The sequence below is a fragment of the Salmo salar genome, chromosome ssa29, assembly GCF_905237065.1.
Source record: "Salmo salar chromosome ssa29, Ssal_v3.1, whole genome shotgun sequence".
Taxonomy (NCBI): Eukaryota; Metazoa; Chordata; class Actinopteri; order Salmoniformes; family Salmonidae; genus Salmo; species Salmo salar.
The window spans coordinates 21,164,331-21,410,839 of record NC_059470.1 but is presented as its reverse complement, the minus strand read 5'-3'; the positions used below and the strand labels follow the sequence as shown (position 1 = coordinate 21,410,839).

The window sequence follows — 246,509 nt, the reverse complement described above, 5'->3', positions numbered from 1 at the left end:
TCCACACCTCAGAAGGTAAGAGTTGAATACCTGATGCTCTGTAGTAGGAGTCTTATTTCATGTTCTTTCTCTTGGTGTAGTGTGTGCAGTAAGCCTATGTATCAAAGCTATATTCATGTTATCCTCTTATAGAAATTGTAGGTGGTTGTCTCCTGGAGCCCTTGGACCCAAGCTCATTTATATAAAAATATATATATACACAGTGCCTTGCAAAAGTATTCAGACCCCTTGGAAATGTTCACATTTTGTGTTACAAAGTAGGATTAAAATAGATTGAGTTGTCTTTTTTCTGTCAACAATCTACACAGAAAATTCTGTAACGTCAAAGTGGAAGACAAATTCAAAAAATGAAATAACTAAAATATAGTCGTTGCATAAGTATTCAACTAACCTTAGTTAATACATGTTTGAAACACCTTTCCCATTGATTACAACTGTGAGTCTTCTTGGGTAAGTCTACTGTACAAGAGATTTCCACAACTGTATTATGCAATATTTGCTCATTATTCTTTTAAAAATTCTTTAAGCTCTGTCAAGATGTTGGGGATCAGGGCTAGACAGCAACTTTCAATTTTCATGCAGATTTAATTCAAAACTGTAACTTGGCCACTCAGGAACATTCTCCTTGGTAAGCAACTCCAGTGTAGATTTGGCCTTGTCTTGTAGATTATTGTCCTGCTGAAAGGTGAATTCCTCTTCCAGTCTCTGGTGTAAAGCAGACTGAAGCAAGTTATCCTCTAGGATTTTGCCTGTGCTTAGCTCCATCCTGTTTCTTTTTATCCTGAAAAAAAAAACTGTATTTGTCAATGTCAAGCATACCCATACCATGATGCAGCCACCACCATGCTTGAAAATAAGGAAGCAGTTACTCAGTGTTGTGTTGGATTTGCCCCGAACATAGGCTTTGCATTTAGGTCAAAAAGTGTCAAAAAGTGTATTCCTTTGTTGTGTTTTTTAAAAATTCAGTATTACTTTAGTGCCTTGTTGCATACAAGATGCATGTTTTGGAATATTTGTATTCTGTATATATGTATTTTTCTTTTCACTCTGTAATTTAGGTCATTATTGTGGCCATCACTACAATGTTGATCCATCCTCCGTTTTCTCCTATCACAGTCATTGAGCTCTGTAGCTGTTTTAATATCATGGTAACATCCCTAAGCCGTTTCGTTCCTGTAGCTCAGTTCAGAAAGATGACTATCTTTAATGAGTCTGGTTTAATTCATAATCCACAGCATAGTTACTAACATGACCAAAGAGATATTCAATGTCTGATATGTTGTTGTTACCCATCTACCAATCACTGCCCTTCTTTATGAGGCTTTCAAAAAGCTACCTGGTCTTTGTAGTTGAATCTGTGCTTGAAATTCAATACTTGACTGAGGACGTTACAGATGTATGGAGGACTGAGGAAGGGTTGGTCATAATGAAATTGTCAACCCCTATTATTTCAGTGAGTCCATGTAACTTATGTGATTTGTTAATTACTCTTGAACTAATTCAGGCTTGCCTAAACAAAGAGGTCGAATACTCATGCCAGGACAATATTTTAGTTATTGAATGTTTTATATATCAAAAAAAATAATAATTCCTCCACTTTGACATTACAGAGTATTTTGTGTAGATTGTTGACAAAAAATAACAAATCCATTTTAATCCCACTTTGTGACAATAAAATGTGAAGAAATCCAAGGGGTCTGAATACTTTTGCAAGGCACCGTATACACTGAGTATACAAAACATTAGGAACACTTGCTCTTTCCATGACATAGACTGACCAGGTGAATCCAAGCTATGATCCCTTATTGATGTCACATGTTAAATCCACTTTAATCAGTGCAGATGATTGGTTAAAGAAGGATTTTTAAGCCTCGAGAAAATTGAGATTTGGATTGTGTATGCGTGCCATTCAGAGGGTGAATGGGCAAGACAAAATATTAAGGAGCCTTTGAAGGGGTATGGTAGTAGGTGCCAGGCGCACCAGTTTGAGATCAACGTCGAACTACAACGCTGCTGGGTTTTTCATGCTCATTTCCCATGTGTGTCAAGAATGGTCCATCACCCAAACGACATCCAGCCAACTTGATGCAACTGTGGGAAGCATTGCAGTCAACATGAGCCAGCATCCCTGTGAAACGCTTTCGACACCTTGTCGAGTCTATGTCCAGACGAATTAAGGCTGTTCGAGGGCAAAGGGGGTACATCTCAAAATTAGGAAGGTGTTCCTAATGTTTTGTACACTCAGTGTATGTGTGTATATATACAGTTGAAGTCGGAAGTTTACATACACTTAGGTTGGAGTCATTAAAACTCGTTTTTCAACCACTCCACAAATTTCTTGTTAACAAACTATAGTTTTGGCATGTCGGTTAGGACATCTACTTTGTGCATGACACAAGTAATTTTTCCAACAATTGTTTACAGACAGATTATTTCACTTATAATTCACTGTATCACAATTCCAGTGGGTCAGAAGTTTACATACACTAAGTTGACTGTGCCTTTCAACAGCTTGGAAAATTCCAGAAAATTATGTCATGGCTTTAGAAGCTTCTGATAGGCTAATTGACATAATTTGAGTCAATTGGAGGTGTACCTGTGGATGAATTTCAAGGCCTACCTTCAAACTCAGTGCCTCTTTGCTTGACATCATAGGAAAATGAAAAGAAATCAGCCAAGACCTCAGAAAAAAATTGTAGACTTCCACAAGTCTGGTTCATCCTTGAGAGCAATTTCCAAATGCCTGAAGGTACTACGTTCATCTGTACAAACAATAGTACGCAAGTATAAACACCATGGGACCACGCAGCCGTCATACCCCTCATGAAGGAGACGAGTTCTGTCTCCTAGAGATGAACGTACTTTGGTGCGAAAAGTGCAAATCAATCCCAGAACAACAGCAAAGGACCTTGTGAAGATGCTGGAGGAAACAAGTACAAAAGTATTTATATCCACAGTAAAACGAGTCCTATTTCAACATAACCTGAAAGGCCACTCAGCAAGGAAGAAGCCACTGCTCCAAAACCACCATTAAAAAGCCAGACTACGGTTTGCAACTGCACATGGGGACAAAGATCGTACTTTTTGGAGAAATGTCCTCTGGTCTGATGAAACAAAAATAGAACTGTTTGGCCATAATGACCATGATTATGTTTGGAGGAAAAAGAGTGAGGCTTCCAAGCCGCAGAACACCATCCCATCCGTGAAGCACGGGGGTGGCAGCATCATGTTGTGGGGGTGCTTTGATGCAGGAGGGATTGGTGCACTTCACAAAATAGATGGCATCATGAGGAAAGAAAATTATGTGGATATATTGAAGCAACATCTAGCAACATTAGCATAACAGAAGCTTCTAAAGTCATGACATCATTTTCTGGAATTTTCCACGCTGTTTAAAGGCACAGTCAACTTAGTGTATGTATATTTCTGACTCACTGGAATTGTGATACAGTGAAATTTAAGTGAAATAATCTGTAAACAATTGTTGGAAAAATTACTTGTCATGCACAAAGTAGATGTCCAAACCGACTTGCCAAAACTATAGTTTGTTAACAAGAAATGTGTGGAGTGGTTGAAAAATGAGTTTTAATGACTTCATCCTAAGTGTATGTAAACTTCCGACTTCAACTATATATACACTACATATATATAGTACCAGTCAAAAGTTTGGACACACCCACTCATTTAAGGGTTTTTCTTTATTTTTACTTTTTTCTACATTGTATGCTATTCAATGCTATGAAATAACACATATGGAATCATGTAGTAACCAAAAAAAGTGTTAAAACAAATCAAAATATATTTTTGATTTTAGATTCTTCAAAGTAGCCATCCTTTGCCTTGATGACAGCTTTACACACTCTTGGCATTCTCTCCACCAGCTTCATGAGGAATGCTTTTCCGACAGTGTTGAAGGAGTTCCCAAATATGCGGAGCACTTGTTGGCTGCTTTTCCTTCACTCTGTGGTCCAACTCATCCCAAACCATCTCAATTGGGTTGAGGTCAGGTGATTGTGGAGGCCAGGTCATCTGATGTATCACCATCACTCTCCATCTTGGTCAAATAGCTCTTACACAGCCTGGAGGTGTGTTTTGAGTCATTGTCCTGTTAAAAAACAAGTGATAGTCCCACTAAGCGCAAACCAGATGGGATGGCATATTGCTGCAGAATGTTGTGGTAGCCATGCTGGTTAAGTGTGCCTTGAATTCTAAATAAATCACTGACGGTGTCACCAGCAAAGCACCCCCACAACATCACACCTCCTCCTCCATGCTTCACAGTTGGAACCACACCTGTGGAGATCATCCGTTCACCTACTCTGCATCTCACAACGACACGGAAGTTGGAACCAAAAATCTCACATTTGGACTCATCCCACCAAAGGACAGATTTCCACCGGTCTAATGTCCATTGCTCGTGTTTCTTGGCCCAAGCAAGTCTCTTCTTATTGGTGTCGTTTAGTAGTGGTTTCTTTGCAGCATTTCGACCATGAAGGCCTGATTCACGCAGTCTCCTCTGAACAGTGGATGTTGAAATGTGTCTGTTACTTGAACTCTGTGAAGCATTTATTGGTGGGGCTTGCGGGAGCAGCCCCAACTTAGATATTTGACATACTGCTTCTTATTATTATTCCGCCGCCTACGCCTCCTACAGCGTTTATGCTAGAAATGCTGTTCCAACTTCAGAACGTGCGGAATGGTCTGGATCGAGTTGCTTGTATACAACATTTTGATATCTGCTATACTTTTTAAGTTATTCACTTTTTTGTCGTCTTTTTTCACTCAATCCGTTAACATGGGATTTGTCAAGATTCTAAGGCTCTCCATTGTGACATAATCACTTCCAACTGTAATTTTCGAGTTGGAATCATGAAACTTTTGATCCAATCAGCTAATAATTCCACTTTGCAACAACTTAGACAAACAATTAAAGGCTTACCAGCTTTGTCTACTTCTCTGCTACCCAAATTTAGCGTTTGGACCAAAAATTATATTTGCATCAAAAGTTACAGCAGTTTAACCGCATCAACAACATTTTCTGTAACATTTTTGCAAACAATGTCCGTTTTGACCACTACCGCAACAAGTTAGACAAAAAGTTAGAGCGTATGAGATATTCGTCTACTGCTCTGCTATTCATAGCTGTGCGCGGAATCAAAATATTCAATACAGAACTTACGGTACAGCTGTTTTTGTAACTGCATTACCACGTGTTTTTCAAACTTTCCCAAACAGCTGCCGTTTTGACCACTAAGACTATATTACATACCACAACTTTACAACTTCTTACTGAAACCACACAACTGCTTACCATATCTAGTGACAACAACCACACAACTTCTGAACACAACCACACAATTACATACCTCAACCACATAACTTCTGACCGCAACCACACAACTTCTGACCATATCTAGTGACCTCAACCACACAATTACATACCCCGACCACACAACTTCTGTCCACAAAACTTCTGACCACACATCTAACTACTGACCATATCCAAACAATTTTTGACCTCAACCACACAACTGCTTACCACGTCTAGTGACCACAATCGCACAACTTCTGACAACAACCACACAACTGCTTACCATATCTAGTGACAACAACCACACAATTACATACCACAACTACACAACTTCTGACCACATATTTAACTACTGACCATATCCACGCAACTACTGACCACAACTACTGAACCACATAGCTACTGACCACAACTTCTGACCTCAACCGCACAACTTCTGACCACATCTACTGATCACAGCCACGCAATTACATACCTCAACCACATAACTTCTGACCACAACCACACAACTGCTTACCACATCTAGTGACCACAACCACACAACTTCTGACACACAACTTCTGACCACACATCCAACTACTTACCATATCCACACAACATTTTACCACAACCAGACAACTACTGAACCACATAACTACTGACCACAACTTCTGACCAAATCTACTGACTTTCGATGAGAAATAAAAATGACATTTTTACACTTCTTTCACTACCACAAACAAACGTTTAAAGAGCTTTAGCTAAACCCACCAACTTTACTTGTAAAGTTACCATCTAGTTTGGACTGCTATCTGAGGTGCAGTTAACTCTAATGAACTTGTCCTCTGCAGCAGATGTTACTCTGGGTCTTCCTTTCCTGTGGCAGTCCTCATGAGAGCCAGTTTCATCATAGCGCTTGATGGTTTTTGTGACTTTCAAAGTTCTTGAACTTTTCCGTATTGACTGACCTTCACGCCTTAAAGTAATGATGGACTGTCATTTCTCTTTGCTTACTTGAGCTGTTCTTGCCATAATATGGACTTTGTATTTTACCAAATAGGACTGTCTTCTGTATACCAACCCTGCCTTGTCCCAACACAACTGATTGGCTCAAACGCATTAGGAAGGAATGAAATTCCACACTTTTTTTGTTACTACATGATTCCATATTTTGTCTTGGGGCGGCAGGTAGCCTAGTGGTTAGAGCGTTGGGCCAATAACCAAAAGGTTGCTGGATCAAATCCCTGAGCTGACAAGGTAAAAATCTGCCATTCTGCCCCTGAACAAGGCAGTAATCCCACTGTTCCCCAGTAGGCTGTCATGGTAAAAAAAAAAAAATTCTTAACTGACTTGCCTGGTTAAATACAAAATAATTGTCATTTCATGGTTTTGATGTTTTTCTACAATGTAGAAAATAGTAAAAATAAAGAAAAACCCTTGAGTGAGTAGTTGTGTCCAAACCTTTGACTGGTAATGTATAAAACAATACATATATTTTTTTTATTCAAGCACACGTACACATGGATTTTGTATTGTAAATTTGTGTAGATTTGTAATGTCATGTAGTATTTTGAATTGTATATAACTGCCTTAATGTTGCTGGACCCCAGGAAGAGTAGCTGCTGCCTTTGCAGCAGCTAATGAGGATCCTTAATAAAGACAAATGCATACCACAGGAGTCTGCTTTCAATGTTCAAAATATACCAGAGAGCATAATTTAGCCCCAGAGGATCAATAGTTTAAAAATTGTTTTATTGTGGATTAGGTTTTATCACAAGCACGTACAGGTAACTGCCAAAATAAAGGAAACACCAACATGAAAGGGAAAGGTGGATAGCTTCCCAGAAGCGTCTTAATAGGGTGTTGGTGGCCCACCACGAGCTGCCAGAACAGCTTCAACGCACCTCGGCATAGATTCTACAATGTGCACCTAAACCATGCCAGGAAGATGCACCCAACCCATAATATACTTTGAATTCCCTCATTTATTCAAGTGTTTCCTTTATTTTGTTAGTTACCGGTGTGCCTACAGTCGGAAAGGCCACATATAATCCATAGAAGAGTTTTGGAACCTCTTACTGTGGAAATTGAAGTGTTAAACTCATTGGTACACTAGCAATGGCTGCCAGTCCTGACTTGAATGGGAACTGCCATCTATGGATTGTAGAAAACCTAGCTCTGGGGCCTATGACTTCTTTATCCGGCCCTGATTGTCTCTTACAGTGTGTTTGAATGCAATTATGTTCTGCACAGTACTGTATGTGGTGGCTCGAGAAACAATGCCTCTGTGTGATTTAATATCTTCCCACTGACTTTGTAATTTAGAAAAATTGTCTTTAACTCCATGCTATTCAAGTAATGCTATCAGGAGGTAGTCTTAGGCTTAAACAAGTCTACCACAGTGTTCATTTGATTATAGCGCTACTGAGAATGAAGATATAGAGTCCCTTTGGAAAGTTTTCAGACCACGACTTTTTCCACATTTTGTTACATTACAGCCTTAATCTAAAATTAAATAAATAAAAATACTCAGCAATCTACAGAAATACCTTATTTACATAAGTATTCAGACCCTTTGCTATGAGAATCGAAATTGAGCTCAGGTGCATCGTGTTTCCATTGATCATCCTTGAGACGTTCCTACAACTTGATTGGAGTCCACCTGTGGTAAATTCAATTGATTGGACATGATTTGGAAAGGCACACACCTGTCTATATAAGGTCCCACAGTTGACAGTGCATGTCAAAGCACAAACCACGCCATGAGGTCGAAGGAATTGTCCGTAGAGCTTCGAGGAACAGATCTGGGGAAGGGTACCAAAAACTTTTTGCCACATTGAAGGTCCCCAAGAACACAGTGGCCTCCATCATTCTTAAATGGAAAAGGTTTGGAACCACCAAGACTCTAGAGCTGGCCTCCCGGCCAAACTGAGCAATCGGGGGAGAAGAGAGGTGCCCAAGAATCCAATACTCACTCTAACAGAGCTCTAGGGTTCCTCTGTGGAGATGGGAGAAACTTCCAGAAGGACAACCATCTCTTCAGCACTCCACCAATCAGGCCTTTATGGTAGAGTGGCCAGACGGAAGCCACTCCTCAGTAAAAGGCACATGACAGCCTGCTTGGAGTTTGCCAAAAGGCACCTAAAGACTCTCAGACCATGAGAAACAAGATTCTCTGGTCTGATGAAACCAATATTAAACTCTTTGGCCTGAATGCCAAGTGTCACGTCTGGAAGAAACCTGGCACCATCCCTACGGTGAAGCATGGTGGTGGCAGCCTCATGCTGTGGGGATGTTTTTCAGCGGCAGGGACTGCGAGACTAGTCCGGATCGAGGGAAAGATGAAAGGAGCAAAGTACAGAGAGATCCTTTATGAAAACCTGCTCCAGAGCGCTCAGGAGCTCAGACTGGGGCTAAGGTTCACCTTCCAACAGAACAACAACCCTAAGCACACAGCCAGGTGTGGCTTCGGGAAAAGTCTCTGAACCCAGCCAGAGCCCGGACTTGAACCCGATCTAACATCTCTGGAGAGACCTGAAAATAGCTGTGCAGCAACCTGACAGAGCTTGAGTGGATCTGCAGCTAAGAATGGAGAAACTCCCCAAATACAGGTGTGCCAAGCTTGTAGCGTCATATTCAATAAGACTCGAGGCTGTAATCGCTGCCAAAGGTGCTTCAACAAAGTACTGAGTAAAGGGTCTGAATACTTATGTAAATGTGATATTTCATTTATTTATTTTATTAGCAAAAATGTCTAAAAACCTGTTTTTGCTTTGACGTTATGGTTATTGTGTGTAGATTGGTGAGGGAAAAAAATGATTTAATCAATTTGAGAAAAAGGATGTAACCTAATAAAATGTACAGGGTTAAAGGTTTACCCCCAACGAACAGGGGTAAAGGTTTTATAGTTAATCTCTACTGACCATGAATGTTATAGCTTTTTTTCAACTGGTGGTTAAAGGGGGAGGTAGACAACAAATAATGGAAATAAATGACTCCGGGTGTAAAGTGGGGAAATTGGTGGTGTAATTTTGCTCAATGCAATGTTCCCTGTTGTTGCCTCTCTCTCTCTCCCCTCACTTTCTCTTCATCTCTCTTTCTTCCTCCCTCACTCTCACTCTACCCCTCTAATGGTCTCTTTCTCTTACACACACACATTCACACTTACATTAACAACTTATTAACGGCATTCGAATTTGACGAGTGCCCTGCCAACATCCCCTAGGTTGCAAAACATGAATAACCTACCTACTGTATGTGTGACCAAACCTCCCAAATGCTTCAGCCCTGGTCAATAGGCAGACTGTTTGCTGATCTAGGTCTTTCTATGAGTGCTATGGGAATATTCTGGCCGCAGGGCATTTTAATTCTCATATCTCCCATGGTTGTGTGGAAGTGGAGGAAAGAGCCAAGGATTTGGGTACAGCAGTGAAGCAGTAGTACAAAGCATCAGACCAAGCACATTTTAGCTTGGACTGGATCCAGGCTCCCAGGTGCTTTAGTGGAAAGAAAGGCAAGGCAGACATGACTCCTCGGGGAGAGAGAGGAACCCCCTGAGATCTGTGTGTGTGCATGCATGCTCAATGCCGTGTGTACGTGCATGTTCGTGGAGGTATTGAGGGCACCTGCAAGCAGGAGAATGAATGATTGTTGGTACTGTATGTTCCGACAAACAGAGGCTATAAGCTGCAGCATAAGCTGCTCACATCAAAGGCGGAGGAGGTTTGGCTTTATTAAGGCTCTTTCTAGGCACTTAGGTGGCTTCCACAGCACCAGTGGCTGGTTCAACAACCTGGACCTTGTTACCAGCAAGCTGCTTCATCTTTGAATCCAAGCTTATCTGGGTCAATTGCTGGCTTGGTGTTATGTGGCGTTGAATTTCAAAGGGCTTCATTGTAGATGCTGTATGTTTTATCATATGGTGGATGGAAAGTGCAGTGGTATGAGTATCAATATGGCTTTTTAACATATAGTTAATCTATTTGAAAGACCCACTGCAAATGAAAGCAGATGCTAATAAGATGCCAACATAGGGATACCCATTTCCATCCTACCCTATTCGGTATAAGTATGGATATTTTAAAGCATTCAATAATGCATTTATAGTAGATAGCTGCCACATTTGACCATACACCAAGATATAAACTTCAGAGGAATTGGATTTTACCTGATAAACTGTTTTAAAGTTAGCTGCACTCATGACCATTTACATAGATAAGTTGCCTATACATGTATATTGGGCTCCCAAGTGGCGCAGCAGTCTTAGCCACTGCATCTCACTGCTAGAGGTGACACTACAGACCCTGGTTTGATTCCAGGATGTATCACAACCGGCTGTAATTGGGAGTCCCATAGGGCGGCACACAATTGGCCCAGCGTCATCCGGGTTAGGGTTTGGCCGGGGTAGGCCGTCATTGTAAATAAGAATTAGTTCTTAACTAACTTGCCTAGTTAAATAAAGGTTACATTTTGCTCTGATGGAGTGCTTTTCAATCCTAGTGCTTGAGAAACACTGGGTGCAGGCATTTGTTCTGGCTCAGCATTGACTAATTAACAAACTAACTAATGATTAATTCAACTAATTAGCAAGCACATGTTTAGCTGATTCAGATGGGTCAGCACTGGATTGGATCAGAAGCCTCTACATACTATGGCTCAGACCAGTACTGAAGAACACCAATGGATTCTAACTTCATGTGGACCAGTATTGTACTGCTTACATTATTGTAGGTAAAATGCAGGTGACATAACTTTCAGGGAACAGAGTATGCCTACTGCATTTTTCTGTGGGTTCTGGGTATATTCACCAATACCAATAGGCTACCTGTTTTCCCACAAAGAAAATCTTAACTCCCACGTGCATTTAGAAATATAAAGGCTACTGAATAAATACCACATAACATAATTACATGATGAATGCATCATAATCATAGTGCATGTGGTCCTGAGCACACAGGGTTGGGGAGTACAATTAACAGATTACAAAAAACGGCAACTGTAATCAGTTACCAGCTAAAATATTGTAATCAGATTACAGATACTTTTGAAAATCTAGACGATTACTTTTAAATTCAGAAAGGATGTTTGTTTTCTCAATGACATTCAAATCAGCATTGAAAAAAGGTGCAAATTTAAGTTTGTGCCACCTGAGCGAGTCTGACCAAAAGTCAGAGACCGCTATGATGACACACCAAATGTTTGATGGATCGAGGGAAATAAGCACGAATAGTCTTTTTTTGGGCTACAGTCCAATCTATGTCTTCCAATTGTGCGACTGCTGTTGGCATCCAAAGATTATCCAACTTGAATAAACGCTTGGAGGTAAGGATGACAGTAGTGGTTTAGTCTACGGCGATACAGATATCACTTGTTATTGATATCTACATAGCGCATTGATGTGAATCACACTGCTGCTCTCTCTCTCATTTAGCTATTTGCGCCCTACAGATTGTGATTGTTGTGGATGGCTGTTCACAAATCTAAATGTGTATTTGAATCCAATAATGGTTGAATTCAAGAAGTTTAAGCTGTCTATCAATCATTGTTTTTTAAGCCAGTGGACAGCCAGTGAAGTATTCCCTCTTGCAACGGCTGCATAGTGCGGATCCCAGTCTATGGAATAAAAGTGGGGCTTTTAATGCTCAATCCCCCCAAAAATGTTTTTATTTAACTAGGCAAGTCAGTTAAGAACAAATTCTTATTTACAATGACAGCCTAGTGGGTAAACTGCTTTCTTCAGGGGCAGAACGACAGATTTTAACCTTGTTAGCACGGGATTCAATCTAGTAACGTTTCGGTAACTGGCCCAATGCTCTAACCACTAGGCTGCCTGGCGCCTAATTCATGCTGATAAAATTTCCATAGTCCTAATGGCCACATGCTCAAACTCGTACACTTTTGATAGACTTAACTCTTGTGTTGTCTTAAGGGTCAAAAATGACCCGCCACTATGTATAACAGCAGCGAAAACCCCCTAAATGATATTTTTCAACTTTAAATTTGATGGCTTTTCCTAGAGTGACTCCAACATTAGAAAAAGTGAAACATCGCCTTTGTTCATATTTCCATGAAAGCTGTACAGCACCAGGATCCAAATATTGTCTTGGGGTCATTTTTGACCCAGCAGTTATAAAATCATTTACACACCACAAAGAAACACACACACACACACAATGATAAATTCAGATTATGTGTGTGTCACGACTTCCGCCGAAGTCGGTCCCTCTCCTTGTTCGGGCGGCGTTCGGCGTTCGGTGGTCGACGTCACCGGCTTTCTAGCCATCGCCGATCCACTTTTCATTTTCCATTTGTTTTGTCCTTGTCTTACACACCTGGTTTCAATCCCCCAATTACGTGTTCATTATTTAACCCTCTGTTCCCCCATGTTTGTTTGTGAGTGATTGTTTATTGTATTGCGGTCCGTTATTGTGGCCTTGGATTTATTTGATGTGTATTGTGATTATTGTTGAGTAAAATTGCATACATTACTCATATCTGCTGTCCTGCGCCTGACTCATCTACACCAGCTACACACAGACGCATTACAGAATCACTCACCTGAAATGGAGTCAGCAGGAGCAGATGGCCCCCCTTTGGCGGTCGAGGAGGGCGTCCAGCAGCACGCGACAATGTTGCAACGTCTGGGCACCGCCATGGATCGCGTGCTGCAGACGATGGATAGATGGGAAAGAGAAGGAGGTCTTCCAACGCCTCCACCAGCCCCACTACAGCAGGCAGGGCACTATCGTGTCACCCCAGGTGAGTCGGCACCAGGCTCACCCAGAGCCCCCTGTTGCTCACATGCATGTGTTTATTACATTTCCTGAGTTTTCCCCGCATTCCCAGCATAAGGCGCTTGTAGATTCAGGCGCAGCTGGGAATTTTATTGACAGTTCATTTGCCCATAGTTTAGGGATCCCCCTTGTTCCTCTGGATATGCCCTTCCCTGTGCACGCCCTAGATAGTCGACCATTAGGGTCAGGGCTGATTCGGGAGGCCACCGCTCCACTAGACATGGTTACGCAGGAGGGTCACAAGGAGAGAATCAGTCTCTTCCTTATTGATTCTCCTACGTTTCCCGTGGTGCTTGGCCTACCCTGGTTGGCCTGTCATGACCACACTATTTCGTGGCAACAGAGGGCTCTCAAGGGGTGGTCACGAAAGTGCTCAGGGAGGTGTGTAGGGGTTTCCATCGGTGCGACTACGGTGGAAAGTCCAGACCAGGTCTCCACCGTGCGCATCCCCTCAGAATATGCCGATTTGGCTCTCGCCTTCTGTAAGAAGAGGGCGACTCAATTACTACCCCATCGATGGGGGGGATTGTGCGATAAATCTCCTGGTAGATGCAGCACTTCCCAGGAGTCATGTGTATCCTCTGTCACAGGAGGAGACATTTACATTTACGTCATTTAGCAGACGCTCTTATCCAGAGCGACTTACAAATTGGTGCATTCACCTTATGATATCCAGTGGAACAAGCACTTTACAATAGTACATCTATATCTATTTATTTATTTTTTTAAAAAATTGGGGGGGGGGGTGGGTTAGAAGGATTACTTTATCCTATCCCAGGTGTTCCTTAAAGAGGTGGGGTTTCAGGTGTCTCCGGAAGGTGGTGACGGCGGCTATGGAAACATATGTCTCCGAATCCCTGGGGCAGGGATACATTCGGCCCTCCACTTCACCTGCCTCCTTGAGTTTATTTTTTGTGAAGAAGAAGGATGGACGTCTGCGCCCGTGTATTGACTATCGGGGTATCAATCAGGTCACTGTGAGGTACAGCTACTGCTGCCTCTCATCGACAGTGCGATCGAGTCAATGCACGGGGCGCATTGACTCTTCATAAAATTGGATCTCAGGAGCGCTTACAACCTGGTGCGTATCCGGGAGGGGGACGAGTGGAAGACGGCATTTAGTACCACCTCAGGGCACTATGAGTACCTCATCATGCCGTATGGGTTGATGAATGCTCCATCAGTCTTCCAGGCCTTTGTTGACGAGATTTTCCGGGACCTGCACGGGCAGGGTGTAGTGGTATATATCGACAACATTCTGATATACTCTGCTACACTCACCGAGCATGTGTCCCTGGTGCGCAGGGTGCTTGGTCGACTGTTGGAGCATGACCTGTACGTCAAGGCTGAGAAATGTCTGTTCTTCCAACAGTCCGTCTCCTTCCTAGGGTACCGCATTTCCACATCAGGGGTGGAGATGGAGAGTGACCGCATTTCAGCCGTGTGTAATTGGCCGACTCCCACCACGGTAAAGGAAGTGCAGCGGTTCCTAGGGTTTGCCAACTACTACCGGAGGTTTATCCGGGGTTTTGGTCAGGTAGCGGCTCCCATTACCTCACTGCTGAAGGGGGGCCAGGTACGTTTGCAGTGGTCGGCTGAGGCGGACAGGGCTTTTGGTCACCTGAGGGCTCTGTTTACCTCGGCTCCCATGCTGGCTGATCCAGATCCCTCTTTGGCATTCATAGTGGAGATGGACGCGTCCGGGGCTGGGATAGGAGCTGTGCTCTCTCAGCGCTCGGGTACGCAACCGAAGCTCCGCCCCTGTGCCTTCTTTTCGAAGAAGTTCAGCCCGGCGGAGCAAAACTATGATGTGGGGGACCGGGAGCTGTTGGCTGTCGTCAAGGCTCTGAAGGCGTGGAGACATTGGCTTGAGGGGGTGAGACACCCTTTTCTCATCTGGACTGACCACCGCAATCTGGAGTACATCCGGGCGGCGAGGAGACTGAACCCTCGCCAGGCAAGGTGGGCCATGTTTTTTACCCATTTTGTGTTCACCCTGTCCTACCGACCAGGTTCCCAGAACGCTAAGGCAGATGTACTGTCCCAGATGTATGACACAGAGGAGCGGTCCATGGATCACACTCCCATACTCCCGGCCTCTTGCCTCATGGCACCGGTAGTGTGGGAGCTGGATGCGGACATCGAGCGGGCGTTACGTACAGAGCCCACTCCTCTCCAGTGTCCAGCTGGGCGTCTGTATGTTCCGTCTGCTGTCCGCGACCCGTTGATCTATTGGGCCCACACGTCACCCTCCTCTGGTCATCCTGGCATCGGTCGGACAGTGCGCTGTCTTAGTGAGAAGTACTGGTGGTCCACCTTGGCCAAGGACGTGAGGGTTTATGTTTCCTCCTGCTCGGTGTGCGCCCAGTGCAAGGCTCCCAGGCACCTGCCCAGAGGGAAGTTACAACCCCTGCCCGTTCCCCAACGGCCGTGGTCGCACCTGTCGGTGGACTTCCTGACGGATCTTCCTCCCTCACAGGGCAACACCACGATCCTGGTCGTTGTGGATCGGTTTTCTAAGTCCTGCCGTCTCCTCCCTTTGCCCAGTCTTCCTACGGCCCTACAGACTGCGGAGGCCCTGTTCACTCACGTCTTCCGGCACTACGGGGTGCCTGAGGACATAGTCTCTGATTGGGGTCCCGTTCACGTCCAGGGTCTGGATGGCGTTCATGGAACATCTGGGGGTCTCGGTCAGCCTCACCTCAGGTTTTCACCCCGAGAGTAACTGGCAGGTGGAGAGAGTAGACCAGGATGTGGGTAGGTTTCTGCGGTCATATGGCCAGGACCGGCTGGGGAGTGGGTGGCATTCATCACCTGGGCGGAGATGGCCCAAAACTCACTCCGCCACTCCTCCACTAACCTCTCCCCCTTCCAGTGCGTACTGGGGTATCAGCCAGTTCTGGCACCTTGGCATCAGAGCGAGATCAAGGCTCCTGCGGTGGACGAATGGTTTAAGTGCTCAGATGAGACCTGGGACGCCGCCCATGTGCACCTGCAACGGGCCGTGAGGCGGCAGAAGGCGAGCGCCAACCGCCACCGCAGTGAGGCCCCGGTGTTCGCACCAGGGGACCGGGTCTGGCTCTCGACCCGAAACCTGCCCTTCCGCCTGCCCTGCCGGAAGCTGGGCCCGCGGTTTGTGGGGCCATTCAAAGTCCTGAGGAGACTGAACGAGGTATGCTACAGGTTACAGCTTCCCCCAGATTACCGTATTAATTCCTCGTTCCATGTGTCTCTCCTCAGGCCGGTGGTGGCTGGTCCACTCCAGGAGTCTGAGGTGCGGGAGGTTCCTCCGCCCCCTCTGGACATCGAGGGGGCCCCAGTGTATGCTGTTCGAGCCATCCTGGACTCGGGGCGTCGGGCGAGGGGCCTTCAGTACCTCGTGGAGTGGAAGGGGTACGGTCCGGAGGAGAGATGCTGGGTGCCGGTGTAGGACGTCTTGGACCTTTCATTGCTGCGGGAGTTCCACCGTCCCCATCCGGATCGCCCTGCACCTCGTCCTTCGGGTCGTCCCCGAGATCGGTGTCGGCGTGCTGCTGGAGCTGCGCGTCAAGGGGGGGTACTGTCACGACTTCTGCCGAAGTTGGTCCCTCTCCTTGTTTGGGCGGCGTTTGGCGGTCGACGTCACCGGCTTTCTAGCCATCGCCGATCCACTTTTCATTTCCATTTGTTTTGTCCTTGTCTTACACACCTGGTTTCAATTCCCCAATTACTTGTTCATTATTTAACCCTCTGTTTGTTTGTGAGTGATTGTTTATTGTATTCCGGTCCGTTATTATGGCCTTGGATTTATTTGACGTGTATTGTGATTATTGTTGAGTGAAATTGCGTACATTACTCATATCTGCTGTCCTGCGCCTGACTCATCTACACCAGCTACACACAGACGCATTACAGTGTGCTACTTATTGAACTCAGACAAAACTAAAACTGTCTTGTGCATGTGCAGCATCTCCCCTCCACGACCCCACACGTGACTCAAGTTCACAGACAAAATAAAAACAGTTTCAGACAAAATAAACATTTCAGACAAAATAAACATTTCTTGAAAGCATCGTTTACTAATGGGGAATGCAGTCAGAGGCTATTAAGGTGCTGCAGATGACAGTCCCCACAGTTCTCTCTTTGCTGAAGCCATGAGTGCACGTTTCAGTTCCCAACAGGTCGTAGATCTGATTTTTTCAGATGTCCAGGAGGAACAAGAGAACAATGATTTAGAAGAGGAGGAGGTATCTGAAGAAGAAGATTGGGAAGAATACAGCATGATGGATCTTCTTCAGATGAAGATGACATCCCCCAAGCTGAAAGAGAGACATTTTTGTCAAAGAACAGCAAAATAACATGGTCCTTGTCACCATATGACAACCAGGGCAGGATGGCAGCACAAAATGTCATAAGGATGATCCCAGGGTCCACAAGACATGCAGTTGCCCATGCCCAGGACATCGCCTCAACATTCTACATGTTCATCACACCAGCCATCGAAAAAATCATCCTGGAGATGACAAATTTGGAGGGTTTCTGTAAATATGGAGACAACTGGAAAAGGATGGATGACATTGACCTGCGTGCCTACATAGGGCTGCTAATCTTAGCGGGTGTGTATAGGTCCCGAGGTGAGGCTGCATGTAGTCTCTGGGATGCAGAGAGTGGAAGGGTGATTTTCCGTGCCACGATGCCACTGACAGTCTTTCACACTTTCTCAAGAATGCTACGATTTGATAACCGTGAGTCAAGACCTGAAAGACGCGTGAGAGACAAACTGGCGGCCATCTCCACCATCACCCGACCTCAACCCAATTGAGATGGTTTGGGATGAGTCGGACCGCAGAGTGAAGGAAAACAGCCAACAAGTGCTCAGCACTTAGTTTTGGGGTTATGCTCAGGTAAAACAATTTGGCTAATCTATACTTCCATATTTCCAAGTCCAATTCTTGAAGATCAAGGGATATAACATTTATTGGAATGACTGGAATTCTGATAGACTTTGTTAAGCAGCCATCACTAACATAGAGAGGCTGCTGCCAACATACAGACTCAAATCTCTGGCCACTTTAATAAATGGACCTTAAAAAATGTATCACAAGTCGCTTTAAATGACGCCACTTTAATAATGTTTACATATCCTACATTACTCATTTCATATGTATATACTGTTCTATACCATCTACTGCATCTTGCCTACGCCGCACGGCCATCGCTCATCCATATATTTATATGTACATATTCTTCTTCATCCCTTACATTTGTGTGAATTTGTTAGACTACTTGTTAGATATTACTGCATTGTCGGAAACTAGAAGCACAAGCATTTCGCTACACTCGCATTAACATCTGCTAACCATGTGTTTGTGACCAATAAAATTAGATTTGATTCGATTTTTTTAAGTTAAAGATATAACTGAATTGTATTATTATATGTAGTAGAAAGCGATGGGTTCGAAGAAGCCTACATATCCAACCCATAAAGTAAAATTGAACATCCATATATGGCCAGCTATGTAAACTTTAACATTGATTTATCCTGCAATAGATGTCATTCAATTGGTAACATACATTTTGTATTTTTCTAATGCCTAATAAGGAGAAAGTCATCTAAAATTAACTGAATGTAATCAGATTACGTTACTGAGTTTGGGGGTAATCCAAAAGATACGTTGCTGATTACAATTTTGAACTGGTAATTAGTAACTGTAACTGATTACATTTAGAAAGTAACCTACACAACCCTGCTGGTACAGCAGTAGTTGGTAGCTATAGGTAAGCGTGTTACTGATATGCCTAACATCTCAGCACAATTATTCGGTTGGCTGTACTTGCTCCACCTGCAGAAAGAATCTCTATTATCAAAATGCGTACTCATCTTCCCCAGAATCAGTTTGAAAATTAAAAGAAAATTGTGCAATGCATGTTTCGATTTGGCCTCTGTTATTGGTAAACCACTAGCCATTCTTCCCGTATATAACTAGATTCCGCAGCCCCCGGATTTTTGGAACCTAGGTGATGCGTTTCCATGTGGTGAAGATGCAGATAGAATGCTCTGTATAGATGTTTCTGAGTGCGCCAGGTGCCCTGCGCTGGTTAGTTGCAGACACTAACACTAGTCCATCGGTCCTACTTCTAGCCAAAAACGTTGGAGAGGTCTCACCACACGCGCTCTGGACGTTAGCAGCAGCACACGGCTGCAGATCTAACCATGGATGGGGAGTGTTCGTTACCGATTGGATAGTTAAGAAGGCAATTATTCAAATCCTGCAGCAATTTCAGTCGATTGCTGCTGTGGTGGTATCATAGCAACAACACCCAAGAATTAGAAAAACATTAACAATAGCCCGGTATCACCCGCTGCCTGCCAGCACAAAACTCTCCATTACAAACTCGGCGCGCTGCTCTCTGACAAGACACTCCCTGGAGAGGAGCGCGAGTGCGCCGAATAAAAAGGATAGTATTTTTCTCCCAGACGCAGGTTGACTTGGAAAGGCTTGAGCCTCGATGAAAACTACATCGCCGAGTGACAGTGACTGGATCCTCTTGCTGAAGAAGATTGCCAGATCCTTTGCCAGAATGGAATTACATGGAATAAAGGAAGTTTCCTTTTACGACATGAGATATCCGCGCCCGGTAATCGAAACTTTATTTTAGGGTTTTTAATATGTGGTTGTATTGTCTGTCTTCTATGGTAAGTTTACCATTATATAGGCGTTTGGATATGATACTGAAGTAGCCTACTAGTGCTAGAATAAGCGGCTCATCTGAATTTCATGCATTTTTACTGTGCTTGTTCAATATGTTTTATAGATAGGCTTCCTGCGGTCGTGACAGGAGCTATTGAACATTATTTCTTTGCTCCTGCTCAATTGGGAACAAAACCGCATTTTCAATTGAAGACATTCTGTACCTATGTAGATTATGTAGTGGGCCTAATGCACTATATCAATATAGCCATATCTGACAATTTATATAGGCCTATCAATAGAGCCTAAAATGTAATGTTATCATAACCATGAATAACCTACTAAATATACACCAACTGCACTATGAATACTACGTTTCCTGTCCTAGGACTGGATGACTGAATAATTGACAGACATCATGCATTTGGATGTGGAGTGCTGGTAAAATCACAATGCGCATCTGTTATCATGACATAAGCTTGCCTTCCATACTTGGAAATCCACAAGCCTTACTGACTGTCCTCATAATGTGTTATATACTGAATAGTTGTTATGCTCGGCTACAGTAGGTATACTATTCTTTGTTTGGTTCCAAGTTAAACTCATTTGTAGCGTCAAGTGAACATTGTTTAATGGCACTGTAAGTGATTTTCACATCAAAGTCTGTGGTATGGTCATAGATATTCTCATATGACTGGCTGCTTTGTCTGGTTGCCTCGCCATTGGCACCCCAGTGTTCCTCTTGACTCAAATTGTTACTGTCATCATCATCTGTGTGTGTGTGTGTGTGTGTGTGTGTGTGTGTGGACAGTGAGCGTTTGACAGGGTTCAGTGGTTCACCACACATTGTGACTGAGTGTGTTTGAAAGAGGGAGTATTCACGTAATCAGAACCCCACTTTTGTTAGCACAATTTGGAGATCAGTTACCAAGTGAGCGAACTAAACCCATGTCATTATTAGGCTAATTATGTAATCAATTATTCAAATGTGAAGATATACTCAGGTTTTTTGTAAAGTGCATCAATTCTGTCTGGAAATGGTCTCTTGAACATAAACAAGAGGATTAAGATTGTTTGGAAATAACAGCTGACATTGAATTCCTATAATCCTAAAACCTATTACATAACTCTCTGCAATTTAAACGCATGGTGATCAAATATTCTCCTAATCATATAGCAAATATAATTCTGAGGAAGTAGACAATTGTGGTTGGCCATTGCCTTTGGGAACATAGGCAAACACATGATAAATCCCTCAGATAAACAGACACAGACTCCTCAGAAACAAGATTCCTGCTATTCCCCAATACAGTTTGAGATAACACCTCCCCAGCACAACATGTCCCACCCCACGGGTTAACTAACCTGGCCATAGGACTCCTGTAGAACCCCAGGGCATGTTTAGCACCATGACCTCTTGCATGTGCAACAGAGGTGGTTTGGTGACCGTAGTAAGCTTGCCTTAGACGATTTGCTCTGGGTCAGAGAGGATCTCCCTGCGGAGAGACAATGCCTAGGCTTCGGCTCAGCAGGCTAATGTGCTTTTCTGGCAAGCAAGACACCTGGACTAACCCTGTCATTCACACAAGCATTAGAGTCCAGTAGAGTCCAGTTATAGCAATGGAGAGTGTTTAGAGGCCATGTGAGCTTGGACAGAGCTATGGACCTGGTGAATTTACTGCAAAGAACTAAATTGTGATGAATGTGGATGTTTATAGGATACAGGTACAGTAGTCAAGTCTCTGTGTTTGACAGAGGGGGATGAGACCACAGAGATAAATACAGTATAGCGTATCCAGCTCTATTGGGGAGACATGGTGAAAAGACCGATACAGTGCAGTAGAAAAGCTGAGGACTGTTGAGGTATGTTTCATGTTTCAAGTTTCAAGTTAAGTTGCTATTTATGGAGAGATGGACGATAAGATGAGTGTTGGTGGTGGGTATATCTATCTATGAAGAGGAGAGTTTGGTGTGGGAGTAGTAGATATTAATAGCAGAACTTAAATAACCAATATACTGTATATAACCAACAAGATGAAGGCTCCCAAGGTGCGCTGGAGGGACTGGTAGAGAATAGTGCCTCACAGGAGGTCGGCAGAATCAAAGGACCAACTCGATTGTACCAAGGTACCCCTTTGCTATTTCCTCAACACCAAAATGTCACCTGACTTTTACTTTTAGCCTGTTAAGTTTCCCTGTGTCATTGGAATTTCAACACTTCAGGTACCATTTCTGAGATCATAATGTACATCACGTGTTTACTATTCACCCTTGTTTATATACCAGCTCTGGGAGAATGGAGGAGAGATCAACCGTGTTATGATGCAGGTTTTATAGTTTTGGTCAAGGTTTATGATGGGTAGATGTAATCAAAGATGACTACCGTCTCTGTTTGCCTTTACAGCACTGAAATGCTTGGAATGTCAGTGGTTTACTTCTCATTAAGCATAGAATAAATCCCTCATCCGTGTGTGTGCATGAGTGCTTTTGTGGTTGTGTGTGTACAGTGCGTGTGTGTGCATGACCTTGTACTTGTGTGTGTTCTTGCCAGCGTTCATGTGTTTAATGATCTCAGACATCATTTGACACAGTAGTTAAAGAGATCAATAGAATAGCAGGCAAAAACATCAGCACGTCAACGTTTCAATGCCAGCAGCCTTCGATCCAATCCTGCATCCTTATGATGCATAGCTTTGAGGGAAATTGCACAGTGTGCTTGTTTGAGATTAGATTTACGAACTCTATTTGATCTCACATGTCCTTCCTATATGACAGTTTAAATGTACCTCATTCTCCCGCTGCGACGCTGAGGTTACAGATTAGTTTGCAGTTCAAAGGTTCATTCAACAATCCATAAATGCCTTATTGACTTCACAGAAGGTTGACAATACAACCCTGTCATGCTTCAGTAACTCAAGAAATGTATTTACTGTCCAGAGTGCATGTCATATTATTCATCTATTTGCTACATCTCTTGTAATTTACAATTAAATTAATCAGTAAAGAACATGGGTTCTCTGTCAGGGAGGAGAAGAATGTTCTGAGACAGCACCAGTAGTGGTTTGTTTTTACATATGCGTAGAGGCCCATTATCAGCAACCATCACTCCTGTGTTCCAATGGCACGTTGTGTTAGCTAATCCCAGTTTGTCATTTTAAAAGGCTAATTGATCATGAGAAAACCCTTTTGCAATTATATTAGCACAGCTGAAAACTGTTGTCCTGATTAAAGAAGCAATAAAACTGGCCTTAGACAAGTTCAGTATCTGGAGCATCAGCATTTGTGGGTTCGATTACAGGCTCAAAATAGCCAGAAACAAAGACCTTTCTTCTGAAACTCGTCAGTCTATTCTTGTTCTGAGAAATTAAGGCTATTCCATGCGAGAAATTGCCAAGAAACTGAAGACAGAAAAGTGATGACAGGTTACATCACCTCTGTCTACAGATTGACACAGTCCCCAACTTGAACACATCGCTTTAGCTACACCCATAGGTGCCAGGCAATAGTTGCTGACACACGTACCCCCTACAAAGCGTGCCTTCAAGCTTATATTTTCTCTATGGGAGAGATGTACGCTTGCACTCTCATAAAAAAATGCTTCCAAAAGAGTTCTTCATCTGTCCCCATAGGACACTCCTTTTTGGTTCCAGGTAGAAACTTTTGGGGTTCCATATAGAACCCTCTGTGGAAAGGGTTCTACATGGAACCCAAACGGTTCTACTTGAAACCAAAAGTGTTCTACCTGGAACAAACAAGGGTTCTCCTATGGTGACAGCCGAAGAACCCTTTTAGTTTCTAGATAGCATCTTTTTTTTCTCTGAGTGTGTATGCAGCTCAGACAACAATGGTTTAATGAGACCTGTAACTGGACAGTACATTTGTCATCACAAATGAAGAATTATAGTTGCAATATACAACTAGGAGGCTATTCCCACCAAATGTCAGCACTGTGTGTTCTCTCGCTCCCTGCTGATTTACAACTGGGAGATATTTAATTTTATGGCTACTCCAGTCTCCTTTTCAGCTCATTTGTCACCTGATTTACTTAACAAAAGGCGCATCTCAATAAGTGGTCCAAGTATCCTTATGACATGGCACAAGTGTGGGGGTGGGCCTTTCCTCTTTCGTTCTCTATTGTTCCTCAAGCAAGGAGGGAGACAGATGACATCGCAAATTCCCATCAGATCCTTGAATGCCGTACTCCTTGAAGTTTGCAGTTGCGTCTAAAAAACACTATTTTGCTCAAATATACATATTTTTGGCCTTTGGTGTTTATTCTTTACTGTATTTATGCCAGGGATAACACTTTTCATCAGTAAAAGTAAAAAAATCACTGGAGGACATCTTTAAATAATATACAGTAATTCACTGTTAATAGCACCAATCTGATCAAATTCACAGGAGAGTTCCTTGTCCTCATCATTTGTGAGCTGACAAAAAATGTCTGCTAGTGAAGTGAGAGAAAAAAACAGAAGAGGTTTTTTTCAATGCTAATATTGAAGTGATCACATTAAGCTAAATGAGCTAGCCAAACAGACAGCTAGCCATTTTAATTAGACTGACCTCCTGTGACCAAGGGTTAATACAAAAAGGCCAACACAAACACAAACACTCCCGAGCCTCCCTGAAGGCGTTAGCTACTAGCTAGCTTCTTCCCTCCTCCATTTTGTTAGTCGCTCCTCGCTGTGTTGATAAGTCTCAGCTGGGTCTAGGATGCCGCGTGCAGGGGTATAGCCCTGAAAGTGCTCCTGTGGGCCCAGCAGCCATTTGATTTGTCCCTTTGAATTAGCTCCGACACCAGGTGCTTCTTTCTGCTCCATCTGTTTGCCAGCAAGGGGAGAATTAAAAGAGGTTTATTTTTCATCCAGGAGCATGTTTTTTTTTATTAGCGAGCTAAAGAGCTGCATCCTCTAATTTAATTTCTGTTGAGTGTGTGAGTACACTTTCAAAATGGCCATATTTCAGGGATTTTGTGTGTTCTTTCTCTCACTACTTTGATAAGAGATTTATAATAAAGTATGTGCAATCAACATCTTTTGTGTTGCACACAGGGGTGTAATGCATCATTAAATAATTGATTTATTTGTGATTGATTTACACCCTTACATCGTGTTTTGTTTTAGGGGGACTATTGGAACTAATTACCATTAGACTGAAGCCATTATACCCATGTGTTGATTGGTAACCATCAATAATCAGCTGTGTCTGTGAGCTAATGAAACACCTTCAGGCAGAGCGAGGTGTGAGTTCCTCTGGATCACACTGCTATCGTCTCCTTCTCTCATTAGCATTATTCATCCTGTGGCTACTGACTGTTTCACGCCACCAGCGAGTCACTCGCTCCAGCTGGGAACTACAGTGTGCACCAATCTCCATGCATCTCAATGAACCTTTGTATGATTAGAACTCCTGTGGACAAGATTTAGGTCTTGGATTATGTATTTGAATATGCCCTCCTGGGGTGGTCGATGTGCCTATGTTATGGAGAATCATATATTTACTGGCTCTTCACAGTAGTCAGTGGAGTAGTCAGAGAAAGGAGAGCATTTCCATGGCAAATCTCCACAAATGGCAAAGATCTTTGTATCAAAGCATAACAGTGTGACGTGTCCAGGTAGACTAGGTCTGCTGAGACAGCAGCAGTCTTGTGTGAGTGTTACTCCTCTCTGGCTGAGGTGAGGAGACCTGTATGGGCAGCTTGAATTTCTTTGGCTCTGCTTGGCTTCTTCAAGGTGGTGCATTTGCTCGCTGTATGTGCACCATCACCAGTTGCACAATAACATCAAAAGAAGCTCAATTGGGCCAGAATACCGCCATGTCTGGTAACACTGACTGCTCACAACAACACACTTTTTAGACCACATTTTCAGGCACATTGACTTTCACTGGATGCTTTTAAACATCTCCTTTTAGTTTCGTTATCTGCCTTTAGCTCAAGGGGATAGCTCAGTGGTATCTTTCTCCACTCATTGTATAAGTTTTGCTATTGATAGTGACGGTGTACCTAATTCAAAGTTTTAGAGCTTTTCCGGCCCAATGATTTATCACCCAACTGCAGGCATCCCCCAAGGTTTAGTCTCAAATCCATTCTTGATGTGCCGTGCATAGCAAGAGCCAGTAAGCACACTACACACACAGTGTAGGCTTTTAAGGGACAGTCTTCTTCCTGTATTCAGTGTGTTCTATAGGGTTCCTTTTCACAATGTGCACAATGTAGTAGAGTTTCATGATGCATTACTCTATGCAGCTGTCAACCGTAGTATTTGGTAAAGGTGGTACCTGGCGTGTAGAAATTGAAGTGGCATGGCAGTGGACGGCCAGCTGTTTTCTTTCTTCACACTCTACTAGGCTTTATAGCCGGCGAGCAAGCAGTCGGTGAGATGTGTGTGTTGCTCTATATGTCCCTGTTGTTCTTGCCACACTGTATTGTGAAGCCACAGAATGTCTGCTTATCCCGCTCTGCTATGCTGCTCTGTCATTTTGGTGCATTCACCCCAGAGTGCACGTGTGTGTGTGCACATGCATGTGTCTCACTCCGCTCGCTGTGCTGTGGCGGAAGTCTCATCACTCCCACACGTCTAGAGCTGTCACCCAGTGAGCAAGTGCCTCCGGAAAACAGGCTTCACTTTGCATTGATTCTCATTGTTTTGCTCCTCCTTCATCCTGAAAGAGCTTCATTTGGCATGCATATTTCACTGGGATGATCTAAATTAGTCAGAGCATAGCGGAGGTGTTGCGCTATTGCACTGAATAGGAATGTAGTAGTTTGTGTTGGCGTTTGTTCAAGTGTCTCTTCTCTAAATGTATCACGAGCTTATGACCATATCAAATTCAGCAGTGGAATAACTATTATCGACCGCTTGAGTATCATCATTAGTATTGCACATCTAGGTCTATTATCTAACCCTGTCTCTTCCTCTCCCTTTTCTCTGTCTCTCTCTCTCCCCTTTCTCTGACCTTCTCTCCCTGCCTACCTCTCACTCACTCCCCCCCTCTCTCTCCCCCTCCTCACTTTCCCCCTCTCTCTCTAGCCTCAGAATGAGTGAGTGAGCAGTCCATCTGCCGAGTCCCAACCATGATCGCCACCGGAGGCCTGCTGCGGATCAACAGGAGGCAGGACTCACTGCGCTCTAAGAGCCGTGCCGAGAACAAGCGTAAGAGAAAAGCCAAGAAGAAGCGGAAGAATGAGGTGGTGGTGGTCAAGGGCAAGCTGAATCTCTGCTCCATCTCGGGTGTGGTGGCGGCTATTGGGATTCTAATCCTACTGGTGGGCATTGCCATGGCTATACTGGGTTACTGGCCCAGGGAGAGCCCACTGTACCCGGATCCGCCCAAAATCCAGAGAATTTACAACAAAAAGGAGGAGTCAGGGCTGACGGGCAACTGGACGAACAACGCGAAGGACGGATTTCACTTGGATGGGGATTTGGTCAGTAACAATCGTTCCAACGGCACAGGTTTAGAGCAGCCGTCTATGGGCTTCTTGGCAGAGTTCTTGGATAAGTACCTGTACTCGGACAAGTTGAAGGTGTTCGGTCCCCTCATCATGGGCATTGGCATCTTCCTGTTTATCTGCGCCAACGCGGTGCTGCATGAGAACCGCGATAAGAAGACCAAAATCATCAACCTGAGGGACATCTACTCCACTGTCATTGACATCCACAGCTTGCGGACTAAGGAGAACATGCCGCTCAATGGCTTTGTGAACTACATGCAGTCCAAAGGGGTGGAGGGCAAACCTAGCGCTGCATATACCGCCGCCCTACTAGCCAAAGGCACTTGGCCCTCGGGAGGTTCGCCGGACGAGGGCAGCCTGGGCCCCTCCAGATGCCACTCCCTGACTAGGTCAAGGGTGTCATCTCTAGAGAGGCAGACGTTCACCGACACAGTCTACACTATCTCCAGACACAGCGGGGCCGGCCAGCAGAGCAGCCCGATTTCCATCCCCAAACGGTGGGAGACCCGGACTATAGTGGCCTCCTCGGTCAACGCCTTCACTCTCCCCATGACCAAACCCAACCATCGGGCCAACCAGCATCAGCGCAGGCCTTCAGCCAAAGCAGAGGCAGGGAGGAGCAGGGCTGCCCTGTGTGACTCTGGTGAAGAAGACGAAGCCTGGGTTGGGTACGGTGTTCCAGAAACCACCACCCAGGCAAATGTGGAGACTTTGCAGACGGCTATGCTCCTGCCTCAGGACTCTGTGGAGGTGTACAAGAGCAGTGGTAGCCTCCAGGGGGCGCTTCAGGGCTCCCAAATCCAGCTGCTCCCCTCGTCCCCCACTGGCCCCAGGGTGATGGGTTCTCACTTGTCCCTCAGCGCCCTGACGGACTACTCCAGGTCCATTGACCTGGGCATCACTCCATCAACCCCCACCGAGTGGAAGGTGGAACGGTCCCGGCGACTCAGCTGCCCTCGTTTAGAGGTACCGGGAGGCGGTGGGTACATCAAACTGGGCGACCTGGGGGGGGAGTCCTTTGAGTCAAGGGAGTCGTGTGAGGTGACCACCTTCAGCCGAGTGACCTCAGAGCAGGGTCTGGCTAAGAGTCAGAGGGAAGGAGGAGTAGCCAATGAACAGGAGGAGAGCAGCCCCGGGGAACGACAGGACAGGTGCTCAAGGCGATACTCCAACAAAGAGAAACTTCTCATGATCTCTCAGTCAGACTCCGTTTTGGACGATGAGGAAGTGGATAGCACAGAGATATGATTGGACAATTACTGATTGGTGGGTTGAGTTTATTTGAAGAAAAAAATGGACACAGGATAACTCGCAGTTGGTTGAAGACACTTGACAGCAGTTTCATGGAATTATGACAATGACAATACTGCATAGGATCTGAGATCTAGAGGATCTTGTGGTTTGTAGCAAATGCAATTATCGATATGTGACCAAAAACCGAACATGGTCTTTGGAGGCTATGAAAACAGAAGACTGTGTGTATAGTATTTTGTCGAGGTTTGTGTAGGTTGGAAGTATCGCACCCAACTGAAAGAGTTTCAAAGCAAAAAGATAACATTAACCAAAAAAGGGCCCGTTTTAAAATGGTGATTGAACAGTTAGTTACTGTACCATCCACTTGATGTAATAGTTTCTCTAATTTGTAGAAATATAGTGTGTCTGTTCCACCTACTGTCACAACTGATACTGTAGTAGTATATTGATTGAGAGTTGCTGTCTCAACAGCATGTATTTTGTACTTTAATGTCCTTGCAATTTTTATCAGTTTGAATTCAAACTTTAATAGCAATACATCATTGACCATCTCTGTTTGCTTGTGGGGGAAACAATGTTGGCATATTTGCCTGTGTGTCTTTTAAATTCTCTGAATAAGGCTTGTATGTTATTGTTTAGAACTGTCTTGACTTGCTTGTTAAGGAATCTACTGTATATCTTTGCTATCGCTTTTGCCTGAGCGAAATTAAAACCAACACACTAACTAGCACAATTCACAGCTGAACACTTGTATCTCTGTACAAGTAGCCTAAGTACCTTAGCACAAGTAACCATCTGTGGAAAAAATACTTATCAAATCAATGTTATCCTGTGCAAAAGCAGCTGGATTGTTTTTGTAGTTGGTTCTTGTTCAATAACACACCTGCAGTAAATAATTGTATTCCAATTGTTCCTGGTGCCCATGGTCAATTCAACCATCCCATGGTCGTCCTATGGCTCAATCAGTCTTCAAATAAACATATGAAGCCGTCACATTATCTGTACCATCTGTTATTCTGACATGTCAATCAAGTTATCAACCCAAAGGTGTGAGAATACTCTCTCCAAATTGAGTACTCAGCCTAGCCAAGCAGATCTTGATGTGCCAGTGTGTTAAAAATATTACTTCAGCAATGTATAGCTGAGAGAGAGAGAGATGGAGAGAAATAATGGAGAGAGAGATATAGAGAGTGTGAGAGAGAAAGCGAGGGAGCCAGAGAGAGAGTGTGACGGAGAAAGAGAGGGAAAGAGAGCGATATAGAGAGTGTGAGAGGGAGAGAGAAAGAAAGGGAGAGCGAGAGAGAGCGAAAGATGGAGAGAAAGATAGGGAGCGAGAGAGATATACAGAGAGTGTGAGGGAGAAAGAGAGGGTAAGAGAGAGATCTAGTGTGAGAGAGAAAGAAAGAGAAAGAAAGGGAGGGAGAGAGGAAGAGAGAAAAAGAGGGGAGAGAGAGAAAGAGAGAGTGAAAGAAAGGGAGAGAGAAAGAGAGGAAGAGAGAAAAGGGGGGATGGAGAGCATGAGAGAGAAAGCTAGAAAGAGATGGAGACAGAGAGAGGGAGAGAGATGGAGCATGAAAGAGAGCTGAGTGTAAGTGTAAGAACAAGTGTTTTCCTGTCAATGGGAGTAACAGAGTCCCACATTTGGTACGGAATCCTGGTTTCCATCTGTTCATGGGGAGAAGGAGCTTTATATAAAATCAAATAAAATCATATTTTATTGGTCACATAACACATGGTTAGCAGATGTAATTGCAAGTGTAGCGAAATGCTCATGCTTCTAGATCCGACAGTGCAGCAGTATCGAACAGGTAATAACAAAAAAGTCCACAAAACCTAATATCTAACAAATTCCACAACTAAACCTAATACACACAATCTAGTAAAGGAATGGGATGAGAATACATAAGTACAAAATATATGGATGAGCAGTGACAGAGGGGCTAAGATGCAATAGATAGTAAAGAATAGCTAGTGAAGGATACAGTATATACATGTGAGATGAGTAATAAGATATGTAAACATTCTTAAAGTGGCATTATTAAAGTGACTAGTGTTCCATTTATTAAAGTGGCCAATGATATCAAGTCTGTAGGTAGGCAGCCGTCTCTCTGTGCTAGTAGTGGCTGTTTAACAATCTAATGGCTTTGAGATAGAAGCTGTTTTTCAGTCTTTCTGTCCCAGCTTTGATGCACATGTACTGACCTCGCCTTCTGGAAGGAAGCGGGGTGAACAGGTAGTGGCTCGGGTGGTTATTGTCCTTGATGATATTACCTTCCTGTGACATCAGGTGTTGTAGGTGTCCTGGAGGGCAGGTAGTTAGGCCCCGGTGATGCGTTGTGAAGACCGCACCACCCTCTGGAGAGCCCTGCGATTGTGGGCAGTGCAGTTGCCATACCAGGCGGTGATACAGCACGACAGGATGCTCTAAATTGTGCACCTGTAAAAGTTAGTGAGGGTTTTCGGTGACAAGTCAAATTTTTTCAGCCTCCTGAGGTTAAAGAGGCGCTGTTGCACCTTCTTCACCACACTGTCTGTGTGCTTGGACCATTTCAGTTTGTCAGTGATATGTACACTGAGGAACTTAAAACTTTCCACCTTCTCCACTGCTGTCCCATCGATGTGGATAGGGGGGTGCTCCCTTTGCTGTTTCCTGAAGTCCACGATCATCTCTTTTGTTTTGCTGACATTGAGTGAGAGGTTATTTTCCTGACACCACACTCCCAGGGCCCTCACCTCCTCCCTGTAGGCTGTCTCATCATTGTTGGTAATCAAGTCTACCACTGTAGTGTCGTCTACAAACTTGATGATTGAGTTGGAGGCGTGCATGGCCATGTAGTCGTGGGTGAACAGGTAGTACAGGAGAGGGCTGAGAACGCACCCTTGTGGGGCCCCAGTGTTGAGGATCAGCGGAGTGGAGATGTTGTTTCCTACCTTCACCACCTGGGGGCGGCCCGTCAGGATGTCCAGGACCCAGTTGCACAGGGCGGGGTCGAGACCCAGGTTCTCAAGCATCAATGAATGAGTTTGGAGGGTACTATGGTGTTGAATGCTGAGCTGTAGTCGATGAACAGCATTCTTACATAGGTATTCCTCTTGTCCAGATGGGATAGGGCAGTGTGTAGTATGATGGCAATTGCATCGTCTGTGGACCTATTGGGGCGGTAAGCAAATTGGAGTGGGTCTAGGGTAACAGGTAGGGTGGAGGTGATATGATTCTTGACCAGTCTCTCAAAGCACTTCATGACGACAGAAGTGAGTGCTAAGGGGCGATAGTCATTTAGTTCAGTTACCTTAGATTTCTTGGGAACAGGAACAATGGTGGCCATCTTGAAGCATGTGGGGACAGCAGACTGGGATAGTGATTGAATCTGTCCGTAAACACACCAGCCAGCTGGTCTGCACATGCTCTGAGGACGCGGCTTGGGATGCCGTCTGGGTCAGCAGCCTTGCGAGGGTTAACGTTTAAATATTTTACTCACGTCTGCCACAGAGAAGGAGAGGCCACAGTGTTTGGTAGCAGGCCGTGTCGGTGGTACTGTGTTGTCCTCAAAGCGCACAAAGAAGTTGTTTAATTTATCTTGGAGCAAGACGTCGATGTCCGAGACGGGGCTGGTTTTCTTTTTGTAATCCGTGATTGTCTGTAGACCCTGCCACATACGTCTCATGTTTGAGCCGTTGAATTGCGACTCCACTTTGTCTCTATACTGACGCTTTGCTAGTTTGATTGCCTTACTGAGGGAATAACTACACTGTTTGTATTCGGTCATGTTTCCAGTTGCCTTACCATGATTAAATGTGATGGTATGTGCTTTCAGTTTTGTGCGAATGCTGCCAACAATCCACAAGTTTCTGGTTAGGGAAGGTTTTAATAGTCACAGTGGGTACAACATCTCTTATATACTTCCTTATAAACTCGCTCACCGAGTCAGCGTATACGTCAATGTTATTGTATGTGGCTACCCGGAACATATCCCAGTTCATGTGATCAAAGCAATCTTGAAGCGTGGAATCCGATTAGTCAGACCAGCGTTGGATAGACCTAAGCACGGGCGCTTCCTGTTTTAGTTTCTGCCTATAGGAGGGGAGCAACAAGATGGAGTCATGGTCAGATTTGCCAAAAGGAGGGTGGGGGAGGGTCTTGTAGTGTGTTACTTGCTTGTGTACTGCAATCGATATGCTGATAGAATTTAGGTAGCCTTGTTCTCAGATTAGCTTTGTTAAAATCCCCAGCTACAATAAATGTAGCCTCAGGATATATGGTTTCTAGTTTGCATAAAGTCCAGTGAAGTTCCTTGATGGTCGTCTTGGTATCCGCTTGCGGGGGGATATACACGGCTGTGACGATAACCGAGGAGAGTTATCTGAGGAGATAATACGGTCGGCATTTGATCGTGAGGAATTCTAGGTCAGGTGAACAAAATGACTTGAGTTCTTATATGTGAGAGATGTTTGTACCTGTCAGCGCGATGCACTGAAAATCCTGTTCGCTGTACGGATTTCGACAGGATGTCCCCAGCTAGCCATGTCTCCGTGAAACAGAGTATGTTACAATCCCGGATATCTCTTTGGAATGCAACTCTTGCCCTAATTTCATCGACTTTGTTAACTAGGGACTGGACATTAGCGAGTAATATACTTGGAAGCGGTGGGTGGCATGCGCACATCCGAAGCCTCACTAGAAGACCGCTCCGGCACCCTCTCCTCCGACGGCGTTGTTTTGGGTCGCCTCTGGAATCAGTTCAAATGCACTGGGAGGTGCAGACAAAGGATCCGATTTGGGAAAGTCGTATTCCTGGTCGTAGTTCTGGTTGTGCTGGTAAGTTGACGTCTCTCTGATATCTAATAGTTCTTCCTGGCTGTATGTAATAACACTTAACCTCTTACATCTAGACGTTCCGCTAGCGGAACACCTGCTCCAATATCCAATGATAGGCGTGGCGCGAATTACAAATTCCTCAAAAATACAAAAACTTCCATTTTTCAAACATATGACTATTTTACAGCATTTTAAAGACAAGACTCTCCTTTATCTAACCACACTGTCCGATTTCAAAAAGGCTTTACAGCGAAAGCAAAACATTAGATTATGTCAGCAGAGTACCCAGCCAGAAATAATCAGACACCCATTTTTCAAGCTAGCATATAATGTCACAAAAAACAAAACCACAGCTAAATGCAGCACTAACCTTTGATGATCTTCATCAGATGACAACCCTAGGACATTATGTTATACAATACATGCATGTTTTGTTCAATCAAGTTCATATTTATATCAAAAATCAGCTTTTTACATTAGCATGTGACGTTCAGAACTAGCATTCCCACCGAACACTTCCGGTGAATTTACTAAATTACTCACGATAAACGTTCACAAAAAACATAACAATTATTTTAAGAATTATAGATACAGAACTCCTTTGTGCAATCGATGTGTCCGATTTTAAAATAGCTTTTCGGTGAAAGCACATTTTGCAATATTCTGAGTACATAGCCCGGCATCACAGGGCTAGCTATTTAGACACCCAGCAAGTTTAGCCTTCACCAAACTCCGATTTACTATTAGAAAAGTTTGATTACCTTTGGTGTTCTTCGTCAGAATGCACTCCCAGGACTGCTACTTCAATAACAAATGTTGGTTTGGTTCAAAATAATCCATAGTTATATCCAAATAGCGACGTTTTGTTCGTGCGTTCAAGACACTATCCAAGGGTGACGAAGGGTCACGCGCACGACGCATTTCGTGACCAAAAATATCTAAATATTCCATTACCGTACTTCGAAGCATGTCAACCGCTGTTTAAAATCAATTTTTATGCCATTTTCCTCGTAAAAAAGCGATAATATTCCGACCGGGAGTGGTGGTTTTCGTTCAAAGAGAGAGAAAATAAACAATGGAGTCGACTCGTGCATGCGCCTCAGTTTCATAGTACTGTGACTGGCCACTATCCAAACGCGCTAATGTTTTTCAGCCAGAGCCTGCAAAGCCACGATTCAGCTTTTTGCCGCCTTCTGAGAGCCCATGGGAGCCGTAGGAAGTGTCACGTAACAGCAGAGATCCCCTGTATTGGATAGAGATAATCAAGAAGGCCAAGAAATTGTCAGACAGGGCACTTCCTGCATGGAATCTTCTCAGGTTTTGGCCTGCCAAATGAGTTCTGTTATACTCACAGACACCATTCAAACAGTTTTAGAAACTTTGGAGTTTTTTCTATCCAAAGCTAATAATTATATGCATATTCTAGTTTCTGGGCAGGAGTAATAATCAGATTAAATCGGGTACGTTTTTTATCCGGCCGTGAAAATACTGCCCCCTAGCCATAACAGGTTAAGGTTTTCTGGGCTAACAATGTAAGAAATATTAAATTAAAAAAAAAATACTGCAATTTCCTAAGAACTTGAAGCGAAGCTGCCATCTCTCGGTGCCAGCGTGCATACAATTACAAGCAAAACGATTCCCCATATTTTAGTGCCAATCCCCAAGCTGTCGGGCATCTTATGTAAATGTGACTGGCCGCTCTGATTGATTATTATGGATTTAATCTAACCTTTCTGTGGATAGGACACCGCGTGTTTCTCCACTGTATTCGTTTGAGGGCCTTTGAAGTGTGTGTGTGCTCTTTGAACATGTATTCATTTATTTTAGTTCTGCAGCAATCCAAGAGCAACATAAATTCAACCCTGAAACAGATTATGCACATTAAACCCATTTATTCAGCTTTGTCCTTCCTCTCCCCTCCACTGCACTGCTGCTGCCTTCAAACTTGACCTCTGCAGTAATTTTTTTCCCCACCTGTCTGACCTTTCTCTCAGCCAGCCAAAGCAGATGTGTGAAAGATTTAAGGTTTTTCTGTCTCTCTCTCTCTCTCTCTCCATAACCTGCAGTGAGCTCTGAATCTTCCAACATCTCTCTCAAACGCTCCTCCTCTCACTAACATATCCCAGAATGTCTAACTCTCTTATTCTCAAATTTCATAGCAACACCTATTCCCTTTCTTATATTTCCAATTACAATGTTTTCTCATCAATGTTTAACTACTACTTCAATCAATCAAATGTATTTATAAAGCCCTTTTTACATCAGCATGTCACAAAGTGCTTATACAGAAATCCAGCCTGAAACCCCAAAGAGCAAGCAATGCCGATGTAGAAGCAAAGTGGCTAGGAAAATCTCCCTAGAAAGGCAGGAACCTAGGAAAAACCTAGAGACTGACCAGGCTCTGAGTGGTGGCTAGTCCTTTTCTGGCTGTGCGCGGTGGAGGCCAGTTCGTTCTTTAAGATGTTCAAATGTCCATAGATGACCAGCAGGGTCAAATAATAATCACAGTGTTTACAGAGGGTGCAACAGGTCAACACCTCAGGAGTAAATGTCAGTTTGCTTTTCATAGCCGAACATTCAGAGATCGAGACAGCAGGTGTGGTAGAGAAAAGGGGAGAGGGAGAGAGAGAGGGAGAGGGAGGTGGTGGGAGAGAGAGGGGGGAGGGAGAGGGAGGTGGTGGGAGAGAGGGAGGGAGGGAGGGAGGGAGGGAGGGAGGGAGGGAGGGAGGGAGATGGAGGGTTAAAACAGCAGGTCCGGGACAAGGTAGCATGCCCGGAGAACAGTTCAGGGTCCCATAGTATAGTCCTAGGCAAACATCAGAAACTAGATCAGCAGCATGACCAGGTAGACTGGGGACGGGGTCGTCAGGACAGGTAGTCCTGAGGCATGGTCCTAGGGCACAGGAAGCTGCTGAGGGGAGGACGGCTCAAAATAATGGCTGGAACGGAGCGAATGAAATGGCATCAAACAGATACTATTCCACTAATTCTGCTCTAGCCATTACCACAAGCCCGTCCTTCCCAATTAAGGAGCCGCCAACCTCCTGTGTCCTAGGGCTCAGGATGCACCAGGAAGGAAGAGAGATAGAGAGAGAGGGAGCATACTTAAGATCACACAGGACACCAGATAAGACAGGAGAATTACACCAGACAGGACAGACTGATCCTAGCCCCCCCCGACATATAGACTATTGCAACATAGATACTGGAGACTGAGACGGGGGCCGAGGGACACTGTACAATATCCCCGGACAGGGCAAACCAGGCAAGATATAACCCCACTCACTTTGCCAAAGCACAGCCCCCACACCACCAGGAATTTAGTACCCTAAGACAAGGCAGAGTATAGGTCACCAAGATCTCCTCCAACGCACGAGACTGAGGGGGGGGGGGTGACTCAGCCCTGTAATAAGGTCAGAGGCAGAGCATCCCAGTGGAGAGACAGAGGAGCCGGCCATGCAGAGACAGCAAGGGTGGTCCGTCACTCCAGTGCCTTGCTGTTCTCCTTCGCACCCCTGGGGCAGACGACACTCAATCATAGGACCTACTGAAGAGAAAAGACTTAAAGGTCGAGACAGAGTCTGCATCTCTCACATGGATCGGCAGACCATTCTATCAAATTGAGCTTTATAGGAGAAAGCCCTGCCTCCAGCTGTTTGCTTAGAAATTCTAGGGACAATAAGGAGGCCTGCATCTTGTGACCGTAGCATACATCTAGGTATGTACAACAGGACCAAATCGGAGAGATAGGTAGGAGAAAGTCCATGTAATGCTTTGTAGGTTAGCAGTAAAACCTTGACATCAGCCCTAGCCTTAACAGGAAGCCAATGTAGAGAGGCTTGCACTGGTGTAATATATTTTTTAAACCTCTAATTAACAGTGTTATTGCTCAGTTGTCTTCAACGGCAGGAGGTTATATAATTGGTAAAGCCTACCATATGCAGACTACCCCACTATTCCTGCAAATTCACTTATCAAGTCTCCTGGGTACTGTTTCTCACTTGAGGTGAGTGTTTCTCCTCTATTCTTTAAGCCTTTTTAGCTGACATGGTGATTCTTTGCTCATTAAGATAATGAGCTGTAAGTCCTCTTGACGATTGTCATTAAAGTGAGATTAATTACAACAACCAGAATGAAACATCACATCTCAGTGGATAGGATTAATGCACATTTTGAAGGCCAAATCCAATGCCATATATGGTTTAGATCGCTGGCCATATAGGCTACTTCACATTGAAGAGAAATACATTCCTCATGTTACATTTTACCTAAATCCTAGGCTTATTTCCACCACTTTAAAAAAAAATCCTTTCCCTTGCCCTGTCTACATTCAGATAAGGTACACAAACACATTTACTTCAGCTTAATGTAGCCCACACAAAGGCTAATGCTAGAGGGCCAGCACTCAAGTTATCCCTACTATATTTTATTCATTAGAACTACTTTGTAATGCATTTTCCTTTCGTGAATCTCTTCGCCTGGATCTTTTTGACACTGATAAAAGCGGACACATCTATCCCATGTTCAACTCGTCTCAGTAAATTTGATGGGACGGAATGAGAGTATCCACAGTCACATCGTTTGTAACATCTGATCTAAATGACATCCTCATAGAGCTGCTGACATCCCACTGACAGAAGGAATCAAGCTCCCTGCACTTGTTGTAAACAACATCAAAAATCAGCTTGGCCCATCAACACGTAGCACACGTTTATCATCTTAACAGCCGAGCTGCAAAATAAGCCTGTGTTTAATGTTGACAGCTTGGTAAACATTTGCATCAAACTATTTAGTGTCAGTGACTCACAGAGGAAATCAAGTCGCAATATACGAAGTGTGAATATACGGTGCCTTCAGAAAGTATTCACACCTCTTGACTTTTTCCACGTTTTGTTGTGTTACACCCTGAATGTAAAATAGATTAAATTGAGATTTTGAGTCAGTGATCTACACACAATACCCCATAATGTCAAAGTGGATTTTTGAAATTCACAAAAAATGTACAGCTGAAATGTCTTGAGTCAATAAGTATTCAACCCCTTCGTTATGGAAAGCCTACTGTAAATAAGTTCATTAGTAAAAATGTGCTTAACAAATCGCATAATAAGTTGCATGAACTCATTCCGGTTAGTGGTTAACATGATTTTTGAATGAATACCCCATCTCTACTCCATACATACAATTATCTCTAAGGTCCTTCAATCCAGTTGTGAATTTCAAAAACAGATTCCACCACAAAGACCAGGGAGGTTTTCCAATGCTTTGCAAAGAAGGGCACCTATTGGTAGAAAAGAGCTGACAATGAACATCCCTTTGAGCATGGTGAAGTTATTAATTACACTTTGGATGGTGTACCAATACACCCAGTCACTCCTTCCTGACTCAGTTACCAGAGAGTAAGGAAACTGCTCAGGGATTTCAGCATAAGGCCGATGGCGATTTTAAAACAGTTACAGAGTTTAATGGTTGTGATATGAGAAAACTGAGGATGGATAAACAACTTTGTAGTTACTCCACAGTACTAACCCAAAGCCCCATATACCACCCAGCACTGCGACTTGTATGCTCTCGTCGGCTGGCCCTTGCCACATATTCGTCGCCGGACCCACTGGCTCCAGGTCATCTATAAGTCTTTGCTAGGCAAAGCTACGCCTTATCTCAGCTCACTGGTCACCATAACAACACCCACCCATAGCACGCACTCCAGCAGGTATATCTCACTGGTCATCCCCAAAGCCAACACCACCTTTGGACGACTTTCCTTCCAGTTCTCTGCTGCCAATGACTGGAACGAATTGCAAAAATCGCTGAAGTTGGAGACTTATATCACCCTCACTAACTTTAAGCGTCAGCTATCTGAGCAGCTTACCGATCGCTGCAGCTGTACATAGCCCATCTGTAAATAGCCCATCCAACTACCTACCTCATTCCCATATTGTTTTTATTTACTTTTTGCTCTTTTGCACACCAGTATTTCTACTTGCACATCATCACTCCATTGTTAATTTGCTGAATTGTAACTACTTCGCTACTATGGCCTATTTATTGCCTTACCTCCTTACTCCATTTGCACACACTGTATATAGATTTTTCTATTGTGTTATTGACTGTACTTTTGTTTATCCCATGTGTAACTCTGTGTTGTTGTTTTTTGTTCCACTGCTTTGCTTTATCTTGGCCAGGTCGCAGTTGTAAATGAGAACTTGTTCTCAACTGGCCTACCTGCTTAAATAAAGGTGAAATAAAAAAATAAAAATGACAGAGTGAAAAGTATGAAAGAAAACAAGCCACATAAGTAACACTGCAAAAAAAATGTGGCAAAGAAAATGTCTAGAATACAAAGTGTTATGTTTGGGACAAATCCAACACAACACATCACAGAGTACCACTCTTCATATTTTCAAGCATGGTGGTGGCTGCATCATGTTTTTTACGATAAAAAGAAACGGAATACAGCTATAAGCACAGGCAAAATCCAAGAGGAAAACTTGGTTCAGTCTGCTTTCCAACAGACACTGGGAGACAAATTCACCTTTCAGCAGGACAATAACCTAAAACACAAGGCCAAATCTACACTGGAGTAGCTTACCAAGATGACATTGAATGTTCTTGAGTGGCATAGTTACAGTTTTGACTTAAACCGTCTTGAAAATCTATGGCGAGATTTGATAATGGCTGTCTAGCAACTTAACAGAGCTTGAATTATTTTTTATGAATAATTGGTAAATATTGTACAATCAGGGTGTGCAAAGCTCTTAGAGACTTACCCAGAAAGACTCACAGCTGTAATCACTGCCAAAGTTGCTTCTAAAAAATATTGACTCAGGGGTGGGAATACCTATGTAAATGAGATATATTTGTATTTCATTTTCAATAAATGTGCGAACATTTAAAAAAACCTGTTTTCACGTTGTCATTATGGGGTATTTTGTGTAGATGGGTGAGAGAAAAAATGATATTTAATTCATTTTGAATTCAGGCTGTAACACAACAAAATGTGGGATAGATCTAGGGGTATAAATTATTTCTGAAGGCACTGTATTACAGTGTGATCCAGGGTTGGGGAGTAACTGATTACATGTAATCAGTTACAAGTAATCTGAAAAGAAGAGGAAAACTGTAATCAGTTACGTTACCATGAAAAATATTTTAATCAGATTACAAATACTATTGAAAAACTGATTACTTCTTCGATTACTTTTAAATTAAGAAAGAATGTTGGCAAAAAAATACATTATGACACCTTTCAGTTTTCTGAATGACATTCAAATTAGCTTGTTCCACCTGAGAGAGTCTGTGTCACAACTCCTACCAAAGGTGGCTCCTCTCCCTGTCCGGGTGGCGCTCGGCGGTCGTCGTCACCGGCCTACTAGCTGCCACCGATCCCTTTTTCGTTTTCTGTTTGTTTTGTCTAATCAGTATCACCTGTTTCTTGTTTAGTGTGTTAGTTGGGCTATTTAAGCCGGTAGGTCCGCCTGCTCTTTGTGTGGGCTTAATTTATTTCCCCATTATGTTTCTGTGTGGGATTCTCCTGTTGTTTTGGGTATTGTATTTTGTGTGTGGCACGCTTGTTCATTGTACGTAATAAAGCGCCTACCTGTACGTTCTGTCTCCTGCGCCTGACTCCGCACCCACTACGCCCAGACCGTTACAGAAGCCCGCACCACGAGCATGGAGTCAGCAGGAGCAGCGGCCACCCCCCTTCCATCGATGGAGGAGCGCGTCCTCATCATACCACCATCCTCCATCGGATCGGGTCTGCGATGGACCAGATGATGAGAGGATGGACAGATGGGAGAGGAGTGGTCTCCCCACTTCACCTCCGGCTCCAGCGACGAGTCGACCTACTCCTCCCCCCTGAGCGACTATTCCACCTTAGGCAGGAGACGAGGAGCGCGCAGGACTTTGCGCTAGAGTTCCGGACCTTGGCCGCTGGGGCCGGGTGGAACGACAGGGCCCTAATGGACCACTACAGGTGCAGCCTCCGGGAAGACGTCCGCAGGGAGCTAGCGTGTCGGGACGCCACTCTCTCCCTCGACGAATTTATAGACATGTCAATCCGACTGGACAATCTGCTAGCTGCTCGCGGGCGTTCAGAAAGGTTCCTGTCAGTTCCACCTCCTAGCCCTCCCGCGCCCATTCCTATGGAGTTGGGGGGGCCACTTCAAGGGGAGCCGGAGGGCGAGGCTCCTCCTGCACCAGCTGTGGTCGGAGAGGACACACGGCCGACCGGTGCTGGGGGAGCCCGTCTGGGAGTCGACAGGTCAGGCAGAACACTTCTCGGTCACCTCAGGTGAGTCAGCATCAGACTCACCCAGAACCCCCTGTTGGTCACATGTTTGTATTAATTTTCTTCCTTGACTTTTCTCCCTCTTCCCAGCATAAGGCGCTAGTCGATTCAGGCGCAGCTGGGAACTTTATGGATCGCGGACTCGCCCTCAAGCTGGGAATTCCGCTGGTGCCCATAGATCCCCCCTTCCCCGTGCACTCCTTAGATAGCCGGCCATTAGGGTCAGGGCTGGTCAGGGAGGCCACGGTTCCACTGGACATGGTAACGCAGGGGAATAATAGGGAGCGGATTAGTCTCTTCCTTATCGATTCACCTGCGTTTCCAGTGGTGCTGGGGGTTCCCTGGCTGGCCAGTCACAATCCCAGGATTTTGTGGAGACAGGGGGTTCTCCAGGGTGGTCAGAGGAGTGTTCAGGTAGGTGTATGGGAGTTTCCATCGGTGCCACGTCGGTGGAGAGTCCAGACCAGGTTTCCACTGTGTGCATTCCCCCTGAGTATGCCGATTTGGCTATCGCCTTCTGTAAGAAGAGGGCGACTAAATTACCTCCTCATCGTCAGGGGGATTGTGCGATAAAGTAACAAAATATACAGTACAGTCAGAAGTTTGGACACACCTACTCATTCAAGGGTTTTTCTTTATTTTTACTATGCTCTACATTGTAGAATAATAGTGAAGACATCAAAACTATGAAATAACACATATGGAATCATGAAGTAACCAAAAAAGTGTTAGCCACCCTTTGCCTTGATGACAGCTTTGCACACTCTTGGCATTCTCTCAACCAGCTTCACCTGGAATTTATTGCTAACAGTCTTGAAGGAGTTCCCACATATGCTGAGCACTTGTTGGCTCATTTTCCTTCACTCTCCTTCTTGGTCAAATAGCCCTTACACAGCCTGGAGGTGTGTTGGTTCATTGTCCTGTTGAAAAACAAATGATAGTCCCACTAAGCGCAAACCAGATGGGATGGCGTATCGCTGCAGAATGCTGTGGTAGCCATGCTGGTTAAGTGTGCCTTGAATTGTAAATAAATCATAGACAGTTTCACCAGCAAAGCACCCCACAACCATTACACCTCCTCCTCCATGCTTCACGGTGGGAACCACACATGCGGAGATCATCCGTTCACCTACTCTGTGTCTCACAAAGACGTGGCGGTTGGAACCAAAAATTTCAAATTTGGACTTATCGGACCAAAGGACAGATTTCCACCGGTCTAATTTCCATTGCGTCCTTTAGTAATGGTCTCCTTGGAACAGTTGATGTTGAGATGTGTCTGTTATTTGAACTCTGTGAAGCATTTATTTGGCCTGAAATTTCTGAGGCTGGTAACCCTAATGAACTTATCCTCTGCAGCAGAGGTAACTCTGGATCTTCCTTTCCTGTGGCAGTCCTCATGAGAGCCAGTTTCATCATAGCACTTGATGGTTTTTGCGACTACACTTGAAGAAACTTTCAAAGGTCTTGAAATGTTCCCAATTGACTCACCTTCATGTCTTAAAGTAATGATGAAAATAATTATTTCTTTATGTGTTGTTTCATAGTCATGCCTTTTCCAGCATGATGGAGCACCTTGCCATAAGGCAAAAGTGATAACTAAGTGGCTCGGGAACAAAACATCAATATTTTGGGTCCATGGCCAGGAAACTCCCCAGACCTTAATCCCATTGAGAACTTGTGGTCAATCCTCAAGAGGCTGGTGGACAAACAAAAACCCACAAATTCTGACAAACTCCAAGCATTGATTATGCAAGAATGGGCTGCCATCAGTCAGGATGTGGCCCAGAAGTTAATTGACAGCATGCCAAGGCAGATTGCAAAGGTCTTGAAAAAGAAGGGTCAACATTGCAAATATTGAGTCTTTGCACCAAATTCATGTAATTGTCAATGAAAGCCTTTGACACTTATGAAATGCTTGTAATTATTCCTCAGTATTCCATAGTAACATCTGACAAAAATATCTAAAGATACTGAGGCAGCAGACTTTGTGAAAATTAATATTTGTGTCATTCTCAAAACGTTTGGCCACGAATGTACATTTAGAAAAAAGGGTTCCAAAAGGATTTTTCAGCTGTCCCCATAGGGGATCCCTTTTTGGTTCCAGGTTGAACCCTTTTTGGTTCCAGGTAAAATCCCTTTTGGGTTCCATGTAAAAACTCTGTGGAAAGGGTTCTACATCATGGAATTGAAAAGGGTTCTACCTGTAACCAAAAAGGTTCGACAAGGAACCATAGCGGCGGGAAGATGTTTTGGGGTGGGGGGGGCTGTTGACCGTGAGTAATAAACCACTACTTCCCAAGGCTATGCCTGGAACCTAAAAGGGTTATTCAAAGGTTTATCCTATGGGGACAGCTGAAGAACCCTTTAAGGTTCTAGATAGCATATTGTTTTCTAAGAGTGTATGTCAGATATTTCCATAGGCCTAGACAACGACCTCAACAATAGCAGGAGGTCTCTGACATAAGAAAAAGGAAGGGGGGGGGAATCCATACATCCAAAAGATGTACAGTGGGGTTTCTGCTATAACCTGAGTTGGATTATGTAACAACAGATGCTATTTACGACACCCAAACAGCTAGCAGCATCTATCCTACCTCTCTCTCACCATCACTTGCACATTATCGCGGCACAGCACAACAGCTCGTATCCAAGCGCTGTGCACATTACAACTTATATTATCCGCTAAAAAACAGCCGTTCGCCATCCCACACATTCCCTTGAATAACAACCAGTGGGCCTGGACGCCCTCCAGGTCCACAAATAGCTCATTTGATGTATGACTCCTCGTGTTCGTCATACCCAGCTTCATTTCTATACATACCGCATATCAATTTGACAGTGTGTGCACGCGAAATACATGTGGACATCTAATAATGTGAGTCACATGTAACCTAGTAATTGGGAGGAAAGCATGATATCTTGTAATTAACTCCTGGATGGTCATGCATTGGCTGCTGTCTTACAAGGCTGCGTAGGCTTCGATAAATAAACGCTGCTGTCTTTTTGCACCATCTAGTGGTAATTTGTTTAATGTTTTTTTTTCATGCAGCCCCTCAGGTGGGACTATACAGTACTATACCAAAGCTGCTTTTATGTTTTCATCTTTACCTATGCTTTTTTTTAAAATGTTTTCATCTTAGTCATTTTTACTAAAATACCATTACGTTTTACTCAAATTTTATAGTTTGAATAATGATTTAATCTAGGTATTGTCAAAATGACAAAAACAGTGGCCATTTTAGTAAACTAAATGCCCTTTAATTTTAGCCACATCACATTTGTATTACCTCATTAACCTATAGTAAACATAAATCACTGACTTCCATGTGCACAAACATACAGCCTTGTCCTACCAAAATATTTTTCTGAATACAATGCTATTCTCTTTCCAACAGCATACATATGACAAATATATTATATAAGAATTACCTGGCCATGTAAATTCCCAATTCAACCTACATAGATATTACACACAAAAACAGACAGACTGACACAGAGAGACAGAGAGAGACAGAGAGAGACAGAGAGAGAGACAGAGAGAGACAGAGATAGAGAGAGACAGAGACAGAGAGAGACAGAGACAGAGAGAGAGACAGAGAGAGAGACAGACAGAGACAGAGAGAGAGAGTGAGAGAATCACCAGATGGTGCCTCAAAGTACTGGCAAAGTATCATTTGCCACATCATTGCCATTGTTATCAATGTTCCACAGACACTGCAGCCTCATTGATATCCAGGAGTAGAATGGGGGCTAATGACTGTTTCACCCAGTGATGTAGTCGAGTCGTTCAACCTCCAGTCCGAATCAAGTCCCAAGTCCCCTCTGCCTGAGTCCAAGTCAGAGTCACGAGTCCCTATGGCTAAAGTCCGAGTCCCAGTGCTTGAGTCCTGGTCCAAGTGCTCATGTCTGAGTCACTGGGTCCACATTTACTCAAAATAAAGTTATTTAACCAGTCGGATAGCCTATAGCATAGTGGCAAGAGTTAAATAAAAGTTAAATAAATATATAAAATAAAAGAGGAATTTAGTCAATAAATAGTTTGATATCCTTTTTTATTTCTGTATATGTATATATATCAACTGTATCAACTGTATATGCAGACACCAAATGTTTGCATATACAGTTGAAGTCAGAAGTTTACATACACTTTAGTTTACATACACTCCTGTCTCAGCCTCCAGTATTTATGCTGCAGTAGTTTATGTGTCGGGGGGCTAGGGTCAGTCTGTTACATCTGGAGTATTTCTCTTGTCTTATCTGGTGTCCTGTGTGAATTTAAATATGCTCTCTCTAATTTTTTCTTTCTCTCTTTCTTTCTTTCAGAGGACCTGAGCCCTAGGACCATGCCTCAGGACTACCTGGCATGATGACTCCCTGCTGTCCCCAGTCCACCTGGCCGTGCTGCTGCTCCAGTTTCAACTGTTCTGCCTGCGGCTATGAAACCCTGACCTGTTCACCGGACGTGCTTGTTGCACCCTCAACAACTACTATGATTATTATTATTTGACCATGCTGGTCATTTATGAGCATTTTAACATCCTGACCATGTTCTGTTATAATATCCACCCGGCACAGCCAGAAGAGGACTGGCCACCCCTCATAGCCTGGTTCCTGTCTAGGTTTCTTCCTAGGTTTTTGGCCTTTCTAGGGAGTTTTTCCTAGGGAGTTTTTCCTAGCCACCGTGCTTCTTTCACATGCATTGCTTGCTGTTTGGGGTTTTAGGCTGGGTTTCTGTACAGCACTTTGAGATATCAGCTGATGTACGAAGGGCTATATAAATAGATTTGATTTGATTTGATTTAGCCAAATACATTTGAACTCAGTTTTTCACAATTCCTGACATTTAATCCTAGTAAAAATTCCCCATCTTAGGTCAGTTAGGATCACCACTTTATTTTAAGAATATGAAATGTCAGAATAATAATAGAGAGAATGACTTATTTCAGCTTTTATTTCTTTCATCACATTCCCAGTGGGTCAGAAGTTTACATGCACTCAGTTAGTATTTGGTAGCATTGCCTTTAAATTGTTTAACTTGGGTCAAACGTTTTGGGTAGCCTTCCACAAGCTTCCCACAATAAATTGGGTGAATTTTGGCCCATTTCTCCTGACAGAGCTGGTGTAACAGAGTCAGGTTTGTAGGCCTCCTTGCTCGCACATGCTTTTTCAGTTCTGCCCACACATTTTCTACAGGATTGAGGTCAGGGCTTGTGATGGCCACTCCAATACCTTAACTTTGTTGTCCTTAAGCCATTTTGCCACAACTTTGGAAGTATGCTTGGGGTCATTGTCCATTTGGAAGACCCATTTGTGACCAAGCTTTAACTTCCTGACTGATGTCTTGAGATGTTGCTTCAATATATCCACATAATTTTCCCTCCTTATGATGCCATGTATTTTGTGAGGTGCACCAGACCCTCCTGCAGCAAAGCACCCCCACAACATGATGATGCCACCCCTGTGCTTCACTGTTAGGATGGTGTTCTTCGGCTTGCAAGCCTCCCCCTTTTTCCTCCAAACATAACGATGGTGATTATGGCCAAACAGTTCTATTTTTGTTTCATCAGACCAGAGGACATTTCTCCAAAAAGTACAATCTTTGTCCCCATGTGCAGTTGCAAACCGTAGTCTGGCTTTTTCATGCCGGTTTTGGAGCAGTGGCTTCTTCCTTGCTGAGTGGCCTTTCAGGTTATGTCGATATAGGACTTGTTTTACTGTGGGTATAGACACCCTGTCCTAACACATCCAGCATCTTCACAAGGTCCTTTGCTGTTGTTCTGGGATTGATTTGCACTTTTTGCACCAAAGTACGTTCATCTCTAGGAGACAGAACTCATCTCCTTCATGAGGGGTATGACGGCTGCGTGGTCCCATGGTGTTTATACTTGCGTACTATTGTTTGTACATATGAACGTGGTACCTTCAGGCGTTTGGAAATTGCTCCCAAGGATGAACCAGACTTGTGGCGCTCTACAATTTTTTTCTGAGGTCTTGGCCGATTTCTTTTGATTTTCCCATGACGTCAAGCAAAGAGGCACTGAGTTTGAAGGTAGGCCTTGAAATACATCCACAGGTACACCTCCAATTGACTCAAATGATGTCAATTAGCCTATCAGAAGCTTCTAAAGCCATGACATCATTTTCTGGAATTTTCCAGGCTGTTTAAAGGCACAGTCAACTTAGTGTATGCAAACTTCTGACCCACTGGAATTGTGGGTGAATTATGAGTGAAATAATCTGTCTGTAAACAATTGATGGAAAAATTACTTGAGTCATGCACAAAGTAGATGTCCTAACCGTCTTGCCAAATCTATAGTTTGTTAACAAGATATTTGTGGAGTGGTTGAAAAACAAGTTCTAATGACTCCAACCTAAATGTATGTAAACATCTGACTTCAACTGTAGGCTACTGGTAAAACATTCTCCAAAGTTGCACATAGAAATTCCATGAATAGAGCCAATGTTTTTCCTTATTCAACATGCCAGAGAAGCATGTTTGTTCTACATAGCATATGCTGAAAGCGCCCCCAGGTTTTTAGCTATAGCCAACTTTTGAGGTAACATGACTGAACAAGGTGTAGCCGTAACAAATGTATCCTAGTTTTAGGACGGCCTGTGATATGTTTTCTGAATGTGAAAATGCGGCCCACCAATGCACAATAGAAATAAAAAACATTGCGCAAGTATGGGTCATGTCTTTTGATTTAGAATCACGCCATTATCTCTTAGGAAATGAGAGAGACTTGGCTACATCGGCTGCAGAACCTGGATATTAAATGCAGTGGGAAAAGTGAGAGGGTTGAGCGGGAATACAAATTCTACAAATTCAAAGACAATGTCTTGTCTGCCCACAAAAACCACATAGAATTGCAGGAAATTTGCTTTAAAACTGAAAAACTTTCTCTGCCACATCGCAAAATGAGTAGAATTGCATTGCATTTGTCATAAAATTGCCAAAAAATATTTTGCCCATTGCGAAATGTGTAGAATTGCAGGAAATTCACTTTAAAACATACATTTTTATCTCTGCCTTCAACAGTTTTTCCCAAAACCAAATCTCGCTTAGGGCCCCCAAAAAGCTAGCCCTGTCCACACTCCCCGCAGCTCACCAGCTGATGTAGGCTGTTTGCCGGGTGTGACAAGTCCTTCTCACTGCTGAACAGAACTGCCCTGCGCATCTGTTCTGCTGATATTAATTGTGCTTATCACTGAAAAGCTCTCATTCTCTCCAAAAACTCCAGTGCATCAGATTTTAGTCACATAACATTTTTGGTCTCATCTCGTTTTAGTCAACTGAAATGAAAATGTATTTTAGTTTAGTAATAGTTTTTTCTGGGTCAATTTAGTTGACAAAATTAACACTGCTGTGTGTGTGTGATGATAATTTATGAACGCACACAAATTTCTGGACATCACCGGTCTACTAATCACCGGTCCTTGGCAACCCACATTACGCACACCTGCTCCCCATCGTTATGCATACCTGGACTTCATCATTACCTTTATTACTTCCCCTTTATTTAGCCTTCAGTAGCCTCAGTCTTCAGGCAATATTGGTTTTATTCATGTTCAGTGTGACTCTCCTGGTTTGTTTATCTGCTTATTCTCATTATTAAACTCCCCTTCTTCACCTGCTTCCTGACTCCTAGCATATACGTTACAGTCCTATATCTTGGAAACATTAAATATTTGTAGTTTTTTTGTTCACATATATAACCCCTTTTTTTCAGTAGGCACAAAACTACCTTCATACGTCCGGTTACCTTCAGACTCGTTTGGGCCCAATACTTCCAGTTATCTTCACATTAGTTTGTAGCCCAAATGGTTCGGACGCTACAAACAGAAGTTGGCACATCGACGGTATCGACTTCAGACGAGTCCCTTGACACTTGTGGGGTTTGTAGCGCAAAACATTAAATACTAGCAGCACCCTGTCCTAACACATGAAATACTAGCGGCACCCTGTCCTAACACATGAAATATTAGCGGGACCCTGTCCTAACACATGAAATACTAGTGGAACCCTGTCCTAACACATTAAATACTAGCAGCACCCTGTCCTAACACATTAAACACTAGCAGTACCCTGTCCTAACACATTAAATACTAGCAGCACCCTGTCCTAACACATTAAATACTAGCAGCACCCTGTCCTAACACATTAAATACTAGCAGCACCCTGTCCTAACACATTAAATACTAGCAGCACCCTGTCCTAACACATTAAATACTAGCAGCACCCTGTCCTAACACATTAAATACTAGCAGCACCCTGTCCTAACACATTAAATACTAGCAGTACCCTGTCCTAACACATTAAATACTAGCAGCACCCTATCCTAACACATTAAATACTAGTGGAACCCTGTCCTAACACATTAAATACTAGTATCACCCTGTCCTAACACATTAAATACTAGTGTAACCCTGTCCTAACACATTAAATACTAGTGTCACCCTGTCCTAACACATTAAATACTAGCAGCACCCTGTCCTAACACATTAAATACTAGTGGCACCCTGTCCTAACACATAAAATACTAGCAGCACCCTGTCCTAACTCATTAAATACTAGCAGCACCCTATCCTAACACATTAAATACTAGTGTCACCCTGTCCTAACAAATTAAATACTAGTATCACCCTGTCCTAACACAATAAATACTAGTGGTACCCTGTCCTAACACATTAAATACTAGCAGCACCCTGTCCTAACACATTAAATACTAGTGTCACCCTGTCATAACACATTAAATACTAGTGGAACCCTGTCCTAAAACATTAAATACTAGCAGCACCCTGTCCTAACACATTAAATACTAGTGTCACCCTGTCATAACACATTAAATACTAGCAGCACCCTGTCCTAACACATTAAATACTAGCAGCACCCTGTCCTAACACATTAAATACTAGTGGAACCCTGTCCTAACACATTAAATACTAGTGTCACCCTGTCCTAACACATTAAATACTAGTATCACCCTGTCCTAACACATTAAATACTAGTGTCACCCTATCCTAACACATTAAATACTAGTGTCACCCTGTCCTAACAAATTAAATACTAGTATCACCCTGTCCTAACACATTAAATACTAGTGTCACCCTGTCCTAACACATTAAATACTAGCAGCACCCTGTCCTAACACATTAAATACTAGCAGCACCCTGTCATAACACATTAAATACTAGCAGTACCCTGTCCTAACACATTAAATACTAGTGTCACCCTGTCCTAACACATTAAATACTAGCGTCACCCTGTCCTAACACATTAAATACTAGCAGCACCCTGTCATAACACATTAAATACTAGTGGCACCCTGTCCTAACACATTAAATACTAGCAGCACCCTGTCCTAACTCATTAAATACTAGCAGCACCCTATCCTAACACATTAAATACTAGTGGCACCCTGTCCTAACAAATTAAATACTAGTATCACCCTGTCCTAACACATTAAATACTAGCGGTACCCTGTCCTAACACATTAAATACTAGCAGCACCCTGTCCTAACACATTAAATACTAGCAGCACCCTGTCCTAACACATTAAATACTAGTGGAACCCTGTCCTAACACATCAAATACTAGCAGCACCCTGTCCTAACACATTAAATACTAGTGTCACCCTGTCATAACACATTAAATACTAGCAGTACCCTGTCCTAACACATTAAATACTAGTGTAACCCTGTCCTAACACATTAAATACTAGTGTCACCCTGTCCTAACACATTAAATACTAGCAGCACCCTGTCCTAACACATTAAATACTAGAGGCACCCTGTCCTAACACATAAAATACTAGCAGCACCCTGTCCTAACTCATTAAATACTAGAAGCACCCTGTCCTAACACATTAAATACTACTGGCACCCTGTCCTAACACATAAAATACTAGCAGCACCCTGTCCTAACTCATTAAATACTAGCAGCACCCTGTCCTAACACATTAAATACTAGCAGCACGCTGTCCTAACACATTAAATACTAGTGTCACCCTGTCCTAACACATGAAATACTAGCAGCACCCTGTCCTAACACATTAAATACTAGTGGAACCCTGTCCTAACACATTAAATACTAGCAGCACCCTGTCCTAACACATTAAATACTAGCAGCACCCTGTCCTAACACATTAAATACTAGCAGCATGCTGTCCTAACACATTAAATACTAGTGTCACCCTGTCCTAACACATTAAATACTAGCAGCACTCTGTCCTAACACATTAAATACTAGCGGCACCCTGTCCTAACATATTAAATACTATTAGCACCCTGTCCTAACACATTAAATACTGGTGGCACCCTGTCCTAACACGTAAAATACTAGCAGCACCCTGTCCTAACTCATTAAATACTAGCAGCACCCTGTCCTAACACATTAAATACTAGTGTCACCCTGTCCTAACACATTAAATACTAGTGTCACCCTGTCCTAACACATTAAATACTAGCAGCACCCTGTCCTAACACATTAAATTCTAGCAGCACCCGTCCTAACACATAAAATTCTAGCAGCACCCTGCCCTAACACATTAAATACTAGTGGCACTGTCACGGCTTCCATCGTGGATATGAAAGGACGACCAAGGCGCAGGGGAAGTGTGGACACTCATGTTTCTTTAATTTACAAGAAAACAAGCAAAGTATCCACCGAAAAACAATAAACCAAAACAATAAACAGTACTTACAATGGTAACAGTGTGGCAGGCTCAAACCAACGCAGTGCACACAAACAATTCCCCACAACCCCCAGTGACAAACAACTCCTACATATATGACTCCCAATCAGGAACAACGATTCCCAGCTGTTCCTGATCAGGAGTTACATGACACACACAAGACTGCCACGTCCTGACCCCCAAACTACTACACCAGCTCCATCTGCTGGTCAGGACGTGACAGTACCCCCCCCCCCCCCCCTCAAGGTGCAGATCCCGGAATGCACCTAACACCAACAAACAAAATCCCCAACAAAACCCATAAACACTAACCCTAAACAATAAGGGAGGGAAGGGAGGGTGGCTGCCATCAACGACGGCACTGTGCTACACCCTCCCTCCCCAACCCACCTATCCTGGAGGCGGCTCAGGTTCTGGCCGTTCCAGGCAGTCGGGGCAGTCCGGCGGCTTGGGACAGTCTGGCGGCTCGGGACAGTCTGGGCAGTCTGGCGGCTCGGGACAGTCTGGGCAGTCTGGCGGCTCGGGACAGTCTGGGCAGTCTGGCGGCTCGGGACAGTCTGGGCAGTCTGGCGGCTCGGGCCAGTCTGGGCAGTCTGGCGGCTCGGGCCAGTCAGCGCAGTCTGGCGGCTCGGGCCAGTCAGCGCAGTCTGGCCACTCCGGCAGTTCAGCGCAGTCTGGCCACTCCGGCAGTTCAGCGCAGTCTGGCCACTCCGGCAGTTCAGCGCAGCCTGGCCACTCCGGCGACTGTTGACTGGCGGGCAGCTCCGACGACTGTTGACTGGCGGGCAGCTCCGACGACTGTTGACTGGCGGGCAGCTCTGATGACGACTGTTGACTGGCGGGCAGCTCTGATGACGACTGTTGACTGGCGGGCAGCGATGACGACTGTTGACTGGCGGGCAGCTCTGATGACGACTGTTGACTGGCGGGCAGCTCTGATGACGACTGTTGACTGCCGGGCAGCTCTGATGACGACTGTTGACTGCCGGGCAGCTCTGATGATGACTGTTGACTGGCGGGCAGCTCTGATGACGCCTGTTGACTGCCGGGCAGCTCTGATGACGCCTGTTGACTGGCGGGCAGCGATGACGACTGTTGACTGGCGGGCAGCTCTGATGACGACTGTTGACTGGCGGGCAGCTCTGATGACGACTGTTGACTGCCGGGCAGCTCTGATGACGACTGTTGACTGCCGGGCAGCTCTGATGACGACTGTTGACTGCCGGGCAGCTCTGATGACGCCTGTTGACTGCCGGGCAGCTCTGATGACGCCTGTTGACTGCCGGGCAGCTCTGATGACGCCTGTTGACTGGCGGGCAGCTCTGATGATGACTGTTGACTGGCGGGCAGCTCTGATGACGACTGTTGACTGGCGGGCAGCTCTGATGACGACTGTTGACTGGCGGGCAGCTCTGACGACTGGTGAGGCTGGGTTTACGCACTTGAAGCCTGGTGCGTGGTGCTGGTACTGGGCTTACCAGATTTTGAACACGCACCTCCAGGCTAGTGCGGGGAGCGGGAACAGGACAAGTCGGACTGGGTTGACGCACTTCCGGGTTCGCACGAGAGACAGGAGCTGGAAACCCAGGGCTATGGAGGCGCACAGTCGGTCTAGATCTTACCTCCTGCACAACCCGCCTTGGCTGGATGGAACTAGTAGCCCTGTACGAGCTGGGTGCTTGTACAGGACAGACTGGGCTGTGCAGGGGCCTGATGGTAGCCGTGCGTAGAGCGGGAGTTGGGTAGCCTGGTCCTCGGAGGCGTACCGGCGACCAGATGCGCTGCGCAGGCATCCTCCTACCAGGCTGGATGCCCGCTCTAGCACGGCACCTGCGAGGGGCTGGAATAACGCGTACCGGACTGTGCGTGCGTATGGGTGAGATAGTGCGCTCCTCAGCGAAACATAGCGCTCTCCACCCCATACGCTCCTCCATATAACCACAGGTAGCTGGCTTCCGGCTCTTCCTACGCCTAGCCAAACTACCCGTGTGCCCCCCCCAAAAAAATTATTGGGGGTGCCTCTCGTGCTTCTCCCTCAGCGAGTCCATGGCCTCGTACCTCCGCCTCTCTGCCTTGGCTGCCTTAATTTCCCACTGCGGGCGGCGATACTCCCCAGCCTGGTGCCAAGGTCCGGCCCCGTCCAGAACTTCCTCCCAGGTCCATTTCTCCCGCCAGTCCAACTCGAAGTCCCTCTGCTCCTTCCTCTGCTGCTTGGTCCATTGTTGGTGGGGAATTCTGTCACGGCTTCCATCGTGGATATGAAAGGACGACCAAGGCGCAGCGGAAGTGTGGACACTCATGTTTCTTTAATTTACAAGAAAATAAGCAAAGTATCCACCGAAAAACAATAAACCAAAACAATAAACCAAAACAATAAACAGTACTTACAATGGTAACAGTGTTGCAGGCTCAAACCAACGCAGTGCACACAAACAATTCCCCACAACCCCCAGTGACAAACAACTCCTACATATATGACTCCCAATCAGGAACAACGATTCCCAGCTGTTCCTGATCAGGAGTCACAAGACACACACAAGACTGCCACGTCCTGACCCCCAAACTACTACACCAGCTCCATCTGCTGGTCAGGACGTGACAGGCACCCTGTCCTAACATATTAAATACTATTAGTACCCTGTCCTAACACATTAAATACTAGTGGCACCCTGTCCTAACACGTAAAATACTAGCAGCACCCTGTCCTAACTCATTAAATACTAGCAGCACCCTGTCCTAACATATTAAATACTATTAGCACCCTGTCCTAACACATTAAATACTAGCAGCACCCTGTCCTAACACATAGTCCTAAATCATGGATCTGATTCATTTGATTGATTATTTTAATTTAATGATTGCACCTTATATTCTATAACTCCTATCAAATGCACCATGGTTGACAGCATGACTAATAAAAACCCTATTCTACTGGCCTCGCCTGTTTCAGCTACAGTGATCATGACAAGAACTGTGCATTGCAGCCATCACCCCTCTGTTAGTTGTAAGACACATCTAGAGGCCATATTAGTCTGTGTGTTGACCATAATTTTCCTCCATATTTAATTATTTTACCAGCCACCATATCTACAGTATGTACCATTTCCTGTAGTTGGCCCATTATATCTGATATCTGAAGATCTGCCACTTTTGCACTCATCTGGTATAGTAAACCAGCTCACCCTAGCTCCTTTGATGATGAGTCAGTCTAAAAGAGTCTCAAAAACCCTAAAAAAAAAGGGATGTAGAACAAGGTACCAGATTCTCCCTTTAGTTGACTGAAAAAAACGGAAGCCCAGTGGATAGTATCTAGCCCTTACAAAGCTCACTGACATTTTTCGTGACTGTGTCCTCCCTGTATTAACATACCTGACGGACTTGTGAGCTCCAGCTCTTCTAAGTGAGTCTTTTATTGTCGTTTATAGACATTTTGCTGAAATGTCAGCTGCCACAATCTGCCCTTTTTGAGCCTGGGATCTGTTGGTGCTCTGGTTGAGGAAAATAGCAGTCATGAAAGAGCTGTAAACGTATTCCCCTTGTTGCCTGTCCTTATCTATTCCCCTCACAAACCCAATCAGGGTCAGTATTCAGAAAGCTTCATAGAGTAGGAGTGCTGGTCCAGGATAATTTTTTGAATGAGTTTATATGGACAAGGGGAACCTGATCATAGATCAGCACTCCTACTCAGAGACAATTTGTCAATACGAGCCCAGAGTAGTTATGGCACACAGGCCATAAAGTACAGTGGAGCTGGCCTCTTCACAGCAGAGTAAAACCTTTCAGCCCTATGCTTAGCCCAATTCCTCTTATTTTGACAGATCCTCACCATTATCAGTGGTGATATTATGGTTACATGTGGAGAATAGTTGACTTTTTATAATTTTTTGCTATGTTTTCTGTACTTTTTGGGGTGATGTTTGTGTATTGTGCTTGCCAGGGGCGGTTCTAGCTTGTATGGCTCCCTGGACGAACCCCCCCCCATATCTGCCACTGGTGCTTGCCATATCTAGGCCTATATATGGACAATAACAGCAACAGTTTCACTTTAAACTTGAAACCTCTCACAGTTTGATAATGCACACACATGTTTTGATTTCCTCCTAGTTTCACAAAGTAGCTTTCTCTGACATACTTAAAAAGTAAGAGAAAGCACACTAATAACAAAGAATGTATTATATTAATGGTAAATTTACCAATGCACGATGCTATCCATTATCAGGTGCCTATTCACAGGGTTGGGTAGGTTACGTTCTAAATGTAATCCGTTATAGTTACTAGTTACCTAGTAAGGCAACTTTTGGATTATCCAAACTCAGTAAAGTAATCAGATTACATTCAGTTACTTTTAGACTACTTTCCCCTTAAGAGCTATTAGAAGAAGACAAAAATGTATGTTACCAATTGAACGACCTCTATTGCAGGATAAATCAATGCTAATGTTTACATACCTGGACATAACATTTTACTTTATGCGTTGGTTAGGTAGGCTTCTTCTAACCCATCGCTTTCTACTACATATAATAATACAATTAAATTATATCGTTACATTAAAAACCAAAGTCTTTCAGAATTCCAGTCATTCCAATAAATGTTATACCTTGCCTCCACAATCTCCCTACCTCAACCAAATTGAGATGGTTTGGGATGAGTGAAGGAAAAGCAGCCAACAAGTGCTCCACATATGTGGGAACTCCTTCAAGACTCTTGGTAAGCATTCCAGGTGAAGCTGGTGGGGAGGATGCCAAGAGTGTGCAAAGCTGTCATCAAGGCAAAGGGTGGCAATTTGAAGAATCTCAAATCTAAAATATATTTTGATTTGTTTAACACTTTTTTGGTTACTACATGATTCCATATGTGTTATTTCATAGTTTTGATGTCTTCACTATTATTCTACAATGTAGAAAATAGTAAAAATAAAGAATAACCCTTGAATGAGTAGGTGATCTAAAACGTTTGACCGGTAGTGTATATATATATATATATTATAAAGCCCCACTTTTATTCCATAGGCTTGGATCCACACCATGCAGCTGTTGCTAGAGCGCATTTTTCACTCATTGTCCACTGGTTTCAAAAACAAAGATTGATAGGCAGCTTACACTTCTTGAACTCAACCAATATTGGGTTTAAATACACAACACAGTTAGATTTGTGAACAGCCATCCACAACAACCACAATCCGTAGGGCGCAAATAGCTAAATGAGAGAGCAGCAGTGTGATTCACATCAATGCGCTATGTAGATATAAATAATAAGTGATATTGGTATCGCCGTAGTCTACACCACTGCTGTCATCCTTACCTCCTAGAGTTGCTGCCGACAGCACCACTGGAAGACATAGCTTGGACTGTAGCCTACAAAAGCCTATTCCTGCTCATTTCCCGTGATCCACATTTGGTGTATCATCATAGTGGTCTCTGATTTGTGATCAGACTCGCTCAGGTGGAATAAATTTCAACTTGAGCCTATTTTCAATGCTGATTTGAATGACATTGAGAAAACAGAGAAGTGTCAAAGATTTTTTCTCGCAAACATCCTTTCTGAATTTAAAAGTCATCTTTGAAGTAATCGTGTAGTTTTTGAAAAGTATCTGTAATCTGATTACAATATTTTTGCTGGTAACGTAACGGATTACAGGTATCATTCTTTTGTAATCCCATACATGTAAAGGATTACATGTCATCCGTTACTCCCCAACCCTGCCTATTCAGACCAACCCTGCATATTCAGAATTGAAACGAGTGAAAAAGTGCATCATGGTGGCTGTTTTCTTTACTCAGATAGCTTTGCATTCTAATGTGTATAACACCTCACTTTGATCAAGCCAGACAACATGGCAGCTCCATGTATGGCTGTCTCACTCTCTGTGGGACCTGATTGAAGAAACTGAACTGGGAATGAAAGCCTGTGAAGAGACATACAGGGATTTATATTTGAAGGGGAAATGCAGGGAGATGGGGAAGATTATAGCAGATATGCTTCTAAAAAAATAGCACTGGGAGGAAGTCTTTAATATCCCTTGACTTTTTCTCTGCATCTTGACTTAATGTGACTTCAGAAAGTATTCAGACCCCTTGACTTTTTCTCTGCAGCTTGACTTACAGTGCCTTCGGAAAGTATTCAGACCCCTTGACATTTTCTCTGCATCTTGACTTACAATGACTTCAGAAGGTATTCAGACCCCTTGATTTTTTCTCTGCAGTTTGACTTACAGTGCCTTGGGAAAGTATTAAGACCGCTTGACTTTTTAAAAATGTTGATAGGTTACAGCCTCATTATGAAATTGATTTAAAAAAAACATTTTCCTCATCAATCTACACACAATACCTAGTAATGACAAAGCACAAACAGGTTTTTAGAATTTTTTGATCATTTATTAAAAATAAAAAACTGATATCACATTTACATACAGTTGAAGTCAGAAGTTTACATACACTTAGGTTGGAGTCATTAAAACTCGTTTTTCAACCACTCCACAAATGTCTTGTTAACAAACTATAGTTTTGGCAAGTCGGTTAGGGAAAATCAAAAGAAATCAGCCAAGTCCTCAGAAAAAAAATTATGGACCTCCACAAGTCTGGTCCATCCTTGGGAGCAATTTCCAAACGCCTGAAGGTACCACGTTCATATGTACAAACAATAGTACGCAAGTATAAACACCATGGGACCACGCAGCCGTCATACCGCTCAGGAGGGAGACACTTTCTGTCTCCTAGAGATGAATGTACTTTGGTGCGAGAAGTGCAAATCAATCCCAGAACAACAGCAAAGGACCTTGTGAAGATGCTGGATGAAACAGGTACAAAAGTATCTATATCCCAAGTAAAACGAGTCCTATATCGACATAACCTGAAAGGCCGCTCAGCAAGGAAGAAGCCACTGCTCCAAAACCGCCATAAAAAAGCCAGACTACGGTTTAACATTGCAAAGATTGTACTTTTTGGAGAAATGTCATCTGCTCTGATGAAACAAAAATAGAATTGTTTGGCCATCGTTATGTTTGGAGGAAAAGGGGGAGGCTTGCAAGCCAAAGAACACCATCCCAACAGCGAAGCACGGGGCGGCAGCATCATGTTCTGGGGTTGCTTTGCTGCAGGAGGGACTGGTGCTCTTCACAAAATAGATGACATCATGAGGAGGGAAAATTATGGGGATATATTGAAGCAACATCTCAAGACATCAGTCAGGAAGTTAAAGCTTGGTCACAAATGGGTCTTCCAAATGGACAATGACCCCAAGCATACTTCCAAAGTTGTGGCAAAATTACTTAAGGAGTCAAGGTATTGGAGTGGCCATCACAAAGCCCTGACCTCAATCCCATAGAAAATTTGTGGGCAGAACTGAAAAAGCATGTGCGAGCAAGGAGGCCTACAAACCTGACTCAGTTACACCAGCTCTGTCAAGAGGAATGGGCCAAAATTCACCCAACTTATTGTGGGAAGCTTGTGGAAGGCTACCCAAAACATTTGATCCAAGTTAAACAATTTAAAGGCAATGCTACCAAATACTAACTGAGTGTATGTAAACTTCTGACCCACTGGGAATGTGATGAAAGAAATAAAAGATGAAATCAATCACTCTACTATTATTCTGACTTTTCACATTATTAAAATGAAGTGGTGATCCTAACTGACCTAAGATAGGGAATTTTTACTAGGATTAAATGTCAGGAATTGTGAAAAACTGAGTTTAAATGTATTTGGCTAAAGTGTACGTAAACTTCAACTGTAAGTATTCAGACCCATTACTCGGTACTTTGTTGAAACACATTTGGCAGAGATTTCAACCTCGAGTCTTCTTGGGTGTGATGCTACAAGCTTGGCACACCTGTATTTGGGGAGTTTCTCCCATTCTTCTCTGCAGATCCTCTCAAGCTCTGTCAGGTTGGATGGTGAGCTTTGCGTCACAGCTATTTTCAGGTCTCTCTAAAGATGTTCAATTGGGTTCAAGTCTGGGCTCTGGCTGGGCCTCTCAAGGACATTCAGAGACTTGTCCTGAAGCCACGCCTGCGTTTTCTTGGCTGTGTGCTTAGGGTTGTTATCCTGTTGGAAGGTGACCCTTCACCCCAGTCTGAGGTCCTAATTACTCTGGAGCAGGTTTTCATCAAGGATCTCTCTGTACTTTGCTCCGTTCATCTTTCCCTCGATCCTGACTAGTCTCCCAGTCCCTGCCGCTGAAAATCATCCCAATAACATGATGCTGCCACCACCATGCTTCACCGTAGGGACGGTGCCAGGTTTCCTCCAGACGTGACGCTTGGCATTCAGGCCAAAGATTTCAATCTTGGTTTCATCAGACCAGAGAATCTTGTTTTTCAAATCAAATTGTATTTGTCACATGCGCAGAATACAACAGGTATTACAGTGAAATGGTTACTTACAAGCAACAATGCTTTAAGAAGTTTTAAGAAAAAAAGTGTTAAGTAAAAAATAGATAAGTAAACATTTTAAAATAAAGGTGACAATAATTAAACAGCAACAGTAAAGTAGCAATAGCGAGGCTATTTAGAGGAGGTACCGGTACAGAGTCTACGTGCTGGGGCACAGGTGAGTTGAGGTAATATGTACATGTAGGCAGGGGCGCGCCAGCGATTTTAGGCTCCATGAAAGATATCACATTGCGACCCACCACCACAGGCCACATCAACCCTGCGCAATTGCTGTAACCACACACCTCCAGAAGCCAATCGACCCATTCAAGGCTTTAAATAACTCTAGCTTTGCAGGCTTGCAACTCTCTTGTAGTCCAATATTTACTGTATGATATTTACTGACAGTGAGCTGTGAAAATATAACACTGTGCAGACATGCATGCAACATTCTGCATACAGTGGAATTCACTATTTGATGCAAGACTGATACCCTCTATAAGAAATGTGCTAAAAGCCATCTTTTACAGTCTAAATGTAATTTCAATGCTAAAGTTCTTCAACGGAAAATTCTCTTAACATTAATGAATAACTTAAAATAAATACAACTTAAATATACATTAACCTCTTCAATTAAAATAAATTAACATTATCATCTGTTGAATGATATAACAAACAAAATAATAAAATCAGCAGCAGATTGTTGAACTAAGTATACATACCAACTAGGAAATAAGCACCTGTAAAGTGGAAATGGAAAACCAAATGGAAATGGAAATGAAAAGGCCTGATGGTGGCGCTAGAGGAAAGGTCAAGTGGTCACCAAATCAATAGGTTTCTTCCACTTGGGGTCTATATTGTGCACAACACATTTTATGACAATCCAGCCATTACTTTGAGATATATCTTGTTCTCAGTCTGTGGGCATCATGTGTGTAGTGATCCAATATCCATAGCCATGCCATTTAACAGTTATCACTGGCGCTTGCTCTGCCTACCTTACCAATAGCCCAGCGCCCAGCCTTCTTGCTAGCAAAGTCACTGATTAAGTCTTTGAAGTCCAGCTTTCTAGCTATTTGACTTTCAATGGAAAGCATGGCAAGACTGCAAAGTCTGTCCTGGGACAGATAGTGGACCTAAAATAGTTTTTTTTAGCAGTTTTAGCTTACTGAAAGCTCTCTCGCCACCAGCAACAGTCACAGGCAGTGTGCAAAATATACGGAAAGCAATGCACACTTCTCCAAAATGCTTTGCAGCTACATCTTACAAACTGCATTCAGAAGGCAAAGAGGGGACAAGTTAGGGGGGAAAATGGCAGCATATACAGTGTTCAAGTGTCTTTCTTCATTTTGAAACTCAGGTGTAAGATCTCTGGAATACTTCATGATCAGTGGCTGGCACACAGAAGGGACTTTATCCTCACTAATCTGCCCAACTTTCAGAACAGCAGACAATTATTCTACAATTTTTCCAGTGGTGTGGAACCTAGTGTCCAAGTCACTTATGTTGTCCATAGCAGTAAAAAAAAACACTGTGTTCCCAAACACCGTTGCATCACTGTCCTGAGCTGTCTCCTCTTAAAAGGTCTCATCATGGAATCTCTTTCCTTTCCTCTGGCGGCTGTGTCCCTTGCTAAATTGAGGTGCAACAGCCATTTGCGTAGCAATCAGTGTTTCCTCAGACAGGAGAGACTCCCATCCATCTCTAAGAGCCTGCATCTCTTCCTTTAAGGCTCTGATATTGGCTGCCTCTGTGTCAAGTGAGATTTTTCCTGACTGGAGAATCACATTCCTGTCCTCAATGCATTGCAGTACCTGCAATTATGTCAACTGACATGTCATTCAATACAATGCTGCTCACCTCCTTCTTCAGTTGGGAGTAGGGCAATACAGTGGGCAATACAGAGGCTCTCTGGATGTTTACTTTTGCCAAAAACAAGAAACCGTTAGTTTTATTAGTACATTGTAAATAAAATATTATATTAATGTTGAAATTTACTATTTACATTTTTTTAACCTAATGTTCTAATAATTGTTTAGGGCCCCTGTCAGTCACAGGCCCTTAGAATCCCCCTCACCCACCCCACTGTGCATAGATAATAAATAGAGAGTAGCAGCAGCATAAAAGATGGGTCTGGGTAGCCCTTTGATTAGCTGTCCAGTAGTTTTATGGCTTGGGGGTAGAAGCTGTTAAGAAGCCTTTTGTACCTAGACTTGGCGCTCCAGTACCGCTTGTCGTGCGGTAGCAGAGAGAGCAGTCCATGACTAGGGTGGCTGAAGTCTTGACTCATGGTCTTAGAGTCTTTAGGTGCCTTTTGACAAACTACAAGTGGGATGTCATGTGCCTTTTACTGAGGAGTGGCTTCCATCTGGCCACTACCATAAAGGCTTGATTGGTGGAGTGCTGCCGAGATGGTTGTCCTTCTGGAAGGTTCTCCCATCTCCACAGAGGAACTCTAGAGCTCTTTCAGAGTGACCATTGGGTTCTTGGTCACCTCCCTGACCGAGGCCCTTCTCCCCCGATTCCTCAGTTTGGCCAGGCAGCCAGCTCCAGGAAGAGTCTTGATGGTTCCAAACTTCTTCTATTTAAGATTGATGCAGACATTTTTTGGTTACCCTTCCCCAGATCTGTGCCGTGACATAATCCTATTTCGGAGCTCTACGGACAATTCCTTTAACCTCATGGCTTGGTTTTTGCTTTGACATGCACTGTCAACTGTGGGACCTTATATAGACAGGTGAGTGCCTTTCCAAATTATGTCCAATCAATATAATTTACCACAGGTGGACTCCAATCAAGTTGTAGAAACATCTCAAGGATGATCAATGGAAACAGGATGCACCTGAGCTCAATTTCAAGTCTCATTGTCACATCTGCTCCCACCACGCCCTCTGGTGTCCATCTGGTGTCATCCTAACCGGCAGTTCTCCCCCTGTATTCTCTCTCTCTCTCTCTCTCTCTCTCTCTCTCTCTCTCTCTCTCTCTCTCTCTCTCTCTCTCTGTCCCTCTCTCTCTCTGTCTCTCTCTCTCTCTCTCTGTCCCTCTCTCTCTCTCTGTCTCTCTCTCTTTCTCTGTCTCTCTGTCTCTCTGTCTCTGTGTGTGTGTGGTTGGAGACAGGTGTGCTGGAGTCAGAGCAGATCCCTACCAGCTACAAATCGTCCCATAATCAAGACCTCTACATATACTCATTCCTGCCACCTCCACTCTGCCAGATTGTAATCTCTGCTTAGTCAGTTGTTATCATAGCCTTTTGTCAGTTCTCAAGATCCTGTTGCCCTGCTGTGCTTGTTTCCCTGCCTTACACAGTTTTGTCCTCTCGTTGCAGTACCGCTCTGTCTCTGGCTCCTGTCTCCTGTACCACATCTCACCACCAACCACCTTGCTCTGGACTTCACTCACCACCACTGCCTTGGATTCCCCTCAGGACCTGTTAACCCTGTTCAACTCAGTCAACTCCAACCTCACTCTACACTTCTGGTTTTTCTGCAACTCATCTAAGCTACCCCGGTTCTGCACTCCTTAACTCTCTGTGTACAATAAACATTTTGGTTCATTCATCCCTGCTTCTGCATCTGAGTCCGCTCTTGGGTTCCCCTGTGTTCACTCTGCGTAACACTCATAGCAAAGGGTCTGAATACTTGTGTAAAGGTATTTCTGTTTTAGATTTGTTTGTTTTTTGCAACAACAAAAAAATAATCTGTTTTCGCTTTGTCATTATGGGGTATTGTGTGTAGATTGCTGAGGATTTTTTTTTATTCAATCCATTTTAGAATAAGGCTGTAATGTAACAAAATGTGGAAAAAGTCACTATCTTATGGCTGACTTGACTGGTAGGCCTATACTCTCTTGTGATATACTTTCATTGTATATGCAAATGATGTGAAAGACTTACCACATCAGGCCTTCAATGTCAGGCAGTGGTGGAAAAAGTACCCAATTGTCATACTTGAGTAAAAGTAAAGATACCTTAATAGAAAATGACTCAAGTAAAAGTGAGTCACCAAGTAGTAAAAGTATTTGGTTTTAAATATACTTAAGTATCAAAGTAAATGTAATTGCTAAAATATACTTAAGTATTAAAAGTAAAAGTGTAAATCACAATATTTTTTTTAAGGATAGCCAGGGGCACACTCCAACATTCAGACATAATTTACAAGTGAAGCATTTGCGTTTAGCGAGTCTGTCAGATCAGACGCTGCAGGGATGACCAGGGATGTTCTCTTGAGAAGTGCGTGAACTGGACCAGTTCCCTGTCCTGCCAAGGATTCGAAATGTAACAAGTAATGTTGGGTGTCAGGGAAAATGTATGGAGTAAAAAGTACATCTTTAGGAATCTAGTGAAGTAAAAGCAAAAGTGTAAATGGTAAAGTACAGATACCAAAAAAACTACTTAAGTAGTACTTTAAAGTATTTTTACTTAAATACTTTACATCACTGATATCAGGTCTCTTTATTTATTAGCTAATGTTGTAAATCCATTTTAATGAAGTGTGTGTGTGTCATTGTGTTCTATATCATTCGGAAACAAATCAGAATTGTCTGTGTGAAAGCTGTTTTCAGCTGCACTTCCACTGATAGCCACATGAAGCCAGTATTCCACTTCACACCAAAGTGCCAGTCTAAGAAGCAATGGCAGTGAAGCACAATGTGCTCCAATGATTATGTTACTGCAATCTGACCACACCATTGGCGAAAATCTGATATCAACTTTGGAGGGGACAATTACATGAAATTTTCTCAAGAGCAATTCCTGAGGGGGACACCAAAAGTAGTGCTGTAACACATAGCCTACATTGTAATATGGTAAATGTATATTGAGGAACCAAAGAAATAAGGTGTTTGCCGTACTCCTAACTACCGGTAGCCAAAACTACACAACTAATCACAACAGCAATACCATTGCCTTTAACAAATCTTAGTTCAGTCACCAGTTTAAGTTGAGAGTGGGGGTATCCATGGCATTTTCCAATTATGTTCCTATTTTACAAGTCAAAAAAATTGAGAACCTTTCATAATGTTGCCAAACAAAGACTCAACAAACTTACCTGAGACTCCCTGTCTCTGCCAGTCTGTCCCTGCATATCTGTCCCCAACTCTGCTGTCTGTGTGCCATCTGTTGCCTGCTCTGCCTAATGACATCATTGTGAAACATTTCCATTAGAATTTCATTTCTTTCTTATGAACATTTTATCAACTAGTCTTTGAGATATTAGGCTACTAGGGTTCTTACTATGCGTTTTGGTGTATTGAAAAATACTCGTCTTTTATTCTTCTGCCATTTTTCTACCTGGCTGGCTGGCTGGCTACACACACACACAGTGTGTAGGTTATTTACAGTAGAAGATGGGCTTCTATCATCTTCAATCATTCTATTTGGGCTTCGATCTAAAAGGTAGCTAGCAAATGTGAAACGGATTAAAATGACAAGAGTTGACAGCTGTATGAGTTCACCATTTACACAACATATGCTGCAACCTTTTGTAATTTTAATAGTTTGTTTCATATTGGCTGGCTTCCAACAATAGCTGAATTTGCAAAGCTAGCGAGCACCAATTCAGTTTCAGTGGTGTTTGCTATAATCTTTGCTACCCGGGTTAAATAAAGGTGAAATAAAATAAATTAATAAAAGTTCCCTTGCTACAATTTAGCTTTTGCAACGAGACCATTAAATATATTTAAGACAATGGTAGAAGAGAGTGTAGTTCTGTTCAGTTTGGATTTCAGTTTATCGCTAACCTTATCACAGGGACTTTGAAGCACTAACTTACATCATCTGCATGCTGATTCCATCTTTGACAACGCCACATAAATGGAATAGGTACTAGCTAGCTTAATAGTTCATATTTGCGCGCTAGCTCTGCATATTCAGCTAGTGTGTGTGCGCGATTGACTGGATTAACCTCACGTCAGTTACGTGCATTGAGTGCCTTTCAGACAGTAGATACGACCTCTCTGTTACCTAGCAAACTAAGGAACTGGCAGTGGATCAAACCATTGTGAGGCAAAGGGTGGGGGGGTTGCAATCTTTTGAAACTTAAAAACGCGCTATTAAGTGTCTATAATCAGCACAATTGCTTTCATTGCGTATTATTAATATTATTTAAATTACATAGTTATGTTTCAGTGATATATTGGGGGGGACAAATCATATTTTTACCAGGATGGGGGGGTCGTGTCCCCCCCAACCCCCCCGGGATTTCCGCCCCTGGACCACACACACTAGCTGAATCTACCTTCTGTTACAATACTACAGCCATTTACATGTCATAACTCCCTGTGGATATGCCCTAATAAAATAGTGCACACACCAACGCTCCAGATCAAGTTAGATGGCTATACTGTAGTTATCCATAATATAAATAATTACTTTCCAGAGATTATATCTCTGTGTGTGGGAGAGGGTGGGAGGCATTTATTCCAGGTGACAGGTTTACATTCAGTAATTCATAAGACAGTTGGAACACACCCTTCATAAGGACCGGGTAAAGATACGTGTGGTCTGAGGTCTATTAGGAACATGTAGCCTACTGACGTGTCGCTGTGACATTCTTTGTAACTCGTATTACACTTTAAAGGGAATACTTGTCATACCCAAAGCCAGTTGGCCTGTTAATAATACCCTAAAATTATATTGATCAACTCCAGCATTTTGCCTCTGAATTTCCTTCAAAATCAGTAGTTATTCAGTAGTGCACGCACCTCCATTTCAATAGCTATAACAGATACTACTCTTCCTGCCGTTGCATTAGTCAGCAGGAGTGACATTTGTCTGAATACAGTAGTCCAGAGGGACAGTAACTGCTTTTATCTCGCTCAATAAAGCCACTGGAATTGAGCTCCAACAGCCAGCCCACATCTGTTTAACTGACAGTAACCTTGGCCTATGAGGATTGACCTAAAGCGTTTCCTTAATTGCGCAATAGGGGGCGTGAATGTGTGGAACGCTTGGTTCTATTGTGGAGAGCGAGAGGACTGTTTTGCAGGTGAGGCACTCTCTGCTGAACTGCATTTAGGCTACGGCAACCCGCCAACTAGACATTTCAGAAATAACGGTGTTTGTCTGAGCGGATTGTATCAGTTGGCTATGAGCACAACAATACCTACAAAAATACCTACAGGAATCAGGTAAACACGTTTTCAAGTTAAGTACCCTATATAGTTCATTCGGGACGGACTTTAGCGCGTTAATGTTAATGAGAGTAGCCTAATATCTGTTCGTATTGTTTTTGGGTCAGTGAGTAATGTTAGTGTGTTTACTGTGAAGCTCTATCGATGGGTGTTTTGAAACTTTACTGTGTTTCCATTAGAAGTTGTCTAAACATTTTTGAGCGAACTCTATTGCCTTATGCGTATTTCATTATTTGCGAAAATGACTTGTTTTTACAACAATATCCCACCTCCGTGCGAGGGAAATATTCCATATATACCCTTGAATTATGACCATTTCTCCTTTTAGGCTACTGTATTTTACTGTATCAGGTCTCCATGCTTTCAACAGTTGTTGATACTAAGTATCCTGTGCGTAAAGCTTTGTGGATAGACATATGGCTACTGTATTCTACATCTGCAATTTATTCTCCAGTCGCTGTAGGCTACTCTCTGTAGAATGGTTTCATTTTGAAACAGCGAATAATTATTTTCCTGCATACTGTAATAGTGGATATATTAATATCTGCAACAGTACGCCGGTCTTTGGCAGTAGGCTGTAGGTAAAATATTTGATTTCAGTCTCTGCAGTCAAGAACGTTGATGTGCGGTGATTGTCGTGTACAGATGGCTGGCTTCACTGCAGGCGGGTGCCACTGTCAAAAACCTTGGCGCCTGTTCTGATTGCAGTTCGGAATGAACACTGCTGTAGGCCTACAAATATTGATGCAGCCTACATGATTACTGTTTTACAAAAGTTATACTGGTGTAGCCTATTTGATCTCAAGGTTATGCTGGTTATGTTTTGCACTTTGAGTGTTGGACATCTTATCTTTTATTACATTTTTCCCCCCACGTCACTCTGGATCAACTTGAATGCAATTCTGGATGGAACCTGGATGTGCTGTATGAATTATCATGGTGAGTACAAATACATACTTCCTACATTTCCACACAAAAGGAATTTAACCAGTTGGAGGGGTCTGCCCTTGTCACCTATCAACAAATGGTGGGACATTTAAGTCTACTGTAGGTTACAACTGTTACGCTTCTTTGCGATTGCCAAATGCCTTGGAGGCTATAAATGCCTAGCCTAGCCTACCCCAGCAAATGGCATTGCGTGTATGACCCAGAGAGAGTTGAATTCGGGTGAATTGACTACAGCCAGGATGCCGAAGTGCCTCCCTTCCTTTGGCTCTGGCAAGGAAGTGAATAAACTCAAGAAACACAGTTCAGAAAGGTTATTTTCAGGACAGCCTGTTCTGTTTGGGGTTTAACCTACCGGTATTTGTCTCGTATTTAATCTTCCGAACCCCCCAAAGCTGTGGATTAACCACAGCAAATGTCATTCAGCACAGCACTAGAAACACTAAGCTATTAAAATACTACAGAAATGTCTGTCAGTCTTCGGTCTGGCGTGCTGTTATTGTCATTTTTGTGCAGCTGATACTTCCTATTTATATCGTTGGGCTTCTTCTGTCCATTCCCTAGGGGAAAAGTTCAGTTACTGCCAGGCAGATGTGCCTCTGGTTCTCTCCTCTCTCTCTGTCTTTCTCATTCTCTCTATTCAATTCAATTTAAGGGCTTTTAGGCATGGGAAACATATGTTTACATTGCCAAAGCAGGTGAAATAGATAGTAAACAAAAGTGAAATAATCAAAAAACATTTTTACAGTAAACATTACACTCACAAAAGTTCCAGAAGAATAAAGAAATGTCAAATGTCGTATTATGTGCAAATAGTTCAAGTACAAAAGGGAAAATAAATAAACATAAATATGGGTTGTATTTACAATGGTGTTTGTTCTTCACTGGTTGCCCTTGTGGCAACAGGTCACAAATCGTGCTGCTGTGATGGTACACTGTGGTATTTCACCCAATAGATATGGGAGTTTATCAAAATTGGGTTTGCTTTCAAATTCTTTGTAGATCTGCGTAATTTTGGGGAAATATTTGTCTCTAATATGGTCATACATTTTGCAGGAGGTTAGGAAGTGCAGATCAGTTTACACCTCATTTTGTGGGCAGTGTGCACATAGCCTGTCTTCTCTTGAGTGCCAGGTCTGCCTACAGCAGCCTTTCTCAATAGCAAGGCAATGCTCACTGAGTCTGTCAGGTATTCTGCCACTGTGTACTCTCTGTTTAGGGCCAAATAGTGTTATAGTTTTCTCTGGTTCTCCTCTCTCTCTCTCTCGCTCTGTCTCGTTCTCTCAGGGAAGTATTTTCCTGCAATACGATACAACAAAAGCAAAAATAATCCTTATTGATCTGCAGGTATAACTCAGACTCAGCCTCCTTTCTCAGCAGCAGTCATAAAGTGCTCCATTACCAGAATGACTCATGCCTACTGAACAGACATTTTTCATGTAGCCAAACTTATGGGATGATTATGAATGCTTAAGTGCTATGAAAGTCAAAGTATCAACTCAGCATGGTAAATATTTGATTGTAATACCCTGGCTATGCCTGCTCCACTGTTGCTGCCCCCTGCCTTGTAGTTTGGGAGAAAACAACCACTGTTTCAGGTAGAGGTCGACCGATTATGATTTTTCAACACCGATACCGATTATTAGGGGGCCCAAAAAAGCCGATGCCGATTAATCGGCCGTTTTTTTGTTTTGTTATTTATTTGTAATAATGACAATTACAACAATACTGCATGAACACTTATTTTAACTTAATATAATACATAAATACTATCAATTTAGCCTCAAATAAATAATGAAACATGTTCAATTTGGTTTAAATAATGCAAAAACAAAGTGTTGGAGAAGAAAGTAAAAGTGCAATATGTGCCATGTAAAAAAGGTAACGTTTAAGTTCCTTGCTCAGAACATGAGAACATATGAAAGCTGGTGGTTCCTTTTAACATAAATCTTCAATATTCCCAGGTAAGAAGTTTTCGGTTGTAGTTATTATAGGAATTATAGGACTATTTCTCTCTATACGATTTGTATTTCATATACCTTTGACTATTGGATATTCTTATAGGCACATTAGTATTGCCAGTGTAACAGTATAGCTTCCGTCCCTCTCCTCGCTCCAACCTGGGCTCGAACCAGGAACACATCGACAACAGCCACCCTCGAAGCAGCGTTACCCATGTAGAGCAAGGGGAAGAACCACTCCCAAGTCTCAGAGTGAGTGACGTTTGAAACGCTATTAGCGCGCACCCGCTAACTAGCTAGCCATTTCACCTGGGTTACACCAGCCTAATCTCGGGGGTTGATAGGCTTGAAGTCATAAACAGCGCAATGCTTGAAGAATTGCGAAGAGCTGCTGGCAAAACGCACGAAGGTGCTGTTTGAATGAATGCTTACGAGCCTGCTGCTGCCTACCATCGCTCAGTCAGACTGCTCGATCAAATATCAAATCATAGACTTAATTATAACATAATAACACACAGAAATACGAGTCTTTGGTCATCAATATGGTCGAATCCGGAAACTATCATCTCGAAAACAAAACGTTTTTCCTTTCAGTGAAATACGGAACCGTTCCGTATTTTATCTAACGGGTGGCATCCCTAAGTCTAAATATTCCTGTTACATTGCACAACCTTCAATGTTATGTCATAATTATGTACAATTCTGGAAAATTAATTACGGCCTTTCTTAGGAATAAATGGACTTCACACAGTTCGCAATGAGCCAGGCGGCCCAATCTGCTGTATATACCCTGACTGCTTGCACGGAACGCAAGAGAAGTGACACAAATTCATGTTAGCAGGCAATATTAGCTAAATATGCAGGTTTAAAAAATATATACTTGTGTATTGATTTTAAAGAAAGGCATTGATGTTTATGGTTAGGTACATTGGTGCAACGACAGTGCTTTTTCGCAAATGCGCTTGTTAAATCATCACCCATTTGTCGAAGTAGGCTGTGATTCGATGAGAAATTAACAGGCACCGCATCGATTATATGCAACGCAGGACACGTTAGATAAACTAGTAATATCATCAACCATGTGTAGTTAACTAGTGATTATGTTAAGATTGATAGTTTTTCATAAGATAAGTTTAATGCTAGCTAGCAACTTACCTTGGCTTCTTGCTGCCCTCGCGTAACAGGTAGTCAGCCTGCCATGCAGGCTCCTCGTGGAGTGCAATGTAAGGCAGGTGGTTAGAGCGTTGGACTAATAATCGGAAGGTTGCAAAAACGAATCTGCGGCTGCAGGAAGAATTAAGTCCTCCACAATAGTATGGGGCTTGCCTGTCCTAGCCACTCGGTAGCTCACCATATAAGACGCTTCTAGCCCCTTCTTATTAATGGTATCTGTTGCTTTTATACATGTCTTACTACTCAAAAGTCGTCTTAATTCTCGCTCAAAAAACTCCTGTGACTTATTTTTCAAATTGGCATGTTTTGTTTCTAAATGTCTGCGTAAGAGTGAAGGTTTTATTGAGTTGTGAGATAGTACTTTTGCACATATAACACACTGTCACTGAGGAAAGGCACTACTCCCAATATAAGTGAACCCCAAATCAATGTAGTTCTCATCATATTTGCGCCTCTTCGATGGTCCAACGTCCCTGTCTGTTGTTCGGTGCTTTCCTGGGTAAGGGCAGTAGCTCTTCGGCTGCATCAGATTCACAACTGTCAGTGTCCATGCTAGCTGGGCTAACAACAAATGTAGAATTACTGATGCTAGCATTGGATGTGTTCATGGAAGCAGAACAACTTGTGTCGTCGACAGGTGCAGGTGTAGTACTGCTGGTAGTAGCAGTACTATCAGTAGAGCTGGTATGTGTCTCTATGGACGCGGGCCTTACTTTTTTTTTAACCATTTATCAATTTTCGTGCAAACAGAATGAGCAGCAGCTACATTTGGCTACATACAGACTGTTAGTGAAATTCCCGCGAGAAAGTAACGGTTAATGTGATTGGATGTTCATTATTTGACTAGGCTACCTATATTTGACATTGTGCTGTTATTTCGCTGAATATTAGATTTTTGGCAGTGAAACGAGTTTACTCATGCGAGATAAAAACCTCACCCAAATGTATAGCCCCGTTGGAAAATATAAATGGACTGTTTGAAAATGTGGAGGAAAAAATGAATATATATATATATAATAAAATAAATTGGCCCAGCATCGTCCAGGTTAGGGGTGGCCGGGGTAGGCCAAAAAAGCTTGACTGTCTTAGCTTTAACACAAACGCGCACATGCAGGCACAAATGCTACACACAGACACTAACACTCAAAACTATGCCAGTCTACACCAGCAGTACCCGGGGAGCAGGCCTCCACATCTTGTTTGATATTTTTCCATTGATACTCTCACTGTAATTACAAATCTGCTACATCTCACACTGGCTAAGATCAAAAGTTGATTCCATACACAATACACTGGTCTACTCAATGATTCAACACTTTGTTCATTTGTTTTACCTTTAACCAATTGCTTGTGCCTATGTTAAACTAAAGGTCGACTTATTGAAGCATCCCTCACCCTGGACTATGTTGTATTGATGAGGGGCTTTAAATGTGATGAATGAAACTGCAATGGATAGAGGCCCGTATTCACAAAGCGTCTCAGAGTAAGAGTGCTGATTTAGGATCAGTTTAGCCTTTTAGAACATATTGAATAAGATTACATGGGCAGGGGGGACCTGATCCTAGATCAGCACTCCTACTGTGAGACACTGGGAATACAGGCCCAGTTGTATGTCAGTTGCATTGTAAATCAGGCTCAGAAAACAGATGTAGCCTACCCAGTGCCCACTGTGTGCAAACAGGTGGATTCAATGTTGTTTTCACATAGTTATTTTAATCGTGTTACATTGTTATTACAGTGTTTTTACAGTTCTACCAACATGGAAAACAAATCAGTTATCAACAGAATTTTTTTGCCTTTTGTACCCAATTTAAAACCAAAGTGCTATAGCTGGCCTCAATATTTGAACTCGTTCAGTTGTTTGTTGACCAGTCTTATCAAATCTCTATCAAAAGTGAACATTGAACTGACTACCGTGCTCAGTGGGTAGGTCTCAGTTAACTCAGTGCTGCTAGGTCCTTATCATACACTGTGTGATGAGTGTTGCGCGCTGACTGTAACAGAAATAATGGTCATCGATGATTTGTTTGTTCATTGACCGTTGTCTGAAATCTTTGGCCTCAAAAGCACTTCTCTTTTACTGCTGTAATGGGCCATAAACAAAAGCTAATCTCCTGAGTCAATATTCTTCCTTCCTCTATCTCCGGCCTTTTATATCAGGGTTTGAAAGATCATTGTTCCAAGTCATGCGGTCGCAATGATAATCACTTTGACAGGGTATGACTAAGTAGCTTATCTTTTGCTTGATATTTTCTTATCAAATCCTAGTTTTGGATGATTTGTCAAGTCTTCCCTTGAGTGCATTTACAGTGGATTTTTAATACCACGGCCAAAGGTTTCACTAATAGCCGGGAGTGCTGTGTAAAACAGGAAGTGAGCATGGGTAACAGAAAAGTACGAGGCAGCACTAATGACATAACCTAACATAACAATGTACCACTCTCTGTGGAATGATGCCTGTTATGTATTTAGTGGTGAGTGGGTAAACCATTGTATCCTTAGCTTGGGACTTTTAAATGTATCTATACACTCAGATGTCTTCCAAAAAGCTTTTCAGTGTCTATACAGCTGCATCAACAGCTTACATAATGAATGCAAATGGGTATTAGATGGCTGTTCATGAAAAAAACACGCTTTTCTCCTGCCTTTTATGAGTGCTAGGTCTGTGGAGTCAAAAACTTGATTTCCCTGTGTTTTATATATGTTTCCACACTATGAGGTTGGAATAATACTGTGAAATTGTGAAAATGATGATAATGCATTTTTAGTGTATGAGCTGTTTGAAAAGACTGTCTGAAGTTTCAGCCTGTTTTGGTGGGATGGAGTTTTGGCCAGCCTGGTGACATCACTCCCAGACAGTCCGAGCAAAATTCTTTCTTGAGAAATTGCTCTTTGCTAAGAAGCTATTGTTGTTTATTTTTGACCACTTTGACCACTTAACTAAGATGATAGGGTTGCCTACTATGTCGAAACACCCGAGTTGAGGCATTTTGAGTGTCCGCTGTAGGTTCGACTCCGCCTCAGTGCTGCTCATTTGGCTAGCTGTGCTGTGATGGCTTTCTCTCAGCAAAGTGTGCCCATTCTTCACGTTGAGTCCACTGTAAAAGTCTGATTGAGGTTTCAGACATCATTAAAGATGATCTTCCTAAAAGTCTGTGTTGAGAGACTGCCAGAGCTAGAGCCCACTTGCTCAGCAAAGCAATTATAGTCTCTGTCATATTAGATACTGTGCAGGGGAATGGCTGAAAAACAGCCCAATAGACGAGGAATGAAGTCTGGAGCTTTGAAAACGTGTGTGTGTGTGTGTGTGTGTGTGTGTGTGTGTGTGTGTGTGTGTGTGTGTGTGTGTGTGTGTGTGTGTGTGTGTGTGTGTGTGTGTGTGTGTGTGTGTGTGTGTGTGTGTGTGTGTGTGTGTGTTCCCACAGCAGATCTGTCAGGTTTGGCTGCATGCCCGCGGTGAAGGAGGGAACTTGCAAACCAAAACAGCAGACAAACTCTAAGAACAGAATTATCATCCTCTCTCACAAACATGTACAGTGTGTACTAGGTTAGTCAGTTGAGTAGTATACTGAGTTATATACTGAGCAATAGCAATGCAGCACAGCTTTGGATGTAGCAAGCCCAGATCTAGGCTTTATTAGCTACTGTAGATCATGTTGTCTATCAGTATACTGTGGATGAGTACCCCTCTTTTCATGCTGTTCTTATCTGAGGCATGCCTAACTGAATGTGTGTGCATGTTGTATTGGCCCAGTTCCAGAAACAGAACATCTAGTATAGAAGTCTGTCTCTTGAGCAGGCTTATTTCACAGTCACCACCCTCCATACAGGATTGTAGGATTCCATGCAATTGTCTGTCTAGCTTTCAGCGTGCAGATGCATTCTATAGGGCAGGCACAATTACCGTATAACCATGTATCTGACGGTTATGGATGAAGACCGTCGTGAAAATAAAATAACCGTCATAACCTTTTAACCTTTTTTGTTATTTATTTTTACAAACAGCTGACTGAAGAGGGGGCGGTCAGGAATTTGTGTCAGTTTCTGCGGTAACATGGTCTCTTAAAAACGTGACGAAGCGTTGTTGCTCCTTGCTGAAACAAACCGGGTGTTGTAGCAAAGGAGCACACAGAGAAAGGTGCCAGAGAGGTGCAGCAGCAGAACACAGAGAAAGGTGCCAGAGAGGTGCAGCAGCAGCACACAGAGAAAGGTGCCAGCGAGGTGCAGCAGCAGAACACAGAGAAAGGTGCCAGAGAGGTGCAGCAGCAGAACACAGAGAAAGGTGCCAGAGAGGTGCAGCAGCAGAACACAGAGAAAGGTGCCAGAGAGGTGCAGCAGCAGAACACAGAGAAAGGTGCCAGCGAGGTGCAGCAGCAGAACACAGAGAAAGGTGCCAGAGAGGTGCAGCAGCAGAACACAGAGAAAGGTGCCAGAGAGGTGCAGCAGCAGAACACAGAGAAAGGTGCCAGCGAGGTGCTGCAGCAGAACACAGAGAAAGGTGCCAGAGAGGTGCAGCAGCAGAACACAGAGAAAGGTGCCAGCGAGGTGCAGCAGCAGAACACAGAGAAAGGTGCCAGAGAGGTGCAGCAGCAGAACACAGAGAAAGGTGCCAGCGAGGTGCTGCAGCAGAACACAGAGAAAGGTGCCAGAGAGGTGCAGCAGCAGAACACAGAGAAAGGTGCCAGAGAGGTGCAGCAGCAGAACACAGAGAAAGGTGCCAGAGAGGTGCTGCAGCAGAACACAGAGAAAGGTGCCAGAGAGGTGCAGCAGCAGAACACAGAGAAAGGTGCCAGCGAGGTGCAGCAGCAGAACACAGAGAAAGGTGCCAGAGAGGTGCAGCAGCAGAACACAGAGAAAGGTGCCAGCGAGGTGCTGCAGCAGAACACAGAAATATAATCTATGGCAGCACATGTAGTCAGGAGTGGAGGAGAGGAAATTATTCTAATTTTTTGGTCTGTTATTCACACCATTATTACGGAGACCACGGTCATTTGGCTGGCCAATTACCGTCATCCAAAATTCCATTACCGTCACAGCCCTAGCATTCTAGTCCATCTTAAAATGCCGCAGTTAAGACCTTTTTTAATTACGGATCCCGCATGGCTGCACATAGAGGCAAGGTTTTTGCTATTGCCTCACAAGAAAAACAGCCACTACTTTCTACTCTGTGTGAGATATTCTATTGCAGTAATTGTCCCTGGTGCCTTCTTCAGCTCGTAGACATACCTTGTGATTCATCCCCCCTGCTGAGTGAATGCCCTCTGTAGATGCGTCAGTGATGGATTCTGGAAGGGCTTCGCTGAATAGATTTGGGTGTTTTTTCGTAACTTTTTTTTAGCTTTCCCTTTTTAGAATGTTATTAGCATGGATCTGACGAACATTATATAGCTTAAAACCTGTCACAGGCAAAGAAAATGTTTGTGTGTGTGTGTGTGTGTGTGTGTGTGTGTGTGTGTGTGTGTGTGTGTGTGTGTGTGTGTGTGTGTGTGTGTGTGTGTGTGTGTGTGTGTGTGTGTGTGTGTGTGTGTGTGTGCACACTAGAGCTGGGCGATATGGGCAAAAATCCATATCATGATAAACTGACTGAATTATCACGATAATGATACATTTAACAATATCTTTGTATAACATTAATGTGCACCACAGTTATTTTTACATTCCCCTTAAAACTACTACTATTGGCCTCCCGAGTGGCACCGCGGTCTAAGGCACTGCATCACAGTGCTAGAGGTGTCACTACAGATCCTGGTTCGATCCTGGGCTGTGTCGCAGCCGGACGCGAACGGGAGACCCATGAGGCGGCGCACAATTGACCCAGCATCGTCCGGGTTAGGGGATGGTTTGTCCGGCTGGGATGTCCTTGTCCCATCATGCTCTAGTGACTCCTGGTGGCGGCCGGGTGCATCCACACTGAATTTGGTCGCCAGCTGTACAATGTTTCCTACGACACATTGGTGTGACTGGCTTCTGGGTTAAGAGAGCAGTGTGTCGAGAAGCAGCGCAGCTTGGCGGGGTCGTGTTTCGGAGGAGTCATGGCTCTCGACCTTTGCCTCTCCCGAGTCCATACGGGAGTTGCAGCGATGGGACAAGACTGTAACTACCAATTAGATATCACGAAATTGGTGAGAAAAAAGAGTAAGTACAAATACAAATAATAATACTGCTACTACTTTGAATGTTGTAGCTTTCAATTGTCCAATTAACAGTCACACATTAGCAATTTCAAACTTCACATATCTCTAGTAAAGGCTACTTATCGTGGTGAATGATATCTGGTAAATGTCCACGAAACCTTCGGTTTAACCTACCAGCTCAAGTGCATGCTTGCATGTTTCTGTGTGAATGTACCTGTGAGTTTGTGTATGTGTGCACATACATGCATGTGTGTGACTTCACAAGTGTGTGTGCGTGTGTGCGTGCGTGCGTGCACCAGACCTGGGTTCAAATATTTATATATTTATTTGTATTACTTTCACTTACATTTCAAAGTATTTTCACATACAAATATTGAAATATGTGAATACTCCCAGGCATTTCAACTCAGTTCTGTTTGGTCATAGGATTATTGTTTGGTCCTGTAATGTATTTGGAAACACATATTTGAAAATAGTTTCAAATTGTTGGCTATTTATTGGAAATTATTTGAAAATACTTTCAAATAACTAATAGAAGTAGTTGATTCTGCACCTCATTTTTTGAAAATACTCAAATACGCAGAAGTATTTCAATTACAAATACTTAAATACACATGTATTTGAAGCCAGCTCTGGTGTGCACTTGTCTATATGTGTTTGTATGACTAAGCTTGTGTGTGTACCAGTCGCTAGACTGTGACGCTTAGCTACTTCTCTCCTCCTCGTCATGGGCCATGTCTGCTCTGTGACTGACTCATCAGCAATATCTCCATATATACGCGCACACACACACACACACACACACACACACACACGACCACCCCGCTATTTCCCGCTTAGATTACCGATTACCACACACCACATTAGCCAGTAGCTATCAGTTAGGGCATCTCTCTCTTTGTTGTATGGCTTTGCATGAATACACGTGTCTGCTTTGTGGCGGGCGGCTAGCCTGAGGCATCTGGACTCCCCCTGGTCGTGAATAATTGACGATCTATTTAACCAGTGTGGGGCGGACTCAGGTGCGAGGACAGATAAAGCACCTACTGCTCCAGTCTATATCTGTTTCCTAGGGTGCATCTCAATAGTGTGAAGTGACGTCCTCCATCCTCCCCTTGTCTCCTTTCCTCCATATACAGTGACATTCAAGAACTAGACAGGTGAAAGTAAATCGGTGTGCATCCTCCATATTGATTTGACTTAGCCTGTGTTTTCAGTAAAGATGAAGGAGAGGAGACAAGGAGAAGAAGCCTCACTGCAGTGGTGCTTTATCACCTAACCATGGCTTATAACATGGTAATGACATGTAAATATCCATGTACAGTCAGTTTAATTACAGTGTAGATATCTGTGAGCTTTGCATTTCTAATGGTAGGTGAAGTCCAATAGGCTTCAGGGACTGCAGTGTAGCGGAACATGCATGTCACTTAATGGTGGTGTGATGGTTGTATGGAGCCCAGTCTTGTGAAGGCAGGAGAAAGGGTATCTGAGGAGACATACCAGTTCAGCTGCTGGGCCCATACAAAGGATGGACGGGGAAAGCAGGCCAGTCATTGGGACTGGCTTCTGTCTCTCCGCCTGTCTGCCATGTTGTTTTATAGCTTGTTGCTTTCCCTTCTCACCGTCTAGCGAATAAATCTGTCCCTCAGATATTACACTTTCTCCCTTGTTCTATATTTTTTTAATAGTTGTGATTTCAATGACTTAGAGCGTGGTGATGGCAACGCCAGGGCTGTGGGTTTGATTCCCACATGGGCCACACGTAGTTAATGTATCACTGTTTTTGTCAACAGTTTGTAGTCAACAAAATTGATCCTAACCCTCCTGGTTTATCAGATATATCTTGGTGTCACTGATGTAATAATGTGTTTTTCATTTCATTCTTGCGTCCATCCTTGACAAAAGAGGCACAGTAATGTGCAACAGCAATGTAGGTGACTGTGTTAATTTGAAATCGAACTCTAAGCCGTTGGCGGCGAGGGATTGGGGGTTTACTACAGATTAGCTGTAATCCATTGGCTAAATCACAGTTTTGGACAATGTGTGGCGGATTGGTCATAGGCTGGACTGATCCTGCAGGGTGTGAAGCAACAGCATAATCATTAAGAGCAGCCGGGAGGTGTTGAATGTTGATTGAATGTTGTTAAATGTTGATGACAGTGAGATAGTGCATCTAAGCTTGGACCATGCTAACACATCAGATGGTCTGTGTACAGAGGGCTTATTTTTGTATAGGCTAAGTGATGATATAGGCTTGTAGCTAATAGGTTGACCCAGGAGAGTGGCCCACCAAGCCTTGGGCACCCCTACAGCACCATCACTTAAGCAATAATACATGAGAGGGCCATGTGTTATGACATTTTTATCATGGCTGTGACGTGGTCATAGCCACGAGGCGAAGCCGAGTCGACCACAACAGCCATGATAGAAATGTCATAACACATGGACTCTTAATATATTTTTGGTTTTATACAATGGGTTACCAGCATTAAAAAGCAATATTCTTTCCCAAACTATAACATTTTCAACAAAACTTGATGCTACATTCACTAACACTGATTGTCAAGTGCAATTTTAGGTGTTCTCTAGTCGTTAGTTTTATTTGTGTTGCCTGCCATGTAAATCAAAACTACTCAAGTGCTGGTTGATAGTTCCAGAACTTTGCAGGTTGCTAGGGCAAACAAAAATGGTTGCTATGGAGGCTCTTCCCCCTTGGTAGCTAGCCAACTACACAGCTAACACAATCATTTCAGACTGAAAGGCAGCAAACTAGCTGCATTTCATTTAGTTTTACCTGTTTTTCCATCGATTTTTTGTTGTTGTTGGTATATATCCATTAATATTATGCCGATTCATTTTGACTGGAGAAACGCTGCCTGTCTGTCTCGTCCCGACTCCCGACACATTCATTATTATGGGACACAGTGGAGATCGAATTTCAATATTGCAACAAAAACGTCAGACATAATTTCTAATTGCTTTTCATAGTGGATATCAAGTTTATAAATTGCATGGCTGGGCAGTGGATCTGTAAAAGTAGTAGTGCGTTGCTAGGTAACGACATAAACAATGGCAATTTTTATGAATGTACTGGCCATATGTATGTTGTCTAGTATATCATGGGCAGGATCTAACAATGGGAATTCCAAACCACCCATTGTATAAATTGCTTTAGATCTCTCTTACTACCTCTTCACATTAGAACATGGCTATGCAAATAACCTGCTGGCAGCAGATGGATATACAGGTCCGATCAGCAACACATCAATAACAGGACAGAGAATACTTACGAAACTAAACGAACCTAGTGTTGTGCGGATATATTCTCAGGAAACAGCCGTTATCATGTCTTCTCCGGCGCGCTGGTTAAGTTGCCTGTCAAAACAGCCAGTGATAATATGATTCAGGGCTCCCTTCATCTTCTCTCTTCCGTTGTTTCACTCACTCGTTTCACACACACACACACACACACACACACACACACACACACACACACACACACACACACACACACACACACACACACACACACACACACACACACATCTGAAGTGTGATTGGCGATGTGATGGGTTTCTAAATATTTTACTGACTGGTGCGATACTGTCAGGCTAGAATGATTGTGATCTTCAGTAGAACATTGAAATCTTTTGGAGACTAAATATTTGACTTTGTCTCATTGGATAATAGGAGGAATAAACACTGTTTTCACAGAATTTAAGAGATTTGATGAGATTTGATGTAGTTTTGTATCCCTTTTTGGATCCTTACACTGTGTAATTAAGCATAGTTTAGCAATTCCATGATATGAAAGCTTAATTGCCCCAATAACTTTCTGTCAACATCACAGTGTAGCCTAATTTTACTCGTTCCCCTCCTTTTACCCTTTTGTAAACACTGTTAGAAGAGATTCACAAAGAGCTCGCCATTGTTGAAATATGAATTCATTATGAGACGCGCTGTTACATTGTCTTTGATTGCAAAATAATTAGGTCTTTGTGGAGTTCTTACTTATTCAATGGATATTTCTCTTGCTGTTGTGGGCCGACTGTGTTCAGCTGAGCATCGTTTCCATTTTGGATCTTGTGAAGACTTACCCTGGATTTGAAACAGAATTCTTGATTAGATGTTATTGGTGTAGAATGTGGTGCAGATCTCTGTTTTTACTGAAGATTGCCTCATATGTTTAGTTAAACATTGCTGTGTAGGCCTACAGTACCAAACCCATGTTACATATATCCCTTTCACACTAAGACGTTTTTACGGCAACTTTACCATACCGGCAAATGTTTTACGCCTTTTCCTTATATCTGAAAGGTATTGCCGGTATCAAAGCTGAAACTTTTCTTTCCGCCTAGCAACCTAGTAATCATTTAGGTCAACTTCTGCCTACGGCTTAGTATGAAACGTAACCGTAATGCTGAGGTGGCATTGGCAGGCACTACGCCGTTAAACTTGTGTATGGTTGCTAGGCAGCACCCGTTAACCATCCTCCTGCCAGTTCTAAACTTTGCTTGGCATGTCACTTGTCATGTAGCCCACCACTAAGCATGCACCGTTTTCTTAACCACAACTGGATGGATCCATAAAGAATTATTGTGGGAATAAATATCACTGAATGACAGAAACTTAATGCAATTGAAGGCATGTATCAAATTGTTGCTTACGAAAACCCCAAAGTCATCTAACCATTGTAATAAATTTGAAGCAATAGCCTACCCGCGTGTGGTCAACTAGATTATAATTTCAGCACCGTTTTGATTGGGACACCACCATCGCGCTACTTTGAGACAAGCGTGGGGACTCGTCTTGATAAATCAATGTCAGATTTGACTTTTCACTGAATCTCCATTTAGATATTGGTTAGGCTACAGTTAGTTGGGGAAATGTTAGCTAAGTTGAGGTGAGTGCTGCTCATGATCAACTTGTCCAGTTGGCTCATTTGTTAGAACATTTTGCCAGCATGTTATGTACCGTAAATTCCAGACTATAAACCGCAAATTTTTTCCCAGCTTTGAACCTCGCAGCTTAAACAATGACGCGGCTAATATATGGATTTTTCCCACTTTCAATTTTTTCTCTCCAAAAAAACACATTCTGTGACGTGCTCAGTTTTTTGGCAGCATGAAGCTTTCATTAGACCAATGAAATTGCCGAACGGGTTAAGGTCAAACAACTTTTTTGTTTACTGTTTAGATTAAATCGAGCGCTCTCAAACTTCCCATCATTCTGATTACGGTAGTCATTTTGTCACCCTCATCATGGCAAAGACACGGAGAAATGCATATGATGCAGCTTTCAAGTTGAAGGCGATTGATCTGGCTGTTGAAAAAGGAAATAGAGCTGCTGCACGGGAGCTTGGTCTTAATGAGTCGATGATAAGATGTTGGAAACAGCAGCATGAGGAATTGACTCAGTGCAAAAAGACAACTAAAGCTTACTGCTAATTTTAAATTTTTTGTTACAAGCCGTGTTTCGTTAAAGCCTATTTATTTTTGTTACAAGCCGTGTTTCGTTAAAGCCTGTGTAAAGTTAATTTGTTTCAATGTACCGGTAGGCACCTGCGGCTTATAGACATGTGCGGCTTATTTATGTTCAAAATAATACTTTTTAAAAAATTCAGTGGGTGCGGCTTATATTCAGGTGCGCTTAATAGTCCAGAAATTACGGTAGATTAACAAGTGGATTATTTTGCTCTTCCCTCGCAGTCACTTAGTAGCCTAGGCCTCCTCCTGACCAAAAGCCTGAGACCACTGACTTGTCTCAGTGTGTCTTAACTTGTCTCAATCAATGTGATTTTGTTTCACTGAATCTCTGTCTGTATAGGCTATTAGGTTAATTGGTTTCTGGCTGGGCAAATAAGTGGAGGTGATCATCTATCAATGATCAGAAACATTTAGCATGTAATAATGTAGCCTAAATCAAGTGTAGGCCTATTATTTGGCTGGATCACGTATAGACATCTGCAAAAGCCCACATAGGTTGTGAAATATGAACACGAGACTCACATACTTTTGAAAATAGGATTGCTATTATTTTCCATCGGTATCATGATGAAGATACAGCGGTTTCAAGTTGTGTGGGAAAAATATTATTTGTATTTTATTCTGTTATTTTCCATTATATTCTTACTACAAAATATATGTGTGTTTGACTGTGATTGGGGTAGGTGTGTCTTGTCTGTTTAATGAACAGAATCATGAACTATTGACTTCATTTGGACATAACATAATTAAACAAAATATATTACATTTATTTTTGATGGTGTATATTCTCAATGGATTTATTAAAATTGACGCCCACCCACATCTTCACACCACTACTGCCACTCATCCCCAGCATGCCGCCATAAAAGGCATATGCAGGCAAGAAGGTGGTAAAAATGGGCCTGTTTATAAGGGGGTCATATAAACATTACCCCATTTTTTTTACAGGCAAAATCTGTAAATCCAATGTGAAAGCAGCAAGAGTAACAACTAGGCTTAAAAGGCCTAGTCTCTCCAAAATGAAGGGAAAATTGTACAGCATCACCCTCATTCATGACAACTCTACTATATTTGTTCTGAAAGACTTGCAGTTGAAACATGTCGTCATGGAAGCTTTTAATCTGAATAAAGAAATCTTGAAATATGCCTTGATTGCTGCTGTGCTGAATAGCCTCACAGGAGAAACAGTCACATTTTCCTTCCAGTTGTGGAGAGAAAACTACCTCCATGGATTAAGCACTTATGGCAGAAAAAAAAGGCTTATCCAGAGTAACACTAACACAACAAAGGGTTTTGCATGGTTGGCCTGAGCTCAGACTAAACACGTTTCAGAAGACAGTTTGTTGTCTGGCTTTGAAAACAATTAAAAAAGCAAATGCAATGTTCTTATCTCTGCCATAGCTGCTCCTCCTCCTTGCCTTTTAATTTTTACCTTTACCATCTTTGTTTTGACAGTTGGTTCTTGAAGCATACTTAAAGTCATTAAAATTCAGTTCCTGATTAAACAGTGATTGACTTGCCCCGCACGTCAGAAGCAGTCGAGTGTTTAATGAATCTCCGTCTATTTTTCATCCGATAATTAGGAGTCTGTGGTAATGAGTCATACCTCGGAGTTGACTGGCGTCTCATTGGTGGTCAGGGTCGTGTTCATTAGACTCTAAACGTAACAAAACAGACTGAAACATGGAGGGCCTACCTGGACTCGTACAATAACAAACTCTCATTTTAGTTTTCCGTTGCAAAATGTTTTAAAACATTTTGCGTTAGTGTGCCGAATGGACACCACCATGGTTGTCGTTGTGTATCTGTGAAGCTCCAGCTCCTCAGTGTCCTTGCCCAGGCGCTCACCCGGCGATGACACTTAACAAACAACAATATCCTTGAGAGTCTGCAGGCGTGGAGCTGAAGCCTCTGGGACTAAGGCTTCCCATCAGCATGCAGAGAGCATTACTGCTTTAATATGAAGGGGCCATATGGAGCGCAGAGGTACTGCATAGTGGTGAAATAACTTTTCGCTTGTAAGGGTAATTTTGTTTTATAGAGCCACGTGTTAAACAGTACTGATAGGGTTGAGAAATTCTATTCATCAGAATGTAAGACATTCACTTTTTTTGTTGTAATCCATTCACAATGTAGTTGCTTCCCAAGTGTTTTTATAGTTGAATTCTTTGACCTGATGATGATAGCATGCATCAAATAAAAATGTGATTTAAAAGAGTACGGCAACAGGGTGTTACAGGGTGCAATTCCACAAGCCGCCATATACTCTCTGCTGTGGAATAGTTCCATGTGAATAGCATTATGAGTATCATTACACATAGCAAGACATGAACCTAAAACTGCTAGAATTTGCTCTTGAGTGCTACTTAATGTCGTTAGTCCCACTTGCAGGATGCTGGCTCACCGTTCGAAAAACAGGTTGCCAGTTGGAGTGAGATTGGCCTACACAGAAATGCATCAAACAGTAAATGAGACTTGGAGTCGGCGCCGCTCAGGCAACACTTCCAATTTACTGAAGGCTCTGAGTCAGAGTGCTCAGTGTCTGGAAACCTTCCAAACCATTTCCTTTTCATCCCCCTACTAATCTGTTATGTGGATTATTAGTTCCCCCAAGTGGGGTTGGGAGGGGGGCTATGACGAAACAGCCAACCATCTACCCACTCTCTTCTTTGAAGTTTCAAGTTTTATTTGTCACATGCACAAGTACAGTGAAATGCTTAACTTGCATACCCTACCCAACAATGCAGTATTCAATGTCAAATAGGATAACTAATCAAAAAAATAAATAAAAACACGAGAAATAAAAATTGAGAGGAAGCTATACTGAACAAAAATGTAAACGCAACATGCAACAATTTCAAGACTTACACTTACAAGTGAAATAAATGTATTAGGCCCTAATCTATGGATTTAACATGACTTGGAATACAGATATGCATCTGGTTACAGATACCTTAAAAAAAGGTAGGGTGTGGATCAGAAAACCATTCAGTATAAGGTGTGACCACCATTTACTTCATGCAGCGCAACACATCTCCTTCACATAGAGTTGATCAGGCTGTTGATTGTGACCTGTGGAATGTTGTCCCACTCCTCTTCAATGGCTGTGCAAAGTTGCTGGATGTTGGCAGGAACTGGAACAAGCTGTAGTATACGTCGATCCAGAGCATCCCAAAGTTGCCCAATGGGTGACATGTCTGGTGAGTATGCAGGCCTTGGAAGAACTGAGACATTTTCAGCTTCCAGGAATTGTGTACAGATCCTTGCGATATGGGGCCATGCATTATAATGCTGAAACATGATGTGATGGTGGCGGATGAATGGCACGACAATGGGCCTCAGGATCTTACCACGGCATCGCTGTGCATTCAAATTGCCATCAATAAAATGCAATTATGTTCGTTGTCCATAGCTTATGCCTGCCCATACCATAACCCCACTGCCACCATGGGGCACTCTGTTCACAACGTTGCCATTACCTTATGGCAGAGAAATGAACATTAAATTATCTGGCAACAGGTCTGGTGGACATTCCTGCAGTCAGCATTCCAATTGCACAATCCCTAAAAACTCGAGACATCTGTGGCATTGTGTTGTGTGACAAAACTGCAAAGGAATTCTGCAGCATTGAAGGTCAATCAATTAAATGTATTTATAAAACCCTTTTTACATCAGCTGATGTCACAAAATGCTATACAGAAACCCAGCCTAAAACACCAAACAGCAAGCAATGCAGGTCCCCAAGAACACAGTGGCCTCCATCATTCTTAAATGGAAGTAGTTTGGAACCACCAAGACTCTTCCTAGAGCTGGCCACCCAGCCAAGCTGAGCATTCGGGGGAGAAGGGCCTTGGTCAGGGAGGTGACAAAGAACCTGATGGTCACTCTGACAGAGCTCCAGAGGTCCTCTTTGGAGATGGGAGAACCTTTCAGAAGGACAACCATCTCTGCAGCACTCCACCAATCAGGCCTTTATGGTAGAACGGCCAGATGGAAGCCACTCCTCAGTAAAAGGCACATGACAGCCTGCTTGGAGTTTGCCAAAAGGCAGCTTAAGGACTCTCAGACCATGAGAAACAAGATTCTCTGGTCTGATGAAACCAAGATTGAACTCTTTGGCCTGAATGCCAAGTGCCATGTTTGGAAGAAACCTGGCAACATCCCTACGGTGAAGCATGGTGGTGGCAGCCTCATGCTGTGGGGATGTTTTTCAGTGGCAGGGACTGGGAGACTAGTTAGGATCAAGGGAAAGATGAACAAAGAAAAGTACAGAGAGATCCTTGATGAAAACCTGCTCCAGAGTGCGCAGGACAACAACCCTAAGCACACAGCCAAGACAACGCAGACGTGGCTTCGTGACAAGTCTCTGAATGTCCTTGAGTGGCTCAGCCGGAGCTCGGACTTGAACCCGATCGAACATCTCTGGAGAGATCTGAAAATAGCTGTGCATTGATGATCCCCATCCATCCTGACAGAGCTTGAGAGGATCTGCAGAGAAGAATGGGAGAAACTCCCCAAATACAGGTGTGCCAAGCTTGTAGCATCACACCCAAGAAGACTCGATGCTGTAATCTCTGTCAAAGGTGCATCAACAAAGTACTGAGTAAAGGGTCTTAATACTTATGTAAATGTGATATTTCCTATTTTTTATACAAACCAGTTATGTTGTATTGTGTGTAGATTGATGAGGGGGAAAAAAAACAATTTAATCAATTTGAGAATAAGGTTGAAACATAACAAAATGTGGAAAAAGTCAAGGGGTCTGAATACTTTCCAAATGCACTGTATGTACATGTAGGCAGGTATGGAACTTGGGGAGATGAGATGACAGTCAGAAGTCAGACCATGGCAAAGATTATAATTCAAACACAGATACATCAGATTGGATTACGTTAATAGGTTGTCATTTACCGATGCATGCCTTGTGCTTTTGGGAAGGTGTCCCGGGTAGTCAATGATATAACATCTTCACTTGGAAAACGACAAGTCAAATACATCAAAGGAAAAAAATAGGATCTTTATTTACTATTCTTTATGTTTTATTTTAGGGTTGGTTTTTCAGCTATTTGATCATATGCCCGTCATACGAATGATTTCATAAAATAATAACTTTTTAGCATATTAAAAAACATGGATGCTCTTCATAGGAGGTTTCATTGTCGTTTGATCTGGTAATATGACCTGAAATGTTTGTACATTTAATAATGTTTGCTGGCTTCATAATTCAACTTGCAATCTAAGTGTAATGAATACTCAGTGAGAAAAAGGTGTAGATTCACTCGCAGAGCGAGGCAGGTGTTTATTTCGTGATCACAGGTTGGCAAACAGGCAGGTGAATCAAAACTAGGACTGAAGGCTATAACTGGTTCTCACAAACGAGCTAGGAAAAGGCTTATTAGAGTTAAAACGAACAATACCTCACAAAGGCACAAACAGAAGGAACTGAACTAAATAAGGAGCTGATGAGACCAGGTGAGTAACTAACACAGGTGAAACCAATGAACAAAAATGAAAGACAGGGCTACGTTCAAGAACACAACGAAACAGAACACAAGGTTGACTAAGAAAATAAATACAGAAACTTACGCTAAGTAATCTATACTAAAGTTACTTTTATGAATCTTCATTTTGAGGAGTCTAAACTGATTTATAATTTGATAGATCATAAATGCTGGGGCATTTTAATATAAATGGATATCGCAAATATAATCAAGCCAATCTGGCTAAATGGAAATGGACCCAGATGGCCCCCTGAAGATCCTCACCAGACTGAAGGTCAGGATTCAGGTTCTTAATAGCAGCGGTGCATAAAGATACGCTCGTTTGCTAAGTTCGCCATATTGTACATTGCTTTCTGTTACTCTTTTTTTGTTTCGGCATTAGCACAGTATAAATGATCCCAATTCTAGCTCCAAGACGCCTGCAAACCGAAAAAGTAGGTTATGCTGATTTATTAGCGCATTGAACCATGTCGTGTGCCATAGTTTAAAAAATCTGCGAAGAGTGCTCCAACAATGACGTCATATCTGAATTCCGACACTTTATTTTTTATTTTATTTGTATTTAACCTTTATTTAACTAGGCAAGTCAGTTAAGAACAAATTATTATTTACAATGATGGCCTACCCCGGCCAAACCCTAACCCGGACGATGCTGGGCCAATTGTGTGCCGCCCTATGGGACTCCCAATCACAGCCTGTTGTAATACAGCCTGGAATCAAACCAGGGTCTGTAGTGACACCTCTAGCAGTGAGATGCAGTGCCTTAGACCGCTGTGCCACTCGGGAGACTTCACCATTGCACATTGACAGTGTTTACCATGGTCTCTGGCAGATTCTGTTTTTATTCCAAAGCTTCAAGGATGTGTGTACCTGTATGTGTTGTATGGAAGAGCTCCAACTTGAACTGTTGCCAGGGGAGTCCCTAATGCCCAGCTGTGGGCACTAATACCACTATAGGATCACCAAATTGCTCATAACAAAAATATCATGATCCTACACTCTGCTGTAGTGGAAAGCTTATATCAATATGAAAATAAGTGTAAGCAAAAATATTTGTTCAAACATTTAATGATTTTTATCATCGATATAGAAATAATAACACTACAGAAGTTTGAATAAGTAGGTTATGTATTCCCTCAATGTCCTTTGTGAGTGCGTGATAGCTCCTTGTGATTAGGACCTAAACTGCAGGGATTTTGTAGAGGTATACTTTTGTAGAGGTATAATTACACCACATAATTCAACACCAGGTATTATCCATCTCTGGGTCGTGTTTTGTCCAGATTTTTTTTCATAAAGTGGGCATTCTTGGCTATCCCAGAATTCCGTGTGCCCGGTGTAGCCTACGGTGACAAGCTAGCTTGGCTACTGCAGGCAGTGGCAGGATGACATAGGGGAGACTACCGGAGTCAGCAGCCAAAGCTTGGAGAAACTGCACCTCAGACAACGGATTTTGGAGGACACAGGATACCCGGTAATACAATAGTAACTCCGGATTTCATAAAGGGGACTCGTGTATTGAATTCAGTAGTGGCACATTAATTGTGGAAAGAGAGAAAATAGTTTCATTATCGATGTTTTCATCTGAAAATGTGACGTGCGGCCGTTGCATCATTTACAGGAGATGACGAGGCGATTCCCTTGTACAAAAAATACTGCTCATGGATAACTTAGTTATAGTAACATTCAAGACGAATAGAGATATGTTGATCTTTATTGAATCTGTGTATCCCGTATCCCTCATTGTAATTTGAGAAATCATGCTTTCTGCACAAGCTACTTTGTATCATATGAGTATAATTTTCCTCGGGATACAGTGTCATGGCCATGTGATCAAAACGCCCGATGCCTAGTTGCGACTGGTTAAAAAAAGTGTCTAATAATTGGATTAACGCACGGATTCTTGCGCATCGAAGGAAAAGTTGTCCGTTGTATTATTTTGTGGGAGTTGTGCGCTATTTTGTGCTATTTACTATGGTGGTGTGCGTAACGTCTAGCGGTTTTGATAAGTTATTGGTAGACCATCACCGGTGTATGACAGTTATGACTTCAATCCCGAAGTTCCTGTCTCGGTTTTCGGTATGTGTTTCTGCAATGCGGTGGGTGTGGCCTGACTGTTCGGTAGATGGAGAGGAGAGAGGAGAGAGGAGGAGAGGAGAGCGTCTTCTGGCCGCTCAGCCAGCTGCTTTACTCGCCCGACGGGGCGTTTTTCAGCCCACATCATGGTTAGCAAAGTGAGGGCACATGCTACAGACACAGGTGGTGCCCCATTGTGCAAGCTCATGGGTCAGAAAATGTAGCTATAGTGGTCCATTGTTTACTATTTTATGGATGTGTTTTATTTTGGTCTCATCTGTCACCACGGGACATCAGAAATGGGTTATAATAGGCCAACAATGTACATCTATGTGTGTGTGTGTAAATGCAATAAACTGTTTACATAGGTACATGTTTGCTATTTGTCTGTTTTTATCATCATTTTGATTTATGATGTAGAAACCGCAAACTCCAGCACAAGGTAATGCTATGATTGATTTAAAATGAAATGGTTATGATAATATCTGCACCACTCGGGCTTTGAATGTTTAAAGTGATAGGCCTATCTGGAACTTTGTTCATTTTCTTAGCGTATTTGAAGAGGTAGGGCATCAATGTGTGTCCATACCAATACTTACTCTCTCCAAATAGCAGACATGGTGGTATGGTCCACAGAATAGTGATTATCATGGTTTCCTTTACGTGAGCTGCATGCTAGGGTTGTGTTGTTGACCAGTGACCACACCTCAGAAAGTGACTCACTCTCAGCCTGTTGAGGCTAACAGAGAAGTAAACAAATAAGCATATTGCTGCAGATTTCTGTTGTGCTTTTCACTAATACCTGCCCAATATCCTTTATCTTGGCTAGAGCTCAGCCGACCATTGGTCAATATTAGCAAAATAGCTTTCGATTCAACGTAATGGTTATAAGGCCTTGGATAGAAGAAAGAGCAGTGCAGCTGCTGAAGCCATGCTGGGTGTAAACCTTCTGTAAAGCTCTTCAGTCCAGGAGCAGTGCAGCTGCTGAAGCCATGCTGGGTGTAAACCTTCTGTAAAGCTCTTCAGTCCAGGAGCAGTGCAGCTGCTGAAGCCATGCTGGGTGTAAACCTTCTGTAAAGCTCTTCAGACCAGGAGCAGTGCAGCTGCTGAAGCCATGCTGGGTGTAAACCTTCTGTAAAGCTCTTCAGACCAGGAGCAGTGCAGCTGCTGAAGCCATGCTGGGTTTAAACCTTCTGTAAAGCTCTTCAGTCCAGGAGCAGTGCAGCTGCTGAAGCCATGCTGGGTTTAAACCTTCTGTAAAGCTCTTCAGTCCAGCTGCTGAAGCCATGCTGGGTTTAAACCTTCTGTAAAGCTCTTCAGTCCAGGAGCAGTGGATGGGTTCCATTTTTCTCATGGACGTGTATCATCCTTATGTCCTACAGTATATGACTTTGATGGATGGCTTAAAGTGTGTTATGCTGACCACAGACTACTGCAACAATACTGCTACTGTAAGGTTAAAGGGAGAATGTCACACATACAGCATCTCTTACCATAACATTTTACGTGTTGGTCATTTAGCAGACGTTCTTATCCAGAGCAACTTACAGTAGTGAGTGCATACATTTTCGTACTGGCCACCCTGGGAGTAAAAACACAAAATACAAGATTTATAGTGTGATATGTAGGGTAGCACTGTGGTGGAGCAGTGGGGGCCAAATAACAATGCTTGGCTTGTCTGGAATGGATTTCTCAGTCTAAATATGGGTCAGTGGCTTTTGGCCTCTGTGTCGAGTGTTTCAATCACTGGATCCAGGCTACAGTGGAACACGTCACAGAGCAGCAGCCTATTCAGAGCAAAGCAGAAAGAATACGAAGATACCAAGGGACTTTTCTATCAATAGCAGGGTAAAGTCCTTTGGTTGTGCACCTCTAGTACATTTTACATTTCAGTCATTTATCAGACGCTCTTATCCAGACTGATTTACAGGAGCAGTTAGGGCTAGGTGCCTTGCTCACGGGCACATCGGCACACTTTTCACCTTGTCGGCTCAGGGATTCGAACCAGCGACCTTTCAGTCACTGGCCCAACACTCTGAACTGCTAGGCTACATGCCGCCGCTTAGTCAAGATAGTTCAAAAAGACTGCCTTGTGTGTAAGTATACAGTCACTCAGATTACTGCATGGAGACTAATTTACAAGAGCAGGCATGTTTTGTGTAAAAGAGGAAAGCAGAACTTGTTTGTGACTCAAGGAGCTGTGTTTTAGCATTGCAACAGCACCAAGGACAGCGCCACAGACTTTGAATAATAGACAGTCAGGCCCAGTTCAACTCCTATACCACTGTTGTAAGCCTATTTTTCTCATAACTGAAGGGCTAGTGAATGTCAATCAGGAAGCCTTGTAAGTGTGCTGCTGCTTTGTCATCAGGATAATTCAATCTCATTGAAAGAGATATATGCAGTAACTCAGCAATTTTTTTTCTCTGAGTTTTTTTGCGAAACATTGCCATTCCTTTCCTTGATATAGCCTATGACCCTCAAACTCAACTCTGGACCTCGAAGCCAGTTCCACTGAATTGTTTCATTGTTCCCCTCTAATCAGGGACGAATTTAGACCTGGGACACCAGGTGTGTGCAGTTAATGATCAGGTACAATAAAACACCAGCAGGCTCCGGACCTCGTCGGGTCAGAGCTGACTACCCCTGGCCTATGAGTTGAAACATGAGCAGTTTAGAGGAGTTAAAGTCTGATTGTATAGAAGTCAGGTAGTATCCTTTACGGTATAAACAGCAACAACTACTGTATACCGTGTTACTTAAGCAATAAGGCCAGAGGAGGTGTGGTACATGGCCAATATGCCACGGCTAAGGGCTGTTCTTAGGCACGACGGAACGCCCTTAGCCGTGGTATATTGGCCATATACCACAAACCCCTGAGGTGCCTTATTGCTATTATAAACTGCTTACCAATGCAATTAGAGCAGTAACAATAAATGTTTTGTCATACCCGTGGTATATGGTCTGATATACCACGGCTGTCAGCCAATTAGCATTCAGAGCTTGAACCACCCAGTTTATAATATACTTTAATCAAATCAAATCCAAGTTTATTTGTCACGTGCGCCGAATACAACAGGTTCTAACCAATAGTGTGAAAAAAGGTGTGTGTGTGTGTGTGTGTGTGTGTGTGTGTGTGTGTGTGTGTGTGTGTGTGTGTGTGTGTGTGTAGGTAAGTAAAGAAATAAAACAACAGTAAAAAGACATTTGAAAATAACAGTAGCGAGGCTACATACAGACACCGGTTAGTCAGGCTGATTGAGGTAGTATGTACATGTAGATATGGTTAAAGTGACTATGCATATATGATGAACAGAGAGTAGCAGTAGCGTAAAAAGAGGTAGCCCGGTTAGCCAGTGTGTGGGAGCACTGGTTGGTCGGGCCAATTGAGTTAGTATGTACATGAATCTATAGTTAAAGTGACTATGCATATATGATAAACAAAGAGTAGCAGCAGTGTAAAAGAGGGGTTGGGGGGGCACACAATGCAGATAGTCCGGGTAGCCATGTGATTACCTGTTCAGGAGTCTTATGGCTTGGGGGTAAAAACTGTTGAGAAGCCATTTGGTCCTAGACTTGGCACTCCGGTACCACTTTCCATACGGTAGTAGAGAGAACAGTCCATGACTGGGGTGACTGGGATCTTTGACCATTTTTAGGGCCTTTCTCTGACACCGCCTGGTGTAGAGGTCCTGGATGGCAGGCAGCTTAGCCCCAGTGATGTACTGGGTCGTACGCACTACCCTCTGTAGTGCCTTGCGGTCGGAGGCCGAGCAATTGCCGTACCAGGCAGTGATGAAACCGGTCAGGATGCTCTCGATGTTGCAGATGTAGAACCTTTTGAGGATCTGAGGACCCATGCCAAATCTTTTTAGTTTCCTGAGGGGGAATAGGCTTTGTCGTGCCCTCTTCACGACTCCATGGTAAATGTGAAGTGTTATCAAAAATGTTTAGGTTTTTGGAAGTTGTAGTCTCCATTTATAATCATATTACTCTGACAGTGTATAGGTCTATAGACAGTGTATAGGTCTATAGACAGTGTATAGGTCTATAGACAGTGTATAGGCCTATAGACAGTGTATAGGCCTATAGACAGTGTATAGGCCTATAGACAGTGTATAGGCCTATAGACAGTGTATAGGCCTATAGACAGTGTATAGGCCTATAGACAGTGTATAGGCCTATAGACAGTGTATAGGCCTATAGACAGTGTATAGGTCTATAGACAATGTATAGGCCTATAGACAGTGTATAGGTCTATAGACAGTGTATAGGTCTATAGACAGTGTATAGGCCTATAGACAGTGTATAGGCCTATAGACAGTGTATAGGTCTATAGACAGTGTATAGGTCTATAGACAGTGTATAGGTCTATAGACAGTGTATAGGTCTATAGACAGTGTATAGGCCTATAGACAGTGTATAGGCCTATAGACAGTGTATAGGTCTATAGACAGTGTATAGGTCTATAGACAGTGTATAGGTCTATAGACAGTGTATAGGCCTATATCGATGTATCATAAACTTCACAGTATGCCTAGCAGCTGTCCTAGATGTTTGAATGACAGCCTTTAAGTTCTATACTCTGTAACTGTGTGGATCTGTGGATAGTACTGTATCATTCAGTAATGTAATGGTGCGATCCTGCATTAGAGTCCATGGGAGATTCTCTATGATGAGAACATCTATCAAAGGGGAAAAAAACTATTGGAGCGCAGTATGCAGATCAGATCAGTACATGCCTTATTTTAATTGGGATCTAAACTCAATTTCTTTTAACCTTATAATTATTATAATTTTCTCATCTTAATCAGGTTTCTGTTTGCTCTTAGATGGACCTGATTGAATAATTCATATTTCTCATTAACATTTAAATTTTAGTCACTTAGGAGACGCTCTTATCCAGACGGACTTACAGTACAGAGCTGCGTCCAGTATGAAGGAAGTTGGAGTTAGTTTCACAGGCCAATGCTAACTAGCTTAGCACAAAGAGTGGAAGTCTTTGGGTACAGCTAGCATACATACAAATAGTATCCACGAGTTCATCCGACTCTGGGGAAGTAGATAAAGGGCTTTATTGCCAATATCCCAAACTCTCTCTTTAATATCATCAATATTATGCCACATGAAACACTGTTATTACAGTTCCTGGCTTGTTTGCTTTGGCTTCAAAGGGTTGGAGTTGAATGGAAAAACTTTCTAGGTCACAGTAGCTGACTCTGTTAATGATACCTCATAAAAAAACAGATGTCAAATATTAGACGTATTCTTTATTCATGAGCAGTGTTGTTTTGGGTCATCAATGATTGAGTATAAAGTCTTTAATCCACCTACCAGGGAGAGCCATACAATAAGTAACTAGGCTCATCTAAGCCGTGTCAGCTGATTTGAACCTCTCTCCCATCCAGATCAATGGTTCCCTCATGACCCTTTCTAATCTGCCCTGGTGTTTTTTACTTGGACAAAACGGGTTTCTTCTGTGATAGGCTTTGAGCGTGTTGTGACAGACAGAATCAACTCCCTCCAGCATGTCTGTTGCACTTCACACTTTGGGATGCTTTGTGACGGGGGAACACAGATGTGCTGGTAGCTTTCTGTTTGTTCCTCCAATTTCCCTAAGGGAGGTCATTCGTTGTGGAAATGTGTTCCCTCACTCATGTGGGCTACTGTTGCTTTCCCCCCTCTCCCTGGGTGGTCTGGGTTGACTCCTGGTATTGTGGTTGGTTAAATTGTAGGGCTGTTTGGTAAAGAGGACCAGCTGTGGCGGTGAACTGGGTAATTGGCTGGGTGGGTCTCTGGACTCTGCCAGTCCACTGCCGGCCCACCGGCTCTATTAGCCGAAGGGGAAGAAAGCAATGCAATCAGATTGAAGGAGACACTGGTTATTTGGGAATAATTGAAGGGAGAACAATAAGTTAGAGGAAGCAAGCGTAAGATAAGATCTGAAGAGGACATCTGTCGGTACTAGTGCTGAGCGATTAGTGCTTTTTGAGGTCGTTTCGACTGTTTTCGATTTCTTTTTTGATTATAATTTTTTTAAACATTAAATGCGCTATGCATTTTGTGGGTTGAATGCTGTAACAGCGCAGAATAAAACAATTAATAAAAGTCCAATGATGGTAGTGACTACTCATTACTGCTTATCACTTATTAACCTCATTTATTCACATTACTTAAGTATTTGTTTTATTCGATGACTTTATTATTTCATTCCAAGTCAACATCTCATCTCTATAGAGCTGCTGCCTATATAGCCTGACAAATTCACTATTTTAGTAGTTCTTCAAAGTAAATTAGGCACTTTTATGACTTCTGAATACCAACTATCAATCACCTCGATCATGTATTTGTAGGTAGAGAAAGCCCCGCAATGCAACTGCTTTCTATCTGTCGCGTGCTCCACACAGACCAAGACCAGACAAGTAAGCAGGCGTGCAATGGATTATGGTTATTGTAGTTAATTACCACATTTCCTGCGCTAAACTATGTAGAATACTGGCCTGTTGGAAACTATAATTCCCTACTACATTGCAGAGTTTGGGCTAGATCAGATTTTTCTCCACAGAAACTTAGCATCAAGCTCATAAAAAAACAGACAACTAAATGGAATTTAAATAATTGAACTGACGTCAATTAGTTGTTTAAAAACGGAAAAATAAAAAGCAGAGAAATGATTTAGTGTAGAGGTGCTGACTAATGGCAAATAAACTGTAAGCTATATACTCTACATATAAACTCCCAGGAATGTATTTTGTAAACCACCAACGGCTGTGTAGACAATGACAATATTGAGGGGTGTGTCATAATTATTAGGTTGATGAGAATGATTTGAGTGAAACTGTTAAAAGAATAGTTTACAACATGTTGAATATATTAGGCTAATGTTATCATATGTCAACATAATTAGATATTGTACATAATATTAGCATCAACATACTGTACATTATTATTTAATTACATTTAATATACAGTATATATTTAATTGTTTCCCATTTCATTTTTGTTACATGTAATCTTTTGGTTCAACCATAATGCATAATAAGCATCATCATCAGGGGGAACATATCGGGTGTACGCTGATAATCTGTAGAAAGAATATATGAATTTATCAGACTTGTTGATAAAACAAAAGGAGGATTGTTCATAAGACTGAAAACTGAAAAAGAACAGACATTTCGGTTAATCGTTCAGCAATAGTCCGTACTCTCTGTGCTGTAAATAGAGATAGGAGAAGAAGGGTTCAGATGTTATCTAGTCAGAGGAGAGGAGACTATTCAAAGGTAATACTGTCCATAAAGAGGATGTGTAGTCAGAACTAGAGGACACACTGAGTTCAAATATTCTTTGTTTTCCTTCAGATACTTTGAGCATTTGTTTGAGCCTACCTGAAATGCCAAATAAGCGGGGTTTGCACTTTTGTTCCTTTTCCATTTCTCCAGACGAGCTCAATCAAGCGCAATTAAAGAATTTGAACAAAAACAAACACCATTTGAACCCAGGTCTGTCTGACTAGGAGACAGGCCATTGTTTGATGCTATATGCTCTCTAGAAGAGTCCCACAGGTCCACAGACAGACAGACGGACAGCCTTTTGATGAGGACACTCCAGATACAGTAAGTGTCAGAAAAGGTCAGAGCGGCCATCTTTTTCGACAGCAGTCGGCATTCTGTGTGTAAAAGATACCAGTACACGCATGAATTCTCTGCACAGCTGTGCCCAACCCAACCCATATTGGCATCCTTGCTAATTATAGGCCCCAACGGGCGAGAAAGAGACAGATAGAGAGAGAGAAAGGGGGAGGTAAAGGGAGAGAGACCAATAAAGAGAGAGAGCATCATTCATGATACAATGGTAGCCCTGAAAGACGTTTTCCACTGGGGCTTTAGCACCGGAGGTTGAACAAGCTACTCATTTGTTTTACACTGAACACAAATATGAACGCAACATGTAAAGTGTTGGTCCCATGTTTCATGAGCTGAAATAAAAGATCCCAGAAATGTTCCATACGCACAAAAACCTTATTTCTCTCAAATGTTGTGGACAAATTTGTTTACATCCCTGTTAGTGAGAATTTCTCCTGGGGACAATAAAAGGCCACTCCAAAATGTGCAGTTTTGTCATACGACGCAATGCCCAAAGATGTCTCAAGCTTTGAGGGAGCGTGCAATTGGCATGCTGACTGCAGGAATGTCCACCAGAGCTGTTGCCAGATTATTTAATGTTAATGTCTCTACCATAAGCTGCCTCCAATGTCATTTTAGAGAACTTGGCAGTACGTCCAACCGGCCTCATAACCGCAAACCACATGTATGGTGTCGTGTGGGTGAGTGGTTTGCGGATGTCAACGTTGTGAATTGAGTGCCCCATGGTGGCGGTGGGGATATGGTATGAGCAGTTATAGGGTTGCAAAGGGTCGAAAATGTAATATAATTAATGTAATATTTCCGGACATTTACCATGAGAAGTTAAGCCCTGGAATTTGGGGAATTTTGCTTAAATTCATCAAAAACGTTAGCTTATAACAGTGAACCTTTTTTGTAGGATACACATTAGGCAATTCTAGGTCTTGTGGCATATTTTGGTTAAACTATCCCCAATTCAATGGAATTGCAACCCACCCTCTGCATGCACAGTGCATTCTTCCATCACATGTGCAGTGCACTCTTCCATCACATGTACAGCTGATTCTCAAGATCTTGCACACTAGTGAGATGCTATTGATCCCACACTACTACACTGTCTGAGCCAAGGACTACATGCTTTATGGTAAGTTTTGATTACAATACTGGGTGGGGTGAATATATTTTATATGACATACAGGATTTTTTGTTAACTAGTAAATAGTAGCCTACATCAAAGTGTGTTTAAATCATTTCTAACTTGTTAACCATTTCTGCTAGTTAGTTTTTGCTACCATGTGGGTTTTAGCTTGCTTGAGCCTACTAACTGAGGAGTGTTAATTCACCTGTTTCCATAGGTTTAATTTTAAAACATTTATCTTACAAAGGAGTTGTTTAATCTAACTACTTAACTATTTATCTGTACATGAAATTGTATTAGGATTTTGTTTTACTCATTTTTTTATAATCCTTACAGGAGAATGCCACGGGCACTATCTGATGTGTGGAGACGTTTCACTGCAGCTAGTGTAGAAGAAAAAGCTGTGTACATTTGAAAATACTGTGCCAAATCATATGTGAAGAATGCAACAAAGATGCAGAATTATCCGGCAAAGTGCAAAAAGTTCCCTCGGCGCTCACAACAAGCAACCTCTGACAAAAGTCCCTCTACATCTATTTGAGATGAAAATGATGAATCTGACACCTTATCTATAGCAACAGCTCATGGTCCTCCTGGAATCAGGTTTTTTGACTCAATGGAGGAACGTAGTCAGAGAAATTCTGATGAATGTCTTGCTCGAGCTGTGTATGCAACTGGTTCACATCTGATGCTCACAGGCAATGTGGATTTGGAGAGATTTCTGAATGTTCTTTGCCCAGCATACACCCCTCCAACCAGACATGCTTTATCTACTCATTTGCTGGATGCAGAGTTCAACAGAGTTCAAGTGAAGATCAAGCAAATCATAGAGAGAGCAGACTGTATTGCAATCATCTCTGATGGGTTGTCAAATGTTTGTGGGCAAAGAATAATTAACTACATAATCTCCCCCCCCCAAACAGTATTCTACAAGAGCACAGACACAAAGGACAATAGACACACTGCTCTCTATATTGAAGATGAGCTGAAGGCAGTCATCAATGACCTTGGACCACAGAAGGTATTTGCACTGGTGACAGACAATGCTGCGAACATGAAGGCTGCTTGATCTAAAGTGGAGGAGTCTTACCCTCACATCACACCCATTGGCTGTGCTGCTCATGCATTGAATCTGCTCCTCAAGGACATCATGGCACTGAAAACAATGGATACACTCTACAAGAGGGGAAGGAGTCTCCAAGAAATGGCTATATCACAGTCTGCCGATATGGACAGCTCCATCAAGTGGATCCTCCTGGATTATGTATTTTGGGAGAGAGTGGTAAGCAGCCTGATACTCCTGAAACCTATAGCAGTAGCCATTGCACGGATTGAGAGAGACAATGCCATTCTGTCTGATGTTCAGACTCTGCTTGCAGATGTAAGAGAAGAAATCCGTACTGCTCTGCACACTTCACTGTTACTCCAAGCAGAGGAAACTGCAGTTCTGAAATACATCAGAAAGCATGAAGACTTCTGCCTGTAGTCCATACACACCGCAAAGTACATGTTGGACCCCAAGTATGCTGGCAAGAGCATCCTGTCTGTTGCAGAGATCAACAAGGCCTATGGTGTCATCACTACCGTGTCTCGCCACCTTGGTCTGGATGAGGGCAAGGTTCTTGGCAGTCTGGTTAAGTACACTTCCAAGCAAGGGCTTTGGGATGGGGATGTGATATGGCAGTCGTGCCAACATATCTCATCAACCACCTGGTGGAAGGACTTTGTGGATCTGAGGATCTTTCCCCTGTTGCCTCCATCATCCTCCAAATCCCAAGAACATCAGCCGCCTCAGAGCGCAACTGGTCCTTGTTTGGGAACACACACACCAAAGCACGCAATAGGCTGACCAATACAAGGGTTGAAGAATTTGTTGTCATCTGGGCAAATTTGAGGCTTTTTGAGCCTGACAATGAGCCATCTTCAACAAGGTTGGAAAGTGACAGTGAAGATGAGGCGGACATTGGGGAGGTCCAGGGAGAAGACATGGAAGCCTGAGAGGAAGACAACCAAAGCTTTAGTTTCTAGACTATCATTTTAAAGATGTATGTTAAAAACTGTTTTTGGGAGATGCGATGGATCATTTGGGATCATTCAATAGTCCCTTTCTTTTGTTGTTGTGAAATCATCCCATGTGAAGAGTCAACTCTTCACATGGAATCAGAAATTCCCCAGGGTAGCTGTTTAGGCCCCTTTTGCTTTTTCAATTTTTACTAACGACATGCCACTGACTTTGAGTAAAGCCAGAGTTTCTATGTATGCGGATGACTCAACACTATACACGTCAGCTACTACAGCGACTGAAATGACTGCAACACTCAACAAAGAGCTGCAGTTAGTTTCAGAGTGGGTGGCAAGGAATAGGTTAGCCCTAAATATTTCTAAAATTAAAATCTTGTATTTGGAACAAAATACTCACTAAATCCTAAACCTCAACTAAATCTTGTAATAAATAATGTGGTAATTTAGCAAGTTGAGATGACTAAACTACTTGGCGTAACACTAGATTGTAAACTGTCATGGTCAAAACATATTGATGCAGTAGTAGCTAAGATTGGGAGAAGTCTGTCTATAATAAAGCGATGCTCTGCCTTCTTAACAACACTATCAACAAGGCAGGTCCTACAGGCCCTAATTTTGTCGCACCTTGACTACTGTTCTATCGTGTGGTCAGGTGCCACAAAAAAGGACTTAGGAAAACTGCAATTGGCTCAGAACAGGGAAGCATAGCTGGCCCTTGGATGTACACAGAGCTAATATTAATAATATGAATGTCAATCTCTCCTGGCTGAAAGTGGAGGAGAGATTGACTTCATCACTACTTTTATTCATGAGAGGTATTGACATGTTGAATGCACCGAGTTGTCTGTCTAAACTACTGGCACACAGCTCGGACACCCATGCATACCCCACAAGACATGCCACAAGAGGTCTCTTCACAGTCCCCAAGTCCAGAACAGACTATGGGAGGCACACAGTACTACATAGAGCCATGACTACATGGAACTCTATTCCACATCAAGTAACTGACGCAAGCAGTAAAATTAGATAAAAAAAAACAGATAAAAAAACACCTTATGGAACAGCGGGGACTGTGAAGCAACACAAACATTGGCACATGCATACACACACACACACACACACACACACACACACACACACACACACACACACACATACATACAATAACATACCCACTATACATACACATGGATTTAGTACTGTAGATATGTGGTAGTGGTGGAGTAGGGGCCTGAGGGCACACAGTGTGTTGTGAAATCTGTGAATGTATTGTAATGTTTTAAAATTGTATAAACTGCCTTAATTTTGCTGGACCCCAGGAAGAGTAACTGCTGCTTTGGCAGCAGCTAATGGGGGTCCATAATAAATACAAAAATACAAACTCATTTAATTTAAGTTAAATTCGTAAATCAATAGTTTTTTTATTTTGATTGGAAGGATTTAATCATTTGCAATTATGTCTACTTATGATAAGGTAAAAGGTTTATGTTTCTGTCTCCATATGATATGGTAAATATATCCAATGCAAAAAACATCTACATTTAAATGGTATTAATATTAATTTGCATATATTTCCATTTATTCCCATTAAATCCCATATATTCCCGTTAATTCCCACGGAAAGTTTCCACCTCAGAATATTCCCCAAAATGTGCCACCGTAGGCAGTAAGCTACGGAAAATGAACACAATTGCATTTTATCGATGACAATTTGAATGCACAGAGATACCGTAATGAGATCTTGAGGCCCATTGTCGCAAGGATCTGTACACAATTCATGAAAGCTGAAAATGACTGATTTCCTTATAGGAACTGTAACTCATTTATATTTTTGTTCAGTATGGATGACATGTTATTTTTTGTGGAACTACTGGCCTTTATCTCTGTGGTGAAATCCTGTTTTCTCTTGAATTCCCCCCCCTTGCTTCATTGGCCATGAAAGTTGATTCATTCTGGTTGAAATATCAGCTCCTTTGTCAAGTAAATTTTTACTCCTTTATCTGATAAATAAATGACCTTCAGATGATGGCTTGAATAATTCAGATTTCTGCATACTACAAACATAGAGAAATGCAAATTTGTCCAATGATTTTTCAAGCGAAAATACAGAACATTTACAGCAGTTGATGATTCTAAATTCCTTGTATCAGTATGGCTAGAAAGGATTTCCTGACCTTCACGGGATCTTTCTTGTTTGTTCTGTTTTCTCTGCTGCTTTAATATTAGCCCAACAGAAGAGTGCTATGCTGGCCTAAATTGGGCTGCAGTTTACTGGTGTTCCTGCTGTTTAGCCTGGACTATCTTTAATGTTGCCATAGTAACTACCACAACAATGGCCACCTTTGTGTCTTTTTTGGGGGCTCCTTTTGTCAAGGTGTTTTGCAGAGCATGGACAATAGTGATAATATTTTATGAAAATGTGATGCACAGTAGGCTACAGATGTAAGATCTTAGGAAGTATGAATTATTATGTGGAAATATGAATTATTATGTGGATTATAATTAATGGGCATTTTTGTAAGGGTTGATACATTTTTCGTAAGGGAAAATCAAGTCTGACATAGTGGAAATTACAAACTTCAGAAGTCTTTTTAAACCTCAAATGCACTGAAAAGTTAGTTTTTTTTCTCAAGGGGGGGGGCAAAATATTATGGTAGGCTACACTGTCCCGCGAATGTTCCGCAAAATCATCCCGCATTTGTGTATTTTAAATGTGGTCACCCTACTTCCATAAAACCTAGTAATAAATGACCAGAAAGTCCTTGCACAGCGGAAAAGCATGTTTTGCAGTTGACTTGAAACTGTAACGTAAACATTCTTTACTTTGATTGAATAGGTTCCTACACTCTCAGAAAAAAAGGGTTCTAAAAGGGTTCTGCGGCTGTCCCCATAGGAGAAACCTTTTTGGGTCCAGGTAGCACTCTTTTGGGTTCCATGTAGAACCCTCTGTGGAAAGGGCTCTACATGGAACCCAAAAGGGTTCTACATTGAACCAAAAGGGTTCTACCTGGAAGCAAAAGGGTTTTTTCAAAGGGTTCTCCTATGGGGACAACCGAAGAACCCTTTTTGGTACTAGATAGCACCTATCTAACAGTCTTCACTCTGTGTGGCTGATTTCATCCCTGAACCACCATAGAAGAAAAGAGACATGGGGGAAATAAAATCCTACGTTAGAGGATTGGGACACGTCCCATTTCTCTCTCTCCAGGGGTCAGTGGGGCTGTCTCAGAATATTTCTCAATATCCCCTTTGGTGGAGAGCTCGGAGCAGCTCCCATCAGTACCTATCAGCCTCTGAGAAGCAGAGCATGCTGTGGGATATTTTTTGCTCACTGAAAGAAACGAGAGGAAACTCAGCCGTTGCCTTCTTCCTGTTTGCTACACATTTGTTTGATGTGGTGTAAAACGCAATTGAGATGAGATTGTCCTGAGCTTTTGTAAGCTTTAATCTTCTCTATCTCAAACTCGCTCAAGCGTTATCTCACTCACTAGCCCCTCCCTCTCTTGTTTGATTGCATTATTCTTTTATATCTGGGCTGTAGTGCCTTTCGTCCTCTTTGACCCCGGGCGTGTTTAGTCTCCGTAAAGCAAAGTCAACTCTCTGTTTTCCCAAACAAAGCTAGAATCACCCTGAGACAGAGGCAAACATCAAACAAGCTTGACAGGGGAGAGAGATGATTGTGGCTCACTGTTTTATCGGAGTGAAGCTGATGTCAGTTAGTCTGTTGACGTGCTGTCAACCTGTTCAATAGACCGACCAGCTTGAACCAATAAGTGCTCAGAGTCATTCCCAATTCAAACACCAGATTAAAATGATTGAAATCACAATCAACACATAGCATTTCTATGAACCAGAATTCCCTGACTACATCAGAGATGTTCTGTAGAGTCATTGGCTGTAGCCTCACAGGGCTTCCCTGGTGGTGAAGCAGTGTTGAGTCTATCCGGGCCTGGATGAGTTAACCAGCCAGTGACCCATTAGACATGAGTCATGGGATGAGCGGGAAACATACAGTATGTGCTCGTTTTCACAGCGTCATTTACACTTAATTGGTCTTTTCATTGTACTTCACAGCAGGAGGGGTGAAGTAGGAAAGCAAAGGCTAGCTTTTTCAAACAGAAATTTGCATCCTGCATCACAAACTCCAAAATGTTCTGGGACACTGTAAAGTCCATGGAGAATAAGAGCACCTCCTCCCAGCTGCCCACTGCACTGAGGATAGGAAACACTGTCACCACCAATAAATCCACAATAATTGAGAATTTCAATAAGCATTTTTCTATGGCTGGCTATGCTTTCCACCTGGCCACCCCTACCCTGGTCAACAGCCCTGCACCCCCCACAGCAACTTGCCCAAGCCTCCTCCATTTCTCCTCCACCCAAATCCAGATAGCTGATGTTCTGAAAGAGCTGCAAAATCTGGACCCATACAAATCAGCAGGGCTTGAGAATCTGGACCCTCTCTTTCTAAAATTATCAGCCGAAATTGTTGCAACCCCTATTACTAGCCTGCTCAACCTCTCTTTCGTATCGTCTGAGGTGCCCAAAGATTGGAAAGCTGCCGTGGTCATCCCCCTCTTCAAAGGGGGAGACACTCTAGACCCAAACTGCTACAGTCTTATATCTATCCTACCCTGCCTTTCTAAGGTCTTCGAAAGCCAAGTTAACAAACAGATTACCGACCATTTCGAATCCCACCATACCTTCTCCGCTATGCAATCTGGTTTCCGAGCTGGTCATGGGTGCACCTCAGCCACGCTCAAGGTCCTAAACAATATCCTAACCACCATCGATAAAAGACAATACTGTGTAGCTGTATTCATCGACCTGGCCAAGGCTTTCGACTCTGTCAATCACCACATTCTTATCGGCAGACTCAACAGCCTTGGTTTCTCAAATGACTGCCTCACCTGGTTCACCAACTACTTCTCAGACAGAGTTCAGTGTGTCAAATTGGAGGGCCTGTTGTCCGTACCTCTGGCAGTCTCTATGGGGGTACCACAGGGTTCAATTCTCGGGCCGACTCTTTTGTCTGTATACATCAATGATGTCGCTCTTGCTGCTGGTGATTCTCTGATCCACCTCTACGCAGACGACACCATTCTGTATACTTCTGGCCCTTCTTTGGACACTGTGTTAACAAACCTCCAGACGAGCTTCAGTGCCATCCATCTCTCCTTCCGTGGCCTCCAACTGCTCTTAAACGCTAGTAAAACTAAATGCATGCTCTTCAACCGATCGCTGCCCGCACCTACCCGCCCGTCCAGCATCATTACTCTGGACGGCTCTGACTTAGAATACAACTACAAATACCTAGGTGTCTGTTTAGACTGTAAACTCTCCTTCCAGACTCACATTATGCATCTCCAATCCAAAATTAAATCTAGAATCGTCTTCCTATTTCGCAACGAAGCCTCCTTTACTCATGCTGTCAAACATACCCTCGTAAAACTGACTATCCTGCCGATCCTCGACTTCGGGCGATGTCATTTACAAAATAGCCTCCAACACTCTACTCAGCAAATTGGATGCAGTCTATCACAGTGCCATTCGTTTTGGCACCAAAGCCTCATATACTACCCACCACTGCGACCTGTATGATCTCGTTCACTGGCCCTCGCTTCATATTCGTCGCCAAACCCACTGGCTCCAGGTCATCTATAAGTCTTTGCTAGGTAAAGCCCCGCCTTATCTCAGCTCACTGATCACCATAGCAGCACCCACCCATAGCACGCGCTCCATCAGGTATATTTCACTGGTCACCTCCAAAGCCAATTCCTCCTTTGGCCACCTTTCCTTCCAGTTCTCTGCTGCCAATGACTGGAACGAATTGCAAAAATCACTGAAGCTGGAGACTCCTATCTCCCTCACTAACTTTAAGCACCAGCTGTCAGAGCAGCTCACAGATCACTGCACCTGTACATATCCCATCTGTAAATAGCCCATCCAACTACCTCATCCCCATACTGTTATTTATTTTTGCTCCTTTGCACGCCAGTATATCTACTTGCACATTCATCTTCTGCACATCTTTCATTCCAGTGTTTAATTGCTAAATTGTAATTATTTCGCCACTATGGCCTATTTATTGCCTTACCTCCCTTATCTTACCTCATTTGCACACACTGTATATAGACTTTTTTCTATTGTGTTATTGACTGTATGTTTGTTTATTCCATGTGTAACTCTGTGTTGTTGTTTGTGTCGCACTGCTTTGCTTTATCTTGCCCAGGTCGCAGTTGTAATTGAGAACTTGTTCTCAACTAGCCTACCTGGTTAAATAAAGGTGAAATAAAAAATAAATAAAAAAAGTCACACATGCACACACACACACACACACACACACACACACAAATATTTGTAATTTCAGCCTGGAAGGTTGTGTTTACTGAGCTCATTCCCTTCATGGTCTCTATGTCACAGACTCATCACTACTCCTACAGCAGATTAATAATACAGACTCATCACTACTCCTACAGCAGATTAATAATACAGACTCATCACTACTCTTACAGCAGATTAATAATACAGACTCATCACTACTCTTACAGCAGATTAATAATACAGACTCATCACTACTCATACAGCAGATTAATAATACAGACTCATCACTACTCATACAGCAGATTAATAACACAGACGCATCACTACTCTTACAGCAGATTAATAATACAGACTCATCACTACTCATACAGCAGATTAATAATACAGACTCATCACTACTCATACAGCAGATTAATAATACAGACTCATCACTACTACAGCAGATGAATAATACAGACTCATCACTACTCCTACAGCAGATTAATAATACAGACTCATCACTACTCATACAGCAGATTAATAATACAGACTCATCACTACTACAGCAGATGAATAATACAGACTCATCACTACTCCTACAGCAGATTAATAATACAGACTCATCACTACTCCTACAGCAGATTAATAATACAGACTCATCACTACTCATACAGCAGATGAATAATACAGACTCATCACTACTCCTACAGCAGATTAATAATACAGACTCATCACTACTCATATAGCCGATTAATAATACAGACTCATCACTACTCTTACAGCAGATGAATAATACAGACTCATCACTACTCCTACAGCAGATTAATAGAGTTATGGTGGTGTAGCGTGGGGGATTTGGGGAAGGGGGCAACAGGTGTTTGACTTTACTGTATTGCTAGTCGATCACTCTCTCCTCATCCAAGCTTCTCCGCAATCTATGCTCCTATTCTGTTTTCAGTTGGTATCATTGGTAGGGGCTTGTGTGCGTAACTATTTCTCATATGTCCTTTCTCATCTCACAATTGTAGCGAAGAAGTTAAATGCGTTTAACGTTAGTCTGTAAACTAATTATAAACCCTTTATAAAGTAAAAAGATTATGTTCCAGTCTCCAATTTCACCCGTCCTCCTTCACTTTTGGCGAGATATTTTTTCCCCGTCTGCACACATGAACAGGCCACATTTGGGAGCGGTTCATTTCAAAATCTAATGCCCTTGTTGTGTGGCCGTAAATTTTATTAGCGTTTATCCGCTCACAGTCTTTTTACCTCTTTGAATTCTCCCCTGGCATTAGTTTAAAACTTGACTTTTTGCCTGGCCAATTTACTATTTCTGTCATCTTTAGAGGTAAAAAAATATGCGTTTTGTTTTCAAGAAAATACACATTCTTTAACTATATGTAAATGACGATAGATTATACTATATTTGCAGTCAACGTTAGGTTAATGAAGCTTAAGTTATGCAAGTCAAGGAAACATTGTTTCTAGTAAAAAATTATAATCATTTACCATTACGCTATAATCTTTCTGATTACATCCACACTCGCAGGTAATATGGCATCTTTTTACAAATTGATGCTAATGCATTCTGACAAGAATCTTTGCATTATGATGATGAATTTGCATTAGCCCTACATAGGGCTGCTGCAGTGACCGTATTACCGCCACACCGGCGGCCACGAGTCATGAAGGCAGTCAAATTCCACGTGACTGTTTAGTCACAGTAATTAGTCTTTTCCAAACTCTGATGCTGCTCATTAGTAGCCTACCAAACGTGCTAACTGCCTGGTACTCAGCACTCTATTGTCCCTCTAATCACTCTGACATCAATGCAAATGTATTCGAAAATGGAATCAAACACTTCATGAGCTCATGTTGCGCAACATTTCTATAGGCTATGCAATTGGTGAGAAAACAGAGTAATGGCCTCTACTAAATAGGCTAGGCCTACTATATATATTTCTCAACTTTCCTAATATTAAGCACATTGCTTATCTTTACAACAGGAGTATAGACTACCTGGCTGGCATGAAAATGAATCACTGGAAAAGCGTTCTCCATCTGCTATTTAACATTTACATTTTAGTCATTTAGCAGACGCTCTTATCCAGAGCGACTTACAGTAGTGAATGCATACATTTCATACTTTTTTTACTCTGTACTGGTCCCCCGTGGGAATCGAACCCACAACCCTGGCGTTGCAAACACCATGCTCTACCAACTGAGCCACACGGGACCAGTGAATAGATGACATGTATTTCTTCCTGCTGCCAATTTTTTGATACAGGTGCATGATAATGGTCCATTCTGAATCAAAGCAAATTTCACATATATTATTTAGTATATGTAAAGACAAAATTAAATCAAGAATAGTCTGATGGGTGACAATATTAGCCTATCACTTATATATTATCACTTGTGAATGATGCCCAGCATAAGAAACAGCCTTTTTTTCTTGGCTTTTTCGAATCATAGTTGCACACATCAAGTAACCTAGCCTATAGGTCTATATGTTTTCAAAAGGTTTATATCACAACTAAAGTGTCCAAAAAACGTATTTAAATTAAGCATATTAATTTGCTTTACAAGGGGTTTAGAGCCTAACTGGCATACATAAACAGTGCGTGACTTTCAAGTTTAGGTAAGATAATTTTCACCATAAAAATGCACCTTTATAATAATCGCATTTGTAGTCACTTTTGATAATGGTGTTTTCCCGCTAATGGAACATTGCTGCTTATAGCCTACTGCCATGTGCACATTGATGCGCGTATAATGTGAAGAAATAGCCTAATAGCTTATTAACATTTTAAGGTAAACGTTCTAATCTGTTGTGTCAGCCACATTGCGTAAAACATGATTTTGATGCTAGGGCTTGTATTAATTAAAACTTTCCCAGACTACGTTTGGAATATTTATTTCTCGCATAGAATAGAATAGGTCGACTTTTGTACTATGGGGGATAGTAGATTGACATAGGCTAGTGCTTTTGCTGTTTGTTAGGCCTTCACATCTTGTTGGCTGTCGAAAAGTAAGTGTGGACAGTTGTTCCAATATCTTCAATATGCTCCTCAGAACTGGATAAGGATGCACGCAGTTGCGTTCCCGATGTGTCTGTTTTCACTTGTAGCCTGTGAGAAAGACCCGATCACGTGATGGAGAGCAGCAATCAGGGAGAAGGGCACAGCAAAGGCATTGATTGTTTTAGGGTGCATTGCAGCCACAAAGGGGATGCCCCTGTGAAATTCGAGTCATTATCAAGTGATTGTCAAATTGTGAATGAGAGACTAATGAAGTGTGTACAGCCTATGCAACAAAAACAAAGCGGAGCTCATGCCTTTCAAGCGACTTTTTACAAATCATCATTGGAGTCTCATCATGCAGCCTTAAAATGTATTCAAAATCAAAACATATAGCCCAACGTTTGTAAAACAACTAAAGTTACATTAATAACTCTAAATTAAACATTTAGGAATAACTATTTCTTTGTTAACCGCTCAACACAGAATAGCCGCATGTGCACACTCCCTCAAATCGTTTGGAGAAAATATTTATATTTTATTCAGCTTTGTTCAATTGTATTCTTCATACTATTAAATAATATAAAATAATGCCACAGAATTCTAAGCACATCTTGTCTGCTAAATGAGGACAACTCAGAGTATGCTAACATAAGTACAACTCAGAGTATGCTATTTTGTTCTTCTGAAATAGACTACATTTTCTTTATATCATGCTTCTTTAGACCTGTCTAAAATAAATCATGGATTTATTGTGATGGAGTAGACTATATCACATGGATTTATTAGACTTTTTAAAATGGAAATGTTCCAAAGGTCTGCATCAGTGGCTTGTAGGCCATGTGTGGAAGCCAGGAGATGCTAAATATGTTTATGTTAATTAACGGTCAATTACCGTGAGACCGACAGTTATTTGCTTGACAATCACCGGCTGATGAAATTTCGTGACCGCCACAGCCCTATTTTTTTGGTATTTTGTTCATTATGCAGAGACATACTCATGTCGTAGTTAGTCTACATCCCTTCCCTTCCAGCTTTTACATCCGCTTTGTCCTGAAGCTCGGATATGGAAAATCATGTTGGAGATTGGTATTGACGTTTTTATTGCTTATCTATGGTTTTCATGGCAACAGGGTCCGGTCCTCATAGCTGGCCTCCTCCAATCCGTCACCTCTTTGGTTGGAATAAACGGATGGAGAGCTTATAGTGTGTCTGACAACCTTCTGCCTGGTCAGCAGTGCACACTGACCTATATTACAGATTGTAGATTAAACCAAGAGAAGGTTCCACAGGCTTACGGCCCACAGAGCCCATTTCAAACCCAGCTAGGATAAACCGTTGTTGAATGAGGAAGAATGAAATACTCTCAAAAGTGTATCTCTAGGGCATGTGTATCTGGTGGACCTCACAGAGTCTTTGTATTATCTGTATTCATCGCAACGCTGAGCATTAATTGAATTAAAGCATTATGGAATGAACACAGTGAGTTCAATGCCAGTTCATGATGTGTTGCTGAGGGCATGTTTTTGTAAGATGTTCAAACAACTTAAGTGCTACTTTGACTTAGTTTCTGAGGTAGAAAGCAGTAAAGAACATTACTCTTAACTGGCCATTACAGTAGTAGCTGATTGGGTGTGGTACATATTTGAACCCTGCATACTCTGACTGCCATGGGTGGGTAGGGGTGTCATGGCACCTGTCTACGTGTGTGTGCATGCCTCAGCATGTTTACGTTTAATATGTCTGTGTGTGTTTGCCCATGTTTTTGTGCATTAGTGTGTGTGTGTGTGTGTGTGTGTGTGTGTGTGTGTGTGTGTGTGTGTGTGTGTGTGTGTGTGTGTGTGTGTGTGTGTGTGTGTGTGTGTGTGTTGATACTGGAACCCCGGCACCATGTGTGCGGAGACCTGAAGGGGTAACTGAGCCCAGTCCCATGTTGTGGTGATACAGTATAAATAGCCCTAAAGCTCTGACAACCCTGCCACAGCCCACTGTGTGTGTGTGTGTGTGTGTGTGTGTGTGTGTGTGTGTGTGTGTGTGTGTGTGTGTGTGTGTGTGTGTGTGTGTGTGTGTGTGTGTGTGTGTGTGTGTGTGTGTGTGTGTGTGTGTGTGTGAAAGCCACACTTCCCCAGCCAAACACTTCCAGCTATGCTGGCTAAAGTTCACATACTAACGTCTCCCTTTCCTTACTACTGAGATTTATTACAGATTCATTACAGCATGGGTACATCTTAATGACAGTAATACATATTCACTGTGATTATTTTGGAGTTAGCACGTGGGAATTATTAAATAGTAATAGGTTGTTTATAAGGTGTCAAATGATAAGCGAATGAACTGTAATGGAGTCTAGAGTGTCGTTTTCTTTACAGAATAAAGACTAATTTGATATTTTTGACTGACTTTGTCCTTTCAGACAGCTGAATATATTGAAATGGTTTTACCATTACAGTGTGTTCTCAGGGGAACCCATATACACAACATTCTAAGTCCTTATGGTTTGTCAATGGAAAATGGGGCCATCATCATGCATATCAAAAATATAGTATTGTAAATTGTACTGCACTGTTGTAGTTACCAGTTACACCTCGATTCATTTACATTTGAAAGACACTTGGTGGACACTGATGGACTGTCACAATGAGACATTGAGGTATATTCATGCTGGGGCGAGTGTGACATGTCTCACAACTCTTCACTGATTTAATCTGAGTTGAATCACCTGCTGTCTCAAAGAAGCTTATTATATAGAGAAGTACTGTAGTGTCACCTCTGTTTCAACCTTGAAGCTATGTAAAATACATTAGTAGTCAAATCAATGCTGACTTTCACATTACAAGAGCTTCTTATCATGGCTGTTGTCCTAGATATGTTTGGCGTACTTCATTGCTATGCAGGTTATTCTTGATTGATCCCAGATGAACACATATATGGATCTCTTCCTCAGATTGACGGTGTGGTGGTTGGAAATATGATTATGTCTCTGCATTGCAGAAAGAATTGAGGGTACATATTATTATAGCATTTCATTTTCAATTTGTTAGATTTCAGTTGTATCTAGAAATGTGGCCATGTATTAGGGCATGTGCTGCAACTGTCGTCTTGTGTTGAATTAGATATTTTTTTTTGTCTCAGTCGAAATTCTTCCATCTTCTTTTGTGTGTATTTATTTGCTGTGTTGTAGGGTGAATCGTCATGACGACAGAACCAAATTCAGAGTCCAGCGCGGACCAGCAGGAGGCCAGTGCGGTTCCACTCCTGGAGGCGGACTCTTTCCCCCCGGCCGCCGCCCACAGCACGCCTGTCAGGAAGAAGCAGGTTAGCCACACCCACAAAAAACAGCACCGTCGCGGAGTTTCTAAACCCAGAGGCGCAACATCGCGAGACTTCCGGGTTGTGAAGCTTGCCAAGTAGACAAGGCCGAGGTTTGGGAAGTTAATGAGAGAAGTGAAATATTATTCCTTATTTGTTAATTTTCTCGAAATCTAAAGGCACAACCTAGATTCGAGTCAATGACTTAAGTAGTCAAACATGTTATTACTCCAACCTCGTGAAAGTGACAATCTAAAACATTTTCATTTTCATCAAAAAACACTTTATAACGGCCTGCACATGTGCAGTTCGGCACAAGACGGCCGTTAGACCTGATGACCTGTTTCTGAGCATGAGCTTAGCTAGCCAGCGTTGCTATGACATCGCCTACAAGCGTGATCGTGTATTTCTATTGGAGGAGCCTATCTTCATACTGGCACCGTCATCCTCATTTAGCCTATACAGTAAATGACGTGGGAATAGGCTTTAAATTACTGAATTTGAAACATTTGATACAATATCAAACAGCCACAGTAGTACTATTCAGGTTTATAATAAACAAGTGTCCAAATCATTTCTCCTTAAAAGGATACTTCTGGATTTTGGCAATAAACCCTTTATTTACAGCATCATGACTAGTTGTGTTCAAGCCACATTAAAAAGTAATTTATTTTTCCCATTTAAATGATGTATTTATTATTAGGATCATTAAAAAATGTTACCCTCCCCCCCGAATGTCATGATGTAATTCACACTCTGACTCAGAGACATAAAAATAGAATCCAAAAGTTAATCTGAGTAGATACAGGGTTTCATTGCCAAAATCCAGAAGTATCCCTTTAACATTTCCGTCACATTCATCCGGCCCGCCAACTATTTATTCCACTTGACCATTCGTGTCACAACCGGTTGGGTCCAAAACAACACATTATCATAATCATACCACTTTAACATTCTCATCACAGTGCTATGGTAAAACCTGTGCCCCCCCCTGTCCAGAACGGCGAGAGAGCGGAGGGAGGCGTGGTCCCACAGGAGAATCAGCTTGAGCCATCGCAGGCGGAGGAGGACAGGACCTCACACAGGTCGTCCACCAGTAAGCTGTCCAGGTCCCCCGGTGGAGGCCGGAGCGTCCGCAGCTACAAGACCATGCAGTGCAAGGTCACCCTGCTTGATGGCTCCGACTACACCTGTGTGGTGGAGGTGGGTGAAGGGGGTCACCGCTTGGGGTTGAGGGGAGTTTAGCAGGTAGGTGGGTTAACGTGTGTGTAGGGATGGGTTGGTGTGTGTGTGTGTGTGTGTGTGTGTGTGTGTGTGTGTGTGTGTGTGTGTGTGTGTGTGTGTGTGTGTGTTTGCAGAGTTCACCAGAGATCAGAAGGGGCAGGACATTTATTTATCAAAGTTAGTATCACTGACTTATCATTTCTTTCTCAAGTCATACTTTGTGGGGTTGGCTCAAAGTTGGCTTGAGATAGTTTTTTATCATGCTGAATTGATGACGTCTCCTTCTACTAAGTCACCTCTGTCTACATGAATTGAGTGGACATTAATGGTATTGTTCTACTGGAAGACTAACGCTGACAATATAGGTTAGAAAGCTTATCTATATGCATGGCTTTTCCTTTATTTCCTGTATTATCTGATCTTAACATAATTAAAGACTATGGAAGCTTGCCCCAATGGAATTCACTCTGCTTTTAACGTTATTGTAATAAACTCCCCTTAGACCTAATACTTGGCTGTATACATTGAAAAACACCCCATCCCCCACCGGTGCATAATCAGACAGTTTTTTGGCCAACACCGCCGTTTTCCCTCTAAGCAGACATCATCCATCACTCTGGATAAATCTGTCCATTCCTACACATTTACTGCTTTGTCTCCACAAAAAACAGAGGTTCTGTTCTTCAGCTTCCAGGCAACTCTGTTGACCAACTACTGGAGAGAAACCAATCTATTAGTGCAGTTTGAGCCCCAGGCTGGATATGGCCAGATTAGTCGGTACATCCAATGGAAAAAGATAAAGCATTGTGGCCGGTTGGCTCCGTCGTTTGTTGGTGACTCTGTGTTGGTGGCCATGGGAAAGCGACACTGCGAAGAGAGGGGTGTGGCTCCGGGCTAAACATGCTGCAGTGATTATTGACTGGCTCTTTCCCTGGCAGAGAGGACAGAGGAGAGATAGGGGGGGAGAAAGGTGGATCAGAGAGGGATGAGGGAGGAGAGGACAGAGGAGAGGACAGAAGAGGAAGAGAGGGGATAAGGGAGGGGAGGAGAGATATGGTAATGTTTTGGGGGGATAGAGGTCAGGAGAGAGGAGAGGGGGATAGAGGTCAGGAGTGAGGAAAGGGGGGATAGAGGTCAGGAGAGAGGAGAGGGGGGATAGAGGTCAGGAGTGAGGAAAGGGGGGATAGAGGTCAGGAGTGAGGAAAGGGGGGATAGAGGTCAGGAGAGAGGAAAGGGGGGATAGAGGTCAGGAGAGAGGAAAGGGGGGATAGAGGTCAGGAGAGAGGAAAGGTGGGATAGAGATCAGGAGAGAGGAAAGGGGGATAGAGGTCAGGAGAGAGGAGAGGGGATAGAGGTCAGGAGAGAGGAAAGGGGGGATAGAGGTCAGGAGAGAGGAAAGGGGGGATAGAGGTCAGGAGAGAGGAAAGGTGGGATAGAGATCAGGAGAGAGGAAAGGGGGATAGAGGTCAGGAGAGAGGAGAGGGGATAGAGGTCAGGAGTGAGGGGATATAAGTCAGGAGAGAGGGGAAAGGAGAGGTAGAGAGGAGAGTGGAAAGGCTTGAGGGGAGAAGGGAGATGGATACACTCTTAGAAAAAAGGGTTCCAAAAGGGTCCTTTGGTTGTCCTTTTTGGTTCCAGATAGAACTCATTTGGGTTCCATGTAGAACCCTCTGGGAAAAGGGTCTACATGGAACCCAAAAGGGTTCTACCTGGAACCAAAAGGATTCTGCCTGGAGCCAAAAAGGGTTCTTCAAAGGGTTCTCCTATGGGGACAACCGACGAACCCTTTTAGATTGTAGATAGTACCTTTAGAGAGAGGTGAGAGAGGGGCAAGGAGTTTACTGAGGGGATAAAAAGAGAGGAGCGGGTGATGGCGTGACATCCCCTCCTCTCTCGCAGTGACATGCAGTGTCACGTCTGTCACAGGCCACTCCGCTTCTGGGTCACATGGTCTGAATCATCAATGTCGCTCTAACCTCCCAAGTCACCGCTACAACATTCCACTTAACTACCCATCAGCCCCATCAATGCCACAACAACACTCCTATAGTGAATCCAAATCACCCCCTCGCCCCTACCAACTCGCTCGGAGGTCCCTCCGTTGTCACGTGTTGCTGACAAAACTCTGAGAACGACTTTCAGTGAGTGGCGATGGGATCAATAAACCCATCAACTTCGGGACACACTCGTTAAATAGTATTTTAAAAAAGCATGACATTCAAATGAACAAATCCCCCTGTTGTTTTACAAGATATAAACTCAGTAACAGTTCAACATTTAATTTGGGAGGTATTTCATCTGTTAGCTTCATGTGTCAAGTCTCGAAATCAGACATAATCTAATGCACGTGGCGTATAATTAGGCACGCCTCTCCATTCTTTAGTATCAAATTGCGCCAACTCCATCGACATCGCGGTGCATGTCGGGATAGTACTTCACTCTGAAGCCTTGCTGGCTTGGCCGAAGCGGCTATCGGAAGGTCTAATTAGCCTCTAAACCCTCGATATTTTTCAGTCCCTCAGCTTTGGGACACTTGTGCATTTGGCGAAGGCGCGCGGGAGCGAGCAAATGGAGGGCCGAGGGGAAGGGAGTGATTTGAGATTGAGCCCTAGTCATGGATGTAGCGACGTAGAGGAGCTAGGGAAGTGGAAACACCTTTTTCTCTCCATCTCTGTTTGTCCTCATTGTTCAGGAGCTACATTCTTTGTTTGGATGTTGTTTGGGTCACTCAGACAGTGAGTGACATCGCTGAAGTGCTCCTTCTGGTGATTGGAAGGGGAAATTAAGGCTGCAGAGATGATCCTCTTTAGCGTTAGCCACTAGCTGCCCAAGGCTAATGCACATAGTTTATATTGTTCCTATATTACTGTGTGTTTAATAAGGTTGTGGTGGTTAAGTGGTACCCCAAGAGGTCGTACGACCTGGGAAATCGCTTAACTGCATTTCACAGTAAATCCCGGAGATGAGCATTTTCCTCATTTATACAGTATAGTCGGAAAGTATTTACAACCCTTTGTCTTTTTCCACATTTTGTTACGTTACAGCCTTATTCTAAAATGGATTACATCGTTTGTCTTTTTCTCATCAATCTACACACAATACCCCATAATGACAAAGCAAAAACAGGTTTTTAGAATTGTTTGCAAAACTGGAAATAACACATTTACATAAGTATTCAGACCCTTTACTCAGTACTTTGTTGAAGCACCTTTGGCAGCGATTACAGCCTCAAGCCTTCTTGGGTATGACGCTACAAGCTTGGCACACATGTATTTGGGGAGTTTCTCCCATTCTTCTCTGCAGATCCTCTCAAGCTCTGTCAGGTTGGATGGGGAATGTTGCTGCGCTGCTATTTTCAGGTCCCTCCAGAGATGTTCGATTGGGTTCAAGTCCGGGCTCTGGCTGGGCCACTCAAAGACATTCAGAAACTTGTCCCGAAGCCACTCCTGTGTTGTCTTGGTTGTGTGCTTAGGGTCGTTGTCCTGTTGGAAGGTGAACCTTTTCCCCAGTCTGAGGTGCTGAGTAGAAAACCTCTGGAGCAGGTTTTCATCAAGGATCACTCGGTACTTTGCTCCGTTCATCTTTCCCATGATCCTGAATAGTCTCCCAGTCCCTGCCGCTGAGAAACATCCCCACAGCATGATGCTGCCTTCACCATTCTTCACTGTAGGGATGGTGCCAGGTTTCCTCCAGATGTGACGCTTGGCATTCAGGCCAAGGAGTTCAATCTTGGTTTCATCAGACCAGAGAATCTTGTTTCTCATGGTCTGAGAGTCCTTTAGGTGCCTTTTCGCAAATTCCAAACCGGCTGTCATGTGCCTTTTACTGAGGAGTGGCATCCATCTGGTCGCTCTACCATAAAAGCCTGGTTTGTGGAGTGCTGCTGAAATGCTTGTCCCTCTGGAAGGTTATCACATCTCCACAGAGGGACTCTGGAGCTCTGTCAGAGTGATCATCTGGTTCTTGACCACCTCCCTGACCAAGGTCCTTCTCCCCCGATTTCTCAGTTTGGCCGGGCGGCCAGCTCTAGCAAGAGTCTTTGTGGTTACAAACTTCTTCCATTTAAAGATGATGGAGGCCACTGAGTTCTTGGGGACCTTCAATGACACAATCCTGTCTCAGAGCCCTACGGACAATTCTTTCAACCTCATTACTTGGTTTTTGCTCTGACATGCACTGGTGTGTGCCTTTCCAAATCATGTCCAATCAATTGACTTTACAAAGACTAAAAAAATTACGATTTTAAAAAAAACATTTTATCCATTTTAGAATAAGGCTGTAAAGTAACAAAATGTGGAAAAGGAAATGGGTCTGAATACTTTTCGAATGCACTGTGAAAATATGGGATTTTCTTGTCTCCTGTGTGTTTCTTGCAACAAACACACCCACACAAACACACACACAAATGCACACACACACACACACAGTTATTTTGTACTTTGTTTAGCTTGGATGGGATAACTTCTGTATAGCCCATCTCAAGTATTCATTCTGACACTTGGTTTGTTTTAACACACCTAGCTACTACTCCAGAAACACTACAAAATAACCCAGTTTTACAACACCTAGTCCTCTACAAAAAACGTTAACAAATATAACCCTTCAAATCTTTCTCCGTTTCAAGGTGACATATTTGGAAGTAGTCTACTGTGTCAGCCCCCTTTACCCCTGATTTAATTGGGCTATTTTTACAGAGCGTTAAGGGATGTTGCTAATTTAGAGCTAGCAATAGGAGCCTCACAGGTTGATGTATCGTGGTTCCGAAAGCCTTGGATCTCACCCTGCGAGGGCCAGGCAGGGTAACAACCATTAGTACAGTGATCATGATGTGACACAACATGGTGTGATGCTGGGTGATGGGAGTGGAGCCCTTTTGACAGGCGACCCCCTCCCTCTGTAGAGAGAGGAGTTATGGTAGGAAGACTGGCACCCACAGCGGCAGACATGACTGTGTGTGTGTGTGTGTCTGAATACTCTTTCCAGTGCCTATCTTTCATTAAATGGCTCCTGACCCCGTTGGAGGAATACATCACAATTTAGCGCAGTGACACACCATTATCATTCAGGAGGGGTTAGGTAATAGAAAAATGGTCTGCCGCAGTAATCTGTCCAATGTATGTTTGTAGCATTTCTAGAATAAGAGTTTCTCATGTGCTTTTCTGTGCAGAAACGGGAGAGAGGCCATGTGTTATTCCACAAAGTTTGTGAGCAGCTTAACCTCCTGGAAAAGGACTACTTTGGCATCACATTCCGGGATATCGAAAACCAAAAGGTGGAATTCTTCTTTTAGATTTTTTCTGTGTAATTAGGGGTGTTTTGGTTATTTTGTAGAGGTGAATTGACACTGTCCTCTTCAATTCTCCCAGAACTGGTTAGACCCATCTAAGGAGATGAAGAAACAGATCAGAGGTGCGTGGAATATGGGTATTTGGATATTATTTCTCTGCATGGTTTGAAGCATGCTAGTTACTCAAGCTTAAAGGGTCTTTCCTACTGTTCAATGGTCATTTCAATGAACCGCTTGTTTTTGTACACTCCAGGAGTCGCCTGGAATTTTTCATTCAACGTGAAGTTCTACCCTCCAGACCCTGCCCAGCTGTCTGAGGATATTACAAGGTAACACTTTCTCTAGTTTCACCTTCGGGAAGCTGTCCACTAGGTCCTTTTTCAAGAGGTTTGCTATATTTGTACCTTTGGGATGTCTACATTGACCAAATAGCTGTCTGAGTCACCTGGGATGTTTTTATTCTTCTGTCCTCAGGGTTTTACTTTAGCATAATGACACTTTTTTAAATCAATTCATTACTGTGCTTTGTGCATTTGGCTGCCAATTAACTCTCATGTTCTCTTTTTTTCTCCTTTCTCTCACACTTCTTTTTCTCCGACAAACTCCCTTCCTCACTCCCCTTTCTCTTCCCCACCCCTCTTTCTCTGTCCCTCACCCTTCCTCCCCCTCTCACTCTCAGATATTACCTGTGCCTCCAGTTGAGGGATGACGTGGTGTCGGGGCGTCTGCCCTGCTCCTTTGCCACCCACACGGTGCTGGGATCCTACACGGTCCAATCAGAGCTGGGGGACTACGACCCAGAGGAGTCTGGGACAGACTACGTCAGCGAGTTCCGCTTTGCCCCCAACCAAACCAAGGAGCTGGAGGAGAAGATCATGGACCTGCACAAGAACTACAAGTCAGTCTGTCTGTCTGTCTAGAACTACAAGTCAGTCTCTGTCTGTCTGTCTAGAACTACAAGTCAGTCTGTTTGTCTGTCTGTCTACATTTTTCTGTCTTTCTGTCTATATAACCTATTGGAAGAGACGCTCATGGACTGAACAGTTACTGTAAAAAAAAAAACATACAAAACCCTCTGTGTGTGTTTGTCTCTCACTCAAGAGGAATGATGCCAGCTGAGGCTGAGATGCACTTCCTCGAGAACGTGAAGAAGCTGTCCATGTACGGAGTGGACCTTCACCATGCCAAGGTAAAGGGGCCGTATTCAACTTATACTATTGACCCCAACCCTGTTGTTTTTTGTTTTTTCAAAATGTCTGCCCTGCCATGAATTGAAAAAGCCCTGTTGTTATGACCTGCATGATTCTGCCTGGTACCCTGTCCTTTGACCGCCAGCAGCTTGAATAGCCATTTGGATCTTTGTTGTTTGAATCCGTAGATCCAAACCATGGTGTTAGGTACTGCCCTAAGTGACACCTCAAACCCCACAAGTGCAGGGAATGAAGGATATCACTTACATAGGCTCTGAAATTAACTAATTTAACCTTTCTACCTAATTCATTATTTTAGCCTGTCAAAGGTGCGTACACTTTTCATGGTCTGCGTATCACTAGCTAATGTCCTCTCTGTTTTGTGTTCAATTTTGTTCTAGTTGTTACTTTGTGCCTCGGTTGGTTGTTAATGTTGTTTGCAATGTCAGCTGGGAATGACATTTTAGGACTAACTAATCACCTATCTACACAACACTGTTATATAACCAAGCAAATCAAAAACTGGCTCAATTCGCTGGCATAGATTTGAATGGACACTGCACGGTTAGATGAAATAACATTGTCAGATTTGAATATACTCAAGAAGCAATAAGAGAGGAGAAAGAGCTTATTTTAGATTTTAGCTGAACTTTTTACAAAGATGGTTATTTTTTGTCTTCATCGAAGAAACATTGTTTGGAAAATGGTATTTCTGTTGCCAGCCATGTAAATATAGCCTGACCCAGCTATGTAATGTGGGTTATATCATCTGACCTCATGTAACCCTAACGCGCCATGAGGAAAAATCGTTCACCCAAAACCGTTTCACAACACCTCCTAGCACCAATTGCAGAGAGTAAACATAGTGTTTTGTCATGAAAAAAAAAAAAAATGAAATAATGACATGCTATTCTAGCACTTATGATTTTCATTCATAACCAAATAAGAGAGAACACGTAAAACACTCATAACAGACTCACTGATGGCATGGACACCTTCCCTCCGTTTGGTCAGATCAGGCTGTTTTGATCTTTTCTTGTCTTACTCTTACTGAATGGCCTAGTTGGTAGGAAGCCTGTTTGAGTGCTTGTCTCCAGCTAAGGGCGAGGTAAGGCTTGCATTTTGTTTGTGTGTATATATAGTTACATGTATGTTACATGTGTCCCTGTCTGAAAACCCCTGTCTTCGTGCATGACCATGGACTGTTAGAGGCAATGGTTTAGGGCTGTGGGTTTGTCTCACCACAATTTCGAGTTGACATTGTGGATGATTGTAGTTGTAATTTCTTAAGTGGCTGTTGTGAGGTGTAGGATATCGCCCCCCCATGGTATACTGCATCCCCTCATAGACCCAGTGCTCATATCCCACACACAGGGAGTTGTGGACCACCCTCTGTCCCCCCCATCTGCTCTGTGGCAGCCCGACTGTGCTCATCTGCAGACTTTAACACCTTTTGGGGAAGGCCTCATCATTGTGATGTCATGTGAATAGTATTCGCCATCTTAACCCCACATTTAGGCTACATCCAATATCCACATTAACATGCTTCTTGAATGAAGCAACTAGGCATGTGGTATGCTAGTGTGGACATTGGAACATAGAATTAGACTTTAGACAGAGTAGATGTCATTGTAGTAACAGACTCCGCCTCGGGAGTGATAGACTCCTCCATCACCCTAACATTCACTGTCCTTGCAATGCCATCATATTGCGATGTACGTGTATGTATGAATTATTGTATGAATGAATGTTTAGACAAAATTCCCACTGCAGCCTTGTAGACCTTCAGCATCCATGTCATGAAAAAGGAGCACAGTTCATTGTACAGCCCAGCTGAAAATACCTCAGCTTTGCTCGTTACTACCCTAAAGTACATTTAAATAGCTAAGACACGTACATCACTGTGCTCTGTAAATTGGCTCTCAAATGCTTCCTCCCCTCATCTCCTTAACTTCATCTGCACTGATTGGAACGTGACAGGTAAAAACAATATGGTGTAAGATCATGATTAGGCTGGCTTTCACCTGTTCAGTTCTTTCAGCTGAGTGCAATGAAGGAGAGGAGGCAAGGAGAGGACAGACTTTTTAGACAATTGAGAAAGAGCCCAATACTTGCTCCTGGGTAAGCCAGACAGATAACTAGTGAAAGTAGGAGCTGTGAAAAGAGGCGTTTTAGGATAAATAATTGGTTTCCGGTAATGTAGGTCATTTTCTTGTCTCTTGCGTTCTTGGTTTGGCGACGGTTTGTGAAATATGTTCATCAACATTACGACAGCTCTCATTATGTTTTCATTTCAATTATCCTTTTTTTAGAAAACTCATTTGAATCCTTCATTGAATAATACATTGTATTTGGCTTGCCGATTCACCAGTCATCTCAGGCTGCCTCATTTCTTTGTAGGAGGAAGTGGTGGTGTCTGACAATGTCAACCATTCTTTTTTATAAACAATCAGAAACTTTTTTTAGCCTGGTTGTCAATCTGTTTTGGCATTAGTCAACTACTCTGCCGTTATCATGTTTGGTAGAGTCTAGAAAAGATTAGGAATAAGTCTATGGGCATACTGTAGACCAGGGCTATTAGAACAACAAGGCCTGGAGGAACGAAACACTTCTGGACTCTCTGGGCCAATCAGTGACATTCAATCAATCAATGAATTACTAGTTAGTAAACAAAACCAGGAGCCCTTTGGCCCTTCAGGCATGAAGTTGAAAGGCCCTGCAGACAGTAAACTAAGGACAACAACCAATAGGTGAGCTGACTAAAACCCAAACTGACTGACACTTAGGCTTCCTCAATGTGAGATTAGTAACAAAATTCCACAAACTTGACCAAAGTTCCCAGGTTTTTTCAGAAATCCCACTTTGTGGAAGTTTCAGGAATTTTGCAACCCGGTGTCTGGTTTGAGTAGTGTCAGGTTGTTAACCACGCTTCCTGACATTCCTTCCCAGGATTCCGAGGGTGTTGAGATCATGTTGGGCGTGTGCTCCAGTGGTCTTCTGATCTACCGCGATCGCTTGCGCATCAACAGGTTCGCCTGGCCCAAGGTCCTCAAGATCTCCTACAAAAGGAATAATTTCTACATCAAAATACGCCCTGGAGAGGTAAGCATATCAGTATAAGGCCCTGCTGACATGAAAGCAATGTCCTGGTCCTGTTTCATGTATGAAGGTAGTATGCACATCACATAGAATGGCATCACATAGAATAGCATCACATAGAACAGGGTTCACTAACTGGTGGCCCGTGTGCCCGAATTTGGCCCACAGGTGGTTTTATTCGGCCCTCCAAGTTTTCTGAGCAAAAATAAATACATTTATTGTTGGAAATAAAAGACTGTAAAAACACCAGGAAATTAGCTCCAAGTGATTTTAATTGAAGAAATCTGTTCCTAAGTATTCCCACGCATAAGAGAGAGACACATGATCAAATAGAAATGTATGCAAGGTTTTAAATGATTATCTTTTAATCTAACATTATATCTGTTTGGACTTGTTGCAGTCAACAAATTATATGTTCCGGCACCCCGTCGATCCCCTCAAGAAAAAAATCGTCACGCGGCTGAATCTAGTTGATGATCCCTGACATAGAATGACTCGTGTGTTTGTGTGTTTTTTCTGTATGTTTTGTCATCAGTTTGAGCAGTTTGAAAGTACAATTGGGTTCAAGCTCCCCAACCATAGGGCGGCCAAGAGATTATGGAAGGTTTGCGTGGAGCACCACACTTTTTTCAGGTGAGACCTGGGCCACCACCTCAATGTGTAAACATCTGCCATTTCAGTGGAGGGTTTTGGATGTAAATCCATAGTTATTGAACATTGTCTTAGTTAACTTCATGCTGGGTTGGAACAAACGCCTGCACACACTGCTTCCCTCCAGGACCATTTGCCCATCCCTGCTGTAATTGTGTGTCTTTCTTGACCTCTAGGTAGATTAATGTCTCCTCTTTGTTCTCCTGCCCTCAACATTCCTCTCTGTCCTCTAGGTTGGTGTCTCCAGAAACTCCCCCCAAGAAGTTCCTAAACCTGGGTTCGAAGTTCCGCTACAGCGGGAGAACCCAGGCCCAGACTCGACGAGCGAGCTCCCAGATCGTCCGCCCGGCGCCCTGCTTTGAGCGCTCCACCAGCAAGCGCTACATCATGTCTCGCAGCCTGGACGGAGGTTTGTAGTCCCATCAACCTTTCTCTTTGAAGCAGTTAGGAATGAAGGAGGATTGTATCACATTTCTCCCCATAGAGTTTGAGTTGGGGAAGCATACTACAGGACAAAGCAAGCTACAGGACATTATTAAACAACCAAACCTAAATCATCGCACTTATGAAAATCATATGTTGCCCTTGTCCTCCGTGTTCATGTCCACACTTTTCTGAAGTATTTGTTTCTAAGCTGTTCAAGTCAGAGGGATTTACAGTATCCAGAGATGTTTTTACATGCATCTCAGGCACCAATCAATCAATGCACCCAACTGTCATAATGGCCATACCATTGCACACCTTGTGACATCTGTCAATCAATCACACTTGATTTGGTCTTCACAAACATTGAAATTCACTCAAGTCCTCCCAGACCTGTCATTGGCTTACAAGTGTCACTGGCGTGAATAGGGAATACTTTCCCTTGAATATCCCTAGAACGATAGTTGATATTCTCCACAGAGCCATTTTGGTCGCCGTTTGTCTTGAAAGTGGTCGCTTGCTTGACAGCTTCCACATTTCCTAGTCTACATGAAAGCTTAAGAGAACCTCCGTAAGCAGCCGTGCTGTGAAGGCTGTAAAGCCTCAGTACGCCGCTCAGACTAATTACAGTTTTTAGCCATTGTTATCCTCGCCGCTCTGCACTCACAATGCCTTTTCATCCCCTGAAAGCACCCAGGGCCGTCCCTCACTCCCCTGTCTTTATCAACCAGTCCCAAACCACGAGTAATGTCCTTTATTATTCAAGCCAGCTCACAGAGGAAGCCGCAGTTAAATGGCTCGTAGTGACGACGGAAATGTATGAAGAGAGAATAGAAAATATTGTTTATTTTATATCCCCTTCTGAGGGAACGGACACTCGCCACAGGGATTTACCATTGTGTTGTTTTGTCATCTTCGCTTGACGATACACCCTCTGCTTTTGTTCTCCCCCGTTCGCTGATTAATTGGAGAATTTCGTTTTTTTATAGTATTTATGCTGCCGCCCCTCCCATGTTATATCTGAGCTGTGACGAAAACCTGTCCGTTTGAATGCAAATGTTGCTGTTTCATTTAGGAATAAAGATCTTTTTTGGCAGGATTTCACTAGCTAACTGACGTGAACGAGAGACTCGGCCAATTGGCTGTGATATCAATTGAATATGAGCCGCCCCGGGGCCCATATTACTTTCAGACACCATCAGTATCATTGGACCTAAAAGGCAACATTGATTTTTCTGTCTCAACTCTTCATTGATGGGAGAAAGTTTAGTGCCTGACTGTCTGTTCTCATCCCATCAGAAAGTGTATCCATTCAGTGTCTTAGTCTTAAGAGTCTTTCCATAATACTGTGAACCAGACAACTTACACGTTCTTTAACGTTCATTTATTCAAATCCATAGTCAATAGCTCTACAAAATTATTATATAAACAAAGAATATTCTCTCCCTCTTTCTCCCAAGTGCTCAGCTGACTACCTAATGCTCAGCTTTGAATAATATTATGTGTCATGTTAATGTTGAATCTTCCCCCGTAATATTGAATTTCTATGCAATCCTCCTCAGCTCCGCAGAGTACACCCAAAAGGAGTTCACCCCAAAAAACTGTATCACCGAGAATTAAACCACCTGCTAGTTTAAACGGCACTAAACCAACAGGTAGATATTATGCACTGTGTCTCTCTGTACGTGCTAACAGTAGATGTAGCCCCTGAGCTAGCTATGCCTGCTAGTTAATGATCCCATCTCTGCTTCTTTCCTTTTACTTTTTCCGACGGTAGCCATTTTGTTTTGTATTTTGGGCCCTGGTTACAGACACCCCTCGGTGCTGATCAGGCTTGCGCTGCATGCTCCCATGCTGATTGGGGGGAGGCATGTGAACGCACCATAGCCCTCCCTTCATAGCTGTTCACTTGTAGTTGTTTGTTTGAAAAAGAAAATTGAAAAAAATCCCAGCCTTGTTGTGTTAGCTTGGCCTCTAATGGCTTATGTGGCCTGGATCTATAAAGAGACTCAGCAATCGCTCGCTCATTCATTCTCCCAGCTCGTTACATTGATTCAGAGTGCTTTTTGTGCTGTCAGTGACGTAGGGAGATGATATAAATTAACATAGTTACAGTAGTCATTGTTTAAGATATGTGTTTTATGCCCTGAATGATCAACAAAGCTAATAAGCTGTGTTCTATGTTCACGGCAGGGATGCAGTGCATGTTTTGTCTGGGCTGACTCATAACAATGATGGAATATTACATTTTTCTAATTTACCAGCACACCCAATACCATATCATCTGCCAACTGCATATTTTTTCCCCCTTTCTCGTTTAGGTTCTGACGCAGTAGTTTTTATGTTGGTATTTAAGTGCATGCAGTTTGAGCCTTTCATTATCAGTCAATGGGAGGAATTCAAAAGCTGCAGTCAGTTAGAGAATGTTTGTAAGTCAGGCCCATAGAGGAGCTGAAAAATTACAGCTTATCAGGGATTGCTGTCTAATGTTAATTAAAAATTGATGACGATGGTAGTCACCCTAGCATTTAAACCTCTGCATGGAAACTGATAGCAATTTTATATATATATATATATATATATATATATATATATATATCCTTTTCTCATAAAGCGTGGTATTTCGTTAGGTGCTTACTGTTGTGACTGAAACCCTTGATGATATCAATTTTAATATATAATACTGCTTATGAGATGCTTCACATTTCAAACCAAACAATGATTTTGGAGTATTGGCTTTAATTACAGATCAAGACTAATATCTGAATGAAAAGCTCTGACGTTGATAATAATAGTGTTATTATCAATGGGAATGGGATTTAATGCGTGTTTTTAGGTTTATCTTCCATGAGTCTATGGTTGTGATGACTATGCTGATACAACCTGCAGCTTATTACATTCACGCGCCAACCTGCTAACCTGCTAACCTCCTAACCTGCAATGTTGCCTCAGTTAGAGGAAAATGACAATTCCTTAATGCAAAATGATGTGTGTGTGTGTGTGTATGTGTGTGTGGGTATGTGCGTGCCTGTGTGCGTGCGTGTGCGTGCGTGTGCGTCTATGTGCATGCTTCAGAGATGGGCTCGGATCTATACGGAAGGGCGAAGGGCATCGCCGTGAGTGACCTCATCACCACGGTGACACCGGAGAAAAAGGTGGAGGAGAGGAAGGCGGAGGAAGAGGTGGAAGTAGAGGTGCAGGTGGAGGAGGAAGACGAGACCACGAAAGCCACCGAGATGTCTCAGCCAAGTCCAACCTCTCCCATTCGACACGACACCAAGGTATAGTTCTCCACACCCAATCAATTATCTCTGTCCTCAGTCTACCCCTGAGCTCTCTCTATAATACATTAAAACAAATTCCTCTGAGTGCCCAGATTCCACTCTGAAAATGAAAGCTGTTTAATGCAGGAGCCCAGAGTGTAACCTAGCTATGCCAGCCAGAGCTATTCTGTCAGACAGACTAGAGCCAGATGGCCGTCATTTTTCTAAGGTAGTGAAGCAGCACAAATCTCATTGTCTGGGAATGCCGTCCTGTGCTTTCACACTCTGCCACGCTCTTTATCAGGTTGGCTGGGCCCTGATAACTCACTAATGGATAACTCAGAGTCCCCGAACCTGAACCGTCTGTACTCTGGCTGAAAGGCGACTTCAGATCAGTGCCAGAAGACTCGGGAACAGGCAGGGACAGACTATTTCAAATGTAGAAATTAAAAATGCTTGTTTAGACGTGATGTTCATTCGTTGTGAAATTTGATGACGAGGAGCTTAAACTTAATTAACTTTGGCAGATGTAATGTCTATAGTTACTAGTTACCTAGGAGAAGAGTTCTTAGTAGAGTCCTAATGCTTATTGTGAAAGGGCAAGCTGCTAACTGTAATTTAATTTGTGATGAAAATTGATAAGGCGGGAGAGCAACCTCAAGCTGGTGGAGTCATCTGTAATGTATTCTAATGGCATGATGTTGACATAGGTCGTCTGAATATGTTTTAATGCATTTCCTGTTGTTTTTTTACCCCGAAAATGGTTTACCATCACTACTTTGTTGAACCACTTTGCTAATGGCTAATGTTTTGGTAAATATGAGTTCTGGGAAATCCTACATTCAACCCTAACAGCCACGATTCTCTTTCTCCTCACGCGTGTCCATTGGATGTTCTACTGTGTTACTACTAAACAGACGGATCTGACTGACACTTGTGTCGATGGTGAACTGACAGCTACTGAGGTTTGTACCACGGGTAGACACTTCACCTCAACTCTCATCTGTCCTTGTAGAAGTCTTACGTTCTTTAGTTCCATATTTCTATTTCAACAATATCGGATTGTCTGATTGTCCATTCAATGCGTTATTTGAGCGTTTCTCTTATAAGCTATAGCCTGTTGTGTTGTATTCCGGTTTTGATATGAAATTCCCTCTCTGTGCTTCCCATGCTGCCAGTCGGACCAAGACGATGAGTCTGAGTTAAAGACACAGGTATATTAACTAGTGTATGGTGCCTTAACACTCATTTCATCCACAACCTGTGAACCTGGGATTCAAAATCACTGTAGGCTCCACAATCAAGATCTGCAATCTATGAGGAGATGTGGATTTTATTTGCAACAAAATGTAAATGACTGTCATTTTCCTTCCAGAACAGTTTCATAAGGCGAATTAAAGGAGAGAATGTGTTTGTCAGACATAGTGTGCTGATGTTAGAGGTTGGTACACTATGGAACGCCAGGCTAGTGCATGGAGATTGGTGACATTTTGGTCAAGGACTAGGTTTGGACAGTAACAGTGGATTTCCCATTTTGACCACAATAACATATTGTTTTGAACTGTCCAATGTTGATTCACTAGCTAACATACTTAGTAAGCATGGAGTTTTTTTGGGGTGATTTAGTTTTTGCTGTAATACATTAACGTGATATGCTAGATTGGGAGTTATTGCTTATAAATAGAGAATAAGATGAATTAGGGTTCAATTGATGTCTATGAATACTTCTTTACAAAGAGGTGAATCCTAACTTTCACTTCAGTCAAGTTTGTACTTATTCATGCATTGATGTCAATGTGAGACTAAGTGAAAATTTGACCTTGTGAATTATCCACATTTTGTGGTGAATCCTAAGTATACAAGAGAGGCAAATGCATTGCGGTGTTCTTTTGAATGCATGTTCTGCCTGTTTTGGATAGATTATACTGTATATACTGCTCATTACGCTGCACTGCACCTGCGAACATAATATAAACATACATCAAATGAATGGACATTATGTTTGTCAATCTGTCACCAAGACGATACTTAGCCACGCTACTTCAATAGCAGCACACAAGCTGCACTCACAAAGATTCAGAATAGTAATTTTGTCTCATAGTACACGGTTGATTTCCTATTGCGTTTGCATTGCAGAACTCATTCACTACCTCATTTTGTTTTTAAAGGATTGATTTGTAGCTTGCTGACTAGCATCCAGTAGCATAATTTTATCAATAGAATGTTATTTTCAGTATTGTTCAAAACATGGACATAAATGTTAAACAGCCTGAAAGAACAGGACACAATATTACTACGTTAAATTGATATCCATACACATTTAAAATCTAGAATTAGCAGTAGCATCAGTCAAATGACTTCTCTTTCTGTTCCTCAGGACACAGTGGGCACGCCAGAGGAGCTGTTGAAACACGCGACCAACATCAGCGAGCTCAAGAGGTCGTTCCTGGAGACGGGCGCCGACACGGCCGGCCTCACCGAGTGGGAGAAGAGGCTGTCCTCGTCCCCCCTGCGCTCGCTGCGTCTCGACGAAGCCCCTATGATCGAACCACTGGAGCTCGATGAAGTACCGGTAAATTCACTGTCAAATCAGAAAGGGACTGAATAGAGAGGGGGGAGGTATCCATATAGCGTTTAGAGACCCCTGTGTTTTAATGACACATTTAGTACAACCTCAGTGGGTGAAAACACGTACAATTAGAAATCCGGTAACATGTAATCCATGGGTGGACATTATTCTGCTTTTTGTTCCATCCTGCTCTAACACACCTGGTTCTACTAATCAGCTGCTCATTAGCTCCTTGATAAGCTGAATCAAGTTTAAAACTGCTGGAAGTACATACACTACTATCCTGACTTAAAGAGAAATAGCATCCTTGCTTTTGATAGGACATGATTTGAAGGTTGACATGTGCCTGCTGCATTGTGAGAAGGTTGAGATGTGCCTGCTGCAGTGTGAGAAGGTTGACATGTGCCTGCTGCAGTGTGAGAAGGTTGACATGTGCCTGCTGCAGTGTGAGAAGGTTGACATGTGCCTGCTGCAGTGTGAGAAGGTTGACATGTGCCTGCTGCAGTGTGAGAAGGTTGACATGTGCCTGCTGCAGTGTGAGAAGGTTGACATGTGCCTGCTGCGGTGTGAGAAGGTTGACATGTGCCTGCTGCAGTGTGAGAAGGTTGACATGTGCCTGCTGCAGTGTGAGAAAGTTGACATGTGCCTGCTGCATTGTGAGAAGGTTGAGATGTGCCTGCTGCATTGTGAGAAGGTTGACATGTACCTGCTGCATTGTGAGAAGGTTGAGATGTGCCTGCTGCATTGTGAGAAGGTTGACATGTGCCTGCTGCATTGTGAGAAGGTTGAGATGTGCCTGCTGCATTGTGAGAAGGTTGAGATGTGCCTGCTGCATTGTGAGAAGGTTGAGATGTACCTGCTGCATTGTGAGAAGGTTGACATGTGCCTGCTGCAGTGTGAGAAGGTTGACATGTACCTGCTGCAGTGTGAGAAGGTTGACATGTGCCTGCTGCATTGTGAGAAGGTTGAGATGTACCTGCTGCATTGTGAGAAGGTTGAGATGTGCCTGCTGCATTGTGAAAAGGTTGAGATGTGCCTGCTGCATTGTGAGAAGGTTGAGATGTGCCTGCTGCATTGTGAGAAGGTTGACATGTGCCTGCTGCATTGTGAGAAGGTTGAGATGTGCCTGCTGCATTGTGAGAAGGTTGAGATGTGCCTGCTGCATTGTGAGAAGGTTGAGATGTGCCTGCTGCATTGTGAGAAGGTTGAGATGTGCCTGCTGCAATGAATGAGATCCCTCCTCTCCATTTCAAATCTCAGGAGACTGGGGCCTCTACCGTGTCTCCTTGAAAAGCTACTCAATAATCTATACAGGTGGAGGAAGGTGCATAACACCCCGCTCCTGGAGATAGAGGGACAGATATTAGGAAATAATCGCTGCCTCATTATGACATGTGACACCTATACCCTTCCTTCTCCAGTGACGTTTTCAAGTAGCTACCAAGCATCAACCTGTTTTTCAAGTGAAGTTAAGCCACTGTGAAAGGAAGTGATTCAGAGGCAGCTCCTTGACGCAGACAAAAAGTGTAGGCTACAAAATCCAACCGCTGAAGCCAAAAGTAGATACAAGGAGCACCGGTTGAAAGTACCAGGGGACAATTTATAGTGTGACATCAATATAGGGCTGGATTGATTTTTAGCTGCCTGGCCTGTGAATGAGTAATAAATCCTTGTGCTGTAACCTTGCCATATGGAGGTGGGAGGGAGAGACTCAAGGAAGCAAACATCCTCCTCGGCTAAGCATTTTAGCAGGGCTAAGATCAACCACAGCCCTGCTATGGAAAAGCATGCAGGGACTTCAAAAGGGAGGAAGTGTGTGTGTGTGTGTGTGTGTGTGTGTGTGTGTGTGTGTGTGTGTGTGTGTGTGTGTGTGTGTGTGTGTGTGTGTGTGTGTGTGTGTGTGTGTAAACATCAAGCAGTCGGGAGAACGGCAATGATGATGTAACCAAGGAAAGGGGATATTTTTTTATTTTTTATTCATGTAGCAGCGACGATAGCATATTTCTGCCCGTATTTCTTTTTATGACTGTTTGGATGTGATTAAAGTAGGTGTGGAAAGGAGCCAGTTTACCCCTCAGCCAAGTCTTGCAACCTTGACCCATTCTTTATTTGTGAGATACTGGAAGAAGAGGGATTGTGTCTGCAGAGAATGTTCTCATTAATCCAGACCCTTAACTCTGTTATCAACCTCATAGTGTGAGTATGTTTGGAGAGATACTTAAGTCCCATCGTTACACACTGTTGTGCCGTGTTTTATGGAAATCTCATATCCCACACACTCTTATCAAACGGAATGAGTAATGATATCCGTAATAGGATACAGCCCACACGCGTACGCCTCAAAGCTACTTTCCATTCTACTTCATTCATGCCGAGCTGTTTGTTTGTCTTATTTTTCTTTTCTATTCATGTAGAGCAAAGAGGATGAGAGAGAGGATGAGAGAGCAATGGCTGCAGGCGGTAGCATTGAGGAGGAGATCAACCACAGCCCTGTGGATACTAAGACTACTGTGGTAGGTAGCCAGGATGTATGCTGGTCCAGCTATCTCTGTGTGATTGGAACACCTTCATCTCTGCTGCTTGGTTATATTAGAGTCAGCTAAGCCTATGAATTATTAACATATCTTACTGTACATATTTAACCAAAGATCCATTTGGGAGTGTAGGACTAGAATCCTGTTATTCATTGTCAGCAGTGGATGACAACATGACGAGAATTTGAATCTGTATGTAGGTCTACTGTAAATTAGCTGACTAACATAACTAAGGTGTTTTGTGCAATATTTATCAAGTAAAAAAATGGGCGACATGTTGTCTTATGTAAACAAAATCGGGCTGCTGGGCAGGTCTGTCTCATTGTCTATGCTATTGGATAGAGAGCAATCACCGCAGCTGTTCGCCCCATGTTAGTGCACAAATGGACATTGTCAAATCAACACTGTTTTAGGCGAGACTGACTTTATGACCAAAATTATCCTATTTGCACTTTAGTCAATTTTGACACTAGAACTCTTTCTGACTCATGCTTTTTAAAGGCCGTCACTCTTTAACAATACACTAACAACTAAGAACTATGATGTATGTTGCTGTCTATGTTAATAGTATCTATGATCTATGTTGCTTGCAAGTCTAAAGTTGCTGCTTTAAGAATTGCTCTTCTTGGGACTGCCACTGGAAGTCCTTCTCCCCCCATTGAACTGCAAGTTGGCATTTATTGTTATGAATATTTCCCAGGAGGCAGCGGTGCAGAGTGGTCATTATCTGTCACAGCCACAAAGTCATAAAATATTTTTTAAACCTAACCCTAACCACACTGCTAACCCTACTGCCTAACAGGCTGACTACACCGCTCGTGTCGCGTGCGCGAGCATTGTGAAATAAATGTAGACATATATGTTATTCAATTATTGCACCCACACTGCTCGCGAGCGTCTGTGTTGCCAAGGGCTAAAATAGAAGTCAGTTCTGCCTCTCCCATCTCCTCATTGGTTTATAGAAGCAGGTACCCACGTGCCATCTCCTCACTGGTTATACCCACGTGGGTGAGTGAAAGACGAAATGGGTCGATTGCGGTAATGCACGTAATTTATGAAAGTTGCCAATCGCAATATAAAGTCAAGAGAAGAAAAGGCCTGGAAGGAGGAGAGATGACTAGAAACGATTCGGTTGACCGCTTTTATGTGTGGATTAATTGTCGGAGTAGAGCACCTTGTGCATTTCAGGTAAAATAACAACTAAATGTTTATATCCCAGGACAAATTAGCTAGCAACAGCAAGCTAGCTAAATAGGACAAATTAGCTAGCAAGTGCAAGCTAGCTAGCTAAATTGCCATAAATGTTTAATGCTTTTCGACCTGTCCCCAAATTAATAGAATTGGTTCAGAGTTTGTTTTGATATTTTAACCTGCGTGTCGTGATCGCATTTGGTGTGGGGGGACAAAATACATTTTTGCACGATGGCGCACGAGCGCAGCCGGTTTGGGTTCCGTGTAACCCTAACCTTAAATTATGCATAACCCAAATGTTTGTTTTCATGAATTTTTACGTATAGACAATTTTGACTTTGCAGCTGGTCCATCAAGCGGAATGGCCTCCAGGGCAAGATTCATTACAATTAACTTCAACCTGCCGTTGAACTGGCTAACCCCAGTCTTTGTATGTATCTTGTATGTAGGATTCTGACGGGTGGGTAATAGTAAGTAAAGTCCCTCCTAAGGTAACCGAAAATAAAAACATTGTCAACTATAAAGTTATGATCGTCACTAACACTGTGGCCGAAGGACCGCTCGCCAGCACCAGTCGTGGCATAGTCGGCAAGGAGTTGAAAGCGTATGAGAGCTTCCGCACCGAACTCCCCTCCAAAACCGAGGAGATGAGAGAGAAGAACTATACCCTGGGCAAGTCCTACGACACCATGTCAGGCAAGATCGTCACAATGACAAAGCGGGCCAAAGATGGTGGGGAGGCAGTGGCGGCTGCTCCGGCAGCATTTGCCAGGGAGCTGAAGAGGGCAGCAGACGAATCCACCACCACAGTGAAGATCATCCCGGTGTCGACTGAGTATGAGATGCCGGTGTCTGTCCACATGGGTCTCCCGCCCCAGGAGGGAATCGGACCCCCCATGGTTACCATCAAGGAGGCCAGGACGCCCTCTCCATCCGAGCCCAGCGACGGTGCCCTGGGCGCCGCGCGGACCGTGGTGTCCATCCACTCCAGCCAGGACATCAGTGATGCCGCGAGAGTGTACAGCAAGAAGCAGCTGAGGGAGACTTTTCTCCTGGGAGACAGGAGCACCACCCCTGTTGCGCCTCACACACCTCTCTCGCCGCGCTCCCCCATGGCCAAGTCACCTATGGCAAAGTCTCGCATGACAATGCCAAAGCCTCCAATGGCGGATCTGCGTCTGAGCCCCGGCCCCGTGTCCTATCTATCCAGAACCCCATCGCCCTCCAAAGTGGTAGGATGATATGACACCCCTCCCCCCAAAATGCCTGAAGCCCCCCCCTCCCTCCCTACTGTAGCCCCCCAAAATGTTTTCAAGCTAATCCCGCCCCTGTCTGCCTGGTCTTCATATCTACTGCAACAAGCCAGGACCCGGCGCTGTTTTGCACTCGACTGAATGTTTATGGGATTCGCTTGGGAGTCTCTTTCTTTCTATCTTTTGCTCTTTTTAGTTGGACACAAATCCCTTAACCACGGTATTTGGTGTAATTTCTTTACTGCTTTCCTAAGCCAAACTTGCTGCCTCATGGGCACTGGCATTTGTTTACCCCTTTCATTTCAATGTAAATGAAATTTTGTTTCGTTTTAAGCTGGTTCCCCATGCTGCTAGCCACACCAAATTAATGCTTTACACTTTGGCTTATGGTACGGTACGGTATACTATGGTTTGTATGCCACTGACTGCTTCAGCCCTACCACATTTACTTTTGACTTCCCTTGGTATGCCCTCTATGAACTCTCGGCTGCTTGATCTGAGATTATGATATGGGTCCTATTCATAAGAGGAGACATCCCGACTCACAAGACATACTTGTCTGTCTCATCTATTGCCTTTGTGATTGACATTCTCAAGAGATGAAAGCCAAGTACTGAGCTGCCATAATGTCTCCCTAGTAAAGTTGAATTGCTGACGATGCTCCACTCTTTTGTAGAAGTGCTATAAATGTATAAAACCTCTAGTAAAGTGATTGACATGTCACAGGGTGGTGTTTCTATCAATTGCTCAGATTTGCGTAATATAACATACAAACATGGATTAAAAAACACATTTCATAAACACTGTCATTTTAGCAAATTCTGATCACTTTAAACCATTAAGAACACTTAAGAATCTAGAGTGATTTCAAAGTATTCTATCTTCTCAAACCCAATCTTCTAAAATGACCCTTCTTAGCGATCAATCTTCACCTCATTGCTCTTATGAATAATCCCCACAAACCCCTGTCCCCTGAGCTTGTGTCTGGGCATTGTGTCAAAGGCCTGTCTGTCTGTGTCTCTCCTCCTTTGTATGTACAGTATCTAACTGTGTGTGTGTGTTTGTCTCTTCTACTTCTGTGTGTGTGTGAACTCTCCCCATCTCTCTGTCTGCTCAGCCTAAGCCGACCTTTGAGGAGATGTCCCCGGAGCTCACCGCTCTCTTACAGTCGGCCCGATATCAGACCAGCACGCGGGGTTGGACTGCCTCGCCTGCCCATAGTCAGGCCCTGCTCAAGGTGGCCTCTTAATCCCTATGGACAATATACAACTTAACAAATGGGATAACAGCAGTTGTAATTTATTTGATTTGATTTCAACTTTACATATACAGGTTATTCACATTGAGATAACATCTCTTTTGTAAAAGACCTGTTCAGTATCTATACTGTTTGTCCCTGATGCGTTTGTCCTTGTTGGTGAAGAAATGTTGTCGCTCTAGCCACTATGCTGTCTGTCAGCCATTTCTGTCATCGCCACTTGCCTGTTCCCTGTCAGTCCGTCCGTCCTTCCTCCCGATCATTAAAACAGAGGACAGGTTGATGAGGACACATGACTTAGGACAGGTTGATGAGGACACATGGCTTAGGACAGGTTGATGAGGACACATGGCTTAGGACAGGTTGATGAGGACACATGACTTAGGACAGGTTGATGAGGACACATGGCTTAGGACAGCTTTATGAGGACACATTGTTAAGGACAGGTTTATGAGGACATGGTTTGTCTAGACAGAGGTACCACATGGTCCTATGACTTTATTGGGGAGGAATGTGAGAGCTTTATTCAGGCGCATATTTGATTTTTCAACCCTACTCCTCTTTTAGAACGTTTCGATACCTCAAAGTGGAGAACAAAGCAATCATGCAATGCAACCAATGTTAAAATGACAACATGCATTCAGAAGATCACGTCGGTACTAACATATAAAGTAACCCTTTCCTGCTGTATGGAAACACAATCATGCTATTCGTCTTTGTTTTAGCATTTGATTCCATACTAGGCCTACAGTAATTGAAGTGCCCACACAGGTTCGAGACTGACTGTGACGTCTTGTTTGTTTCCTTTGCTAGACAACAGAGAAGGTGGAGCGGAACGTGCTGCAGACAGAGGTGGTATCATCCCAGCAAACAGAAGAGGTTGAGGATCAGCCGAAAGAACAGCAGACAGAGGACCAGGAGCAGCCGGTGGAGAAACAGCCTGACGACCGGCCTGACGACGTGGAGAAACAAGCTGGTCAGCAGCCTGAGCAGGTAGAGACAGATGCATTGGGAGGGCTAAAGGATGATGGGCCTCAGTCCGTGCTTGGGTTTACAGGGACACGCATGCATGATGACTCAGACACGCCCAGTGAGGCGAGTGACACTAGCGGCGCCGCTAGCATAGCCTCCGCGGGGCCTGCCTTGACTGCCGCGGCCCAGGCCGCTGTGGACGAGGCTGTAGGGGCGGCGGTGAATCAGACAGAGACTGAGGAGGAAACTCCAACCGCAGGCACAGGTGGAGGCCTGGGGCTGGACAGTCCGTCAGAGGGAGAGGAGTCAGCAGGGTCAGTCTCAGAGGAGGAGGAGGAGAAAGCGAACAGCCTGGATTGGAGAGGGCGCTTTGTGTCCCCCTCTCCTACAGGAGCATCCTGGCAGAGTCTCAGTGGGGAGGTAGCTGCTGCTAGAGCTCACTCAGAGGTAACACCCCAAAGAGCCCCAACCTTTTCCCTAGTTGTCCCGTAAGTACCTCCTCAACTCTCCTTCCCAGTCGCCTGCATTAGCACTGGAAAAGCTAGCTGAAACTACCCTGGTCTCACATTCCTTTTTGCCCATGCTACTTAGAAAGTGCTCAATCTAGCCGAGGCTTACCCTCACAATCGCCTTTAATATCACTCGAGCCTCCCAAAATTATCCCAATATTGGCCTCCCATTTGCCTGTAATAAGCAGTATTACCACTGGATAAGCCACCCAACTCTCCCAGTCCTGCCCCTCCTCTTCACCAATAATAGCAGTCAGCCATTACAGCCTGTGGAGCTGTGTGTGTAGTGATGTGCAGGTGGGGAAAACAATGACCTTGTTTCCTGTTTCCTGTCCCTGTTTCTGCCCACTGGGGTTTCTATTGGAAATCAATACCCTGGCCAGGCAGGCTGTAAATACTGCAAGCTGCAGATACATGCTACTGTATGTATTACCCAGGAGCAGTATTGAAAACTGTAGTGGAAGATTGCACAGAGGGAGGTGTGTGTGTGCCTGTTAGTGTTTGTTCTTGGAGCGGAAATATAAACGTTCAATTAGAATATTTCGACCTGCACATGTACACACAGTTTCACAGCGGAAATGGTGCATATCCCTTCCTGGTAGTACTGCCTCATTTCCCCAATGTTCCCAAAGATTACCTTTGTGGCAATCATGAGTGGCAATAATTGAAATGTTTTATGGACACGCGTCTATGAGAAGCACAGTTTAAATAGATAGCAGTCTGTTGCTATCAATTAAGTTTTAAGTCCACAGCCAATTTCAATGATATGGACCGTTTCAGTGAACGCAACAGGAATGGTTTAGAAATACGTAAAATCCTGCCAGGTAGCCCAATTTGGCCTTCTCCAAAATGAATTAATAGGCTTCCACACATCCAAATAAAGCTTCAGATAAGACTTTCTCAGTGGTGAACACTGTTGAGTTCTGTCATGCATGACACAGACTGGCTGAAGTGAAAATCTCTTTGCCTTTGTTCTTTGGTCAGGGTCCAAAGGGACCAGGGTGATACACAACTCTTTCATCAGGAAAACAAATGTTGTTATTGTAAACATTTGACATTTTCTTACTTTCTTTGTAACACAAAATTCTCCCTTATTCTGTGCTTTGGGATTTTATGTTATCATTTATGTTGATTCATTTATTGACGTTTTTTTATATTTTATCAAAGAGAGCATGCATCTCATGATTGATCCACAATTATTCAGACTTTCCTTAAAGGAAAAATCCACCCAAAACCACTCATTCCTATAATTTACAGTGTTAAATAACACTAATATGTGAGAACAATATTTTATTTTGTCATTATAAAAAGGTTGGTAGCAACATGTGAAAATCGTTATGGAAATCTGTTGCAGCTTAAGTCGACTACAAAACCTACAATGCAATGCTCTCTCTTAGGGCTGGCTGTCTGGCTAGCTGCCAACGTAGCTACACACAATAATATCAAAGTCAATATCGGCATGTGAAGTAGCTAGTTAGCTGTAAAATCGCCGAAACAAACTGCACTATCAATTTAGGAGTTTACAATCTCACCATGTTCAACCTGCAGATCAGAGTGGAGTCTGACATTCACAACGGCCATGCAACGGCACCATGCAATGCACCCTGGACTGAAGAGGCAGGCAAATAGGAGAAATGTGCTAAACCCTCCGTTAAAATGCACATTTCTTGAGGTAGGAATATCAAAAATATGATCAATGGCTAATTCGAAAGAAGACAACCTCCTGCGTTTTGACATCGGCCAGTATTGAAATCTGACATGTATGACAGACGTTTTCACAATCTAAAAGTTGTATTCCGATTAACTTCCAGGTTAGTGAGAGTGACTTTATCGCAGTGCTATGTCATACCGGCAGAATTTCTGCCTGCATATACACATGAACTGTCCCAGGGAAGTGATAGAACATTGCTCAGAGATGCACAAAAACAATATCATATTCAAAATGGGTGAATCTTTTCTTTAAGCTTTTTTCCCCTTTTCTTCTCCTGCATTTTCTATGACCTTCCAATAAACTAATTGTTTGTGTATGTCCTGTAGACAGACGGTGAAATTGTAATTGTGTGTGGTCATGAACATGTTTGTGCGTAGATGTACGCTAGCGTATGACCATAAGGTATAAAGATCTAACTTTCTGCACCAGTCTCATTTTGTCTCTCTCCATTTCACCCTTCTTCCTCTCTCTCAGACATCTGTGCTGGAGTCTCCAGAGGTCCTGACCTTCAACAGGGCAGACGTGATGGAGGAGACAGAGATGCTGGTGACCCAGGAGGTACCTGTAATACACACGGAAATGAAAACCATCACATACCGGTCACTGGAGGTAAAGGTCCTCACAAAACGTCAGGGTTGTTCAGGCTCATGCTCTGTACTGGTTCTTGTCGTATACTCCAATGTGCATCTTTTCAACCTCATTCATTAGGGCACACAATATAAAAGTTTTAAAAGATTTGCAACAGAAAACAAAAAAGAGCCCAGGGAATTCCTCTGTTACAGTCCGTTTTCTTCCGTTTGGTGCCAAATGAACACAACCCTGTTCTTCAAATCAAATGTTATTGGTCACAAACACATAGTTAGCAGATGTTAATGCGAGTGTAGCGAAATGCTTGTGTTTCTAGTTCCTACAGTGCAGTAATATCTAACAAGTAATCTAACAATTCCCAAACAACTACCTAATACATACAAATTTAAAAGGGTTGAATGAGAATATGTACATATAAGTATATGGGCGATGGCCGAGCGGCATTGGCAAGGTGCAGTAGATGGTATAAAATACAGTATATACATGTGATATGAGTAATGTAAAATATGTAAACATTATTAAAGTGGCATTATTTTAAGTGGCATTGTTTAACCTCTTATATCTAGATGTTCCGCTAGCGGAACACCGCTCCAATATCCAATGATAGGTCGTGGTGCAAATTACAAATTCCTCGAAAATCCGAAAACTTCAATTTTTCAAACCATTTTAAAGACTCTCCTTTATCTAACCACACTGTCCGATTTCAAAAAGGCTTTACAACGAAAGCAAAACATTAGATTATGTCAGGAGAGTATCCAGCCAGAAATAATCAGACACCCATTTTTCAAGCTAGCATATAATGTCCCAAAAACCAAAACCACAGCTAAATGCAGCACTAACCTTTGATGATCTTCATCAGATGACACTCCTAGGACATTATGTTATACAATACATGCATGTTTTGTTCAATCAAGTTCATATTTGTATCAAAAAACAGCTTTTTACATTAGCATGTGACGTTCAGAACTAGCATTCCCACCGAACACTTCCGGTGAATTTACTAAATTACTCACGATAAACGTTCACAAAAAACATAACAATTATTTTAAGAATTATAGATACAGAACTCCTTTATGCAATCGCGGTGTCCGATTTTAAAATAGCTTTTCGGTGAAAGCACATTTTGCAATATTCTGAGTAGATAGCCCGGCCATCACAGGCTAGCTATTTTGACACCCACCACGTTTGGTACTCACCAAACTCAGATTTACTATAAGAAAAATTTGATTACCTTTGCTGTTCTTCGTCAGAATGCACTCCCAGGACTTCTACTTCAACAACAAATGTTGGTTTGGTTCCAAATAATCCATAGTTATATCCAAATAGCGGCATTTTGTTCGTGCGTTCAAGACACTATACGAAGGGTGGCGCGCCGGCGCATATCGTGACAAAAAAATTCAAAATATTCCATTACCGTACTTCGAAGCATGTCAAACGCTGTTTAAAATCAATTTTTATGCGATTTTTCTCGTAAAATAGCGATAATATTCCGACCGGGAGACGTCCTTTTCATTCAAAGACTGAAAATGTAAAATGGACTCTTCACGTGCACCCGTGCGCCCGTCTCATTGTTCTCAGATCGACCACTATCCAAATGCGCTACTGTTTTTCAGCCATGGACTGCAGAGTCATCATTCAACGTTCTGGCGCCTTCTGAGAGCCTATGGGAGCCTTAGAAAGTGTCACGTTACAGCAGAGATCCTCTGTTTTCAATAAAAAGGCTAAAGAAGGCCAAGAAATGGTCAGAGAGGGCACTTCCTGTTTGGAATCTTCTCAGGTTTTGGCCTGCCATATGAGTTCTGTTATACTCACAGACACCATTCAAACAGTTTTAGAAACTTTAGGGTGTTTTCTATCCAATTCAAACAATTATATGCATATTCTAGTTTCTGGGCAGGAGTAATAAACAGATTAAATCGGGTACGTTTTTTATCCGGCCATGAAAATAATGCCCCCTATCCATAAAAGGTTAAAGTGAGTAGTGATCCATTTAATAAAGTGGCCAGTGATGGCCTTGAGATAGTGGCTGTTTTTCAATCTCGTAGTAAGAGGAAGGGAAGCGCTACTAAGGTACACAATAGTACATTTTGGTAGACAGAAGGTGCTCTTTGGTAAAAGGGGTGAATTGGTCATCAAAAAGAAAGGAGGACCAAGGCACTCTTCATATAATTAATTAAAATGCCTTTATTTGTATGGCATGTTCAATAGAATTTTTTTTTGTTTTTAAAAAAATGTCAAATGTTGTTTCTATTGAACATGCCATACAAATAAAAGCATTTTAATTCATTATATGAAAAGTGCCTTGGTCCTCCTTTCTTTTTGATTACCTGGTTTTCAGTCTCTCAGTCCCAGCTTTGAAGCACTCAATGGAGAGGATGTATTGTATCTGTGTTGTGCCAGGGTGACGCTGACACTGATCCAGAGGCGGGGGTGTTGATGAGCGCCCAGACCATAACCTCAGAGACCACCAGCACCACCACAACCACACATATCACCAAGGTAGGTACTACCTGACCCGGCCTCAGTGGGGCGCCACTCTCATTCACCATCAGCATGAATGAATACAGGCATGAGTGAAGAGAGCAGGGATCATCAACTAAACGCAACATGCAATAATTGTAAAGATTTTACTGGGTTACAGTTCATATAAAGAAATCAGTCAATTGAACTACATTCATTAGGCCCTAATCTATGAATTTCACATGACTGGGAATACAGATATGCATCTGTTGGTCACAGATACATTTTTTTTAAAAAGGTAGGGGCGTGGATCAGAAAACCAGTCAGTATCTGGTGTGACCACCATTGCATCATGCAGCGTGACATCTCCTTCACATAGAGTTGATCAGACTGTTGATTGTGGCCTGTGGAATGTTGTCCCACTCCTCTTCAATGGCTGTGCGAAATTTCTGGATGTTGTCGGGAACTGTAACACGCTGTCGTACACGTCGATCCAGAGCATCCCAAACATGCTCAATGGGTGACATGTCTGATGAGTATGCAGGCCATGGAAGAACTGGGATATTTTCAGCTTCCAGGAATTGTGTACAGATCCTTGCGACATGGGGCTGTGCATTATCATGATGAAACAAGGTGATGGCAGTGGATGAATGGCACAACAATGGGCCTCAGGATCTTACCACGGTATCGCTGTGCATTCAAATTGCCATCAATAAAATGCAATTGTATTTTTTGTCCATAGCTTATGCCTGCCCATACCATAACCCCACCACCACCATGGGGCACTCCGCAAACCGCTCACCCACACAACGCCATACACGCTGTCTGCCATCTGCCTGATACAGTTGAAACCGGGATTCATCTGTGAAAAGCACACTTCTCCAGCATGCCAGTGGCCATCGAAGGTGAGCATTTGCCCACTGAAGTCGGTTACGACGTCAAACAGTCAGGTCAAGACCCTGGTGAGGATGACGAGCATGCAGATGAGCTTCCCTAAAACGGATTCTGAAAGTTTGTGCAGAAATTCTTTGGTTGTGCAAACCCTCAGTTTCATCAGCTGTCCAGGTGGCTGGTCTCAGACAACCCCACAGATGAAGTAGCCGGATATGGAGGTCCTGGGCTGGCATGGTTACACGTGGTCTGCAGTTGTGAGGGCGGTTGGACGTACTGCCAAATTCTCTAAAACGACATTGGAGGCGGCTTATAGTAAAGAAATGAACATTCAATTCTCTGGCAACAGCTCTGGTGGACATTCCTGCAGTCAGCATTCCAATTGCATCTCTGGCATTGTGTTGTGTGAGAGTGGCCATTTGAGTGGCCATTTATTGGCCCCAGCACAAGGTGCACCTTTGTAATGATCATACAGTTTAATCAGCTTCTTGATATGCCACACCTGTCAGGTGGATGGATTATCTTGTGAAAGGAGAAATGCTCACTAACAGGGATGTAAACAAATTTGTGCACAAAATTTGAGAGAAATAAGGTTTTTGTGCATATGGAACATTTCTGGGATCTTTTATTTCAGCTCATGAAACATAGGACCAACACTTTACATGTTGCGATTATATTTGTGTTCAGTATAGATTTTTTTTATTGAGTGGATGGTCAGGGGTCCGGAACATAATTACAAATATTTGTAGACTGCAAATTGACCGCAAGAAGCCCAAACAGATAATAGTTTCAAACCTTGCCTACATTTGTATACAATCACATACATGTATTATGCGTGGAAATACTTTGGAACAGATTTCCCAAATTAAAATCACTTGAAGCTGATTTGCTGGTGTTTTTACAGTTTTTTTTATGTCCAACAAAACAAAAAAACAAAATAATTGCTCAGTAAACTTGGGGGCCAGTTGGGGAAGCCTGGAATAGAGGATATGGATATTACTGGTCTGTTAGTGGTGTAGCTATAGAATTTAACCAAGGTGGTTCCTATGGCTCATTTGGTTTGAGCTTGGCGTTTGCTTCCCGCTTCCCACATGCTGTATACCAAATATATTGAAATATAGTTTGACTTAGTTGTTCCTTGACTGAAATGTCCCTTAAATTACATTTGATTTTTTACCAGACTGTGAAAGGAGGCATCTCGGAAACGAGGATCGAGAAGAGAATCGTCATCTCGGGGGATGCAGACATTGACCATGACGAGGTAGGAAGACACTCTTACACTGTGTGTCCTTTAGCATGCAAGTAGCCTTACAACTATTAAATAGGCAGAGCTATTTTAACAACACAGGTGGTACCTAGATACAATGCTGATAATATTGGGTTCCTTACTCAGCGGGCAATATCATTATAGCGTCTTTTATGACGTCATGGTCAGGCTGTATACTAGTTGTCTTTTTAGCAACCAGAAAAATACGTCTTTATCTGGTTGTAATCTGACTAGATAACAAATTGACATCTTTTCTTTCACGTGTTAATTTCGTCATGAACAATACGTCTTTACCTGGTTGCTACAGAAACCAGTTGGTTGCAATCTGGTTATATGGCTGCTTCTCAACCTGAATAACAGTTTACAACCAGAAAATGACGTCAATTTGAAATAATTTTCCATATTATGCCTGCTGGGTACTGTGTTGAGAGATGCTTTGCCTTTAAGTGACTTAAAGCTCTGTTGTTCAACAGCTGAGGTCCGTGACCGGGAGATGTACACACACAGTGACGAACGTGTACAAACACACAGTGACTGAGGTGTACACAAACAAATACTGTGACTAGTCCAACCCTTACACTTGTGATTCTGATCATACCCATTCCATCTTCCTCTCTGTTTCCCTCCATGGGGTGTTTGGCGTACTGTCTTTAGGCCCTGGCTCAGGCCATAAAAGAGGCCAAAGAGCAGCACCCTGACATGTCAGTGACCAAAGTAGTGGTCCACAAAGAGACTGAGATCACGCCTGAGGAGGGCGAAGAGTGACCGCAGGTAAGGGGACAACGTCGGTCGGTCAGTGACTGCTGGGGCTGGCTGACAGGACACTGACCTCCCTCCATTCCTTCCTCATCCCTCCTCTGGCTCCTTGGTTGTCTACAGTCACCGCCTTCTCGATAGGGCTGCTTGACACTCGGCTAGCTCGACTAACCTGAGGCGGCTTGACACTCGGCTAGCTCGACTAACCTGAGGCGGCTTGACACTCGGCTAGCTCGACTAACCTGAGGCGGCTTGACACTCGGCTAGCTCGACTAACCTGAGGCGGCTTGACACTCGGCTAGCTCGACTAACCTGAGGCGGCTTGACACTCGGCTAGCTCGACTAACCTGAGGCGGCTTGACACTCGGCTAGCTCGACTAACCTGAGGCGGCTTGACACTCGGCTAGCTCGACTAACCTGAGGCGGCTTGACACTCGGCTAGCCCGACTAACCTGAGGCGGCTTGACACGCGGCTAGCCCGACTAACCTGAGGCGGCTTGACACTCGGCTAGCTCGACTAACCTGAGGCGGCTTGACACTCGGCTAGCTCGACTAACCTGAGGCGGCTTGACACTCGGCTAGCTCGACTAACCTGAGGCGGCTTGACACTCGGCTAGCTCGACTAACCTGAGGCGGCTTGACATACAGCTAGCTCGACTAACCTGAGGCTGCTTTTAGCTTTTATGCTTTCAGCTTTCACTCCACATTCATCTGTGCCCTGCGCAGTATCATGATTCCTTCTGTGTGGATGGAGTCTCTATATACTGTATAGCCTTCCATGGCTGGCTTCTGTCGGTGAAATGCCTGCTCTAGAAATGTTTTTGGTGCTAATGTTTGCTTTTTCCTTTCAGCTTCTAATACCGTTATTGACAATAAGCAATTAAAACGTTGTGCGTTTGCTCATTGGTGTGTGCATTTTCTTTTTACTCTCTTTTGTCAAAATTTAGAGTTGGGGTTTGATTGATGTCTATAGTGCTGTCTGCTGGACGTCTCTGGTACTGTTTAGAGTGTACTGGAAATACCGACAGTACGGTTTTCAAATTGCCAGTTTGTCTCATTCCTATTAAATAAAGGGTTATTTCGAGATTGTATTGAGCAACATTATCTGATTTGGTCATTCTTTTCTGGTTATTGTTATGGCATGATGCTGAGGAAAGAGACACCGTTTTACATTTCTTATTATCAAGGTTTCTGTACACTGTAGCAGAGGCATGTTACTGAACGGAGCTTGTGCTTGCTTTGCAGGGGCTGTGTAGTCTTGTGTATTAACCCTTTTCATTTATTTTTGTCATGTCTTAGCATGCAGCCTGTATGATAATGTGTTTGTACGTGTCTCATAAGTGTTAGTTTAGATGGAAAAAGTTTTTTTCTGACGATAACAGACAAAGCATTTGACTGTCTTTCACAGGACCCCTCTCATGCTCTGCTTTTAATCTCCAGCCATAACAGCTTCTTCCCCTTACAGGAAAATCACATGCGAAATCATGTGAATATGTGTGTTTTTGGAACACTTCACATGCGATCACGTTTTCAAATGTGAAGTTTCATGTTGCTTTACATGTTGTCACATGTTATCACATTAACTTCACATTAAGATCACATGTGATAACATAAAAACATGCGTTTCTGGAACACTTCACGTGTGTTCACGTAAAATTCATGTGGTTTTTCCATAAGGGTTATCTTCAGCCATAGTAGCTACAGTAACAGAAAACATTTATTTCATTTCCATCCTTCTGAAAAAGATGTAAGAGAATATGTAATCTAAGCATGTGCTCTATAAGGATAACCTCTCTGTTTTTCAGGATTGAAGGATCACTGGGTTCACCGACGTTTCAGGGGCATTCTGTTAACGTTACTTCACGCTCTTCAGAGTATGAGATGCAAGCAGGACAGTGACGTTGCCAACAGACAACACACCACTGTAGAGGACACTACTACTACTACTACTACTCCGCCTGACTACTACTGGACTAACCTAACCCACACTCACCAACACTACTGGCAAACACAGACCTCCAAAGCTGGCCAGCCCTTCATTGGAACATGTATACTGCATGAAAAGGGATAATTTCTGCATTTTGTAAAGGAGAAAACAAATACATTGGAGGAAATATCAAAATATATACATGTTTTACTTGACCTGTGCACTCAGGCTCAAAGGGAGAAGAATGTATGTCATGAGAGTTTTGAGTTTTATTATAGTATACTCTGTTTTATTTATTATCGAACTACAATAATAATAGCTAGGCTGAACGTGTATGATGGCACAATATTTATCCATGCAATAGATGTGACATTCATCTTGCCATACGTCCCCATATTTAGCCCAATGCTGATTTTATTCCTTTTTACATACAGTATTGCCTGGAAAAAGGCAAAAATAATATGTATGGTACTGGTACGTACATTTGCTTAGTAGGCCATATACCCTCAAAGATGATGTTGTTGTTTTTACTTTCATTGTAAATATGTTCATTTGGTTTTCCTTCAATTACAAAGTAAAGATGCGTATAATGAGCCAAAATCTCGTAGAATTGTGTTAGAAGGGAATGTTAAACAGACTCCATTACTGTGACTTCCGAGTTGATCAAGAAAACCCTTATAATATGTCTTCACACGGTGGTCGGCGGATTGAACGTTCTTGTTGGGTTGTATCTGAAATGACACCCTATTACCTATATAGTGGGCTTTGGTCAAAAGCAGTGCACTATATAGAGAATAGAGTGCCATTTTAGACAGTCTTGCTCATTCTTAAATCATACCCAGAATGCACCTCTCATCCCTGCGTGGCACATCCAAGCCTTAAAACTGTGAAGAACGGACAGACAACCTCCAGTACAACCCTGCAATGTGCGTTTGATTTCTCCCAGGCCGATGTGTCAGCGGCCATTCAACACGGGGGCATCATGCTCATTGAACCTGAGGTGACATGCTCCCCTCAATGTAAACAACTGGGATGAGAATGCATCATTAGTAGTGTCTTATATAAAATAAAAACTAAGACATATGTTTGGTCATCGGTCCCCCCTCAGCGATATTAAGAGCATGATGCCTCTGATCCCACTCCTTCGACTCATCAGCTGCAAAATCATCCATGTTGAATGTCTCCCACAAGATAAATAAAATGATAAATCCATTGGGTTGGATCTTTGTCAATCACTGAAATGCTATCTCTGTTATGCTTTCATAAACTCATGGCAGGAACTCTACAGTGAAGCCATTTATAGTAAGATAATGACTTTTACAAGTTTAAGTGACACTAGACCATAAATTCCTCTTTCACTCGTCTCTTTTCTTATAAAGATTTGCTAATTATTGTAGGAAGGAACCCCGCTGAAAGGAAAGGTGTGACAAAATGAGTGGTCAAGTGACAGTCAAGTGTTACATGTGTAAATCACTTTGGTTCTGTGTGACAAACAAATAATAATAACCAAGCCAAATGACCATCAGCAAGACAGTTACTTTGAATGACTCATATGAGAAGCAGTATTTGGTAATATGTGATAATTCAGTTCCACAACAGCATTGTCTAAAGAGGAACCTAACCAGTCAGAAACCAGGGCCTGTATTCAGGCTTCCAGTCAGACTACTTTGTGATTGCGCTGCTCAAAGGATGCTGGACGGTTACAGCTGTTTGTCACAAATCCAATTAGGCTTTAGAACAGTAGTCTATGTGTTAGAACATATATCTATCTAGTGTACCTATCTTTTTATGTTAGTGCTCGTCTGAAGTTACTGAAATGGAATGGTTGAAATGGTTCTCAACCCAGTTAAGTAAGAGTTAATACACTCTTGTTCCTGCGGAAGTTATGCAATATAGAAATGTTTTGAATGTCTATCTGGCTCTGCAAAATAGTTTTTGGTGTATCAAAAAATCTATCCAGAACTCACAATGTATTTTCCGTTGCAGATTTAGCTTTTTATGGCATATTGGATTTGACTTTGCTCCAATTCAGATGCAACATGAAGTCAACTGTGAAGGCACAGCTGGTCTGGCATGATGAGGCAGATAGGGACATTGTTCCAATGGCTGGATAAGCATCGTGTTGGTTTTTGTAATTCCCCTATAGGCTTAAAGATAGTGTATTTGTTATGGTTTGTGTTCAGAGTACCCTGAGTGTACAAAACATTAAGAAACACCTTCCAAATATTGAGTTGTACCCCTTTTTGCCCTCAGAACAGCCTCAATTCGGGTGGCGCACAATTGGCCCAGTGCCACCCAGGTTAGGGGAGGGTTTGGCCAGGCCGGGATTTCCTTGTCCTATCGTGCTCTAGCTATACGTTGTGGCAGGCCGGGCGCCTGCTAGCTGACTTCGGTCGCCAGCTGGATGGTGTTTCCTCCAACACATTGGTGCGGCTGGCTTCCGGGTTGAGCGAGCAGTCTGTCAAGAAGCAGTGCGGCTTGGCAGGGTTGTTTCGGAGGACGCATGGCTCTCGACCTTTGACTCTCCCGAGTTTGTAGGGGAGTTGCAGCGATGGGACAAGACTGTAACTACTAATTGGATATCACGAAATTGGGGAGAAAAATGGGTAAAAGTATTTTTAAAGAACAGCCTCAATTCGTCGGGGCATAGACTACAAGGTGTCTAAAGTGGCCCAGGTTGACTCCAATGCCTCCCACAGTTGTGTCAAGTTGGCTGGATGTCCTTTGGGTGGTGGACCATTCTTGATACACACAGGAAACTGTTGAGTGTGAAAACCCCAGCAGCGTTGCAATTCTTGACACACTCAAACCGGTGTGTCTGGCACCTACTGCCATGCCCCACTCAAAGGCACTTACATATTTTGTCTGAATGACACACATGCATGTCTCAATTGTCTCCAGGCCTAAAAATCCTTTAACCTGTCTCCTCCCCTTCATCTACACTGATTAAAGTGGATTTAACAGGTGACATCAATAAGGGATCATAGCTTTCACCTGGATTCACCTGGTTTGTCTATGTCATGTTTTGTACACTCAGTGTATGTCAATGGTGCAATCCAATAGTTGAAGAGATGTGCATCACATTAAATACATGAAACAGATGCGAAACAGATGGCGCCGAAGAACATGGCTGACGTTTTACATTCTCTCAACCAATTGTGCAATTGTTATTTTTTTTGCGTAACTTAATTTAACTTATTGTGTACATAATGTTGCTGCTACTGTCTCTTATGACCGAAAAGAACTTCTGGAAATCAGAAAAGCGATTAATCACCACGGACTGAAGAAACTTTTTCCTTTAACGAGTCGACGAGAAGGATATCCTGCTTTCACCGGAACAGGCCCAGATCCACTTTTGCGTGAAGAAAAGATGCCGGAAAATGGGATGCAGATCAGGGATCATTCTGAGAATCCCGAGGCGAGTGAGTAAACTTCCAGTGCCTTCCATTCTCCTTGCTAACGTGCAATTGATAGAAAATAAAATTGAAGACCTACTATTAAGATTACCCTACCAACGGGACATTAAAAACTAACATCTTATGTTTCAACGAGACGTGGCTGAACGAAGAAACGGACAATATAGAGCTGCCGGAATTTTCCATGCACCGGCAGAACAGAGACGCTACCTCTGGTAAGACGAGGGGTGGGGGTGTATGTATTTTTGTCAATAACAGCTGGTGCGCAATGTCTAATATGAAAGAAGTCTCGAGGTATTGCTCGCCTGAGGTAGAGAACCTTATGATAAGCTGTCGACCACACTATCTACCAAGAGAGTTCTCTTCTGTATTATTTGTAGCCGTCTATCTACCACCACAAAGCGAAGCTGGCACTAAGACCGCTCTCAACCAACTCTAAGCCCATAAGCAAAGAAGAAAATGCTCTCCCAGAAGCGGCGCTCCTAGTGGCCGGGGGCTTTAATGCAGGCAAACTTAAATCAGTTTTACTACATTTTTACCAGCATGTCACATGTGCAACCAGGGGGGGAAAAAAAATCCTAGACCACCTTTACTCCACACACAGAGATGCATAAAAGCTCTCCCCCACCCTCCATTTGGCAAATCTGTTTTGCTGGCACAGATTGGAATATGTTCTGGGATTCATCCAATGGCATTGAGGAATACAACACCTCAGTCATCAGCTTCATGAATAAGGGCATCGATGACGTCATCCCCACAGTGACTGTACGTACATATCCCAACCAGAAGCCATGGATTACAGGTAACATCCGCATCGAGCTAAAGGCTAGAGCTGCCACTTTCAAGGAGCGGGAGACTAATCCGGACGCTTGTAAGAATTCCCGCTATCCCCTCAGACGAACCATCAAACAAGCAAAGTGTCAATACAGGATTAAGATTGAATCCTACTACACCGGCTCTGACGCTCGTCGGAAAACTATTATGGAAAACAAAGGGACGCGAGCCTATCAGACGAGCTAAATGCCTTTTATGCTAGCTTCGAGGCAAGCAACACTGAAGCATGCACGAGAGCACCAGCTGTTCTGGATGACTGTGTGATAATGCTCTCGGTAGCCGATGTGAACAAAACCTTTAAACAGGGCAACATTCAAAGCCGCTGGGCCAGACGGATTACCAGGACGTGTACTCAAACCATGCGCGGACCAACTGTCAAGTGTCTTCACTGACATTTTCAACCTCTCCCTGACCGAGTCTGTAATACCTACATGTTCCAAGCAGACCACCCTAGTCCCTGTGCCCAAGGAAGCGAAGATAACCTGCCTAAATGATTACCGCCCCGTGGCACTCACGTCGGTAGCCATAAAGTGCTTTGAAAGGCCGGTCATGGCTCACATCAACAGTATCCTCCCGGACACCCTAGACCCACTCCAATTCGCATACTGCCCCAACAGATCCACAGATGACACAATCTCAATTGCACTCCACACCGCCCTTTCTCACCTGTACAAAAAGGAACACCTATGTGAGAATGCTGTTCATCGACTACAGCTCAGCGTTCAACACCATAGTGCCCACGAAGCTCATCACTAAGCTAAGGACTGACTCTAGGACTAAACACCTCCCTCTGCAACTGAATCCTGGACTTCCTGACGGGCCGCCCCCAGGTGGTAAGAGTAGGCAACAACACGTCCGTCACGCTTATCCTTAACACTGGGGCCCCTCAGGGGTGTGTACTTAGTCCCCTCCTGTATTCCCTGTTCACCCACGACTGCGTGGCCAAACGACTCCAACGTCATCATTAAGTTTGCTGACAACACAACATTGGTAGGCCTGATCACCGACAATGATGAGACGGTCTATAGGGAGGAGGTCAAAGAACTGGCAGTGTGGTGCCAGGGTCAACAACCTCTCCCTCAATGTGAGCAAGACAAAGGAGCTGATTGTGGACTACAGGAAAAGGCGGGCCGAACATTAACATCGACGGGGCTGTAGTGGAGCGGGTTGAGAGTTTCAAGTTCCTTGGTGTCCACATCACCAACGAACTATCACGGTCCAAACATACCAATACAGTCATGAAGGGGCACGACAAAACCTTTTCCCCCTAAGGATACTGAAAAGATTTGGCATGGGTCCTCAGATCCTCAAAAGGTTCTACAGCTGCACCATTGAGAGCATACTGACCTGTTGCATCACTGCCTGGTATGGCAACTGCTCGACATCTGACCGTAAAGCGCTACAGAGGGTAGTGCGAACAGCCCAGTACATCACTGGGGCCAAGCCTCCTGTCATCCAGGACCTATATAATAGGCGGTGTCAGAGGAAAGCCCATAAAATTGTCAGAGGCTCCAGTCACCCAAGTTATAGCCTGTTTTCTCTGCTACCACACGGCAAGCAGTACCGGAGCGCCAAGTCTAGGACCAAAAGGCTCCTCAACAGCTTCTACCCCCAAGCCATTAGACTGCTGAACAATTCATAAAAATCGCCACCTGACAATTTACATTGACACCCCGGAATGAATATCTCACTTCCCTGACATATACTACATTAGGAATCATTATGCAATGGAGCATCTCTAATTAGCATTAATTACTGCATTGCAGCGGAGACAAAGAATATTGCTTTAATGTAATTTAGGCATTTAGAATACCAAAAGAATGCCACTGAAGGTAACCATGCCATCCAATTACCAATGTCCATTTATTTCTCCATTACAATTGAGGACCATCAGAAAGTTAAAATAATCCTGATAAACTATTTAGGGGTACATCCATTGTGAAAAGTTTCTCGATATGGATTTTATTATTAAAACAGTATTGTAATGTGAAATGTATCATTAGAATAATGATCGATGTGTTGGTAGAGTAATCATTTAATTTAACCTACCTCGTGTGTTTGTCTGAAGCGCCGCACTGTTTCCTTGTTGAAGTGCTGGTGTGAATTATGCATGAGGCAAATTAGTCTACGTGTCATCGAGGAATATTTATAATATGACAGGAATAACCAAAGTTATTCATTATTGCGGGGGTGAATTACTTCATGAATGTATATTGTGACTAAAAGTAGAAGTTATGGCACAAGTTATTGAAGTGTGTGTGTTTATGTAAAACCGTTGTTTATGATATATGTCAATGGGAAATTATGCATATCATGATGGAACATTCCTAGTTGAAGGAGGGTTGGTATAATTTGTGGAACGTTCCAACAGGAATCTGTTCCAAAAACTTCGTAAAGTACAAGGATGCCAACAAACAACGCATACAAAGTAGCATGATCAATTCACCTAGTTAACTAAATGCCGAATAGGCATCAACTCACCACGTAGCTTATTCTTAATGTTTGTACATAGGCTACCAGAGTGAGGACAGACATTTTTCGGAATAAACGTGGTAAGTGAAAAACGTAATTAAATTGTCCACTCTCTACCCGGTATCTTAATCTGCCGCTTTACAATTGTGTATGCGTTGTTTGTTGGCAACCTTGTTATTTACGAAGTTTTTGGAACAGATATCTGTTGGAAAGTTCCACAAATTATTCCCACCCGCTGAAGGGAGTTCCTGGAAAGAGTATTTAGACGCTCAGTTGGCCTTTGCCTTGGGGAGAGCAGGTTGGCTAGAGTAGAACTACACCCGAGTTTTGTTATAGGCAAACAGTTGTTGCCTTTATAGTTTATACTGATGTCTGATTTATTCAAATCTTTGTCAACGTCCTGTGTGTTATTTTCTGTACAAAGTTGATTGGCCAATTAGTCCTACACCTGTTAATATTGTAAATAAAAGCCTCTAAGAGAGGTGAGCACCAGAACATTCTGTCAATTTACTGTCCAATCCGCCCTTTCGGTTACTGCTTCACAAAAGTCAACATTTGGTGTGGCATTTGGGCGGCAGATAGCCTAGTGGTTAGAGCGTTGGGCAGTAACCAAAAGGTTGCACGATCGAACACACGAGCTGACAAGGTAAAAATGTCGTTCTGCCCCTGAACAAGGCAGTTAACACACCGCCATTGTAAATAAGAATTTGTTCTTAACTGACTTGCCGAGTTAAATAAAGGTTAAAAAAAAGTCCGCCTTTTCATCTAAATACAAGTGTACAACTCGAATTATTGAATCTCTATCATCCAATGACTAATCTCAGTAAAAAGCGCTTCGCGACCCAAATCTGCTACCGTTCTTCTCGCGCTCCAGAGATTTTAATCTCATCAGTAATTTGAGCAAGCATGTTCAATCATCAGTGTGGTTTCTGCGTGTTGTGTTGTATTTACGTTTTGAACGTAGCCGCATCCATTTACAATTTAGAGATTAGGTAAGATCTTTGTATACATATAGATGTGTCCTGTTTGAACATTTTCAGATGTTAAATGAATTACTAAACTTTTTAAGCCCACGTTATTTATAAAAATCTGTTAGCGGAATTTTGCGGAGGGCACATTAACTGTACTCCCCTTATTCTCCCTAAATGGTTCATTCCAAGGTGCACCATGGAGCAAAGTAGAGTGATACAGTTTTTGATTTTTCCTGGGCAGGACTCGCAGAAGTTGTTTGGAAATACATTTGATCAAGCTATGCACCTATTGATTCCTTTCTTGATGAATAAATAAAGTTTTTTTTTCTCTGTAATACTAGCCACCGAGCAATTTTATGAAGTTGGCATTAGCTAGCCAGCTACTGTAGATACCCATTCTCATAACTAGCTACCGAGCCATTTCATGCTATCTGTCAAGATTGCGTAGCTTGTCTAACTATCTTAACTGGCAAGGTTGCTAGACTTTAGAAAGCAAGCAATTACTAGATGTACTGAATAAGACTCATCTTTTAGCCAGATTTTTGCAGAGAAGCATATTTAGTTTCCTAAAGAAAAAAAAAAAAAAGCCAGGAGGATGCAGACTGCTCTAGAGGTAAGCTTAGATAGGCATCCCACGAACTGTGCACGTAATATGCTAGGCATGTTTGTGAAGTATATTGAGATGTGTGATTTACAGCAGTCAGACTGAAGAAATCATTAAAATTACAATTGAACAGGTAAAGAGGTATGCTCAGTGGTGGAAAAAGTACTAAACTGTCATATGAGTAAAAGTAAAGATACCTTAATAGAAAATGACTCAAGTAAAAGTGAAAGTCACATAGCAAAATACTGAAGTGAAAGAATAAACATATCTGATTTTAAATGTACTTAAATACAGTGGTGGAAAAATACTCAAAGCCATACTTGAGTAAAAGTAGAAGCTATACATCAACAATTCCTTGTATTAAGCAAACCAGATGACACGATTCTTTTTTTTGTCATTTACGGACAGCCAGGGGCACACTCCTACAATCAGACACACACTACATGACCAAAAGTAGGTGGATACCTGTTCGTCAAACATCTCATTCCAAAATCATGGGCAATTATGAGTTGCTGTTATAACAGCCTCCACTCTTCTGGAAAGGATTTCAGTTTCCATAAAGCCACAAGAGCATTAGGTCGCGCACTGATGCTGGGCGATTAGGCCTGGCCCGCAGTCGGTGTTCCAATTCATCCCAAAGGTGTTTGATTGGGTTGAGGTCAGGGCTCAAGGGCAGGCCAGTCAAGTTCTTCCACACCGATCAACAGACCATTTCTGTATGGACCTCGCTTTGTGCACAGGGGCATTGTCATGTTGAAACAGGAAAGGGCCTTCCCTAAACTGTTGGCACAAAGTTGAAAGCACAGAATCGTCTAGGATGTCATTGTATGCTGTAGCGTTAAGATTTCCCTTCACTGGAACTAAGGGGCCTAGCCTGAACCATGAAAAACAGCCCCAGACCATTATTCCTCCTCCACCAAACTTTATAGTTGGCACTACGCATTGGGGCATATAGCGTTCTCCTGGTATCCACCAAACCCAGATTCATCTGTCAGATTTCCAGATGGTGAAGCGTGATTCATCACTCCAGAGCGCGTTTCCACTGCTCCAGAGTCCAATGGCGGTGAGCTTTACACCACTCCAGCCGACGCTTGGCATTGCGCATGGTGATCTTAGGCTTGTGTGAGGCTGCTCCGCCATGGAAACCCATTTTATGAAGCGTCCAGAGCCAGTCAAGTGTAATGCGGTTCACCACTCAGCGGTCCGGTTCTGTGAGCTTGTGTGGCCTACCACTTCCTAGAAGTTTCCACAATAAAAGCACTTACAGTTGACCGGGGCAGCTCTAGCAGGACAGAAATTTGACAATTACTTGTTGGAAAGGTGGTATCCTATGACAGTGCCACGTTGAAAGTCACTGATCTCTTCAGTAAGGCCATTCTACTGCCAATGTTTGTCTATGGAGATTGCATGGCTGTGTGCTCGATTTTAGACACCTGTCAGTAACGGGTGTAGCTGAAATAGCAAAATCCACTAATTTGAAGGGGTGTCCACATACTTTTGTATATACAGTGCCTTTGACCCCTTGACCCCTTGACTTTTTCCACATTTTGTTAGGTTACAGCCTTATTCTAAAATGTATTAAAAAATAAAAATCCTCAATCTACCCACAATACCATATAATGACGAAGCAAAAACAATTAAAAAAAAGCTAATTTATTACAAATAAATGTAAATCACATTTACATAAGTATTAAGACCATTTACTCAGTACTTTGTTGAATCACCTTTGGCAGCGAATACAGCCTCAAGTCTTCTTGGGTATGATACTACAAGCTCACCTGTATTTGGGGAGCTTCTCCCATTCTTCTCTGCAGATCCTCTCAAGCTCTGTCAGGTTGGATGGGGAGCGTTACTGCACAGCCATTTTCAGGTCTCTCCAGAGATGTTTGATCAGGTTCAAGTCCGGCCTCTGGCTCCGATACTCAAGGACATTCAGAGACTTGTCCCAAAGCCACTCCTGCGTTGTCTTGGCTGTGTGCTTAGGGTCGTTGTCCTGTTGGAAGGTGAAACTTCACCCCAGTCTGAGGTCCTGAGCGCTCTGGAGCAGGTTTTCATTAAGTATCTCTGTACTTTGCTCCATTCATCTTTGCCTCAATCCTGACTCGTTTCCCAGTCCCTGCCGCTGAAAAACATCCCCACAGGATGCCGCCGCCACCATGCTTCACTGTAGGGATGGTGCCAGGTTTTCTCCAGACGTGACGGTTGGCATTCAGGCCAAGGAGTTCAATCTTGGTTTCATCAGACCAGAGAATTGTGCTTCTCATGGCCTGGGAGTCTTTAGGCTCGTTTTGGCAAACTACAAGCGGGATGTCATGTGCCTTTTACTGAGAAGTGGCTTCCGTCTGGCCACTCTACCATAAAGGCCTGATTGGTGGAGTTCTGCAGAGATGGTTGTCCTTCTGGAAGGTTCTCCAATCTCCACAGAGGAACTCTGGAGCTTTGTCAGAGTGACCATCGGGTTCTTGGTCACCCCCCTGACCAAGGCCCTTCTCCCCCAATTGCTCAGTTAGGCCGGGTGGCCAGCTCTAGGAAGAGTCTTGGTGGTTCCAAACTGCTTCCATTTAAGAATGATGGATAGCATTGTGTTCTTGGGGACCTTAAATGCTGCAGAAATGTTGGTACCCTTCCCCCAGATCTGTGCCTCAGCATAATCCTGTCTCGGAGCTCTACGGACAATTCCCTCGACCCCATGGCTTGGTTTTTGCACTGACATGCACTGTCAACTGTGGGACCTTATATAGACAGGTGTGTGCCTGTCCAAATCATGTCCAATCAATTGAATTTACCACAGGTGGACTCCAATGAAGTTGTAGAAACATCTAAAGGATGATCAATGGAAACAGGATGCACCTGCGCTCAATTTTGAGTCTCATAGCAAAGGGTCTGAATACTTATGTAAATAAAGTATCTGTTTTTTATTTTTTATTTATTTGCAAACAAATCTAAAAACCTGTTTTCGCTTTGTCATTATGTGGTATTGTGTGTAGATTGCTGAGGATGTATTTTTTTTATCCATTTAAATCCCCCCTTGCCCTACACTTCATGTGCCCTCTAAAATAATGGGTACATGACGCTCCTGTGTGACAGCAATAGGCAGATCCATTTTAAAGTAGTCAATTGTATTCTTCATCATTGGCTGATTGCTCCTAACTCAGAAATTCCCACCCAGTTGACTACTTTAAAATGGTGGAAGCCGTCATTAGCAAGCTCCGTGCTAAACCGGGTTATATCCATGATGAGTCTTCTATCTATCTCTATGGTTCTTACGCGCATAGTCACTCAAATTCTGCAGTTCCGTGCTGGCGCAGCGCGTCCTTCCGCTTATGCTCGTCCTCAGGCAAACGACACACAAAGTGTATTATTCTTTTTGGACTGCTTGACATTCATCGGAGACTTTCTCAAGGGGACAACATATTGTACCACAGGTAAGAAACATATTTTTAGAGAATCAGATCCGTTTCCGAAATATTGCATAACGTTTAACCAAGATGCCTGCGCGCTCACGGTTTCAGCAAAAGCTCGAGTTCGTCATGTCAGGAGTGTTCATGGCTGCTCGGGCTTTTTCCGTGCTAGTCTGACAGGCGCTTCCTCGCGTACTTGTGGTTAGTCGGATAGGCACCCCTCTCTCCTTCCGTTCATAATGAGACGGATAGTGTTATTTTCATTTACATCGACATAAATTACGATTTTACGACCGTACTAAAACTAAGATAAACATCATGGTCATGCTCTGTTGAATACAATACGAATGTAAGACCAGATGGATGCAAACAATAGCCAACTAAAGGTTAGCATCGAGGCTAGCTACCCTCCCCCAAATCTAAAGCTATTTTGCTAGCTTTCTAATCTGTTTAACGTTACTGTATGCATGCAAGCTAGTTAGCTAACTCGCAAATTAGATATATTGCTATTAAGCAAACATGCATAATGTGACCAGTTTATCATGTGCAACGTTCTAGAATTGTTTTTTTTTCTGGGTTGAAAATGATCAGTCATACAATTGCCCATTAATTGAATCTGCCTAGATTAAATGTACCCAAACAACATTCATCCACCACAAACCTTGATTGATATTGTTTCGTTAAAAAAAAGCGAAAGCCATTCAATGAAGTGATTGAATAATGTGCCTAGTATATTTTCCTCTGGTCATGTGATGCTTGTCAGGAGGGGATATTAAAAGCTTGCTAAGTGATAGCATAAATAGGCTACGATCACAGTAATGCCCTCTTATCCCATACATATGTACACAGATTACTACATTTATTAGGTCGATATGATAATAAATGCTGAAAAAAAAGTATGGCCTTTTCAGTCATTATTCTGCCCGCAAGTGCAATTATGGTGTCATCCAAAGGAACAACATATATCGGTCGTTGGCACACAGTGCATGAGTATAAGTATACTGCTGTAGGCCTATTTCCCAATGGTTCAGAGTGAAGTGTGTAAACGACATCTAATAACGTTCTTTCTAATTTGTTCCAGAATATCAGTCCAAGATGTCAGAAACAGTGAAGTACATGGATGATGAACACAAGACCATCTTCCTGAAAATACTAAATGAACAACGGTTGGAGGGTGAACACTGCGACATTGCAGTGGTCGTTGAAGACGTAAAGTTCAGGGCCCACCGCTGCGTGTTAGCGGCGTGCAGCAACTACTTCAAAAAGCTGTTCAAGAAACATGAAGTCGACAACTCCTCAGTCATAGAAATTGACTTCATCCGCTCAGACATCTTCGAGGAGGTGTTGAACTACATGTACACAGCCAAGATTACTGTGAAGAAAAAGGATGTGAATTTGCTGATGTCTTCGGGCCAGATACTCGGAATCCGATTTCTGGACAAACTCTGTTCACAGAAGCGTGATATGTCCACTGAAGAAAATAATGTCCATAATGCCAAACCATTTCCCTATGATATTGTCAAAATGGCTCTCCCTACTGATGACCCTACATTGGGCCAGGAGAATGACGTGCAGGTGCTAGGTGACCATGATGACACTCCCACTGACGACCTTGTGGAAGAGCCGACGGCCAATCACGACTTGGACAAATCGCCAAACACGGCATTGAGAGTGCAGGAGGCCATTCTCAAAGAGCTGGCCAATGAGGACGTGCACAAGGTGAGCTGCTACGACCAGGACGTGGAGCCCATGGACACGGAGCCAAAAGACCTGGCGGGTCATGCCACCACCACACTGACGTTCGCTGACAGCATCGGCGAGGTGAAGGACGAGCAGCCCCCTGGGTGGTCCACATCCACGACGGACATGAAGTTCGAGTACCTCCTCTATGGCCACCGCGAACAGCTCGCCTGCCAGATCTGTGGAAAGACCTTCATCGACGAGAACCGTTTGAGGAAACACGAAAAGCTGCACTCGGCAGAACGTCCGTTCATCTGTGAGATCTGCAGCAAAGCCTTTACTACACAGGCCCACCTAAAGGAGCACCTGAAGATCCACACAGGTTTCAAGCCCTACCGCTGCGATGTATGCGGCAAGTCCTTCATTCGAGCACCCGACCTTAAAAAGCACGAGCGGGTCCACAGTAACGAGCGTCCCTTCGGTTGCCAGATGTGCGACAAGGCCTTCAAGCACAAGTCCCACCTAAAGGACCACGAGAGGCGCCACAGGGGCGAGAAGCCCTTCGTCTGCAGCTCGTGCACCAAGGCCTTTGCCAAAGCCTCGGATCTAAAGAGACATGAGAACAACATGCACAGCGAGAGGAAGCAGATGCCGCCCAGCGCCCTGCAAACTGAGACTGAACAGCTGCAGGCAGCAGCCATGGCCGCCGAGGCCGAGCAACAACTGGAGTCCATAGCGTGCTCATAGCACACAACATTTGTACCTCACTTGTCATGGACAATATGAGAAGAATCTTGAGTTTTTCGATTATGTATCATTTTGTATTTTCTTTTGGGAGGCCTAAATACTCCAATAATTACATAGATTTGATGTTGAGAATTTTTCTCGAGGATATAGTGAAGTAAGATCGGATTTGAATGCGTTCATATATTTTCAGACTTATTTCATGTAATTTAGGTTTTCTTGCACTGTTCTGTGGTATGACATCGTTTTCTTGATTATATTGTAAATGGTTAAAATATTTAGTTTTGGTAGGAATGATCATACCAAATGTGTTTGTGTAAATTTTATGGCAGCCTTATGGACAAAAATGCTCTGACTACTGCCTCTACCCGGTTTTGGTTGTCAATATATTAGTGCTGTTATACAGTACTGGTTTTATAGTGAAAACTGGAAATAAAATGTTTGATTTGTAAAATGTATGAAAAAGAATAGTTACAAACTACTACATGTTTGACGGTTAAATATTCCATTGTGTTACACACACACACACACAACTCTTAGTGTAATTGACATGTACATTTAGCACATCAAAATATGTGTTGCTTTAATAAAAATGCTACCCTCAACTGCCAACAAATCATGTCTTTGCATTATTTTTGGAAATAAATTGTAGCTGTAATTTGTGCAGACTATGTTTGCATGGATTGACATGCAAGCATACAGTTTCAGTTGGTAGAGCGCTTGCACCACCAGGGTTGTGGGTTCGATTCCCAGGACCAGCCAATAAGTTTGATGTAAGTTGCTTTTGGATAAAAGTGTCTGCTGATTGGTATTATTATTATACACTAAGTGTACAAAACATTATGAACACCTGCACTTTCCACTATCCAGGTGAAATCTATGATCCCTTATTAATGTCACTTGTTAAATCCCAGGGAGGAGACATGTTAAAGAAGGATTTTTAAGCCTTGAGACAGTTGAGACATGGATTGTGTATGTGTGCCATTCAGAGGGTGAATGGGCAAGACAACATATTTAAGAGCCTTTGAAGGGGCATGGTAGTAGCTGCCAAATGCACCGGTTTGTGTCAAGAACTGCAACACTTCGGGGTTTTTAATGCTCAACAGTTGCCTGTGTGTATCAAGAATGGTCCACCACCCAAAGGAATTCCAACTAATTTGACAAAACTCTGAGAAGCATTGGAGTCAACATGGTCCAGCATTCCTGTGGATCGCTTTCCAGGCCTTGTAGTCCATGCCCCCTGACGAATTGAGGCTGTTCTGAGGGCAAAAAGTAAATTAGGAATGTGTTCTTAATGTTTTGTACACTGTATAATCAATGCCACTATTACTACTTGTATGTTCATCAAGGGTATGCTATTATAGGCATATTCAGTCATTTGATGATCTATTTGCGCAGTATATTTATTTTGCTACTGTCAGGTGTTTGTTCGTAAATCGTGGAGTTGAGTTTAATCGGTTACATCAAGAGGAGCCTAATTGACGCGGTTGAGGACAGGACAACTCTGCTTACAGGTATAGCATACAAATACTTTATTATATGTTGGATAATGTGTCTACCGAAACAAAACTATTTTGACAATCTAATTAAACAGTTTATTCAGCGAATTTCGATCTCTCCATCAGCCAATCAAAGCGTGATTTAATTTGTTTTATTTTTATTGATCTACAAAGAACCATCCGTACGTAATTCGACATCGTTTGTGTTGATAATGGTCTGAATTAAACATGTCACGCACAAAACAATATTTGTAATTGACTAATTGTCAACACTACATCTACATTTGTACAGTCTAACTTGAGTAATGAACCTGGAAGACAATCAAGGACATGGTGAAGCCAGAACATACAGCAGGAAAAGAACATCATCATCATCCAAGAGGGATGGGTGCTGTTAGGGTTGAACTGGCTATTTGTATGCATAACTTATATAATATACCGGGGAAGCTATGCTACAATATTAAGTATATAAACTACGAGTAAATCAACTGTTGAAGACAAGAAGAACTACAACCGGCAACAGGAAGTGTGTCACGACGCTGGGATCAGCCTGCACGCCGACGACAGGAGGAGCAAGTTTAAACCACGCTCCTCCTCCCTCTGACAGGCCAGCATTGAGCGGGAACTATCTCTATCAGAGTATAAAAGAGAGAACAATAGAATGTGACGCTCTCTTCTCTGTTTTGCCCTGCGAGGTAAAACAGCGAGACCGTATATACGAACAATCCATTTACCACACACGTGTTTGCATTAATTAAAGTACAGCTAAATCAGAAGTTACTATGTGCTGACTATTTTGTTCTGATACCAGAAACGAACTGTCGCAACATTAACAGTGCCCTACAGACAGACGTGTCCTGAATTTGGCCCGGCTTTACCACTGGTCCTGGGTTAGAAATGCTCATGTTGTCATGCTGATTGGGGCAGGTTCATATGATCCTAGATCTTATGGGTGTAACTTTGGTGATGTGTCATGGTGCTTATCTTTCTCAATAACAAGTTAGTAGAGTATTGCTTATCCATTAGGTAGGTTTATTATTGTGAAAAGTCACACTTCCCAATGGTCCAATGCAGGAAGAGGAGTAAGAATGGGGGGAAAAGAAGAAGAAAGAGGACACTGAGAGGAAGCACAAGGTAACATGGACCAGTCACTTCACTTAAGCATGCACACACACACACACACACACACACACACATCTGATGGTTATTTGATTTCATAGGCGAAACACTCCAGTTCTTAACACCCTTGTAAACCTCTGCAGAAGCTGGAAATCACAAGGTGAGCATGGACAGATCAGTCTCTTCAGGTACAGGGTTTATGTGAAAGCACTGTTAATTACAATCTCCAATTTACATGTCTTCATTCACAATGAAGGGTGTAGTATAATTTTCCAATGTGCTCTGTTTCATTATGTACAGTATCTCACAAAAGTGAATACACCCCTGACATTTTTGTAAATATTTGAGTATATCTTTTCATGTGACAACACTGAAGAAATGACACTTTGCTACAATGTAAAGTAGTGAGTGTACAGCTTGTATAACAGTGTAAATTTGCTGTCCCCTCAATAACTCAACACACAGCCAATAATGTCTAAACCGCTGGCAACAAAAGTGAGTACACCCCTAAGTGAAAATATCCAAATTGGGCCCTAAGTGTCAATATTCTGTGTGGCCACCATCATTTTCCAGCTCTGCCTTAACCCTCTTGGGCATGGAGTTCACCAGAGCTTCACAGGTTGCCACTGGAGTCCACTTCCACTCCTCCATGGTGACATCACAGAGCTGGTGGATGTTAGAGACCTTGCACTCCTACAGATGCTCAATAGGTTTAGGTCTGGAGACATGCTTGGCCAGTCCATCACCTTTACCCTCAGCTTCTTTAGCAAGGCAGTGGTCGTCTTGGAGGTGGTTTGGGGTTGTTATCATGTTGGAATACTGCCCTGCGGCCCAGTCTCCGAAGGGAGGGGATCATGCTCTGCTTCAGTATGTCACAGTACATGTTGGCATTCATGGTTCCCTCAATGAACTGTAGCTCCCCAGTGCCGGCAGCACTCATGCAGCCCCAGACCATGACACTCCCACCACCATGCTTGACTGTAGGCAAGACACACTTGTCTTTGTACTCCTCACCTGGTTGCCGCCACACACGCTTGACACCATCTGAACCAAATAAGTTTATCTTGGTCTCATCAGACCACAGGACATGGTTCCAGTAATCCATGTCCTTAGTCTGCTTGTCTTCAGCAAACTGTTTGCGGGCTTTCTTGTGCATCATCTTTAGAAGAGGCTTCCTTCTGGGACGACAGCCATGCAGACCAATTTGATGCATTGTGCGGCGTATGGTCTGAGCACTGACAGGCTGACTCCCCACCCCTTCAACCTCTGCAGCAATGCTGGCAGCCCTCATACGTCTATTTCCCAAAGACAACCTCTGGATATGACGCTGAACACGTGCACTCAACTTCTTTGGTCGACCATGGCGAGGCCTGTTCTGAGTGGAACTTGTCCTGTTAAACCGCTGTATGGTCTTGGCCACCGTGCTGCAGCTCAGTTTCAGGGTCTTGGCAATCTTCTTATAGCCCAGGCCATCTTTATGTAGAGCAACAATTCTTTTTTTCAGATCCTCAGAGTTCTTTGCCATGAGGTGTCATGTTGAACTTCCAGTGACCAGTCAGTATGAGGGAGTGTGAGAGCGATGACACCAAATTTAACACACCTGTTCCCCATTCACACCTGAGACCTTGTAACACTAACGAGTTACATGACACCGGGGAGGGAAAATGGCTAATTGGGCGCAATTTGGACATTTTCACTTAGGGGTGTACTCACTTTTGTTGCCAGCGGTTTAGACATTAATGGCTGTGTGTTGAGTTATTTTGAGGGGACAGCAAATTTACACTGTTATACAAGCTGTACACTCACTACTTTACATTGTAGCAAAGTGTAATTTCTTCAGTGTTGTCACATGAAAATATATACTCAAATATTTACAAAAATGTGAGGGGTGTACTCACTTTTGTGAGATACTGTAAGTCAGTGGTCACCTTTTATAAATTGCCTCAGTTAGGCAATGCTTCCAGTTTAGCGATCATCTGATTTATCTTGTTTTAACAATGCATTTCTGGGTTCATTTGTGAGCGTGTGACTTATTCTGTCTTTCCTTTATCAATTCGGGAAATTTAAAATTTGTCTTGGGGAGTGGCCATGCAGATGTGGAGACCAACGGTGTAGACATGGTATGACCAAAGACTATAGCATGATATACACAGGCCCAATTATTGCATATCCCTGTATTAGCAGAAAATAGTAGATGTTTATTCATGGGGTTTCTCTTTCTCTTGCAGGATGCATCACCACCTTCTGGAAGGACTATGTTTTTCTTCTAATGCTGAAATTATTCACACCAAAAGTAAAGTCTAACTTCAATGTAAACAGAGCGTAAGATACAGTATGTTGGTGATGAGGTCTTCTTTATTTGCAATGAATTGACTTAAACAACAATATATCTGCCAAGGAAAAGGAATCAGATGGGAGAAAAGTGATACAGGAAATGTTTTAGCTTGAATATTTTGTGATTGGTGATGTGTTGCTTCCCTTATGTCATTTCTCACCCGATGTTATGTCAATGTAGTGCAAATCTAAAAGTAGCAAAAAGGGACACCATGGGACGAGCAAAAATACGTTTGTAAACTAACAGGTGAACAACATTAATTGTCAAGTTCCACAGTAAAAATTCTTCATACTCTGTGTATGGTTGTTGCTATTCTCTAGTGCAGTGGTTCCCAAACTGTGGGGCGTGCCCCCTGGAGGGTGCACTTTTTTTGGGGGGGGGATCTCAGTCCAGCTTTCAAACTCACTCTTGAAAGTTGTAATAGTAGAATGCACAAAGAGCAATTTCGTAATTGGTTAGTGCATCATCAGTCATTCTCTTATCATGTAAGTCATTGCATACCTTAGAGCTATTTTTTGCTTGTCAGAAATGTCCAGATCCACTAGCCCAAGCTAAAGCTTTTTAGCCCATAGATTTTGTTGTAATGTTTGAGTCATTTAAATCACATGAATACGCATTAGACATGGCAAAATTAATAGAATTGCAGGAAATATGTTTTAAACCTGCATGAATGTCTCTCTACCAACAAGAGGGGTGTGAACAGTTTGTGTCATGAACAGTGCTTGTGCCCATAGGTATAGACGTGGAACTCTTTTCTTTTTGAAAACATCTGTTGCTGTCCACTAAATACACTGAACAAAAATATAAATGCAGCATGTTAAGTTTTAGTCCCATTTTTCATGAGCTGAAATAAAAGATCCCAGAAATGTTACATATGCACAAAAAGCATATTTAGCTCAAATTTTGTGCACAACTGTTTTACATTCCTTTTAGGGAACGTTAATCCTTTGCCAAAGTAATCCATCCACTTGACAGGTGTGGTTAATCAAGAGGCTGATTAAACAGCATGATTATTACACAGGTGCACCTTGTGCTGGGGACAAAAGGCCACTCTAAAATGTGCTGTTTTATTACACAACACAATGCCACAGATGTTTTGAGGGAGTGTGCAATTGACATGCTGACTGCAGGAATGTCCACCAGAGCTGTGTCCAGAGAATTAAATGTTCTTTAACAAAGCTGAAAATGTCCCAGTTCTTTTATGGCCTGCATACTCACCAGACATGTCACCCATTGAGCATATTTGGGATGCTCTGGATCGACATGTACGACAGCGTGATCCAGTTCCTGCCAATATCCAGAAACTTCATACAGCCATTAAAGAGGAGTGGGACAACATTCCACAGGCCACAATCAACAGTCTGATCAACTCTATGTGAAGGAGATGTCATGCTGCATGAGGCAAATGGTGGTCACACCAGATACTGACTGGTTTTATGATCCACACCACCACCTTTTTTTTAAAGGTATCTGTGACCAACAGATGCATATCTGTATTCCCAGTCATGTGAAGTCCATAGATTAGGGCCTAATGAATTTATTTCAATTGACTGATTTGCTTATATCAACTGTAGCTCAATAAAATCTTTGAAATTGTTCAGTAAAGTCATTCCAAAAGTCTCTCTTATTTAATTTTCTCTGTAGTTCCAAAAGCAACTCTAATATGGTATACTACAGATAACAATAAAAAAATAAACTGATGTGAAAAAGGAAAATACCAAAAATTTGAAGAATTTTCTTCTAGCTAGTTAGCTAGCTAGAAGAAGAATTCTTGCTAGCTAACTAGCCACATATCGTCAATGAAAAGGGGTAACATTAGCTAGCTAGCTACATTAGCTAGATCTGGCCTGGCATCTAGAGATGTGTTGTATTTATCTTTATTGTATCTATCACTTGAGTTGGATTTAAACCTGCATAAACATTTTATGGCTTTCTGTGCTGTAACCAAATTGTGATATGCGTATTGTCTTGGGGGAAGCAGGTCATTACAACAATGGGAAGAAATGGACAGCGTTGAAGCACAAAGGTCTACTCTTCCCACCAGAATACGAACCATTACCCAATAATGTCTTTATTTTATAATAGTGAGTTACCACCACATACATACACTCACTCATCCTCATAGGTTTCCTGTCTCGTATTAGGCCTGCTTTGCTGTAAAACTGAGTTTGGCTGCTGAGGAAGTAGCCTAGTTTTACGCCAAGACGCTGGACCATGAGTACAGAACAAAGAGTGCCTTCCAAGATAACTTATTTACAGACTACAGAGAGGTTAGTACCACTTATTTAAATTGAAAAAACAGCCTGAGACTGATTAAACAGGAAATGACAGCAGAGGAGAGGGAGCAGATGAAGAAGCTGTCCGTGTGATTTCACGCACATTAAGAAATAATTTCTGGAGAAGTCGGAGGAGAAGAAAGCCATGCCAAAAAAACTAACGGGTAACTGATTACAAAGTCCCCAAACTAAATACTAAGACTTTAAATATATTTTTAGGGGGAGCAATAACATTGCAACCCTTGTGGAAACCTGTGTTTTTTCCCTCGATCAGGTCTGAAGGGAAAAATATGTCGAATAATTAACGGAGGAGTGCGGCTTCTGTGTGCTGGATGGCCACAGGGAGAAGATTGGTAACTTCTGGGTGGAGCCCCCAGGGCCTTTCCGCGGGAGGGAAGAACACCCCAAGATGGACAAGCTGAAAGTGAGCATCTAGGACATCACCATCAACTGCAGCAAGTGAGGGGTCCAGTAGAGCATACAGAACAAACAATATTCCTATAAATTTATGCTGCTCCCAAAAGTGAATTAGCGATCTAAAGGCAATAAGCTTGAAATAAAGTGTTTTGGTTGCTTTTCCAGAGACACTAAGATACCAGTGGCCCCTATGGATGACAAGTGGAGGAAGGTGCAGTATGACGACACAGTGACCTGTCTGGCCTCTTGGGTGGAGAACTTCCAGGGAAACTTCAAGTACATCATGTTCAAACCCAGCTCCAAACTTAAGGTACAAAGCCTTTCGCCCCACTTTCCTGGATAATTAAACATATCAGTGGTGTTTTATTGTGTACAAAAATGAACAATATTTGAAGAATTGGAAATTCAAACTTCTGTGAAAGAAAATAATCATATTTGAATATTGACAAACCCAGATATTTATGAATTAAATTATATTTGAAGGCTTAGAAACCCAAACTTTTGAGAAGAGTCTGAAGACTGAACCCAGTAAAAATCATACATTTCAAATTCTATTATATTTCTAGTTTATTCTTTTAAGCCATAAACTCAGAAGTCTTTCTCTCTGTGCTCAGGGAGAGAAGGACTGGCAGAAGTACGAGGTGGCTTGTAAACGCAAGCTGAAGGTGGCGACCATCAGGAGGCTGTACCGAGGACTGGAAGCACTGGGAGATGAAGACCAGGCAGAGAGGAGTGGCACTCTACTTTATAGACAAGGTACAGACCTCACAACTATCCTCAGTGTGGTTAACAAAGTGCAAGCCTGTTCAGTTAACCTTAAACACATAATGTAGAACAGTCATATCTCCCTCACTAACGTGTGTGTGTGTGTGTGTGTGTGTGTGTGTGTGTGTGTGTGTGTGTGTGTGTGTGTGTGTGTGTGTGTGTGTGTGTGTGTGTGTGTGTGTGTGTGTGTGTGTGTGTGTGTGTGTGTGTGTGTGTCTTTCTGTGCATGTAGCTGGCCCTGCGAGTGGGGAATGAGAAGGAGGAAAATGAGATGGCCAACCAGCAGAAGGGAGGCCAGGAGTTCATGGTGGAGTTGGACTTCCTGGGCAAAGACTCCATCTGCTACTATGATGAAGTGCCTGTGGAGGGCAGGGTGAGCAGCACTGTCTAGCAACTGTTCTATATCCATTCCCCAGTATAATGTATTGTTAAGCAGGGCTTAAACATCCATCTAATGTACACAGCCCTATTATTTGTACACGTGATTTCAAGAACCTGAAGCTATTCATGGAAAACAAGGAGCCTGATGATGACCTGTTTGATAGAATAAACATAAGTTGAAGACCCCGTGTACCTGGTTATTTCATGTTTAGGTCATGCTTAGCAAATGCTGGGAAATGAGTGTAACCAAAGAACGACTAGCTATGTGGTTCATTCAGTATGCTTATCTACCTCAGCAGATACGGTTAAATTTGGTTGTCGTTTGTTCTTAGACCGCCTACTTGAACAAGCACTTGTGCCAGTCCATGCGGGGTCTAACAGCCAAGAACCTTCAACGCCTCCACCACTCTGCAAGAGCGGCTCAACAAGCTCACCACTGGTTAGTCCACTTTCTATATCAACATCAATACACTCAGTGCAGGTTTTGGAATATCTAGTTCACAATAGTTGACAAGAATTCTCAGCTCTTCTCTGTGACATACGTGACCCTCGTTGGTCTTACTTTGCGTTATTTTTTACTCAGATGTTCTCTGTGTCATGTCTACATGAATCTCTGAAACATGCAGATTTATAGTAAAGAGAGTACACCAATGAAAGATATGCCTGTTGTTTTCCTCCTCAGCTGACATGAGTCTGCTGTCCTATAACCGAGCCAACAGAGCTGTGGCCATTCTCTGTAACCACCAGAGGGCAGCACCCAATACCTTTGAGAAATCCATGCAAAACATGCAGGGCAAGGTAACTGGAATATTTGCGTTCTCAGATTTATGTAGTAGCTAGTAGTGCCATTGTTATGCCATTTTAAAATACTCTATGCCTCTTTTACAATATTGTGTCCAATGTAGATTATATATATATAACAAAAATTCACAAATATATATATAATACATTGTCCTGGTAGTTGTGACATTCTATGTGGAATCTTTTGTGAATTTTTGTTGAAATACTAATTATGCATGTAAGGTAAAACACAGTCTAACATTGTCCCTTTATTGTTCCAGATTGCACAGAAGCAGCAGCAATTGGATGTGACCAAGAAGGAGCTGAAAGAGGCATAAAATGAACACAAGAAGGAAGGAACTGATAGGACTTGAAAGTGAGTGCATTTGACCCCTACTGTTCACATTTCACCCTACAGTTCCTCGTTTACAGGAAAACATTGTAGAATAACAGCTAGTGGACATGACCTTTCATAACCCAGCTTTATGGCAGTTTTTTAATTTAATTTTTATTTCACCTTTATTTAACCAGGTAGGCTAGTTGAGAACAAGTTCTCATTTGCAACTGCGACATGGCCAAGATAAAGCATAGCAATTCGACACATACAACAACACAGAGTTACACATGGAATAAACAAAACATACAGTCAATAATACAGTAGAACAAAAGAAAACAAAAAGTCTATATACAGTGAGTGCAAATGAGGTAAGTTAAGGCAATAAATAAGCCATGATGGCGAAATAATTACAATATAGCAATTAAACACTGGAATGGTAGATGTGCAGAAGATGAATGTGCAAGTAGAGATACTGGGGTGCAAAGGAGCAAGATAAATAAATAAATACAGTATGGGGATGAGGTAGGTAGATAGATGGGCTGTTTACAGATGGGCTATGTACAGGTGCAGTGATCTGTGAGCTGCTCTGACAGCTGGTGCTTAAAGCTAGTGAGGGAGATATGAGTCTCCAGCTTTAGAGATGTTTGCAGTTCGTTCCAGTCATTGGCAGCGGAGAACTGGAAAGAAAGACGACCAAAGGAGGAATTGGCTTTGGGGGTGACCGGTGAGATATACCTGCTGGAGCTTGTGCTACGAGTGGGTGATGCTATGGTGACCAGTGAGCTGAGATAAGGCGGGGCTTTACCTAGCAGAAACTTGTAGATAACCTGTAGCCAGTGGGTTTGGCGACGAGTATGAAGCGAGGGCCAACCAACGAGAGCGTACAGGTTGCAATGGTGGGTAGTGTATGGGGCTTTGGTGACAAAACGGATGGCACTGTGATAGACTGCATTCAGCTTGTTGAGTAGAGTGTTGGAGGCTATTTTATAGATGACATCACTGAAGTCGAGGATCGGTAGGATGGTCAGTTTTACGAGGGTAAGTTTGGCAGCATGAGTGAAGGATGCTTTGTTGCGATATAGGAAGCCAATTCTAGATTTCATTTTGGATTGGAGATGCTTAATGTGAGTCTGGAAGGAGAGTTTACAGTCTAACCAGACACCCAGGTGTTTGTAGTTGTCCACGTATTCTAAGTCAGAGCCGTCCAGAGTAGTGATGCTGGACGGGCGAGCAGGTGCGGGCAGTGATTGATTGAATAGCATGCATTTAGTTTTACTTGCGTTTAAGAGCAGTTGGAGGCCACGGAAGGAGAGTTGTATGGCATTGAAGCTTGTCTGGAGGTTAGTTAACATAGTATCCAAAGAGGGGCCAGAAGTATACAGAATGGTGTCGTCTGCTTAGAGGTGGATCAGGGAAGTGGACAGAAGTGGACAGACAAGTGGACAGCAAGAGCAACATCATTGCAGGAGAGCAAGAGAGTCGGCCCAAGAATTGAACCCTGTGGCACACCCATAGAGACTGCCAGAGGTCCGGACAACAGGCCCTCCGATTTGACACACTGAACTCTATCAGAGAAGTAGTTGGTAAACCAGGCGAGGCAATCATTTGAGAAACCAAGATTGATTACCCACGATTGATGTGGAAGGGTTGATCCAAACTGCTACTGAGATGTTTGTTTAGGCCTCCATTGTTTTAACATCAGTGGTGGTTTGTCTATTTTGAGACCATTCTCTTGGTGAAATTAAGTCAAGCAAGCTCAGTCAAGCACAGATCAATAATTTGAAATTATTTCAAATAATATTTAAATAGAGGTGTGGTCTCCTCTGCTCTCCTCAGGCTGGTTGAGAAGGAGGCTGTGGTGAAGATGATGGAGGAACTGCTGAAGAAGCTATATCTACAGATGACTGACAGGGAGGAGAACAAGGTCATCGCTCTGGGCACGTCCAAACTCAACTACCTGGACCAAAGGATATCAGTTGTCTGCTAACAGACTTTAGCCTAACATTGATCATTTAGCCTAACATGTATCCTTGACCTCTGTCAGTTTCAGAGTGAAGTGCTACAACGCTTATTGTTGCCCTCTAAAAATATTCACTTTGTGTATTTTTGTAGCATGTGTAAACATGATTTTTTTTGTTTACTCTTCATGTCAGGTGTAGGAAATTCAATGCCAATCGACAAGATCTACAATAAAATGCAAGGAGGCACGTTTGCTTGGGCCATTGATATGACTGTAAAAGATTTTCAGTTCTGAACTGTGACACCTCATTGCTTTTGTATTATTATAAAAAAATTGAAAATTGGTGGCATTTTCTAATGTTTACCCTTTTCATTTGCAACTCCATATTTCCTTATTTGTTATTGGTTACCAGAAGTGTTTGTTTTCTGACTGTGAGAATTGAGCAGCAATAGTAGACAAGGTACATTTTGTGTTTGATAAGATTTGTTTCCTTTGTTAACAAAAATATATGTGTGAAATTAAATACCTTTTCATTGATATGTTTAGTTTTTGTTGCTGCCTTACTCATGAGCGAATTCCTACAGCCCTTAAAAGTATAAAGAAAAATCTATATATACAATCATATTAATATCCCAACATAAGTATAAAAGATGCAGGAATGTACCAGATTTGATATTGTCTTATGCAGTTTGAAGCTGTGATATGTTGGGCTGTGTTAGCATGGCATGTTGAATTCTCTGATCTTCTCAGAATGTAATCCTCAAAACCTGCCTCTGGTCATACTGGCTGGATTGCAGTCCCTCGTGTTTTACCAACCTTTTTAGCATAGGTAAATGTCACCAGGCTAAAGAACATGCGTGGACTTCCAAAGTCCGTCTGTAGTGTACGAAAACATCTTTTTTCTGTTGTGCGCCACTGGCATGGAGACGTAATGTACACTGTCTCGGGAGATATTTTAGAGCTGGAAGCCAATGTAGTACAACAATTGTTTTGTATTCATCATCAGGTCTTTACATGTGGAGAATTTTTTTGTACCTTTTTTGTGAAGCATACAAACCATAGTGTTTTTACATTAGTGAATAGTGCTGATGTGACTGCTATTTCCCTTTTCATATGGATGAGCTGCTATAGCCCCAAGTGACGCCAGACTCATGTGGTTTCCCACAGGACTGTGGTCAGTAGACTGCAACGCGCCACATCAAAACTCTGTGTGCAGCTCCTCTGAAAAAGAGAGACAGGAAATGTGGGACAAATTCCTATAGACTGCACCGCGTCTGCTGCCTGACTGCCTACCGCCCTGCACAAATGGAACGTGAGCAACTTCTGTCATTGAGCAACTTCTGTCATTGAACAACTTCTGTGATGTCTCTGAACGCAATCTCCTCACTCAACCTTTGTTGCTTCAACAGAGTTTACGTTTCTTTAACCACCATGCCAAACATAGATGTTAAATTATTCACTGTAGTACACATACTGCAGGCCAGGGCCAACAATGAATCATGCAACAGTATTTTTATTTAACATTGCTGCAGTGTGTTGTGTGGCCTAATACGCTGAAAATGTGAAAAAGAAAGCTTCTCAGCTCTTCTCCTGGAGGGCCCTTGCAGTCTACATATTTCCTCTACCTTTCAATAGCAATCTTGAGATCTGGCCGTAGCCTATTGGGCTCTGTCTCGGTACTAAGCTTTTGATCCCTGCTTTGTGTTGCTGCAGTCTGATTCGATTCGCCGGTGTTCTTCACTAATCTAATCCAGACGGAGGGAGTTCTTTGGGACAAGGATTTGGGATTTCCCTCTCGGTTTGTTTAGGGATTAGCAGCAGAAGGTACACAGTGGTAATGAGTTTAAACACAAAATGGGGAAAATATGCCAACGTAAGATAATAGGCATTCACAGAACCCAGTATGCTTCTGAGGCCATGGTTTGAAAGAGCTTGTGAACTTTGAAACTTGAACCTTGAAACTAGAACCTGGGAGAAATTGTAGGATTATATGTAGCCAAGGCCTGGGATTTCTATCCTAGAGATATTGTCAAATTTGATGGTGGTGTTTTTTAGAAGAAACTTTGTTGCTCAGTGTTTGGACAATTTTCTCTGCAAGGGAGAGAGACAAAAATCATATTTTGACCCGGATTGGTGATTCCATCACTGAGGGGCTTTCATTCGCTGTTGGTGTTGTGAACTTCACAAGCCCCAGAGGAAACAGGAAGCCCAGTCAGAATTCTCATTGTTCCAGGCCCACGTTTGAAGTTTGGGCTTGCAGGAAGACATTGTAGAATAAACGCCAGTGGACTTGACCTGCCATACTCTTGTTAATGGCAATTTGCCATCTATGGATGTGGAAGGGTTGGTTCAAACTGCTACTGAGATGCTTGTTACTGATCTGCCATTGGTTTGACTCCTTTTTCTCCTTTTCTGGGCTACATTTTTTTATTAGAGTTATTAATGACTCAATCACAGCCTACTTTATGGCAGTTTACCATTTATGGATGTGGAAAGGTTGGTTCCTCACAACTGCTACTGAGACTTTTGTTACTAATCCACCATTGATCATCTGTGGTTTCTCTTTTTTTTTCTTTTTCTGGGCTACATTTCTCAAATTAGGGTTATTATTAATGACTGATTATAATTGCTTTGCACAGTGGGGGGAGATGCTCCAATTGGACTCGACACAGATTTCTTTGCACATGTGGAACGTTTTCGGAACCCCAGAGCCAGAACGACATTCCTTCTTCCCCTATATCTGGGTGTGTTTGTCTTCTCTTGTTGGTCGTCAATGCACCATATGTCCACCACATTGAGATGTTCAAGCAACAACCCCAGCCAACATGTCCAGGTGGGCCCCACCTGGGTTTTAAATGGGTTTTAAATGGGTTTCAACTGGGCAAGGGCTCTAATTGGTTATCTTAGCAGGTACCCAATTGGGTTAACATTGAGGCCAACATGGATGCTGAGGATAACTTTGTGGGTCACTGTTGGGTGTCCCCTCATGTGACCCGTGGAACAGCCCTTCATTAACCCATATGAGCCCCACATGGAAATGTTCCCTGGGAAAACACTGCATATTTTTTCTTCTTCAAATAGTTAGAGACACTTAGCATTTCAAACTGTTTGCTTGAGGATGAAACATCAACTTGTTCTGGTTTTGTCTGACCAGACAACAGAGACGACCTGTCTAAAAAAGAACACTTGAGGCTTGTGGATATTTTCCTCTAAAGCATTCCCAGTTCTCACATAAATACGTTATTGTCTTATTTGTTAAGAATAAATTCTTGGTTAACCATCTACTGTCTTACTACTCTAGGTCACAGAAGCTACAGTATCTGCATGTATGATTTGAGTTGATGTTTCTGGTGCCTAGTACACCCCACTGGGCTCACACCGTCATTTCAATGTGGAAATGTGGGTTATAATCGGTTGAGTCGTTGATCAATGAGATTTCAACCATTATTCACCCACTCAGAAAGACAGCCAGACGTTTGTTGAATTCCCAATGTGTAATCACTATGCTTTCAACCATCTAAAAGCACAACAAAGTTCAAATAGGAATACAATGTCAGATATTTTGTATTTATACAATGAGAATGTGTTATCACTGTTTCATCTAATAGCACAACCAAATGACCTGGATTGCAGTTGAGATTCCATTAAAAGTACATAGTGCAAGTGATTAATGCTGTTCAAGATTCTGCACAGAGTATCATAGCAATTGTGAAGATCTCCACAGACCTGGGACCTTTTCATGCTATCTTGAACATGCACACTTTCTATGATTAGGCTACATAAGAATATTTTTATAGTGGCTGTGGATGTGTTACTCATTTTAAGGTTGAATAAATACTGTTACGTTAGTTTTTAAGATAGCCTTAACTTTAGGCTATTTACAGTGTTACAAAAGTCGTATTGAATTGTGTTTTGTTCACAACGCAACCAAATATCAACATTTAAAGCAGTTGTATCTAATGCTTGGATAGTTAAACCTGTGCCACTAGCTTAATCCTATTCTTTAACTTTTGGTTTAGTTGGAGACGTGAATCAAACATATAATTTGTTAATAGGCTATTTACTGTACTGCAAAGGTGATGTTGAATTGTGTTTGTTTGTCAACCCAACCAAATATCAACCTTAGAAGGAGATGTATCTTTTGTGCTACTGACTTAGTCTGCTTTAATTCCAGTTTTTCTAAAATGATGAATTGATATGTTGGATTCACATCTCCATCTCAACCAAAAACCTAAGTTAAAGAATAGGACTCAATCAAATGTTAAATGCACTTTAAAGTTTGATTTGATTTAGTCCTATTCTTTAACTTAGGTTTTGGCTTGAGATGGAGACGTGAATCACCATATAAATTATTAACTTGAATATTACATTTGAAATCAACCCAAGCTTGAAACCCTAGGCCTATATCCAGGCTGCATCACATCTGGCTGTGATTGGGAGTCCCATAGGGCGGCGCACAGTTGGCTCAGCGACCTCCGGGTTTGGCCGGGGTAGGTAGATCAACTACCTTTGGCCGGGGTAAGCAGCTGTAGGTAGACCAACTCTCCAGTAGGAGGTGCTGCGTAGCCTATAGTTTTTTTTCTGATAGTTGATAAAGATTGATATTATTTATTTAAGTGTCATACACCTACAGGTGTCCAGCCCACACGGGCTTACAAAACACTAGTAAACACAGTAACACTTTCCTTGTACTCAAAACAAAATAACATTTAATAAATGATATACATACAATAACCATGGCAAGTACAGATACCATCTAGCCACACTACACAAACAATACATTTCTCCTCCAGGCATTGTGAACAAACTAAGCAATCTCAAACACGCCCCTGTCTGAAACAAAATTCAAGCCTCTGCTCGTCCCGTAACCAGAATACTTCAAAAGGCTTCTTAACAGCTTCTACCCCCAAGCCATAAGACTCCTGAACAGCTAATCAAAGGGCTACCCAGACCCCTCTTTTATGCTGCTGCTACTCTCTATTTATTATTATGTCACTTTAACTCTACCTACATGTACATATTACCTCAATTACCTCGACTAACCGGTGACCCCGCACATTGACTCTGTACCAGTACCCCTGTAAATAGCCTCACTATTGTTATTTTACTGCTGCTGTTTAATTATTTGTCACCTTTATTTTCTATTTTTTACTTATCCATTTTTTACTGAACACTTGTTTTTCTTAAAACTTCTTAAAACATTGTTGGTTAAGGGCTTGTAAGTAAGCATTTCACTGTAAGGTCTACATTTGTTGTATTCGGGGCATGTGACTAATAACATTTGATTTGATTTGATCTCTGTCCATGAAACATGTGAAACATTGCATGTGTGGTGTGCATTTTAGAACAGTTTTTTCCCAAATTGTATTTTGGAGCATTCACGCATAGGTCTACTGCCTATGAGCTACTATGAGCTACTGAGCTGAAAATGTGAGAAATAATAGTTTATAAAAATGTTAAACTAAACATTCCGATCTGTTCCATCAGCCCTATTAATTGATACAGAGTATAGCTGCACTACACTACTTTGATACGTAACAGTGGGGATTAAGAAGTGAGTATATGGAATGCTCACTGAAAAATAACTGGGTATACGGCGTATACCTGGATATACCCACCGCTGGGCAGGTCAAAATATTTAGTTGCCTTTGAAGGGGATATGGGGTTTTCACGCTCAACAGTTTCTCATGTGTATCAAGAATGGTTCACCACCCAAAGGACATCCAGCCAACTTGACACAACTGTGGGAAGCATGTCAGCATGGGCCAGCATCCCTGTGGAACGCTTTTGACACCTTGTAGTGTCCATGTGCCCTGATGAATTGAATCAGTTCTGAGGGCAAAACGGAGTGCAACTCAACAGTAGGAAGGTGTTCCTAATGTTTTGTACACTCAGTGTACACTGCAAATCAGTTTCACAACAACATTTATAAAAATGCTCTAGCCCACTGATATCTACGGGTAAGGTCCCAGTCAAACACTTTTTTTTTGTGATTCTGTGTTCTGACATATTATTCAGTCTGTTCTATAGACGTACCATGTCATCTTTCCGTCTAACCACACATGGTTACCAGCCCATATCTCCACGGATGACCAGGTTTGGAGTCAGTTTGTGCACACCAAGAAGCAGCAGATTGCTCTGTTTTGAACAACGTTACAACTCCAGCAGCATGGTCCATCACTGGACACACGCAGGATTTATACAGCTGAGTAACCAGTAACCAAGATCCTCACATATTTTCATTTTGTTTAAAACTGACCCCAAGGCTCTACCTACAGAATCTGCTAGTGATCTAATGTGATCTTCAAAGGTCATGTGTTCATCCAGAGTGAAACCAAGGTATTTGAAGAGCCCAGTGTAGCATGATGAGGTTGTACCAATATAAAAGTTGTGTGCACTTCTCTACACGTCCTCCTTTCAAATATGAACAATCTGGGTCTTCTCTTGATTTATCACTACTCTCCATTTAGTACACCATAAATTAACAATATTCCACATTTTCTGGAGGTCATCGTCTGTCTCATCAAAGATAACTATTTCATCAGCATACAGCAAGATCTCCAGAAATATATCTGCAACTTCAACACCAAGTTTAGCATGTTTGATTTGTAGGGTTAAATCATTAACATATGGTGCAAATAAACGTAGAAGATCTGACGTTGTTTCGAAGATACAAATCCATCATATTTTATACAAGGTCTGTCTATGTTGAAAATTGGTTACAATGATGACACTCCCGTTGTTGAAATTTCAACCTCAAAACAACAGTTTACGTTGTTGAGTTTTTGCAAATCCAATGTATTTTCTACATACATTCCACGTCACAATACTTTGACAAATTTTGGGGCGGTAGGTATCCTACTGGTTAGAGCATTGGGCCAGTTACTGAAAGGTTGCTAGATTGAATCCCTGAGCTGACAAGGTAAAAATCTGTCGTTCTTCCCCTGAACAAGGCAGTTAACCCACTGTTCCTAGATCGTCATTGTAAATAAGAATTTGTTCTTAACTGACTTGACTAGTTAAGTAAAAACAAATGATGTTGATTCAACCAGTTTGTGCCCAGTGGGACCTCAAATCACTTCAGATTGGGTTGCAATGTTCAACACCAGTGTGGTATATCTATCCATCTATATATCTGCCATCCATCCACAATTCCTGCCTTCCAGAAGATGAGGTCAACTGACTCCCATCTGTGAGGGCTGACTGACCCTTGATCTCTGGGTCCTGTCACCCCAACGACAAAGGCCATAAGGATTCCATCCCTAATCGGCTTTCAGATCCCCCTGAGTGGAGAGGAGTCCTGTGGGGAACCACAGACACAGCTGCTCTTTTCATCTCCTCACAGACACTCACTCACACTCTCTCGTCCTTCAGTGGAGTAAGTCCAAGATTATTTTGTGTCCAGCGTCCGGGAAACCGGCCCAAAGTGCACCTAACAGTCAACATTATGAAATGGGTAGTGGTAATTCACAAATCCTTGAAACAAGTTGAAACATTGGTGCAGTGGTGTAGTGGAGGGTATACGGGCTACTTTTGCAAACTCCATCTCATGTGCTACAGAAACAACGCTAATCAAACAACAGTGCTAGGTGCCTGCACACTTGAATTAAAGGGTAGCTACTCTAAAAAAGAATTGGACAAAATTAGAGTATACACACTTCTCCAGTCACCCCTACATCACTGCATTGGTAAAAATGTATCACTATGTGGAAGGAAGGGATGGGGATGGAGAAGTTGTGGCTGGATGTCAGTCAGGGATTGGTGTGGGGTTAAACACTGGGACTTTATAGCTGGTTGACTAATCTTAATAGCTCTTTGTCCAGACATTGCCATTGAGGAAACATTTGTAACGCCTCAATTACACCACAAACTGAGTTTTGATATCAGAACCTTTCAATGCCTTCATCAATGCCAATACTCAGTGCTCATTCAAGACATTCCCATTCATAGACATGAAAGGTTATTTTTCTACTTTCTCGTGTTGCATTTTACCCATTTGAGTATCAAAGTGGCGTCCAACGCAAGCATGTTTTCATTTAGCAACACAAATGCCCATAGTAAGTATATTTTGGTCTTGTTAAATATGCTTAGGTTCCCTTAAGGGTTTGGGCGAGCCAGTGCTAGGCTGTGCTAGCAGGCTGGCAGGCGCCCAGTGAGCACAAGGAACAGTCTCTTCCCACTACACACACGCACACTAAGGTGAGACCTTCTGCGACTTAAATCCAATTTATGCTTGATTCGAAAATGTGGCCGGAGGCGCCATATGGATGGTGTGATGCAATTGCGGAGCCTCAGGAGGCACGCAGAGGCCAAATTGATCTCCGTACCACATTGCAGTGCTCCTCTCAAATTTCGAAACAATGCGGAGGGCTCCATATAGCTCTGCATTGACATGATTGGTTGAAGGTAGGTGAGAGCGGGAGGTCCTGTATAAACACAAACTCACTTCCTTGACAACTTCCTTCACAACAGCTCTGCGCTGCTCCGCGAAGCGCAGAAGGTATGTTTGCTCTGATGTCTGCGGAGGCCGCATCACAGTAAATGCTGTATGGCCAATGCAGACGTCGGATTGACCAGAAGATGAATATCAAATTTTAATGCCTGGTCTCATAGACAATGTAAATCCGGGGACACTCAAATTAGTATGATCTATGGTTAAATAAGACAGATGGTTACTTAAGGCAAAAATGAGAGAGTGTTTGGTCAGCATGGATGGGTGGGCGTATAACGCAAACATCTAGCAACCCAAAGGATGCAATTTCAAATCTCATCATGGAATACTTTAGCATTTTAGCTAATTTTTAGCTACATTGCAAGTACTTAACATGTTAGCTAACCCTAATCCTTTTAGCTAACCCTTCCCCTAACCCTAACCTTAACCCTTTTAGCTAACCCTAACCTTAACCCTTTAACCTAACTCCTAAACTTAACCTTAACCCTAACCCCTAACCCCAAGCCTAGCTAACGTTAGCCAGCTAGTTAGAATTTGTAACATATTATACAAAACGTTCGATGGTTACCCTCAAAATAAGACATACTATACGAAACGTAACAAATCATACTAAATGGTGTGTCTCTGATTTGCGTACAGAATAATACGAAATGCTTTGAGACCAGGTTGGCCATAATGATTGGTAGTGATATTGTAAATATAATTATTTAGAACCCACTATGTATTATTTACATTGATATATTATAAATGTGTGTGGATACAATGAATCAAAATATAAATGACAGAAACAAAGAAAGAGAGAGGAATCCATTTGCAGAATCTTGCTATTGGACTTCACAATGTTAGGATAAAAAGCTTGAGTGGATCATCGACTTTACTGTTTACTTCAGGAGCAGGATTTCATACTGTAGGCTTCTTGTATGTTTTTACTCAACCAAACTGATAAATGATTTATATAGCTGAAAAACCCATCAGGTCACTGAGGAAATACAGATGAGGACAGATTGGAGTGAGAGGTATTTTTGACCACACACTGACAAATATCCCTCTCACTACTCAACTGCAAGGCATATTTATATTCCACCAAATAATTCATAACCCAGGAGATTTCAATAAAAATAGTGAGTGCATTGGTTATTGCATTAGTATTGCAATAGCCTGATGTAAAATGTAGAACGTAGAATTATTATGTGTCATTACTGTACAATGCATTCATGTATGGTGTGGCAATGTCTTCAACATTTATTTATTTGAATGTGTAGTATTTTATATTAATAATCATTTATACCACTGGTCTGAAATTGGATACCAAAGCAGCAAGTGAAAAATCAAAGTGAAAAATGAAAAAGCTCCTTATAAGATATCTTATAACTTTTGCTCAAATTGTCAGTGCTGTGAGTGCAGACCTAGGTGTTCTAAAACTACATTTGTTTTTAAACTGCCCACGCATGTCACTGGTTATTTTTTGCGTGTCGGAGTTTACTTTGCTCACGTTCACTTTAGGATTTGACTCATCGGTTTGATGGGGGGCACTGAGTCAAAGCATGATAGTGCCCTCCTATGAAAATATTACTCGTGTGTGTGTTCTTCAACTATGACACAGAGGACAGAGAGGAGTGCGCCTGTCCATTTAAAATACAAAACTCGGATAGAGGAAACATAACAAAATGAATAACATTTCTCTAAGAGCAACATTGAAGAACTGCTAAATTGGTAGCCTATATTGTTGAAAGGAACTCGTTGTATTTCGTATCGGGGCAGCAAGCCACGTTTCTTAGAATGATTGACAACGGAATTTTCAACGATCGATTTGATTATTCTGAGATGAACGGTTGGTGATGAACGGCTCAAATGGAAAGGAAGACAATTCATTGACGATGAGCAATACTTTATAATGGAAATTGGAGTGATTCTTACCTAATTGAAATATTTTTTTAAGTGTCGTCTCAGTCAAGACTAACAATGTTACTGATCAAATTGATTATCTCTACTGCTTTTCTTTTCAATGGTGAGTTTTTAACATTAAGGTGGAAGTATTTGCAAGTTAATATGTATCCTAAATATGTGTATTATATTCTATATTGGGTGATATAGCCTATAATGTAAACGTATATGATTTGAAAATGCGATTTTAAACGACAAGTAGTGGATTCTTGTTTTATTTTCTAGAATTTAGCAATAGATGTTTTGCAAAGCATGCAGTGTCATGTTATTTTGTGTAATATAGTATTCATAAATGTATAATAGACTACAAAAAATGCATAATTGCACGTTTTCTAACTATTTAAAAGTGTTTTAATGACACCCCAGTTCATCCACTGTTCCTACAGGTGGTTGTGAGGGCTCTCTGCTTCACTCTGACATAAGAGCCAGTGTCAGGGCCTTGGGGAGGAAACATGGGCAGCAGCATGATCGGCATGCCGCTATTGTTGCGTCCCAGTGTCACTACATGCTCAAGCACCTCCATGGTGGAGGACAGATCTCAGTGCATATGCCACCCAACATCGCAGGCCACTGGGTATCCACCAGGTAATCTGCTGTGAATTGTGTGCCATTAAACGGTTTGTTATTCATCTTTATTAAATATGTACATCATTTTAAGAATGTATAGTCAATATGTTGTAGCGAAGTCAGGGGGTAGACCTGACCGGACCTTGCAGCTCTAGACACATGAGATCTAAACTTCTTGAGGAGGTTGCTAGGTGTTGGGATAAGTTCACTGCAATATATAATACTACTATTCTGAATGTAAACCTACTTGGCACAACACCAGGTTCAGCTTTAGACCTCTTAGGGTAAAAGATTAGGTGTTGAACCGGCTGGTAAAATGAAGGTTGGGTTTTGACTCTAGTTACCCACCTGACTCACTGCATAATACTGGAATAGTGAATAATTTGACTAAGCTAATATCATTCATGTTTTGCTCTTTTCCCCCTGTCAGCTGTGAGGTCAGGCCTGGGCCAGAGTTCATCACCAGATCCTATCTCTTCCACCACAACCACACCTTCCAGGTCCTCCAGTTCCACTACAGGGACAACCGCTGCTCCTCTCCCGCCTACACCATTCTCGCCCGGGGCCAGCTGCACCTGCGCCAGGCCTCCTGGGTGGTCCGCGGAGGCACCGAGGCCGACTACCAGCTCCACAGCGTCCAGGTTGTGTTCCACAGCCCTGAGGTAGCCAGGAACCTCAGCCAGTGGCTCAAGCCCAGCTGCGGAGCTCCGTCCCTGGTTGGAGGGGATTTGTGGGAGCCCTGGGAGCCCCATATCAGCTATGACCTGTGGGGCGAGGAGGAGGAGCGGGGGAGGGACTGTGCCCGCAGGCTGGGTTTCACTATGAATGAGCTGCAGCTGGTGCGTGTGGAGCAGCGCCGCCATCATGGCGTCCGGGTCCCTGATGACCACACCGAAGAGCTTTTCCTGGGGGACATCCACACTGAGCGAGCCCAGAGGACCCACCACAAACCCTCCAGCTACCAGCCGCCCCTGCAGAACACCAAGGTCAGAGTCATAGAGATATATAATGTCTATTATTCTCTATCTGTTGTACTGTATTTTTATGTTCAGGGTCCCCTCATCATCACTTACATACTGAGACCCACTGAGATGGAATCCGTTTTGGCAGATACTGTAGTTTCATTTTCAAGTATCAAATCCCGACTAACTGAAAAGTATTGTGGATGTTGAAGATGACAAACTATTGCAACAATGATGCCACACATGTACAGTAAGTGATACATCATATTCCAGTGCTGTGTACTTGTATTTTCTTTCAACAATCACATTATTGTCTGTAGCTTCTTGTACACGACAACTTTCTGTGTTTGATTTTGGGCGAAATGGGAGAGAATATGAATTGTGCAAACCCAGCGGCAGAGCGGACCCATGGATGATAGTGATCATCCGTTGGTTGGTTTTCCACAACCGCTCTTCAAAGAGAATAGCAAATAGTGGCGCAGTATGCTGTGCTCTGAATTCCTGCCCTTACTCTGTGGTAGTGTGTGTGCGCCTGAGGCTGTATCGAGGGCAGAGGGATAAAACTGGAGCCTGACCAGAGAGATGGAACTAGGCCTTCAGTTCAGAAGCTTCCTCTTTTCCTCCCTCTCCTCAGTCATACAAAAGGATCCATCCTTTTATGTCTCCCCGCAGCATTTACCCATATATCTACCAGCATGTCTTTTTTTTTAACCAACACAAACAACTCCCAGCCTATAATGTGTCAGGGCAATGTAAATGAGCTCTAGTTAAAAGTTAAAAGCTGAGGCGAGTTATGTTGAAAGTGATTCATTCATTCTATGGTAGCGGAGGTGGTAGAGGTACAGCCAGGCTTGAACGAATACAGTACGCTCAGCTACAACGTTAATCTGATGCTCAACCACTAAGAGTACACTCTAAAATGGGCTCCCCACATAACAGGGGCTTGATGGGCTTTTTACTAGATTGTATGCACAGCCCAATGAGTGTAAACAGGGATCGAAAACCATAAAGGCAGTCATTGTGTATGATGGTCATCTTTGATGTTCTAGTTGATTCCAATGTGTACTTGGAAATAAATGGAGACCCGAACTGTCTAAACCAGACTGTTGAAAGGTTTGGAATAATCCAAAACAGAGGCTTTGGATTCGAAAATATCTTATTTTATTTGTCTATTCAAGTGTATCTCCATATTCCCAGCTATTGTCCTTTTGAAACTCACACATCTGTGGCTGATTCTGTTTAATGATGAAGGACTTGAGAGCAAGGCACAGAAGGCACCCACTGCTTTTCATAAGTCCAACGAGCCCCGTCCAGAGAAGAGAGAGAGGAGTAGTAGCCCCAACACCAAGTGCAGTTCCCAGGCCAGGGAGAAGCATTTGTTTCTTTGCCATGGTGATTGTTTTCATCGCTGCCATCAATCTAGGATGTGTAGTGGGGCCAGGAACACTCCCAAGTAACACATGAGAAAACAGTCTGCCATGCCAGCACTCTTCTCCTTTATTGGGTTGGCTGGGCAGGTCAGAGTCAGACAACAGACTCCAGTTTGAATGGCCTTGTTTGTGTTTTTCATCATCATGATTGGTTGTCTGTTGACATTTCAGTTTCCATCAGTGACGTTATTTATCACCATGCTGTAACTCATTAAACTGCTTTGACATATCTATTTCACCTTTTGGCACATTATGCTACTCTTATTATATTATAGTAAGCAAGGTTTTTAAAAACACACATTTCATAAAACTGAATAATGTTGATGATACAATGGATGTAACACATTGAAATGGGATGTGGTTCAACATCCACAGTCTTTTACAGGTGTGTGTATTTCTCCTTCTTGATTCACAATATGTAACATTCAAAAACATTCTCCATTGCAGAACCATGAGCGTACCTGCCTTATCTGCAGAGTCATTTCCAGGGCGGACCAGCATCATCCTCCCATCCTGCCCTGCGAAGAAAACCTATCCGTCAAACTACAGGGTCAATGGGTAAGCCAGCGGTGTGAGGTCCGCCCTGGGGTCCTCTTCCTCACCCGCCATTTTGTTTTCCACAACCACAACCGCACTTGGGAGGGCCACTACTGGCATTATTCTGACCCAGTGTGCAGACACCCCACATTCAGCCTGTACGCACGGGGTCACTACAGCCACGCAGTCCTCTCCACCAGGGTCCTGGGAGGGACAGAGTTTGTCTTCACAGGTAGGCGTTAGTCAAAAGAAAAAATATATGAATGATCACAGCTTATCATGCCATTATTAAAGTGTGCATAACAACCTCCCTTATCCCCTCTTGGTCTTCACAGTGGACCACATGAGGGTGACCCCCATGGACCAGGCCACCACCTCCCTGCTCAATATCTTCCGGGGCAATGAGTGCGGGGCCGAGGGCTCATGGCGCCAGGGATTGGAGCAGGACGTCACCCCCACCCATGGCTGTGCCGCCCTGGGCATTCGGCTTCCGCACACCGAGTACGAACTCTTCCGCATGGATCGAGACTCGGCGGACCACCTCCTTCTCTTCAACGGCCAGAGGCCCACGGATGGCTCCAGCCCTAACCAGCCCCATAAGACGGCCACCTCCTACCAGGCTCCCCTAGTGCAGTGTACAGGGGCCAGCCAGGGGCCAACGGATTGGGGGAGGGAAGCCGACCAGCTCCATAGGCTGGGGAGTAGCTGCTGCAAACAGGGAGAAAGAGGTGGCGTGCTGGATGTGGTCAAAGTACTGCTTATTGCAGCTATACCTGTTCTGCATCTCAGCTAGGGTTAGCAGTGGCTGAATGTTGTGGAGCAGCACTGACTGTGCACTGGACTTTTAGATTCTTAATACAGTGTATGTAATTAATGTTGAGTTGCTACATTCTATCATTCAGTGTCATGTTCAGTAGGCATGAAACACTATGACAGGAAGTGAAACGGAGATCTACTGTACTAAAAATGCTTGTTTTCGTACGGTGTGCGCTAAAGAACACGACCCAATTCAAGTTGTCTATGGACGTGATTCAATCCAATCACGCTTTGTCGACAATGCCATTTAAAAGTAATTTAAATTGAGCCAACATGGGACATCCTATTAACACTCCACTTCGATGCAAGTGACTTTTCGTCTCCCTCTCTCTCTCCTTGCCATATTACTGGTTTCTTCCTTTCTCTGTGTAGGTAGTCATGATGGTTGCCAATATACAAACTTAACTTAATTCTCCTTACCCATTACAAAAAAAGTTGGCACTATCGAAGTGGCGTGTTTTTAAGGAATGTCAATCCGACATATGCAGCACTTACCGTGAACATTGCCTTTACAAGCCCCATGGGGTTGAACCTCAGCCTGTATCATGCAGCTCACTCCAATGACATTTGCATGTTAATCACACGGCGTTTGCAATTTGAGTTAAAAGGAATGGAGGACACCAAACACAAATGGAATCGAGCCTCACTCTTCCTCAAAGACAAAAGATGCACAAAGATGACAAACTGCCACAAAAGTAATGTTAAACATTTTATTTCAATGTTAAATACCATGGGACAGGACTGCAAGAACAGAGAGATCTTTTCAGTCAACGTTTGCCTCACGAGGGATATATAATTTGTGTAAAGAAAAAAAAAAAAAGATCTAGAAAGAACTGTAATAATAATTCTGTGTGTCAGTAGGAAACAGGAAATGTCCATGGAAGGAGACACCTATATTCCCAGCATACTGTATTGTTTCACATTCCTCAAGAAAAATTAAGGATTTAAGAATTCAGTGAACATTTCAATGTAAGAGGCCATCCAGCAACATGTAGCTGTCTTTTGCTTGGAAGGTTCCCCCCCCCCCATCCCATTTTATTAAAATGATTAAAATAACACAAGACACTGAACATTCCAACTCTTATTAAAACCACAGAGAGAAAGAGAACTCATTAGAATTGTTCAACCAAAGTCTTGAACCCAGTATCCCGACTCGCCTGTTATCGATGCTCTAACAAGTGTAAAATTTGAGTTAAGAAAACCTCCCTCCCCTGATGCCTCACCCCAAAAAAAGAACACAACGTCTGAACAGACCCCCCCAAAAACAGAGAAAGTTCATTCCTCTCTGTTTTCCCCACATGTGTACTAACCGTGTAAGATTGTAAAAGGCGAGGCCAGTTTATGATTCGGGTACACAGAACATATGTACATACGCAGTGAGCTGACACTATCACTGATAATGGCAGGTCAACGATAACACACACTTTAACCTTGAGGGTCTTGGGAGACAAATGAGAGCCTATGCCGGCCCGCTTTCCTTCTCTCTCGCCCCCCCCTCCCCTACAAGACGAACTTCCCTAGGAAGAATCCGATGAAGATAGCTGCTATGACGACCATTAGCGAGGGGAGGGAGCTGGAAGAGTGCTGTTTGCTCATCATGGCGCCCGAGCCGGTGACCATGTCGTCTGATCGGTGGGACTTCCTCATCCTCAGGCCCTCGTCCTGAGAGGAAGATAAACACATTCTTCTTTACCATAGCCAAAGCCCCAGGCCAATATCATCTTACAAGAACATTAGTCTCCATGCCTTGAGGATATATTACCTTTTATCACCCCAATATATATCATACTATCCTAACATCACCCCAATATATATCATACTATCCTAACATCACCCTAATATATATATCATACTATCCTAACATCACCCTAATATATATATCATACTATCCTAACATCACCCCAATATATATATCATACTATCCTAACATCACCCCAATATATATATCATACTATCCTAACATCACCCAATATATATATCATACTATCCTAACATCACCCCATATAATACATACTATCCTAACATCACCCCAATATATATATCATACTATCCTAACATCACCCCAATATATATATCATACTATCCTAACATCACCCCAATATATATATCATACTATCCTAACATCACCCCAATATATATATATCATACTATCCTAACATCACCCCAATATATATATATATCATACTATCCTAACATCACCCCAATATATATCATACTATCCTAACATCACCCCAATATATATCATACTATCCTAACATCACCCAAATATATCATACTATCCTAATATCCTAATATCACACAACCTATGATCATACCTTGAGTTGTCTGTTCTCGTCTGAGAGTTTGCCCACATCGTACTGCAGCCTCTTGCACTCAGCCATCAGTTTCTTCATCTCAGAGTCATCCACGGACGCGCTGCTGGGCCTCGGCGCCGACGTGCCATCTGCTTTGGAGTTGAGGACGGGGGCAGCTTTGGTTGCATCAACATCATTCTGGAAGCAGCCAAAGTCAAAAAATACAGAAGTGACCAGGAACCTAGTTTCCCTCCCGACATTGCTGTACATGCCAACCAAAAACTCAACACGCTTTTGACTAGACCAAATATCATGAAACCATTACATCGATGGAAATACTTTAAAAAAAAACTTTTGTAATTTGTTTGAAATTAGTATGAAGAGGTGATACATCTTCATTAGGGGCCTAACGGCAAAATGACAGCTATAACCATTATCCAACATTACATTGTTACACAGCTACAACCACACCTGTACTACAATCAGAATTTACACTAGAAGACAGGTGACCACCTACGGTAAGTAAACTACACTTCCCAATCTGCCCCTTCCCTGCTCTGCCACAAACCTTCCACTGCCTGCCTCTCACTGAGCTGGGTGCTGACATGAACTCTGGGAGATCGCTGGAGTCGTAGTGGGCTGCCAGGTGGTGCCAGCTGCACAGGGGAGTGCGGTACTCTCCGGGGGTGGGGACTGCCCTGTCCCCCAGGTGCCTGGCGCTGAGCTTGGGGGCCTGCCCAGGAGTGGTGAATGCCATGATGCTACCACGGGTCTCCCTGGCACTACCACTAGGCTATCGTACAAGGGGGAGCACACGCAGCATGCATGACCATAGATATATAGAGGTCATGTCTTTAACTTTGGGGTGTTCAGTGGTTCTCAATTGCTGCTTTGGTTGTAGGGTACAACATTATACACTCCAATTATGCACTGCTATAAATGACTGTGTTGAACCAACAAAACTGACCTGTCACCACTAGGAACAAGTTCTAATTGTTACATGTGAGTGTTTCAGATGTGACCATAGAGAGCTGTGAGGTAGAAATGCTTGTTATTACAGTTTAGCCACACAAAAATCCACAAGATCGCATATTGGCAACAATCATATGACTGTATCTACATAAATGGCAGAGAAAGGAACGAACAGCAGTAAGGAGAGAGCGAAAGCCATGTAGACTATGAGAGAATGTGAAAAAGATGCATTGACAAACACTGAACTGTGGCCGTGACAAAAGTACAACATTGGACGTATAACACCAACAGGCATAACACCAGAACCCTGGAAGAAGTTCTATTTTCTACTACTGTACACACTACTTACCATTTGATCGTTTTCAGAGGGCAGTTCGAACACACATCTCAGCTTGGAGTCCATCAGATCATCTGGCTTCGCATCTTTCCACTGTGGCGATTCAACAAGTACAAGATAAGGTAAACGTAGATGGATTAATTGAGCACAGGGACCGCTGATGGAATAACAATAAGCATGCAACACTCAGGGGCTGTGTAATATGCTATTTGCTGCCCTCTGCTGGAGAAATCACAAAAAGCAATTAAAATACAGTACTGAAATCTGTGGATCAACAAAAGCAGGTTTTCCCATTTATGACATAGCCACTAGAATAAAGCACAAAATGTATTCGGTAGTAATGTAGACAGGAAAACATACCACTGCGTCCATGTCTGTAGCAGTGGATGGTGCAAAGATTGTCTGTACCATGAATTTGTGTTTACTTTTTTCATTGGGGTCATATTCAAAGGGCTGGAGCATTACTGTGGAGACAGAAGATATGGGGTCAAAATTGGGTCAACAACTATGCCTCCATGTAGGCCTACTGATAGATGCATTTGACATGTACATGCTTGATTCTTCTGCATTTACAAAGTCACACAATGAATTATAGTGGAAATAGTGACAGGATATCATTTGCTCTTGTTTAGTGTTGTTGACGAAAAGGGGTTGCTCGAACGATACTCTGTCATATTTGGCAGCACTGACAAAGGTCTGCAAATACAAAGCCTTACCAGAGACGGTGACAGTGGCTCCTGACTCAATCATGCCGCTGTTGGGCCGTACACAGTACCGGCGAGGTGCAGTTGTCTTCACTTTGAAGCATACTTTTCTGTCAGAGGGATTTTTGAGCTTGAGGTTTGTGGTCACCACTTCTGTGAAGGGACCTGCATGGGAGAGGAGATGGTGTTGAGGGTCAATGGATTCACGTGAAGATGGCACACAACAGGCAAAAATTGACAACCAACAGACTAGTTGCTACACATTATGGAAGATTGTTTACTGTTTAGTAAAATTACCCATTGAAAACAGAGTGTATCTAGGCTAAGATAAACATGCTGCTATAACAATGCATGTGTAACCGATGTGAAATGGCTATTTAGTTAGCGGTGGCTAGTTAAGCTAGTTAGTTAGCGGTGGCGCGCAAATAGCGTTTCAATCGGGTGACGTCACTCGCGCTGAGACCTGAAGTAGTTGTTCCCCTTGCTCTGCAAGGGCCGCGGCTTTTGTGGCGCGATGGGTAACGTTGCTTCGTGGATGTCGGTTGTTGATGTGTGCAGAGGGTCACTGGTTCAAGCCCAGGTTGGGGCGAGGAGAGAGACGGATGCTGTTGACCCGGATCACTGTCTGGGCATAGCGAAATGTGGTATGCAATGTGTCAGTGTGGGATAACTGTCAGTCAATCAGCTTGCTCCCATTCACAACTGTAATTGCAAATAAATTAATCAGTGAATGTCTGGTCGAATCAGAATGTGTTGCTTCGCTAACATACCGATCTAGAGAGCATACGCCTCCCAAAACCAGTGGGTTGGTTAGAATATTAGAAAGTACAGTACTGTTAAATTTATCTCTGTAACTCGGTACAGGCCCATATATCCTCGCTCCCATCTCAAAATGGCGTCGGTATACGAGATGTGTCAGTGGGGTTGTTGTAGTTACACATCCCCGGTCCAGGGAGCTGTAGTGGTAACGATAGCTACCACTCCCGAAAGCGTCTACAACAGCCTGTAACGTTAGCAGTACAGGTGGTAACGTTAGCTAGCTACCGACAGTATTCTTATCTTACCTTTAAATTTGAGATCATACGGTGGTTCAAGATCAAGGACCTGCTCCAATTTAGACATTTCGTGTGAATTGTGTTGTTGGAAACCGTTCCAACGAGCCAGGTCTGTGTTAAATCACCTATATGGGAAACGAGTCACTCTGAGCCAATAGACGTGAACACGAGTTGAGTTGTTAAGGAAGCGCGCAGCAGGGCAAAATGCACGTCACCGCGAAATAAGTGCTCTTACCTGTGTCGCCTTCAAAATAAAATCCCCCCATTGAAACGGATCGAAACGGATACAAATAGTGCCATATTTGGACTAGATAATGCTAAACAAGGTTGGAATGTTATATAATTTATTAATTTGACAATTAAAAAAATCTGTTAAAATCCCATTGGGGATTTATAAGACTGGATAATTGCATTAGGGGCATATATATATACACACACACACTGAACAAAAATATAAACGCAACATGTAAAGTGTTGGTCCCATGTTTCATGAGCTGAAATAAAAGATCCCAGAAATGTTCCATACACACAAACAGCTTATTTATCTCACATTTTGTGTACAAATGTGTTTACATCCCTGTTAGTGAGCATTTCTCCTTTGCCAAGATAATCCATCCACCTGACAGGTGTGGCATATCAAGAAGCTGAATAAACAACCTGATCATTACACAGGTGCACCATATGCTAGGGACAATAAAAGGCCACTCTAACATGTGCAGTTTTGTCACACAACACAATGCCACAGATGTCTCAAGTTGAGGGAGTGTGCAATTGGCATGCTGACTGCAGGAATGTCCTCCAGAGATGTTGCCAGAGAATTGAACCTTAATTTCTCTACCATAAGCCACCATAAGTGTCGAGACTAAGCATTAAATCCCTGACGAAGCTTTAGCATTATTAGATGCACTGGAAAGACAATGTATTCCATTGAGCCTATTTCCGACATTACCGGGTGTGTTTGACAGGTCATTACAAACATTTCCTCAGTCATAACGTTAATGGGAAAAACTACTGGCACAAGCAGGAATATGAAAGAGTAAAATAAAAACAATCAATCCAGTGAGATTTAAGTTACTAGTATATTGTGCACCCTCAAACACAGGCTGAAAACACAAATCCTCAGGTGGGGAGGGCATGCGTATTATAACATCTGTGGGAATTCTTCATCTCTTCATCTACTTTTTTTCTTCTTCCATAAGTAGGCCCACAGTATCACAGCGAGGTTAAACAGGTGTGTATGTGTTAGATTACCCAGTGTACGTGGTGTACTATGGTCTTAGCCATGCTCTCACTAACCCTCATCTTTTATCTTTCTCGGTCTCTCCTTCCAGAGGGCCTGAGGCTCTTGGACTGCAACTGAAGACACCATGGCCTGACAACTGGATGTGCCTGGCCCAATTCCACCTTGCCCCCCCCCCCCTCTACCAGCCTGTTGCTGCCCCCACTGATTCTTTCTCCCCCTCAAGTCACTGACCCACTCCCCACACACCCAGAAACTTGTATTTCATTACTTACCATATGACTTTATGAAAAGCTATTTGTCCATAGAGTCTCGAAGTGTGAGTACTTTCTCTATAGTCATTATGGATATTGTCTGAGCCTGCTGGTCATTAATACAGGTATTGCCCTTTCCTTATTGAAATGGTGAATAAAGAAAGACTATGCTTTCATTTTCAATTAAAACATGCTTAGATTGAATGTATGCTTTTATACTATCTGTATCACAGCAAATAAAAAAAAGGATTTGTGCAAACTGGAAGTGTGACTTCTTTCCCCAAAGATTTCCTAAGGCTGAGGTACTTTGTCAGTTATCCGTTATTCCATACCATCGCTAGATGAGGCTGAATATGTCGCGCTGGTGTAAAGGGTCGGGAGACAGGCGCAGGAATGCGTAATAGTTTTTTATTTATTTACCCAAATTACAGCGTGCCATGTACAGACACGGGGACAAAGACCAAACAAACACGTATACAAAACACAGGGTAGAAACCCAAACAGAAAAGTGAGGAGTATCTCGAATAAATACACAATCGCACAATGATTATCACACGGGACGAGATCCGTAATCATCTACACAATATACGTGGCATGAAAGCCAACCCAACCCAACATCGCACAGGTACTCACACGACCAACGGACATTGGAACAATAATGGACAGCCCAATCGAAGCCAAAGGGCACGTATATACAAATACTAATTAGTGGGAATAGGGGACAGGCGTGATGAAAGTTCCAGAGGGATCCGTGACAGAAAGGCAAGAACACCACGCACAACTGCAATGCAACTAATTCATCTCATTGGTACATGACTGTTCAGTCTGTTGAATATTTCATAAATGAAAATATGGATTTCATGCGCTGAATGAAGGTTTTATTAAACCTTCAAAAAGGGACACAGACACAATAAAGGGCATTTATCAAATAAAGTAATTGACTGGAAAAATAATTTACTACATCAATTACAGTCACAGCCTCTCCCTTTCGTTTGCTTAACAGGGAGAATGGGATGGAGAAATTGTTTACAATAGGCAGGGTGGGGCTCATGGCTACATAGAGCCATGACTACATTGAACTCTATTCCACATCAAGTAACTCATACAAGCAGTAAAATCAGTGGAGGCAGCAACAGGCAGGTAGCAGGTAGAGTGTGGCCAGGTCGGATTGGGGCAGGCACATCCAGGTGTCAGGCCAAGGTGTATTCAGTCACAGTCCAAGAGCCTCAGGCCACACCTGTTTTTATTTTATTTATTTATTTAACCTTTATTTAACTACGCAAGTCAGTTAAGATCAAATTCTTATTTATGACGGCCTACCAGAAGGCAACAGGCCTCCTGCGGGAATGGGGTCTACGATTAAAAATAAATACAAAATGTAATAAAAATATAGAACAAAACACACATATTGGGAGGAGGTCAGAGACCTGGTCGTGTGATGCCAGGACAACAACCTCTCGCTCAATGTGAGCAAGACAAAGGAGCTAATCATGTGGCGTTCTGCATTAGCATCGAACAGCCCCCGTGATATGCAACTTTCAGGGAAGTTAGAAACCAATTTATACAGGCAGTTAGAAAAGCCAAGGCTAGCTTTTTCAAGCAGAAATTTGCTTCCTTCAACACAAACTCAAAAAAGTTCTGGGACAATGTAAAGTCCATGGAGAATAAGAGCACCTCTTCCCAGCTGCCCACTGCACTGAGGATAGGAAACTCTGTGACCACCGATAAATCCACTATAACTGAGAATTTCAATAAGCATTTTTCTACGGCTGGCCATGCTTTCCACCTGGTTACCCCTACCCCTACCCCAGTCAACAGCACTGCACCCCCCACAGCAACTCGCCCAAGCTTTCCCCATTTCTCCTTCTCCCAAATCCAGTCAGCTGATGTTCCGAAAGAGCTGCAAAATCTGGACTCCTACAAATCAGCCGGGCTAGACAATCTGGACCCTTTCTTTCTAAAATTATCTGCCGAAATTGTTGCAACCCCTATTACTAGCCTGTTCAACCTCTCTTTCATGTCGTCTGAGATTCCCAAAGATTGGAAAGCAGCTGTGGTCATCCCTCTCTTCAAAGGGGGAGACACTCTTGACCCAAACTGCTACAGACCTATATCTATCCTACCCTGCCTTTCTAAGGTATTTGAAAGGCAAGTTAACAAACAGATTACCGACCATTTCGAATCCCACCGTACCTTCTCCGCTATGCAATCTGGTTTCAGAGCTGGTCATGGGTGCACCTCAGCCAAGCTCAAGGTCGTAAACGATATCTTAACCGCCATCGATAAGAAACAATACTGCGCAGCCGTATTCATTGACCTGGCCAAGGCTTTCGATTCTGTCATTCACCACATCCTCATCAGCAGACTCAACAACCTCGGTTTCTCAAATGATTGCCTCGCCTGGTTCATCAACTACTTTTCTGATAGAGTTCAGTGTGTCAAATCTGCGGGTCTGTTGTCTGGGCCTCTGGCAGTCTCTATGGGGGTGCCACAGGGTTCAATTCTTGGGCCAACTCTTTTCTCTGTATACATCAATGACGTCGCTCTTGCTGCTGGTGAGTCTCTGTTTCCCCGTTTAGGTTTGTGCGGGATTATCTACATGTTGCTTGTGAAGGCTTTCCTCAGTTTATTCACGTGTGTTTATTCTAGTAAGGAACGTTGGTTTATTCTCCTTCCGTGAGTAACTGGGAGTTCCCATTGTCTTGGGCGTTTTTTTTTGTTATTGTGCCTTACCGTTTTTTTGGACTTGCCTATTAAAAGAAATGCTACATTGACATCTCTGCTCTCCTGCGCTTGACTCCTTACCTATCTTCAGAACGAAGCCCTAACAGTATGTTTGTTTAACTCCATGTGTAACTCTGTGTTGTTGTATGTGTCGAACTGCTTTGCTTTATCTTGGCCAGGTCGCAGTTGTAAATGAGAACTTGTTCTCAACTTGCCTACCTGGTTAAACAAAGGTAAATAAATAAATAAAATCATGGACTATAGGAAAAGGAGAGCCAAACAGGCCCCCATTAACAGTGACGGGACTGAAGTGGAGCAGGTCGAGAGTTTCAAGTTCCTTGGTGTCAACATCACCAACAAACTATCATGGTCCTAACACACCAAAACAATTGTGAAGAGGGCACGACAACACCTTTTTCCCCTCAGGAGACAGAAAAGATTTGGCATGGGTCCCCAGATCCTCAAAAAGTTATACAGCTACACCATTGAGAGTATCCTGACCGGTTGCATAACCGCCTGGTATGGCAACTGCTCGGCAACGACCGTAAGGCGCTTCAGAGGGTAATGCGTATGGCCCAGTACATCACTGGGGCCAAGCTTCCTGACATCCAGGACCTATATACTAGGCAGTGTCAGAGGAAGGCCCAACAAATTGTCAAAGACTCCAGTCACCCACTCTGGTACCGCACGGCAAGCGGTACCGGAGTGCCAAGTCTAGGACCAAAAGGCTCCTTAACAACTTCTGCCCCCAAGCCATAAGACTGCTGAACAACTAAACTAATCAAATGGCCATCCGGACTATTTACATTAACCCCCCTTTTGTTTTTACACTGCTGCTAATCACTGTTAATTATCTATGCATAGTCACTTTACAAATGACCTCGAATAACCTTCACCCCAGCACATAGACTCCGGAGCAGGAGAACAAGGATTTCCAGAAGCATAAACGTTTAATAGAACGTCCCAAACACGACAACAGGTGGGGAAACACACCCAACGAAGTCGCCACACACAGGGAAATAAATGTAACACACGGAGGAGAAATCTCTACTCCGAAATAAACCACAACCGTACACCACGACAGTGAGAGAGAGAAAAAAAAAAACCTGTGACGCAAACACGCACCACTACCGTACCAACAACAGCAAATAATCCCGCACAAAGAATAGCAGGCAGCGGGGGTTAATAAACCCACCGAAATTAATTAATAGGACACAGGTGTAAAACAAAACAGACAGACACAAACGAAAAGGAAAAATGGACCGGTGGCAGCTTGTAGGCCGGCGACGACGACCGCCGAGCCCCGCCCCGAACAGGGAGAGGAGCCACCACCTTCGGTGGAAGTCGTGACAACCACCTGTATAAAGCCTCATTACTGTTATGTACATTTCTTTTGTTACTTTTTCATTGATTAGATTTTTTATTTAGTTTATTTAAATATTTTATTAACTCTATTTCTTGAACTGCATTGTTGGTAAAGGGCTTGTAAGTAAGCATTTCACGGTAAGGTCTACCTACACCTGCTGTATTCGGGACATGTGACAAATACAATTTGATTTGATTTTACTTAACTCAATAAGCTAATTACAATTATTTTACGCAGTATATCCAAAGGCATCTCACCTGCCTCCACTAGTAAGGCACATACAGATGTTGATTTAAATGCATATCCTTAAAGCTATATACTGGATTCTGTCCAGCCTCTGGAGCCAAGTCTTCGCAGCTGTTCCATAAACTATACACCCGTAATCAATTGTCTTCCTGACCAGAGCTCTATAAATATCCATCAAGGATTGTCTATCACCATCCCATTCATAACCAGAGACCGAGCGCATAACATTCATCACCTTCTTACACTTTTTACATCTTTCCATGTATATCGCTCATTGAACCATAGACCCAAATATTTGTACTTAGAAACCCTCCCCACAGGCTGTCCGTACAGAAACAACTGTATATTATCAGCAACTTTTTTCATCGAGAAGAACATACAAGACTTTGCCACTATTTAAAACCCCAGTCAATTGACAATCTTTCAACATTCACTATAAATTTGATCACATGAGACATTCCTTCCCACCTTACAAATAGCTCCATCATCAGCATATAGGGAAGCCCCAATACCCCTCCCTACATTCGAAAACACATCGTTAATCATGTTGTACAAAATAGGACTGATAGCCAGTGGCGATGTAAATATTGGTGGGATGCATGCCAGCAAAGTCACTGCACCACACAACACTAAACAATACATTAATTGCACTATAACGGTGACAAACTGTGCCCACAAACGGCCTACATAAAGCTGTCCCAACATCTTACCACTGCTAGACCTGGCTATCAGCGGAGCCTTGCCTGGCAGCGAAACAGTTCATTCAGCCTCCTTTACTGCCTATTAAAAAAACATAGCTGAGATGGCTGACTTGCTTAAACAAGTGTGGTTTCTAATGACAATTGAGATGTACAAACTATGGCATAAGGGAACGAACGACAAGCAGACAAGAAGCAATCTGTAATTTCGATTAAGACATTAATGAGCGAGCTAGGATGGACGTAGTCAATATAACTATGTGTTTAGCACTTTTGAAATGTACTGTACATCGACAGAATTCAGAACATGGTCCATTCTTACAGTGTTCTCCCTGTACACCAAGTCAGAACCGTGGGATAAATACATAAAGGGGGCATATAAGCAGACAATGAAAGCTCTTACAATATTCAATGATTACATTTCTATAAAACAGGTTATATGCTACATGTGCACCACCAAGTCAGAACAGTAGGCAAAATTAAGGGATAAACATACCAAATTATTAGGGTGAGGCACATGGGCTACTAACATCTTACTACACAACATACACTTAGTATTACTTTGTTAGCTACAGTATACATTGCTCTCTGGCATAATACATAATTTATGCAGCAGCATAGAATACATTTTTGGACTCACCTTGTTGTGCTGTGCTCACTTGAACAGGAAGGTGGCGCGGCGGTCCTTCTTGGGCACATTTTGTCATCAATGTCTGCCATTCTCTGGATATATGGTGCTTTCAAAACAACTGGGAACTCAGAAAAAAACAAGGTCAAATCATGATGACATCATTGATCTTTGTAGCTCTAGAAAGAGGCCAGATTTACTATTCAGAGTTGGATGACCATTCAAAACGCATTTTCCCAGTCAGAGCTCGTTTATTCCTGACTTCCCAGTTGTCTTGAACTCTCTGAAGTCAAGTTTTTGTAGTTGTTTTGAGCATGGCATAAATCATGCTTCATTGACTTGGGAAAGAGACCCTTAATCCCAGATTTGGGACCACACAGCCACTCCACTGAATAGCAGGTTAGTGATTGCTTTGCAGTGCAATGCAATGCTCACTGATTCATTCCAAACCACTCATTGTTGAATTTGCAATTCCCAACTTGTTGTGTAATGTTTATGTTTTATCTATAATTTATCTTCATTATTTATCTTCATATGACAAGGATTAAAAATGATTTGCCAGTAGATTGTCGACTTGATTCATGATGATGACTGCTAGCTAAGATTTTTGAAAGTATGATGTTGACATGATCAGTCCAATCAAAGCTACTGTACATATAACGTGATTTGTCGTTATTTTATCTGTAGCCAATGACCTTGAGCCTTCTTGGATGGGTACTTCTAATGTAACTCTATGGCAGCACCCAAGGGGCTCGAATTTTCTAGCCATACCCTTAGACTTGGCGGTGACGTAGTTTCCCCATGAGTGACAGAACCATGAGCCAATCACGGCGTAATGCTCCGTATTTTCTGCTGGTTTGCCCACCACCACAGAAAGCACTGAGCTAGGCTGAAACACCTGCATTTTGGAGCTGCCTTACTCAAGAAAACAAAAAAGAGACCATGTTTGTATGCGACTTTATTAACTCAATGATATATATATATTTTACATTGTTTGCAAACTGATATGTGACACATATTAATGCCAAAATAACATGAAAAACAGGCAAGCCCAAGAAAAAATAACAAATGTGGGGCTCAAAACAGGTGGGGCACCACTGCTGTTAGCACTGCCTTAAGGAATACCATTGTCTTCTCCATAGGCATCAGATAAAATGGATTCTATTTTAACTAAAAAAGAGCGATTAAATAAGAAGGCCAAAACCCAGTTATATAATCTCCCACCAATACCAAGTATTTCCATCTTAATCAATAGGCCTTCTCTCCACATAGTGGCATAAGCCTTTTCAATGTAAAAAAAGACAGTAGCCATTACTTCTTTCATGACCAGAGTTTTTTCAACTTCATTGCTCACCTTTACTAATGCATTCAAAGTAGATCTACCTTTACCACTTTGACATTGACTCAATAAACCTCTATGTTCCAAGAAATATGACAATCTGTTGACTATCATCTTTCCCATCATTTTACACAAGTTAGAGGTCAGTGCTATTGGTCTATAACTATCAGCACATGAAGGGTCCTTACCAGGCTTTACAAAAAGTAACATTACTAAACGTTTCCAACCAGAAGGTATAACTCTCTCACTCCAAATTATATTATATAATCCCTGGAGAACATGAATGACCTCTTCAGGTAGATGCTTAAACATTACATAGCACAACTCATCATGACCTGGGGCTGTATATTCACAGCTATTAAGGCTGAACGCATCTCATGTATGGTAAAAACTGCATCCAAAGAAGAGTCAACAGTATCCCTTTTCTTATACACATTAACATGAGAATTTCAAATCTCACATCTGCATTGCTTATATACTTCATCCATAGTAACCCACTATGTACCCTAGCAAATGTCTTCCCCAACAAGTCAGCTTTTTCTTTATCAGTTATGGCCATTTTTATACCTATAACCAAAACTGGAATTAGAGTGGACTTGCTTATTCCGGTCGTCTTCTTCAACATAGACCATACATCCCCCAGTTCAGTACCCCTGCCTATTGTAGAGCAGAACTGTTTCCATGCATTTCTCTTGACAGACTTAATGATCCTACGTACTAAAGCATTCTTCCTTTGGAAATCAAGTAGATTCTTAGGAGTCATATTCCTATGCAACAGTCTAAGCCATATTTATTTTTCGAATAGCCGCAGTGCACTCTTCAGTCCTCCATGGAACCACCTTCCTTTTCTTACCCACTTCACTTACTGGTACATATAAATTCGCAGCACTCAGAATCAGTGAGGTCACAAAGGCAGCACATACAGTACATCAACCCGGCCTCTCTAAAGACAACTCTCCAACAGACTTTAAGCAATGATCACCAAACTTTTTCCAGTCTGCTTTATGAAAGCCCCATCTTCTGAACAGTACCCTGTCTGGAATAGTAACATTAACGTTCATGGTACACGAAATCGGGAAATGATCACTTCCAACAGTAGAATCATGCATTACATTACATTCACACATTGATGCTGGTAAACGGCTTGAGTGAACACTTAATTATACCACCATATTTGACTATATTTAATTTTTTATATATTTTTTATTTCACCTTTATTTAACCAGGTAGGCTAGTTGAGAACAAGTTCTCATTTACAACTGCGACCTGGCCAAGATAAAGCAAAGCAATTACAATATCACAAGATAGAACATTATTATTCAGTCACTGAACAGAATTTGAAGCAATTGATTTAAAAAATCATTGGGTGTTGTACTTTACTATCAACGCCTCTAGGTGGAGTGGTGATTTATTCACCGATTTGATACTATCCGAACCGCTCGTTGTTCAGTTTTTAACGGTGGCTCCTATTTTCTCCCTCTCCAGTTGAAGCCTCATCTGCCCATACCACTTTAAATGTAGGACCAGGACAAGATGGCGGGTACGTAGCCTTTATTTACATTAGCTTCGGGAAAATGCATTATTAACACTTTTTTTCCTTCCCATATTGTAAAAGTTTCCAGTGAAAGTACAATTAAGCTATCGATTGAGTATCCTTTCATTCCGTTTTTGGTTGTTTTTACAGATATATCTTTGCTCAAAGAGGATTCACAGGAGGAGTTGGACGGATGTAAGTTTTCCCCTCTGTTTTCAATGTGGAACTCTTACTGCTAGGGGTACTAACTAGCTTGCTACATAATTGCCCTGTCGGCAATGGAGTTCATGGGTGGGTCGTCTGAGTGGGCCTTGGGTATACGTGTTGGACTGTCACATTTCTTAGCAACTTACAGAACTGTTCTTCGATGTGTAAAGAGGTATATTCACATCATACATTTACATGCTTGCAAAAGTCGTTTTGGAACAGCTAACGCGATGTCACGCGCACGCTGAAGTTAGGTCATAAACTAACCAGCTAGCTAGCAAGCTAATTGGCTAGTTAGCATCTCTCAAACGTCTAGCTATCTAGCTCAGGTAAAGCAGATTAACAGTAATAAACGTTTCGATTCACTGCTTTGTATTCAATTTGATTTTGAACATCTCGCACTCTAGGTTCCAAACCCAATCCATCAAGCTTCCGTGCACGATAGCTAGCTACCTCAGCGGAGGGAGGTTGTTGATTTATTTTCAAAGACTAACGTACAAATATGAAATTCGCTCAGGGCCATTTGACTCTAGTCACTCAACCTGAACCTCCCCGATGTGGAATGTTAATGGGTTGGATTATTTGGTTTGCTAGCCAAACTAAATTAGTATGAAAACATAACTAGCCAACTAGCTATACTGAACAAAAATATAAATGCAACAATGAACTATTTTACTGAGTTACAGTTCATAAGGAAATCAGTCAATTTAAATAAATCACTAGGCCCTAATCTATGGTTTCACATGACTGGGCAGGGGTGCAGCCATGGGAGCCAGGCCAGCCAATCAGAATTAGTTTATCCCCACTAAAGGGCTTTATTGCAGACAGAAATACTCCTGTTTCATTAGCTGTCCAGGTGGCTGGTCTACGAGGATCCCGCAGGTAAAGAAGCTGTATGTGAAGGTCCTGGGCTGGCGTGGTTACGCGTGGTCTGTGATTGTGATGCCGGTTGAACATACTACAAAATTCACTAAAATTAAGTTGGAGGTGGTTTATATGGTAGATAAATTAACATTACATTTTTCGCAAAAGTTCTGCTGGACATTCTTGCAGTCAGTGTGCCAATTGCACACTCCCTCAATTTGAGACATCTGTTGTATTGTGTTTTGTGACAACTGGCCTTTTATTGTCCCCAGCACTAGGTGTGCCTGTGTAATGATCATGCTGTTTAATCCGCTTCTTGATAATACCACACCCGTCAGGTATTATCTTGGAGAAATGCTCACTAACAGGGATGTAAACAAATTTGTGCACAACATTTGAGAGAAATAAGCGTTTTGTGCATATGGAACATTTCTGTGATCTTTTATTTCAGTTCATAAAACATGGGACCAGCACTTTACATGTTGCGTTTTTATTTTTTTCAATATAGATTGGCAAAAGTGGGAAATTGACACACCCAGCCGGGCCATAAATTAAATTTTTGTAATTTTTACCCCTTTTTCTCCCCAATTTTTGTGATATCCAATTGGTAGTTGGTCTTGTCCAATTGCTGCTACTCCCGTATGAACTCTGGAGAGTGGAAGGTCGCGAGCCATGCGTCCCCTGAAACACAACCACGCCAAGCCTTCTTCTTGGCACACTGCTCACTTAACCTGGAAGCCAGCCGCACCAATGTGTTGGAGGAAACACCGTACAGCTGGTGACCGAAGTCAGCGTGCATGTGCCCTAGACACTGTTACAGTACAAGCTAGTTGTTTATGTTGCAAGATGATGGATTGCTTTGTTTCAATAGTGCATCATGCAACATACCCATACCATTGTGAAAATGCAATAAGTCCACCTACATATAACTACCTTCCTCCCACAGATCCACACCTGCTTTTAAGCTATGTGCATTTTGTCATTTTTAGATGCTTTCATTGTAGGCCTATTTCATATGTTTTGTTCTCACCAAATCTGTCATTTTCACTGTACCCTTTTTTTTGTGTTGGACCTTATTATTTTAACTACTGCTGATATGCTAATAGGTTTAGCATTGGTGCCAAGCTTCTGCCACTACTGCATGTCATGTCATTTTACTCACTGTTCCTCATCACTGTCACTCACCGGCCTGTCTGGGTGGTGGTGGGTGCCTCTCATGCACAATATTTCCAATGTCTTTAATAGTTGGTGTGGATGACTACAGCTCAGAGTCTGACATCATTATTATACCTTCAGCCTTGGACTTTGTATCGCAAGATGAGATGCTGACTCCTCTTGGAAGATTGGATAAATACGTGGCTAGCGAAAACATTTTTAACAGGTAGCTATCCAATGGAACATCATTAGAACACACACTTTTGAAGACTTTTTACATTTATTCTGGATAATAGTAAAATGGTTCATTTTTATGCCTGCTGGTTATTGTGTGAATTCTAGACAAATGGTGGCACGAAGTTTGTTGGACACACTTAAAGCTGTAAATGAGGATGAGCGGGACTGTATCACTGTCTTGGAGAGAGTGGGCCGACTGGCCGATGACTCAGGTAAGACCCCATCGCTGAATGAGACGTGTCTGTTTCATATTTAACGGCTCACTGAATTGAAAACGCCAAACTTGTCTGTCGTGTGTCTGCATGCTCTGGACATGCCCCTATTTCTGTGTCATTTAGTAGCCAGCCTGTTCTCCTTAGCTGGTCACCAGTGCAGAGAGAGGCCTATACATGTTTGATGGAGCGGTGTATTTAACTGACTGTTTACTGCACCTGGCTGCCATTTTCAAATGGGTGAAATGCATTCAGGCCTTACTTTTACAGCCGGTCCCTGTTCAACCTCCCCCTTGGCCCTAACCCTTCGATGTTTGTAGATACGTAAGGTGAAGGCATGCTAAGCAATATAGTGGAAGTGGCACCACTGCTTCTACCTATCCAGGCCGTTCAGATCGACCAAGTTTCAAATTTTGATGTCATGTGCACAAGTACAGTGAAATGCCTTTCTTGCAAGCTCTAAATCCAACACTGTAATCAATGTAGTACTAAAAATAACACACGGTAGAACAAAAATGAGAAAGTAAGCTATATACAGGATCAGTTCCAATACCATATTTAAACTGAACAAAAAATATAAACGCAACAATTTCAACGATTTTACTGAGTTACAGTTCATATGAGGAAACCAGTCAATTGAAATAATTAAATTCATTAGGTCCTAATCTGTTGATTTCACATGACTGGGAATACAGATATGCATCTGCCTCACAATGGGCCTCAGGATCTGGTCACAGTATTTCTGTGCATTCAAATCCATAAAATGCAATTGTTGTCCGTAGCTTATGCCTGCCCATACCATAAACCCACCGCCACCATGGGGCACTCTGTTCACAACGTTGACATCAGCAGTGGTTTTCGGTTGTGATGACAGTTGGACATACTGCCAAATTCTCTAAAATGACGTTGGAGGCAGCTTATGGTAGAGAAATGGACGTTCCTGCAGTCAGCATGCCAATTTGTACGCTCCCTCAGTACTTGAGACATCTGGCATTTTTGTGACACAACTGCAAATTTTTAGTGGCCTTTCATTGTCCCCAGCACAAGGTGCATCTGTGTAATGATCATGCTGTTCAATCAGTTTCTTGATATGTCACATCTGTCAGGTGGGTGGATTATTTTGGCAAAGAAGAAATGCTCACTAACAGGGATGTAAACACATTTCTGCATAACATTTGAGAGAAGCTTTTTGTGCGTATGGAACATTTCTGAGATCTTTTATTTCAGCTCATGAAACATGGGACAAATACTTTACGTAGTCTGTGCAGCCATTTTGTTAGCTATTTATCAGTCTTATGGCTTGGGGATAGAAGCTGTTCAGGAGCCTGTTGGAGTCAGACATCGAAGTGTTAGGGCCATGGGGAAGTGATAGGGATTAGGAAATTGATTGGGCGTTATTAGCTGGGATAACTGAGTATTTTTATTTATTTAGTACATTCTCTGAATGTAGGCTAGTGGACTAGCAGTGTCCTTGTAAGCGCAGGGCATGATAGTGTAATGCAGTAGCCAATCAGTCAAATGTATTTATTAAGCCCTTCTTACATCAGCTGATGTCACAAAGTGCTGTACAGAAACCCAGCCTAAAACCCCAAACAGCAAGCAATGCAGGTGTAGAAGCACGGTGGCTAGGAAACCTCCCTAAAAAGGCCAGAACCTAGGAAGAAACCTAGAGAGGAACCAGGCTATGAGGGGTGGCCAGTCCTCTTCTGGCTGTGCCGGGTGGAGATTATAACAGAACATAAGCCCTGCTTAATTGTGCATGCATACATTAGAGCAGCAACCAGGGCCCTCAACCCTGGAGTACACTGACCAGAGGGGACCTTAGTCAGTCAGTGGACATGTTTTAAAACAACTTCATCATGAATATCGTTAATAATATTGTACATAAAAATTTTAAAAAGGTGTTTCCCCTAGTGTTTCAAAGTTGGGTGTGCTTTTGGGCAAGCCTGGGAAATATTCTATTCTATTCTATTGTGGTGGATTGATGTATTTCACTCAAATGTAGGCCTACCTAAATTCACATCAGAAGTTAAGAAAATGTAACTATTTCTGTGGACAATCTCTGTCAGGAAAAATGATATCCTCCCTATGGACAGAGGGCGATATCACTATATTTGTCCAGAGAGATTGTCCCCAAAGGCCTTTTTAAATGACCAAAGGATCTGGTTTCATCATCCAGCCAGGGTTCACTCATTGTTGAGCACTTGTGCTGCTGTCTGATGAAACCAGATCATTTTGTTTTTAAAAGGCCTTTGATCTTCAGACTTCATTGGGCCCTTTTCTACTGTTTATAAAGTATATTTTTTAATGGATGACCTTTCTCTTTCAGAGCCCACTGTAAGAGCAGAGCTAATGGAGCAAGTTCCTCACATCGCCATTTTCTGTCAAGAGAACAGACCTTCCATTCCGTTTGCCTTCTCTAAATACTTGCTACCGATCGTCGTGAGATACCTGGCTGACCAGAACAACCAGGTAAAGGAGGCGTGTGACAATTCATTATGTTATCCCTCTGTTGTTTATCATAAACTCAGCAAAAAAAAGAAACATCCCTTTTTCAGGACCCTGTCTTTCAAAGATAATTCGTAAAAATCTTCACAGATCTTCATTTTAAAGGGTTTAAACACGGTTTCCCATGCTTGTTCAATGAACCATAAACAATTAATGAACATGCACCTGTGGAACGGTCGTTAAGACACTAACAGCTTACAGACGGTAGGCAATTAAGGTCACAGTTATGAAAACTTAGGACACTAAAGAGGCCTTTCTACTGACTCTGAAAAGCACCAAAAGAAAGATGCCCAGGATCCCTGCTCATCTGCATGAACATGCCTTAGGCATGCTGCAAGGAGGCATGAGGACTGCAGATGTGGCCAGGGCAATACATTGCAATGTCGGTACTGTGAGATGCCTAAGACAGTGCTACAGGGAGACAGGATGGACAGCTGATCGTCCTCGCAGTGGCAGACCACATGTAACAACACCTGCACAGGATCGGTACATCCAAACATCACACCTGCGGGACAGGTACAGGATTGCAACAACAACTGCCTGAGTTAGACCAGGAACGCGCAATCCCTCCATCAGTGCTCAGAATGTCCACAATAGGCTGAGAGAGGCTGGACTGAGGGCTTGTAGGCCTGTTGTAAGGCAGGTCCTCACCAGACATCACTGGCAACAATGTCGCCTATGGGCACAAACCCACTGTCACTGGACCAGACAGGACTGGCAGAAAGTGCTCTTCACTGACGAGTTGAGGTTTTGTCTCACCAGGGGTGATGGTCGGATTTGTGTTTATCGTCAAAGGAATGCGCTTTACACTGAGGCCTGTATTCTGGAGCAGGATCAATTTTGGAGGTGGAGGGTCCGTCATGGTCTGGGGAGGTGTCACAGCATCATCGGACTGAGCTTGTTGTCATTGCAGGCAATCTCAACGCTGTGCATTACAGGGAAGACATCCTCCTCCCTCATGTGGTACCCTTCCTGCAGGCTCATCCTGACATGACCCACCAGCCATACTGCTCGTTCTGTGCGTGATTTCCTGCAAGACAGGAATGTCAGTGTTCTGCCATGGCCAGCGACGAGCCCGGATCTCAATCCCATTGAGCACGTCTGGGACCTGTTGGATCGGAGGGTGAAGGCTAGGGCCATTCCCCCCAGAAATGTCTGGGAACGTGCAGGTTTCTTGGTGGAAGAGTGGGGTAACATCTCACAGCAAGAACTGGCAATTCTGGTGCAGTCCATGAGGAGGAGATGCACTGCAGTACTTAATGCAGATACTGACTCTTACTTTTGATTTTGACCCCCCCCCGCTTTGTTCAGTTTATGTCTGTTTAATCTTATGTTCATACAAACATTTACACATGTTGAGTTTTCTGAAAATAAACGCAGTTGACAGAGAGGACGTTTTCTTTTTTTGCTAAGTTTACCTGTTCAACTTTTCAGATGCCTGTATATGGCCATTGACACATGTTAAATGTACACCTATTTAACTTTTCTGAATGGTGAATTAAGCTGCGAAAAGCAACATTTCATTGCAACTCTATTTTACTAATATTATTAATAACTTCTATATAGTGATTGTGATGTCTCCCCAGGTCAGAAAGACCAGCCAGGCAGCCCTGCTGGTACTGCTGGAGCAGGAGCTGATTGAGAGGGGGGACATTGAGACCCTGGTGTGCCCTGTCCTGGTGGACCTGACCGCCCCCGACAGCAATGACGACGTCAAGACAGAAGCCATGGCCGTGAGTCACGAGACCAGGGAGATGTCTGAAATGGCACCCTATTTCCTATATAGTGCACTACTTAAAACCTCTTGGGGCTAGGTGGGACGCTAGCGTGCCACCCGTGGTGCACTCCATCAACAGCAGGTGCATTTCAAGAGCGGCAAATTTGAATCCAAATAAATGTCAAAATTCAAATTTTTCAAAAATACAACTATGTTACACCATTTGAAAGATAAACATCTCCTTAATCTAACCACGTTTTACGATTTCAAAAAGGTTTTACGGCGAAAGCATAAATTTAGAGTATGTTAGGACAGTACATTTACAAGAGTTGTGTGTAATGTTTTGTCAAGTCAAAGACAGGGTCACCAAAACCATAAAACCAGCTAAAATGATGCACTAACCTTTTACAATCTCCATCAGATGACACTCCTAGGACATTATGTTAGACAATGCATGCATTTTTAGTTCTATCAAGTTCATATTTATATCCAAAAACAGCGTTTTACTATGGCATTGATGTTGAGGAAATCGTTTCCCTCCAATAACCGGCAGTCAAGTCAGCGTCAGAAATTAAATAATTAAAATTAGAAAACATTGGTAAAATATTATATTGTCATTTAAAGAATTATAGATTTACATCTCTTGAACGCAATCAACTTGCCAGATTTAAAAATAACCTTACTGGGAAATCACACTTTGCAATAATCTGAGCACTGCGCCCAGAAAAATACGCGTTGCGATACAGACTAGACGTCATGTTGGGGAGATCTAAAATCGAAAATACTATGTAAATAATCCATTACCTTTGATTCTCTTCATCAGATGTCACTTCCAGGTATCACAGGTCCATAACGAATGTAGTTTTGTTCAAAAAAGCTCATCATTTATGTCCAAAAATCTCCGTCTCGTTAGCACATGATGTAAGCCAGCCGGACTTCTCGTCATGAACGAGGGGAAAAAATATATTTCCGTTCGTTCAAACATGTCAAACGTTGTATAGCATAAATCATTAGGGCCTTTTTAACCAGAACATGAATAATATTCAAGGTGGACGAATGCATACTCTTTTATAACGTATTGGAACGAGGGTACCCAACATGAATTAGCGCGCCAGGTGTCTAATGGGACATCACCGTTCCATGGCTCTTGTTCGGTCAGATCTCCCTCCAGAAGACTCAAAACACTTTGTAAAGGCTGGTGACATCTAGTGGAAGCAATAGGAAGTGCCAAAATATTCCTAAACCCCTGTGTTTTTCAATGGGATAGGTTTAAAGTCAATACAACACATCAGGTATCCACTTCCTGTCAGAAAATGTCTCAGGGTTTTGCCTGCCAAATGAGTTCTGTTATACTCACAGACACCATTCAAACAGTTTTAGAAACTTTAGAGTGTTTTCTATCCATATATAATAAGTATATGCATATTCTAGTTACTGGGTAGGATTAGTAACCAGATTAAATCGGGTACATTTTTTTTATCCAGACGTGCAAATGCTGCCCCCTAGACCCAACAGGTTAAGTAATTTTTTATGGGTTCTGGTCAAAAGTAGTGCACTACATAGGGAATAGGGTTTTATTTCAGAAGCACTGGTGTGAGGAAATGTAGTATGGAGCAGTTTATTCGTAACATGATGCTCACACCACATTGTTATATTACCAAGCAATCAGTGTGCCACTTTAAGATATGCTACTTTAAAACATTAGCATTTTATGTCATGAGGTTGACCCCTTTGTTTTATCTGGCTTGCTATTTACAATAGCTGTGATATACAGAGGTAGGCTGCAGCCAGCATTCAAATGTAATGTTTGTCCTTCTGCAGATAGTGGAAGGCAAGAGTATTTCAAAGCTGTCCGTAGGACACAGGTAGTGTTGCCAAACCTCCATGCGGTGTGAGGAGGATGCTGACAGACTTTATTTTTTTTCTCTGCATGTGTGTCTGTAGATCATCTGTAAGATGGCCCCCATGGTGGGCAAGGACATCACCGAGCGCCTCTTCCTGCCCCGCTTCTGTGAGATGTGTTGCGACTGCAGGATGTTCCACGTTCGCAAGGTCAGTGGAGTCTAGGGTTGTGTTCATTCGCCACCAAATGGATGAAAACGGTCTGAAACACTGGACTACCTGAAATTGTTATCTGTTACAATTTTTTACGTTTTCTGTTGTGTGCCGTAATGAACACAACCCTGGATTAGACCACTCCCAGGCAGTGGTTGTCCCACTGTCTATGGGGACTGAACACACTCAAGCAGACTTTCTCACATGTAGTATTGGTCTTTTCAGCTTTTTTGTTTAATGTATTGTTACATCTGTGTGGGCTTTGAGTCAATGTTTTAGATGTTTGTTTTTCTGTGTGTTTTATGGCAGGTTTGTGCAGCAAACTTTGGCGACATTTGCAGTGTTGTCGGAGGAGATGCGACAGAGGAACTCCTGGTACATGTTGACCTCTTTTGGTTTCATTCTCAGCCAACTGACTTGTTAGCCTTGTCACACCAGGGTTTACTCTCATGAGTAATCTGACAGCCAGAAGCTACTATTGCTCCTAATGTCGTTCCCAACTGCCACTGTATTGTCAGTATTTCTCTGTGTATTGTTCTCTGTTGCAACTGTATTGTGGCATTGAGATTGTAACGGGTGACACATTGACGCTCTCTCTCTCTGTGTGACTCCACTTGGCCCTGTGCGACAAGGAAAGGGCATTTCAAGCTCTGACTAACTGAAACTGTTTTTTTTTCTGCCTTCCCTTTCTCTCCCACCTCTCTCCTTTCCTGTCTAGCTGCCCCGCTTTTTCCAGCTCTGCTCGGACAACGTGTGGGGGGTGAGGAAGGCCTGTGCTGAGTGCTTCATGACCGTTTCCTCGTCCACCTCGCAGGAAGTGCGCAGGACAAAGCTCTCCTCGCTCTTCATCAGCCTCATCAGTGACCCCTCCCGTTGGGTGAGCACTCAACAGAAAGGGGGATTTCTGCCATTTGGCAACCCACAACCTGAGGGGTATCCTACGAAGCAATCTAGATCTACTCTGGGTTTTCAAAAGCTAACCAGCTTGTTAGCTTGACATTCCAGTTCAGGTTTCATCCGTACTACGACGGTGGATATTGCTCGTCCAGCCTGCCGTTTCACTCTAGCAGGCTTGTAACTGTGCATGCATGTTGCACGTGGCTAGTCGAACACTGAACTAACTCTTCATTGAGATAATGCTGAACATCAATCTATGGGCGAGTCAGTGCCACATTTTAATTTGTGCTGAAATGAAAGAAAAGTTATATTGCAAATTCATCAAGCTATGGTGTGAAATAGGCTTGTTGAAGTGCCGACTTTGGTGTGCTTATTAATGCACAACCACCTTTTCCCTTATTTCTATCGATAAAATGATTTAATTCCTTAAAAGGTCTTACTGTGTGTGAAGTTTAAAAGGCGTTCTGTCATCACTAAATCTGTAATGGGATATATTTTAACTTCAGTATTTTTAACACACAAAAAACCTTTTTGATTTAATGAAATATTTAATCAGTCTTCCTCAAATGAAGGGGATGATGATGCAATCTTTGCAAGAGGGAGGGAATCTGATTTCATTTGTCCTCAACTCATGGCTCAATCATTTCATTCAGGCTAAGTGGAGTTGGCCTTCCCTGGAGCACGTTAGTTCTGAAGAATTCGTTGCCATAGAAATTTACCTGACTAAAAAGTCTGCCACTTTCCTATGACCTGTTACCATGTGTTGAACACAGATTTGACCAAAGTTACCTCGCTAACTCCTCAAAACCTGCTTCGTAGAATACACCTCCGTTGGTAAATACATTTAGCATTAAACATTGACCTGGGGCTAGAATGCCATTGTTCATGCTGCAGGTAAATACCTTTTTAGAGAAAATGTGTTTTACTGCGAGGCCTGGTGGTAGTAGTGATTATTTAACAATAGTTAGCCCAGTTTTCCCACCATTATGGAAAATTGACAGGGTGTCTTTAAAAAAAAAAAGAATTTAAGCACGGCTGACATGCCACTTAGGACATGTCATGATGTGCTTTTCTCTGCCTCCTTATTTGAACACACAGCTTGGCTACTTCTCTACAAGAGTGTCTGCGAAATGAGTGTAAGTAATTGTCATGCTCATTTGTCTCTCAGGTGCGTCAGGCTGCCTTCCAGTCGCTGGGCCAGTTCATCTCCACGTTCGCCAGCCCCAACAGTGTGGGCCAGTACTTCAGAGAGGGGGAGGTGGGCGAGTGCTACTGTGTCCACCCACAGAACAGGTGCAGCCGTTATTGGCCTTTTGAGCAGGCATCTAAAAGGGAATTTACATGAATGGCTGGATCCTTTCATTCTGAAGAAAATCCACCAAGCTTGAGATTTGAACTGCTTTGTTTGTAACTAGCTTCCTCTCTCTCCCCCAGTACTGAAGAGAAACCACAGAACCCGGACACTACAGACCCCTCCCTAAGGGCTAACACAGAGAATTACTCTCAGAGGCAGGGGGAGGACTTGCCTGCATGCACAAATGGCAACCAAGAGGAGGGTTGTCCACAACAGGACTGCGTTTCGACAGGCGACCTGGGGGAGGGGGTGTTGTGCCGGACAGAGGAGGTAGGAGTGGATGTGGCAGAGGAGGGGGGTGGGGAGCAGGCGGCGGAGGCCTTGATGGACGCCTCGGATGGTGGATCGTGCTGCGAGGATGCCGATATAGTTTCTGAGTGCCTCTGTGGCGAGAAGAGCAAGAAGGAGCTTTCCTCGCTAACCCCCGACTCCTCCGACACAGCAGGGGCTCGGGAGGAGGAGGAAGCCCCTTCAGGGGATACTGAGAATGAGCCACAGCCACCTGAGAAGCACACAACCTCTGAGAAGGATGACTCACCAGCAGACATATCTGAGCCCATATCCTTGTCTGAGCCAGTAGAGGAATCCCCCTCTGTCAGTCCTCAGGACAGTATCCCCGAGCAGGAGCTCTACAACTCCTTCCACTTCTGGAGGATGCCCATTGCTGAGATGGACCTGGACATGGAGCTGCTCCAGCATGGGGAAAGCAGCCAGCAGGAGCCCCCAAGTTATGGCTTTTCCAGTCAGGGCAAGACTAAGGCCTCGGCACCCGTCCTGGACCGGAAACAGCTGGAAGAGCTGATTGAAAACCTGGAGCCTCATATTGATGACCCTGACGTGAAAGGTGAGCTTTGCGTATGTGTCTATGGGGTCAAGATAAGCTGCTTACTTAAACACCATATAATTTAACTCGGTGGTTATTTTGGTCACTGTTGAAATATGTGGGGTTGTGTCCATTCAGAGACAGTGGCTATTAGTGTGTTGTAGGCTGTATGTAATTTCATTAGGAAGAAGTTGTCATGGAGTGTGAATTCCCTTGGGCAATAAAGTGACAACCTGTCTTTTTCAAGCTAACCACAGCAATGTTTCTCAGGTAGTTTTGGGTGGTAGAGCTCAGAGGCTAGCTCTATAGGCCAACGCTTTGAGGTCAGACCTCAAGTCCAGTCAACTGTGTTGTCGGTGGAAGGAAACCCTTGATGTCGCTTTGGCATGTGAGGTTAGCAGCCTGCTGGCGCCTGGCTATTCTACACAATACAAACGGGAGGATATTTTGGGCCCGATTTGAAAGGGACTGAGAGGCAGTAAATAGAAAAATTGTGAGGTGTGTACCAGTATATCAATGTCACACAATGAAACTAAGGGTGTTGTCAGAGGTTACCAAAAAGCACTGGAAAGAAGCTTGCAACTAACGCTGTTTTATGACAAACAGCTTTTCCTGCAGTCCTCTTGTATTTGTGGGCCTACTTGTGCTGCCTGTAGATGCAATCCATCATACTGCATGGAAAGAACTCAACTCATAGGCAAGGCCTATACTACAGAACACCACTGTGTGGGAAATATCATTATAGCAGTTCAATTCCAGTGGAGTGTCTTCTGAGATTTGCCGTTTCAAAAATGGGGCACACATGACTTTAAATCGCTACATGATCTTGCACTAGTGGCATGTAAGAAATGCATTGGTTTGACGAACAATGCATATTCAACTTGGTTGTGTTAGGGTTGGGTGGGATCCAGATTTTCATACTGTTTCTGTACCATACTGGGGGTGTAAAGTTAATACCAAATGTGCTCAAGGGGCGCTATTCCAACTACAAATAGCTGGAGCACTGAGCTGGATATAATGACACATCTTAGATTTCTTATAGTTCTACATAATTTATAGTTATAAGCAGTGGCGTAGCAAGCACCTCCACAGCCCCTGCGAGGCGGGATTGCTCCCAACCCCAAAAAATCATGCACGCATACAGTACCAGTCAAAAGTTTGGACACAGCTACTCATTCAAGGTTTTTCTTATTTACTATTTTCTGCATTGTAGTGAAGACCATCAAAACTATGAAATAACACATATGGAAGCATGTAGTAACCAAAAAAGTGTTAAACAAATGAAAATATATTCTTCAAGGAGGCACATTGATGACAGCTTTGCACACTCTTGGCATTCTCTCATGAGGGCCGCCACAGGAGAGATTCCCAGTTACCTCTGCTGCAGAGGATAAGTTCATTAGTTACCTGCATCTTGGATTGCAGCCCAAATAAATGCTACAGAGTTCAAGTAAAATACACATCTCAACATAAACTGTTCAGAGGAGACTGTGTGAATCAGGCCTTCATGGTCGAATTGCTGCAAAGAAACCACTACTAAAGGACACCAATAAGAAGAGACTTGCTTGGGCCAAGAAACACGACCAATGGACATCTGTCCTTTGTTCTGAGTCCTAATTTGAGATTTTTGGTTCCAACCACCGTGTCTTTGCAAGATGCAGAGTAGTTAAACGGATCTCCGCATGTGTGGTTCCCACCGTTAAGCATGGAGGTGGTGTGGCGGTGCTTTACTGGTGACACTGTCTGTGATTTATTTACTTTGAAAAATCTCAAATATATTTTGATTTAACACTTTTGGTTACTACATGATTCCATATTTGCTATTTCATAGTTTTGATGTCTTCACTATTATGCTACAATGTAGAAAATAGTATAAATACAGAACTGTTGAATGGGTAGGTGTACAAACTTTTGACTGGTACTGTATATCTATACAGTGCCTTCGGAAAGTATTCAGACCCCTTTACCTTTTCCACATTTTGTTACGTTACAGCCTTATTCTAAAATGTATTAAATTGATTAAAAACTATCTAGTAGAGTATGCAGTGATAAGTTTAAATAATTTGCCCATAATAAGAGCATCTAAACTAAAGGCTTTAAGGAAGTGGCCTCTGCGTTCATATACAGTCATGGCCAAAAGTTTTGAGAATGAAAATTTATATTTGTGTCAGTCTGCCTCAGTTTGTATGATGGCAATTTGCATATACTCCAGAATGTTATGAAGAGTGATCAGATGAATTGCAAAGCCCCTCTTTGCCATGCAAATGAACTGAATCCCCCAAAAACATTTCCACTGCATTTCAGCCCTGCCACAAAAGGACCAGCTGACATCATGTCAATTCTCTCGTTAACACAGGTGTGAGTGTTGACGAGGACAAGGCTGGAGATCACTCTGTCATGCTGATTGAGTTCGAAAAACAGACTGGAAGCTTCAAAAGGAGGGTGGTGCTTGGAATTATTGTTCTTCCTGTCAACCATGGTTACCTGCAAGGAAACACGCGCCGTCATCATTGCTTTGCACAAAAAGGGCTTCACAGGCAAGGATATTGCTGCTAGTAAGATTGCACCTAAATCAACCATTTATCGGATCATCAAGAACTTCAAGGAGAGCGGATCAATTGTTGTGATGAAGGCTTCAGGGCGCCCAAAAGTCCAGCAAGTGCCAGGACAGTCTCCTAAAGTTGATTCAGCTGCGAGATCGGGGCACCACCAGTACAGAGCTTGCTCAGGAATGGCAGTAGGCAGGTGTGAGTGCATCTGCACGCACAGTGAGGCCAAGACTTTTGGAGGATGGCCTGGTGTCAAGAAGGGCAGCAAAGAAGCCACTTCTCTCCAGGAAAAACATCAGGGACAGACTGATATTCTGCAAAAGGTACAGGGATTGGACTGCTGAGGACTGGGTTAGTCATTTTCTCTGAATCCCCTTTCCGATTGTTTGGGGCATCCGGAAAAAAGCTTGTCCGGAGAAGACAGGGTGAGCGCTACCATCAGTCCTGTTTCATGCCAACAGTAAAGCATCCTGAGACCATTCATGTGTGGGGTTGCTTCTCAGCCAAGGGAGTGGGCTCACTCACAATTTGGCCTAAGAACACAGCCATAAATAAAGAATGGTACCAACACATCCTCCGAGAGCAACTTCTCCCAACCATCCAGGAACAGTTTGGTGATGAACAATGCCTTTTCCAGCATGATGGAGCACCTTCCATAAGGCAAAAGTGATAACTAAGTGGCTCGGGGAACAAAACATCGATATTTTGGTTCCACGGCCAGGCAACTCCCCAGACCTTAATCCCATTGAGAACTTGTGGTCAATCCTCAAGAGGTGGGTGGACAAGCAAAAACCCACAAATTCTGACAAACTCCAAGCATTGATTATGCAAGAATGAGCTGCCATCAGTCAGGATGTGGCCCAGAAGTTAATTGACAGCATGCCAGGGTGGATTGCAGAGGTCTTGGGAAAAAAAGGGTCAACACGGCAAATATTGACTCATTGCATCAACTTCATGTAATTGTCAATAAAAGCCTTTGACACTTATGAAATGCTTGTAATTATACTTCAGTATTCCATAGTAACATCTGACAATATCTAGACACTGAAGCGGCAAACTTTGTGGAAATTAATATTTGTGTCATTCTCAACTTTGGTCACGACTGTAGATGTCACCATAGTCTAGCACCGATAGGAACGTTGACTGAATAATCTGCTTTCTACTATTTAGCGAGAGGCAGGACCTATTTCTATAGAACAGTGTTTCCCAAACTCGGTCCTCTGTAATACACTACACAGCTGATTCAACTAATCAAACTTTGATCATTTGAATCAGCTGTGTAGTGTTAGGGCAAAAACTAAAACGTGTACCGCTTGGGGTCCCGAAGACAGAGTTAGGAAACCCTGTTGTAGAAGAAGCCCATTTTGATTCTCAGCTTATTAACTAACTCACTAATGTGCATTTTAAAAGACAGCTTTTCATCTGTCCAGATGCCCAAATATTTGTAAGCAGGCAAACAATCAATACTGATACCATCCATAGTACATATGCTTAAATCAAGTTATTTTTGTTTATGTGCTCTAGAGAACATGTATTTTGTTTACCTGCATTTACCTCACTTCAGGTCAGTGTTTCTAGTATAATGTATTTCAGATAGAGCCGGGTCAACCGTGGGGGAAATGGCATACACAACAGCATCATCGGCATGACGGTTACAAGTTTGTACCGACAAGACGATATTGTTAATGTAAAAAGTACAGGACTCAGAATCAACCCATTTGGTACACCTTTCATAATATCTAGGTGTACTGGATACGCAATACAGCTTAGTTATCTGACGCCCAGATAAAGGCCTACTGTTGTCTAATGAAAGATGTGTAAATACGGCACAGAGAACGCCTGTTTGACAAAGACACACACGCGCGCACACACACACAGGCCTCAAAGTTTATACACTCTCATCCATGTCTACTTTCCTTCCTTCCCTGCAGCACAAGTGGAAGTCCTGACGGCTGCTCTGAGAGCCACCACCATGGACTCTCACCTAGAGGATGCCTTCCTGGAGCCCCGGGACCTCAAGGGGGGACACCACCACGACAACCCCTTTGGAGTGCACCAAATGCCCCTCATAGGAGACCACTCAGACATGGAGGTGAGGGGAATGGGTGGCGGAGGCCTACCTTTTTTAGGTTGGGGGGGGGTGATCTCACACCTTTAGAGAAAAGGGTACAGGGTTGTTAATCTTGGTGTGTATCTGTGTAGAGCCGTACCTCGACCCTGCAGATGAGCCACGGTGATGACTCTGAGCTGAGCGACAGCAGCTTCAGTCCAGAGGATGAGAAGAAATCCAGGCATCAGGACGTGATCCCCCAGGCCCTGCTGGACCAGTACCTGTCCATGACGGACCCTTCCAGAGCCCAGACGGTGGACATGGAGATCGCCAAGCACTGTGCCTACAGCCTGCCCGGTGTGGCCATGACCCTGGGCAGACAGAACTGGCACTGCCTCCGGGATACCTACGAGACCCTGGCCTCCGACATGCAGGTAGGTCTACACTCTTTCTTTCTACGTCTCCCGTACACACCCCCTCTGTCAATTCTACTGTACACGTTTTAGAGTGGAAGTGTTTTTCTCGTCAAATGTTCGACCTAAGGTGGTCAACACATTCAGTAGAACGCAACATTATGGGACTTTTTATATAGAAATTGATATAGATTGTGTAGAACCTCGCTCACTTGTAGAGTTGGTTCTATTCACATCAGCTCTAATGGCAACGTTCCTACAGTATCTGAACGTACCCCTGGTGTGTTTAGCATGTAGCGGTGTAATGCCCTGTGCTCTCTGTCACTGGTCTATTTCCTCCTCCGCCAGCTGGTTGTTGTCGGGGTGGGTGCTGAGACAGAGACAGGTCCTAGACTGGAGCATGGGGCAGGTTTACATCTTATTTCTGCTGTTCCTCCAGCACTTTTATTTATTTTTTTAATTCATTTGTGTTTCTCCAAAGCCCAATGTGTGGATCTTTTTTTTAGTATGTTGGGTTCCCAGCAGCAGTTAAAAACAAGCTCCTGTCCCCTCACCATTCACTCCTCATCCCGAGTTCGCATGCCTGCAAAGGACCACCTTTTTCCTCAGGCGCCGCAGCCCAAAGGGCTTCACTCCTCCACCCACCCATGTGAGGCCTGTGTCTGCTGCTGTCTCCCCCTGGCAGCTCCCTGTGTTCCACACACACTCCTACCAGGGTTTCCGTTAGGAAAATGTAGCGCTGGACATTTGACCGGCAGCATTTTAGTTTACTGGTCATTTTGAGAAATTTACCGGACCCATATGCATTGGGTGCGTAACCCAATTAGAGCGTCCACCCACAGTGTTTAGACTGACAGAAATCAGATTTAGATTATGGTCATATTAACAGAACATGTCAAGGATGCAACGATGTGCAGTCCTTCTTACCTAATTCTGATGCGCACTTTGAAGACGCTAGAATAACTGTCCACATTTACTTTTCCTCAGCCAACAAGATGAGTAATGAACAACAAAATCACTAGGCTATGTCAATCTACTATCCCCCACAGTAGAAAAGTTGACCTATTCCATTGGTCAGCTTGTTGAGAACGAAATGGCCTATTCCTAACAGACTGTGGAACAGTTGTGGGATGATAGATCCCAAATTCATACAACCAGTAGCCTAGGCTACATAACAAAATAAACAATTAGTCTGCAGTAGATCAGAACCTTTATCTTATTGTTGATAAACTGTTATTTATTCACATTATAAGCGCAGCAATGCGCACAAGGCGGTAAGCTATGCTCAAATGTTCATTCCGTAATGCAATTAGCGGGAAAACACTTCAAAAGCGCTGCGGTTTCATGTGACAGAGATTAAAATATCCATTAGAAATGTAGAAAGAGGAGATCTAATATGCAACAACTACATGGGTTGCTAATACGACTAGGATTGTGCCTTTGGCTACAGGACAATGACAGTTTTTATTTTTTATTTTTATATAAAATTGCCTACACGAATATGGGCTGATTTTGGCAAGGCTACTTTGAAGCAAGGTAAGACATGTATCGTATGTAGTAAAACCGTTCAGGTTTAAAACAATTAAGTATATGTTTTCAAAATGCATACTGCCTTTCACTCATTGCAGTGGTGTGATGTGGTGTGATGCGCTGATGAAGCCTGTCTTCCGTTGCCTATGCATTTGCTGTTTGAGATGCTGTAGCAGCAGCTCTTGCGCTGACAGATTTTCTGCTCAAAGGGTCTGTACGTGTGTGATATAAAATAAAATGCATAACGAATATACTGTACATGTGCCAATTTAATCTCACTAAATAATGCAAATGAGCCTATAGGCAGATTAAAAATACATTGACTGATCATGCAATTAAATGTATTTCCATCGACGAATAGCCTAAAGCATTATTTCGCAATTGAATTTTTTTGTTCTTCTCCCGGACAATTGGCCGGCTCAATTTGATCTGCTTTTCTATTTATTTATTTTTTCGGCTAATGGAATCCCTGACTCATACACACCCTTTAACACATCTGGGCCTGCCTGGCCTCTAATATCTGTCTCTCTCCCTCCCCCAGTGGAAGGTGCGTCGGACGCTGGCCTTCTCCATCCACGAGCTGGCCCTGATCCTGGGGGACCAGCTGACAGCAGCTGACCTGGTGCCCATCTTCAACAGCTTCCTCAAGGACCTGGACGAGGTGCGGGTAGGGGTCCTCAAACACCTCTACGACTTCCTCAAGGTCAGTCAGCAGATCAGTATAAAGAATTAATATTGCTCAAGAGTACCATCTCTTCTTAGATCTTTGTATTATTAGAATGGATAGCTAGCCTGTCATTGCCCAGCGGTTGTCCCATTCACATCCCTGCTTTCTGTTGATTTATCAATTAGTTGACTGCAGCAGAAATGTTTCTACTGTTCCAAATGGCTCATATTTCCAATAGTGCTGCTGTGTGTGATGATGGTATCTAGGGACACCTGCAGTGTCTTCTGTTATGCAGTGTAGAGTTTTCACTGTTCTGCTGTGTGGTCAAAGAGCCTCTTTCACCCCCCCCCCCCTTTCCCTCAATCCTCTCCATTCATCCTCTATCTCTCATTCCTTCCCTTGTTCTCTGTCAGCACTCACCCTGTCCGTCTCCCTCTAGCTGCTGCACCAGGAGACGCGGCGTAAATACCTGTACCAGCTCCAGGAGTTCCTGGTCACAGACAACAGCCGAAACTGGCGCTTCCGATCAGAGCTGGCTGAGTAGGTTATCCGTCTGTTACCACACTTTATTAATCAATTGATTTCCCCTGTGAACTTAGTTGTCACACACACCATTACCACCCGGACAAATGGTGGTAGCCCTAGGTATCGTTTGCGCTTTCAGACCTACAATAAATATGAGGAGCGTAAGTTGTGCCAATGCCTTCCTTTACTGTGTGTAGGTGAGAGATAGATATAGCCTTTTGAAAGATTGACTCTTGGTGACATTTGGTTCTCTGGGTAATCTCTCTTTTTGAAAGCTGACTAGTGAGTGACCTTCCCCTCTGTGTTCTCAGACAGCTGGTGCTGCTACTGGAGCTGTACAGTGGTCAGGATGTGTATGACTACCTTCGGCCCCTGTCCTTCAGCCTGTGTACGGACCGAGTGTCCTCTGTACGCTGGACCTCCTACAAACTGGTACGTCACCCAGACAGCTCCCTCCAAAATGGGCTCCACCCTGTTTTTCTGACTTTCTGTATTTTTTTTCTGGCCTCACTTTTTTTGTCTTGTATCATATAATTGAAATGGACTTGTAGCTTTTCATGTTGGGCCATTATATCTCAAATAAATATATTCCCCCTACCGCTTCCACACATGAACATCTCATGTTTTGGTAAATTTTTATACACTGAACAAAAATCGTTGGTCCCATGTTTCATAAGCTGAAACAAAAGATCCCGGAATTGTATATATGTACAAGAACATTATTTCTGTCAAAGTTTGTGTACAAATAAGTTTACGTTCCTGTTAGTGAGCATTTCTCCTTTGCCAAGATAATCTATCCACCTGACAGGTGTGGCATATCAAGAAGCTGATTAAACAGCATGATCATTACACAGGTGCACCATATGCTGTGGACAGTAAAAGGCCTCTCTAAAATGTGCAGTTTTTTCACACAACACAATGCCACAGATGTCTCAAGTTTTGAGGGAGCGTGCAATTGGCATGCTGACTGCAGGAATGTCAACCAGAGCTGTTGCCAGAGAATTGGATGTTCATTTCTGTCTGTAATGAATCCCTTTTGTGGGGAAAAACTCATTCTGATTGGCTGGGCCTTATGAATAGATCCACCTTTGAGCACAAAAACAACACTTGTTACAGAATATTTTACATAGAAATAACATCTGTCAGACAAACCATGCCTGACAACATGATCCAATAAGACAGAAAAACTAGAAGAAAATGTAAAGGCTGTGGACATGTATGCGCCCCATAGATTAGGACCGGACTGATTTCCTTATATAAACTAACTTAGCAAAATCTTTTGTTGCGTTTTTATATTTTTATTTTATTTTTATTACCTAATACTAGTCAAAGTTTGGACACCTGGTTCGGGTTTTTCTTAATTTTTTACTGTTTTCTACATTGTAGTATAATAGTGAAGACATCAACTATCAAATAACACATGGAATCATGTAGTAACCAAAAAACGTAAACGAATCAAAATATATTTGAGATTCTTCAGTTGCCACCCTTTGCCTTGATGACAGCTTTGAACAATCTTGGCATTCTCTCAACCAGTTTCACCTGGAATGCTTTTCCAACAGTCTTGAAGGAGTTCCCACATGCTGAGCACTTGTTGGCTTTTCCTTCACTCTGCAGTCCCCAAAACATCTCAAACCATCTCAGTTGAGGTCAGGTAATTATGGAGGCCAGGTCATATGATGCAGCACTCCATCACTCTCCTTGGTCAAATAGCCCTTACACAGCCTAGAGGTGTGTTTTGGATCATTGTCCTGTTGAAAAACAATGATAGTCCCACTAAGCGCAAACCAGAGGATGACGTATCGCAGCAGAATGCTGTGATAGCCATACTGGTTAAGTGGGCCTTGAATTCTAAATAAATCAGTGTCGCCAGCAAAGCACCTCCACCATCACACCTACTCATCAGACCAAAGGACAAATTTCCACCAGTCTAATGTCCATTGCTCATGTTTCTTGGCCCAAGCAAGTCTCTTCTTATTGGTGTCCTTTGGTAGTGGTTTCTTTACAGAAATTTGTCCATGAAGGCCTGATACAGTCTCTGAACAGTTGATGTTGATGTGTATTTTACTTGAAATCTGTAGCATTTATTTGGGCTGCAATCTGCGGCTGGTAATTCTAATGAACCGTATCTTCTGCAGCATAGGTAACTCTGGGTCTTCCTTTCCTGTGGCGGTCCTCACAAGGGCCAGTTTCATCATAGTGCTTGATGCTTATTGCGACTGCTCTTGAAGAAACTTTCAAAGTTATTGAAATGTTCCAGATTGACTGACCTTCATGTCTTAAAGTAATGATGGACTGTTATTTCTCTTTGCTTATTTGAGCTGTGCTTGCCATAGTATGGACTTGGTCTTTTACCAAATGGGGCTATTTTCTGTATACTGTCACAACACAACTGATTGACTCAAACGCATTAAGAAGGAAAGAAATTCCACAAATAAACTTTTAACAAGGCACCTGTTAATTGAAATGCATTCCAGGTGACTACCTCATAAAGCTAGTTGAGAGAATGCCAAGAGTGTGCAAGGCTGTCATCAAGGCAAATGGTGGCTACTTTGAAGAATCTAAAATATATTTTGGTTTAACACTTTTGGGGGGGGGTTACTATATGATTCCATGTGTTATTTGATAGTTTTGATGTATTCACTATTCTACAATAGTGAAAATAAAAATACATGAACGAGTGTCAACTTTTGACTGGTACTGTGCGTGCGCATGCATCACACATTTTAGTAATTCAGCAGATGCTCCTATCCAGAGCGACTTAGTGCATTCATCTTAAGATGGCTAGGTGGGACAACTACATGTCGTAGTAAATTCAATTTTTCCTCAAAGTAGCTATCAACAAAGTCTGTATTCCTTTTGTGCATTGTCAGGTGAGTGAGATCATCAGGAAGGTGGCGTCGTGCCAGGTGCTGTTGGCAGACTTTCTGAGTGAGCTGGTGGAGAAGTTCTGCCACTCCCACAAGTGGTCGGGACGACAGGCCTTCACCTTCGTCTGTCAGGTGAGGACATCTTCTCTTCATGTTCGTTATTATTCTCGTCTTCTCCTGACCTATCAAACACCAAAATAATCATCCAGTAACCACAAAACATTACTTTCTATCTTCGCTCAACCCTAGGGTGATTTGTGAAAGATCCTAAAAAATACAATCAAATAAGTTTGCCTGTATTTATTTCTCATAAAGTAAGATCATGACACTCGGGTAAAACATTGCTGACATCTGGTCGTTGCTGGGATATCTGCCAAGATTTAATGATGTTTTTTATTAAGGTCAGTTTTATTGAGCCTTTAGTTTCCATCCTACAATATACCGTGAGTGGCACTGGTAGCGAAGAGGACACTGTTTTTCAATGGGCCACTTGACAGTGTACCAAGCACTTTATTTGATTCTATGAATGGCCCCATTCTCCGTCCCACAATGTCTCCTGTGTGGGAGGACAAAGAGATCATGATGCTTCTGAGTGTGTGCGACCGAGAGGTCAAGTGTGTGTGTGTGTGTGTGTGTGTGTGTGTGTGTGTGTGCGCGCGCGCACTTCCTTTTGTTCGGTCTCATTCATGCTCACACATGCTCCCTGTATGTCTCACACACTTACCTTCTGCCACTCTCTTGCTGTCCACACACAAACACACTCTGACCATCTTCCTTCTCTTTTTGTTTCTGTCAGCTGGTAATTGAGGATGACTGTGTGTCGTTGGAGCAGTTCTCGGAGCACTTGCTGGCCCCTCTGTTACAGCTGGCCTCTGACCCCGTGGCCAACGTCAGGGTGCTGCTGGCCAAGACCATCCGCCAGAGCCTGATGGAGAGAGGTACATGCATAGACACACCGGCATGTTGAGCTTACCAATTCCATAGTTAGGACAACAAGCAATTATGGCTTATTTTGTTGTGTAGTAAAAACGAATATATAAATATTATTTTTAATTTTTTTTACACATCACTCAGTAAGGCCATTCTACTGCCAATGTTTGTCTATGGAGATTGCATTGCTGTTTGCTCGATTTTATACACCTGTCAGCAACAGGTGTGGCTGAACTAGCCGAATCTACTAATTTGAAGGGGTGTCCACATACCTTTGTGTATACAGAGTGGGATAAAATAGACAATGACTAAAACCACCATATGTAATAGCACAGCTAAAAAGGTGTCTTAACCTCTATGGGCTAGGTGGGACGCTAGCGTGCCACCCGTGGTGCACTCCATCAACAGCAGGTGCATTTCAAGAGCGGCAAATTTGAATCCAAATAAATGTCAAAATTCAAATTTTTCAAACATACAACTATTTTACACCCTTTGAAAGATAAACATCTCCTTAATCTAACCACGTTTTACGATTTCAAAAAGGTTTTACGGCGAAAGCATAAATTTAGAGTATGTTAGGACAGTACATTTACAAGAGTTGTGTGTAATGTTTTGTCGATTCAAAGACAGGGTCACCAAAACCATAAAACCAGCTAAAATGATGCACTAACCTTTTACAATCTCCATCAGATGACACTCCTAGGACATTATGTTAGACAATGCATGCATTTTTAGTTCTATCAAGTTCATATTTATATCCAAAAACAGCGTTTTACTATGGCATTGATGTTGAGGAAATCGTTTCCCTCCAATAACCGGCAGTCAAGTCAGCGTCACAAATTAAATAATTAAAATTAGAAAACATTGGTAAAATATTATATTGTCATTTAAAGAATTATAGATTTACATCTCTTGAACGCAATCAACTTGCCAGATTTAAAAATAACCTTACTGGGAAATCACACTTTGCAATAATCTGAGCACTGCGCCCAGAAAAATACGCGTTGCGATACAGACTAGACGTCATGTTGGGGAGATCTAAAATCGAAAATACTATGTAAATAATCCATTACCTTTGATTCTCTTCATCAGATGTCACTTCCAGGTATCACAGGTCCATAACGAATGTAGTTTTGTTCAAAAAAGCTCATCATTTATGTCCAAAAATCTCCGTCTTGTTAGCACATGATCTAAGCCAGCCGGACTTCTCGTCATGAACGAGGGGAAAAAATATATTTACGTTCGTTCAAACATGTCAAACGTTGTATAGCATAAATCATTAGGGCCTTTTTTAACCAGAACATGAATAATATTCAAGGTGGACGAATGCATAGCCTTTTATAACGTATTGGAACGAGGGTACCCAACATGAACTCGCGAGCCAGGTGTCTAATGGGACATCATCGTTCCATGGCTCTTGTTCGGTCAGATCTCCCTCCAGAAGACTCAAAACACTTTGTAAAGGCTGGTGACATCTAGTGGAAGCAATAGGAAGTGCCAAAATATTCCTCAGCCCCTGTGCTTTTCAATGGGATAGGTTTAAAGGTAATACAACACATCAGGTATCCACTTCCTGTCAGAAAATGTCTCAGGGTTTTGCCTGCCAAATGAGTTCTGTTATACTCACAGACACCATTCAAACAGTTTTAGAAACTTTAGAGTGTTTTCTATCCATATATAATAAGTATATGCATATTCTAGTTACTGGGTAGGATTAGTAACCAGATTAAATCGGGTTAAAAAAAATTATCCAGACGTGCAAATGCTGCCCCCTAGCCCTAACAGGTTAAGGTCTTTCTTATAAACGTCTACAGTTTGAGGCCCTCAAAAAGCATAGTATTAGCTAAAGCTAAAATAAACATACGATAAAGATGATGAAATGCTATTTAGCAGACATTTTTATCCAAAGCAACGTAGTCATGCGTGCATACATTTTACGTATGGGTGGTCCCGGGAATTGAAACCACTATCCACTACAGGAATAATATTTTATTTTAAAAGCCACTTTATTAATCCCCATTGAGGAAACATGGCAAAGACTGCATCAATCTGTAGTGTTACAACATATGTTAATATTCTCCCAGATACCGGCAGCTGAACCCTTATCCCACCTGTCCTCCATGTTTCTCTGTCCTCCCATGCAGAGTACTTCCTGCATTCTGCCAACTCCCACCAGGAGGCGCTGGAGCAGACCCTGGTGGCTCTGCAGATGGACCTGGACAAGGACGTCAAGTACTTTGCCAGCTTCCATCCTGGGAGTACACGCATCAGTGAGGATGCCATGAGCACCACCTCCTCGACCTACTGAGCCCAGAGCACTCCCACCCATCTCTCTAAACACACACACACACACACTCCATCTGCTCTATTGAACTCAAGCCAGGTAGGGGCAGAGGGCTTGATGTAGCCCTCTTCTACGGGCACTTAGACTTCCATACATACACAACCACAAGCGAAGGACCTGCGCAACAACACAAGTTGCACAATGCAGTGCAGCACAACTCGACTCACTACAACCTATTTTTTTTATTTTGTGGTTTGATTATATATTTTTTTGCCACAGAAGCCTTGTGTCTTCCTTAAACGTGAAAATACTTGAATGTCCAGATGTATTTGGTGAAAAACACAACGAATGGAAAGAAACGCACAGGAAACGGAGCTATAAGGACCATTTCTCCCCCTCGGCTTCTCTCGTCCTCTCTCGATAGAATCCTCCCCAGACTTAGTGGAAAAGCCAGTATCTCACAAGCTTTATGGAAGCACATAGCAGGATGACTCTATCCAACTCAAAATGTCTGAACAAAGTTTCTGTAATTGCTTTCTTCCTTTTTGATACTGTATAAATGGCTTATCCTGCATATCAACAAAAAACATCTGTACTATCACAGCCTGGCAGTGGGGGAGCTGTCGGTGGGAAATGCACAGTTTGGAATACAGGGCTCCTGCCTCCATTGTTTTAACTCTAGTGCAGCACATTGTTGTACCCATAGACAGCGGTCCACCCCCTGGCATGCAGGGGGGGGGTCCTGTTGTCAATGAAAAATGACTATTGTATTTTTTATTAATATTATGGCTGTCTGTTTTGCGGCGTTTAAGCAAGCAGAGATCCAATTGTAAAAGGTCAGCACACACTCACTTGAAACGGGGTATTTTAACCTGAGAATAAAATACTGCGACCCCCCCCCCTTCCGTTCTCCTTTTTGCTTTGTCCGTCCCCCTTCTCTCCCTTATACCCTATCTGTACATATCTCTAGTAACCTTTTTCCATTTTGATCAACGATCATGAATAGAATTGTGATACAATTTTGTTCTGTTTTACCTTTCTCAACATGAAAATGAAATAAAAAGCAGGCACTAAAACTTGTAGATGTATTTGGTTTGTGTGTAGAGGGGAGGGATGGGGACTGAGGCTCTGGAACAGATTACTCATGACTTAAAGGGGAATTTCACTCAAACTATCTCTTAGTATGTGTTTCATTAGTCCACTGTTGCTACAGTCCCAAAATGTTTTGCATGTTAGCAGTCAAGATATTGGGACATTTTAAGAAGAAATCGTCATGGTGATGTGGCTGGAAACACTTCTTAAAAGTCCAATATCTTGACTGCTGACATGCAAAACATTTGAGTGATATTCCTTTTTAAGGCCAAAAAAGATTTTTGTGCACAACCGGTGCCATGCCTTGGCTGGGATTCAATCAGATCGTGGATTATAGGCATTGCGGTTTTTAAAAGCAATGTTCGTGGAGATCCCATTTACAGTAAATGCTGCGTATGTCGGCTCAATCGGAAATTGCCTTAAAGCTACAGTGCCTATAACCCGCAATTGGATTGAATCCCGACACTTGTCAAACTATGGTTACAGAAGTAGTCTCGATTCCAATCTGTATTGCTGGAGTTGCGTGTTATAAAGTAGTACATTTTGAAATGAAGGGCATTTCAGATTGAGCTGACCATATGCAGTCTCTGCGGGAACATTGCCTTTTAAATGTATATTGTGCTCTAGCGTGGATCTTCAGCACTACAGATTGAATTGAGCCCTTGCTCTTTATTTTAAAGCATCAATCTACACCTGTCCAAAAACGTGGGCATAATCTGAATGTGGACAAGATCAGGACAAAGGACTCATGTTAGAAACGGGCCTTTAAAAGAACACAACTAACCCACCACTGTCATGTCCAACCAGTTTCCTTTGACTATCAGAGATAATTTGCCTAAACCAAACCCTAATTCCTCATGTCTATCATAAGATGCGCCTCTGCTTTTACAACCGTCACAATGGCACCATTGTCCAACGCTGCAACAAGGATTTCTGCCTGCCCTGCACGCATCCCTGATCATCGACTGTAGGTTTGGCAGGCCCTCCATGCCAGGAGAACAGACGCGTCACGTGACCAGAGCCATCCTCCTGAGAAATTGGAGAAAGGCTTCTTTGTGAGGGCTGGGATTTACCAGGCTACCCGGCAACACTTGTTTCCCGCCAGCTGGGCACTGCCCACCGGCTATGTGAGCCGGCAACACTTTTTTTTGTCCGCCAGCTGGGCACTGCCCACCGGCTATGTGAGCCAGCAACATACTCTTCTCGTGTCTCCCCTTCCTTTCCTCTTTTCGCTTCGGGAGAAGTGGACCATCTGAATAGGACACCTGGGGTTATGTGGTGAACGGGTTCAGAACACCCAGGATGACAAGGAACTGTTAAAGGTTGTTCCTTGTAGGAATCAAATGCTCCTGTGAGGAAACTGTTAATGTAGAAATGTAAATGTTTATCATTCACTATATTGCACATAAAATATACATTTTACTTTTGCCGTTAAAGTGAAAATGGGATGTGTGTGTATATACACATTTTCCTGTTGCATTTACAGTAACTATTCAAAGCCAGTGCCGCTTATAGAAAGCCATTTGTCCTTATGCTCCTCCCAATGTTAAAATGCCTCACTGCTGACATAAAACACCTAATCACTCCTATAACCCACTCTTTCTGTATTGCTCTACTTCTGTCCCTTTTCAGGCCCAAATAACCAACATTGTCTGTTTCACAAGACCTACTGGCTGCATGAAAACTATAAATACTTGAAAGTTCATCAAGCAAATGTGAGGCGGAGTGAGATCCAGCATAAGAACACAAATGCTAAGTAGGTTAAACAAGTGGATTGAATGTTGGATATGACCAACTAAACGAATAAGGTTGTAGATGTTGCAGTAAAGTTTTTTTGCTTGTCTCGGGGCTCCCTGACAGCCTTGGTGGCCTTTAGGCTATGTTTACACATGCAGCCCAATTCTGATCTTTTTTTTACTAATTGGTATTTTGGACAATCAGATCAGCTCTGAAAAAGATCTGAGGTGATTGGTCAAATGACCAGAATTGGGCTGTCTGTGTAAACGCAGCCATACTGAAACCAAATGTTGCAGGCCTTTTAATAAGCATTGTTAAGACATGGGGAATAAACTCAGAGGACTTGGGGCAGTAATGACCAGATTCCTCTGTGGCATGACTTACACCTCACAGGCTGTGTTTGGGAGCATACATAGGTTGCCTGTCTAAACTTTAAACCAATCAAATCAGCTCTCTTCACATCAGAACTTTTTCAGAGCTGGTCTGACTGGTTAGCGAAAAGAATATCAGAATTGGGCTGCCTGTGTTAACGCCGCCAGAGGAACACAGTCCTGGCCAAAACCAGATCACGCCAAATAACCTTTACTTCCATGGTGGTAAATTTACTTTTTAGGCCACCGCTGGCAGATGCCCTAATTTTACCAGCCATTCAAATATTTTACGAGCCATAATCCCCCCCCAAAAGAATTAAGATAAACCACAGAAAACATTGTACCCCACTTTCAACACTGTAATGTTGAGATTCACTCTTCCAGAGCTGGCATGCACACCATTTTTTTTGGATTGAGAAAAAGGAAACCTCTCCCAAATGCTCAGTATGTCGCCCTGCAAATGAGGCTATTAAGAATAGACATTCTACCAGCCAATGCCAAAATCTACCAGCTGGTGGCTGGTGTTATTTTCCAACCCTGTTTATTACCATCAACTGTTCCATTCTGGAGTGTGCGTAGCAACATTTATAGGTCCTAGATATTTAGCTGTATCCTTATTGAATAGTCTGATGTGAAGCCATTCCCAGTTTTCAGAAATTGGAATTAAAGCGTACATAGGCCTACTTCAACAGAGGGACTAAAGATCCACTTTCTACCATTTAGTGTGATTACCGTAATGTTGGAGACCATATAGAATCAGTGGTCAATAGGCTAGGTATAAACACAACGTGCAACAATAGCCTAGATATAAACGCAACGTGCAGCAATGATTTTACTGAGTTACAGTTCATATAAGGAAATCAGTCAATTTTAATACATTCATTAAGCCCTAATCCATGGTTGGGATTGGGAAGGCATAGGCCCACCCACTGGAGATCAAGGCCCAGCCATTCAGAATGAGTTTTTTCCCCACAACAGGGCTTTGTTAGACAGAAATACTCCTCAGTTTCATCAGCTGTCCGGGTGGCTGGTCTCCGATGATTCCGCAGGTGAAGAAGCCGGATGTAGAGGTCCTGGCCTGGCATGATTACATGTGGTCTGTGGTCAGATGCCAAATTCTCTAAAACGATGAAGGCTTTATGGTAGAGAAATTAACATTAAATTACCTTGCAACCTTTCCGGTGGACATTCCTGCAGTCAGCATGACTTGAGGCATCTGTGGCAATGTGTTGTGACAAAACTTGCTGTTTTTATTGTCCCCAGCACAAGGTGGACTTGTTTAATGATCATGCCATTTAATCAGCTTCTTAATATGCCATTATTTACAAAGGAGAAATGCTCACGAACAGGGATGTAAACACATTTGTTCACAAAATTTGAGAAATACGCTCTTTGTGTGTATTCAACATTTCTGGGATCTTTTATTTCAGTTCATGAAACATGGAAACAACACTTTACATCTTGTGTTTAGTATAGATGGGTGTACATAATAAACTGGCCACTGAGTGTATAGTTACCACTAGGAAATATAATATGCCTTCACAGTATTGAAATACACACCAATTAAATATCCCTTGCACTAAGGTAAGGTATAAACAAAAACAACCATTGTACAGTTTTATTATTGTATTTTAAGAGGAAGACATCTCAACTCGGTTTCAATAAAAACTCAAGTTCCTGTCTGGAAAATGAACAAAACACAATCCTCGATCAACCCAGACCGGCCTTAGGCTAATAACATACAGACATACATCTCTGTATGTTCGTTGGTCTGAGGGTAGCTAATTATACGAGCAGGGTCTATCTGCAGACTGCGTTTACTATATGCTGTGCCCACTACGCTTCACTTACTACATGCCACGCCCCCTGCGACGCCGTTGAGGCTGCTACACCGGCACGCACTGTCGTTCACCCCCGCCTGCTAGCATGTACCAGGTAGTGTCACGCAGGAATAGGGTTGGCTGCGCAAGCTACTTCCCATAACGTTAACAGAACTGCGGGAAAGCAGTGCTTGGCAGGCGGGGGCGAAGGACACTACCAGTTCCCCCTAGCCTAGCTAGCAGCCTCCTCATTCGTTGGGGTGATTGGCATCCAACGTTGGTGCATTAACGCCACCTACTGTGCTGGAGTGTGGGCCAGAGACGGCGCTAGCTACACTGCCACAGATAAAAGCTTTGTTACATACATCTTGAACAACTTTGATAGGTGAGGAAGATGGCGGAAACTGAGTTTGTTGGTGTTTTCAATTTGAATTTGTTCGGCGAAGGGAAATGGCGGCGAGTAGTGCAGATTAAAGTGGGGAAATTGAGAAAAAGATGGTGACGCAACAGCTGTGCTGGAATGTGAACAATATGGATGATACTTCGAGAACACAAACTCGCATCTTTCACAGCAAAGGGCGAGGGAGTCCAGGGGATGACTGGAGGAGCAATGGCGGAAATATTTTGCGATTCTCTTGGCCTAAGTACAGTTGGTGAGAATGAGTGGACGTTGGTGAAAAAGAGGAGATTGAAAAGGGCTAAAGTTGGAAATGCACAGCAGTTTATGGTTTCAGTGCGATTCACAAATTGTTTTTTGGGGTGACCTGTTTGCTGTCTCAAAGATGGTGAAGTGGAATCGGTTCGAGTGACCAGGAGCGGTATGATGCTGAGGTTCATTTGTGTCAACAGCGCAAAAGGTGAAAGCTTTGTGGCTCAACAAGATGTGATTTTCAGAATAGGGCACCGGTTAAAGGTGTCATCTCAGGTGTTTAGTTGTATATAGAGGCTGTGTGGTTGTCGAATGAAAAAATATGTAGTAGTTGAAGAGTCAGATGAAGCATGTTGTTATTTTGATGGGAATCACGTTCCCGGAAGTGCCCTGTTGAGGATGAAGGAGGTCGCAGTAGCTAGGATCGGTGCCATCCAGCAGGTCTCCTATGTGGAGAAGTGCGTAGAGAGATGGTAGTGGATGGCCCACAGTCTGCAGTATGCCATGCAGGAGAAGGATCCCGACATACTAAGTGAAGAAGGTGGACTTCGTTGCGTTTTATAGCCCAAGTGATAAATTGCACTAGTCAAACTAATAAAAAAAAATCTAAGGTAGACATCATTGTGAAGGCGGCAAATAGATTTCTGGATCTCCAGGACTTTACAGCCGAAATGTTACAGGGAGTACTGAATAGGAGTTTACACCTCCCAGGTTCCTGAGTCTGTGTAGGGATCTGAATAGTACAGTTTTTGTTTGAAATTCAGGGTAGTATCGGGAATTTGGTTCATGTTTATTTCATTTATTTTTTGGTAATTCGTACAATGTTAATTTTACTACCCCGTACAGTAGGTGGCTCCTGTAATACCTGCATGCTTCAAGCAGACCACCATAGTCCCTGTGGCCAAGAAAGCGAAGATAACCTGCCTAAATGAATACCGCCCCATAGCACTCACATTGGTAGCCATGAAGTTTTTTGAAAGGCTGGTCATGGCTCACATCAACACCATCATCCCGGAAACCCTAGACTCACTCCAACTCGCATACTACCCCAACAGATCCACAGATGATGCAATCTCAATCGCACTCCACACTGCTCTTTCCCACCTGGACAAAAGGAACACCTATGTGAGAACGCTGTTCACTGACTACAGCTCAGCATTCAACACCATAGTGATGAGCTTTGTGGGCACTAAGCTAAGGACCCTGGGACTGAACACCTCCCTCTGCAACTGGATGCTGGACTTCCTGACGGGTTACCCCCAGGTGGTAAGGGTAGGCAACAACACATCTGCTAAGCTGATCCTCAACACGCGGGCCCCTCAGGGTTGCCTGCTTTGTTCACCCACGACTGCGTGCCAAGCACAACTCCAACACCATCATTAAGTTTGCTGATGACACAACAGTGGTAGGCCTGATCACCTACAATGATGAGACAGCCTATAGGGAGGAGGTCAGAGACCTGGCAGTATGGTACCAGGACAACAACCTCTCAATCAACGTGAGCAAGACAAAGAAGATGATTGTGAACTACAGGAAAAGGGGGACTGAACACGCCCCCATTCACATCGACAAGGCTGTAGTGAAGTGGGTCGAGAGTTTCAAGTTCGTTGGTGTCAACATCACCAACAAACTTATGGTCCAAACACACCAGGAAAGTTGTGACGAAGGCATGACAACACCTCTTCCCCCTCAGGAGACTGAAAATATTTGGCATGGGTCCCCAGATCCTCAAAAAGTTCCACAGCTGCACCATCGAGAGCATCCTGACTGTTATGGCAACTGCTCGGCCTCCGACCTTAAGGCACTACAGAGGGTAGTGCGTACAGCCCAGTACATCACTGGGGCCAAGCTTCCTGCCATCCATTTTTAATCATTCAACCTTTTTGTGTAGTTTTAGGCAGGGAAGCGGGTAAAATGAAAGAGATGGTTTGGGATGAGTTGGACCGCAGAGTGAAGGAAAAGCAGCCAACAAGTGCTCAGCATATGTGGGAAATCCTTCTAAACTGTTGGGGGGAAAAAAATCCAGGTGAAGCTTGTTGAGAGAATACCAAGTGTGTGCAAAGTTGTCATCAAGGCAAAGGGTGGCTACTTTGACGACTCTCAAATATACAATATATTTTTATTTGTTTTTGGTTACTACATGATTCAATATGTGTTATTTCAAAATGTTGATGTCTTCACTATTATTCTACAATGTAGACAATAGTAAAAATAAAGAAAAACCCTGGAATGGGTAGGTGACCTAACTTTTGACTGGTACTGTATGTAAACTGTTAAATATGTATATTAGAAGGGTTATGGGAAAAGATGGTGTCAGTAACTCATTAGGACAGCAGATTGCACCAGAGGAAAGACGCCTAGTAGAGCTACAGTTGACCATTTCTTTTGGATTCATATATAAAAATATATATATTTCACCTTTATTTAACCAGGTAGGCCAGTTGAGAACAAGTTCTCATTTACAACTGCAACCTGGCCAAGATAAAGCAAAGCAGTGTGACAAAGAGTTACACGTGGGATAAACAAAACTACAGTCAGTAACACAATAGAAAAATCTATATACAGTGTGTGCAAATGGCATAAGGGGGGTAAGGCAATAAATAGGCCATAGTAGCGAAGTAATTACAATTTAGCAAATTAACACTGGAGTGATAGATGTGCAAGTAGAAATACTGGTGTGCAAAAGAGGGGGAAAAAGTAAATAAAAACAATATGGGGATGAGGTAGGTAATTTGGCCATTTCTACTGTTTCTTTTGGATTTAATTTGCATGTTGCTACTTATTTTGTATTTAGGGATTTTACCTTTTTGCCATTCATATCACTTGGAACATATTTAACCTAATCTGGATTACAATGCTTTCTTTTACCACTTACCAACCTGGAATCTGTGACAAACAATGGACAATTCACTTGTGAGTAATAAATACATTTGAACTGCAACAGCAACTTTCCTTTCGTCTATGGAAACGCGTAAGGAACCAAAACTGTATTTAGGCGTTTATAGAAGTGAGCCTTTTAGCATCTGGAACTTCAGCCATAAATTACTTTGTCTCTAAAGTGTTCCACTGCATTGTGTGTGTTTCACACCTCTGTTTGTAAATGTATGCAGTCACTCTGGATAAGTGTCTACAAAATGCTGAACTAGGATCTGTCCATATAATCCTATTCACTATGATCTAAAATAGCACTAGTACTCCGAGATGCTTTGTGGATACGGGCCCAGATGTTACTGTGCAAGACAGGTGAGCTTGGAGAAGTCTGGCTAACTTTCTAACTCTTGCAGTAGGCTCTCGTCCCCCACTGGACATAGGGGAGGATCGTATACGCAGGAGTTAGAGACAAACTCTGTAAATGTCTGAGGGCTGTGAGATGGTGTGCTAAAAGTCCCCAGCAGGGAATTGTAACACAAATTTTAGGCTCGGCGTTATCTTTTAGTATACAGTTTTTATATTACAGTAATGTGGTCTAGTAAAATTTGTCAACTGTAATGATGTATCTTATAGCACTATTTAGGGCTCCCAAGTGGCACAGCGATCTAAGGCACTGCATCTCAGTGCTAGAGGCGTCACTACAGACACCCTGGTTTGAATCCAGGCTGTATCACAACCGGCCGTGATTGGGAGTCCCATAGGGCGGCGCACAATTGGCCCAGCTTCATCCGGGTTTGGCTGGTGTAGGCCAAGACGTTTACACAGATCAGACATGGACAGAGTATGGTTAGCTCGGTTTCAAGGGTGTTTATTAAATAATAAATCAAAAGAAAAGGATAGGTCTCCCCCATGAGACCCTCTCCGGGATACCGTCTTCTGGGCTCCGGGTCTGGCTGTATCCTGTCCGGCACACAAACTCAACTCCCTCGTCTTAGCTCGGGCCCCATCTCCAACTACACGGAAGTCACCTTACTTCCCCCAGTCCTTTCCTGTGTGTTGCCCTTCTGGCAGCTTTATGGGGCTTGTACAGCTGGTGAGCAATCAGCCCTTGATTACTCACCAACTCCCCAATCAGCCCCAATTAGTCCTGGGCAGAGAGCCCGTCGAGACCTGGCACGTCCAGCAGATGGAGCCATCGCCTCGATGTATACTCCATCTGTCACCAGGCCTCGACAAGGCTGATCTGCTGTACTCCACCCCCCCCCCCTTAGCTCTGTCGGGGAGGGGACTGTCGTCAGTGCAACGTACGTCTCCCTTCTCGATAGGGCATCCGCATTTCCACGTTTCGCCCCTGACCTGTGCACAACAGAAAAAGAGAAGCGTTGAAGGGACAAGAACCACCTGGTAACCCGATCATTTGTGTCCTTTCCCCTGGCCATCCAAACCAGGGGAGCATGGTCCGTGACCAGGGTGAAGTGGGTACCCAACAGGTAATACTTGAGTGTTCAGTGCCCACTTCACCGCTAGACACTCTTACTCCACAATGGAGTACCTTTTCTCTCTAGGAACCAGCTTTCTGCTGATGTACATGGAGTGCTCCTCCCCATCGTGTATCTGGGACAGAACGGCGCCTAGTCCCGTATCACACGCATCCATCTGGACCACCATCGGCACCTGGAAATAGGGCGTTACGAGAATCGGATGGGAGCACAGCGCTTCCTTCAGACGGCTGAACGCCGCTTCTGTCTCGTTCGTCCATTTCACTGTTTTCGGGAGACGGGCCCTGGTTAGATCGGTGAGGGGGGAAGCAATAGCCGCAAAGTTGGGGATAAATCGACTATAGTATCCTGCCAGTCCCAGGAAGGACTTGACCTGTGTCTTGGTGAGTGGAACGGGCCAGTTCCACTCCTCTCCTGGGGCTTGACGTTCCCCCGTCCGATCAAATACCCCAGGTACTCCACCTCCTCGAAACCTAGTTTGCACTTCTTGGGGTTCGCGGTCAACCTGGTTTGTCTGAGCGCATCCAGCACCGCCAGGAGGCGCGTCAAGTGCTCTTCCCAACCTTGGCTGTGGATGATGATGTCATCCAAATAGGCCGCTGCGTACTGCTGGTGGGGTTGAAGTACTTTGTTCATCAGCCATTGGAATGTGGGCGGGGCTCCGTGGAGACCGAACGGGAGCACCCGGTACTGATACAACCCGTCTGGTGTCGAAAATGCAGTCTTCTCCTGGGAGGAGGCTGCCAACGGTACCTGCCAATATCCTTTGGTCAGGTCAAGGGTGATGATGTACCGGGCCTTTCCCAATCGGTCGACGAGCTCGTCCACACTCGGCATGGGATATGCGTTGAACAAGCTGTCGTTGTTCACCCCCCGGAAATCGTTACAGAAGCGGAGGCTACCGTCTGGTTTTGGCACCAACACAATGGGGCTGCACCATGCACTGTGGGACTCTTCAATGACCCCCATCCTCAGCATAGCCTCCACTTCCTGCTTCACGGCCTTCCTTCGGGCCTCCGGAATCCGATATGTCGTCTTTCTTACTGTTTCGCCGGGCCGGGTACGGATGTGATGTTCAATGAGGGTCGTGCTGCCTGGCTTCTCGGAGAACACCGCTGTGTTCCGATCGACAAGCTCACTGAGCTCTTGCTTCTGGGCCGGGTCGAGGTCCTCATTGCTCGGGACCACCACTGGTCCCGTTGGTGTCCTGGGTCCCGACCATAATACGGCCAAGGCTGTCCTCTCGTGCCACTTCTTCAAAAGGTTCACGTGGTAAATCTGTTGAGGTTTCTGTCTCCCCAGTTGCTGTACGCGGTAATTGACAGGTCCCATCTTCTCGACCACCTCGTATGGTCCGTGACATGTTGCCAGGAACTTACTTTTGGCCGTGGGGATTAAGACCAGCACGCTGTCTCCCACCTGGAATTCTCGGGGCTGGGCTCCCCGATTGTAGACCTGGGCGCGTTGGGCCTTCTCCATATGTTCCCTCACGACGGGCCATAAGGCTGCATCCTCTCCCTCATCGTCTCCACGTGCTCTACCACGCTGCGTAATGGGGTTGGTTGGGCTTCCCACACCTCCTTTGCGAGGTCCAGTAGGCCACGTGGCCTCCTCCCGTAGAGGAGTTTGAACGGGGAAAACCCAGTGGAGGATTGGGGTACTTCTCTGATTGAGAACATTAGGTGGGGTAGTAGCTGGTCCCAGTTCTTCCCGGTCTGCTCGATGACCTTCCGCAGCATCTGTTTGAGCATTTTATTAAAGTACTCGACGAGCCCATCCGTCTGCGGGTGAAAAACAGAGGTCCAGATCTGCATGATCTGCAGGAGGGCACAACTCTCATGAGGCGGGACATAAACTCCGTACCTTGGTCTGTCAAGATCTCGTTTGGGGTGCCCACCCAGCTAAAGAGCTGGAACAGCTCCCGGGCGATTCCCTTGGATACCGCCGCCCGTAGGGGAATGGCCTCAGGATACAGGGTGGAATAATCTACTAATCACCAGGATGTACCGGTGTCCTCGTGCTGTTTTTACCAGGGGTCCCACTATGTCCATGGTGATGCGTTCAAAGGGCACCCCGATGATCGGTAGGGGGACCAATGGGCTTCGGAAGTGGGCTTTCGGGGCCGTGAGTTGACACTCCGGGCAGCTGCGACAGTCTTCCACGGCCCTCCTCATCCCGGGCCAGTGGAACCGGGCGGCGATCCGTTCCCGGGTCTTCTCCATTCCCAAGTGCGCCCCCAACAGGTGGGTGTGGGCCAGCTGAAGAACGGTTCCCACATACCGTCGGGGCAGCAACAATACCTCTAAGTTCCCCCTGTTGGCAAGACACCTGATACAAAAGGTTATTCTTGATTTGGAAATGGGGGTATCGCCAGTCACTCAGCCCCGGAAGTAGCTGTCCATCCACCGCTATCACTTGGGCTGCGGCGGCTTTCAAGTTAGGATCCTCCCACTGGGCTGTCCCGAATTGTCCCCTCAGTTGGCCCCCAGTGGGGGTCTCGACTGGCCCCTCAAAATCGAGGGGGAGGCTGGGCTCCTCCTCCAGGGGTTCCCAAGGGGGTTCGGGTTCCGGCACCCCCTCTGACTCCGACTCCGGAGCCGTAGACACCTGCTGGTTAACCGGTTGCTTCTGGTCCGCACAGGCTATTGGTCGTCCCCACTCTCTTCTTCGGCCGTCTCATACCTTCTTCCTCAACTCGTGCCCCCATAGGGCCGCGAACAGCGGACAATCCCGTTCCACTAGGAGAGGTACAGGCTCTGGCACTGCACCCACCGTCATCTGGCAGCTCCCTTGTGGCGTCACGATGTTGGTCCATACGGTTGGATACTGCTTTGTGTCACCGTGAACACAGGAAATGGACATCTCCCTACACCTTTCGGTCTCCTGATTCAGCAGGCTCGTGGTTACGAGCGTAACCATACTTCCGGAGTCCAATAGCGCTTCCGTGTCGTGTCCGTCAACCTTCACTGGGACCATGGGTGCAATTGAGTCGGGGTGCGCCCAACAGGAGGTGACATAGTTCACGACGTGACCCACCTCGCCTCCGGGGCTTGCTGATGGCATCGACTCCTCTCGAGCCGGGCAATTCCAGGCAATGTGCCCCCGGGCACCACACTCAAAACACCTCCTTTGGTCTCCATCTACCTGGGGTCGTCGGTGACGGGTCGAACCTACCCCAGCCGTTTCTTCACGGGTTTGCCCTGAAGAACTGTCGGTGCCGACTGTCGGTTCGGGGTACACTGTGGTGGGGCTGTCCTTCCGTCCCCTCGGACAGGTCGCCGACTCGTCCCGGCTCCCACTCAGCAGGGCCTGCGTATTATTATGCGTCTCCACTGCTTCCAGGAGGCCCTCCAAGGTCTGGGGCGCGCATAGACTCGCTGCCCTCTTCATGTCGTGGGGTAGCGCCCGTAAGAAGCGATCCAGGACTATTTTGTCGAGGATGGAGAGGGTGGATACGTCAGTTAGGAGCCATGCCCTGGTGACGCGCAGTAGGTCGCTCATCTGGGCTTGGGGGGGATGCGTCGGCTACGAACCTCCAGTCGTGGAACCGTTGAGTCCGATGGGCCAGGCTGTACCCGTAGCGACTGAGTATCTCCCGTTTGAGTCCGTCGTAATTAGCCGCCTGTTCGTCGTTCAGGTCCCAATACGCCTTTTGGGCATTCCCACATGTTGCGTTTATATTTTTGTTCAGTGTAAAATTGTCCCATACAATAAGGGGATCCGCTGTATCTATGTTATATAGGGGAAAAGTAGTAAATTATTCTCTTGGTTAAAAACAATTTGTTGTCCATTAAGCTTTGATTTAAAGTTCCAATATTCTCACCTTAATGTAAATTCTGTAAGTGTAATGTGTATACCAATTATTTGATGGTCTGACCGCATTCTGTCCCTTATCAACACAACTTTTGGTGCCAGCGACAATTACATAAGTAGTCAAGACGACTAGCTTGATTGATCCTTCGCCATGTTTATCTCACTAGGTCAGGATATGTAAGCCTCCATATATCCACTAGTTCAGATATATGCATAATATTCATAATTTCTTTAAGAGCATGAGGGTGATATTTTGTAGTGCGACTTCCTTTACAGTCCATTGAGGTACTTAAAACCGTATTATAATCCCCCACAATAATAATTGAGCCATGTATTGCCTGTAAAGTCGATAAATTATATAGCATCATTATTTGGACCATATAGATTGAGACAAATCTGTTAATGGTCCAATAGCCTATTTAAAAGGATCCACCTTCCTTGCGGATCTGTTTGAACAGTTTGCGCATTCAGATCAAACTTCCTGTTAATTAATATCATCACTCCTTTTGAGTTTCTTTGCCCATGGGAGAAATACATTTTACAACCCGCCCCCCAGTCATTTTCTTCCATACAACTTCGTCTAAAAAGGTGTAGAATGAGTTTCCTGCAAACAATAGATATTATATTCCTTCTCTTTTAGCCAGATAAAGACGGATCGTCTTGTTATTATCTGCAAAGCCATTACAATTTTAACTAGCTATACTTATTTCACCTCTTACCATGTTTGTAAACTTACCATTAAGTACCATGATAATTGAGTGTCCATATAGCTGTACCATAATATTTGCACTGTTAAGCATATTGTAGCTGCGACTAAGTAAACCTCTAATTGTCCTTCAATATCCCACCCCCTAAAACCTCCCCCCCATCCCATGTAGGGTTGTCGTTCCAGTGACTGACCAACCCTGTACACATGGATCCTAGGGCCTTTCAAGAGATATGGGCTCATCCTTTAAAAAGAGCACATGGTGCCACCTACAGTACAGAACCAGATCCGCAGCCAACATCATTTCGAACGCCTTCCCCTCAGTTGTACTGCATTTAAAAAAAACATGCATATCCTAATTTATTCCCACAATTAACGAATAATATGCGTAATAATAAGCACTTCTAATGATTGCTACCAAATAAATGGCCGGTAGTAGGAATTCTACATTTTTGTCAGTTGATGTGGGATGTATGCCCCTCTCTCCCCTTCCACCCATAGTTCGACCTACCCCCACACCCAACTCAAATGATCAGTTGTTCCA

At 43.1% G+C, this 246,509-nt stretch overlaps 6 protein-coding genes and 1 pseudogene across 37 annotated transcripts; 6 read left to right on the top strand and 1 right to left on the bottom strand.

Moving 5' to 3' along the window:
• Nucleotides 1-19,128: 19,128 nt before the first annotated feature.
• On the top strand, nt 19,129-29,457 carry LOC106590344 (transmembrane protein 200C). The gene is made up of 2 exons (XM_014181260.2): nt 19,129-19,701; nt 26,786-29,457. The coding sequence occupies exon 2, from the start codon at nt 26,830-26,832 to the stop codon at nt 28,456-28,458; it is 1,629 nt and encodes a 542-aa protein (XP_014036735.1). The 5' UTR covers nt 19,129-19,701; nt 26,786-26,829; the 3' UTR covers nt 28,459-29,457.
• Nucleotides 29,458-67,577: 38,120 nt separating this feature from the next.
• Nucleotides 67,578-150,682, top strand: epb41l3a (erythrocyte membrane protein band 4.1-like 3a). Of its 25 annotated transcripts, none has more exons than XM_014181257.2 (26): nt 67,578-67,757; nt 114,341-114,453; nt 115,447-115,650; nt 120,839-120,943; nt 121,038-121,095; nt 121,212-121,287; nt 121,638-121,856; nt 122,060-122,147; nt 125,098-125,250; nt 125,783-125,880; nt 126,132-126,307; nt 127,884-127,976; nt 129,397-129,602; nt 130,502-130,549; nt 130,763-130,798; nt 130,960-131,025; nt 131,962-132,156; nt 134,568-134,666; nt 136,328-137,110; nt 138,249-138,368; nt 139,203-139,382; nt 142,056-142,190; nt 144,570-144,668; nt 146,701-146,781; nt 147,442-147,558; nt 149,349-150,682. In XM_014181257.2, the coding sequence occupies exons 3-25, from the start codon at nt 115,597-115,599 to the stop codon at nt 147,550-147,552; spliced, it is 3,279 nt and encodes a 1,092-aa protein (XP_014036732.2). In that variant the 5' UTR covers nt 67,578-67,757; nt 114,341-114,453; nt 115,447-115,596; the 3' UTR covers nt 147,553-147,558; nt 149,349-150,682. The 25 variants fall into 25 exon arrangements, with proteins under 25 accessions (XP_014036732.2, XP_014036720.2, XP_014036723.2 ...); XM_014181245.2 differs by lacking the exon at nt 67,578-67,757 and adding an exon at nt 67,780-68,699 and having other exon boundaries at nt 114,320-114,453; XM_014181248.2 differs by lacking the exon at nt 67,578-67,757 and adding an exon at nt 90,314-90,434 and having other exon boundaries at nt 114,320-114,453; nt 142,056-142,139.
• A 10,357-nt stretch (nt 150,683-161,039) lies between these two features.
• Nucleotides 161,040-164,208, top strand: zbtb14 (zinc finger and BTB domain containing 14). Of its 2 annotated transcripts, none has more exons than XM_014181242.2 (2): nt 161,040-161,192; nt 162,250-164,208. In XM_014181242.2, the coding sequence occupies exon 2, from the start codon at nt 162,264-162,266 to the stop codon at nt 163,593-163,595; it is 1,332 nt and encodes a 443-aa protein (XP_014036717.1). In that variant the 5' UTR covers nt 161,040-161,192; nt 162,250-162,263; the 3' UTR covers nt 163,596-164,208. The 2 variants fall into 2 exon arrangements, with proteins under 2 accessions (XP_014036717.1, XP_014036718.1); XM_014181243.2 differs by lacking the exon at nt 161,040-161,192 and adding an exon at nt 161,256-161,554.
• A 6,293-nt stretch (nt 164,209-170,501) lies between these two features.
• On the top strand, nt 170,502-175,755 carry LOC106590322 (DNA topoisomerase 1-like; annotated as a pseudogene).
• Nucleotides 175,756-185,402: 9,647 nt separating this feature from the next.
• LOC106590339 (protein APCDD1) lies at nt 185,403-191,232 on the top strand. Its single transcript, XM_014181238.2, has 5 exons — nt 185,403-185,921; nt 186,244-186,442; nt 186,855-187,410; nt 189,264-189,585; nt 189,689-191,232. Exons 1-5 carry the CDS (start codon nt 185,876-185,878, stop codon nt 190,144-190,146), a joined length of 1,581 nt encoding a protein of 526 aa, XP_014036713.1. The 5' UTR covers nt 185,403-185,875; the 3' UTR covers nt 190,147-191,232.
• LOC106590340 (vesicle-associated membrane protein-associated protein A) lies at nt 190,866-195,763 on the bottom strand. 2 transcript variants are annotated; one of them, XM_014181239.2, is made up of 7 exons: nt 195,541-195,763; nt 194,489-194,641; nt 194,133-194,236; nt 193,785-193,865; nt 193,032-193,256; nt 192,485-192,661; nt 190,866-191,831 (listed from the first exon to the last, which is right to left on the bottom strand). In XM_014181239.2, the coding sequence occupies exons 1-7, from the start codon at nt 195,596-195,598 to the stop codon at nt 191,670-191,672; spliced, it is 960 nt and encodes a 319-aa protein (XP_014036714.1). In that variant the 5' UTR covers nt 195,599-195,763; the 3' UTR covers nt 190,866-191,669. The 2 variants fall into 2 exon arrangements, with proteins under 2 accessions (XP_014036714.1, XP_014036715.1); XM_014181240.2 differs by lacking the exon at nt 193,032-193,256.
• A 9,664-nt stretch (nt 195,764-205,427) lies between these two features.
• LOC106590337 (serine/threonine-protein phosphatase 4 regulatory subunit 1) lies at nt 205,428-232,487 on the top strand. Of its 6 annotated transcripts, none has more exons than XM_014181235.2 (19): nt 205,428-205,566; nt 205,711-205,755; nt 207,877-208,012; nt 208,129-208,235; nt 210,565-210,707; nt 212,330-212,476; nt 214,405-214,512; nt 214,825-214,890; nt 215,234-215,392; nt 216,581-216,705; nt 216,847-217,610; nt 222,070-222,230; nt 222,341-222,622; nt 224,673-224,834; nt 225,238-225,338; nt 225,635-225,755; nt 228,197-228,325; nt 228,990-229,131; nt 231,268-232,487. In XM_014181235.2, exons 1-19 carry the CDS (start codon nt 205,560-205,562, stop codon nt 231,429-231,431), a joined length of 3,069 nt encoding a protein of 1,022 aa, XP_014036710.1. In that variant the 5' UTR covers nt 205,428-205,559; the 3' UTR covers nt 231,432-232,487. The 6 variants fall into 6 exon arrangements, 5 of the variants coding, with proteins under 5 accessions (XP_014036710.1, XP_014036711.1, XP_014036712.1 ...); XM_014181236.2 differs by having other exon boundaries at nt 205,434-205,566; nt 207,928-208,012; XR_006762704.1 differs by lacking the exon at nt 231,268-232,487 and having other exon boundaries at nt 225,212-225,338.
• The last annotated feature ends 14,022 nt before the right edge of the window (nt 232,488-246,509 follow it).

Coding starts and splice junctions, on each gene's coding strand:
- LOC106590344 (XM_014181260.2), top strand. CDS start 26,830: ATGATCGCCACCGGAGGCCTGCTGCGGATCAACAGGAGGCAGGACTCA.
- epb41l3a (XM_014181245.2), top strand. CDS start 114,331: ATGACGACAGAACCAAATTCAGAGTCCAGCGCGGACCAGCAGGAGGCC. Junction 120,944..121,037: donor GGGATATCGAAAACCAAAAG/GTGGAATTCTTC, acceptor CAATTCTCCCAG/AACTGGTTAGACCCATCTAA. Junction 121,857..122,059: donor GACCTGCACAAGAACTACAA/GTCAGTCTGTCT, acceptor CTCTCACTCAAG/AGGAATGATGCCAGCTGAGG.
- zbtb14 (XM_014181242.2), top strand. CDS start 162,264: ATGTCAGAAACAGTGAAGTACATGGATGATGAACACAAGACCATCTTC.
- LOC106590339 (XM_014181238.2), top strand. CDS start 185,876: ATGTTACTGATCAAATTGATTATCTCTACTGCTTTTCTTTTCAATG. Junction 185,922..186,243: donor TACTGCTTTTCTTTTCAATG/GTGAGTTTTTAA, acceptor CTGTTCCTACAG/GTGGTTGTGAGGGCTCTCTG. Junction 189,586..189,688: donor GACAGAGTTTGTCTTCACAG/GTAGGCGTTAGT, acceptor TGGTCTTCACAG/TGGACCACATGAGGGTGACC.
- LOC106590340 (XM_014181239.2), bottom strand. CDS start 195,598: ATGTCTAAATTGGAGCAGGTCCTTGATCTTGAACCACCGTATGATCTC. Junction 194,642..195,540: donor GTATGATCTCAAATTTAAAG/GTAAGATAAGAA, acceptor TCTCCCATGCAG/GTCCCTTCACAGAAGTGGTG. Junction 193,866..194,132: donor CTACAGACATGGACGCAGTG/GTATGTTTTCCT, acceptor GAATCGCCACAG/TGGAAAGATGCGAAGCCAGA.
- LOC106590337 (XM_014181235.2), top strand. Junction 208,013..208,128: donor AGCGAAAACATTTTTAACAG/GTAGCTATCCAA, acceptor TGTGAATTCTAG/ACAAATGGTGGCACGAAGTT. Junction 214,891..215,233: donor ATGCGACAGAGGAACTCCTG/GTACATGTTGAC, acceptor TTTCCTGTCTAG/CTGCCCCGCTTTTTCCAGCT.